Source organism: Oncorhynchus nerka, linkage group LG25 (genome assembly GCF_034236695.1).
Source record: "Oncorhynchus nerka isolate Pitt River linkage group LG25, Oner_Uvic_2.0, whole genome shotgun sequence".
Lineage (NCBI taxonomy): Eukaryota > Metazoa > Chordata > Actinopteri > Salmoniformes > Salmonidae > Oncorhynchus > Oncorhynchus nerka.
In genome coordinates, this window is record NC_088420.1 from 48,038,858 (window position 1) to 48,252,540 (window position 213,683).

The window sequence follows — 213,683 nt, forward strand, 5'->3', positions numbered from 1 at the left end:
ATTCAAGTAACAGACACATCTCAACAACTGTTCAGAGGAGTCTGCATGAATTCCCAGTTATGTGAAATCCATAGATTATGGCCTAATGAATTTATTTAGTTTTTTAGTTTATTTTATTTTTACAGGGACAGTGCACATTAATCAACGTTTCAGTAAAAGTGCCGGTTTTAGCCAGCCGGGTAATTTTCAACCGCAGTGCCTGGGCAGATTATTAAAAACAATTACAATATAGACAATAGCACCATAGAACAAGCAAGACATAGCAACATAGGACAAGCAAGACATAGCATACAGACAGAGCAACATAGAACAAAAAGCAGCAAGACAATATTCATAAAAGCAACAAAGTGTTTCCACACCTCACAAGCTACAGACAACAGACAACATGGAAAGCGGCAACACACAGCTAGGGACCATGTTCACAAATCTGATTGACCTTTAGCCAGGTCTTCAAGCATTTTGTGAAAGTGTGATATGTGGTGCAGTTATGTGTGTCTGATGGCAGTGTATTCCAGACATGGGAAGCTCTCACAGAGAATGCAGATTTACTAAAGGTGCTTTTCCTTAGGGGAACTATACAGTCACCTCTCATGGCAGACCTTGTGGATCTGCTGCCATATGTCTGGGTTTTCTGTTTAACAAAAATATTGAGTGGAGGGGGAGCCAGGCCATTAAGGATCTTGAATACAAGACATGCGTCGGTGTATTGCACAAGATTTTCCCAACTCAAGAGCTCATGCTTTCTAAGGATGTGACAATGATGATGGCTATTGGGCTTCCTATCAAGCACTTTGAGAGCCTGTTTGTAGACAGACTGAATAGGTTTTAATGTTGTACAGCAAGCTTGGGCCCAACTAGTCAAGCAGTATGTTAAGTGGGGAGTATCATAGATTTGAAGTACAGTTTTGCTACCTCTGTAGTCAAACAATTTCGTATAAATCGGAAATTAGCTAGATTGAATTTAGTTATTTGAATTACCTTTTTCACATGCTTTTTAAAAGAGAGGTTGGAATCAAGTATGATGCCAAGGTACTTAAAATCGGATACCACCTGGAGCTTCTCCCCTGACACATAGACATCTGGCTCAGTAGCATCTGTTGCCCTCTTTGTGAAGAACATGCAAAACAGTTTTTTTCACATTGAGATGCAAACACGAGTCACTGAGCCACTTTGTAACCTGGACCATTACAGTAGTGAGTTCTTGTGCAGCTTGTTGTTTGCTCTTTGCATGCACATATATCACTGTATCATCTGCATACATTTGAACTTCAGACCCAGTACAGACAGAAGGCAGATCATTAATGTACAGGCTGAACAGGAGGGGCCCCAGTATTGACCCTTGGGGCACGCCCACATCATAGCTACGAGTGGGCGACAGCTCATTGCTCACTCTGACACACTGAGTTCTGCCTTCAAGGTATGATTTCATCCATCTCAAGGCATCAGGGGAAAAGTAGAACTTGGACAATTTTGTGATGAGAATCTCATGGTTAACAGTATCAAAAGCCTTCCTTAGGTCCAGAAACACAGCCCCAACAGCACCCCCTTTGTCCATCTTGGACATTTTCCAGAAGAAAGCAGTTGGCCGTTTCTGTGGAGTGTTTCGCTCTGAAGCCAAACTGCATGGAGTGTAATGTGAAGGGGCTGTTGTTGAGGTGGGCAATCAGTTGTTCTGCTACACACTTTTCAACAACCTTTGACACCACAGGTAGTATACTAATGGGCCTGTAGTTACTCACGTCAGCAGGGTCGCCTGATTTAAAGATGGCCGTTATTATGGCCGACTTCCATACCCTTGGAAACACACCGAGACCAATAGATGTGTTGGTGACCTTAGTAATGGGGCCAATGAGTGACTCTTTGTAGTTTTTAAGAAAGGTAGAGTCCATCCCAAACACATCTTTGGCTTTAGAGTTCTTTAGTGAGCTAATCACCTTGTTCACCTTTGACTCAGAAACCTCCCTTATGATGAAGACAGGTTGAGTGTCATTCACTAGCACTGAGCCCAAGAAATCAGTGGAGGGGTTCTGTGTCAGTAACCTGACAGAGTCAATAAAGTAGGAATTGAAGGCTGTTGCTATTTCAACTGCATCCTGTGTTAGATTGTTATTCACCATGATTTCTAGTCTTTTGCAGTGTTACTATGGTCTTTCCCTGTTAACTTTTTTAGATTCTCCCATATCAATTTAGAATTTCCCTTCGCTCACCAATTATGTTAATAAAAAGTTTGCCTTGGCCTGTCTGATTTCTTTTATCACCTTATTTCTCAACATGGTAAACCTACGTCTGTCATGCTCTAATTTAGATTTTAGGGCTATTTTTAGAGCATAATCTCGTTCTTTCATCAATTTCCAGATTTCTCCATTTAGCCAAGGAAGAGTGCTCTTTTGGCCAGGTTTGGATTTGATTTTCTTTAGGAAGCCATTTATTGTAGTCTGGATTGTGGATAGAAAAACCTGACTATCAGCTTCCACGTCTGTATAGGACAAGAGATCATTCCAGTTTATTCCCTTAATTGCTTTTTCAAAATAGTTTAATTCACTCTTAGGTATTCTGAGTTGATCTGGCTTTCTAACAGTAGAGAGGTTAAACCTGCTCTTAGACAGCTTTCTGGCTATAAGTGTCAGATTATGATCAGACAGCCCAGTAACCATATTGAATGATTTAGTCACTCTCTCTGGTTTATTACTGAACACCAAATCAATCTGTGTTTTAGAGCAACAAGTCACCCTGGTTGGCCCTTTAACTAGCTGTGTAAGGTCAAAGGTATTAGTGATCCGTTTGAGCGTTTTCCTACAACACTTGTCTTCATAATTAATGTTAAAATCTCCCATTAAGATGACCTCTTTCCCAAAATCACATTCCCTAAGCATGGTATTAAACTGATAAAAAAACACACTTTTGGTGGAAGGTGGCCTATACATTCCAATGAGGGTAAAAGACATTTGGGGAGACAGTGTAACGTTCAGGCCGATACATTCTAGTTCATTATCACATGACCACTCAATTTGTTTACATCGGATATGTTCTTTAATGTAAATCATCACACCCCCTCCTCTTCCTTCAATCCTGTCTCTCCTGAAAACATTGTAGCCAGGCACAATCAAAGCAGCATATGGAGAGTGTTTATGGAGCCATGTCTCTGAGAGGCAGAGAAAGTCAAGGTTGGAGTCTGTGAGTAGATGTTGAATTTGATCACTTTTTGGAATGACACTACGAATGTTCAAGTGCCCCCCTAGTAGTCCCTTGGGCTTAGCTCGTGGGTCCCAGATGACTCGAGAGTGATTGACACATTGAAAAAAGTTAAATTTTCGGTGTTTTCTGACGGCTGGGTTTAGGCCGTTTTGTTTCGTTTTGATTAGGGGCAGTTCGGTAGCGCAATTAACAATCCCTCCCGCCTGCACTGGATGCGGGGAACTAATTAAAATAGCTTGCGTACCAGAAGCAGAGTCAGGGATCGCATATAGCGACTCTGGTATGTTTGAAGAGTCAAAATCTATCCTGGAGCCGGGTGAGTCGAGAGAAACCATAGGACCATAGCACTCACCCACCTCCACAGCGAGAAAATTGAGTGATTTTCTTTTATGAACTGTAACTCAGTAAAATCATAGAATTTTGTTGCATGTTGCGTTTATATCTTTGTTTCCAATGTAGAATCCCTATTAATTCAATAGCTACTGTGAGCATAGTCCTAAAGATTCACCATTTACATTTTTAAATAAATGAGCTTTTATTGTGGCATTAACACAACCAATCATTAACACAAAAAATCCCTTCAAAGGGCTCCTTTACTAGGCTTTCTGCTCAAGTTCATCCACTAGCAACATATTTCTAGCCTCCAAGCAGTGATCTGTTACACAAAACACCTGTAAAGAGTAACGCCATTTGATTGTCAGTTGGTCAAAATGTATGCCAGTTGGTCAAAATGTATGGTCCGCTGCTGTCCACGTGTGTCTCTGTGTCGGCCACTCATCTCTGCCTTGGCAAAAATGTTATGTTATCCTCGAACCACATGGCATTTTGGAGTATAGGCTATACCATGCGAACTCAAGTCCATTCCCTAATTTTTCATGCCTTGCACATACATAATGATAAATAATAGTGTAAAAGCCTACATTTTTCTTGAAATGTATTTATATTATTGTGATAGGCTCATGTATTTTTATTTATTTTTAAAATCCTTTTTATTTGTTGTTCTATTTGTTGTTGTTGTGTACTTTTAACACTTTTTCTCCCAAATTTTCATGATATCGAATTGGTAGTTACAGTCTTGTCACATCTAATTATTTTGTCCGGCTCTGTACCTAAGAGTACCGCTTTACGTTCACCGCTGGATATAAGTGGACACACGTGGCATTTCGTATCTTCCTTTTCATTGGCTAGAAGGGTCCCACCTGATCTCGCCTCCTCCCGCCTGCCTTCCATCTTTGAGTATATGTACTTCAATTGTTAGAGGGACACTCGACTATCTTGTCAATATAATAAAACATCTTTGTTAACATTCCATTTTAACTCCTCCTCCACATTTACTGGATTGGTTTAACAGTGCAGAAGAGAACCTCCTGAAAAGAGTGTGCAAAGTTTTTTCTCGTCAGGATCAGAAAGAAAGGAACACAGCTCAGGCGTTTCTTTCACGCCTGCTACTTTAGGGTATTGTCTACGGGGAATGCACTCTGCAGTCGAGGAAATATATAAAAAGTGTGAGATAGCGTTGTATAAATTGTATTTAATTTCAAATGAAGTCAAACTAATTTGTCTGTACATTATGTATATTATTTAGAACAAATCCATGAGTAATGTAGCCTACATCCTTTATTATTTCCTTTCTAACAGTTTGTAATATAAAGGTCCTCAGAGACTTTATGAGTGAGAGAAGATTTTATAAGTGAAAGAGTAAAGCAATTTGTCATAACCATAAAAAGAGCAGAGACAATATATTTAATTCATGGTGAGTTTATTGATTGTACAGCATGCCTTGACCTTTAACACTTTAAGGGATCCTTTCAGACAGACCAATAAAGAGCTGATTAATCATAAACAGAAGTTATCAATACTGAATTCAACGCTAACATCGAAACCAACTTATTCACTTACTAGGCCTACATGATCCAGCCCCCCTAAAAAACAGCCCAACAAGAAGCTGCATAAGAGTGCCTTAGGGCCCCAGAGTCAGAGGACAAACTCAGACAGACACCAATATCCCACTTGCTTGAAACCTGACTGATTAGTGTGTTAACACTTCAGACGACGTCATACAGGGGAAGCAACAGAAATAAACACATTCTTAATAGCAAGTTTTGGTTGGTATTCAAGCAGGGGGTCCGTCTTCTTAACTTTTGTTTTAATTCGTTGTTTTTTTGTTGTTGCCCTTAACCAGACTGCAGTATCCTCAGTTGCCCCACAATCTCAGCTCCACTCCACTTAACAGCTCTCCAGTCCTCTTGGTTTCATGACTACAGCAACCTCTAGTGTTCACCTCACTTTATGTACACAATCACATCCTACAATCTGCTCCACTAACCATAATAACATACAAAAAGAAAACAGAAATTAGAATAACATTGGACTGGTATGGTGTCAGACTCTTTAAAGCAGAAGTTTATTGAACAGAGGTTGTGCAACAGACATTTCTGAGGTACATTATGTAACTTCTAGTGGAAGGGGGACAACTAAAGCAAAATCCCCGCTGTTGAAACACACTTCCTCATGTCAGATGCAGTATGTGGTGAGCTTTTTGATGGATTGGTTTAGCCATTTTTGTATTGGTTTTCCAGACAATAGGACCACCTGGAACACACAGGTCAACTAAGCTCATCAAATCAAGCTTAAGAACCAAAATCCATCGACATTAATTGGAACAAACCATGTAATTAATCATCAATGATATTTGAGACATTTTCACATTTGTCTTTGCAATGACTGTCCCATGAGTCTCACAATTAGCACCACCATCAACTTAAACTGACCAAGGAAGTGGTGACTTGTTGTTGTTCACCCTCCACTAGGGTTTAAGTCCAGGCGGGAGCCTTGCATGCTTGCCACTCAACAAGGTCAGTACATTTCACAACACACAAAACCCCTGTGCTTTCTACTGTACTGTTACCCTTCCCAGGCTCCCTAAAAACTGTAGAGTTGTGAGGTATTCAGATATTCTTTTTTTATGTCCAGTAAACCTGAGGTATAGAGATACCGCAATGTGACTGAGAAAGTAGAGCAAAATAGATCAAAAGGAAAAGAAACATGCTATCTAAGCAAACTGTACAAAGAACATTTCCAGTCGAATACTCATGTCATGTTCTTCTATTACCATCTACTTCAGTATTCTGAATGTATCTCTTAAGCAGTAAAATAATTATATTATAATACAAATGTTTATAAAATAGCAGCACACTCAAGTGACACATCACAACTAAGTAATGTCATTTTTTTTTTGTATATAAGAATGAAACAAAATCATAGCTTTTAGCAGCGCGAAAAGACAATAATAATAACTCAATACAAATATTGACACTTTGATGTCTTGACACCTCCTCCATCTCTCTTCACTTTGGAATACAGTATCTAACCCCTTACAAACGCTCTACAAACTGTCTGAGGGTCTGGACACCCCATCAAATAAAACAAAACACAAATTGAAGGTGGTCTAAATACAAATTCAAACCTAACACAGTCAACTACTTTGTAAAAACAAACTAATCATCATCTATGCTCAGAATAGAGCTTGCAGAGGAAAAGAAAGGGCAGACATCCTTGACAATGATGAACAGGGGCTAGTTTTGGTGAGGTTGAAGATGGCCTTGTTTATAAGATTGGTTTCTAGAAAACGTTTTCCTGAAAAACATTTATTTTGAGTAGCCTGCTAAAACACTGAATCCTCATTTTCCCCTCATACCTACCACACATGCAAACACAAACAAACGTACACACACACACGCGAAGAACAAAAAACACACCAAAACCTCGATCCACCTTTAAATGTAGCAATGAGAATATTGCGTGATCAAGGCTGTCTTGTGCTGGCGATGTACCCTGTGTCAGTCTTGGAAGTGAATTAGTCTAATTCTGACGTCTGGGTGACTGATCAAACCCCATGCCAATGAAGTGACTGAAGCAGCATATGTCACTGGACGAGAGGGGTACACGCAGAGATAGAATTATCACTACGGGTTCACAGACATCAGTCAGGCCTGCACAGCCTCGGGGACAGCACAGCCACACAGGGGCATCACCCGAAGACAACAGGCCAGGCTCTACTAGCAAAACCATCAATAAGGTAGCGTTGAACATAGAACAGCTTCATCTTTTTGAAAGAAAACCTCATTTGCCCTCAGAACACCTGATGTTCTATGATAACGTTTTCTGTATTGTTCCCACCCATGTGACTTTATGTTGTTGCTGTGAAGCAGGTCAAATAGAAAATTCAAGTAGAACAAATATTTTATAATGTGATAACTTCTCAAATAAAAACTAAATCATTAACCTTGTCTGTAGCCTTTTTTTTTGTTTTTAATTGGCATTGGTTATTTGTTAAAACACATGAAAAATGGTCAGACGCTCCTTTCACCTTGCACTTTTCTTTATTTCGGAATGTTTTCAGATCGGAATGTCCTCATGTCATAAGGTGTTAGGCATTATTTTGACACCTGCTTGCCAAGTGGGTACATCTGAATGTGGGAAACCAGCCCTACAAAGTAAAAGCTAACGAGAAAACAGAAAGCATCCATAGATCCCCACACCGTAACCATTTCATTTGTCCATTGGGGAGTGTGTTTTCAAAGTGCTTTGCTGTTGAAATCACAGGCGCGTTGGAAACAACTCTATGAGGGACTACAGATGCATTGATCACAAATCTTCCCCTGCTCCAATACATTTTCCTCTCTTCTAATGAACCCAGAAAGTTCATTCTCAAATAATGAGTCTAGTTTTGATCCTAATTTGCCACCCGTGGCCTCAGTCTGCCCAAAACGCAGAAATCAGATAGATGTCATATGAGGCCATTAGGCTCCTCTCCTGTATCTTTCAGCAACTCCACTACATCTCCTTCCTCTACACAGCAACATGCTTCTGCACTGCAACAAACCCTTTCTTTCCATCTATACCTGTCCACCCCCCAGACCCCATACAACCACCACAGACCACAGGCCTCCCCTCTCCTCTGAGATACTAATGTACCATCAAGAGGGGCACACACTCCTCCCTGCTGACGCTAAGCAGCCTGAAGCTCCTTCCGTAACAAAATAACTCAAAACCTCAACAACAACAGAAAAATACAAACACTATTTGATTGGTATGTTGGCAGTGAAAAACACAAACACCTCGAATGAAACTTCTGAAAGAAAGATGGTCCATTGCCAAACTCCTCTAGACAAAAATGAGGGAACACAGCCGCCCCTCTCTCTCTCTCACCCACTAAGTGGACTCAGACCCCCAGCTTTTTGTCGGCCAACAACGCATATTAACTTAAGGCAGTGATATAACATAGATGCCCTGCAGAGAATGAGTCTTCTGCCTGTTCCATAGTCTACCACTAGTCTAGTCTTTCCACTCAAGCGCCAAGCCAACACACACACACACACACACACACACACACACACACAACAATCAGCCTGACAAAAAGAGCTTATTGACGTCTATTACTCTGTATTCACAAATACGTTTCTGAATAATAATAATCATAATAATGTAATTCACTATTATATACTTGGCTGTTCCATGGACCCTACTTGTCTCTTTCTTAGCACAACACTCTGCAATTCCTGCAAAGTGCTCCCCTCGTCCCCAACACACAGCCAAACTATGCCACGTTGAGACCTGCCATTCACGGCCAGCGGAGCCTTTACTGGGCTCCTATCTCTGGCAGACCAACATTAACCAAAATAATTAACGAAACAACACAGAAAAAACTTGCCCCGATTCTGATCCCATATATGCAAGCCTGGAATGGTCTCCCCAAACATTTTTGAACTCCTCATTAAGCTATTGTTGTCTTATTCGATATAACTTTATCATGACTATACCATCAAAAACAGAACGCAAGATATAATTGGCTTGCCTTCTGTATATCTGAGGCACCATAGAGCGTCCATATATCAATTCATAGCTTTTAAAGTATATCTATTTTATATCTAAAAATAGCTTTCCTTTCATACAATACATGGGCGCATGTTTTTATATAACAAAATAAAAAAATCTCTAAAAAAAATTAGCAAGCATTTTTTTTCAAGGGGTAGTTTGTTTTTGTTGTTTTTGTTTTTTGTTGTTTTTTTTATGTTGATTTGATGCGTATTCCGGATGCGCTGCTTCTCTTTTTGCAGGCTCACAAGTTGATGTCGCGAACATCCGTTGGGGTGCTGGACTGATCCAGCTCGTCCATGGTCTTACTGCTGGGGCCACGCTGGACCTGCTGCTGCTGCTGTTGCTGCTGCCGACCCTCTCGCAGGCTGCTCACCAAGACCCTCTCAATCTGCTCCTGACACTCCTTCAGACAGTCCTGCAACACACAACCAAACAGACATGTCCGTCAATATAGGAACCGTGCACAGTACACATGGATATGCAAATACAGTCAGATGAACATATATATATATATATATATATATATATATATATATATATATATATACACACACACACACACACACACACACACATACACACACACACACACAAAAGAAACCTTCCAAATTATAGCCAAAGCAAACATTGGAATATTTTGTAGATTACTTGATTAATATATAGGGTCACAGCCACTTATCTGCCTGTTATTTTATAAGGTAACTTATCCTTTCCATAATACATAGCCCCAGCCCTGACAGAACAGAAGTGACACAGACCTTCAGTCTGGGAACCCCTGGGAACCGGGTCCATGCAGGGTTTGGATGACCGCTACCCTGCCTGCCGCCCCCACAGACAGCTAAGGCTGAGCGGAGAAGAGGACCAGGCCAAGCATTACCTCAGCCCACTATGGCCCAGCACTGAACGCCTCCCCCATCTCCCTATTCATCCCACGCACAACACACCAGTAGCCTTGACAACGGTGAAAACACAGGTATAGGCCCCAGTGCTGAAGCTCTGCTATGTTAATTACATCCACTATCCTGTGGGAACACAAAGGTGGTGCTTTTTTAACGAGAGCCAGTCTCTGCCTGCAGGGGGCCACCTGAGAGCCAGGCAGATTGGGTTTCAGCATCAAAGAGAGCCGACGGAACCTGAGAATCCTCCAGAGAAAGCACCCTCTCAACACTCCTGAGCCCCCCGTCAGCCTGCTGTGGCCTCAAGGTTCAGCTCTCAGGTTGGAAGTATTAAATAGGAAGACTTCTGATCTGACTATTAACATAAGATTGCCCTGTAATAACTATGCTTATGGCTTGCAGTGTATGAGACTGCTGCCCTCTGGTGGTTTAAAACAGCAATGCACACAAAGCCTTCCCTCCCCCTGTCCTCTGTTGGTCTTAAAGGCCCAATATCAAATCATCGCTGGGTAATTAAGTACCTTACTATATTAGTTTTCCATTAAAATTATCAAAAGGAAAAAGTAGCTTTTTAGCAAAAAACTATTTCTCAAACTAACATTTTGCTAGGACTGTCTGGCAGAGAGATTTAGAACTCTCTTGGTTATTGGTTTATTAACTAATATAGCGCTTGGAGATGTCCCCAGGCAAACCAAAACCCCACCCACGCGAAACCTGCTGATTAAAAAGGTAATGTGTCGATTGTATTTTCAAACAGGAACTATATCAGAAAAAACACTGACCAAATGTTCTCACACTTTTACAGCGTTTAGTTTTATCAGCTGTTGTTCCGATATGATAGAAAACACAGGCAAAACTACATTTTGACTGCACTGGGCCTTTAAGCACATAGGGGTGGTTGTGGGAAATATGACAGAGAGCCCTATGGCCAGAAGCTTATGGAGAGGGGAACATTCCTTTGACATTTACAGGTAATTTAAACCTGATGGGCCACTGTTTGAACCTGGTTTATATGGCTTCTGGGCCTGGGCAAGTGTTGCCTGCTGCCTTGGTGAAATGAGAACAGAGGCCTATCACATGGGAATTGCTCCTCAGGAGTTGAACGCGGCTGAGTGACGAAAGGTCACCGTGTCAAAGGTCACAATGCCAAAATCTCCAGGAAGAGCCTTGAGCTAACGAACGCCACATCTATAAGGCACTACTTAGGCTAGATTAACTGAGCATATTATTATGATTCTGTATTTGCGCCCAATTGAGGACAAGGCAAATGAATCAGATCAATGGGCTCAATTCATACCTAAATAACAGTTAAGACATTTCTTTGATTTTCTACCTGTAGTGACCCTGGATGGGGACAGATGTGAGAAGGCTGTGTGAGGGCTAGGGTTAGTGGGCTTAGGAGTGGGGCTGTAACATGTTGAGGGGGCCTCAGGCGTCTGGCCTGGAGGAAACCCGACCGTCACCCAGCATCCCCATAATCTGCTCCAGGGGTCCCCAACTTCCCACCAACATGTGCTCCATAGTTGTAAAAAAAGAAAAAAAAGCACAAAACATGTTTTGTGTTTTACCGCAAGAATGCAGGCCTTTACTTCATAAAAGACATTCCCCTCTCTGCTGCTCTTTATAGCTGCAGATTGGACCTAATGCCAAGGCCCACAGGCTTCATTTGAGAACCTTTAATGGCTTCAATATGTGACTACTGGAAACACCAATATTGTTTTCAGATAGGTTTTTAGGTATCTAGATACTAAGGAAGGCAGCGTTGGAAGTCCGACACCAACAGGCTCCTGAACAGCTTCTTCCCCAAGCCATAAGACTGCTAAATCACTAACAAAATGGCTAGTTGACCCTTGTATTTGATTTTTGCACTGTCTCTATGCCCACTCACAGGGCCCTACACGCACACACACACTGACGCACACACACACACACACACACACACACACACTGACGCACACACACACACACACACACACACACACACACACACACACACACACACACACACACACACACACACACACACACACACACACACACACATACCATACTAACGCTACACACACGCTCATCCACTCGCAATCATCATATACGCTGCTGCTACTCTGTTTATCTTATACCTGATGCCTAGTCACCTTACCCTTATACAGTACAGTATCTACCCCTACCACTCCAGTATCCCTGCACATGGGGTATCAGGTAGCCTAGTGGTTAGAGCGTTGGACTAGCAACCGAAAGGTTGCAAGATCAAATCCCTGAGCTGACAAGGTAAAAATCTGTCGTTCTGCCCCTGAACAAGGCAGTTAACCCACTGTTCCTAGGCAGTCATTGAAAATAAGAATGTGTTCTTAACTGACTTGCCTAGTTAATTAAAGGTAAAATATATATTTTTTAATATAGGTAAATATGGTCCTGGAACTGACTGACCCTGTATATAGCATTCTTACTTCTCATGTTCTTATTATTTTTTATTCCTCGTGTGTTTTTGTTCTACCTTATGTTATTTTTAGTCCTACACTGATATTGTTGACGTTATTGTTGGGTTCAGAGCTAAAAAGTCGTTTCACTGTACTTGTGCACATTAAAACTTGAAACTGAAACGGAACTCCACCCAAAGACAGCCACATCTATAAAGATGATTTTGACAGTCTAATCAAACAGCCATGTGAGGAGGAACCACGCTGCTCGGATTATCCACGGGCATCCACCGTGACGTCACAGCGCCCAAAGGAGGAAGTCGAGCAGACCGCCAAAACCAGAGGGAAAAATGTGTGAAACCGTGGAATTTTTGAACTACTGTACCACACTAGGCAGTGCTACTCTGTGCCGAGACGGAGGCTGAGACAGCATGCTGTGTGTTTAGGAGGCGTGTCATTCCCTATCCTGGAGGGTATGCCCAACCCATGACCCATGACCCCATGTTGAGCAATGTCATGTTTGAGCATCACAAGGTGCTATCCCATTCCCTTTGGCTATAGTTCTAAGAGTGACACCCACATTAATAGATACATCATTGTTCAATATACACAAATTCCAGATGAAATTAGAAATAACTGGCTAAGAGAAGATCGCAATGTGAGTCAGGAGGGCTGGATGATGAGCGGAGGGGTGCAGGAAGGGAAGAAAAGGGAGAGAGGGGGTCAGGGATAGAATGAAGGGGCTGTGGAGGACAGGGGTGTGTGTGTGTGTGTGTGTTTCCTGTGTCCTGGTGAGCTACTCTGAGAGAAAAGATGAATGGGAGAGAGGGAGAGGGGCAGCTTGCCAAGAAAAGCAGACAAAAACGAGGAAACAGTATTCTAGCCCCTCCGTCTCCCCCTTTCTCTCTTCCTGTCTCAGCCTGCTGTGTGCTAGAACAGAGAAGGACCTTCTGCGTGTTGAGCTTCAATGGATGTTTCAGATTAATGGAGCTACAGTATGTCTTCTGTCAAACCACTTTCTATCGTCCTACCTTTCACTGGCAATGCTTCCGGCTTCTTGGATGTTGAGAATCAAAACAGACGCACCAAATGGCAGACGGTAGCACCGTAGATGTCAGCAAAGCAAAAACCCCAGCGACAAGAGAATCCCTCAGGTCTTACAGGAAATCCCAACAAATCTAAAACCTCCTAAAAACACAGTTTTCATTCTTCCCCCGTGCCAGCCTCTTGCCCATCATGGCTTGGCGTGAAGTCTCACTAACTGGCTGCTGTGCCCGACTGGCTGCTCTCTGTGCCACACCAGGTGTATCTAAGGCTATACACAAATTCCTCTGGGCGGCGGCAGGCGGCGGGAGACGGTGACTTGGCCCCCTCGCATGTCCCCTCTGAAAACCTCAGGCTCTGGACACCACAGATGACAGTGGGGTGCCAAGGGGCGGTGTAGGCATCAGCAGCCAGGCTTTACTTCATATTTTGCCTGGCCATCTCCGTCCCAGCTCCGTGCCATCTCCCCAGCCGGCGCGCCAAACCAAATGTGTGTGCACTTTCCTACTCCGTTTCGTACCACACTGATGACTGCGTTCAAATCGATCATTGAGGTGGCGGTAGCCATTAGGATCGGAGCATTAAGTGGCGGAGCTTGAAAAAGGTGTGAAATGACACAGCCAGTAATCACCAACTCCTGTTTTTCTGTTATAGCGAGACCATAGACAGAGCAGTGCTAAGTCATTGTCAAGCATCTTCTTTCCAAAAATGCTGTTCTGGCACACCAGTCTACTGTAGCAGCGTTGTACTAAAGCTCCTCGGACTCGTGGCATACGTTGCATCACAAGGGGCGTCCCTGCTCTGGTGTTTTCTGAATCCATGGCCTGTCTGCATCCAGGAATGTGAGGAACTGATCATGGAGTCAGCAGTCAACTCCCTTGCCTCAGACCTAACACCCCTGGGTCCCAACACACACACAGAGGGCCTGTGCTGCTTAGGCCAGCTATTTGTTTTTCCTCGGCTACGGAGCAAGACTTCAGCAGAGATGCATTATTGGGCATGAGAGAGAGGGGGTAATCATCGCAAGTGAGGCGGGACACTGGCCATGCTTCCCTGGTGTCCCTTTTCACACTTCAACAGCTTTCTCCCCTCCTATCCTCCTCTCCCCACAGCGGGAAAGGCCTTGTGAGGCTCAGAGTCCGTCTCTTGCTCTGTCTGGCGTTAAGTTTAGCCAGAGAGGGCCAACCAGAACAGAGGCCCATGCAGCCTTGGCCTCCCACCCTCATGCCCCTAGGTCTCCTCTTCCCCAAGCCACAGCAGGGTGGACTGGCATTACAGGCCCCCATTCAGGACAGAGCAGGCAGCCCTCAGGTCACTCAGTCCAGCCTCCCAGGAGAAATGCCCACAACACACGATCCAGGAATGTTAGGATGCTACCGACAGATGAGGTTAGCGCCTGACATCAGGGAGTCTGTTTTAAATGACAGCACTGTTAACCACCCCCACCCCGCATATCCGCCCTCCCTCACCAACCCCCATCCTGCAGACCCTTCCCCCACCCCCGCAGATAACCCAGCTAGCTCCGCCCGCTCCCCTTCTGACGAAAGCCAGGCACAGGAGCCAGCTGAGGCCCAGCCTGGATGTCTGTGTTTGGACTGAGCTGAGCGCCCCTCCACCACCACCCCGCCACAGTGCTGCTCTCCCCCCAGAACCACACATAGGGCGGCCTGGCTCTGCTTCCCCAGTTTGCGTGGATTAACAGCTCTTTTATATCAGGCGTGGGCTGCTGCCTGGGCTGTCAGAAACTAACCTGGATGGAAGGGGGAAACCACAGGATGTCATTTCACTACCTTTGCATAGCAACTCCATGCAGATGTGGCATGTGACCTTTTAGGATGAATTAGGTGAAACATGAGCTACGTTTCGATTGACAGACCCTGTCAAAGGCTGTCTATCAATCGTAAATCAGTGGTTGAGGTATTTCTGTATGGGCTGGCGCAGCGGTCTAAGGCACTGCATCTCAGTGCAAGAGGCATCATAACAGTTCCTGGTTCGAATCCAGGCTGTATCACATCCGGCCATGATTGGGAGCCCCATAGAGTGGTGCACAATTGGCCCAATAAAAAATAAATCATAATTTGCAGGAGATGCTGATTGGCTGAATGGATCAAAGACTTAGTTGTGGTTCAACTTTGACTCACATATTTCAAATGAACTTTACTGTAAGTGCAGGTACTCAGATATACCCAACTGAATAATGCTTCTGAGAAAGAGTCCGTGAATAGACGTCAACCTCTGCTCTTACTCTACTGATCAGGCTGAGAAAAATCATTTGAAAGAGCATTCTCCTAAATCAGATTTGGATAGAAAGACAGGTCACTCACCACTTCAGTGTTGGTGATTTTGGCCAGCAGGTCTGTGAGACTGTCCCCCCACTGTGACTGGTCACCCGAGTCCAACTGGAGGCCACAGATAGCTGCTCCCACACTGCCTGTGGCGATCATGGACGGGGGGTACATTGCAAAGTTGAAGTCTGTTGGAGGACAAAAAAAACACGCTGATGAGTCATATGCAAATACACACGCATGAAAAAGTTGTACTTTAAGGCTAAATGGCTGTAAATGGAGGAAGCATTTGTCCATCTGCTCAAAAAAGCTTTAAAACATGTCCATTTTAGAGGAACATATCCCCAGTTCAAACACCTTTACACTGGTTCACACTGCCAGAGATACACACCACACACACACACTACAGGTGAGCCATCAAATGCCACTACATTTAATGAGTGAGACGTGAATAGTTTTCTTCAAGGGACACAATAGGGGTACAGACAGTACGCTCCCCCTAGAGACGATCTGATTGGCTAATCTGGCGGTCATAAATAATCCACTTTAGCTCTGGCTCCCACTAATGACCAGGGCCCTGTGTAATGAGGGTTGTAAAAAAGAGCTGAAAGGCAAAACCCCAAACCCCCCTGCTCCTCCACCCTTCTGCCCCAATCACCTTCCCTGGTCTGGCACCTTTTCTTCCAGCTCCTGAGTAAACCGTGCGCTGGCTGAAAAAAAAGCCCCATAGCGCTTAGAAAGGGTGGGATAAAGATCCACAGTCCCTCTGCCAATGCTCACTGCTGTAGGTCCTTTTTCCACGTGTGGTCACAGGCGTGCGTCTCAAAGACCAATAACCTTGTTAGCTCCCCTCACTGTCATTCATAATGCAAATAAGACAGCTTCGTGAACGGGCCAGGAGACCAGGAAGGGAGAGAAAAAAAATCCTTCTACTCCTTTAAGCCTGTCACCCCCCCCAAGTTTCAATTTCTTCCCTCCATCACTCCACTGTCTATCTCTCTTCTCCTGTATTTTTGTCCCTTCTTTCCAGAAACAAGCTGGTTGAGGTGACATACATGCCCAGCTCCTTGTTACTACAACAGCTGTGTTATCGGAGCTCCTATTTATTTGCATATTGATTGAGTGCAGCCAGCGGCAGGCCTGAGAGAGGAAAGGCAGGAGAGTGTGTGGCTCCATTGTCTGAAATCATCACCTCATCTCACCCAATTGAGAGACCAGGCAACAGACCCTCTCCACTGATACCAATTCTATCCGACGGCTGTACAAAGAGTAGTGGGGAGGGGGTGGGGGGTAGGAACAAGTGGGAGAGTAGGGGACAAGGAGGGAGGAGCGGGTGTGGGGGGGGGACAACGCTCTGCTGCACATTGCTCTCTAGTCCGTGTCCGGACCCTTTTGAGTTTTTGGTAGAAGAAAAATGTAGCCCTCCCACCTCCCCCCACAGCTATTGCACTGTAGCCGGACCACCTATGGGCTTGAGGAGTGGACAGGGCCATAGAGAAACAGCCGGCACATTTACATATTGCCATACTCCACAGCAGAAGCAAACTGTGTGTGTGGCTCTGAAGGGGAGTGCTTCCCTTTTCTCTTTATTCTCTCTCCAAATCAAAGAGGTAGGTCCTTTGATAGCAGCCTTTTAAACGTGCGGAGCCAGGCGCTTTCTCATGTTGTGGCTCAGTGTTGACAAATAAATGAACTTATTATACACCCCTGGGTTAGCTGCTGGGCCACTGCCAGGGGCCGATTTATTAAAGACAACCTCCAGCCAACAGGAACGAGGGCAGAGAACCCAGAGCTTTACATCACGACTTTAACAGCAGAGCTTTCTATAGTGAAAAAAAGGACAAAGGCATACATGGACCTATTGTAAGCCTATATGTGCGCACGCTCACGAACACACAAAATAAGCAAGGGGCCTAAGTGGAGCAGTGGGCAGCAAGCAGATTTTTGGCCCCCAGAGGACAAGACAGGTCTGTTGCAGAACAAGGGGCATACGCGTGCAGTCGACGGAGCCTGTCACTCTGGGGCTGGTGGGTCAGTGGTGACTGCTGCATGTAGTGGGGGAAGAATGGCCGTATTTTAGGCTAGCCTCATTGATATTCATGCAGAAGATAAACAGTGTATGTAGCCTGAGTGGGGACGCCTGCGACGGAAAGCTCCCTGCGAGCAGCGGCTGGCTGGCCCGGCCTTCCGATCTCTCACCCCCGTTCAATGGCTCATTCTCCTCCCCCCTCCACAGCATCCATCCCTAGGCCTCCTCTCCGTTCCACTCTGTTCACCCAGCCTGCCAGCCTGCCTCTCCTGCCATGCTCACCAGGGCCAACTCCTGGGTGGGTGAGATGCACTGTTTACACATTTAAACTTGAGTAACAGCGAAAATGTTTAAAAAAAATAATGTCTAGCGCAACAAATCAAAAGCCTGTGTTCTATACAGATGTGTATTATTAAAGTGTATTATTATTTTCCTTAATAGGTACATTTTGAGGACCTGGGCTCTATTGATTCATTAAGGTCATAGACAAACATCATTTTGGGGCCTGGCATTATGCTGTTTCTCACCACTAATGGAGAGGGCCAGGTAGCCAACACAACTTTCACAGACGTTTAGTTAGACTGTAAACTAGCATGGGTTAGAGAGATGAGGCACTACAGGCTTCACAACTGTGAACTTTGACTTGTATTGCAGTATGCTTACTGTAGCATAGAAAGAGAACGTTCCTTTCCTATGAAATATTCATCTGCCACTCTTATCTTCGCAGGTTTCATAACGTTGCCTATTCCATAATAGCAGATCGACTCCAACTGAAAAAAAGAAACCCTGAAAGACGAAAGGAGTTTTGGGTCACCACAGCACAGCCCCAAAGGCACAGTGATTTGCCAGAAACAAAAACAGGAATCCTCCTTAACGTTTGGATCCTGTAACAACTTGCTTCAGTGTTGCACCACCGCGACCCAGAGACTTGAGCAACAGCACTCTGGCTTAGCGTGGGAGGACGCAGACCCCTCCGAACTGGAAGAATATGAATTGGCAGCTTTTGTTTGGAGCCCAGTTAGAATCCCTCATCCCTGGCTTTCTGTTGTTGTGTTTTGTTTCTAGACAGGATTCAACCGATAAGATTGGATAAACAGCTGACCCGAGGCATCTTTACCCAGAAACCTCAGCTGTGCTCAGGGAGACTTCTCATGTCATGAGAACAACATTCAGGTCAAACTCAAAACCCACCAGCCACTAACATTTACTTTACTTCCAAACCTCAGATGTTATTCCTCGTGGATAATGTCCGCCCCCTTAGAAAAAAACTACTAACATACACCTTAGCCAAGTACATCTAAACTCAGTTTTCACAATTCCTGACATTTAATCCTAGTACAAATCCCCCTCTTAGGTCAGTTAGGATCACCACTTTATTTTAAGAATGTGAAATGTCAGAAAAATAGTAGAGAGAATGATTTAATTCAGCTTTTATTTCTTTCCTCACATTCCCAGTGGGTCAGACGTTTACATACACTCAATTAGTATTTGGTAGCATTGCCTTTAAATTATTTAACTTGGGTCAAACGTTTTGGGTATCCTTCCACAAGCTTCGCACAATAAGTTGGGTGAATTTTGGCCCATTCCTCCTGACAGAGCTGGTGTAACTGAGTCAGGTTTGTAGGCCTCCTCGCTCGCACACGCTTTTTCAGTTCTGCCCACAAATTTTCCATAGGGTTGAGGTCAGGGCTTTGTAATGGCCACTCCAATACCTTGACTTTGTTGTCCTTAAGCCATTTTGCCACAACTTTGGAAGTATGCTTGAGGTCATTGTACATTTGACCCATTTGGAAACAAGCTTTAACTTCCTGAATGATGTCTTGAGATGTTGCTTCAATATATCCACATACTTTTACGTCCTCATGATGCCATCTATTTTGTGAAGTGCACCAGTCCCTCCTGCAGCAAAGCACCCCCACAACATGATGCTGCCACCCCCGTGCTTCACGGTTGGGATGGTGTTCTTCGGCTTGCAAGCCTCCCCCTTTTTCCTCCAAACATAATGATGGTCATTATAGCCAAACAGTTCAATTTTTGTTTCATCAGACCAGAGGACATTTCTCCAAAAATTACGATCTTTGTCCCCATGTGCAGTTTCAAATTGTAGTCTGGCTTTTTTTATGGCTGTTTTGGAGTAGTGGCTTCTTCCTTGCTGAGCGGCCTTTCAGGTTATATCGATATAGAACTGTTTTTACTGTGGATATAGATATGTTTGTCCCTGTTTCCTCCAGCATCTTCACAAAGTCCTTTTCTGTTCTGGGATTGATTTGCACTTTTCACACCAAAGTACGTTCATCTCTAGGAGACATAACGTGTCTCCTTCCTGAGCAGTATGACGGCTGCGTGGTCCCATGGTATTTATACTTGCGTACTATTGTTTGTACAGATGAACCGTGGTACCTTCAGGTGTTTGGAAATTGCTCCCAAGGATGAAACAGACTTCTGAAGGTCTACAGTTTTTTTCCTGATATCTTGGCTGATTTCTTTTGATTTTCCCATGATGTCATGCAAAGAGGCACTGAGTTTGAAGGTAGGCCAATTGACTCAAATGATGTCAATTTGCCTATCAGAAGCTTCTAAAGCCATGGCATCATTTTCTGAAATTTTCCAAGCTGTTTAAAGGCACAGTAAAATTAGTGTATGTAAACTTCTGACCCACTGGAATTGTGATACAGTGAATTATAAGTGAAATAATATGTCTGTAAACAATTATTGGAAAAATTACTTGTGTCATGCACAAAGTAGATGTCCTAACCGACTTGCCAAAACTATAGTTTGTTAACAAGAAATTTGTGGAGTGGTTGAAAAAAAAGTTTTAATGACTCCAACCTAAGTGTATGTAAACTTCTGACTTCAACTGTACAAGTACAACTTCCGACTACACCCGACACAGCCAGAAGAGGACTGGCCACCCCTCATAGCCTGGTTCCTCTCTAGGTTTCTTCCTAGGTTTTGGCCTTTCTGGGGAGTTTTTCCTAGCCAACGTGCTTCTACACCTGCATTGCTTGCTGTTTGGGGTTTTAGGCCGGGTTTCTGTACAGCACTTTGAGATATCAGCTGATGTACGAAGGGCCATATAAATTAATTTGATTTGAAGTAGGTAGAGGCTCAAATCAGAGACTTGCTAGGACAAGTGCAACGCCTACAAATGAATTCCTTGGCCTTATGGTGGATGTATGGGCGAACTGCTCCCAGTCTTTCAGATAAGGTGTTGATTACCACAGTAAAGTAAGGCTAGCTCAGGACATACCATTCTATGACACACGGTGTATCACATTCCTGTGTGCATACTGTGAGAAAGCTTCCTCCATTCCTCCATTGATGCTGACGACATCAATGGAGTTGGAGCGGACGGAGACGGAGAGAGGATCGTTGGATGGAGGAGAAGGAGGAGGGCAATTTATTGGATGCTCTGACTAATCAAATCGGAAGCTTTTTCAGTTTACAAACACTGGTAATAAAGATGAAGGACCTCTGCCATGCAGTCCAGTAGAGTCTGAATCGTATCTCACTAGAGAAGCTATGGGACCAACTCTCCATCCAACAGGCATTCAGGAAGAAAATGAGAGGGCATATTTGAGATACCTAACGACTGACTCTCCCTACCTACAGCAGGAAACCTATTTACACGGTATTCTACACTCTAATCAAGTGCTTGTGGAGCCCAAGAGTGTCCAAACAGGCTAACTGACAACCTGATGGGGTCTAACAGATCCATTGTGTTACTCCATCTTGCCTATTAACCCGGGTGGACTTCAGGGGTTCGTGACACACTAGTTTAGGTCACTGTCACACTAACTGCTGTCGAAGGCACATCTCCTTGCATGTTGCAGCAGGTCTCTTCGATCATGTTTGACCACACGGCGCGGTATCTCTCAGGATGACTCCAGTAGAGTAGGATAGATCTGATTATCATCAGACATGTTCAGGCCTATCTGTTTCGTTCCCCAACCCCGTCTTTAAGTCTATTGAAAGAGAATGGGACAAGCAGTGCTTGGTGTCTCTGTGGAAGAAGGAGGCCATAATCTCCCTTAATGAGCTTGTTTCTCCACCATTATCCTGTAGGCTGCCCTGGGGAGAAGCTGGTGTTTCCTATGGAGTGCCCCCGCTGTGCTGACCCTTACATGCTTCTGCATATGAAATGTAGGGCCGGATCTTTGTCTCCTTTCTCCTGGGCTCTAGCAGAGCCCTAGACTATTTGCATAGTGCTGAATGGAACCTCCCGCGTTATTAATTAATACTGAAACGGCCTGCGCCGCCTGGCCCGCCGTCGCCATCTGACCAGATCCCCACCGAGTGCCTCGAACGGAACTTTTCCATCAAAAGAGAGGAACCATTAAAACGAGGCGTTTTTGTCTCCCCACCTCTCCTCTCTCTTTCTCTCACTCCCTTGAAAACAGAAGGCTTGGTTTATGCAAGTTTCCCAAGAAGAGGGGGTGGAGGTGGGGGTGAGTTCAATCTCTTCTATGCATGAAATACTGAGGCCCCAGGTGATCCTTTGTCAACTCTCTTGCAAATAGCAAAGCCTTAGAAACCTCCTCTTCCAGCGTCACCTTCTCAGCATGTTTGTAGGGGGATTCTCTGGGAGGATTCTCACCAGATAGTTGAGTTGATTTATGGCTGGGAACGTTGCACAAAATGGGTTTTGAATTCCCAGAGATCTTCGGATGCAACAAATTGTTCAACTCACTCTTTGCCTGGATACAGATCTGAGTTCTGAGGAGAGTATTCAGACAAAATGGCTTGCTGCTAATCCCAGTTATCTGCGGCAAGGCTCCCTTCTACAAGAAGTCGGGAAGACATCTTCCTCCACGAGACTCGTATGTGTATATCCACTGCCTCATTGAAGCAATTAAGGACAAAGTGCACTGGGAGCCTTGCACAATGTTGCTTTGGGAATAGGTCCGATCACTGACACAGTCGTTCCTCACAGTAATCTCTCCATTGGCACAGAAGAGAAAGAAGGAGAAAATGAGAAAGAGAGAGGTAGGAAGAGAGAGAGAGAGAGGGAGAGAAAGAGAGCGAGAGAAAGTGAGAGAGAAAAATGGAGAACGAGAGAGAGAGGCAGGAAAAGAGAGTGAAAGAGAGAGTGAGAGAGTAGAGTGAGTAGAGTGAGAGATGGAAAATTCCATGTCTTCAATGGGACTCTGGCCAGTTCCCATGGAGACCATCAATGTGCTCTCCGTCTTTCACAACATACACTATCAATTGCACAATCAGAAAAGGGATTCCACATCAAAAGTGGCAATGTTTAGAGACCTGTCACCCTAGCTCCCTTCCATCCATCCATACGCACACTCCTCTACAACCACATGGATCTCACCCATAAAGGAGTGTAGGGAGCATTCCTGTGGGGCCAGAGGTGGAACACTGGGGTGGAGTCCGGGGGGGGGGGTCTGGGAGGGAGAGGGAAGCCTTGCTGCAGCTCTGGATCCCATTACCCCCCATACTGCTGGGGTGTGTGCTGGGAGAACCTGCCCCACAAACACTCCCTGAACATGGGAAAGTCATCATGCCCCCAAGCAGTAGGGAGGCGTGAGAAGATGGGGAGACGAAGAGAGCGATGACGACATGACGTGCACTGCAGGAACAATACACTCCTCCTCTTACTCTTTTTTTTGCTCTCGCCCCCCTCCTCCTCTCCAGTTCTTCAGATCATATCTCCTGTCACTCCCACGGCTCGATGTTTGATCTTAAAGAAACAATCCAACCTGGAGAGCAGAGGAGACAATGTCCAGGCCCCACCCCCGTCAGATCGTCCCTTGGTCGCGGAGTACACGGGAACACGCAAATGTCCCTTAAACCAGGCCCCTGCCCTTTGAAGTGTCACTCCATGCTCTATTAGCCACTGATATGCCTCGAGAACATGACCGTACCAGACGCCACAGCCGGGAGAGAGAAACATGACGAACGCGGACATGAGACTCTCACAGGTACACGTCCTCCATGACACATGCTTTTCTAGGCCGCACACATTTACACAAGGAGGTAATGCATCTCACTTAAGTTATAAGGCGTGACGACACTGCATGACGGGGCCCACATAGCAACCTGAATGGGGCTCCTCCAGTCATTGTTGATTAGAATGGGATTTTGAATTTTGCGTCGAGAGAAGAGAGACGAGGATATTTTGCAACAGCTGCAACTATGTTGACGCAAGACATCAGCACCTAATTGACTTGGCAGCACATCCATTATCACTCTGACTTGCAAAACGTGGCTCGGGAGCCCAAAAAATAAACGCAAGACAAAAGTGATATCAGATGGCAACCCACATCCCCATTGGCTCATCTGTTGAGAACGTAAATGTTTTCGATTCAAATGCTATCATTGTCCCCCAGAGAGACTTTAGTAACACTACAGAATGCAACATTGTTTCCTGTCGTACCTGTAGCACAGAGGGCAATGAAGGTCTGCACGTGTTTGCGTATCAGCACTAACTTCTCCTCGGGCAATGGCAGCTTCCTCACAATGTGCTCTATGAAGTCATTTGGAGTGACAGCCGCCAGGTTCCACTTCAACTTCCCCAGCACCACCAGCTCCCACTCCTAAAACAGAAAGTGAGAGAGAGGAGAGACTGTGTTAGGATGAGAGAGGCTATTAGGCTAAACATTCTGTATATACACGGCACCACCCTGGCTGACACCGAGCCAGGCCCGAGGAGGCTGTACTGTATGTGGCAGGCTGTCTCTTTGCCTGTGTGAGCCCCTAGCCTTGCCCTAGCCTTGCCCTACGCTGTCCTACCCAGCATAGAAGGTGGTGTGGTTGAGAAGAGAAATATCATTATTATATTACTCTCCCTGGCTAGGAAAAAGAGCAAAGCAGGCTGGCTGAGGCAACAGCAGCTCTGACACCCGAACGCAGGTGACCTCACAACATTCGTCTAGTAGTTTGGCATCTGGGACTTTCCTCAGGAGAGACCTGTGAGGTCTGGGGATTGGATGGGGGTGGAGGGGGACTCTGAGACTAGCTCTTACTAACATGCTCAAGCCAACAGAGGCAATGAATGGGTTCCTAGCTATATGGCTGACCTTTTGGTCAACTGTCTATGCAGAATGAATGACACAGTATCAATTTTACATGTACAAATGCATGAGAAAAAATGCACAGCAAATAGGTTAGCACAGGATAGCATGGTTTTACCTTCATCATTAGCTGCTGGGAGCCATTCCATTTTCCACAGTTATGGCCTGCTTTGGGCACCTAACAATTCATTCCACCCCATCTATATGAACATTGATACTGGCTCTGTATTCGATAATGTTAAACAAACGCCAAACAGAGCTAATTTACAACGATTTATAGCTCACCAGGAACACAGACAAAACAACTCTATACCTAATGTTGGACATTAACAGCATAAAAGTACATGCTTCAAATAAAACAAATGCTACACTATAAGTGAAAGATTCACCTAATTAACTTTAACTTTCAACTGTGAGCTGTAGCCTCAACTGCCCTTTCCCAATGTCTATCAGTAATAGCCAATGACATTTAGGCCGAGCTTAATTTACATGGGGGGGGGGGGGGGGTTATGTTTAAGTTGTACGGTTGCCCTCGCTTTCTTAGAGAAGAAAGGGTGAGTAACGGAAGGAGCTGGTGACTAATTTGGGGGGAATTGTGTGGTTCGGACTGTCCTTGTGACTAGTAGCTAGTGATTTTCCCCTTCAGAGAGCCACATGGTTCTTAGTCATGAGATGACGCCGGTCCAATGTGGCAGCCATTAACTGCTCTCAGAGCTCCATGACACGGTAACTCTGGACCGATGACTAAATTCGATTCCCAATCTCAGGTGAACTGTATCTCTCCTCTCTTCTGAAAGGGGACCACACACTGGATGGCGCAAGCGGCACTTAACATCCAGATGATACTTCCCTATGATATCCCCACTTCAGTTTCACAGGGTGTTGCATTTCCCTATCAACTTACATAGAACGGTTGCAAACTGCTAAGGTTCAGTGTGTCACTTCTTAACAATACCACAGATACCGCTGTGAAAGAGGCCATTGACAAATTTGATTCTGCGGTTAGAATTCAAGGACTCAATTAGGAATTGTATAGATAGATGGCCCTGACTATGACCTAACTCTTGTCCGCACTCCGCAGTGCGGAGTGTCTCCCTCTCTCTCTCCCAGACAGAGAGACAGAGACAGACAGAGAGACAGAGAGAGAGAGAAAGAGAGAAAGAGAGAGAGAGAGAAAGAGAGAAAGAGAGAGAGAGAGAGAGAGAGAGAGAGAGGGAGACAGAGAGACAGAGAGAGACACAGACAGAGAGAGAGAGAGAGAGAGAGAGAGAGAGAGAGAGAGAGAGAGAGAGAGAGAGAGGGAGAGAGAAAGAATGAGAGAAGGAGAGCTTTGCAACACACCCTCCATGCAGTGCTTCCGGGTCACACCTTCTGGGTGACATTGTGGTTTCTTTTACAAGAAATTGTTACCAAAGATGGGGCCAAAAAACTATCACATGGGCTGAGCAGCTGATCTCCTGTTTCCTGTGCCTATTTGTGAGCCAAAAGACTGCCTTATAGAGAAGCTGGCTGTGAACACACCCAGGCAGCCCACATGAAACCATCTCAAGGACAGGGTTCACCACTTCTCCTCTCACCCAGGCCTAAACAACATGAGTACGGGTGGATACAGCCCAGCCCAGCCCGGTTCCCAGCTAAAGGGAGTTCTTCACCTGATGTTAATCCTGCTTCTGTCAGCATGTAATATAATGACAAACAATGATAGATAGTTGCTGAGGTTGTCTCGCCTAGCCAATAAACTGGTCCAGGGCCTGTCATCACAGGGAATGGCTGGCATCTCCAGCCCATACCTACTTAGTAACAAAGAGTTGGGATCAGCAGCACCCCATCTTAATTAACACTGCCGCTGGCTGCAGGAATCAACTGAGGAGCCAGGCCAGGCCCAGGCAGGCCCTGAGCTCTCAGCCTCCACGACTGAATAATATGTGACTAATTTCACATCAACGAGTGGGATTCACTGTTGTTTATTAAATGATGTTTATAAAATGTTGCAGAGGGAATATTTTTCTGATGTGAAAAACAGACTATTTAAATGTTCACCTCCACCGCTTGGGAGTGAACTATCTAACAACTGGTACGTCTGGTCCATCATGACCCTATGACCTTGCCAAGGGCTCTAACTTTGGGGTACCAAGGACTGCAGAAATAACCATAACCAAGACAAGCAGGATGTGATCACACCAGGTCAAGTGAAACCTTGCTGTGAGCACCCACAGCCAAGTTATCCAACTAACAAATCGCATGCCGAATTGTAACGTCAAAAGTATTGTATGCATGTAATAAACATCTTTATTCTGCCACATTGGAAAAGGTGCTTTTTGAAGCAGGATCTACAAAAAACAGTAACAGTGTCCATTCTGTGAGGACAAAACTTGAGTGAAGCAAACTTTTGAGGTTAACGACAAAACTGTGTTTGCCAGGACCATCAAAATGTGAGACTTCCTCTCTGTAGACTACAGCCTCTGAAGATCACTCGCTCGATCCAAAACTTGGCTTCAATTCAACACTGACCTCGACCTACTGCAAATACTTGCCACTAGATGGCGATGGAGACCACTGTACAAAAACCTACTGTACAGTCCAATATTACAGAGCTCTTGGGGGACAAACACTCTGGGTCCTACAGTGATGGGGCCAAAAATGGTCATATAAACAATTGATTTACATGGAATCTAGGTTTGCTGATAAATCTAGGATTGCTGATGATCTCCATGAATCTCCATGCATGTAAATAGGGCCAACATAGTTTTTTACAAGAAAATAATATGAATAAATATTAAAAATATAGGTGGCTTTTGAGATATGGCTCATAGCATAAGCATTGATTACATTAACAATTAGCTATGAGTTTCATAGAAATGTTAACAAATGTCATAATAACAATCTGAAATTGAATCATTTTGTTGGCAGAAACCAACTGCTTACCAGCAACTCCTGTGGTCTGATGGAGTTATCTGTGTAGATGCAGAGTTTCTCTGCAGTTAATGGACGAGTTTCTTTCAGTTTGGATGCAAGGAACATGCAAACTGCTCCAAGAAGTTGCAGATTACACTTTCTGGTTGGAACCACGGCTAAAAATCTGTCCAAGTAGTTCATTGCCAAGGGAAAAACCTCTTCCTCACACTTCTGTTCTTCACAAACCTAGAGAGAGAGGCGACAATGTGACAATGTACAGCATTTGGCATCATCAAATTCCAGTTATTTCAATTAAAATTTCAATTGTTCAATTCATGTGAAACATAAAAATCATAACGAAATGATGGAAATAATCTAATAGCCAGATATGCATATCCATTCTTTGAAACGCTTTGGGACTTGGCCAAGAACTGAGCCCAGCCCAGAGTTGTTTGTTGCGACATCATCAATACATTCTAAATGGATTATTTTCTATGTTTGAAAAAGGTCTCCGGCACAGGCTGTCAATGCACTCGACTTCCTTCAGTTCATTCAGTAAGAAATGAATACAAGTCACAATCACCCCAGCCAAAAAACACCCAGGCACCACAGTAGCCTATACGGAAACTCTTCTTTTTTTTCCTTCGTCATATTTTCATAAAATATTTAAAAATATTAATAAATTGTCTACATCTATCGTTTTCACATCATAATGAACACCAATGTCTTTCACATCAGACCCGACAATTGATAAACATGACATTTGAAGTTCAATGCGAAATAATTGTCAAATTGAAAACGAAGTAGCATGCGGTTGCTCTCGAGTGCGTCACCGCCAGTTCGAAATATTTTTTCCTAAATTAATATAAAATCTTTAATGAATCCTAGTTAAATAACTCTTACATGAAAATAAAGCTCAGACGGTCGGGTTTCTTTTCAGACCATTTCCAACTGATTATGTCAAACAAAGTGTAAAAAATCTAACTTAATTCCTGGGTGACGGACTTCAATGCCGAGACCAGAGGAACAAATAGGCCCGCGCCCCTTCCGCGATCCGATATTTAAAAAATAAATAGAAAATGTTTGCTACATATTTCGGCATATTTTCAATTATGACTATGTAGTTTAGACACTGCTCTTTCACTCCGGACACGTTTCAACTGCTGTTATGGCGTTTATGACACTGTAAAATCGTCAGAAAAACTGCAACAGTTCCAATAGAAACCAATATGGCGTTAGAATATAGGCTAGAATAGGGCAAGGATTAACTGCATACGTGTGCATGGAAATATTTTGGCAATCTAAAACATAACAAAATAATCCAGGGCACATTTCATAGATCAGACATATGCAAAGAATAACTTTATCTGGTTATATACACCACTGTAACCACATGCCTATATATCTCTATCAAAATCGTCAGTGACTTGGTTCAAATACGCTACAGATAAAATAACCATATAAATACGAGTAGTTGATTATATGCTACCACGATTGTCTATTTTGGCAATGTGATATGCAACCCTCTTTCTCACACCATGCAAACCTGACAAAATGACAGTGAAAAGTCCGATGTTAGTGTTTTGAGATGAGTCGTAGGCACGGAAATAGCCTAGAGTTGAAGTGTTTCGGTACAAACCTCCAGCATCCAAGTCGCAACCATCCTCCTCATAAATGGCTGAATATCTTTCTGAACGCACTTGAAATATGAACATTGTGGAAGAAAACGTTCTTCAATGGTCAACAGGCTTTGTAATACCCTGTCATCACACAGAAGATTCGGATCAAGACTAGCTCTGACGATGGTGTCCACTTCGAGGCAAAGCAGCTCCATGGTCGTTTCAGTTTTGAAAAAGTTGGGTTATTCTTGTGAAAGTACTATAGCAATATTACAAGATGCAAATAAACTGGAAAGAAAGTATTTTGGAGGCATAAAGTGAGACTGCAGGGCTCCCAAGAGTTGTCCTGCCTCTCCTTGCGAACTTTTTCCTCTCCCCCACAGTTCACTTCTACTTTCTTCTGGCTGGATACGTTTGAAGCCTGCCTTTACTGACCATGACGCAAGCCGCAAATCTCATTATGTAGAACAGTTGCCCAGACGCAACATGCTCTCATCAAACATTTGTTACTCTTTTCTCTAGGCTACACTTTTACTTTACAACTATATACTTTATATTTATTTATTTTATCATGATAAAAATCTATATCACCACAAACAAAACCCCACCCCCACCCATGTGTCAAATGTACAAATAGAGACAATTCACTTGGATAAAAGTCTATATTTATATCAATTGATTCATTATACGATTTTCATGTATGCATAAATAAATCCAGCAAGTGCTTGAGTTAAAACTCGTCAGGGGAACAGTTTCTCTGCATTCATAGGGGATGTTGCATGTAGGAATAGTAATAGTTCCAATTGTACAACTTTATAAACATGCATTAGGATAATCTTATTTCTCTATTTCAGTTTATTAAAAGCAAAACTACTCCTTGTTCATTTGCTTTCTCTTTTATCTGATGAACTTAATGAACTTATAGTCGCCCCCTCCCTCCCTCCCTCGCAGACGTACACACGCCCGCGCAGACTCGCCGACAAAACACACACGCGCGCGCTCACACACACACACACACAGGTATACCATATACAGTATCTTTTATATAGCAGCAGAAGCCGTACGCATGTGGTTGAATGAGATAGCGTTCTAGGAAATGTATTGCAGCATAGACAAGATGTTGCGACAAACTTATTTTATAGATAACACCACGATGACAGCCTATGCTCTGTATTGGACAACAGTATGTATTAATATATACATATAATACCTATTTTTGAGGTTGTGATCATAACACTCATATGCAGAAAGTGATACATATAGGACCCATGTCAGAATTAATTATAGGCAACCATAATCTTGCCGTGATAGAGATCAGTTAAATAGGTCTATGTAATCTTGGAGGAGCACTAAGCAGATCTGATATAGTTTGTCAAAAAAAGCTTAAGCTTGTCTCTAATAATAAACTACCCCCAAAGATGCGTCAACTAGACTATCCTGCATTGATTGTGTTTCAAATGCAGAGGGGGCAGTCTCCCGGTGCGATCAAAGTTGTTAAATTCCATTCGAGTGGGTCTCTCTATCGGTCTGAATGGCAACACTTTTGTTCTTCTACTTGTAAGAGAACTAGGAAATGATTCTTTAGAGCATTTTTTGTCTCGAGATTGTTTCCTCCCCTTGTCACAATTTGCATATAGCCAATAGGTATTCTGCGTGCGACCGAGGCTTGCTGATTGTTACTGGGCAGACTTTTATTGCATAGGCTACCTTCGGAGCACCAGGGCTGTCCAACTCCTGCAATGACCATTTATCAATTCACACGATTAGCGGATGTTATTGTACCCCTAGGATAGAGTGACATCGTAAAATGATATCCAACTATCAAGCAACAAAAACATTGGAAAGCAACACATTCCATATGGATGAAACCTCCACCTCACACACGTTTTAAAGTTGAAACTAAAAAACTATTTGACTTGGAAAAGTATAAAGCAGTTCTATAAGCTACTACAATATTGATCAACATTGCTATAACTTGTTTACGACGCAAAAATGAGAGACATATAGCATCGGCTGCAAGTAGGCAACTGTTTCTTAATTAGTTCCATGATAAAATGTTACGTCACAGCAAAGGAGACCAGCTATACCAAACCACACACACAGAGAGAGGACAGGAGGGATATCTCGAGAGCCAGCTCCTGCAGAATATACACACCAGTAAAAGGACATTATTCATGTAACGATGGCCTGCCGCAAATTCTTTAAACGTGCTCTTATCTCATTAAGTCCCCAAAACAAGGGCAAGAGCAAAATAAGAAAGGTTCATTGTCATCTCCCGACGTCTTGTGGGCGAGGGGTGATGAGTCTGAAGAGGCAAGGTGAATACCATATACCCTCCATGTTAGGGAGATGAATCGATGCTGCAGACAGATGCACCTGCTTCAAACTTGTTCATGCTACGTGGGGATGGTTACAAGTTACAACCGGTTACAAAGTTGCATTAGTCTGGACCTTGTGTCATTTGAATGATCTTACAATATTTGCAGTTGCCACAAAAAGCTTGGGAACAGACATGATCAAGATAAGGACTAAACGCAACGAACAACACGTAACTGTATTATTGGTTGTCATGCAACAAATCTTCAAAACACCCAACTGTTCCTTAATTGGTTCCATGATAACCTTTTATGTTGTTGTGACCATCAACAACAAGAAAAACTAGCCTACATGAATGAGGCACTGAGTGATTAAAATCTTCCCTTTCTTTTGGAATGTTTTGAACTACAAAAATGACAACGTTTGAGTAGGCATCAAAGACAATACCGGACGTTTTTCAATTAAGATTTTTTTATGCGTTTAGCCTACCAGCCAACACATCCAGCAAGTTGCTCGTTGTGTGGAAGCAGTGTGTAGGGGTTCCCCTGCTCCTCCAGTCCCTGACGCATCTCAACGAGTCACTCTGGTAAATTAATCTCCCCTCAGAGAAACAGAATAAGCAATCAAAATTCTACATCGTGCAAACCCATCCGCGCCATAATGACTGATCGTGAAGATTCACATGGGATGCATAAAACTATGCAGAAGTAGAGTCAAATTGAGGCAACATTTCCACAATCATGTCCGATGGAAGTTTCCACCTCACCAGACCGGACAGATACTCTTTGATGGCCACGCGTCTCAACCAAATCCTCCGATGGCAAAGTGCATTTGATTTGTTATAATGCCCAATAAAATGCAAATTTCAACTTATTTCTCATATTTCCGCCTTTCATAACGGTGATTTATTCGAGGCGGCTCATGTTCTGAATGCCTGCATCTCATGACTTGCTCATGCACCTGTCACTGGCATCAGAAATGACTTTTTAATATCAATTACTTGGACAGCAGATGTCTAACAAAAGGTACAAATACAGACAGCAAAATGAGCCCATTTCCTATATTCCAACAAAGACAAAAGTTTTGCCGCAGCTTTATCGAGTTTGGAAGAAGTATGAAAGAACCATGCTGTATTTTCGCGGAGTAATGACGTCATCACAGGCGCTGAGCGTCAAACGCAGAATTGGGCCGAGGCGCATGTTATTTCCCGGATGCATGCAATTAACATTATAGCCAAATGGGGGACACACGCACACACAAGGCAATGCAACGTTTGTTTTGAACTTTATTCGGAATTAAAAAGGTTTAAAAAATATCTCACCTCATAGTGTGACTGCAATGGTTTGTCTCACTCAACGTTCACTCACTCAAAGGGGCATGATACAGCCCTACATAAAGGTTTTGAAATAATGGCTAGGCTGCATACCGAAAGCACAAGTAGGTTGCTGACCAAAACAAGAATTAAGATGCTTTAAAACTCTGTCAAACAAACAGACGGGCATTTTTATCAGGAAGAAACTTCATGAGTTTAAGGTTTCAATGCTCCACAAATGACAGCAGTAGCCTAAACTATAGGTTGTGAGTCTCTGCCTCCTTTCAAACAAATTAGACTGAAAAAAGAGGATATTGAAATCAAAAGAAAAATAAACATTTTTAATTTCACAATTCAGAAAATGAACATATTTGAAGTGAAAACCATGTAGAAGTTCTATACCATATGTTATCTTTTCAAATTCATAAAAAAACTTATAATTTTACAGTTTATAACATATTTCTGACATTGTTTATCTTCCCTGTGAGCATGTTTACAGATCAATTATGCAGCAATGAAGCAATCATAATGTGTTGATTTGGCTTTTACATGGAACTACATTTGAAACTACTACAAAATAATTATCAAAACAGGTTCAAAAATAGGTTCTAAAAAGAAGGCATTTCCCCAATCTTACTAAACTAGGCTGTGTGAAAGTTGGCTGATTTATAGAGAATGTCAATTATGGCATGTGATAGAAGCACGTTTTGAAAAACATGTGAAATGTGGGATACCTAGAGCTCATTCTAACACACCTGCAGCTATGTGCAACAGAGGCAAGCTGGATTTGGTGCAGTTCTGCCATGACAAATAACATCGTTCTAACCAGATAATTAACACGAATGAAAAAAAAAACACATTTAGTTTTTCACTTTTATTTAAACAATCAAATAGATGGAACACGTAACTAGATTTGTCTCCCATACCATATTAGAGGGCAAAAAGGCAGAAAGAGGCAAATCCACTCTGTAGGTTCTTGGTTTGAATGCCTTTATATCATTTCAGACTGTAGGTACAAATCATATATATTATGTTTGTCCTTTTATTATGCTTTATCTTTGAAACTATTTTTTAAAAGACTGTGGAAATGTTATTGATAACCTTGTTAATAGTATTTAAAGAATCGGTTGGTTGAATATAAAAAATTAAACCATTTAATTATTTATAACATAATATATGAATAAAGTTCACTAATTCATTTCCTAAATTAAGATATATACTAATGTTATTTATAGAAGTAGATTTTGTTCTCTTATTCCACACTTTTGGCCTGGTGTGAACATATTTACTGTTTATGTTATAAAAACAGCACAAATGATTTGTGTTACATGTCACAACTGAAAAGCGGAGAAAATATTCCCCAAAAATGTCCTAATAAATCTAACATATTGTTGATGTAAAAAAGATGACCCTAAATCAACCATGACAGGGTCAGAAATGCTGAATGACACAAACCACGTGCATACACTGTTAATTCCAATTAATAAGAGGTTCAACCACTCTGCCCCATGTTTACATTTGTTCACTATTCAGTAACTGCCACACTGGCTGACTTGAAAAACAGTTAACAGCAAAATAATACACCAGTGAAACAAACACACCATTCTAATAGTTGATTACAACGTTTTAACACTAGGAACTCCCCTGACATTGTCATCTCAAAAACATCATCTGTGCACTATAAAGCAGAACCTTATCAGGCAAGTTATTTCGTTTATACTTCCAAAGTAATGCAAACCATTTCCTGCATTAACCTGAGCTTGAACATCTGTTATAACTCCCAAGTCTCCTTAGCTTGTCGCATACAAGTAACAAAATATACTAAATGACTACTACCATGTAGTAACAACCATGTAGGAACACTGCGTGTTAGGTGGTCATGAGACATCACTTGCTACAAAATATGCTATCATTTATATTCGCTACATGTTTTATTTCAAAACACCTTATGCATGCTTATCATTTTCTTATAATGCATTGGGCAAAGCTCACAACTGAGCTCGTCCTCGGGTTATTTTGTTGTGGTTGAACAACTGCAGAGGTCTGTGTAAAGCAATACCAAAAGATCGATCCATACCATAATACCGGCTGTATGCAATGCTCCAATGATCATTCATGTTATTGCTGATATCCACAAAGAAGTACCAATACAACTGGGTGATAACAATGTCCTGTATCTCGTCTAATCGTAGAATACAGACAGAGTACAGTTGTTAGGCTACCTGGATAATAACAGACAGAATCAGAAAGCCAGGTAGCCATAACTCAGCTCGCATGACCACCCAACACTGCACATTTCGCTAAAACAAAATACACATATTCTACTTTCAACCTCACACACTAGATTAGGAACACATGCATCCATGTTTGATTCAATCAAACCGATTCATTTGACTTGATTCTATTTTCGACTGCATTTCCCTAAGATGGAATGGCATAACGTCACAGCAAAGGAGACCTGCGTTTATATGGGAGAGCAATGGGGAGAGGATGGCAAGTTATTTCAAGCCATACAGATGGAGAGAGGACAGGAGGGATATCTAGAGAGCCAGCTCCTGCAGAATAAACACACCAGCCATAGGACTATTTAGTGGGAATAAGTACGTGCAATAATGGATTGATAAGCAAACGCTACAGACTACATTCTCAACCCCTTTCCATACTCTGGACGTCTTTCAGAAACCAAGCTACTCAGTTCGTGAGGGTTGTCCCTGGAAGCTCAAGCACCTGTGGCATGGTCTCAGAATCGTGTTTTATTCTCACCATTCTATTACTGACGTTACACTGCAACGTTGGCACCAATGACCAGGGCTGTAGACTCCCTCAGACGTTCTTTATGCAAAGATGTCCTCCCGAAAATGATTTCTTATCTCATTATGTCCAAAAACAAGGGCAAGAGCAAAAGAACAACGTTTATTTGTCATCTCTCCACGCCTTGGGGCAAGGTGAATACCCTCCCTGTTAAAGAGATAAATTGATGCTGAAGACAGAGGTAGACGCTGCAGACCTTCTCATATGCTATGTGGGGGTGGTTACAACCGGTTATAAAGTTGCATTAGTCTGGACCTTGTGTCAGAGTCGTGTGTATAGGTGGCAGGAAAGTCAGGCGCAGGAGAGTCAAACGGAGTGTAAAATGGAGTCTTTTAATGAATGTCCACGTAACATGCTCCATAACACTAATAAGAACAGAATATAAACAAACATGGGTACGAGGACCCGTCACCTATACAACAAACACAACAATGACAATAAACAATCTCTGACAAAGACATGAGGGGAAACAGAGGTTTAAATACACAACAGGTAATGAATGGGATTGAAAACAGGTGTGTGGGAAGACAAGACAAAACCAATGGAAAATGAATCAATGATGGCTAGAAGACCGGTGTCATCGACCGCCGAGCACCGCCCGAACAAGGAGAGGCAACAACTTCGGCAGAAGTCGTGACACCTTGTAACATATGACTGATATTACAATATTAGCAGGTGCCCCAAAAAGCTTTGGAAAAGACACAATCAAGATACGAACAAAGAGAAGAAAACAAAACAATGTGTAACTGTAGGCCTATTCTCGGTTGTCATACAACAAATCTTCAACGTTTTCTTGCTTTGAAAACGGAAGGGAAGAAACGAGGCTGTCGTTTCTTCCCTTCCGTTTTCAAAGCAAGAAAATCAGTCAAAGAAACAGCTCTTGAAAAGTTTAGAAAACACAAGTTAAAACTCAAAGCAACCTTTTTACATTCAGCCAGAATCTATCAAAGGGGTTGCTGACAGCGCGTTGAGGGACATATGGGTGTCTACACAGAGAGAACATAGTTGGTGTTGATCTACCTGCACGGGACAGACAATAAGGATGTCTGTACAGCACCAGCCAGCCAAACCCTCCCTCCGACAACAGAGAAGAGCCAGTCTGCTATTCATTTACCTTTCTTTACCCCCCCTTCTACCCTCCTCTCTCACATGCTTGACCCTACCTTTTGAACTCCACCAACAACCTTTCAATGACTCATCAAAACTGGGGAGAGGAGAAGAGAGGAAGATCTGGGGTACAGTTTGACAAGGACAGTAAATATTCCCTTGGCCGTCCAGAGGATACTTAGTATAGGTTTTCCTTTCTTTCTCACACTTGTAGAAGAACACAACAGCACATTTTTGAGTGGAGAGGCTCATCTGCTGCTTTGTCTTCACCCCCTGCTTCCCTAGGATTTTCCCATGTTCATATCGGTAGCCCTTGAGTTTGTCACTCATGCAACAGCTGCTTACTGATACTATACCAGAGCCCAAGCTTTTCCCTCCCTTCCTTTGCAACCCACACATAAGAACGAAGGCATTGTTGCTCCGAGGGGCCTTGAAACAGAATGCAAGGACTCTCTGAGGGCAGGTTGTGTCCCTCACGGTGTAATTCTGCACAAGGCGGCCCTCCTGATTCCTGGCTATTTGGAATGTTGGTCCAGAGGGAGTAAAAACATCCTGAAGACGTTCAGCTCCATGTACAAACCAAATGTGCATCATCCCAAACATTTATTGTAATGCAGTACTGTCCAATGGGTAGTGTTCATTAGACACCAAATGGAAGAAAACAGACTCAAAAAGGGAGCGACTACCTGGACCTGTCCAATAAGAAAAACACATTTTCCTTGTCTGTTGCAAAACTTTTAAAACATTTTCTGTTCTGTGCCCTAATGAACTGATTGTCCTGTTGGCTACTTCACAAGGAATACTTACCCTTTATTGTCTGAGTGAAAACTTTGTATGGCCTTCAAACTTCATACTTCGATGTGTCCTCAATATGTTCCCTCAGACAGATGTCAGTTTGAGACAGACAGAACGAGAGATTGAGAGACAGATGGAATGACTGGCAGCCAATCCCCTGGGAGGTAATGCCATTTTGTGTCTCTAAAGACCAATACATATATTGAACTATGTGAATTGAAGTCAATGATTCATAAACACGTCAACTGTAATTATGATCATACAGCATACAGTAGAGAGAGATATTTGCATTCAAGTTGAGAGACACCCAGTTTTGACACTTGCTGCAAATTGCCCAGAAAGAAAGAGAACTGTTGTCTCTGAGTGAGGCATTCATGCGAATCATGTTTAATGTATGATTCATGCACCCCTCCCTGTTGGGAACAAAGAAAAACGCTGCCTATTGACATTATATTTGTCAAACGGACAAAAAGCATTGCAAACATGAAAAGTTTAACTATGTGTTCTCCACAAGTTGAAAAGGTGGGAATAAGGTAGCAGTCCTGTCTCACAGAAACCTTTCTGACTGCAGCTGTGTTTAAGAGGCTCTCCTATTGACTTTGAAACAGATAGTCTTGGGGTTTCAAGGGTTGATGGGCTCATTGTCATCAACTCATTGTTGATTCCCAATGCCAACACCTGCACACACACACACACACACATACACACACACACACACACACACACACACACACACACACACACACACACACACACACAGTGGGTAAGGGCACCATCTTCATGCAGTGTGTGTGGTTAGGTTAGGGCCCCGGAGGTCTCCAGCAGAAACAGATGGTACATGAGAGCAGGACCTGGGTATAGTAGAGAATAACTAGATTACTTAAACAATTATACCCCTCTCATTTTCCACCCATACCCATCAGGTGTTGACTCATCTGGTATATCTAATAATAACACGGAACAGTCTGGGAAGATTACAAAAGAACCATAACACACGTGCTGCTGGTTGAATACAGACACTGGCACAGATGTAGACATAAATGATGAGGCACACCCACGTTCACGCAAACGTTCACACGCGCATACACTTTAATATACATAACAAAAACTATTCATAAGAACAATAAGAACACACCTTCTTATCTTCATTGTATCTGATAAAGACAAACGACAGCCCCGCCTGCCCGGCCTCCCTCCCAAAACTCTGGACCTCTGCAATGACAAATCCAACCCCTTTCATCATTATTACAGTACCACCCATGAATGCACTACACACGTACCACACTTGGACAGGCTGCAATAATCTGATCCTTTTGGGAAACTGGAGTGTCAGAAGATCATTTTATAGTCCATGTCTTTCAAGTCGTTCCTTTGCCCCGGTGGTGGCGTCAGCCCTGGGTGCTGCAGGGATGCTGTGTGTGTTTAATGGCAACATGTGTCACTCCTTATCTCGTTCTTCGAGTGGCACAAAGGTAAAGGGAAGCTTAACAGCCTGGGAAAATGTTGAACAGTGTGAAATTACCTTGATCCAAAGATTCCTGCAACATACCAGCCCAATGAACCCATAACAGCACAGGCACTAACTCAGTCAGCGTGGCCCTGCAAGAAACAGCTGAGAGGAGGGGGAGATAATTCAATCATTAAAGTAAAGAGGTCCCTCCAGTAATAGCCAGCAACAGATCAGAATTTCATTATCTAGTGTACAACCAATAATATAAACCTACATCCCAAAATATAGACTTACATCCCAAGCTATACAGTGCATTCAGAGAGCATTCAAACCACTTGACTTTTTTCCAAATTTTGTTACATTACAGCCTTATTCTAAAATTGATTAAATACATTTTTCTTCCTCATCAGTCAACACACAATACCACATAATGACAAAGCAAAAACAGGTTTTTAGAAATTTTAGCAGAAGTACCTTATTTACATAAGTATTTAGACCCTTTGCTATGAGACTCGAAATTGAGCTCAGGTGCATCCTGTTTCCATTGATCATCCTTGAGATGTTTCTACAACATGATTTGAGTCCACCTGTAGTACATTTAATTGATTGGACATGATTTGGAAAGGCACACACCTATCTATATAAATTGACAGTGCATGTCAGAGCAAAACCAAGCCATGAGGTCGAAGGAATTGTCCTTAGAGCTCCAGGACATGATTGTGTTGAGGCACAGATCTGGAGAAGGGTACCAAAAAAATTCTGCAGTATTGAAGATCCCCAAGAACACAGTGGCCTCCATCATTCTTAAATGGAAGAAGTTTGGAACCACTAAAACTTCTTAGAGCTGGCTGCCCGGCCAAACTGAGAAATCGTGGGAGAAGAGCCTTGGTCAGGGAGGTGACCAAGAACCCGATGGTCTCTCTGACAGAGCTCCAGAGTTCCTCTGTGGAGATGGGAGAACCTTCCAGAAGGACAAACATCTCTGCAGCACTCCACCAATCAGGCCTTTACGGTAGAGTGGCCAGACGGAAGCCACTCCTCAGTAAAAGGCACATGACAGCCGGCTTAGAGTTTGCCAAAAGACACCTAAAGGACTCTCAGACCATGAGAAACAAGGTTCTCTGGTCTGATGAAACCAAGATTGAACTCTTTGGCCTGAATGCCAAATGTCACATCTGGAGGAAACCTGACACCATCCCTACGGTAAGCATGGTGGTGGCAGCATCATGCTGTGGGGATGTTTTTTAGTGGCAGGGACTGGGAGACAGGATTGAGAGAAAGATGAACGGAGCAAATTACAGAGAGATCCTTGATGAAAACCAGCTCCAGAGCGCTCAGGAACTCAGACTGGGGCAAAGGTTCACTTTCCAACAGGACAACAACCTTAAGCACACAGCTAAGACAATGCAGGAGTGACTTTGGAACAAGTCTCTGAATGTTCTTGAGTGGCCCAGCCAGAGCCCGGACTTGAACTCGATCGAACATCTCTGGAGAGACCTGAAAATAGCTGTGTAGCAACACTCCCCATCCAACCTGACAGAGCTTGAGAGGATCTGCAAAGAAGAATGGGAGAAACTCCCCAACTACAGGTGTGCCAAGCTTGTAGCGTCATACCCAAGAAGACTCAATCGCTGCCAAAGGTGCTTCAACAAAGTACTGAGTAAATGGTGTTTTCTAAAAACCTGTTTATGCTTTGTCATTATGCGGTATTGTGATATCATTATGGGGTATTGTGTATAGATTGATGAGGGGAAAAAAACAACGGAATCCATTTTAGAATAAAATGTGGAAAAAGTGAAGGGGTCTGAATACTTTCTGAACGTAGCGTAGATCTACATCCCACAATGAAGTTGTATCTTATAGGTCGCCATCCAATGATAAAGGGCTATTTATCTACTATCTATCTACAAATAAAGTGGCAAGCGCCTCCGCAAAGTGACTGAATTGATTGGTTCATGGCGTCCATCCCGAAAATGTCCTGCCCCCCGCCAGGCCCATGACTGTGTTTGGGTTTATTTCCAAGAGAGGACAGGTCGTTATGGCTGGAATTCTGTTGTGTGAACGATGAAGAAAGCATTCGGGGTGTGTACGACTGCTGCCGGTACCTCAGTCACAACAGCAAGGGGCTAACAACAACAATAGAGGAGCAGCGTGGAGAGTCAAACACCCCTCCCTGCTGAATGCATTTCCTCTCCGCCACGTACTGTCTTCTTAGCTTCCTAAGACGCCATTTTGATAAGAACATCTTTAACCCTCACTTAAAACTGCTGTGTCTGTGTCTGCCTCAGTTTAGTTTTCCCACTTTATAAACACAAAGTCTTCAATGATTCAATGTATGTTACGCTTTTATCTTATGTATGAGAATGTGGTTCTATTCAATAGATGTTTTTATTAATAAGACAATTCTCTCCACCAAATGAAAAGTGGAAATGAACAAATGTCTTGGAATTCAATGTACCTCTACATTTCTTGCCGCACCCTATAAAAAACATCAAACATTGATCACATTAAGTTTGTGTCTATGATTGCAGTTGCACCTGTTCCACCTCTTAACCTCAGCCAACATGTTCTGCATCTCAATGTCTTCATGAGGCACATGTGTTTTTACCGGTTTGAGACAACTTCTAAAGATGCTTCATGAATTAGTGAGTCCTATTCCTCATACTCAACAAATTATGAATGAAAAGCTTACACACACACACACACAGGCTACTTCAATGTCCCATTATCACCCTGCGAGTTGGGCCTGAATGATTTTCGTGGCCCAGAGGGATTTGTTGTCTTTGGTCCCATGCCAAGTCTCAGTAGATATTTATCAAAGGATACCTACAAGTAACTGCCAAAATAAAGGAAACACCAACATATAGTGTCTTAATAGGGTGTTTGAGCCACCACGAGTCAGAACAGCTTCAATACACCTTGGCATAGATTGTACAAGTGTCTGGAACTCTATTGGAGGGATGCAAGACCATTCATCCACAAGAAGATTCCGTCATTTGGTGTTTTGATGGTGGTGGTGGAAAACGCCGCTCCAGAATCTCCCATAAGTGATCAATTGGGTTGAGATCTGATGACAGACGTCCATGGCATATGGTTTACATCGTTGTCATGCTCATCAAACCATTCAGTGACCTCTCGTGCCCTTTGTATGGGGGCATTGTCATCTTATGGGGGCATAGCCATGCTAGCCAAAATAATGGCCTGCCCAGCATTTCTATACATGACCCTAAGCATGATGTGATGTTAATTGCTTAATTCAATCAGGAACCACACCTGTGTGGATCCACCTGCTATCAATATACTTTGTATCCCTCATTTACTCGAGTGTTTCCATTATTTTGGTAGTTACCTGTACATTCACAGGGAAACGTTATTTTTTCTCCCCCTATTTTTTCCTGGGAAAATTCCCTTTGCATTGCTTCATCAAGATACAATAGAACCAGGCCTCTAGGGTGGCGCAGCAGTCTGCGTTACTACAGATCCTGGTTCGATACCGGGCTATGTCGCAGCCGGCCGTGACCGGGAGACCAATGAGGCGACGCACAATTATCCCAGCATCGTCCCGGTTAGTGGATGGGTTTGACAGGCCGGGATGTCCTTGTCCCATTGCGCTCTCGCGACAATAGTGGTGGGCCGGACGCATGCACGCTGACACGTTCGCCAGGTGTACGGTGTTTTCCCCGACACATTGGTGCGGCTGGCTTCTGGGTTAAGCGTACAATGTGTCAAGAAGCAGTGCGGCTTGGCGGGTTTGTGTTTATGGAGGATGCACGGCTCTCGAACTTCGCCTCTTCCGAGTCCGTACGGGAGTTGCAGCGATGGGACAAGATTGTAACTACCAATTGGATATGACAAAATTGGGGAGAAAAATAAAGATAAAATAGAATTTTCAAACTCAACTCTGGACCTCAAAGCCAGTTCCACTGCATTTGTTCATCGTTACCATTTAATCAGGAACTGATTTAGACATGGGACACCAGGTGTGTGCAATTAATTATCAGCTAGAACAGAAAACCAGCAGGCCCCGGACCTCATATGGTGTTGAATACCCCTGCTATAGAACATGGAGGCAGTGTAGGTAGGGGTGGATGGGCTCTCCTCACATCTGCCACAGCTTCACCGGACAACTGTCTCAGCATGACAAAAAGGCATTGAGCCCAGCTCGCAGGCTGGTTTTCACAAAGAGCCCAACAGAGCGTGTGCTATGGCATGTTGATAATGCCGAGCTCAAGCAGCCATGTAACAATTCCAGGGACAGAGTTCATCACGGTGCAGTATCAGTATCTCACACAAGAACAGGCATCAGAACCGCTGCCAATGTTGAAAAGGTTTTAAACGCAATACAATCTCTCAAGTAAAAAGCTACAGTAATGAACATCAACAAAAACATAGATTTTACCTGGAGAACAGATAAGGCACTAAAGGAGAATTGTAGAGATGACAGTTTACTGAATCAGATTTGTGAATGGGGACTGATATGATCTCCTGCATGGCTCTGCTGGAAAACGACTCCGGTGTCATTGGGTCTGTGTTAATTGAGTTGGTAACCTGTCAAGCACCATCTGGATGCTTAACCATTTCTTCCCTCACCTTGTAAAAAAAACAGTAATGACATTTACCCTTTACCAGAAATGGGCCAAATTGGTTTGATTGGCCCACTGTGATGACTCTATTCATGGACAGGACGGAGATCAAAAGCCTGGGTCTTGAGGGCTGAGGTACAGGGACAAGCGGAATGATAACTGGTTCTGGGCAGCGTCCCATAATAACACTGAGAATGAGGTGAGGAGGGTGAAACTGTAGGTGACTCTGACTCCACCTAGCTCCTCCTGCCTTGCTCCTCCGCCTGTCTACATGTACTGAGGAGGCCTCCTTTCATGATCCATTACCTCTGGAATTCCAGCAGTGGAACAAGGGAGCAGGGTCACCTTTCAATCACTGGGCCACTGTAATCCCGTTAGCGCATACATCATTTCAATTACTGACAGGAGTGTGACCCTTGCCTTCCACAGGACTAATATAATACATGTGTTTCCGCAAAGACAGAGGGACACGTTGTTTTGGGGGACGGGGGGGGGGGGGGGGGGGGGAACACACAGAGGAGAGATCTACCAAGCTGTGTCATGCCGTGGCTATGAAAAGGGAGGCTGGCGCTCTGGCTGATTCAGCCTGTGAACCAAACAGCTGTTTTTAGCCTATATGAAGAGCCAGCAGTACTAAGTGTAAACAGTTCCCAGGGCTTGTGCGAGAGAGGGAGAGAGAGAGGGAGAGGGTTTGGATGACTTACAGGCCCTCCTGGCTGCTTGTCTGTCTGTCGGGGCGGAGCTGCTGCTGAGGGGCCTCTGGAATCTTGCCCTCACACCGGCTCCAGGGTCAGCAGAGTGGGGAGAAAACACCAGCATCGCGCTCTCTCTGTTGTAAATCAATCTCTCTCCCCCTCCCTCCCTCTCTCCCTCCCTCCGGTAGGGTAATCCTCAGCTGTATGTCTACCTCTTACTATTTAAATCTCTCTCTCTATAATTCTATCCATTTCTATTTGTTCTTAGCAGGCTAGGTTATATGCATGGTTATAGGCCTGTCTGTCATTATTACGGGGCAATTTGTGTTCATGCTAGCGTCCCATTCATCATAGAGAAAGGCTTGGGCTGGGTCCCAGGGTCTTAAATGCCTGAGCCCTCACAGGTTCACCATGGTGGCATCCTGTTCTCTCACAGTAGGTCAGAGGTCAGAGCCCTAGACCTCCTGATTGATCACTAGCCCTCTTTTCCCTCTCCCCTCTCTGGCATCCTCTTTCCCGTCTCAAGCCTCCCCTTTTTAAGAATCTTTCTCTCCTCCTTCATCTCTTCTCCCCCATCTCCTCTCCTCTTCCCTCCCCTTTCCAAGATCCCCTCAACCATGGCCGGCCATGAGCAGCTAGGGGGGCCCAAACCTTTTTTTTGGAACTCAGTAGGGGTCTCTACTTATTGTTAAAGGGATACTTCAGGATTTTGGCCCTTTATCTACTTCCCCAGCGTCAGATGAACTTGTGGATACCATTTGTATGTCTCTGTGTCCAGTATGTAAAACTTCCTTTGGCTGCCTTTCCTAGCAGTTCTCTGCTGCCAATGACTGGAACGAATTGCAAAAATCACTGAAGTTGGAGTCTTATATCTCCCTCTCTAACTTTAAGCATCAGCTGTCAGAGCAGCTTACCGATCACTCTACCTGTACACAGCCAATCTGTAAATAGCACACCCAACTACCTCATCCCCATATTGTTATTTATCCTCTTGCTCTTTTGCGCCCTAGTGGTTAGAGTGTTGGACTAGTAACCGAAAGGTTGCAAATCCCCGAGCTGACAAGGTACAAATCTGTCGTTCTGCCCCTGAACAGGCAGTTAACCCACTGTTCCTAGGCCGTCATTGAAAATAAGAATGTGTTCTTAACTGACTTGCCTAGTTAAATAAAGGTAAAAAAAAAATAATTAAACTCTACTTGCACATCATCATCTGCACATCTATCACTCCAGTGTTAATGGTAAATTGTAATTATTTCGCTTCTATGGCCTATTTATTGCCTCACCTCCCTAATCTTCTACATTTGCACACACTGTACATAGATTTTTCTATTGTGTTATTGACTGTACGTTTGTTTATGTGTAACTCTGTGTATTTGTTTTGCTTTATCTTGACCAGGTCACAGTTGTAAATGAGGACTTGTTCTCAACTGGCCTACCTGGTTAAATAAAGGTGAAATTTTTATTTTTATTTTTTTATGACGGAAGTGAGGTGGTGTGAACCAATAGTAGCTAACGTGCTAGCGCTAGTTAGCAACTTTCTTCAAACTGCACGCAGAGACATACAAATGGTATCCACTAGTTCATCTGACTCTGGGGAAGTAAATAAAGGGCCTCATTGCCAAAGTCCTGAAGTATCCCTTTAAGAGGTAGTAATATCAGTTACTGACAGTCATCCAATTAGCCCATGTCAGTTATTTTTTTTAAAATTGGTAAGTTAGTTTAGCCAGCTATCTACAGCTTGTAGTAATCATAGCCGAATTACTGACCAGGCACGCAGGGCATTTGTCCAGGGGCCCTGACCTTGAGGGGGCCCCCATTGATTTTTTCCCTCACACTCAGATATCATTTCAACATGGCAAAATATGTAGAATTGCAGGAAATATGCTTTAAAATGACAACATTTTACCTATGCCCCATGGCAAAATGCATAGAATTGCAGGGAATTAACTTTATAGCTTCGTTTTCTTCTCTCTGCCGTCAAGAGGGGGACCACTAGAATGTTTTACTTGCGAGGTGTGGGTCCCCAAAATAAATATTGCTTAGGGCCAAGAAAAGCTAGAACCGGCACTGCACTCATCTCCCCTCCTCAGTCCCTGCTCCCATCTCCTCATTTCCACACAGGAAGCCTGGCTTCCATTGTCCTGATAGGTGAGAAGGGAACAGATTAGGAGTCAGACAAGTAGAACGGGGCAGGTCCATAGACTAACTCATACCTCTCTACTCTCTACCAATAATGCTTTAAGTAGGAGACCGCTGAGAAACATTTTTGTCACGCCCTGTGTACCCCCCCCCCCCAACCCCCGTCTCCATCCCACATCACATCAATGGCCGAGAGACAAACACGATTTACGGATTTAATTTTAGCCAATATTTTCGTAAGCCCTACCAACCTAAAGCTTAAGAATTCAGTATCTGAATGAATTCTTGTTGTCCTAAAGATTCCTCTGCTGCAGGCGAGGCGAGGGGAGTGTGGAAGCAGGCAGGCAGGAGGAACGAAGGCATGTGGAGCATGCAGGTCCTCCTATCTGCCAGCTCCTAATTACGCCCAATTACACCTTGAACACAAGTGGGCTGCTGTGGACGTTTCTCAGGGTGTGAGGTCAAGCATTTCCTGTGTCTGTGAATGGCCCACGTCGGGGGAATTGTCTTGCCGGCGAGGCTCCCTCCCTCTCCCCATCCCTCCCCCTTTTCCACCACCAAACTTCCACCATTCATTCCAGAGGCAGATAGGGTTTTTAACCCTTTGGATACTCTCCCTTTAATTCTGTCCCTGGCTGCGACACCAACAAAAACAAACATGCAACACATACGAAAGCATGTTGACATGTATTAAATTGTTCACATATGACTTAATAGATTAAAGTATTGGGGTTGGAATCAAATATATATTTTTTTACTGTATTCTATTGTATCCCATCCAAGAATCTTATTTGAACAACAGCCCACCTATTCAAACAAGGTGGTTCTGCCTGTGTCCTGTTTGTTAGGGATGCTCCTTTCTGTCTGCCAAGGAGACATGTTTTTTCCTTTATAAGCATGACTTCCTCTTTACATCCAACACTCATCACAGCACACCTTGAGCTGGATCTAGAGCTGGATCTAAATCCTCTATTTGTTAATTGAAGATGTCATCTCCAGGTCTTGTGAGAGCAATGTGATTCACTACTTATCCCAGCATAGAATCACCCCTAGTCGGATGAACCAGACAGCAGCCTCAGTCACGATGGTAGTGTACCAACAGGTTTGGTTCCCACACCCAGTAGGAAAAATAAAATACTTCATAATCATTGCCTATCAAAACACGTAACACTGGCTGAACTGAAAGTGTGCATTCCATGAGAAATCCATAGCGAGCAAGTACATGCTCGCTCCTCCACACTGACATTTCAGAGACACAAGGGAGAGATTAGCTGCACATATGGGAGGGTCAGAAAGCAGGATGAAAGACGGTCTGGGGAGATGGGGGTTAGGCCCCTTTTAAGAGCTGAATAGATGGCCATCTTAAATGAGCTAATTTAAGTGAAGCGAGTATTTTAGTCAAAATATCATCTACTGTGGAGGCACTTGCATGACGCAGTTTTGCTGGACTCCCGCATGGTCGAAGTTCGGGCCCCCCCCTTCCCCCTCTCCCCCGCCCTGAAATATTTGAATGCATCAACTAAATAGCCACTCACAAAGAATAAGCTACCGATCACTGTCCATGGTGCTGAAATTGCGACATTGAATCGATGAAAGGCTTTCTGTGGTGCCAGGGCATGTAGCCTATAGCTTTGCTTTAGCTAATGGATAAATGTTTATTGGTATTTGGTTGTCATGTCTCATGTTAAGCCTAACATTTCACAAAGCTATACATGGTGTCGCTGGCGTCAATAATGTAATTACTTGTTCAGTAATTAAAAGTTGGAAATTCATACATTGCAGATTGTAAAATACATTTTCAATGCAACAGCAAACTAATCATCTACCAATAGATTTTTTTGAATATACAACTGTCATGTATAGCCTACCTGAACCTGTATGGTATGGGCTGTCCTGCGCTCTTTCTCAGCTTGGATAGAAAGCTGTGCGTAAAACCATTCTATGAATGCCAAATATTACAGTCAATCCACCCTCAAAACACTAGCTTGCTAGGGATTGTTTCATTATGCATTGTAGGGATGGTGCCATAGGGATGGTGCCAGGTTTCCGACAGATGTGACATTTGGCATTCAGGCCAATGAGTTAAATCTTGGTTTCATCAGACCAGACAATCTCGTTTCTCATGGTCTGCGAGTCCTTTAGGTGCCTTTTGGCAAACTCCAAGTGGGCTGTCATGTGCATTTTGCTGAGGAGTGGCTTCCGTATGGGCACTCTACCATAAAGGCCTGATTGGTGGAGTTCTGAAGAGATGGTCGTCCTTCTGGAAAGTTCTCCCATTTCCACAGAGGAACTCTGGAGTTCTGTCAGAGTGACCATCGGGTTCTTGGTCACCTCCCTGACCAAGTTACTTCTTCCCAGATTACTCAGTTTGGCCGTGTAGCCAGTTCTAGGAAGAGTGTTGGTGGTTCCAAACTTCTTCAATTTAAGAATGATGGAGACCACTGTGTTCTTGGGGACCATCAATGCTGCAGACATTTTTTGGTACCCTTCCCGAGATCTGTGCCTCAACACAATCCTGTCTCAGAGCTCTAAGTACAATTCTTTTGACCTCATGGCTTGGTTTTTGCTCTGACATGCACTGTCAACTGTGGGACCTTATATAGACAGGTGTGTGCCTTTCCAAATCATGTCCAATTATTTTAATTTACCACAGGTGGACTCCAATCAAGTTGTAGAAAGATTTCAAGGATGATCAATGGAAACAGGATGCACCTGAGCTCAATTTTGAGACTCAAAGCAAGGGTCTGAATACTTATGTAAATAAGGTATTTCTGTTTTTTATTTTCAATACATTTGCAAAAATGTATAAAACCTGTTTTCAGTTTGTCATTGTGTGGTATCTTGAGGAGATTGATGAGGATAAAACAATTTTAGAATAAGGTTGCAACGTAACAAAATGTGGATAAAGTCAAGGGGTCTGAATACTCTCAGAATGCACTGTATACAGCCAGCCATATTTAGCTGCTATTTATAAACATTTTAAACAAATTACACATCAAATAGCTTAACTTTGAGGAAAAAAGTAGTCGGTTTAGATTCACCTATTATGAATGTTATTGTTTTTGTGCATCTCTGAGTGATGTTCTGTCTGACTTGGGTCATTTAATTTTTTCATGTGTATCTGAGCTACTGCCATTCAAGCAGGCAGAAATTTGGCCGGTATGACGTAGCATTGTGATAAAGCAGCTCTCACTAGACTGGAAGTTAACAGGAATATGATTTTTAGATTCGGAAAACATCAATCATAGATGTCAGATTTCAATACTGGCCGATGTCATAACGCGGTAGGCTGTCTTCTCTCAAATAAGCCATTGATTATATTTTTGCGATATTCTTACCTCGAGAAATGTGTAATTTATAACAGGGGATCTAACATTTTTCTCCTATTTGTCTGCCTCTTCAGTCTAGGGTGCATTGCATGGTGCCGTTGCGATTGTCAGACTCCACCTTGAGATACATCGATATGCAGGTTGAAAATGGTGAGATTGTAGACTACTAAATTGATAGTGCAGTTTGTTTAGGCAAAGTCACTGACCTCCTCCTTATAGAATGTCTCATCGCCGTTGGTGACCAGGTCAAACACCATCATGTCGTCTGCAAACTTAATGATGGTGTTGGAGTCGTGCACAGCTAAGCAGTCGTGGGTGAGCAGGGAGTACAGGAGGGGACTAAGCACGCACCCCTGAGGGGCCCCCGTATTGAGGGTCAGCATGGCGGCTGTGTTGTTGCCTACCCCCACCACCTGGGGGAAACCCATTAAGAAGTCCAGGATCCAGGATCCAGTTGGAGCTGGAGTTCAGTAGAGATTGTGTCATCTGTGGATCTGTTGGAGCGGTGACATTTGGAGTGGGTCCAGGGTGTCTGGGATGATGGCGTTGATGTGAGCCATGACCAGGCCTTTTAAAGCATTTCATGGCTGTAAATGTGAGTGCTACAGGGCAATAGTCATTTGACAGGTTACCTTGGCGTACACAGGGACTATGGTGGTGTGCTTGAAACATGTAGGTATTAAAGACTGGGTCAGGGAGAGGTTGCAAATGTCAGTGAAGACACTTGCCAGCTGGTCAGTGAATGCTCTGAGTACCCATCCTGGTAATCCATCTGGCCTTGTGAATGTTAACCTGTTTAAAGATCTTACTCACATTGGCTACAGAGAGCGAGATCACACAGTCACGCGGAACAGCTGGTGCTGTCATGGATGTTTCAGTGATGCTTCCCTCGAAATGAGCATAGAAGGAATTTAGCTCATATGGTAGGCTCTTGTCACTGGGCAGCTCCCGGCTGGATTTCCCTTTGTAATCTGTGATAGTTTGCAAGCCCTGCGACATCCGACGAGGCTAGAATCCTACTAGCCGGTGTAGTAGGATGCTATCTTAGTCCTGTATTGACGTTTAGACTGTTTGACGGCTCGTCGGAGGATTAGTGTCCCGCTCCTTGAAAGCGGAAGCTTTAGCCTTTAGCTCAGTGCGGATGTTGCCTGTAATCCATGGCTTCTGGTTCTGGTTGGGATATGTGGGGACGATGTCGTTGATGCACTTAATATCAGTACAGTAAAGAACATATTGATGCACATACTCAAGGGGGAAATGCAGGACTAATGGACTGGTTTCCATCAGGTCCGTTTTTTTTTATTTTAATACATTTGGTGACTGATGTGGTAAACTCCTCTTGGTTATTGGATCATTATTGGATAGACCACTTCTGTATTGAGCGCATCATTGGTATTTCCTGTTTGAGATTTTGCTTGTATGCAGGAATTAGGAGGATAGGATTATGGTCAGATTTGCCAAATGGAGGACAAGGGAGAGCACTGTATGTGTTGCTGTGTGTGGAGTAAAGGTGAGTTTTTCGCCTCTAGTTGCACAAGTGACATGCTGGTAAAAATGAGGTAAGACAGATTTCAGTTTCCCTGCATTAAAATCACCGGCCACTAGGAGCACCTGCGCTGGATGTGTATTTGTTTGTGTGCTTATGGCCCTATACAGCTCATTGAGTGCGGTCTTAGTGCCAGCATAGGTCTGTGGTGGTAAATAAACAGCTAAGAAAAATACAGATAAAAGTGCTCTTGGGTGAATAGTATAGTCTGCAGTTTATCATGAGGTATTCTAACTCAGGCAAGCAAAACCTTGAGACTTCCTTAACAGAGATTGCGTACCAGCTGTTGTTAACAAAGCGATACACACCTCTCCCCCTTAACCTTACCCGAAGCTCACGTTCGATCTTGGCGATGCATAGAAAAGCCAGCTAGATGCATATTATCCATGCCTTTGTTCAGCAACGACTCCGAGAAACATAGAATATTAAATCACATCAAATTTTATTTGTCACATGCGCCGAATACAACAGCTTAGGGGGGGTCAATGTAAAATGGCCGGGTGGCCATTTGATTAATTATTCAGCAGTTTTATGGCTTGGGGGTAGAAGCTGTTAAGGAGCCTTTTGGTCCTAGACTTGGCGCTCCGGTAAAGCTTGCCGTGCGGTAGCAGAGTGAACAGTCTATGACTTGGTTGACTGGAGTCTCTGACACCGCCTAGTATATAGGTCTTTGATGGCAGGAAGCTTGGCCCCAGTGATGTACTTGGCTGTATGCACTGCCCTCTGTAGCGCCTTACGGTCAGATGCCGAGCAGTTGCCATACCAGGCGGTGATGCAACTGGTCAGAATGCTCTCAATGATGCAGCTGTAGAACTTTATGAGGATCTGGGGACCCATGCCACATCTTTTCAGTTTCCTGAGGGGGAAAAGGTGTTGTTGTGCCCTTTTCACAACAGTCTTGGTGTGTTTGGACCATGATAGTTTGTCGGTGGAAAGCAAGGAACTTGAAACTCTCGACCCGCTCCACTTCAGTCCCATTGATGTTAATGGGGGCCTGTTCGGCCCTCCTTTTCCTATAGTCCACGATCAGCTCCTTTATCTTGCTCACATTGAGGGAGAGGTTGTTGTCCTGGCACCACACTGCCAGGTCTCTGACCTCCTCCCTATAGGCGGTCTCATCATTGTCGGTGATCAGGCCTACCACTGGATGGTGTTGGAGTCGTGCTTGGCCACCCAGTCGTGGGTGAACAGACAGGGAAAGGGCAGTGTGGAGTGCCAGTTCTTCAGGTGCCGTCTATAGGATAGTCTCGAACGGAACTCGTCCAGTTTGTTCCCTAGTGATTGTACGTTCGTCAATGGAACAGAGGGTAGAGGTGGTTTATTTACTCATCGACTAGTCTTGTCAGGGAGCCCGCTGGTTTGCCTCTCTTGTGCCTCTTCCTCTTTCGAGTCCCGGGGATTAGTACCTGGTCCAGGATGTACATCCACAGCTGCCGACTCGTTGGGGTAGAAATCTTCATCCAAATTGAGGTTAATGTCCAGAATATTTTTTCGGTCATACGTAATAAAAGATTAAATATTTTGTAAAATAAAAGTTGTGATCAGCGTAAAACCCCCCCCCACAAAATAGCAGAATTGGTCAGGAGCCGTAAGCCGGCAGCTATCTATCTCTTCAGCGCCATTTCTGCAGCTAGTCCAGTATCGAGAGCTTCATATACAGTTTATCTCTTTCCGTAACATGGTGAGGTCGGCAATTAAGGAGAACGAGAGGCTCAATTAAAGATGTTGCAGAACTGCTGCATTTGAATCACCACTCCCTTCTGCCAGGTTTCCCTGATGTTGCTATGGCAACCAAGATTTTTTTTACCATCCCTGTAACTGTCACTTTCACTTTAGGCTCTCGGTCTGATATGCACCTTTGAACACCTGAGAAAGCGCCACTTATTACACTGGCGCTGTCATAGCCTTGGCCAAGTCATTTGTTCACTGATATCTCCTTACTTTCAATCAGTTAATTTTTTAAACATTTTATTCAAGGCCTGAGGCACTTTTTCAGTCACATTCCTGAAGCCCAAGGAAAAAAACACTTAGCTTCCTAGTACATATGGAAATGAAAAAGGTTTATAAATGACCTTTTGGAGGGTTACTGTCAAAATGATTTATTAAACAAACAAAACAATAGACATCGATGATAGGTGCATGGGCCCCCAGAGCTTGTCGGCCCCCGTGCCTTGCAGGCGGTGCAGGCGTGTCCAGTACGCCAGGGCAGTCAAAACGTGTAAAGTTGTTTTATGGTATGTATAATTGTTTTTTGTAGGTGTTATCATAGAGTTCATTCAATCATCTAGCTATTTTCAAAATGTCCCGAGTAAGTTAACATGGATGATGCAGCAGCCGTGTACCTATTGGTCTCTTCTCTAATACTCACCTTTACTTCAAAAGAGAAATGTTTCCTCATGTAGATAAACAAAGGAAATCCTCAGAAAGGGAGTGCCATTGTCTTTTGGTGAACAGAGAAGCTCATTGGCTGAAAGGTGTGCTTTGAACACCCCTTCTTCTGCCTTCCAGACGCTGACCGCCCACCCACTCACCCACGCATGGTCTGCACTGGCCCCAGTGGCTGCCCGCCCACCCTCCCAGCCAGGAGATTGAGTTACAGTTATGAGCTTGCAGTCTGCCCTGCCAGAAAGTCAGGAGTGGAAATAAATACAAGAAAAAAAGGAAAACCGAAAAACCAAAAGGGAAAAATGGGTGTTTTAAATGCTGAGTAGAGGAGTTGGGTTATTACTGGGAAAAAATGAAAGAGGTAATTCATGACAAAGAGCCAAGACATGAGGAAACTGCTCTTGCACGTCTGAAACAGTCCTGGACTTCGGGCCAAGTCCTGCCTCAGCTCAGCTGTTGTTCCAGGCCCTGCATTTATCATACATGCATTTCCCCAGCAACAGCAGACTTTGCACTACTTTTGACAAGAGCCCTATGAGAAGCCTTTGGGCCCTGGTCAAAAGTAGTGCACTATAAAGGGAACCGGAATAAGATGCAGCCATTCATAGTCACTCAGACGCAGCAGGTCCGTCAAGCGGGGCGTCCAGACGACCCAACTGCCGGGGGAGTGCAGGTCCAGGTCCCAGCCTGGAATGAAAGGGGACCTTGTCCAGGGGCTGTCTAAGTGTGGCTCTAAGTGGCATCCCAGTTCAGGTAGAGCGAGTCCTAAAGAGAGACAAACTACCTGGCAAATATTTGTGTATTGAATTCACATCCTGGGCCAAATCAAGGAGGAGAAGCTGAACTTGGATAAATTTAGGCCATATTCCACCAACACAATTTTCCTCCCTGGATTCTTCACCTTGAAAGAAAATAACAAAATAGAGAGGGGGAGTGAGAGGGAGAGACCAAAATAAAGTATTGTGTTCAAAATGTCAGTTGCTAACGATTATAAGAAAGCTTTTCCAGGTTTTCGCCATCTGTCACTTCTATGAACAGCAAGGTAGGAAATTGGGTGTTTTTGGTTGTTTGGCCCGAGAATAAGGAGCCTACTGAAAATTACTGTTATAGATGACCACTCGGCACCGTCCTCATATGGACCCAATTGAGCCGCACTCTAGGATAAATCAATCTGATGATTTGGGAAAGGGGAGGGAGCACAGGAGTCTGGGAACAAGGTAACAACATCCGCTGTGCCCCGGCATGAAGGTGCTGGAACTCCACTCAACCAATCAGAGTGCAGCTCGGGGCTGAGGGGGTGGGGGGCTGAGGGAGAGGGAGTCTCAGTCTGCAGCCTGTTATATGCCCGTAACGCTCAGCCCCCTATTTCAGCAACATGGGATTCAAGGCATATGTAGGCTGTTTTGGAAGTGGGGGACTGGATGCCCCTCAGACAAAACACTAGATAAGAATGATTGTGAGACACATTCCTTCAATGGATGATGCATATCCAATGAAATGCCACTGAGCGCACTCTAACAGGCTGACTTTGAGGGTATTTTCATCGATATCGGGTGAACCGTTAACAAATTACAGTACTTTGTGTACATAGTCCCCCCATTTTAGGGGACAAAAAGTATTGGTACAAATTCACTTACATGTGTATTAAAGTAGTAAAAAGTTAAGTATTTGGCCCCATATTCAGCACGCAATGGCTGCATCAAGCTTGTGACTACAAATTTGTTGGATGCATTTGCTGTTTGTTTTGGTTGTGTTTCAGAATTTTTTGTTCCCAACAGAAATGAATGTTAAATAATGTATTGTGTCATTTTAGAGTCACTTTTATTGTAAGTAAGAATAGAATATGTTATTAAATACTTCTACATGAATGTGGATGTTACCATGATTACCATGTCATGGAAAGATAATGTTTTGCAAACTCAGTGTATATATCCTGAATGAATCGTGAATAATGATGAGTGATTTTTTTTTTACACACAAACATCATACCCCCAAGACATGCTAACCTATCACCATTACGATAACAGGAGAGTTTAGCATTTTTTGGGGAAAGGAAAGGGGGATACCTAGTCAGTTGTACAATTGAATCCAATCAACTGTAATGTGTCTTAACCCAACCCCTCTGAATCAGAGAGGTGCAGGGGGCTTCCATAATCAACATCCACATCTTCGGCGCCAGGGGAACAGTGGGTTAACTGCCTTGCTCAGGGGCAGAACGACAGATTTTTACCTTGTCAGGGTAAGACATTTGTGCATCTGTAACTTTCTCACTAATCATTATTCTAGATTCATTCAGGATATATACACTGAGTTTGCAAAAAATGATATTTCCATGACATAGACTGACCAGGTGAATCCAGGTGAAAGCTACAGTATGATCAAACCACTTCAATCAGTGTAGATGAAGGGCAGGAGACAGGTTAAAGAAGGATTTTTAAGCCTGGAGACAAATTAGACATGGATTGTGTACAGTATGTGTGCAATTCAGAGGGAATGAGTGTGTCAAGAACTGCAACGCTGCAGGTTTTTCACACTCAACAATTTCCTTTGTGTATCAAGAATGGTCCACCATCCAAATCACATCCAGAACAACTGTGGGAAGCATTGGAGTAAACATGGGCCAGCATCCCTGTGGAATGCTTTTGACACCTTGTAGAGTCCATGCCCTGACAAATTGAGGCTGTTCTGAGGGCAAAAGGGGATGCAACTCCATATTAGAAAGGTGTTCCTAATGTTTTACACACTCAAGTGTATTTAAATGCTTTTTTTGTATATAAACACATCAATAAAAGAAACGTCCCTTTTCAGGACCCTGTCTTTCAATGATAATTAGTAAAAATCCAAATAACTTCACAGATCTTCATTGTAAAGGGTTTAAACACTGTTTCCCATGCTTGTTACAGGGAAGACATCCTCCTCCCTCATGTGGTACCCTTCCTGCAGGCTCATCCTGATATGACCCTCCAGCATGACAATGCCACCAGCCATAGTGCTCGTTCTGTGCGTGATTTCCTGCAAGACAGGAATGTCAGTGTTCTGCCATGGCCAGCGAAGAGCCCGGATCTCAATCCCATTGAGCACGTCTGGGACCTGTTGGATCTGAGGGTGAGGGCTAGAGCCACTCCCCCCAGAAATGTCCGGGAACTTGCAGTTGCCTTGGTGGAAGAGTGGGGTAACATCTCACAGCAAGAACTGGCAAATCTGGTGCAGTCCATGAGGAGGAGATGCACTGCGGTACTTAATGCAGCTGGTGGCCACACCAGATACTCACTGTTACTTTTGATTTTGATCCCCCCCCCCCCTTTGTTCAGGGAAACATTATTCAATTTCTGTTAGTCACATGTCTGTGGAACTTGTTCAGTTTATGTCTCAGTTGTTGAATCTTGTTCATACAAATATTTACACATGTTAAGTTTGCGAGATATAGTCCCAACACGAATCTAAGGTTGCTACCCAAGCCGACTGGATGTTCGTTCTATTGGTTTGGTTGCCAGAGACGTGATCTAGTCATTTCAATTTTGGAGAATCTCTTAAAGTTATGTATAGTAACCCTATGTGTAAAATAGTAAATAATGACTACTTCTCAGAAAGTATTTAACTGTCAAGAGGAGTAAAACAAGGTTGTCCACTATCGGCACATCTATTTATTATGGCCATCGAAATGTTAGCTGTTAAAATCACATCCAACAATAATATCAAGAAGCTAGAAATCCGTGGCATAAAAACAAAGGTGTCATTTTCCCCTGATGATTCATGTTTTCTTTTAAATCCACAACTTGGATCTCTTCACAGCCTCATAGAGGATCTAGATACTTTTCCTATCGTCTCTGGATTACAACCAGATGATGATAAGTATGATACAGTACGTATTGGTTCAGTAAAACAGGCAACTTTTATATTACCAGGTAGTTTACCAATAAAATGGTCTGACGGTGATGTGGACATACTCTGTATTCATATCCTGAAATAAATAAATGATCTCACTACAATACATTTTAATAGAAAGTTAGCAAAAATAGATAAGCTCTTGCAACCATGGAAAGGAAAATACCTGTCCATTTGTGCAAAAAAATCACCCTGATTAACTCTTTAGTCATATCCCAGTTAACTTATTTGCTTATGGTCTTGCCTAGCAACCTAGCAACCTGTTTTTTAAAAATTATATGAGCAAAATATATTTAATTTTATTTGGAACGGCAAGCCAGACAAAATTAAACTTGCCTATTTATATAATTAATATGAATTCGGGGGGGCAGAAATTATTAAATATTAAAGCATTAGACCTCTCACTTAAGGCTTCAGTCATACAAAAGTTATACTTAAATTCGAATGGGTTCTCGAGCAGATTAGTAAAAATGTCTCACCCTATGTTCAAGAATGGCAACCTCTCATATTCGCTGATTTGAAAATGAAATTGCTATATTGCCATTTTATAAAACAAGCCATAGAAAGTTGGTGACAATTTCAGTTTAATCCACCAGAAAAGACAAAAAACAATACAACAAATATGGTTAAACTAAAAATATACTAATTGATAAAAATCCATTATCTTTCCAAATTGTTTAAAAATAAATGTATAATCTTTGCAAATGATGGGTTAGGGTTAAATAGTACTTGTGGAGTTATGTCACACATGCAGCTAACAAAAATATATGGACATTTCTGCTCTACCCAAAATTACAACCAACTTATTGCAGCATTATCACAAAAATGGAAGAGGCAAGTAGAAGGGGGAAAGTAAGGAACTTGTCTGTCATCCCTGCATTAAAGACCAAACTTGGTTAAAGAAAATTGTGATAAATGAATAATTATACCAGTTTCATTTTCTTACCAAAGCATTGTCAGCTGTGCCATATTGATTGCGAAATAGTTGGAAAGAGATTTTCGATGTACCGATTCCATGGCACATGGTTTATGAACTGATACGCAAAACAACGCCGGATTCAAAACGTAACATTTTCTATTTAAATTATTATACAACATTCTTGCAACCAATAGAATATTATATATATGGGGATACAACCATCCCAGCTCTGCAGATTTTGCTGTGAAGAGACAGAATCACTAGATAATTTGTTTTGGCACTGTCTATATGTAGCTTGTTTTTGGTCACAGGTCCAGGAATGGCTGAAGAATTGCAACATTTAACTGGAGCTAACTCTGCAAATAGCACAGCTGAATGATTTGAAAAGTCAATGGTCAATCGATCAATAAGATAATAAATGTCTATCTTTAATTTACAATCTGTGGAATCTATGAGAATAAAAAGGTTGAGAACCTTTGTGAAACATCACAGCACAGTCGGAAAATATATGGCAAATAGAAATCAAACTGGATGGTCTTCAGAGATAGATTGAAGGGGTTGAGGGTAGTTGAAGGATTGGATTTAAAACAAACAAAAGATAGCTATTGTAAAATAGATTGTGACTGTAAAAAATGTATATAGGTTGTATAAAAGCTGGAAGTAGAAGCCTAAGTGTTGTTGTCTATTAGTTTACTCCAATTAGGGGAGGAGTGGTAGGGTTAGGGGAACATATATATCTACATATTTCTTTAAAAATAATAATTGTATATATATATATATATATATATATATATACACACAGTACAGTACCAGTCAAAAGTTTGGACACACCTATTCATTCAAGGGTTTTTCTTTATTTTTACTATTTTCTACATTATAGAACAATAGTGAAGACATCAAAACTATGAAATAACACATATGAAATCATGTAGTACCCCAAAAAAGTGTTAAACAAATCAAAATATATTTTATATTTGAGATTCTTCAAAGTAGCCATCCTTTGTGTCGATGACAGCTTTGCTGGCTCAAAAGAGGTCTGATAAGGACTCAGCAAAAGCATACATTTCATCATTAACTACCTATTGATAACATACAATACAAGTTATGTGTTGGTTTAGAGTCATCAACCTACCTAGTGTAGAATTCTATGTCCTCATCTGATCCCGCAAATTGCTGCAGACCAAAACAACTTCTCTTCCAGCTTTCCCCTAAGCCTAGCTATCTCACTCAGAATCTCCTCCTTTCAGACCGGGCCAAGTCAACTGCTGCTGACTCAGGTACAGCACAGTAGTCGTGGTCCTGGGCAGTCAATATCATCATCATTAACTTCATCTCCACCATCTTCTGCATGTTCAGTGCTCGGTCTCTCGCACATCTCGCCAAACATTCGGCCTTGAGAGAAGTGGCACTGCCCCCTCTTCAGATGCAGCCCTCCCGGTATTGGCTCAACTGCACCCCCAGAAAGGAATACCTGCCACAAACAGAGCTTTTCCCGAAGGTGAAATTGTCTCGCCGAATGCTAATCACTCACTTCTTTCGTAGCTCATCATCAGCAGGGAAAGAGTGGAATGACCGACTGGAGAATCTTGCAGAGGAGTTGCACAGCGGCACACAGCAATGTTCAGAGGAGCTGGCCTCTCTTCTCTGAAATGTTATCCTTTCTTTCTTCATGGTACATGTCTTGATGCCCTTCATGGTACATGTCTTGATGCCCTTCATGGTGATGTCCTTATGGTCCAACAGCTAGCTAGCACCTATCAGCTAACGTTAGCTAGATAGTAGTAGATGCTGCTACTTGAATTTGAAAATACAACATTTGAAGAAACTAACAAACTACAAACACAATACTTATACTAACTTTGCTAATTATACTACTATTATCTACTAAGTGGTGTTACTCTCGCAAGGGGAGGGTGCACAAAGTTTTGAAAACAGGGGGGCCAATAATTTTGACACCTATCTTTTGTGATTTTTTTTATTACTACTCAAACTAACAAAAAATGTCTGAGTAATTGTATTAGTATAAAGGAATATAATTGTTCATATTTTTGTGCATACAATACAGCTCAGTATTTGTATTATTTATTTTATACAGTATATTTTGCTCATCTTTATCAATGGTGCCAATAATTCTGGAATTGACTGTAAAGTCACTTTTACAATGGGTATTTACCCTCGTTGCAGCCTGTAAGTAATGTTTCCACATACAATATAAACAAAGATGAAGCAATAAGATTGTCATGTCTCAGGGTGCACCATGCATGTTTTAGAGAATAACCCAAAACAGAGAGCCAATAGGTAGAAGCACGGGTAAGATAAAAACCGCCAGACTTCCTTGATATTTTGCCATAGGGCTGATCAGCTGGAAAGCACTGCAGATTGAGACACTTAGCCCCCCTGTTCTTCCAGGTAAAAAAGGAATGTATTTACATCTAAATAATACTGTATACAGTAAGGTCAGGTATGCTCCAGCACAGTAGTTCCCAACCAGTACCACCAACTGAATTTTGCTCTGCCCAAAGTACCCCTGAAGTACCCCCTCAAGTGCATTTTATCAGCGGGCCTAAGTTCTCATGCGTTTTTTTCAAGTACCCCCTGTGGATTGATCAAATACCCCCAGGGGTCCTAGTACCCCTGGTTGGGAACCACTGCTCTAGCAGAATCAGTGAGAGTGGGGCCAGGGGATATCCTCCTGTTAGAACATTTGACAGTTTACTCCTGTTGACCTGATGCCAATTTAATGCCCTCAGAAGGCTTATCAACCTACAGGTTTATATTTGCAAAGTAATGACATCGGTATGTGTGTCGTATTTCACAGGCCCTGAGACTACAGAAATTCCCATGTCACTCACTTTTACTATCCCCATGTAGGTGTGGACTCTAGACACATGACTTGGGACTCGGGTCTGACTTGTGTCTCACATTTGATGACTTGAGACACGACTTCAAAGAGCATACAGCGCCTTCAGAAAGTATTCACATTGCTTTACTTTCCCCACATTTTGTTGTGTTACAGCCTGAATTTAAAATGGATTGAATTGAGATTTTGTGTCACTGGTCTACACACAATACCCCGTAATGTCAATTAATGGAATTATGTTTTTAGACATTTTTACAAATTAATAGCAAAATGAAAAGCTGAAATATCTTGAGACCCCTTTGTTATGGAAAGCGTAAATAAGTTCAGGAGTACAAATGTGCTTAACAAGTCACATAAGTTGCATGGACTCACTGTGTGCAATAATACCCCACACATACAATTATCTGTAAGGTCCCTCAGTCGAGCAGTGAATTTCAAACACAGATTCAACCACAAAGACAAGGGAGGTTCTTCAATGCCTCGCAAAGAAAGGAGCCTATTGGTAGATGGGTAAAAATTAAATAAAAATAGACATTGAATATCCCTTTGAGGATATTTTGTCATTATATTATTTTTATAATTATTTTATAAATCCTTAGCCCTTCTCTGAAAGCGTAGAAGGTCCATTGTTCCTCACTGTGTTTCGGTAAGTAATAATTTGTAGTGGCTCTATTTTACCTCAGCATGCATTTTTCACTTTTCTGAATGTCTAAAGAATCCACATGTTGTTCTGAAATATGAACACAGAAATACTGGACATTTTGAACTCTAATTATGGTGGTGATTTGACAAAATTACAATCATGGTCTTGAATTAGACTCGCATTTTTCTGGTTTCGGTCTTGACTTGGTCTCAGATCCCTTGTCCCCCTCCTGTTCTAGGTCTTGACTTGGTCTTGCCCTCACTCTGGTCTTGGTCTTGAATCGATCTTGTTTTAGGTGGTCTCAACCACAACACTGGTTACTCCACAATACTAACCTAATTGACAGTCTGAAAAGAAGGAAGCCTGTACATAATACAAATATTCCAAAACATGCATCCTGTTTGCAACAAGGCACTAAAGTAATACTGCAAAAAATGTGGCAAAGTAATTAACTTTTTGTCCTGAATACAAAATGTTATGTCTGGGGCAAATCCAATACAACACATTTCTGAGTACCACTCTCCATATTTTCAAGCATAGGTGTAGCTGCAACATGTTAAGGGTATGCTTGCAATCGTTAAGGACTGGAGAGTTTTTCAGGATAAAAATAAACAGAATGGAGCTAAGCACAGGCAAAATCCTAGAGGAAAACCTGCTTCAGTCTGCTTTCCACCAGACACTGGGACATTAATTTACTTTTCAGCAGGACAATAACCTAAAACACAAGGCCAAATATACACTGGTGTTGCTTACCAAGAAGACAGTAAATGTTTCTGAGTGTTTTAAGCATTTGCCTTCGATTCCAAAGTTTGCAAGTTCGAATCCAGGCCGAGTTACAGTTTTGACTTAAATCTGCTTGAAAATCTATGGCAATACCTGAAAATGGTAGTCTAGCAATGATCAACAACCAATTTGACAGAGCTTGATGAATTTAGAAAATAATAATTGTCAAATGTTGCACAATCCAGGTGTGGAAAGCTCTTAGAGACTTACCCAGAAAGACTCACAGCTGTAATCACTGCCAAAGGTGCTTCTACAAAGTATTGACTCAGGGTTGTTAATACTTAAGAAAATTAGATATTTTTGCAAACATTTCTAAAAACATGTTTTCACTTTGTCATTATGGGGTATTGTGTGTAGATGGGTGAATTTTTTTTATTTTGAATACAGGCTGTAACACAAATGTGGAATAAATCAAGGGGTATGAATACTTTCTGTAGGCACTATAAAATAACTTGAGACTCGACATTGATTTGACTGATGACTTGAAATTATCTGGCCAGGTTTTGTAACCTTTCATCACAAATCTCTGTGGATTACTCTCCAAGCAGCCAGTCTCCTAGCCAGCAACCTAACGTAGAGTAACCTAACGTAACAGCCAGAGACAGTATCGCACTTCCCCCAAAAAACTGATTGGCTAGTGAAATGCACACTCTGCCCTCTGATTGGACCAGTAAACTGTCAATCAACACAGGTCGGGTGAGCTAACACAGTGAGAACGTTTTGGAGGTTCGCGAGTGTGAAACTAAATGGGATATATTTTTTTATACTTATTTGAATAGGCTACATATAGCCTACCATATGTATTCTATATTTATACCTTTGCTTATTCGATCAGGTCCCTAACATAAGCCTACTACCAAATTCGTTTAAAAAACATCTCATATGTGCTTAAGAACCAAAAAGTTGCGTCTCTTGACTTGACCAATGACCAGTCATCAGCATTGGTGCGCAAAGGCTGGCAATATGTCCAAATTATTGACCAGAAAGCACTTGTTTATAAAAAAAATTTAGCAGCCTACCTACATTAATATTATCCATATAAAATGCAGTTTAGCAATCTGCTATGGACACATCTTTGCCACAACAATAGGCTACCTATGTGATTTCAGTGATCATTTTTACATTTCAGATAGGCCAATTTTGGTGGGTTATAAGATAATTATATACCTCAGTGATGGTACTAGCTATATGTCTAAAGATAGCTGTAACATTAGTTATATACCTCAGTGATGGTACTGGCTATATGTCTAAAGATAGCTGTAACATTAATTATATACCTCAGTGATGGTACTGACTATATGTCTAAATATAGCTGTAACATTAATTATATACCTCAGTGATGGTACTGACTATATGTCTAAATATAGCTGTAACATTAGTTATATACCTCAGTGATGGTACTGACTATATGTCTAAATATAGCTGTAACATTAATTATATACCTCAGTGATGGTACATTATGTCTAAATATAGCTGTAACATTAATTATATACCTCAGTGATGGTACTGACTATATGTCTAAAGATAGCTGTAACATTAGTTATATACCTCAGTGATGGTACTAGCTATATGTCTAAATATAGCTGTAACATTAGTTATATACCTCAGTGATGGTACTGGCTATATGTCTAAAGATAGCTGTAACATTAATTATATACCTCAGTGATGGTACTGACTATATGTCTAAATATAGCTGTAACATTAATTATATACCTCAGTGATGGTACTGACTATATGTCTAAATATAGCTGTAACATTAATTATATACCTCAGTGATGGTACTGGCTATATGTCTAAAGATAGCTGTAACATTAATTATATACCTCAGTGATGGTACTAGCTATATGTCTAAATATAGCTGTAACATTAGTTATATACCTCAGTGATGGTACTGACTATATGTCTAAATATAGCTGTAACATTAGTTATATACCTCAGTGATGGTACTGACTATATGTCTAAATATAGCTGTAACATTAGTTATATACCTCAGTGATGGTACTGACTATATGTCTAAATATAGCTGTAACATTAATTATATACCTCAGTGATGGTACTGGCTATATGTCTAAAGATAGCTGTAACATTAGTTATATACCTCAGTGATGGTACTGGCTATATGTCTAAAGATAGCTGTAACATTAATTATATACCTCAGTGATGGTACTGGCTATAAGTCTAACGATAGCTGTAACATTAATTATATACCTCAAATCAAATCAAATTGTATTTGTCACATACACATGGTTAGCAGATGTTAATGCGAGTGTAGCGAAATGCTTGTGCTTCTAGTTCCGACAATGCAGTGATAACCAACAAGTAATCTAACTAACAATTCCAAAACTACTGTCTTATACACAGTGTAAGGGGATAAAGAATATGTACATAAGGATATATGAATGAGTGATGGTACAGAGCAGCATACAGTAGATGGTATCGAGTACAGTATATACATATGAGATGAGAATGTAGACAAAGTAAACAAAGTGGCATAGTTAAAGTGGCTAGTGATACATGTATTACATAAGGATGCAGTCGATGATGTAGAGTACAGTATATACGTATGCATATTTTTTATTTATTTGATTTATTTCACCTTTATTTAACCAGGTAAGCAAGTTGAGAACAAGTTCTCATTTACAATTGCGACCTGGCCAAGATAAAGCAAAGCAGTTCGACACATACAACGACACAGAGTTACACATGGAGTAAAACAAACATACAGTCAATAATACAGTAAAAAAAACAAGTCTATATACAATGTGAGCAAATTAGGTGAGAAGGGAGGTAAAGGCAAAAAAGGCCATGGTGGCAAAGTAAATACAATATAGCAAGTAAAACACTGGAATGGTAGTTTTGCAATGGAAGAATGTGCAAAGTAGAAATAAAAATAATGGGGTGCAAAGGAGCAAAATAAATAAATAAATTAAATACAGTTGGGAAAGAGGTAGTTGTTTGGGCTAAATTATAGGTGGGCTATGTACAGGTGCAGTAATCTGTAAGATGCTCTGACAGTTGGTGCTTAAAGCTAGTGAGGGAGATAAGTGTTTCCAATTTAAGAGATTTTTGTAGTTCGTTCCAGTCATTGGCAGCAGAGAACTGGAAGGAGAGGCGGCCAAAGAAAGAATTGGTTTTGGGGGTGACTAGAGAGATATACCTGCTGGAGCGTGTGCTACAGGTGGGAGATGCTATGGTGACCAGCGAGCTGAGATAAGGGGGACTTTACCTAGCAGGGTCTTGTAGATGACATGGAGCCAGTGGGTTTGGCGACGAGTATGAAGCGAGGGCCAGCCAACGAGAGCGTACAGGTCGCAATGGTGGGTAGTATATGGGGCTTTGGTGACAAAACGGATAGCACTGTGATAGACTGCATCCAATTTGTTGAGTAGGGTATTGGAGGCTATTTTGTAAATGACATCGCCAAAGTCGAGGATTGGTAGGATGGTCAATTTTACAAGGGTATGTTTGGCAGCATGTGTGAAGGATGCTTTGTTGCGAAATAGGAAGCCAATTCTAGATTTAACTTTGGATTGGAGATGTTTGATATGGGTCTGGAAGGAGAGTTTACAGTCTAACCAGACACCTAAGTATTTGTAGTTGTCCACGTATTCTAAGTCAGAGCCGTCCAGAGTAGTGATGTTGGACAGGCGGGTAGGTGCAGGTAGCGATCGGTTGAAGAGCATGCATTTAGTTTTACTTGTATTTAAGAGCAATTGGAGGCCACGGAAGGAGAGTTGTATGGCATTGAAGCTTGCCTGGAGGGTTGTTAACACAGTGTCCAAAGAAGGGCCGGAAGTATACAGAATGGTGTCGTCTGCGTAGAGGTGGATCAGAGACTCACCAGCAGCAAGAGCGACCTCATTGATGTATACAGAGAAGAGAGTCGGTCCAAGAATTGAACCCTGTGGCACCCCCATAGAGACTGCCAGAGGTCCGGACAGCAGACCCTCCGATTTGACACACTGAACTCTATCAGAGAAGTAGTTGGTGAACCAGGCGAGGCAATCATTTGAGAAACCAAGGCTGTCGAGTCTGCCGATGAGGATGTGGTGGTTGACAGAGTCGAAAGCCTTGGCCAGATCAATGAATACGGCTGCACAGTAATGTTTCTTATCGATGGCGGTTAAGATATCGTTTAGGACCTTGAGCGTGGCTGAGGTGCACCCATGACCAGCTCTGAAACCAGATTGCATAGCAGAGAAGGTATGGTGAGATTCGAAATGGTCGGTAATCTGTTTGTTGACTTGGCTTTCGAAGACCTTAGAAAAGCATGGTAGGATAGATATAGGTCTGTAGCAGTTTGGGTCAAGAGTGTCCCCCCCTTTGAAGAGGGGGATGACCGCAGCTGCTTTCCAATCTTTGGGAATCTCAGATGACACGAAAGAGAGGTTGAACAGGCTAGTAATAGGGGTGGCAACAATTTCGGCAGATCATTTTAGAAAGAAAGGGTCCAGATTGTCTAGCCCGGCTGATTTGTAGGGGTCCAGATTTTTCAGCTCTTTCAGAACTTCAGCTGAATGGATTTGGGAGAAGGAGAAATGGGGAAGGCTTGGGCGAGTTGCTGTTGGGGGTGCAGTGCTGTTGACCGGGGTAGGAGTTGCCAGGTGGAAAGCATGGCCAGCGGTAGAAAAATGCTTATTGAAATTCTCAATTATGGTGGATTTATCAGTGGTGACAGTGTTTCCTATCTTCAGTGCAGTGGGCAGCTGGGAGGAGGTGTTCTTATTCTCCATGGACTTTACAGTGTCCCAGAACTTTTTAGAGTTAGTGTTGCAGGAAGCAAATTTTTAGCCTTGGCTTTTCTAACTGCCTGTGTATAACGGTTTCTAGCTTCCCTGAACAGCTGCATATCACGGGGGCTGTTCGATGCTAATGCAGAACGCCATAGGATGTTTTTGTGTTGGTTAAGGGCAGTCAGGTCTGGGGAGAACCAAGGGCTATATCTGTTCCTGGTTCTAATTTTCTTGAATGGGGCATGTTTATTTAAGATTGTTAGGAAGGCATTTAAAAAAAATATCCAGGCATCCTCTACTGACGGGATGAGATCAATATCCTTCCAGGACACCCCGGCCAGGTCGATTAGAAAGGCCTGCTCGCTGAAGTGTTTCAGGGAGCGTTTTACAGTGATGAGTGGAGGTCGTTTGACCGCTGACCCATTACGGATGCAGGCAATGAGGCAGTGATCGCTGAGATCTTGGTTGAAGACAGCAGAGGTGTATTTAGAGGGGAAGTTGGTTAGGATGATATCTATGAGGGTGCCCGTGTTTAAGGCTTTGGGGGTACCTGGTAGGTTCATTGATAATTTGTGTGAGATTGAGGGCATCAAGTTTAGATTGTAGGATGGCTGGGGTGTTAAGCATGTTCCAGTTTAGGTCGCCTAGCAGCACGAGCTCTGAAGATAGATGGGGGCAATCAGTTCACATATGGTGTCCAGAGCACAGCTGGGGGCAGAGGGTGGTCTATAGCAGGCGGCAACGGTGAGAGACTTGTTTTTAGAGAGGTGGATTTTTAAAAGTAGAAGTTCAAATTGTTTGGGTACAGACCTGGATAGTAGGACAGAACTCTGCAGGCTATCTTTGCTGTAGATTGCAACACCGCCCCCTTTGGCAGTTCTATCTTGTCTGAAAATGTTGTAGTTTGGAATTAAAATTTCTGAATTTTTGGTGGTCTTCCTAAACCAGGATTCAGACACAGCTAGAACATCCGGGTTGGCAGAGTGTGCTAAAGCAGTGAAAAGAACAAACTTAGGGAGGAGGCTTCTAATGTTAACATGCATGAAACCAAGGCTATTACGGTTACAGAAGTCATCAAAAGAGAGCTCCTGGGGAATAGGAGTGGAGCTAGGCACTGCAGGGCCTGGATTCACCTCTACATCGCCAGAGGAACATAGGAGGAGAAGAATAAGGGTACGGCTAAAAGCAATAAGAATTGGTCGTCTAGAACGTCTGGAACAGAGAGTAAAAGGAGGTTTCTGGGGGCGATAAAATAGCATCAAGGTATAATGTACAGACAAAGGTATGGTAGGATGTGAATACAGTGGAGGTAAACCTAGGTATTGAGTGATGAAGAGAGAGATATTGTCTCTAGAAACATCATTGAAACCAGGAGATGTCATTGCATGTGTGGGTGGTGGAACTAATAAGTTGGATAAGGTATAGTGAGCAGGACTAGAGGCTCTACAGTGAAATAAGCCAATAAACACTAACCAGAACAGCAATGGACAAGACATATTGACATTAAGGAGAGGCATCCTTAGTCGAGTGATCAAAAGGGTCCAGGGAGTGGAGAGGTTGGTTTGGGGGTCACGGCGATTTAGACAGCTAGCCAGGACATCGGTAGCAAGCTAGCATAGGATGGAGGTCTGTTGTTTGCCACCTCTTGCGTTCCGTCAGTAGATTAGTGGAGTTCCGTGTTGTAGAGGGGATTAGTCCAAATCACACAACAACAAAAAATAAAAACAATAGATATAGTTATAGAGGCCCAAGAAGAAACATAATAATAATAAAAATAAATAAATTGTCCGATTGTCTATTCTGAGAGCAGCCGGTAAGACAGCTAACGGTTAGCAGGCCGCAGATGGGCATTCAGGTAACGTCGCGACGGAGGAGCCAGCCGGATCTCCTTCGGGTAGATAACGTCGGCAGTCCAGTTGTGAAGGCCCGGTGGGGCTCCGCGTAGGCAGTAAAACGGGTCCGGATAGGTGACTGCAGCCCAGGAGTGATTGACGGAGCTCAGGAGTGATTGACGGAGCTGGCTAGCTCCGGAGTAATTGATGTTTGCTCCGGAATCGACGAAAGCAGATAGACACACGGATAGCAGCCAGCTAGCTGTGAGATCCGGGAGTGAATGTCCAGAGAGCAGTTGAAATCCAGGGACATGGAGAGAAAAATCGGTCCGGTATGTTCCGTTCCGAGCCGCGCTGCGCCGTACAAAACTGGCGATAGATTTTCGAGTTAAAGGATAGCTGATGACCACAAACCGTGGTTAGCTGAATACTAACGAGTTGCCAGTAAAGAAGCTAACTAGCTTCTGATTAGCTTCTGGCTAGCTCCTGGCTAGCTTCTGGCTAGCTTCTTGGAGTTTCTGGCTAGCTTCTGGCTAGCTTCTTGGAGGATTGCAGATTTGATTGCAGATTTGAGGTAAATAATACGTATTTATACATATCAATTGGTGAGGCAGGTTGCAGGAGAGTGTATTGAAGATGAGTTGATGGAAAATAAAAATAAAATGTATGTGAAAAAAGTTGTAAATATATATATATACACGACACGACAAGACGAGGACAAAAGACGTCTGAACTGCTATGCCATCTCGGGCATGCATATGAGATGAATAATGTAGGGTAAGTAACATTATATAAGGTAGCATTGTTTAAAGTGGCTAGTGATATATTTACAACATTTCCCAGTGATGGTACTAGCTATATCTCTAAAGATAGCTGTAACATTAATTATATACCTCAGTGATGGTACTGGCTATATGTCTAAAGATAGCTGTAACATTAATTATATACCTCAGTGATGGTACTGGCTATATGTCTAAAGATAGCTGTAACATTAATTATATACCTCAGTGATGGTACTGGCTATATGTCTAAATATAGCTGTAACATTAATTATATACCTCAGTGATGGTACTGACTATATGTCTAAATATAGCTGTAACATTAATTATATACCTCAGTGATGGTACTGGCTATATGTCTAAAGATAGCTGTAACATTAGTTATATACCTCAGTGATGGTACTGGCTATATGTCTAAAGATAGCTGTAACATTAATTATATACCTCAGTGATGGTACTGGCTATAAGTCTAAAGATAGCTGTAACATTAATTATATACCTCAAATCAAATCAAATCAAATCAAATTGTATTTGTCACATACACATGGTTAGCAGATGTTAATGCGAGTGTAGCGAAATGCTTGTGCTTCTAGTTCCGACAATGCAGTGATAACCAACAAGTAATCTAACTAACAATTCCAAAACTACTGTCTTATACACAGTGTAAGGGGATAAAGAATATGTACATAAGGATATATGAATGAGTGATGGTACAGAGCAGCATACAGTAGATGGTATCGAGTACAGTATATACATATGAGATGAGAATGTAGACAAAGTAAACAAAGTGGCATAGTTAAAGTGGCTAGTGATACATGTATTACATAAGGATGCAGTCGATGATGTAGAGTACAGTATATACGTATGCATATGAGATGAATAATGTAGGGTAAGTAACATTATATAAGGTAGCATTGTTTAAAGTGGCTAGTGATATATTTACAACATTTCCCAGTGATGGTACTAGCTATATCTCTAAAGATAGCTGTAACATTAATTATATACCTTAGTGATGGTACTGGCTATATGTCTAAAGATAGCTGTAACATTAATTATATACCTCAGTGATGGTACTGGCTATATGTCTAAAGATAGCTGTAACATTAATTATATACCTCAGTGATGGTACTGGCTATATGTCTAAATATAGCTGTAACATTAATTATATACCTCAGTGATGGTACTGGCTATATGTCTAAAGATAGCTGTAACATTAATTATATACCTCAGTGATGGTACTGGCTATATGTCTAAATATAGCTGTAACATTAATTATATACCTCAGTGATGGTACTGGCTATATGTCTAAAGATAGCCGTAACATTAATTATATACCTCAGTGATGGTACTGGCTATATCTCTAAATATAGCTGTAACATTGCACAGCCTTCCATACTTATGGGATGAAGATGTAACATATTCTATCAAGCTTTGAACCACTCGTTTTTGGGTGACGGGGGTCAGTTGATTTGCTGATAGGATCAGGTTCAGTGCAAACATCAAATTTTAGGGAGAGAGGATTACCATAAATAAATATGCAGCTCCCCAAAAATGTGCAAGCTCACTAGCAATGGAGCTTCAAGCAGCAATTACTAGCATTGGCTTACTGGTCTTTTGGTATGTCAAAATTGGTAGAAATTGATCATTTAATTATGAAACTTGCATTTGGAACTTGGTAGTTAAAATGTTTTATTACATAACCAAAATGTGTTGTAGACAAAATAATGAAAAGAGCTGTCCAGTAGCCTCAATAAATAGACAAAGTTTGTAGTTGAACAAGTCGTTGCATGTATAGATTTCTTTTTAACTTGACTTGACTCGCTCTTAGAAAGCACGACTTGGACCTGATTTGAGACTTGAGACATGCTTGTGACACGAAAAACAGTCACTTGGTCCCACCTCTCATCTTTTGGTTTCTTTATCTTTACAACCTCCTCCTGATCCGTCTGCCCTCTTTAATCGCAACCTGCACCCTTCATCACTGTCTAGTAAAACTCTCACCCACGGGGGAGACCCTCTGGGCAGCAGACTACTGGTCTAGGGGGCACAGGTGTGTGTGTGTGTGTGGGTGGCTGGGTGTGTGTGTGGGGGGGGGGGGTGCACGGCTGGTCTAGGGGGGACTGGAGATTAGAGTCGGTCCCCGTCACTGGTGGTGTTGTGCCTCAGCAGTGCAGTGTTTCTGTCTGGTGCATCTGCTGCCCCATATATCTGTGACCCAGGCTGACTGACAGAGTCCCTTTGCTCCTTAGCCAGGAAACACAAGCTGGCGTACCCCATCCCAGCAGCGCTATCCCTCTCTTTTGTGGGCTTGAGTTATGACGTGCCACAATCATTTGCTGCTCGCAGACAGCTGCCCTGACAATTGGTGACAAGTAAGGCAGTGTATGAAGGGATGGCATAGCATGGCTGGTAGCTGGACAAGAGTGTGGGGGGCACATAGGAGAGAGCCAACAGATAGAGAGACAGCCTGTTGATTAAGTCTGTAAAAAAATAACAGTTTTTAATAACAAAAAACGACTGAGTGTTGAACACTGGTCCTGTCAGCAGTCTTTAGTATTAAAGCTCAGGGCTGTCCCATATGTTCACATGTTGTTAGCTCGCACACACTGGTAGCTAATGCACCCTAGCGTAGCATTACTAGGCTAATAATGAATGAAAAGCATTAACAAACGTTCCTGTTTTTCAATGCCAAAAAGGACTTATTGCTCAGCCCACAACGAATGTCCTTTGCACGTGTGGACTATGTGGATAAGAAAGAACCAGTTAAAAACAATAACAGATGCTCTAATAATCCATTCAAGAGATTAGTTGGTTTTGGTAAGTTTGCGTCCCTAAAAAACTACTCGGTTTACCAAGTGTAATGAACAATGAACGGCATGCTGTCCAGTGTCATTTGGGGTCGTTAGTCAACCAGAGACACAGGGCCGTTACAACTTAGCCACTTACACTGTTGCAAAACACAGTTGGGATTGTGAAGGTCACAGAATAAGATTGAGATACAGAGCTGCTCAGTACAGTAGAGTACAGGACACTACAGTAGAGTACAGGACACTACAGTAGAGTACAAAACAGTACAGTAGAGTACAGTAGAGTGCAGGACAGTAGAGTGAACAACACTATATAGCGGGGTCATTAAAATCATCAACAAAAGTTTCCTCTGCACACCTACGGTAGCCTACATCCTCTGCCCACCAAAGCGTATCCTTAGACACACCAAGAACCACCAGCAAGGGACCCGTGCAACATTACTCTGCTCTATTTGTTACAGTACAGACAGGAACTAGGAAAAGAGGCAGCACGAGAGGGAAGGAGAGAGATAAAGAGAGAGAAGGGTTCTCTGCACAAAAGAGAAGACTGGATTAAGTCATGAGCAGCAAGCGACATAGGTTGGATTTTTAACGGATGAGATCACATCCTCTTCCCTAAACAGTGAAGGAACTCATCCTCAGTCGGACAGCGGAGCGCCAAGCAACAAACGCTGTGGACATCCATTACAAGGAGAGTGGCATGCAGCCGTCCAGCACGCAGGCTGGTCAGAGCTGCCACACATTTCAGCAGTCTGCACAGTGGGACAGGCATCCAGTGTGCAAGAGATAGAGAGAGAGATGGGGGGGGGGGGGTTGTGCATGCATGTGTGTAAGAGTTGACTCCATGGAGAGGGCAAAGTAGAATGAAAATGCAGCATGTTTCTTGTGCTAAGACTTCCTTACAATCTATAGATCATAACTAATCGCTATTTCATATAAAGACCACAGCAATACCTTGAATTGTGTGGAGCAGAACTGTGTGGACCCCTTTCTACCCCCCTCCCATCTCGTCCCCAGACACAGACATGACCCTACGTCTAGAGCCTAAAGGGTGGGGTAATGACATTCTGGACTGGTGAGCTGAGCGGAGATGGTGCACAGATGGTGATACCCTAGACTCAACACCATGAAGAAGACGAAAAGCCAAATAAAAAAACAAAGGAGGGGGGATACCAAAATAAAACGACAACCGTGTGTTGTGGGAATTTTCCTCCATTCCTCAAATATTTTCTGTATGGACCAGTTGCCTGTTATTTGTTCTCTCTCTCCCTCTCTCAGCCCCCCAGCCTCTCCTCTCCAGACTGGTTTTCACTTTGGGGGGCCCTCAGCCACCCTGGACTGACCAGAGAGCTTTTAAGGTACCCTGATGGATGCTAATGCCGGACTCTTTCAGATCATTTTAAAGGTAGGCCCTTTGATCTGTCAGCATGCCTCTCTCTCTTTCGTCTCACTTCTCTCTCTCTTTCTCACTCTCTCTCCTCTCTGTCACTCCTCTCTCACTCTCTCTCTCCTCTCTGTCACTCCTCTCTCACTCTCTCTCCTCTCTGTCACTTCTCTCTCTCTTTCTCACTCTCTCTCCTCTCTGTCACTCCTCTCTCACTCTCTCCCTCTCTCCCCTCTCTCGCTCTCCCCTCTCTCGCTCTCCCCTCTCTCGCTCTCCTCTCTCTCGCTCTCCCCTCTCTCGCTCTCCTCTCTCTCCTCTCTTGCTGTCCTAAAAACATGTAAATCCCCTCCTCACAGACACCTGGGACTAAACACCCAGAAAGAGTCAGCAAAGAACTTGCTCTCTGAGAAAAAATATGCAAGCTGATTCCAAACGTGGTATAACTTTAAATCGAGAGAAAGATTGAGACAGAGTGAACAACAAAGAGAGAAAGGCAGAGGTAGGCTGACAGAACAGAGACAGCGAGGACATGCAGGAGAGAGGAGAAGGAGGTGGAGGAAAGGTTAAAAGGATAAAGAGAGAGAGAGAGAGACAAAGAGGAAATGCAGACGGAAGGGAAAAAACAAGAGAAGACAGGGTAGAGCATTTTGGGGAGGAACAATGTCGGCGAGGCGGTTCGGTCACAGCCAGGGGCGGATGTGTCTGTGCAGTGGATCATTTAGGAAGGAAACACTGAAAAAGGAACAGTCAGCAGCAGCGGCCACAGCAGCACTCTGAATGGTGAGGGTGCCGGGTGGACAGCTGGAGGCAGCTGATTGGCTAAGAGGCTGTGGAACTCAGGACTGCTGCTGCTTCCTGCGGCCAGCTGCTGTGCCCAGGGCCCCCAATGACAAGGCTTATAATTGATTACTAGCTGGCAGTTCAATGGGGTGGCCAGAGAGCACAGCACAGAGACAGTAAAGTACTGTAGCTACATCAGGACTCACTGTATCCTCCTTCCAAGAAAAGGCCTCAGAGATAGAGAGAGAGAGAGATTCCTCTGCGGCCCTCGATGCAATCACTCTCTCTGGCTGCTCCGGCAGCGCGGCCTTGCACGTGCTCAAACCACTCTCAGCCAGGCAGGCATTTTTTTCTTCCTACTTCCCTTCCTTCACCACACCAGCGTTTCTCTCCCTCATTCTACAACCTCCAGAGAACGACGGAGGAAATGGATGCCTTTCAGTTGGAGATGAAAGTGCGTTGAAAAGTGCTCAACATCAAAGCGGCCCAGGGAAAGTATATGGATGGCTTGCTGGTATTGCTGCACAGAGTTAAACAGAGCTGGTTTGCATTGCTGGAGACTGTCGAGCTTCCTGTGTGCAGCCAGCAGCGCATGCTGCCAACCCTGGGCCCCATACTTACAGCAGATAGATATAAAGAGCTCTTGTGAGGCACATTCAGCCGAGGACTTAATTCACTTTATTACTTTCATTGCTAGATTGTGAAGGGGGAAAGAATCATCTATGTTTCTAAAATCAGATATTTCCCTGCCCTACTGGAGGCAGAGCAGAGGGCTGATCAAAGCCTTCTGGAGGCCTGAGGCTGGCCTCACCAAGTGAACACACCTCCGCTTTGGTAATGGTCCTGTCCGTCTCCCTCTCTTACCCTCTCTCCCTTCCAAACACACAGGCATGATGTCATCTCTGTGGTTCCAGGAGGAGAGCAGGAAGCAGAGCAGTCCTCCTCATTGTTGCTTTGGTACAGTAGCAGCATCCCCCTCTACAGGACACGACCGGCCCCCAGGGGCCTCTCTCTGTATCAGGGGGAAGGAAGCAGCATCTCCAGCCCATCCAGCTACCAGAGAGGAAGGGAAGTGTCAAAGAGTTATCTTAGCTGGAGCTGATCCCCTCCACTGGACCCTCTCACTATAGAGAGACTGACTGTGTGAGAGGGGACACCGCCAAGCAGGAAGTAGCTGGAGCTGATCCCCTCCACTGGACCCTCTCACTATAGAGAGACTGACTGTGTGAGAGGGGACACCGCCAAGCAGGAAGTAGCTGGAGCTGATCCACTCCACTGGACCCTCTCACTATAGAGAGACTGACTGTGTGAGAGGGGACACCGCCAAGCAGGAAGTAGCTGGAGCTGATCCCCTCCACTGGACCCTCTCACTATAGAGAGACTGACTGTGTGAGAGGGGACACCGCCAAGCAGGAAGTGTGTGTAGCTCAAGACCAAACAACTGGAGGACAAATAGACAGGTTAGTGTAAAAAACAGTACTACTGCTCATTTCAAAACTGTCCAGTCCATCAAATGAAAAGTGTAATTCGGTACGTGTCGGGTTCCAATTTGCAACGGACTGACTCACTGTTTCTGTGGCTGAGAAATTGTCTCAGGGCTCACGCACCATAAGTCAAGTGTCAACCAGACAGTGGGAATTTCCCTGAGTCACCACTTTGAATGGCAGCGTTGAACTAGGACGCTTCACCACCACGATTTTCTCCATCTCAAACAAAGGGCCCGTCTCCACCTCCACCGAGACAATGTAGCCATCTAAACCCAGGCCGTGGAACCCGCACCTCCTGAAACGGTGAGGTAAGCGTAGTTTGCTTCTAAGAACCAGTCGTTCACCTAGATGACAACACAGGAAACAGTTCTAACACACTGGGCGGCGTTGTCGATTTGAAGTCACACTTGTAAAAGTCAAACGGACAAATGTAAAAGCTTGCTTCTTGTCTCTGAGTCACAATCCTCTACTTCTGCAAAATGAGGAAGTCGGAGAGAGAGAAATAACGGTGGCCAAGAATTGATCTCTTTTCTTTCCCTTGGCTTTGTCGTTGAGGTGCATAGATGAGAAAGTGGATCGGAGAATGAGCTGGAAAAAGGCCTTTCTTTGGTGAGAGCCAGCGGCTGTGTCCCAAATGGAACCACCATTCCCGTATAGTGCACTATGGGTCCTGATCAAAAGCAGTGTGCTATAAAGGGAATAGGATTCCATTTGGGACCCAACCTCAGTGAGAGCAAAGAGAAGGGGGGAGGGGGGGGGGGCTAAGTATTCACTGCCAGGTAGAGAGATGCCTAGCCTCAGTCCATGGTGTCTGCAGGGTGCAGGGCTGCAGCTGAAGGCAATCCTGCCGGAAGGAGACCAGGTAGGGAGACACCTCTAGCCTGCAGGACCTGGCCCTCCCCCTTCCATGGTCTTGGCCCCAGCCCAACTGCAAGGCAGCACAGATACTGTATCCAGTACGACATGGACCCATCTATGACAGAGAAGTCATATTGATCACACCCAACTACTCGTCCTATATAACACCGCTTTCACACACTTCTAAAAACCTCTTACTAGATGGGAATATCCCATAGTAAAGTTGACACGTAACATTGGTGCCATACCAAGAATACATGAGCATCTGTGACGTAAGAGAGAGAGAGAGCATTTTTCCCCCTCTGCTATAATTGGCCAGCTACAGTTACCATGAGGCTACATCAGTGCATCACTTCCTATGTGAGGGTATTCATGTTTTGTTTGATTTATATTTGTATTTTTTGTTGTTGTGTGCGTTTTCTTTTTTGCTGATAAGACGTGGGCTTGCAGAGGCACATCCTTGACTGCTCTTGTTCTGTGACTAAAAATAAGCGGTGAAGTAATGTGAAAAACTCTGCTCTATTTACATTCTGGTGAGTTAGGGCTGCTGAGAAGTGGAATCTCTGCTAGATGACTTAGGGGGAATTTCACTCTGGCTGCACTGTGCAAGCAAGCAGACAAGAGACACAGAGAGAGAAAATAGAGAGAATACAGGGGAACACAGAGAAACAGAGAAGGAAAGAGAGAGAAACACTGAGAAAGAAAGATGGAGAGAAACAGAGAAACGAGAGAGAGCAAGGTAGAGAGAGAATATAGAGAAAGAGAGCTGTCACCAGTACAAGGTGCTGTCCCAGAGGGGTGTGACAACAATTCATGTGTAATAGCCAGAGACAGAGAGTGTGTGGAGGGGGGAAGAGAGGGAGAGGCAGAGAAAGAGAGGCTGAGAGCGAGGCAGAGAGAAAGAGGCAGAGAGAGAAAGAGAGAGGGAGAGAGGCAGAGAGAGAAGCATAGAGAGAGAGAGAAACACTGAGAAAGAGAGAAACACAGATAAAAAATAGAGAGAGAGAGAGCAAGGGAGGGAGAGAGAGAATATAGAGAAAGATAGAGCTGTCACCAGTACAAGGTGCTGTCCCTGAGGGGTGTGACAACAATTCCTGTGTAATAGCCAGAGACAGAGAGTGTGTGGAGGGGGGGGGGGCAGAGAGGGAGAGGTAGAGAAAGAGAGGCTGCGAGAGAGAGACAGAGAAAGAGAGGCAGAGAGTGAGAGTCAGGGAGAGATAGAGATTGGCAGAGAGAGAGGCAGAGAGATAGAGATAGGCAGAGAGAGATAGAGATAGGCAGAGAGGTAGAGGCAAAGAGAGATAGAGATAGGCAGAGAGAAAGAGAGAGGCATGTTACTACAATAAAAGTGCAACCAGTGAATTTTATTTTTATTTTACCTTTATTTAACCAGGCAAGTCAGTTAAGAACAAATTCTTATTTTCAATGACAGCCTAGTGGGTTAACTGCCTGTTCAGGGGCAGAACGACAGACTAGTCAGCTCGGGGGTTTGAACTTGCAACCTTCCGGTTACTAGTCCAACGCTCTAACCACTAGGCTACCCTGCCGCCCCAAAGAACAAACATCATTGTAAATACAACCTAGATTTATGTTTATTTTCCATTTTGTACTCTAAACTATTTGACATTACTACAACACTGTATATAGACACACTATGTCATTTGAAATGTCTTTATTATTTTGGAACGTTTGTAAGTGTAATGTTTACTGTTAATTTTTTATTGTTTATTTCACGTTGGAAATGTAAACATATTTTTCCCATGCCAATAAAGCCCCTTAAATTGAAATTGAAAGAGAAAGGCAGAGAGAGAGAAGCAAAGAGAGAGAGAAAGAGGCAGAGAGAGAGAGAGGCAAAGGGAGGGCGAGAGAGAGAGGCAGAGAGAGAGAGGCAAATGGAGAGCGAGAGAGAGAGGCAGAGAGAGAGGCAAAGAGAGAGCGAGAGAGGCAGAGAGAGAGAGGCAAAAAGAGAGAGAGGCAAAGAGAGAGCGAGAGAGAGAGGCAAAGAGAGAGAGAGGCAAAGAGAGAGGCAGAGAGAGAGAGGCAAAAAGAGAGAGAGAGACAGAGAGAGAGAGAGCGAGACAGAGAGCGAGACAGAGAGAGACAGAGCGAGACAGAGACAGAGAAAGAGACAGATAATAGACGGATGGCGGGTCTGATGAGGATATGAATCTGGCCGGCTGGTGGATTTATGAATGATTGGGATCGCAGGGGCACGTGGACGGATGTGCCTGACCCGCTTCCCCTGCCCTCAGATATTCCCAGTTAGCAGACAGACTGTTAGAGAGAGAGAGAGACAGAGAGAGACAGAGCGAGACAGAGAGACACAGAGCGAGACAGAGAGAGACAGAGCGAGACAGAGAGAGACAGAGAGAGAGAGAAAGAGAGAGAGAGACAGAGAGAGAGACAGAGAGAGACAGAGAGAGAGAGACAGAGAGAGAGACAGAGAGAGGGACAGAGAGAGGGACATAGACAGGGAGAGACAGAGAGAGAGACAGAGAGAGAGACAGAGAGAGAGAGAGAGAGAGAGAGAGAGAGAGAGACAGAGAGAGAGAGACAGAGAGAGATAGAGAGAGAGACAGAGAGAGAGACAGAGTCAGAGAGAGACAGAGTCAGAGAGAGAGAGAGACAGAGAGAAAGAGACAGAGAGAGACAGAAAGAGAGACAGAAAGAGAGACAGAGAGAGAGAGACAGAGAGAGACAGAGAGAGAGACAGAGAGAAAGAGAGACAGAAAGAGAGACAGAGAGAGAGAGACAGAGAGAGAGACAGAGAGAGAGACAGGGAGACAGAGAGAGAGACAGAGAGAGACAGAGAGAGAGAGAGAGAGGACATTAGCACAACATTGTGGCGCAGCATTTTCACAAAGCTTGAACTCACTGCACTCAGTTAGCACGTCTGATGATGACACACACATTCTTGAACAAGGAAGTCATTTGCAGTTTTTCTATTTGTATTTATTTTTGGTGTTTGGTGCTTTCAATGAGGAGCGGACAAGAACATAATAAGGATGACCTGTATATAGGGTCATCATGTGGATCATAAAAAGCTTACGAAATATGTGTGCTGTGCTCTTCCCAGCTTCAACTTGAAAGGGAGGCCAAGCTACAGCGCTGTAGCAAACCAGAAGGCCCGTTCCCATCAAGCCTGCCGAATATCTCGACTGATCTCCCTCGAAGCTGGAAACAATTTTGGAGGTCTTGGGTGAGTAAAATAATCGTGTAATACAGGCTTGATTAAGCCACTTAACGGACAGAGCGATGGAGGTCCAACTGGGCAACAGGTTTGGGCTACTAACAGTGAAGCTCTTTGAGACAGACAGACAGACAGGCATGTAGAGTACAGTGCAAGCTAGCCGTGGACACTTACAAAAACATCTCAGAAAGACTACGAATGCAATAATGTCAAATCGGGTAATGAAGGAATTTCACAGGGAATCATGTATTCACTCCTGCTCCCCAACCACTCAAACACATATTTTCACCCCACCCCACCCCTCCCCTCCCCACCCAAAACCACAACAACAACAAAAAAAGAAACAGGAGAATGTTTGCACTTATCTACAGGAAATAGCATTAGCTGAAAGTGGACTCTGGGGTCGGGGCATGAAAGGGATGGCATGGCCGAGGCAATCATTAGCGCTGTCCCCCGACACATGGCCTGCCCTTGATCCTGAGCCGGGCCCTGATGGAACATGGAAGGTGGGCAGGGGAGGGCCCGCTGCCCTGGGTGGGCTCCCCGCTTGGCCCTCGCACTGGGACCGGCCCCCATCAGCCTGGTATGTCGGTATGCATGATGAGGGCGCCCGCTCCTATGCCCATGTCAGGGGACTCTGCCCATTGAGCCGGCTGAACGCAACCTTGCCCACCGCAGCACATCTCATCTCTGAAGGAAATCAAGCAAACATAACAAGATGGAAACTGAACTTAGATGGAATTGCAGCTGGTCATAGTTGGCCTGTGTTTCGCATCCATTCCTCCATGTTTTCTCTTCACCGGGTAGTCACTCACGCATGAGGACCAAAAACTCACTCAGTCCGGTCCCACAATGCCCTGCCCCACTACCAACGGCAGTCCGTCTCTCAGTATTTTCCCAGCATTTCTCAACTCCAGCAATTTCTTTTCCCATGGTCCCTGTTCAGGGAACCTATTTGAGGCAGTCTATCAAACAACACTGAAAAAAGTACCTCAGAAAAATCTGCAATAAGAAGTCACTTTCCCTGGCATAAATCAGTTCCCCAGTAAGCCGACGCTGAGTGGGTCTGTTGTTGAGTTGACTCTAAATCTGCACAATCGTTCTCCACTCCCTCTGACAGCTTTCAGCAAGCATTATTATCCAACTAGTGTATTGTTGTGAATAGGATATTGAACCGAGTCAACTCACATGATGAGTGGTCGGTTCAGCCAGAAGAGGACTGGTCCCCCCCCAGAGCCTGGTTCCTCTCTAGATTTCTTCCTAGGTTCCTGCCTTTCTAGGGAGTTTTTCCTAGCCACCGTGCTTCTACACCTGCATTGCTTGCTGTTCGGAGTTTTAGGCCGTGTTTCTGTACAGCACTTTGTGACATCAGCTGATGTAAGAAGGGCTTTAGAAATACATTTGATTGATTGATTGCTACAGTATTGCCTGTGCATTCAGGGCCAATATGTCATTTGCACAGCAGAAAGCCTGTAACTATCCTTTTGTGACCTGTGTATGTGACAAAGGTAGATGCAAAGCAATGTCGGAGACAGGTTCCTCACCCTACCCTGGCTTCCGAGCATGTCACCAAGTGGCTAAAACTGTCCCAGAGCTCCGGGGCTCAATCTGTCACAGCCTAACAGAATACCCAGTGTCAGGTTGTCCCTGATATACCACTCATGTGTCTGTCACGCATTGTCAACGCAGACGCAGACATAGTATCGTGCGAGTGATATGGTGAACAGCTCACCTGGCTGAACAAATGAAGGAAGGAGGCAGGGAAATGTATTCCCTAAGATCTCTTTGATTCTATATCAAGAGGTTCTCACAACAACTCAAGATGCTGTGACACCACTGGCTTATCAGAGGCACTATTAATACTATGGGACCTCAGGGAACAACGACTCTGTCCCCCGTCCCTGGAGAAAGAAGGAGGAAGTCATTGATTCTTCCCACCACAATCTCTGGGAAGAACAGATCTTGCTTTTCCCTTTCAGTTGATGGGGTTATTATTTTAAAGGCTGTGAGAGACAGAGAGAGTACTAGCCCACACTAGTTTATTTCTGTGTCCACCCGGGCGAGTGGACAGGATAGGACCCAATAGCTCCAAGACAGGACTGTTTTACGGCCACTCCTTCCCAGGATCGTGACCTCCTCCCTGGGTATTATTCTCACAGTCGCAGCCTCTGTGCTCCATATCTCCATACCCCCAGGATGTAATGTATAGAACAGCCCAGTGGCCTAGATGTAGTGCATCACCCAGAAGACATGTTAGTCACATTCACGAGCTACACGTGCTTATTAGCAATGATTTGTTACAGATATCTAGGACAAGGATCTGTGAGAAAAATAGCCCTCGCTATGGTTAGGGATCTACCTGAAGTCACATCTTGACAGGTTTGAGTTACGGCTCTACGTTTAACATTAATTAGCCTCCTGAAAGCTTGTTGAACCGTCTTTGAGTCTATTGACTCAGGAATGAAGAGACGTTTCTACTACGACACAAAACTGATCTCAATTCAGCTGTAGGTCCAAGGGACATTCTGCTGCTGCAGACGACCAGACATGTTCTATTATCCGGTTCAAATCTGTGAGCTCTCCCCCTCTGCCAGCCTCCCTGTGTCGTAGCTCCCTGTCCAAGGTGGACCGACTACAATGGGTTGGGTATCACCCCATTCTGCTCTCATTCTCTCCTCACACTCATTGAATGGGGGATTTCCATTGTGAGAACCGATGTTCCAACGGGAGCCCACCTAACCATGTCAAGACACACAGCGAAAACCCGCACTCACTTGTAAGCGCGCACAGCTGAGTGAGCGCCACGTCTTGGGCTAGGGTTAAACTGCTGTATGCATGTGCAGAGGCATGTCTTTGCTGAGAGAGAGAGAGAGAGAGAGAGAGAGAGAGAGAGAGATGGTTGTCGCTACACTGATCCAGGGGCGACAGCTGTTATGGTGGTGGCGGAGGGACTGAGGGGTTGGTGGTGGCTGAGGCGGGATGAGGGGAAGACGGCAACAGTTGCTCCAGACCCGACTGACGTGCACAACGAGCTACTCTTCCTCCTCCCTGTCTGTCTGGATCTAGTGCAGCCAGCAGGGCTGCAGAGGAGCAGATGTTTCCTTTATTTAGCCACCGAGCTACAGACAAACCGGGGGCTAACCTGGCAGACTGTCTGTCATTGATGACGTGGTACCAGAGTGTAGCTCGCGACGAGCAGCTAACAGAGGGGCCTTTTCTTGGTGCCGCTCATCCTGATCTTTTCTGGAACTCTGACTTTAGCACTGGATCCCAGAGTCAGGACTGAGATAACCAGAGAAAGATAGATAGGAAGGGAGACAGTCTGGCACAGTGGACCAGAGAAAATTATTTTCAAAAAAATATATCATTATACTGTATATATATTTTTAAAAAGGCAAATAAAAATGGGTATATTTTCAATATTCATGTTTATACGTTTCAATATTCATCAATGAATGTAAGACAATTGTTATTGAAATCAAAATACTACTCATATCACTACTCTTCACAGCTTCCTTTGACAGACACTTTTTGCTCCGTAGCATCTACAGATGAAGGCATTATGGTGTCTTAGAGGAGGCTTGTGTATGTTCAAAATGGCACAAATCTTCCAACTTCAATTCATTAGTCCTCAATTCCTTTAAAATGCAAATGTAAAATATATGTCAACAATTATTTCTCCAAAGGACCCTTCTATGGATTACATCTTGTGAAAATCCCCCCAAATCCTGAGCTTTTTTTGTTTTTTGTTCTAGTTTTGTGAGGAATCACCCAGTAGTGACTGCCCAGGGTGGCTGGTGTGGAATAGATAAGGGGGGTCCAGCACCCTGAGCTCAACCTCTGTTCTAGAGCCCTGGTCAGTCAGCTGTGGGGAGGCAGCTGCTGCAGAGACTAATCCAAAAACGAAACGTATCTGAGCACAAGTGTGCTAGCACATGTCCAAAGTGTCGAGTCACTCTGAGCAGAACCACTTCACTGAGGGATGACCTGACACACTGGGTGTCTGTCCTATGCCTCCATCCATAGACCCCTCATCTTAGGGTCCAAGAGAAATCCGGTTCGTCGCCAAGAGACTCAGGCAATGGGGTGATACTAGGAATGTGTCTGTTTGTCATGTTATGACCCAAAGACAAGCGGCAAATGTTTACTTAGGCGTATCAGCTTGATACCCGGGCGAATGATTTAGCGACAAATGATTTCAGGACACTTCTATTTAAAGTGAATGGTCCTTGATGTATTGAAAAAGACTGTATAACTGCTGTATAACATCAAATGTAAAAAAAAAAAAAAGAGACATGAGAGTAGCGGATGGGACAGAAATCACCTGACCGCCATTTACAGGAAATAAAGCCTGTGGAGTTTCGGTGGTTTAGAAAGAAAGACACAGTGCTGGTATCAGATCATTTATGATAGTGAAAATGACAACAACATATGTGACCACTAATAGATTATCATATGACCTTTACCTTCAAAGTGGGCACTGGCTCCCATGCAATCCAGCCTCCATCAAGACATGAAAAAATACACCGGTTGGCGAATCGGACTACTGTCATTGATCACTTGACCACCGACTGTGGAATATCTGAAATGTTCTGTGATGGTTTGGCAGAGTCAAGAATTAGATCTCAGCGGGTATATAGATTGTGTTGAAATTCCTTTCTCGATTCATTAACTGTGTACACTAAAAGAATCTGCCGAAAGCCACTATCGACTCGTGAACAAGTAGGCTTCGTGGAAATATGAAATAGTTATCTACTAACACGCGCGCATGATGTAAAGTGACAATCGAAAATACAGACAGTTTCATTTCTTATAGACACACTCATTGTTATTTCCAACAACGTTGCACATGAACAGAACTTTCCATCCCTGTAGATAGAAGACGAGAATCATGCTAGATTTGAGTTTGAAACCACCATTAGTGATGACAGATATAAAGATCTATACGAATGCTCTTGAACCTCATTCCTAAGCGCAAGACAGACAAGCAGGTTTCAATCAAAACAACAGTGCAGAAACAGCCTTCCCCAATCTATAGTCAACGATACGAGGTGGTATCTAAGAATACTGAATACTCAGTGTATACTCTGGGAAGTAGAATGACACACGTGCACTAGAGTACTAGAGTACGTGCACACAAAAACACACACACACACACACACACACACACACACACACACACACACACACACACACAACACACACAAAACACTACGCAATACTTTATTCTATCCTGTATCATCTACACCTCCCGTATACTACTACAGTCTGGTGTTTAAGAATATTATATTTCTCAGATGCTCATCAAATTGCCAGAGAGAATCCGCCGATACAGGAAATCTTTCTTATACTTCTTCCTTACAGCACAACACATGCATTACCCAAAAAGCCCAAGATCTTGCTGTGCTACAATGTCTTCCTTGAAAACAGCCACCTTCCCATGTGAAAGCAGCACCTCAAATGTACAACGTAAACCACAAGAGCTAAGAGTTAAGTCTTACCTGAGATGAGCCACACCCGACCAACCACCATTCCTGACTCGCTCCAACGCTCCTAGAACAACACCAAAGCACAAAGACACCATTAAATAAACTGAGTGACTGACAGCCATCTTATAAACTCCAAGACAGTACTGCTCAAACTTAGTTTACTATTCTCAAGACTTTGTACTTGAGGAATCAAATCAATCAGACTGATGACGTTGACTACATGGAAAGTCCTATTCCTCTGGAACAAAAAAAACCTCAACATGCAACAGATTCAACGATTTTACTGAGTTACAGTTCATGTAAGGAAATCAGTCAATTGGAATAAATTCATTAGGCCCCAATCTATGGATTTCACATGACTAGAGTGGACCTGGGAGGGCATAGGCCCACCCACTGGGGAGCCAAGCCTAGCTAACCAGAAGGAGTTTTTCGCCACAAAAGTTTTTTTGATTTCAGACAGAAATACTCCTCAGTTATATCAGCTGTCCGGGTGGCTGGTCTCAGGTGATCCCGCAGGTGAAGTGGAGGTCCTGGGCTTTATACACCGGGTACCAGTACCGAGTCGATGTGCAGGGGTACGAGGTAATGGAGGTAGATATGTACATATAGATAGGGATAAAGTAACTAGGCAACAGGATACATGTGTGAAATAAGCTTTTTGTGCGTATGGAACATTTCTGGGGTCTTTTATTTTTAGCTCATGAAACATGGGACCAACCCTTGACATTTATACGTTTATATTTTTGTTCAGTATAATTGGAATTCCCCAGTAGTCTACTGACTTTTCAGAGTCATCATACCTGTAAATCCCCTGTGTGGGTGACTGGGAGCTCATGTGTTCACACAATTACACAATCTGGATCTGAAGAACAGTGTTTTGGCCTGTGTAACTGTGATATGGCTGAATGCTCAAACCCAACCCATCTAGTTTACCGTTTTTGAACGAGGCATCGACTTACGCAAGAACAGAGTTGCATTCATTATGCACCAAACGGAGGAAAACGGACACAAACAGGGTGGCACTACCTGAACTTAACATTCGTTTTCATTTTACATTAGTCCCTATATGAATATGACCCTGATAAAGAAGGACAAGCCATCATTCTATACGTTTCAAACTGTCCAGATTCTACAATGTTTATTTTAAGACTCAAAAGACATTCAACTGATGTTACAAGAATGTTCCCAGAACACTTTTCCACTGCGGGGCCGTGCCGTGAATATCACAGTTCCTATTTCATTTCCACTTGGCCAGGGCCCGCTTGATTCCTGGAACCAAGTGAGATATTCAGCCCTGTTTGATACCTGGTACTGACCTCTCGAACCAAGTAGTCCAGGTGGGTGGGGTTACAAATGGCCGTACTCAACGATTAGTCTCACGCAAATGATGTCACAGTGTCGCGTATGTTAATCCTCATGCACTCGTCACTGGTGTATTTTATTTTTTTACAAGAGAAGGCAAATCTGACATGATGACGCCCCATCAGCACGGTAATACATTGTTTTTTTTGACAAACTACTTTCTAGCTAGTTACCAACGTCTTTAGCGTAGCTAGCTGTAGCGTGTGAGAGTGAACACTGTACAAGACATGAACCAGAGTCGACAATTTGTCATATAAACATCCATGGAAGGCCAATGCCGTGAACATAGTTACATGTTTGATGTTGGCCCGGAGTATCTGACTTATACAAACAACTCAGAAAGGCTCTTCTGTCAACATTCTTGCATCAAAGGAATGCTTTTTGCACCCTGATACAATCAAATCTGAAAGTCAGTTTGAGTGTTTTAGGAACCAATCTCTTGTCATAATCCCACTATGTTCGCACAACCTAAAGAAATATTCTGGGAACCTTTAAAGAACAGATTAAATGTGTTCTGGGAACGTTCTTGCAATATCAGTTGGGTGTGTTTTGCATCCTGAATGAAACATTATGGAATCATCCACACATCTGGAGAGTTTTTGTGTTTTGGGAACAAATCTTTTTGTCCACACAATGTTCACACCATAGTGTTCTTCCCCACAGTGATCAGTTTATCTGGGCCGGCGATTTGATTTATATATTTTTTATTTAACTAGGCAAGTCAGATAAGAACAAATTCTTATTTACAATGACGGCCTACCGGGGAACAGTGAGTTAACTGCCTTGTTCAGGGGCAGAACAGCAGATTTTTACCATGTCAGCTCGGGGTTTCAGTTACATTCGGGTTACTGGCCCAACGCTCTAACCACCAGGCTACCTACCGCGATGCCTCAGGTCCTCCAACCAAAACAGGTCAGCGAGCTAAGCTTACATCCGAAAGTTAATGCCCCCAATCCATCGCAGGAGGAGGAGAGAAGGAGGAAGAGGAGCTTAATTGAACAGTAAGACCAGGTTCACTTCACCTGGAAGGAATGCAAGGAGTGGGAGAGGGAATGAGGGAGGGAGGGAAGGAGGGAGGGAGGGAGGGGTGATGTATCGTGAAGTTGTCAAAACACATTTATTTTCAAACAAAGTGAATATAAAGTGCGAACACAAAGATCTTCAATAGGCAACGGGCACTAATAGATCCCACAACTTCAAGAGTCAGGAAATGGGATAAGATAAATGGTGAGGGGGACATCTAGGATTTAAGTCCCTCCATTGTCCCAGCTCCCTTTTTAAAACGTCTTCTATCATTTAGAAATGTCTTTGAAATCTGAGCACTTGGCAAAGCATTATTGGTTATAAAGCAACTCTCTGTACTTTACAACTCTTTTCAGGGCCGCAGGTTGGGGAACCCTGGCCTACAGGGAGGAGGTCAGAGACCTAGCAGTGTAGTGCCAGGACAACAACCTCTCCCTCAACGTCGGTAAGACAAAAGAGCTGATCGTGGACTACAAGGAACACAGGTCGAGAGCATCAAGTTCCTTGGTGTTCACATCACTAAGGTACTATCATTGTCCACACACACACCAATGGGCCCTCTGATCCTCAAAAAGTTCTACAGCTGCATCATAGAGTACCACAGTATCAGTCAAATTACCCATAAAACCTAGCGGTCAAACAGGGAAATGGTTCTAATCGCTTTTCCGCCATTCATTTTCCCCATGGGGTTTTTCAGAAGATCCGTGTAGTCTTACCCTGGCGTGATGTTTTGATAATCATGTAAATCTCTCTAGGACAAGGTGACTCCCTGCCACCCAGGACCTCTATACCATGCGGTGTCAGAGGAAAGCCCTAAAAGGATTGTCCAAAGCTCCAGCCACCAAGTCATACAATGTTCTCTCTGCTACCACATGGTAAGCGGTACCAACATACCAAGTCTGGAACCAATGGGCCCTTAACAGCTTCTACCCCCTAAGACATCAGACTGCTAAATAGTTAGTTAAGTAGTCCGGGTAGCTATTGGTTAACTATCTGCAATGACCCTTTTTGCACTAACTCTTTAGACTCATCACATACATTGCTGTTTACTATCTATTATGTATCCTGTTGCCTAGTCACTTTATCTCTATCTATATGTACATATCTACCTCAATTACCTCGTACCCCTGCACATCGACTCGGTACTAGTACCCGGTGTATAAAGCCAAGTTATCGTCACGCATTGTGCATTTATTACTTGAGTTATTATTTTACTTTTTTTCTCTCTGCATTGTTGGAAAGGGCCCGTAGGTAAGCATTTCATCGTTAGTCTACACCTGTTGTTTACGAAGCCTGTGACAAATACAATTTCATTTTATTTGAACTTCGTTGTTGAGGAAAATTTTTTACTTACTACGACTGTGATATTTTAAGATGAATGCACAAACTGTAAGTCACTCTGGACAAGAGTGCCTCCTAAATGACTAAAATGCTGCGAACAATGCTGCGAACAATGCTGTGAACAATGCTGTGAACGATGCTGTGAACGATGCTGTGAACGATGCTGTGAACGATGCTGTGAACAATGCTGTGAACAATGCTGTGAACAATGCTGTGAACGATGCTGTGAACAATGCTGTGAACGATGCTGTGAACGATGCTGTGAACTAATTTTCCCCAATCCTCATTCTCTGGGCCCCTCATCTCTAAACGAAGAGATCAAGACAGCTCTACTTTATCAGGGTGACTGGAATGTCGCTCTCTTCTGTTTTTGGTGTGTGTCTAACGCAATGCCATGTGTCTAACACAATGTTATCCAGGTGGATATCAATAAAGACGGTGTGCTTCAGGTAGAATCCCCCCACTGTTTCTGAAACCTAATCTCTCTATTGAAGCAGCTGCATTGATTTGTGATTGGTACAAAGGCTGAGTAAACAGCTCGGCCAATGCCACCCAAGGAAGGACTGGAAGTGACTCCGCAGTCAAGTGCTTTAGTCTCCTTTAGGATTTGTTTGGAGAAGGGTTTGCTTATCCATTCTATCCATTCAGACCCTGCTAACTGGCTGCATCAGTGGATTAACAGAGTTCTGGATCTCCTCTGGATCTTTGTCTGGGCTTTTTGTTTGTGGCCCTGTTAGAACTCCCCCTGTTTTTGTCTCTCTTCGCTGTTGTCAAGCAGATGTTCTCTCTCTGTGGTCAAGAGACACACACTGAGACACGCACGCTGAGACACACACACTAAGGCAGGCACCCAGCCACGCACGCACCCACCCACACCCACCCACCCACACACCGAGACTGCTTTGATGGCAAAGTTTCAGCTCATCAAGGAGGGTAGTGTAGGGGTAGTAAAAACAAATGGCAGGAGAAAGAGAAGGGTAGAGGAAAGCAGAGGTAGCCACTAAGGACATGCCACATTCCTCTCCTGTTTTTGCAGTCTCTTGTATCCTTTTGTTCTATGAGAGTGAGCGCTGAGCGTTGACATGGGGTGAGATGAGCCACATGCTCTGGTCAGTCAGAGAGAGAGAACGAGAGAGACAGAGAGAGAAAGACAGAGAGAGAGAGGGAGGGACAGACAGAGAGGGACAAAGACAGAGAGGGAGAGAGAGGGGGGAGGGGGATAGAGAGAGAAAGAGGGTGAGAAAGAAAGTGAGAGAATGGAAAAGAGAGAGAGAGAGAGAGAGAGAGAGAGAGAGAGAGAGAGAGAGAGAGCACTGAGCGGGACGAAAGAGTGGAGGTGTGGAGTTCTGATCCGTGGCCCCACAGAGTGCCTGGCCTCCACTAAACCATACAGCCATCAACATCTTTCACAGGCCACTTAGGCTGACACATGCGCTGACAGCTCCGTCAACTAACTACAGCCCGGAGGGTGGGAACACATGCCGAGACAGGAAGTGGACGGTCAGACAGGTCAGAGCAGGTCACCAGAGGTCAACAAGAGGTCAGCAGATACAGTGTCTAAGAGCATGACACATAGGTGGGCAGGTATTGGAGATGTTTTTACAGGCATCGGGTAGTAACAGGTGGGTTGGGTTCATTTCTCACTCATTCTGTCCATGATTTCACGTACTGTCACACACACATCTATACAAGAGCAGGCAGGTGCAAGGTACCCAGGATGAAAACGCCTCACAGTTAATGAAACGTTCAATGTTTCAATAATGTTTTATGGCATAATGGGAAATAGACGCAAGAAGAAATTATACAACGAGCAAAGTGATGATGCTGTATGTGGCTGCTTTGAAAGTAAACTGTGTGCACGGGTGATCAGGGGTGTATTCATTCTGTCGATTCTGTTGCAAAACCTTTCTTAAACAGAAGCAAACGGAACATAAGAGGGAATTTGTCTGATAGAAACTCTTGTTTTTGTTGCAAAATGGAAAGTTTTGCAACTGTTTGGACAAATGATTACATCCCAGATCAGCTCGATGCAGGCAAGTGTGTGCAAGGCTGTATTGAACGTGTCACTGTCTGTCACCTTGATTACTCCAACTTGTCTCTCGACCTGTGCACCTACACTGGGCGAAAAGGGTAAATATCAGGGGATATCTTTTTCTATATATTTCCCAGATATTTGACATTTGGAGTAGATATGCTCCAGATACGCATGTCCTTAATGTCATATACGGAGCTAGGGTGTTATGCTGCATAATGGGAGTTTCTACATGTACCTCTGAAATCTTCCCGCTATTGTATGAGTCCAGGGAGATATCTGGGACGAGATATGGTCAGGACACGCACCCGATGTGCGTGCACCCACTTACATATTTGTTGAATATTCTAACTCCAGAAAGGGTATGTGTCAACATGCTGACATATCTAAGCCTTTACACTTATGCTTGAACGAATCCACATATTTTCAGAAATGTATCATATCTGTATTACCTGATAATTTACAAATCTTAATTTCAATAGATATCCTCACATGATATGTGAATTATAGATATTTTTCTATTCATCCCCGTATGTCTGATCAAAAATGGGCAAAGTCCGGCTCATGAAATGTCCAGCGGCCAAATTATTTGACCCGTTCAGCCGCCAAAACTCATTGTGCTTCTTCATTTGACGGTGACATATCTGAGCAGACATTGAACCATATTCAGTAGTAGGCTATACAATGGACGGAAAGGTAAACATTGTCATATATAATCCAAGTTGCAGCATAGCAAATCCAGAGCTCCAATCAGAACACATTTTCAGGAAATATGCAAAAAAAAGTCTAATCTTTGCAAAAATGGTTCATTTATTTGACAGAAAATAAAAGAAGCACATCCCTAGGGCTAACCCATCCCTAGGGCTGTGGCGGTAACCCATCCCTAGGGCTGTGGCGGTAACCCATCCCTAGGGCTGTGGCGGTAACCCATCCCTAGGGCTGTGGCGGTAATGACAGTTTGTCCGCCGGTTATTGTCATGCAAATGACTGCCTGTCTTGCGGTAATTGACCGTTAATTAACATAAACACGTTTAACATCTACAGGCCTCCACGCGTACAAGCCGCTGATGTGTGCCTTTGGAACATCGACATTATAAAAAGTCTAATAAATCCATTTAATACAGACCATCACAATAAATCCATTATTTTATTTAGGCAGGCCTAAATAAACATTATGATATGAATAAAATGTATTTCAGTAGAACCGAATATGAGTTGGCCTACTGTATGTTATCTGGCTATGCGCCATGCTATAGGCTGTAGGCTAGGTCATTTAGCAGACAAGGTATGCTTATACAGTGCATTCGGAAAGAATTCAGACCCTTTGTCTTTTTCTCCATTTTGTTACATTACAGCCTTATTCTAAAATTGATTAAATAAATTAAAATCCTAATCAATCTACACACAATACCCCACAAGGACAAAGCAAAAACAGGTTTTTAGAATGTTTGCAAATTTATAAAATATAAAAACGATATACCTTATTTACATAAGTATTCAGACCCTTTGCTATGACACTAGAAATTGAGCTCAGGTACATCCTGTTTCCACATCCTTGAGATGTTTCTACAACTTCATTGGAGTCCACCTGTGGTAAATTCAATTGATTCAACATGATTTGGAAAGGCACATACCTGTCTATATAAGATCCAACAGTTGACAGTGCATGTCAGAGCAAAAACCAAGCCACGAGGTTGAAGGATTTGTCCGTAGAGCTCAGAGACAGGATTGTGTCAAAGTACAGACCTTTGGCAGGGCACCCAACACTTTCTACAGCATTGAAGGTCCCCAAGAACAAAGTGGACTCCATCATTCTTAAATGGAAGAAGTTTGGAACCACCAAGACTCTTCCTAGAGCTGGCCGCCCAGCCAAACTGAGCAATCAGTGGAGAAGTGCCTTGGTCAGGGAGGTGACCAAGAACCCGATGGTCACTCTGACAGAGCTCCAGAGTTCCTCTGTGGAGATGAGAGAACCTTCCAGAAGGACGACCATCTCTGCAGCACTCCACCAATCAGGCCTTAATGGTAGAATGGCCAGACGGAAGCAACTCCTCAGTAAAAGGCACATGACAGCCCACTTGGAGTTTGCCAAAAGGCACCTAAAGGGTTTTCAGACCATGAGAAACAAGATTCTCTGGTCTGATGAAACCAAGATTGAACTCTTTGGCCTGAATGCCAAGCATCGCTTCTGGAGGAAACCTGGCACCATCCCTACGGTAAAGCGTGGTGGTGGCTGCATCATGCTGTGGGGATGTTTTTCAGAGGCAGGGACTGGGAAAAGTACAGAGAGATCCTTGATGAAAACCTGCTCCAGAACGCTCAGGACCTCAGACTGGAGAAAGATTCACCTTCCAATAGGACAATGACCTTAAGCACACTGCCAAGACAACGCAGGAGTGGCTTTGGAACAAGTCTCTGAATGTCCTTGAGTGGCCCAGCCAGAGCCTGAATTGAACCCGATCTAACATCTCTGTAGTGACCTGAAAATAGCTGTGCAGCAATGCTCCCCATCCAACCTGACAAAGCTTGAGACGATCTGCAGAGAAGAATGGGAGAAACTCTCAAAATACAGGTGTGCCAAGCTTGTACAATCATACCCAAGAAGACCCGAGGCTGTAATCACTGCCAAAGGTGCTTCAACAAAGTACCGAGCAAAAGGTCTGAATACTTATGTAAATGGAATATTTCAGTTTTTTTTATATATACATTTGCTACATTTTCTAAAAACCTGTTTTTGCTTTGTCATTATGGGGTATTGTGTGTAGATTGATGAAGGAACAAAAATGATTTAATACATTTTAGAATAAGGCTGTAATGTAACAAAATGTGGAAAAATAATTCACTGTAAGTCCTGTGCCATTATTTTATATTATATGATTTTATAGTAAGAAGAATATAATTGAACTTAGCTGAATAAAATACAAAGGATGCTTTTACCAAGTGCGCATATGAAGTGGCTATGTCAAGTGTAAAAGTGTTTATTTAAACCTATACACTAGATTTAGAGTTGTTTGCCTTCTTTAGTTGTGAATGATACAAACCTTAGAATGTATTCGAAATCAAAACATATATTGTGACTGCATGATGCGATTATAGGCTACGATTATTTGAAGAAAAAAAAAAAAACAGACTATTCTCAATTTAATCTTGTCTTTGCTATTATGTAAAATTAGTTTTGATTTAGAATGGCCCATTATCAAATGGGCAGGAACATGAAGAGGGGAAAAAAAGCATATCATTCATATGTACTAGAAAAGCAAATTAAGGCCACTTTCCCTCAGTTTGGGTAGGCTAGTCCAGTTTTAGGCTATAAAACTGGAGTAGAATAGAGTAGCAGCTGGGATCCTCCTCTTTTTAATGGCAACCATCAAAACTCTGCTTTCTCACTGGATTGTATATAGAAATCTCTGGGCTTGCAAGAATAATTATTGACATTTTTTTTAATGTGTTCAGAGTTTAAAAAAAAATTATTATTATTGCTAGGTATTACTGCACTGTTGGGAGCTAGAAACACAAGCATTTCCCTGCACCTGCGATAACATCTGCAAATCTGGGTACGTGACCAATAAACTTTGATTTGATTATTTCACCCCACGCATCAACCACTGTTTGAGGTGCATGCAGTCTCTCGCTGGGCGACAGGTGATAATCCGTCCAAACTCTGCATGCCAGGGGCTCTCCAACCCTGTTCCTGAAGCTACCCAGTGCTTCATTTGGGAAACCAAGTCAAATATTTTCGGGAACATCGATAGTAACATGTTTTCACAACAAAACATATTTCATTAAATTGTTGACAGTCCCGCCCTCTGCGCGATCCAGAAAGTAATGAAGGAGAGAGAGCAGTTGGAAACGCACATTGGTGACATGTTCTGTAGCTAAAGGTAATGTGTCAGCCTATTAATTATGAAAATATTATTTTTTAAATGCCCTATTACTAGGCTATTCAACATCAAAATACAAATTCACTATAATTGTAGGCTAACTCTGTAAGAAACCCTGCACAATCAATGAACCAAAAGCATTGCCTAGGCCTATACGTTCTCTCCCAGACTCATGGATAAAAGTTTGGAGCATAGCATACAGTAACAAGTCAATCCAGTATGCACAATAATACAGTCCACACTCAAAGGCGATTACTAGAACTAGGCTAGAACAATTATGTACCAAAGACATCTTAAATCCTTTTTAAAAAGGGTTTTCTGCCATGTGTAATTAATATATGGTAGGCTATTAGGCTATGTATTGTATAACAGCACAATCATTATTTTAAATATTTATTTTGGCATGGGCTCATATGTAGGCTTATGCGTAATCAAAAGCTCTAATATGCATATGGGGGTTTTGAATTATACATCACCATGGAAAGTGCTCTCCATTTCATTGTGTTTGGCTTTGAAACAACATCCACAATGACCATGTTTCCACTCAGTATCAACCTGCTCTTGAACTTCTTTCTTCAAATTGATCATCACAGTTAAGTGAGTTATAAAAGCACATACTGTTTTGATGATAAGTGTTTGATGTGATTTTCTATTGCATTTGCATTGATGTCGGAGTGGTTAGAGGGACAATAGAGCCCTGACTACGAGAACATTAGGACCTGACGGAGGGACAACAGAGCCCTAAGTACCAGACCATTAGGACCTGATGGAGGGACAATAGAGCCCTAAGTACCAGGCCATTAGTGACCCAACAGTCATTAGCGAGTTGGATACCAACAACGCATGTCCAGAGTGCATAAAAGGAGATTACAGTGAATCAACGATCACGTGGAATTGAACTACCACTCATGACTGCTGATGTGGTGGTAATGCCGTCACCGCAACAGCCCTATCCCTGCCTGCCCTGTTTGTTAACATGGACCATACGATGGGTGGAGATTGAATCATCAGTGGCGATCCCTCGCAGTCCAGACCGAACACGGTGGTAGCGTTGGTCTGTGATCCACTCCAAACTGTCTAAATTATTATTTTAGATATTGCAAGAAAATATAGTTATTTCACATAACCATAGCACAAGGTACCTGCTTCACTCATGACGAGAAAACAAATTGGAACTAGCTAGTACGACAAGTTGCTATTTTGTTAGCTAGCTAGTTAGCTAACGAATCCTCCTCTGTTCCTCTGGGATGTAGAGGTTAACCCAGGTCCTGCAGTCCCCAGCACCACTCCCAATCCCCAGGCACTCTCATTTGTTGACTTCTGTAACCATAAAAGCCTTGGTTTCATTCATGTTAACATTAAAAGCACACTCCGCCAACCCTGATGTCCTAACCTTGTCTGAATCATGGCTTAGGAAGGCCATCAAAAATCCTGACATTTCCATCCCTAACTATAACATCTTCCGACAAGATAGAACTGCCAAAGGGGGTGGAGTTGCAATCTACTGCAGAGAAAGCCTGCAGAGTTCTGTCATACTATCCAGGTCGGTGCCCAAACAATTCGAGCTTCTACTCTTAAAAATCCACCTTTCCAGAAACAAGTCTTGCACCGTTGCCGCTTGTTATAGACCCCCTTCAGCCCCCAGTTGTGCCCTGGACACCATATGTGAAATGATTGCCCCCCATCTATCTTCAGAGTTCGTACTGTTAGGTGACCTAAACTGGGACATGCTTAACACCCCGGCCGTCCTACAATCTAAGCTAGATGCTCTCAATCTCACACAAATGATTAAGGAACCTACCAGGTACAACTTGCCCTCTAAATACACTTCTGCTGTCTTCAACCTGGATCTCAGCAATCACTGCCTCATTAACTGCGTGCGTAATGGGTCCGCGGTCAACTAACACCCCTCATCACTGTCAAAAGCTCCCTAAAACACTTCAGAGAGCAGGCCTTTCTAATCGACCTGGCCCGGGTATCCTGGAAGGATATTGATCTCATCCCGTCAGTAGAGGATGCCTGGTTGCTGTTTAAAAGTGCTTTCCTCACCATCTAAAATAAGCATGCCCCATTCAAAAAATGTAGAACTAAGAACAGATATAGCCCTTGGTTCACCCCAGACTTGACTGCCCTTGACCAGCACAAAAACATCCTGTGGCGTTCTGCATTACCATCAAATAGCCCCTGCGATATGCAACTTTTCAGGGAAGTCAGAAACCAATATACTCAGTCAGTTAGGAAAGCTAAAGATATCTTTTTCAAACAGAAATTTCCATCTTGTAACACTATTTCCAAAAAGTTTTTGGAAACTGTAAAGTCCATGGAGAATAAGAGCACCTCCTCCCAGCTGCCCACTGCACTGAGGTTGACACTGTCACCACCGATAAATCTACGATAATCGATCATTTCAATAAGCATTTTCTACGGCTGGCCATGCTTTCCACCTGGCTGCCCCTACCCTGGCAAACAGCTCATCAGCCCCCGCTTCTCCTTCACCCAAATCCAGAGAGCTGATGTTCTGAAAGAGCTGCAAAAATCTGGATCCCTACAAATCAGCTGGGCTAGACAATCTAGACCCGCTTTCTCTAAAATTATCCACCGAAATTGTTGCAACCCCTATTACTAGCCTGTTCAACCTCTCTTTTGTATCGTCTGAGATCCCAAAATATTGGAAAGCTGCCGCGGTCATCCCCCTCTTCAAAGGGGGAGACACTCTAGACCCACACTGTTATAGACCTATATCCTTCCTGCCCTGCCTTTCTAAAATCTTCGAAAGCCAAGTTAAAATACAGATCATCGACCATTTCGAATCCCACCGTACCTTCTCCACTATACAATCTGGTTTCCGAGCTGGTCATGGGTGCACCTCAGCCACGCTCAAGGTCCTAAACGATATCATATAACCGCCATCGATAAAAGACAGTACTGTGCAACCGTCTTCATCGACCTGGCCAAGGCTTTCGACTCGGTCAATCACCGCAATCTTATCGGCAGACTCAATAGCCTTGGTTTCTCAAATGACTGCCTCGCCTGGTTCACCAACTACTTCTCAGATAGAGTTCAGTGTGTCAATTCGGAGGGCCTGTTGTCCGGACCTCTGGCAGTCTCTATGGGGGTGCCACAGGGTTCAATTCTCGGGACAACTATTTTATCTGTATATATCAATGATGTCGTTCTTGCTGCTAGTGATTCTCTGATCCACCTCTACGCAGACGACACCATTCTGTATATATCTGGCCCTTCTTTGGACACTATGTTAACAAACCTCCAAACGAGATTCAATGCCATACAACACTCCTTCCATGGCCTCCAACTGTTTTTAAATGCTAGTAAAACTAAATAACGATTATCCTTCACTCATGCTGCCATACATAAGCTTGTAAAACTGACTATCCTACCGATCCTTGACTTCCGGCGATGTCATTTACAAAATAGCCTCCAACACTCTACTCAGCAAACTGGATGTAGTCTATCACAGTGCCATCCGTTTTGTCACCAAAGCCCCATATACTACCCACCACTGCGACCTGTATGCGCTCATGGGCTGGCCCTCAATACATATTCGTCGCCAAACGCACTGGCTCCAGGTCATCTATAGGTTTTTGCTATGTAAAGCCCCGCCTTATCGCAGCTCACTGGTCACCATAGAAACACCCACCCGTAGCACACGCTCCAGCAGGTATATTTTACTGGTCATCCCCAAAGCCAACACTTACTTTGGCCACCTTTCCTTCCAGTTCTCTGCTGCAAATGACTGGAATGAATTGCAAAAAATCACTGAAGCTGGAGTCGTATATCTCGCTCTCTAACTTTAAGCATCAGCTGTCAGAGCAGCTTACCGATCACTGTAACTGTCCACAGCCAATCTGTAAATAGCACACCCAACTACCTCATCCCCATATTGCTATTTATCCTCTTGCTCTTTTGCACCCCAGTATCTCTACTTGCACATCATCTGCACATCTATCACGTCAGTTTTAATGCTAAATTTTAATTATATTTGGGGCGGCAGGGTAGCCTAGTGGTTCGAGTGTTGGACTAGTAACCGGAAGGTTGCGAGTTCAAACCCCCGAGCCGACAAGGTACAAATCTGTCGTTCTGCCCCTGAACAGGCAGTTAACCCACTGTTCCTAGGCCGTCATTGAAAATAAGAATTTGTTCTTAACTGACTTGCCTGGTTAAATAAAGGTTAAATAAAAAATATGGCCTATTTATTGCCTTACCTGCCTACTCTTCTCCATTTGCACACACTGTACATAGATTTCTCTATTGTGTTCTTTTTAAAAATGTAATAATTTTAAACATTTTACCCCCTTTTCTCCCCAATTTTGTGGTATCCAATTGTTAGTAGTTACTATCTTGTCTCATCGCTACAACTCCTTTTATTGTGGCCTTTTATTGCCCCCGGCACAAGGTGCACCTGTGTAATGACCATGCTGTTTAATCAGGTTCTTGATATGCCACACCTGTCAGGTGGATGGATTATCATGGCAAAGGAGAAACAGGGATGTAAACTAATTTGTGCACAAACTTTAAGAGAAATAAGCTTTTTGTGCTTATGGAACATTTATGGGATCTTTTATTTCAGCTCATGAAACATGGGACTTTACATTTGTATTGATATTGTTGTTCAGTGTACATGTCTAAAAGACACATCTGGATTCAGAATTGGTCAGGATATGGTGCATATCCACAAAACTCCAAATATGCATTGGAAATGGTCTGTATTCTCCAGAATATCAAAAACGTGTCATGTAAAGATATCCCCTGATATATGGACCCTTTTCACCCAGTGCTACATTCTAAACTTTCATTGGTCGGCTAGGTTGTAGCAACCTCATGATAGGTATAAGGCAAACTCAAGTATCATGTAGTAGCCTAAACTTATCCATATTACATTGAACTGGGTGAATGGAATATGAATGACAGTCATTCAGTATGCTGTAATAGAAATAAGGCCATGTTCATTAAAAAAAAGTGTCCTACATAATCTTAAACGTCACCGACCGCCACTGCACACATAGGCATGCACCCACACATGTCCAATTTGTGTAGGCACTCTCACTGCCACAAAAACCCATACCTGCACACCCAAACACAGACACACACACATACACACAGAAGATACGCAAGCATGCACACATAAGTTAAAACGATACGCACAAACACGCAGACAGACACATTACCAATTATAAGAACAAACGTGAGCCCCCACACACACACAATATTTATAGAGCATTCAAGCTCTCGCGCCGACAAGAGAAGTAAGCTACCTAGCCAAGTCTAGGGGCACATTCTTGCTGTCTCCTCACTCAGTGCTAGCACAGCAAGTGGCTTTGTGCCTCCCTCGCCGACTGCTCCTTTTAAGAGTGCTTAATGGGTCAAACACAATGCACTTTGTGTTACAGAGCAGTGAACCTCCTGTGAGGGGAGCTGCCATGTCACCAGGGTTCAGGTGGAGGGGTTTGAAGGGAGACCCATGATGGGTTGGAGTAATTGGCGACAGGCAGGGTTGGGTAGGTTCCTTTCTAAATGTACTCCGATACAGTTACTAGTTACCTGCCCAAAATTGTAATCAGTAAGGTAACTTTTGGATTACCCAAACTCAGTAAAGTAATCCGATTAGTTACCATTGGATTACTTACCCCTTGAAGGACAATTCCACCCATATTTGGTATTTGTTTCATTCATCCATTGTTGACATAGTCCCAAAATGTTTTGCTTGTCAGCAATCAAGTTAAGATATGTGACTTTCAAAATACAGAAATCATCCATTTTGCATCATATGATGCAAAACGGCACATCATATAATACATCATACAGGGATGATTTCTGTATATTGAAAGTTACATATCTTGAAAACTTGACTACTGACAAGCAAAGCTGTTGGTACTATGTCAACAAGGGACCAATGAAACAAATACCAAAATATTGTTTTTGGGTGGAGTTTTCCTTTAAGAGGCATTAGAAGAAGACAAAAAGTATCTTTCAAATGCATTTGGTGTGTCATCAGTGGTCTCTGACTTGTGATCCGACTCAATCAGGTGTATATCACTGAGAAAGCAGAAAGTTGTCATAAAGTAATCCAATAAGTAATCATCTTGTTTTTCCAAAAGTATCTGTAATCTGATCAAAAATATTTTTGCTGGTAACGTAACTGATTTCAAAAAAAATAAAACTACGGATGACACGTAACTGATTACACCCCAACCCTGCCGAAAGGGCAGGTCTCCTCTGACTGGGGCCACACAGTCAGGGGCCACACAGAACCTCTAAGCCCCGGCTGCTATTCACTCAGAGCAAATGGAAGATGTGGCGGGAGAGTACAGGGCTCAATCACAAAGTCAAACACTCCACACACACATGAAAGAGGCATTGTAAGTTCAGGCCCCACCACCACCCCTGAGCCAACGCTCAGTCCAGCACCACATAGCATGTCTTGGCCTCCCCTCCCCTCCCCTCCTCTCCTCTGTCCCCCTCCTCTCCACCCCCAACTGCAGGCAGTCCAGGAGACTCTCTCCTCCGCTTTCTCACCAGCCCTGAACCCTCTGAACAGCCCTGGACTCTGGGCCCCAGCACACAGGGCCCCAGGCAGCACACTGAGGGTCACCAAGTACGGAAATGTCCAACAGTGGGGAACAGCTGCATGGGCTGGCCTGGACTGGGCCCAGCCACCTCTCAGCCACAAAGGGCTGTTTGTGCCCCGACTGGGTGGAACATAAAACACAAGAGATAAGCTGAGTGACAGTGTTTGCCAGGGCCAGTGGGCCTCCACAAACAGGAACTGAGTGCAAGTGGCTGACACACACACATGGCAGGGTCACTGAGGGGTGCAAACAGGCTCCCAAAAAGGAGTTGCACTCCTGTCTTTGTCTGGGGATTCCAGTGGGAGTCCCCTGAAAGGGGTCAGAGGTGGTGGTGTGGAGTATGAGTTAGGGTATGATTTGGGGTGCATGGGGTGTGAGGAGGAGTATGAGTTAGGGTATGATTTGGGGGGCATGGGGTGTGAGGAGGATTATGAGTTAGGGTATGATTTGGGGGCATGGGGTGTGAGGAGGAGTATGAGTTAGGGTATGATTTGGGGGCATGGGGTGTGAGGAGGAGTATGAGTTAGGGTATGATCTGGGAGGCAGGGGGGTGAGGAGGAGTATGAGTTAGGGTATGATTTGGGGGTAGGGGGTGAGGAGGAGTATGAGTTAGGGTATGATTTGGGGGTAGGGGGTGTGAGGAGAAGTATAAGTTAGGGTATGATTTGGGGGCATGGGGTGTGAGGAGGAGTATGAGTTAGGGTATGATCTGGGAGGCAGGGGGTGTGAGGAGGAGTATGAGTTAGGGTATGATTTGGGGGGTGGGGGGTGTGTGAAGAGGAGTATGAGTTAGGGTATGATTTGGGGGTAGGGGGTGTGAGGAGGTGTAAAAGGAGGTGAGAAAAGCTGTCCTTTAAGTTCCTAAAAAGTCACTAATTCTACCACAAGACTAAATTAGTTAGTGTCACTCTCTGGCAGCCATGTTTGTCACTCTTCATAGTGCTGAGTCATGCTCAGTCGCTCATCACACACAACCATGACACAGCACTGGCTGTGTATCCAGGCAGCCCTGGCTCAAGGTCCAACCAGGGGGGATGGGGGGGGGGGGGGATCTCCCCAGAACGTGACTGCTCACTTTGTCCTTATCTCTGCCCTTCTTTCCCACCCTATCTATCTCACTATCCCCCTCTCGCTCCACCTTTGGTTAAATCTTTTTCTTGCTCTCTGTAAATACCACATTGTGTGCATGACACATTCATAAAAGTCGGATCCTTCATATTCTTCCGGGGCTGATTGAGTGAATCAACTCCGCAACCTTTTCTGTTTTCAATATTTATGTCCATTACGTCAACAGGGTGTGCGTCTCTGAGGCCCGACTAGAGTCCTGCAGATTAAATGGAGCATCACATGCAGTTTATTTGAATAATTTCAGCTGTCTGTGCAGCTGTGGGCCATTGATAACCCTAACCCCCCCTCTGCTCACCCCCACCGATCCGGAACTGGCCCCCTCTGCAGGGCGCCACACACAACCCTACTGCTAGATAGATACAGAGCTCCAACATGACTGAAGGCGCTCACCAAACAAACAAAGGGACACACACACACACACACACACATTCCAATATGAGGGCCAAAGTGTCAAGCAGATGTGACAACCGGACCTTTAAACATCGGTCTATGCAAATGAGAGTAGAACACTATGTTATGAAACACCTGGCACCTGTTCCCTAGTGGGGACACTTCCACAGCATGGTCCTGCAGCATTACAAATGTACATTGTCTTGAATGTCTACTTCCACAATCAGACATATCAGTCAGCAGACCATACACAGTTGAAGCTTCTCAAAACACAGTGTTCTTATTTGTCTGTATCTATTCTAATGCTCCAATAAAGGGTCAACATGACTAGGGCAACCATGCGTAAACTATTATGGAAGAAATCCTACCATCATAAGTTTGTTATATTAATCAGCATCGGCTGTCAGTAACCGAAATTGTCAACGGAAGATATGGATCCACGAATTGCAATATGTATAATTCCATAAGTGACCTATTATAAGGGGTTATATACGGAAGCAAAGGCAGTCTCCAGTCCGGATGTTGAAATCATGTGATACACCGTAGGCCTGTACAAACAATGAGATTGAGTGAAATTGCTTTGTATAGGACTCTAAGCAGAGAAATGGGTCTGTGACACTAATGAATGGAATTGAGGTTGGGTCATACTTGTACTTTCAGATTCCACTCATTCATGTTCGGTAGAAAGTAGAACTTTTAAATAGGGGAAGTTGAACAAAAAAAATGGAATGCACCACTGATCTGTTCCCTAAAGTCCACTTTTAGAACACAGACCTTAATGTTTGAGCCTAAATGTCATCACTAATGGAGAGATTCTGGGCTGGAGGGGTAGTTGAATAAAAAACGAGTTTCCCTTATAATACCAAGGCGGATTAACACACTGGGACAAAGCAACATTCTCCAAATGACTTTCTGATTAAAGCCAATTCAGACGTCACCTATCTGTGTCTTAAAATTCCACTGGTTCCCTGGTTCTATTTTTCTCGCAGTTTAGCCCAAAAAAGCCTGTGATTAGTCTGAGTGGAATGTCCTTGCAAAAGAACTCAGCTCCACTCCAGCCATGCTGCCTTCACTCAGGGAGATCTGACTAAACTTTAACTGTTGTCAGGCAAAAAAACTAGCGCAAATGACAGTAGGAGTCATTCCCATGTGATTGGTTGAACATTGCCATGTTAGGGAAATTTGTTGGGATCAGTGCCACTCACAGCTGATGGACAATTCATAGTAATTGAGAAAGGAAAGGTAAATTATATAATTGATTGATTGAACTGTCCAGTTTTGGGCTTGTTTGTGGATTATGATACAGTAATGAGGGACATCCCCCAGTAATGAAGGCGATGCTGGAATAGTGTACTGGTTCAGTGGCTATCACTGAGGAAGTTGGGAAGTAATGAATACTGTAGGTACTGTAGCTACTGTACTCTGTCTGATTCCATTGCAACACAGTCAACAACAAAACTGATGTAGAGTTATGACCATGGTGCACTATTCTGATTCAAAAACATTGTCTGGGCTATGGGTGAACCAGACCTGGGCTTGAGACGAGATCTCCTCTGGCACCCAGGATCCTTGAATTCAAAGTCCCATTAACCAGCTTTGCAAACTTTATCATGTCAAAATCCGTTCGGTACTCACCAAAATATGGAGTTTTGCAGAGCAACTATCATAATTACTGCCATTCCGCGCGGTATGAACTTCTAAAAAAGGTCTAAATATAAATTAAATCAATGATCTTTCGGGATACTGTACTGCTGCTGGATCAGCCGACCTGAATGTGGCAGTAATGAGGGAATTGTTGAAAATGCCCGAAGGTGGATTTGGCACACACGCACTTGGTCAAAAACAATACTTCTAAATTCAACCTTTTCTGGAAGTACATATCGTGCATAACGGCAGTAATGATGACAGTTGCTGTGCGCAACTCCATATTTTGACTATATAACGTTTGCAGAGCTGGTTAATGGGATTTTGAATTGAAGGATCAATAGCTGAAAAACAATGATGTTGTTATAGTTACGATACATCATGCCACTCCCATGTTCTAGCAAACAGGATGTCTTCAGTGACACTGACTCAGATTAGAAGGAAATTAAAAAGGTGAGGACTCTGTCATGAGGAGAAGTGTGAGCTACACCGTTGCCCCACGCCCTGCCCCTCCCCTGTCCCTGCCCCTGCACAGGTCTGTGTATCTGAGCTGTAGTGCAGTATCTACTTCCTAACTAAGCAAACAAGAGCAGCTCTGCTCCTCTGTCTATCTGTGTCTGTCCAGGCAACCCTGGCAGCGTTCAATAGAGTCTGCAGTCAGGCTACAGCTCATTGGACAGGGCTCTCCCCTGCATCTGCCTTGCTTGCGCCCTCTATGGGAAACTGGGGTTAGAGGAGGCTGCTGTTGGACACTGCCTTACCACCAGTGGCAGCAGCTGCAGCAGAAGTGCTGGTTCTTCAAACAGCTGCTCTGCTATAGTACTCCTATACCTCTCGACATAATCACACAGGAGTTCAGTTACATTCCTATTCATGAATTCAGTCATATAAAGTGTAGATGTAGGGGTGTTTATGATATAGCCTAGATATCATTCATGATATACAGCAGATACATGCACGTCTATCACGTGTAAAATGATTGTAAATGGTTTGTGATCAATGCCACTTTATTTACTCATATGTCAAATAAGCAGACCATGGGGTTTACTGACACGATTCAAACCATAACTTCTCTTTTTTTTTTTTTTTTTTACAAATGTCATCTTCCTCGTCATAACCATTGAACACAAGAGTATGCGGTATAGAGCCTGCTGAGTGCATGTCTGTGCATGTGCCACTTCTGAGCTATGCTTCACCACAGAGCCACCGATAAACAAGGCTTAGAATAAAAACAAAAAGCAGTGTGTCCCGGATGTTCTCATGTTAAGAGTGCGAGTAGTAATGTGCTCAGTAAATGAGACATATAATGATTCTATATGGCAGAAGGAAAAGGGAACGGGGTTGTTAGGCATTAAATATTAAATACGTAGGCCACCAAATGAAACACTAGGGTTCGCAACAGCGATTTAAAAAAATGACTTAATAGGCAAACATGTTTAGGCGGGGGACAGCAGTCCTTGGTGGGGCGCTTTCTAGGTTTGACTAGAGGAAACACTTTCTCTACATTACACTATATAACGTACATGTCTTGGTTGCTGTCATGTCATTCAAGTGTTTCCACTATTCATCCATTTCAGTGAAAAATATGTTTGCCTCACCATTTTTATACTGTAGGCTCCACATATCTATCTCATCTCTCCAGAAGTACAGCGACACGCAAATACTGCATCTACTTCATTCGAATAGCAAACTGTGAATTGAAAATGATTTTAAAAACATGAAAATTACATTCCATGTCATAACACCTTTCTGACCTAAATGAATTGACAACTAACCTTATGAGGGGATAAATACAGCCCCATAGGTGGGGAAAGTCACAAAATGACTCTCTTCACATGAAATAGCTCATAGTGAAACCTGATCTTTCTGGTAATGTCATTTTATAAGCATAATGTACATTCAATGGAAAATAAGAAGAACAATCTTTCAGCCTGCAGACAGTGTAGGTTCAAAATCAGAGTGTTGGATCAATCATGGTATTTAGGCAAGTATTTATAGCTTGGTGAGAGATAGATCTGGAGAGAGTCTAAAATGGTTTTAACATTCCCTTGTTATTACCAGTAATAACCTTGAAGATGAACTATGAGTCCTGACAAACAGAGAAATAAAACAAAATAAAGGTTTTACAATATGATAAATAACAGAATATGATCAAATACAGAGCACACAATCTGGCTATCAATACAGTAGCTGTCAATACTTTGATTACGATGGCAGACTGATCTTTGAGATGACAGAAATCACACAATTGAGTCTTCAATATAGGACATGGAAATCACAAGACTCGTATCAACATGACTGTCTGAGAGCCTGTCACGTAATCACCGCTCATATCTCGATCTCTTTTATCGCTCTCCGTCGCATGAAAACCAGGTCACTTGGTCTGTCATCCCAACCTCTCTGACTGTCTGATATAGCCCTCACTGCCAGTATCCCGTTTAAATCGCCCTCATGCTCTCCACCGCTAATAATAATTCTCACATGACAGGCAGAGCAGTGTGCTAGTATGGTGGAGAGATGGATGGTGGTGGTGGGGCTGGAGGAGGTTGAGGCTGTGTCCTCTCTCTCCTCTGCCCCCAGGACAGGGCTCAGCGTTTGGCCGGGGCCAGCTAGGCCAGATAAAGATGACGGCCAGTCTAATCTTATCAGCGGCAGCGTTGGTGTTATTTCCGCTGGCACCCTGTAACACTGCTGTTTGCTCAGGAATGGCCACTCCACTACCGACACGGCTGGGGGGCCACTTATCAGTGTGAATAAAGTGCTTCAAACGAGAACGTGACCACCCGGCTGGCCGGTTTCCTCCATGAAAAACATGACAAGTCCTTGCCAGGGTGGCAGCCTGGAATGCATCACTAGAGTTTGACGTTTCTGTAAAACAGTACAGTACATAGATTACACACAGGTAAAGAACAGAAGTGTAGATAGAGGGACTGCTTATAGTTTATAGTCATTTCCTTTCTGTCTCAGAACTACTGGGTCCAAGACCCAGCAACTATGATCCAAATGTGTCTGTGCCAATGTTTGTGTTGCTTCACAGTCCCCGCTGTTCCATAAGTTTTTTTTTAAATCTCTGTTTTTTAAAAATATCATTTTACTGCTTGCATCAGATACTTGATGTGGAATAAAGTTCCATGTAGTCATGCCTCTATATAGTATTGTGCGCCTCCCATAGCCTTTTTTGGACTTGGGGACTGTGAAGAGACCTCTTGTGGCATGTCTTGTGGGGTATGCATGGGTGTAGGAGCTGTACAGACAGCTGTACAGACAAAACAGACAGCTCGGTGTATTCAACCTCTCACAAATACAAGTAGTGATGAAGTCAATCTCTCCTCCACTTTGAGCCAGGAGAGATTCTCTCCTCCACTTTGAGTCAGGAGAGACTGACATGCATATTATTAATGTTAGCTCTCTGTGTACATCCAAGGGCCAGCCATGCTGCCCTATTCTAAGCCAATTACAATTTTCTAAAGTCACTTTTTGTGGCACCTGACCACCCGACTGAACAGTAGTCCAGGTGCAACAAAACTAGGGCCTGTAGGACCTGCCTTGTTGATAGTGCTGTTAAGAAGGTAGAGCAGCGCTTTATTATGGACAGACTTCTCCCCATCTTAGCTACTGTTGTATCAATATGTTTTGACCATAACACCTCAACTTGCTCAATTTCAACATTATTTATTACAAGATTTAGTTTAGTGAATGATTTGTCCCAAATACAATGCTTTTAGTTTTAGAAATATTTAGGAATAACTTGTTACTTGCCACCCACTGTGAAACTAACTGCAACTCTTTGTTAAGTGTTCCAGTAATTTCAGTCGCTGTAGTAGCTGACGTATATAGTGTTATGTCATCTGCATACGTAGACATAAAGCCAGTGGCATGTCGTTAGTAAAGATTTTTAAAAGTAAGGGGCCTATACAGCTGCCTTGGGGAATTCATAATTGTACCTGGATTATGTTGGAGAGGCTTCTATTAAAGAACACCCTCTGTGTTCTGTTAGACAAGTAACTCTTTATCCACAATATAGCAGGGGGTGTAAAGACATAACACATACGTTTTGCCAGCTGCAGACTATGATCGATAATGTCAAAAGTCACACTGAAGTCTAACAAAACAGCCCCCACAATCTTTGTATCATCAATTTCTCTCAGCCAATCATCAGTCATTTGTTCTGTGCTTGTTGAATGTCCTTCCCTATAAGTGTGCTGAAAGTATTTTGTCAATTTGTTTACTGTAAAATAGCATTTTGTTTTTAGCAGTGGCACGGTTTATGCGCTGTAGTCCTTGCCAATGGCGCCAATGGTGTTCAATGCATAGGGAACACCAGGACTAAATGTAACAGTGTCAGGTGTAACAGCCTACATTATATTATACATCAGGTAGGCCTACATCATCCTATACATCAACCTTAGTTGGCTGAATGTCAGTGCAATGTTTTTTGGGGACATTCAAGTCATCAATATGTTGCTAACTAGCATCACGGTAGCCCAATGTTTAGACTTTAGAGTTTGTGATCAAGCTAATGATTAGCCCAATGGGGTAAATGCAGATGGAAAACCCTCATACTATTTATTCATATGCTGCATCAAGTGGGCTACATTAGGTGATGATGCATATTGCTAAATAGCACAACATGCCTGATAATATGGATCAATATGTTATTGGGCTCACTTCTGGAGGGGAATTATATTTGAGATGTCAGCATCATTTTATTTGCAGGTTGATGTTTATTGCCATGAATCTTGCCCTGGAGGCAGAACTGTGTGATTTCAGCTACTGTAGATGGGCCAGCTGCAAAGTCAAAATTGTCTATATCTTAAAAACAAATGAAAACATATATTTTCTTTTTGGTCTTAATTTAAGGTTAGGGTTAACAGTGTGGTTAAGGTTAGGTTTGAAATCAGATTTTATGACTTTGTGGCTGTGCCAGCTAATGACCTATTGGCGAATGTACAATCACTGAATAAAAAACTGGATGAGCTCCATCCTATCAATGAGACTTGAAGAACTGTAACATGCTATGATTCTCAGAGTCGTGGCTGAACAACGACATGGATAATATGTATTTAGCTGATTTTTCTATGCATCGTCAAGACAGTATGGCAGCATCGGGTAAGGTTAAGGGGGAGGGGTGTGTCTCTTTGTTAACAACAGCTGGTGCGCAATCTCTAATATTAAGGAAGTCTCAAGGTTCTGCACGCCTGAGTTAGAATACCTCATGGTAAGCAGTAGCCCATACTATTTACCAAGAGAGTTTTCATCTATATTTTTTGTAGCTGTCTATTTATCAACGCAAACCGATCCTGGCACTAAGATCGCACTCAATGAGCTGAATAGGGCCATAAGCAAACAAGAAAATGCTCATCGAGAGGCGGCGCTCCTAGTGGCCGGTGATTTTAATGCAGGGAACTGAAATCCGTTTTACCTCATTTCTACCAGCATGTCACTTGTGCAACTAGAGGAGACAAAACTCTAGATTACCTTAGTCCACACACAGAAACGCATACAAAGCTCTCCCTCGCCCTCCATTTAGCAAATCTAACCATAAATCTATCCTCCTGATTCCTGCTTACAAGAAAAAACTCAAACAGGAAGTACCAGTGATGTGCTCAATACGGATGTGGTCCGATGAAGCAGATGCTACAGGACTGTTTCGCTAGCACAGACTGGAATATGTTCTGCGATTCATCCATTGGCATTAAGGAGTTTACCACATCAGTTACCGGCTTCATTAATAAGTACATTGACAACGTCATCCCCACAGTGATCGTACGTAGATATCCCAACCAGAAGCCATGGATTACAAGCAACATCCATACTGTGCTGAAGGCTAGAGCTGCCACTTTCAAGGAATGGGACACTGATCCGGATGCTTATAAGAAATCCTGCTACGACCTCAGATGAGCCATAAAACAGACAAAGCATCAATACAGGACCAAGATCGAATCCTACTACGCTGGCTCTGACACTCATCGGCTGTGGCAGGGCTCGCAAACTATCACTGACTACAAAGGGAGACCCGGCCGCGAGCTGCACAGTGACGCGTAACTACCAGATGCTCAATTCGAGGCAAGCAACACTGAACCATACACCAGCCATTCGGGTGACTGTGTGATCACGCTCTCCGTAGCTGATGTGAGTAAGACCTTTAAACAGGTTAACATTCATAAGGCTGCAGGGCGGATTACCAGGACGCATACTCAGAGTATGTGCCGACCAGCTGTCAAGTGTCTTCAGACATTTTCAACCTCTTCCTGACCCAGTCTGTAATATCTACATGTTTCAAGTAGACTACCATTTCCCCTGTGCCCAAGAACGCCAAGGTAACCTGTTTAAATGACTATCGCCACATAGCACTTACATCTGTAGCCAAGAAACCACATCATTCCAGACACCCTGGACCCACTTCAATTCGCATACTGCCCCAACAGATGCACAGATGACGCAATCTCCATTGCACTCCCACTGCCGTCTCCCACCTGGACAAGAGAAACACCTATGTGAGAATGCTGTTAATGAATCCTGGACATCCTGACGGGCTGCCCCCAGGTGGTGAGAGTAGGCAACACATCCGCCATGCTGACCCTCAGGAGTGCGTGCTTAGTCCCCTCCTATACTCCCTGTTCACCCATGACTGCGTGGCCGCACACTACTCCGGACGAAACGACGGTGGAAGGCCAGCCTATAGGGAGGTCAGAGGCCTGGCAGTGTGGTGCCAGGACAACAATCTCTCCCTCAATGTCAGCAAGACAAAGGAGCTGATCGCGGACTACAGGAAACAAAGGAACCGGAGGGCCGAGCACACCCACATTCACATCGACGGGGCGGTAGTGGAGCGGGTAGAGAGCTTCAAGTTCCTTGGTGTCCACATCACTAAGGAATTATCCTGATCCATACACACCAACAGTGTTGTGCAGAGGGCACGGCAATGCCTCTCCCCCTTCAAGGAGGCTGTGGAGTGGTTGAAAAACAGGTTTTAATAACTCCAACCTACAGTAAGTGTATGTAAACGTCCGACTTCAACTGTATAATCATACATTACATAGTTTTCCTTCAAAAGTCTGAGATCTTGTGAAAACTGTCCGAGCCACTGTTTTAATATAGAGAGGGTATCGAGAGAGGCAGAACAGTGGGGTTTCGTATCGTATGTCTTACGTTTCCATGTCTCTGACATTCCTACTTCCCTGAGCCGAACATTCCCATCCATCGTCACGCACAGGCCATACATTACAACAGTTCCACCAAGAGTCCCTGCCAACGCCACCCACCCAATGAATGACCATACAATACCAGGATTCTTACTCCCTCTCATGAAGAGTGAAGTATTCAATCCATCCCTGAAAAATAACACTAAAACCCAACTCCCAGGTAACTCAACAGTATCGTTGGCCAAGCAGGATATTGGAGAAGCTGATCCTAACAGCTGATACGCTGACTGCGGTGTTCTTCTGATGTGAGCCACCCTTCATGAATGTCTCAATAGCCTCTACAGAACCCCAGTGCAGGCCCAGATCCAAACCTCTCCTCTGGGCTTCCTATCCTCTCGCAACCTACCTACCGGCAGGCAGGGTTCAACTGAAACAAAGGAAAACAAGCCGGCCTGTGTCTGTAACCGGTACCATCTGCTTCTGGTTATTCAGCAGTGGGGTCTGTGGGGTCTGTGCAGTGGAACAGGGGTGCAGACTGACCTCCAAACCTGGGGGCCGGAAGAGCCGCCCTGAGCTGAGAGCCCAACACATATGTATGCATGCACACGCATGCACACACACAAGCGCAGTCTGGAAGTGTTAGAGTGATTCCTCATGGAACTAGAACCAAAAAAAGCTGTTTTGTATTTATGAAATGTAATCCACAAAAGGGTCCTTTGGAGGAAGGCTTTTGTATCATTTGTATCTTCAAGCATAATTAAGAAATAATTCAAATGTGACATTTTGTCCTTATCGGTAGGTGCAACAAAGCCAATATGTGTGTCATATGAAGTGTTACAGTACCTCTTGCTGTGTAATGAGTAGTAATCTGAATTAAATTTCAATTTTACTTTGTAAAATATAAACGTTTTGATGTGGCAAAATGTTGAACATAATACTCTAGGGGCATGTCAAAGTTCCAGAGTGGGATCTCCACTAGTTTTAAAGTTATGACTCATTTAAGACGTATAAATTGAGATAGTGTGCAATGTAACTAAGCCCTCAATTTACTTATATCACTGCACATCCTATATTTTGAATCCATTTTCACATTCACTCTGTTGGTAATGTTGACAAATTGGATCATAACTTTAAAAGTAGCAGAGATCCCACTCTGGAACTTTGATATGCATGTAGAATACATTATGATCAACAAAAAACAGTTGAAGTCGGAAGTTTACATACACCTTAGCCAAATACATTTAAACTCAGTTTGTCACAATTCATGACATTTAATCCTAGTAAAAATTCCCTGTCTTAGGTCAGTAAGGATCACCACTTTATTTTAAGAATGTGAAATGTCAGAATAATAGTAGAGAGAATAATTTATTTCAGCTTTGATTTCTTTCATCACATTCCTAGTGGGTCAGACGTTTACATACACTCAATTAGTATTTGGTAGCATTGCCTTTAAATTGTTTAACTTGGGTCAAACGTTTCGGGTAGCCTTCCACAAGCTTCCCACAATAAGTTGGGTGAATTTTGGCCCATTCCTCCTGACAGAGCTGGTGTAACTGAGTCAGGTTTGTAGGCCCCCTTACTCGCACGAGCTTTTTCAGTTCTGCCCACAAATGTTCTATAGAATTGAGGTCAGGGCTTTGTGACGGCCACTCCAATACCTTGACTTTGTTGTCCTTAAGCCATTATGCCACAACTTTGGAAGTATGCTTGGGGTCATTGTCCATTTGGAAGACCCATTTGCGACCAAGCATTAACTTCCTGACTGATGTCTTCAATATATTCACATAATTTTAATTCCTCATGATGCCATATATTTTGTGAAGTGCACCAGTCCCTCCTGCAGCAAAGCACCTCCACAACATGATGCTGCCACCCCTGTGCTTCATGGTTGGGATGGTGTTCTTCGGCTTGCAATCCTCCCCCTTTCTCCTCCAAACATAACAATGGTCATTATGGCCAAACAGTTCAATATTTGTTTCATCAGACTAAGGGACATTTCTCCAAAAATGATGATCTTTGTCCGCATGTGCAGTTGCAAACCGTAGTCTGGCTTTTTTATGGCGGTTTTGGAGCAGTGGCTTCTTCCTTGCTGAGTGGCCTTTCATGTTATGTCGATATAGGACTCATTTTACTGTGGATATAGATACTTTTGTACCTGTTTCCTCCAGCATCTTCACAAGGTCCTTTGCTGTTGTTCTGGGATTGATTTGCACTTTTCGCACCAAAGTACGTTCATCTCTAGGAGACTGAACGCGTTTCCTTCCTGAGCGGTATGACGGCTGCGTGGTCCCATGGTGTTTATAATTGCGTACTATTGTTTGTACAGATGAACGTGGTACCTTCAGGCGTATGGAAATTGCTCCCAAGGATGAACCAGACTTGTGGAGGTCTACAATTGTATTTCTGAGGTCTTGTGATTTTGACCGTATGTCCAGCAAAGAGGCACTGCATTTGAAGGTAGGCCTTGAAATACATCCACAGGTACACCTCCAATTGACTCAAAAAATGTCAATTAGCCTATCAGAAGCTGTGAAGACTTACAGAACACGTTTGACCTCTGTCATTGCCAACAAAGGGTATATAACAAAGTATTGAGATAAACTTTTGTTATTGACCAAATACTTATTTTCCACTATAATATGCAAATAAATTCATTAAAAATCCTACAATGTGATTTTCTGGATTTTTTTCCCTCATTTTGTCTGTCATAGTTGAAGTGTACCTATGATGAAAATTACAGGCCTCTCTCATCTTTTTAAGTGGGAGAACTTGCACAATTGGTGGCTGACTAAATACTTTTTTGCCTCACTGTATATATATTCGCCAAATCAAAAAATATTTTCTTTTCAATATTGATGTTTATATTTTTTTTATATGAATAAAATGTATGTAAGAAAATTGTTATTGAAATCAAAATACTACTCATATTACAGAGCATGCGGTAAAGCTTCATGTGACACCGATTTATGCTTTGTAGCACCTACAGATGAAACATTATGGAGTCTTAAAAAGAGTCATGGTAAGGCCAAAATGTCACAAATAATCCAACTTCAATGAATTCTTTCTCAATTATGGTTTAAAAGCATACTTCAGCAATGAAGCCCTTGATCTACTTCCCCAGAGTTAGATGAAATCATGGATGCCATTTGTGACTCTTTTCAGGAAACGAGGAATATGTCGCATGTCACTACTTCCGAGTGGCGCAGCAGTCTAAGGCACTGCATCTCAGTGCTAGAGGCGTCACTAAAGACCCTGGTTCAATCCTGGGCTGTATCACAACCAGCTGTGATTGGGAGTCCAATAAAGAGGAGCGCAATTGCCCCAGCGCCAGGGTGGGCCTTCATTGTAAATAAGAATTTGTTCTAATCTGACTTGCCCAGTTAGATAAATGTTAAATGAAACAAAAATACAATTTACAATGCGGCATTTGAACATAAACATCCAAATGCTTTTTTTTTGCAGAAATGCCTTCTGGAACATATTAACTTTCATGTGCCTTAATAACAAACTTGTATCCTATCCATAAATCAAATAAAATTGTTAAATTACGAGCCTAGTTGGTTTAGCCACGGAAAAAGGCAGGAACCTTGCCGCTAGCCATGATTGGCTGAGCTAATGGGTGGGCTGGACATGCCAGGAGATGAGTTTGGATTGGTCTGCCATGTAGCATGCTTCTGTCTATAACGTGAGCTGTTCAGTATGTGTGGACAGTCCTGTCTATAGCGCCGTTTTTTGAAAGGCATAACATTAGCCATCGAGAACTACAAAAAATGTCCTACTTTTCTCAACAATATTGATGCCCTGGTTTTAGGAGGCACTATCAACAGGTCAGTTGGAAAAAGTTATGGGCTACATTCTGCACACGCCACGGTTAGTGTGAACCGGAGTGACTTGGCACAACGCTGGCCAAACAAGATGTAGCTACAAACAGAACAGAGTTAAATGGTTCAGTCTGCCGTGAAGCATTCATCTGTGTATACGGGTAAGAGTGTAGCTACATTTTCAGATATACGTTTCTAATTTTGAAAAAAAGTGATAACATATTCCCTCATAATGAGGTCATTTCCTGCCCCCATCATGCAGCTGGGTCTGCCTATGGCCCAGTTCAGGGTTTGAAACATACCGTTACGGTAACATAATTACAGTCAAGACCAAATATCGTACCGAATGATACTCTCTAGAAAGGAACTGGGCCATGGATCTTCTCACATGACCTTAAGACACACTTACAATAGCTGAGACATACTTCCCAATTGACTGATGTGGGGATTTTACACAGTCTGATATACAAAATGATACAGAAAATAAATCAAAAGAAGAGGTGGTAGTGTAGGAGTAGAGGTTCAGAGGGGAAAGGAAGTTAGTTATTTCCATTATCTTATAACAATGAGGTGGGAGATTCTCCATCCAAGGCTGCAGATTGAAAACCCAATGCAAATGACAACCACAAAATAAATACTGTAAGAAGCCCATCAAATGAAATTGTGAGAAAATCTCCCTATAAGCACAATAAGTAACATATTTGATTTTGGCTCTCTCTTACTTACGTAACGGCAAGGGAACACAGTATTGTTGATATTTAGTTTAGGCAAGGGACGTTATCAATCATGGCGAATTGACTTGTTGTATAGCAACAGCAAGTGTTTTGAATTTGACAGAAATTGGGCAACTGGATTTATATTCATTATTCAGGAATGTGACGGGGAGAAAAGGGAGAATAATAACCCAACATTGCTTGGGAATCGTCAAACAGTGTGAACTCTCTCAGTGTTCCTCCAGCAGAGATTCTGAGGGGGTAGCTGAAATGTCAGATAGGAATCAAAATAGAAACTATGAATGATGGATTGTGCTATCATTTACATGCATGATTCTGAAAGTCTACAGAAAGTCTAGGACAAAAATACACTGGCTCCACATAGCTAGTGCCGGATCAATAGTTACAATTTTGATATAACTTCAGACACTTATAAACAAGCACCTTCACACTCATAGCATCATTGTTTCCATCTTTTTAAAGGGAGCGTAGCCTAGCTGTCCCTTGCCCAAGGCTGCTGACTTGCAGTTTGCCTCTGGCAAGGACTACAAACAGATTCCTGCTTCCAGAACTCTCCTTTGACCCTCATTCAACCGTGGGGGCAGGTTCAACATGTGGGTCAGTGTTTTCAGGGAGAGGAGAGAGGGCCTGCTACTGGCTGAGCTCGGGCAGACAGGCACAAACCAACTGGACCGCACTTCCTGACACGGCCCTGCCTCTTCTCTCTGACCATGATACGGTGTTGCGTCACACGCCGCGCCACGCAACACACACGTCAACAGCCTCCACTGTCACCACAGATCACAGGGCTCAAAGGGCTTGTACAAGCCCCAAGAAAAACAATAATAACACGCCAATAATAACACTGGTTACCCATGTGCAGAAAGCATAAGGCAGTCAGAAGGGTGGCAATTAGTTGATGTTAAAAATATGGAGCCTTGTGAGGAATTTGAGTCATTACTCATGCTGAGCTAAGCAGACTGGAGGCCTGGACTGGAGGCCTGGCACTTTTTCAGACGGGACCTTTGATTTAAGAGATTGGACTCACATGATGACTGGACTCACATTCTTTTCCATCACAGCAATACCATCTTTGATTGATTTTGATTAGGCCTATTGCATTTTTTCTCTCTTGATCCCCTAAATATGTACCATTTAAGTTCTATTGCTGAGCTCCCACCGAGAATGAAATGTTCATTTATCCACTAAAAGTTGTTTTAGAGAATTTAGTAGTATGTCCAACCGGCCTCACAACCGCAGTCCATGTGTAACCATGGCACCTGCGGAATTGTCTGAGACCAGCCACCCGGACAGCTGATGAAACTATGGGTTTGCACAACTGAAGAATCTCTGCACAAACTGTCAGAAACCGTCTCAGGGAAGCTCATCTGTGTACCCGTCATCCTCACCAGGGTCTTGACCTGACTGCAGTTCAGCGTCGTAACAGACTTCAGTGGGCAAATACTCACCTTTGATGGCCACTGGCACACTGGAGAAGTGTGCTCTTCACAGATGAATCCCAGTTTCAACTGACCCGGGCAGATGGCAGACAACGTGTATAGAGTTGTGTGGGCGAGGGGTTTGCTGATGTCAACGTTATGAACAGAGTGCAACATTGCTGGTGGAGGTGGGGTTATGGTATGGGCAGGCATAAGCTACTGACAATGAAAACACAATTGCATTTTATCAATGGCAATTTGAATGCACAGAGATACTTTGACGAGATCCTGAGGCCCATTGTTGTGCCATTCATGCCCAGCCCTATGTCACAAGGAGCTGTACACAATTCCTGGAAGCTAAAAATGTCCCAGTTTTTCCATGGCCTGCATACTCACCAGACATGTCACCCATTGAGCATGTTTGGGATGCTCTGGATTGACGTGTACAACAGCGTGTTCCAGTTCCCACCAATATCCAGCAACTTCGCACAGCCATTGAAGAGTGGGACAACATTCCACAGGCCACAATCAATATCCTTATCAACTCTATGCATAGGAGACATGTTGCACTGCATGAGGCAAATTGTGGTAACACTAGATACTGACACATTTTTTTGTCCACCCCCTACTTTTTAAAGGTATCTGTGACCAACAGATACATATATGTAATTTATTTATTTCAATTCACTGATTTCCTTATACGAACTGCAAAATCCTTGAAATTGCTTTATGTGGGTTTTATATTTGTGTTCAGTGTAGTTAGATGTTGTACCTATGAAAAAGGGACACTGTTACGTTAAGCAACAACAGGGTGAGACATCCAATGTTCAGACATGGATGACCATGATTGGCCTCAAAGAGACAAAGTTACTCATGAGGATGATTCCTCTTTTGTTCCGTCTCTGTCACCTAATCAATTTTCTTTGGCATGTGCTAAATAAAGTCATAAAGTGGTACTAATGTTTTAATACAGTGCCATGTGTCTGTGGCACGATTATGTCCTCCTGTCCCTGGTGTCCCCCACTGGTGCCCCTCATCAGCCAGGCAGAGGACCAACAGTTGCCCCATGGCTGGACAAGAAAGAGCAGAGAAGAGAGGAGCAAAAGAAGAGACCAAAAAGCGGAGGTGGGAAGGAAGAGGATAGGGCAGGTGGCGGCGGCAGAGAAGAAGAAGGAGTGACAAGAAAGGAGGACAGCGAGGCAGAAAGACCCTTCAGTCAAACAGTCCTCCCACGGCGCCTCTCTGACAGCCACACTTTCCCTTTTCAAATCCCCAAAAACCACAAGAAAAGCGTCCTGGAGGAAAGAAGAAGAAACAGAAGGAGAAGGGGTGTAAAAAAAAGTCTGCCCACTGAAGGACTGCTGGGCTCAGCAAGTTAGCGATTACTGATTAGCCAGTTTGGTCCTGCAGTGTGGGGAGGCCTGCCTGTCTGTCCTTGGCTTGGGAAAACAACATCAAAGGGAGCCGGCTGTTTTGTGAAGGGGACTTGAAAGCGCGCTAGCTATCGGAGACATAAGCCTTATCAATGGCTGGTGCACTAGAGTCGAGCTATATGAAGCAACAAGGGCACAGCGTTTCCAGCAGAGAGATAACCGGGTGCATACCTTGGTCCCCATTTGCATGTACCACGGCAACGGGGGGAAACAATATAAGGCCAGGAGGAGGGGAAAATTGAATCCTAATTTTTTCTCTCCCAAAGATGGCAGGGTGGGTAGTGGTGCCAGGCGAACTCCAAATGCCAGTCAGTCACTATGGCCTGCCTGCCTGCCAGGTGGGACTGGCACAGGACTACTGTGACCGGCGTTACAGATCTGTCACATCTGCTGAGCCGTGCTGTCCTGTCCTTGGGCGACACATATCAGATCCTCTCCAGGAAAAACAACTCACTAACTCTGACTGGGGTCAGTCAGTATAGAGCCTGGAGAGAAGAGCTTTCTCTCGCTCTTAAGCTTTCTATCAGAAACGTGTCGCATCTGGCTTTTATAGTTTGTAGCCTACACTCACTGCTGATCTGGATAGGGGCTCAGGTCAATAAGTGCAAATAGATCTTTCAATCATTTAAGAGGCCACCGTGGCACTGTGGGAGAAATCCTATGTTGGGGAGTTAAGGGAGATTTTTCCATTGGGCTCAAACTACCCGGCTAATCTGTTTAACTTGAGTCAGTGGAAAAAGTCAGGTCTAAAGGGGAGAGCGAATGATAGTGCATTTTGATAGCGACAGAGTGAGACATGCGATAACATTCGGAAAAGCCCTGTTGTTACTTCAAAGCCACTGGAACAGACCCCCCCCCCACCCTCCCACCTCTCTGTATTTGTGCCCATTGATTTTTGGTGGTAAGGTCATAATGAACAGCTGCAGATAGACCTGATCATTCAGTGCAGAGGGTCATTCCCATGTGTATTGTACAGCCGGGAGAGGGAACATCAGCTACATGATAGCCTGTAAACTAGGTCCATGTGCTAATACCCTATGACACTGTATCACGGTCACCTGGCCGTGACGTAACTTACCGCACAGTCATTTCTCTGTTGCGATCCCTCAACATCTAAGCAGTCAATGCTGTGGCTTGCTGCTTGTACATGTACACAAATGTGGCTAGGATAACCTGAGAGAAAAGGAGCTCATGACAAGCAAGGTGAAAGGCCGCTTAAAAACGGTCTAAAACTGACAGTGATTGGAACAACAGACTCCATTCACGTGGGGGTTTTGAACACTGTTACACATCCAGTGCCACTATTTTTTCCTACGCTAGCCTGTCTTCAGAAGCCTGTCTTCAGAAATCAAAATCAGAAATGAATGTAAAGGTCAAACTTGTTTTCCCATATACTTCAATTTATCTTTCCCAAAACATGAATTCAAAATGTCACGTTGACATCCAGAGGTTGCCGGTGATGTTTGCTGTATTTGCGGTGCACAAACATCCAGATCAAAGTGCAACAAATGAGCACGATCCCAAACAAACACAACCCACTCTCCTCTACGGACCAAAAGGAGCAACATCACCACCTTCAGTGCTTTTCCCCTCACTCAGCTGACTGGCTGGCACACATTAGAGGGGCCAAAGTCACGACGGGGGGGAGGAAGGAAAAAACACATCGAAGGCCCTCACTGCAATACCTTCCCACTGTATACCTGATAAAGCCCTCTGAGCATGAGAAAGCAGGAGAGGGCATTCAGTAGCCTTTGATCGCTATGGTTGCATAGTAGACCATATCCACATTCTTCAGGTGGCTCAGTAGAAATACAGTATTGGCAGTAGGAGTCAGATCTATTGTTGTTCTATTTGTATCAAAGGGCTAGAGGCTATATAAAAAAGAATAACTAACTGCCTGGCCACCCCAGAGCTCAAACCTCTCCTAGTGTACTCTGAGGCCCTCTTTCACCCATTTGCACATGGTTTGGATTGGTCTTTTAATTTCTTAGGGCTGCAATCCCGTTAACGTGATCGATATGACAACAGCCACTAAAAGTGCAGGGCGCCAAATTCAAAACAACAGAAATCTCATAATTAAAATTCCTCAAACATACATGTATCTTATACCGTTTTAAAGGTAATCTTGTTGTTAATCCCACCACAGTGTCCGATTTCAAATAGGCTTTACAGCGAAAGCACCACAAACGATTATGTTAGGTCACCACCAACTCACAGAATAATTCAGCCATTTTTCCAGCCAACGAGAGGAGTCACAAAAAGCACAAATAGAGATAAAATGAATCACTACATTTTGATGATCTTCATCAGATGACACTCATAGGACTTCATGTTACACAATACATGTATGTTTTGTTTGATAAAGTTCATATTTATATCAAAAGCTCTCAGTATACATTGGCGCGTTACGTTCACTAGTTCACTAGATATTGCAGAGAGCCACATCATTTTACAGAAATACTAATTATAAATGTCGATAAATACAATTGTTAGACATTGAAATATAGATATACCTCTCCTTAATGCAACCACTGTGTCAGATTTCAAAAAAACTCTACAGAAAAAGCAAACCATGCAATAATCTGAGACGGCGCTCAGAAAATAAATTAAATTATCTGCCATGTTGGAGTCAACAGAAATCAGAAATCACATTATAAATATTCCCTTACCTTTGAAAGTTCCAACCGGAGACTTCCTATGTCTGTGGAGAAGCCATCACTGACTCAAAGAGCTCCCATCCGGCTCCACAACACAGTAGAAGCCTCATTCAAGTTTCTAAAGACAGTTGACATCTAGTGGAAGCCCTCGGAAGTGTAAATATATCCATATCCCACTGTGTATTCAATAGGGGCCGGGTTGAAAATCGCCCAACCTCAGATTTCCCACTTCCTGTTTGGATTTCTTCTCAGGTTTTTGCCTGCCATATGAGTTCTGTTATACTCACAGACATTATTCAAACAGTTTTAGAAGCTTCAGATAGTTTTCTATCCAACACTAATAATGATATGCTTCTTTTAGCAACTGGGACTGAGGAGCAGGCCGTTGACTCTGGGCACCTTTCATCCAAGCTACTCAATACTGCCCGTGCAGCCATAAGACGTTTAAAAAAAACATTCACACTCCATTACATCATGCAATGCAAAACAGAGAGAAATAGCTCCACATCATGTGGTCCTGTTTCTCTTGTACACCAGTCAGTTGAGTTAGACAGTATGATGGTAAGTCCAGCTATACCACGAGTGCTGAGTGTGGTGTTGGGAGCGACCGGGGCAGAGGCATATTGGACCGTGTAGGGAAAGAGGGGGATCAGAGAGGAGTTCAGACTTCTCCGTCCCTCCATCCCTGAAGGGGGGAACCAGAGCGCTTTGTTTTGTCGTCGATGTCACCGCACTTAACTTCTAGTCAGTGGAGAAGCACTCCACTGTGCCTTATTCGATCAAGCCGTATAGCCTGAGTGTGCCTCTCCTCCGACCATCGCACTGCGCTAATGGCTCCCACATCAAGCACCCAGTCGCCTCGGTCGCATAGGACTGCCATGCTTCCCCATCCAAGTGGCCTGGCCGCCACAGGACCAGTCAATTAGTAACAAGTAGGGGAAAGGAGTACTGGCTACTGAGGGCCTCCCAGCAGGGTGCCTCTAACAGATTGGCCAGGGAAACAGATCTGTATTTACTAAAAGGCACATTCGGCAAGCACTGATAGTAATCTTACTTTAATTGAAGTGGTAAAGTGGGGATGTAAGGGCTGGTTGGTGTGTGTGGGGAGAGCAGGGTTGGGGGGGGGAGGGGGGGCAGATCTAGACTCAATCACATCATTAGCCCCATAGAGTAGATCAGGGTCCAGATCATTGTTTCACTACACGTGTTCGGTACAGCGTTATGTTCTAGTTCCTCTGTTCCAGAGGAGGAGGCATACACACGGATGTGAGAGGAAAGAAAGTTTATTCGAGGGAAAAATAAACTGTTGGACCAGGCATTGTGTATGGCTGTGAATCGTCAGTACACTGGTGAGATGCCATCCTCCTCATTCCTCCACCATTCTCTAGTTGCAGATTGAAATGTTTGATAAGCAATTATCTAGCCATATATGTATATACCAGATTCATTGATAGATGGATGTGTTACTACCCCACACCAAAAGGATTAAGTTGTATGTCATGATGTCTCCCTGTGATTTGGGCTGTATCTGATCCTCCCACAGATCTAATCTGAGTAACACACTGCAGTCCTGCAAAAGCACAGTACCTCTATGGTTTCTAGAGACAATGTGCAATGAGCAGCATATGGATTTGAGATACGGGCCTTTGGAAAGGCACAGCAGGAAATGTGATGCGGAGGTATTCTATTGAGCCCAATTCTCCGCCGTGGGGGGGACACATGCAGGCGGATATCAATGGTGGCCCGCTCAGTTCAGCTCCAGTCTGGAGCACAGTTGTTTGGCTGCCTTCATCCCTCAGGGAAACAAACGGCAAATTGTACTTGGCCCAGTCCAACCGCTAATAACACAGAATGTATTTTTATGATTATTTTCTCTTAATGTAAAACAGCCCGTTGACTTCATTGTCTTCCTGCGCATTGAGGTCTGTTTACGTTTCCTATAGCATACTTGCGAAGTGACATGATTACTTTATTTGTCTTTTTGACATGGTTTAAATAACAAAGACCCCCCCCCCCCAAACTTCTCGGGTCCATACATATTCTCCAATCGCGATGAAAAGAACATGTTCAAATGGACTTTAGGTGACATGCTTTATGACTTGTTATAAGCCTGTATGAGGCTTTATAATGTCTTATATGTCTTGCCGGGAATGTGCAAATACTGTAGAACACTTAAAGTGTGTAGCCTATGAACGTACGCCCTCTGGTAACAGCTACACCTGTGTCTATCCACAGGAGAAGCCCTACCACAGGTGGAAAAAATAAAACACATATTGTATTTCAAAAGCCAAATACTTGAGTTTTTTTAATACTCTACTTGGTCTAAGATGTCCCCACATGTTTCTAAGTCTGTGATAGTAATGTGCATGTTCTTGCTCATCTTGATTCCAAGAGACCCGTAATTTGGAACGCTTTTACAATCCATCCGCTACCAGAAACATCCGGGGGGGGGGGGGGGGGATAGCCAAGTACTACATGCTCTAAATGTTTGGATTGACGTTCATCCTCATAGCAAGTACCTTTACCAGTACAGTCCCTACTGACTTGTGTTGAGTCAATCCATACAACGACAGAGTCATCATTTCATTCCCATCCAGAGTCCCCACGAGGGCACACATTGACAGTGGAGTTCACACATGCCACAGTATAGTGTGCTAAGTATAGGAGGCGTGGTGGGGGATACGATTAGAGCCAGGGAGCTTCAAAGGACCTTTCCAAAGGCAGGAAACGAACATGTCCTCCATTCGCCAATCATTAAAGTGCAGATGCTGAAGCTACTGTTCAAGTCTCCCCGACCACGATCAACACTCGAGCAGTAAAGTATGCCATGTTCTCTTGCTGCCATACTTGTGTGTGTCTAGTTAGTCTGTAGAATACTGCTTCCTGAAAATGGCTAAGAATCCCCCAAAAAAGTGGGGGAGAAACTAAAGGGCAAATCAACTCAAACTCATCCCGGAAACCTACTTGCCGGTTTAAATTGAACAGGGCCCCCCGGCCCTAAACATTTTATAGGATATCCAAAAAAGCCTAGGCCTACAGAAAGACATGAATTTACGACCAATAGTTTTCATAATGTCAATGAACACACGGAAATACTATATTGGCCATGACGTCAAATTATAAGTTAAAATACCATAACCTCCTAGATATGCTATGCTCTTTTCACTCTTTCAAGACTTGTTACGCTGAGGTGCAGATCAAACGCGGTGGCTGGGGTGGATTATATCAGATTCCACGTTGTTACGAAGGCCTGCATTCATTTTCTGACATTTACAGTCCAGGCCCGGCCCTTGTGGGGGCCCCTCAGTGTCAGGCCGACAAAAAAATTAAAGAAAACCAAGAGCATCTGACTTCTATTGCTGAGGTTGCCGCACGTTCCGCTTAACCTCTGGTATTTTGACGAGGCGCACGGCGCCGTTACCAGAGCCTGTGCTGAAATGCACATGATGTCATTGAGGTTCCATCATTACAGAATACAGACGATTCAGCTCTGAATGGGCCGGGTCAGTTCCCACGCTAGTTTGGCAAAGTGCACTTTGGAGCAATAATGCAAAGAAACTCCTGGACAAGATTAAAGATTGGAGAGGCAGAAGAGAGGAAGAAACCAAAGAGAGGGAGAGAGACCAGAGAGAGGGAGAGAGAGACCAGAGAGAGGGAGAGAGAGACCAGAGAGAGGGAGAGAGAGACCAGAGAGAGGGAGAGAGAGACCAGAGAGAGGGAGAGAGAGACCAGAGAGAGGGAGAGAGAAACCAAAGAGAGGGAGAGAGAGACCAGAGAGAGGGAGAGAGAAACCAAAGAGAGGGAGAGAGAGACCAGAGAGAGGGAGAGAGAGACCAGAGAGAGGGAGAGAGAAACCAAAGAGAGGGAGAGAGAGACCAGAGAGAGGGAGAGAGAGACCAGAGAGAGGGAGAGAGAGACCAGAGAGAGGGAGAGAGAAACCAAAGAGAGGGAGAGAGAGACCAGAGAGAGGGAGAGAGAGACCAGAGAGAGGGAGAGAGAGACCAGAGAGAGGGAGAGAGAGACCAAAGAGAGGGAGAGAGAGACCAGAGAGAGGGGAGAGAGAGACCAGAGAGAGGAGAGAGAGAGAGACCAGAGAGAGGGAGAGAGAGACCAGAGAGAGGGAGAGAGAGACCAAAGAGAGGGAGAGAGAGACCAGAGAGAGGGAGAGAGAGACCAGAGAGAGGGAGAGAGAGACCAGAGAGAGGGAGAGAGAGACTTAAAAAAAACAAAAAAATCTCAATGGCTCTCATGTTACATTCTATATTGAAGCATCTGTCCATGAGGCCCTCTGCTCTCTCAGTCCTCGGAGGAGTCCCAAAGGCAGAAGGCAAACAAAGAGCAAATTAACTACTTCCTGTGGAGACTCTGCCAAAAGAGTGAGTTCTTTGGTGACAGCCTACATTTCCTTATACTTCAACATTTGCTGCCGTAATGAAAGGTGATGGACACGTTGACACACGTTGTGTTTTAAGTTGACTAAAATAGCTAGTGAAGTACTGAGATATCGAAAGCAAATGTTTAACTCTGTTCGCGTTGGTAATCTGACAAATTGTGCATTGTCATCAACGCTGCTGGTTTTTACAGCATGGCACTCCCTCTATGACAGGTTTACAGTGTGTGGGTATTACTGTATATCCAGATACTGTACTGCCATCCAACGTGGACGCGCCATATCACAGAGCTTGTCTAAAAGGAATTCTTCACTTTAGACAAGGTGCACAGGTGACCTCACCAATCCGCTACCATATGCCCGTTCCCACCGCCACTCACATGGTGAGTTATAAATATAAAGCTTCCAATCAGATTGTACAAAGTCAGGGGAGATATAAGGGCAGCAATACAATTCAACTATCGAGAGCTTTGACACTGCAAGTGCTGCCCGGGCAGAGGCAGGAATGTGCTCTTTGAACTATCTTTGTTTAACAGTGGAGCAGCATGCATGTGCTCAGCACGCCCTGCCTCTGCCTAATAACAGACCCGCAGACCCATTCGCCCCCGGCACGTCACACTCGGGCCACCGGGTCAGGGAGCTGGCATCTCACCCCTGGCACAAGTTGTTACCCTTGGTGGCGAGACGCTGACACTGGGCTCATGGGGAGCACCAGACAGACAGGGGCCTACCAAACAGCTTGTGACCATAACCAACAGTGGCAGGAACAATGAATGCAATTATTTACCAGAACACAGTCCAAGTCTCAGAGTCCTCCCCAGTCCCATCAAAGTCTGTTTACTTTGAGTCTTTTATGGGGGTGCATGGCGGGGCACTGACCTCTCCAGAGTCGGCAGGCTTTTTCAACTCCTCACTCGTCACGTTTTATCACCGTCACCCATGACAAGTGTCCAGCTGGACTCTTCATTAATCAAAAGTGCACTTTTTTCAAGAACTCAAAATAAATCAAACCGAATATAAGGCCAATTGCGTGAAAATAAACCCCAGTCAGTGTGAAATGAATAGGGGTTTCTTAAGCACAATGCTGAGGTAATGCAGAAAGATTCGCCACAGTTCAAACAATAATATGTGGTGAATCACTGCTTTCATGGGCTATTAGGAAGGAATTTATTTTTACTGCTGAGGACCCAGGATGAGCCAATGAGAAGCTGATAACGGTGGGGTTTTAGAGTTTGGGTCGAGTTGAGTGTTTGAGTAGGCACTCACCACTACCTGTATAGCCAGGGACAGGCCCACCAGACTCGCCTACAGGTGCGTTTCCACTGTGACACTCTTCCCCTGGGGAAAAACACTGCTCAGACCCCTCCTTCCCGTGCACTCCAGCTGAGCAAATAACATGCACAACGTGGAAGTTACTTTGGACCAGTGGATAGAATATAAAATAAACACCACCAAAGGCCTAACATGCTCCTCCACCTCCACTCAATGGATAGGCGAGACAGCACTCATTGCTCCTAATATCCGGAGCCTCAAAGCCCTTGACTGTTCCCCTTTCAGGCAGATGAAGAGAGCATAAAGTGTGGTCGGGAGGCTTGTCATAAACAATAAACAACAGATATCTTGTGCACAACCGTCTGTGTCAAGTGGCACACAAAGCCAAGCCGAGCATCTGAGAGGCGTCTGCTACTTTCTTCCGCCTTTGGTCTCCTCTTTGAATTGCATTTGAAAAAATGTGTGTGTGTGTGTGTGTGTGTGTGTGTGTGTGTGTGTGTGTTTGTGTGTGTGTGTGTGTGCAGCAGCACAGGGCTCCTCTGTATTGTGTTCTGGAGCTGGCTGGAAGTAAAAGGCAGAATTATGAGTGGTGGGGGGCTGCCAGCACACTGTAGAACTGCAGGGAGCTCTCCCAGATCCCAGCTGCTCAAGCCTGGCTGAGAGCTCCAGGCGAGTGCCAGGCTTCCACGGCCCTCATGGTGTATGGCCAACAAGAGTGGGAGGAGTGGGAGTTAAACTGCAGAAAGAAATCCCCAAATAATGTCTGGGCCTATATAAAGCAAACCTCATGAGTCGCACAAGGCTGAGTCATACAAAAATAAAAAATAAAATATATGCAGGGAAACTTTTATAGGGCAAAATGTTGAAATGTTCATAAAGCAAGTGTTCAAATACCAAGTATTTAACTTTGAGTGTTTCTTTTCTGATTAACTAGCAAGACTCCCTGCATCTAGTGAAGTGGTCCCTACAGTAGCAGATGTAGGCCAATGGCCTCTCTAGTCTATAGGGGCCAGCAGCACTGAGTAGAATCCAGTTTATCTGAAACTGTTTAATGCATTATTTGTCTAACAATCAAGAGGGAGAGTTTATTTTGCAGATAATTATAGCTTTTGTTGAGTTCGATGGCCTAGATAAGCAAGAGTTCCGAACCATTAACTAGTGTGCTTATTCTGGCAGGGTGTAGCTCAGAGCGTACCCAAAATGCTGGCAGACAGCTAGAGATCCCTGACACGAGGAGGTAAGATTTCATACAGTGCCTTTCAATACCTGGTTAAAGTACATTTTGGGGATGCAAACGGATCTACACTCATATTCGTGCCTAGTCGCATTCCATTCATACAGTACTCCTCCTTTCACGCTATGCAACAATGCAACAATTTGATTACATATACAGTATTGCGAATGGTGACATTGCCATCCTACTGTATACCTGTGTACAGTATGTGTGCAGCCTACAGTGAATGAGGATGATACAGTTTTAATGATGTTTGTAATAATAGCCCTACCTGGCTGATGCCTGTGGAATTCCCCCTACTGTCCTGCATGTTGACCCAGGAATGGTCTGGTGATTATCATGGACACTTGGCAGAGCGCAGTGCGTTTCCAGTGGTCCAGGGAGAATGGCTTGCCTTTGGAGCCAGGTAATCACAACAAGAACAGATCCCGCAGCAGCCAGTGCTTCTTTGTCCACTTCAGAGAGAGAAACTATTTCGGGCCTTGTGCACCGGCAGTAACCAGTGACCCACGGGTCACCCTGCGCTGCACTAATGTGTGCCGTGTTAGTCATTGTTCCCACCCAGGTCCCAGGGACAGGAAAGTAGTCTCATTATGACGAGGGACCAACAAATTTAAATGCACAGGCTGTTTCGCCCCCTGGGCCAAAGGAAACACTGGACATACCATTAATGCATCATGACTATAATATCATCAGAGTACAATGCAGCCCAAAAATGCATCAAGAGCCAGGTGGGTTTTAAATATTTTCACATAATTATATAGTGCGTCCAATGAAAAAGTGTTCCTAGATGACACTTTCTCAAACTACACTGAAGGTCAGCATTTCTGCTACAGGCCGTTTTCTTCTTTAATGGGGCCCAAAGGAGCTGGCCTTGGTACAAATACGTCTGCTTGACTGACTGCCCGCCTGCAGGGCTCTACCTCTCCCAGAGGGCCCCAGGTGATGTCGTACCTGCTCCTCTCCACCCTTCATATATCCTTAAATTCTTGGCCCTCATATTCACAACTGTACCTTTGGCAAGCAGATCGCCACGCTCACTTCCTGTGTCAGAGTTATGACGTATTCCACCCCTGTGTTTTCCGTGATTGGATCTTTCCTTTGGACACCTGGACTCTATTTGTAAAGCCAGCATGTGTCCGTGGAGAGCCATTTGGATTGCATTCATTACAACTGATGACACTGTTCCTATCACCCTATTATTAAAACTACTAGCTACACTAGAGACTGGTGCAGTTGGATGTCTAGTGAAGACATCAAAACTATGAAATAACACATAGGGAATCATGTAGTAACCAAAAACAAATCAAATCAAAAATATATTTTATATCTGAAATTCTTCAAATAGCAACCCTTTGCCTTGATGACAGCTTTGCACACTCTTGGCATTCTCTCAACCAGCTTCACCTGGTATGCTTTTCCAACAGTCTTGAAGGAGTTCCCACATATGCTGAGCACTTGTGGGCTGCTTTTCCTTCACTCTGCGGTGCAATCCATCCCAAACCATCTCAATTTGGTTGAGGTCGGGTGATTGTGGAGGCCAGGTCATCTGATGCAGCACTCCATCACCCTACTTGGTCAAATGGCCCCTATACAGCCTGGAGGTGTGTTTTGGGTCATTGTCCTGTTGAAAAACAAATGATAGTCCCACTAAGCCAAAATCAGATGGGATGGCTTAATGCTGCAGAATGCTGTGGTAGCCATGCTGGTGAAGTGTGCCTTGAATTCAAAATAAATCACAGACAGTGTCACCAGCAAAGCACCCCCACATCATAACATCTCCTCCTCCATAATTTACGGTGGGAACCACACATGCGGAGATCATCCCTTCACCCACACAGTCTCACAAAGACATGGTGGTTGGAACCAAAAATCTCTAATTTGGACTCCGGACCAAAGGACATATTTCCACTGGTCTAATGTCCATTGCTCGTGTTTCTTGGCCTAAGCAACTCTCTTCTTATTATTGGTGTCCTTTAGTAGTGGTTTCTTTGCAGCAATTCAACCATGAAGGCCTGATTCACACAGTATCCTCTGAACAGTTGATGTTGAAATGTGTCTGCTACATAAACTCTGTGAATAATTTATTTGCGCTGCAATTTCTGAGGCTGGTAACTAATGAACTTATCCTCTGCAGCAGAGGTAACTCTGGGTCTTCTATTCCTGTGGCAGTCCTCATGAGAGCCAGTTTCACCAGGTTTTTGCGACAGCACAAACTTTGACAGCACAATCTGTCAAAGTTCTTGACATTTTCCGTATTGACTGACCTTCATGTCTTAAAGTAATGATGAACTGTAGTTTGGTCTTTTACTAAACAGTGCTATCTTCTGTATACCCCCTACCTTGTCACAACACAACTGATAAGCACAAATGCATTAAGAAGGAAAGAAATTCCACAAATGAACTTTTAAAAAGGTACACCTGTTAATTGAAATGCATTCCAGGTAACTACCTCATGAAGCTGGTTGAGAGAATGCCAAGAGTGTGCAAAGCTGTCATCATCAAGGCAAAGTGTGGCTATTTGAAGAATCTCAAATATAAAATACATTTTGATTTGTTTAACACTTTTTTGGTTACTACATGATTCCATGTGTGTTATTCCCTAGTTTTGATGTCTTCACTATTATTCTACAATGTAGAAAATAGTAAAAAAAATAAAAATAAAGAAAAACCTTTGAATGAGTAGGTGTTCTGAAATGTTTGACCGGTAGTGTAGCTATACTGAAGAACAGAAGCAGCTCAATATTTCCCTACCAAAACACTGGAGTGTATAATCATAATCATGACTGCATTTCTGGCCCAGAAGGAATGGAGCGATTTCCCTGTACCTCTCCACATCAGATAAGGTGAAACTGCCTGTGACTATGAACCATTAACTTAATTGATTTGCAAATTGAACCAGGGAGCCACTTCAGTGCATCTCTAGCTGTTGTAGTGGGATGCGGGTATCCTTGCCTCCAAGGTAGGGTACTGGTGATTTTTGTTGTTGTAATTTTCATCTCAGACCAATCATTGATCTAGCAGACCTATTATCACTTTCACCTTAATAATCATCTTATCGTTCCAATTCGTCAACAAAGGGGAGGATGCTAAGATGACAATTACAGGTGAATGAACTCCAGATGATTTCTCGACATGCTGCATGTCGGTTCCCGCAGTCAAAACAGAACGTCCCCCATTTCAGTGGCAGAGCTGAATAGTTCAGTGACATATGTGTTGAGGTTCTGGTGACAGATCCCACGCCAAGCCACTTTTTCCTCCCTCTCTGCAGTTCCTAGTGATCTGGGTGATAAATGTCCCGACGCACAGGAGCATGGGAAAAACTCATTTCCTTCTTCCTTTGAAAAAACGCCCCTAGAGCCTCATTCAGTAGGCGTTGGGCAGTGGGTACAGACACAGAGACCAGAGGGGAAACAGGAAAGATAACCTTACCATAACGCCCACCCGACATGGCGCCAACCCAGATACTCACCTATTTGACAATGATTCTCTATAATGTTAAAGATATAGACCAGACAGATGCGTTTGAATGTTAAGTTGGAGTGGTCTGACATTTGAGAGATGCTCGTGTCCACATCAAACCACACTGAACACTCTTGTGTATCACATCAAACCACACTGAACACTCTTGTGTATCACATCAAACCACACGGAACACTCTTGTGTATCACATCGACCCACACGGAACACTCTTGTGTATCACATCGACCCACACGGAACACTCTTGTGTATCACATCAAACCACACGGAACACTCTTGTGTATCACATCAAACCACACGGAACACTCTTGTGTATCACATCGAACCACACGGAACACTCTTGTGTATCACATCAAACCACACGGAACACTCTTGTGTATCACATCGACCCACACGGAACACTCTTGTGTATCACATCGACCCACACGGAACACTCTTGTGTATCACATCGAACCACACGGAACACTCTTGTGTATCACATCAAACCACACGGAACACTCTTGTGTATCACATCAAACCACACAGAACACTCTTGTGTATCACATCAAACCACACGGAACACTCTTGTGTATCACATCAAACCACACGGAACACATTATAATGAACAACATGATAACGGAGTTTAGAAACACTCATCCGCATACACAACGGACGTTCGTTGACTGCCATAGCGGTGGGTATACTTTAAGTAGCAGTTGTTGTACCTACTCAAAGCTGCTGTTCACAGGTGGGATCCTGTCTTCACTGGGCGATGCAGCACTGTTGATGACATCATTCAGGTTGGCCAGACCTTTCGTCTGCACCGTCGGTCAAGGGACTAGCGTCACGGTAGGTGTGACCTCACCTGCTGGAAGACAATGGCCTGACCGAGGCCAGAGGGCTGACCATCTCTTCTGATGCTCTCCTCCTCCCTTTGGAGAGATAGGTAGACCTTGGCACCATGGCCTGGTCTGTGTTGCGTATTTGAGCATCTCTCTCATTGAATGATCTCTGCAAGATAAGAACATGAAAAACACATTTAGGGAAATTGAAGAGAACATTGTTTGGATAGAAAAGTGAACCGTTTTTGCCTAGCGTAACAATTTCCCGTTAGAAGAGATAAGAAAAAAGAAGAAAGGCTCTGACGAAAGCCTTGAGGCCGATACGTAAAGCTTAATAAAGAGCAGTGATACTAGCAAGAGCAGTGTACTGGGTTTTTCTTATTCAACTGTTACCAGGCACCTGCGACTGAAATGACTGCAACACTCAACAAAGGGCTGCAGTTAGTTTCAGAGTGGGTGGCAAGGAAGAAGCTAGCCCAACATTTTTCTAAAACTAAAAGCACTGTATTTGGAAATAAACACTCACTAAACCCTAAGCTTCAACTATATCTTGTAATAAATAATGTGGACATTGAGCAAGTTTAGATGACAAAACTGCTTGGAGTAACACTAGATTGTAAACTGTCATGTTCAAAACATATTGATGCAACAGTAGCCAAGATGGGTAGAAGTCTGTCTATAATAAAGCGATGCTCTGCCTTCTTAACAGCACTATCAACAGGGCAGGTCCTACAGGTCCTAGTTTTGTCGCATCTTGACTGCTGTTCAGTCGTGTGGTCAGGTGCCACAAAAAAAGACTTGCAATTGGCCCAGAACAGGACAGCACGGCTGGCCCTTGGATGAACACAGAGAGCTAATATTAATAATATGCATGTCAATCTCTCCTGGCTGAAAATGGAGGAGAGATTGACTTCATCACTACTTTTATTTATGAGAGGAATTGACATGTTGAACGCACCGAGCTGTTTGTCTAAACTACTGGCACACAGCTAGGACACCCATGCATACCCCACAAGACATGCCACGAGAGGTCTCTTCACAGTCCCCAAGTCCAGAACAGACTATGGGAGGCACACAGTACTACATGGAACTCAATTCCACATCAAGTAACTGACGCAAGCAGTAAAATTAGATTTAAAAAACAGATTAAAAAAACACCCTATGGAACAGAGGGGACTGTGAAGCAACACAAACATTGGCACAGACACATGCATACACACACACACACACACACACACACGCTAACATACGCACTATACATACACATGGATTTATTAATGTAGATATGTGGTAGTGGTGGAGTAGGGGCCTGAGTGCATACAGTGTGTTGTGAAATCTGTGAGTGTATTGTAATGTTTTACAATTGTATAAACTGCCTTCATTTTGATGGACCACAGGAAGAGTAGGGGGATCCATAATAAATACAAAATACAAATACCTGCAACAAAGATGTGCGAGTGCCATTTGAATTTTGAATCCCAGCTAGAAGAGATCAAATCCAACATACCGTGCATTCAGAAAGTACTCAGACCCCTTGACGTTTTTCACATTGTTCTGTTACAGCCTTATTGTAAAATGGACTACATTCGGGGGTTTTCTCGTCAATCTACACACAACACCCCATAATGACAAAGCAAAAACTGGTTTTCGAAATGTATAAAAATGTACTAAAATACAAAAAGCTGAACTATCACATTTACATTAGAATTCAGACCCTTTACTCAGTACGTTGTTGAAGCACCTTTGGAAGCAATTACAGCCTTGAGTCTTCTTGGGTATGACGCTACAAGCTTGGCACACCTGTATTGGGAGTTTCTCTCATTCTTCTCTGCAGATCCTCTCAAGCTCTGTCAGGTTGGATGGGGAGTGTTGCTACACAGCTATTTTCAGGTCTCTCCAGAGATGTTCGATCCGGGCTCTGGCTGGGCCACTCAAGGACATTCAGAGACGTGTCCAGAAGCCACTCCTGCTTTGTCTTTTCTGTGTGCTTAGGGATGTTGTCCTGTTGGAAAGTGAACCTTCACCCCAGTCTGAGGTCCTGAGCACTCCGGAGCAGGTTTTCATCAAGAATCTGTGTACTTTGCTCCATTCATCTTTCCCTCGATCCTGACTAGTCTCCCAGTCCCTGCCATTGACAAACATCCTCACATCATGATACTGCCACCACCATGCTTCACCGTAGGGATGGTGCCAGGTTTCCTCCAGACAAGACGCTTGGCATGCAGGCCATAAAGTTCAATCTTGGTTTTATCAGACCAGAGAATCTTGTTTCTCATGGTCTGAGAGTCCTTTAGGGGCCTTTTGGCTACCTCCAAGCGGGCTGTCATGTGCCTTTTACTGAGGAGTGGCTTCCTTCTGGCCACTTGACCATAAAGACCAGATTGGTGGAGTGCTGCAGAGATGGTTGTACTTCTGGAAGGTTCTCCCATCTCCACAGATGAATTCTGGAGCTCTGTTAGACTGACCATCGGGCTCTTGGTCACCTCCGTGACCAAGGCCCTTCTCCCCCGATTGATTAAGTTTGGACGAGCAGCCAGCTCTAGGAAGAGTCTTGATGGTTCCAAACTTCCTCAATTTAAAAATGATGGAAGCCACTGTGTTCTTGGGGACCTTCAATGCTGCAGAAATATTTTGGTACCCTTCCCCAGATCTGTGCCTCGACACAATCCTGTCTCGAAGCTCTACGGACAATTCCTTCGACCTCGTGGCTTAGTAGCTCTGACATGCACTGCCAACTCTGAGACCTTATATAGGACAGGTGTGTGCCTTTCCAAATCATGTCCAATCAATTGAATTTACCACAGGTGGACTCCAATAAAGTTGTAGAAACATCTCAAGGATGATCAATGGAAACAGGTCTGTTTTTTTACATTTTAAACCATTTGCAAAAATGTTTAAAAAAAAATGTTTTTGCATTGTCATTATGGGGAATTCTGTGTAGATTGATGAGGATTTTAAAAAATATCAATTTTAGAATAAGGCTGTAATGTAACTTAACAAAATGTGGAAAAAGGGAAGGGGTCTGAATACTTTCTGAATGCACTGTATTTCCAATTTTCTTTCTGTGAATGTAGCTTTAACATCATCTGCACTGACCTATATTAACACTGAGTGATCCATTATGCCAGGTACTAGGGCTGGGCGATATGACGATATATATCGTGTGACGATTTAAAACGCGTCTATCGTTTCATATTATGCTCAATCGTTTATTTAGTTTATGGTCGCAAATCACACTCTTTACGGCAAAGAAATTCGGCAATTGGGCAACGCTTTGCGTGCCGCGTGGAAGGAAATTTGCAACACAAACAAACATGAAAGAGAGTGAACGTGACACAGAGCACGGAGACACGGAGCTCGTACCTAAAAGAGGGGCAACTTCGGTCGCATGGACGTTGTTTGGGTATGAAAAGTCTGACACGTACCAGAAAACCGTTCTCTGAAAAATATGCCGCAGGCCGGTCCCGACAACAGGCTCAAACACCACAAAACTCTTTTACCACCTACGCAAGAATCATGTGAAACAGTACGGAGAGAGTCTACGGATGAGACCCAAAAAAGTACAGTCGAGTGATCAAAACAACCCCCCCCCCCCCGCCCCAACTCAAACGTTGCAAGAGGCTTTTGCCCGAGGCACACCATATGGCGAAGAATCACGAAGATGGAAGGAGATAACAGCCGCCATTACAACTTACATCTGCAAAGACATGGCCCCAATTTGCACGGTGGAGAAACGGGGGTTTCGTGAGTTGGGGCCAACACTCGACCCAAGGTACCAAATGCAAATTGATATGTGACAGGTATTAATGCCAAAATAACATGCAAAACAGGCAAGCCCCCAAAATATACATATACAGTTGATGTCGGAAGTTTACATACACCTTAGCCAACTACATTTAAACTCAGTTTTTCACAATACCTCACATTTAATCCTAGTAAAAATTCCCTGTCTTAGGTCAGTTAGGATCACCACTTTATTTTAAGAATGAGAAATGTCAGAATAATAGTAGAGAATGATTTATTCCAGCTTTGATTTATTTCATCACATTCCCAGTGGGTCAGAAGTTTACATACACTCAATTCAAATTTGGTAGCATTGCCTTTACATGGTTTAATTTGGGTCAAACGTTTCAGGTAGCCTTCTACAAGCTTCTCACAATAAGTTGGGTGAATTTTCACCCCTTCCTCCTGACAGAGCTGGTTTAACTGAGTCAGGTTTGTAGGTCTCCTTGCTCGCACACACTTTTTCAGTTCTGCCCACACATTTTCTATGGGATTGAGGTCAGGGCTTTGTGATGGCCACTCCAATGCCTTTACTTTGTTGTCCTTAAGCCATTATGCCACAACTTTGGAAGTATGCTTGGGGTCATTGTCCATTTGGAAGACCGATTTGCGACAAAGCTTTAACTTCCTGACTTATGTATTGAGATGATGCTTCAATATATCCACATAATTGTACTTCCTCAAAGATGCCATCTATTTTGTGAAGTGCACCAGTCCCTCCTGCAGCAAAGCACAACCACAACATGATGCTACCATCCCCGTGCTTCACGGTTGGAATGGTGTTCTTCGGCTTGCAAGTCTCCCCCTTTTCCCTCCAAACATAACGATGGTCATTATGGCCAATTTTGGCCAATTTTGTTTCATCAGACCAGAGGACATTTCTCTAAAAAGTACGACCTTTGTCCCCATGTGCAGTTGCAAACCGTAGTTTAGCTTTTTTATGGCGGTTTTGGAGCAGTGGCTTCTTCCTTGCTGAGCGGCCTTTCAGGTTATGTCGATATAGGACTCGTTTTACTGTGGATATAGATACTTTTGTACCTGTTTCCTCCAGCATCTTCACAAGGTCTTTTGCTGTTGTTCTGGGATTGATTTGTACTTTTTTAGGAGACAGAATGAGTCTCCTTCCTGAACGGTATGATGGCTGCGTGGTCCCATGGTGTTTATACTTGTGTACTATTGTTTGTACAGATGAACGTGGTACCTTCAGGTGTTTGGAAATTGCTCCCAAGGATGAACCAGACTTGTGGAGGTCTACAAAAAAATTCTGAGGTCTTGGCTGATTTCTTTTGATTTTCCCATGATGTCAAGCAAAGAGGCACTAAGTTTGAAGGTAGGCCTTGAAATACATTCACAGGTACACCTCCAACTGACTCAAATTATGTCAATTAGCCTATCAGAAGCTTCTAAAGCCATGGCATCATTTTCTGGAATTTTCCAAGCTGTTTAAATGCACAGTCAACTTATTGTATGTTAACTTCTGACCCTAAGGAATTGTGATACAGTGAATTATAAGTGAAATAATCGGTCTGTAAACAATTGTTGGTAACATTAATTGTGTCATGCACAAACTAGATGTCCCAACCAACTTGCCAAAACTATAGTTTGTTAACAAGAAATTTGTGGAATGGTTGAAGAATGAGTTTTAAATGACTCCATCCTAAGTGTATGCAAACTTTCGACTTCAACTGTATATATTTTAGGCCTATATTTATTTTGTTTGCAACTATAGTTGAAGTGTTTTCTATTGACCTTTTTAGATTTTCTACATTCATATTTTATGTTTTGTTACATGCTTAATTGAAAATGTGCACAGGTTCTAAATAAAATAAATAAGCAAATATGAGTAAGTACATTTTTATTTGTTGAGTATAATTCAAAATGTAATAAGAAATAGGCCTTTACATGTGGTCATTTTATATAAACTATTTATTCATTGAATTTACAGAAAATGTGCTGTATCGTGATATGTATTGTTATCGGGATATGAAATTACCTATATCGGGATATGAGATTTTGGCCATATCGCCCAGACCTACCAGGTACCGTAGAGACAATTGATATTACTCTAAGGCAGACTTGGGCTGTAGAGGAAATTCTCATGATCATGTTATTTCAAGGCTATTAAGAATTAGAATGAGAGCTGGAGTACATTGCCCCTTCCTGTACCAAAGGATACTCCGGGGAGCCTGCATGGCCACAGCAGAATGTGGCCTAAATCATTAGGCCTCTGGCAAGGCATTCAATGGAATAGGCTATACGTAGTCTCTCAAACAGATATTTACAGTATTTTTCATTGTACATTTCACTTTCCTTTAGGAATAGATTGAGGTTGACATTACTTATTTGAATAATTAGAAGACTATACATGCCTAACAAAATACTTTTGATTCTTTCAAAGTCTCTGTAATCAGAATTTACGCCATATCATTGCAACAACAGTAATGGGAACCTCCTCGCACCATCACTGTCTCAAGTTACAAATTGTGAAATACAATGTTAATAACATGTCAATGTTGCTGTGTGTGTGTGTGTGTGTGTGTGTACTTGGAGGCCCTCTCTTTCTGTGTTTCGGACTCCCACCATGTTGAATGGTCTCTAAGCCAGACCCACCAAGTCCTGCCCACCCTGCTGCAGGCACTAGCACAGCAAAGCTGACAATTATTATTTACCTCAGTGCCCTTGCTAGCAAGCTGACAGGATGGGCAGCATTTGTCTGGCTAATTTTCTTACTGAAGAGAAAGATGCATACCTGTATACCTCCAGATGACAGTCTTTCTGCAAAAGTTTATAAAAAAAACATATAAAAACTCATACTAACAATACATTGCGTCTTTGACATCAAGAGGTGGTTTTGGTGTTGGCAGTGCACTCTTTCCTGACATTCATGTTTGGTCGAAATGTGAGAAGATGGGAAGAAAGTTGTACCACTTCAGGCAGACTGGGTTATGGGAACCCCTGACACTAAGTCATATGTGGGCCTCACTTAATCCCAAACAATTACGATGGCTACCAACAGTAGAAGAGTGGATTCGCCATGAAGCCGAGGCTAAAAAAGGTTTGTGTGGCCACAGTTAATGTAGTCTCCAAGTCCATTGACCCCACTGGTATTACAGAGTCACGGCAGGCGGCTTCGGTTATGGATGTGAATTGGGTAAGTAGGTACTAAAGTTCCCAAAGTGTTTTGTCATGTTATGTTGCTAGTAGATGATTAAAAAAACGAAGCTAGCCAGCTATATAAGTGCACCGGGCCTTGCAAAACGAACTGGCCCACATGGTGTTTGGGGATGGAATAAGCTAGCTCGCTAGCTAGCTCGCAGGCTAGCTACAACAACTCCAACAGAATACTGCACATTTTGCAGGAATCAATGGTCAAATACCAATCGGATTAACGTCATTGTTTATTTCAAGGTATATCGTTATTTTTGCTGAACTGCCTGATCTTTATTGGCTGGCAGAACTTGCAGGATTTCATGATAGCCAATGTTTGTGTTAGCCATTATCTAGATTTACTGCTCCTTGTAGTAGCACTCGGGTTTATGTGTGGCTAGCTATTGCTACCATAGTGCAACAACAGAGTTTTAGCGAGTTTGGTCATAGACATTCCATGTCTACTATGACGGTAAAGGTTTATCTTGATTTTGTGTCACAGTACGAGAAATGTGCTGAACTGCTAATAATTGATGTGTTTCAAGGCTGCTAGTTGTTAGCTAGTAGGGGTATGCCGGCAGGGTTGTAAAAGGGGCTATATGCTAGAAGCCTGGACGCTGTATACGTTTGAAAAAGAAAAAATAGCTGATACAGAATAAAGAAATCAGAGGATATGGTCAGATGATAAGTGGGCTTTATTCAGAGTGCAATGTTTTTACAATATGAGGAATCTGTATGATGATGAGTCTTTCCCATTTGATTCACTCCTGCTCGCGTAGTGCTTCTCTTCACGTCATGACTTCGGTCAAACGCGGATAAAATATGCATTTCTCTCAAAATACAAATGTACAGTGTCGTATTTGGGCCTTTTAGTTGGAAGGACAAAACAAATCAGACTATTTAACAGCAACCCAATTCTGCAATCGTCCTTTTAAAATAGGAACTAATGCTTGTTTTATTCAAATGTTTTTATAAAGTAAATTGCATCATCAGGACTGTCGCAAAATGGGGATCAAATGAGTTAACAACAACAACAAAAACATTTCCAATCAGTACATCTCCAGAGCAGAGAAGTGATGACACTGCCCCCGGTTTGGGGCAAGCCCCTCACTGACTGTGTCTCTGACTCATCCCAGGATCCTCTCATGATGTGGTCTCCTCATATACCTCCATCCTCAACACGGACTGTTATTCACCCACTGGGTGAAAGGCTGTGTCTGCACCATCCTTTTGAGACTCATCTCAGATTGATGTTGTGGATAGGCAAAGGACAGACCCATGGGGGGGGGGGGGTGCCTGTAAATGGCTTCTGAACGCTACAACATGCAGATAATGAGGGATATCACCCTGTAACACAGATGGCTCTGTCACGTTAACCTCTTGGGGTTGTTTTGGATAACATCCTCATTTGAATGCTCCCTCTTCTGACAATTGAGTGTTTTGCCCTCAACAACTTCATCCGCTGTTGTACAGCAGCAGTTGAGCAGAGACCAACTGAACCGAAATAGCTTGTACTGTACTCAAATACCACTAGTTGTACACAAATGTTTAAAACCCGGCAAAATGTTCCTTGAAAGACCTGTCAATTAGTCTAGTTAACAGTTTTCCTTCTCTTGTGAGAACTGAGTGGCTCTGTCTTGACCTTCATTCATTTCAAGTCCAATAACTCAAGGGAGGATGTTGAAAGTGACAACATCCCACACAGACGAAGGTCAGGCCAGCCGACACAGGCCAATGGAACTGTAGCAAAACCAGCTCAGCGGCCATCCATCCACAGGCAAGACGGCATTCTGGGTGAGGACAGAGGGACATGCATGGTGTGGAATGGAGCAACAGCGCTGGGGAAGAGAGGAGCAGCTGGAGAATTGTAGAAGGACTCAAAGAAAAGGAGCTCCAGTACCCAATGTAGGACAGAGAGGCACCAACAGACCCTTTAGTATCCATCCAAAAATAATGCGGCCATTCTGACTTTGTGCACAGTTAGGTCAGGTCTGGGCTGGGAAAACTCTGGAAGACCTTCTGTCTCGATGGCATCATGGAACACATTCCAGTGAGTAGTATCCATTGATCCAACAAATGACCCTCAGGGATGGACCAATGTAGCCCACTGCACAAGCTTTGCCAATGCTATGGAATGGTCAATAAAAAAAATACCCACAATTCATAAAGAGGCCAGAGGATTTGATAGCCCATGTAATCTCCAGTAAGAATCTCATATCTTAGACATTGAAGCTTATGAAACTGGAGCATTCAAAGTCCAAGCGACCACTTGCCTCGGCTTGGACCAGATCCTAGAACCTTTTGACATTGATGTCAACAAGACAGGCTGCTCATTGAAACAAACTCTTTCCCCTCTATGGCTTGAGTCATGTTCTCACAATAACCAATACATGTGTAGCAAAACAGTGGTCAGCATTTAAGAGGCTCAGACAAATGAAAGGGGATCATTCATGAATATTATCAAAGGGGTTCCATGATGTAAAACATCCAAATGCAATAACAAGTTCGATACTGAAATATTAGGGAGTATTGTTCTCTTCCATTTATGCCCTTGTGAACCTAAATCACAATGTAAACAAGAGAAGCAACAAAATACGCAACTCAGAACACCTGATGACACGAAGAGCATGTATTAAAAAAAATAATCTGTGGCTGAGTTGGAGTGTTTATTGATAGGTTGTAGCCAAGGTTTCCTGCTGTGGGGTGTCTGTCAGTACACGGGCCTTTCTACCCTGACTCGCAGCAGCACCAGCCATGGCTTAGGCCTGTTGGGCACCTCAGCCCCACTGACCATGTCTAACCCCATCCCATTGCCAGAACACCTGAGGTTATCTGCCTGGCTAGCTACCTCCCATACAGCATATTAAAATAAGCCCTATTCCTCTCCCCAATGGCAGGGCGCTCGGCTGTTGTCACAACAATCCTCAACCACTGCTTCTTCCCCTCGGAGGCCAAGCAGAGTAATCCCATTTACTCTCTCTCATCGCTCTTTCTATCATTTTCATATTGCTCATTTTATCTTTATCTCTATCTCTATCTCTCTCTCTCTTTAATAAGTCCTTTCTGATGAGCATGATAAATGGGTGTCATGATGATTTGGCTGGATTGTCTTTGATAAACTAGGAGTACAAGGGACAAGGAGGGAAAGCGGCCATGTAGTGTCCACAACTAAATAATCATTGTGGAATCTGAAAAGACCCATACTCCGAAAGTATTATGGTGGACTTACTACGTGCACATGCTAAAAGAAAGGAATGACGAGGGTAGATAACTAAGTGTGTCATTGTAGAAAAGTATTTCTAAACTAAAAAAATGTGTTCTATTATCTATAGAGTAGGCCATAATTGATTTTGGCCCAATAGGCCTGGCATATTCCCACGTTCAAGGAGCTTTCCTAAAATTCTTTAAATGAATTCAAAAGGAACTAATAAGTCATTTTCATATAATTTGTATTTAATTCCAAGTAAGTCACAGTCTATATGTGCAATTGATAGACTAATGATTAAATACAACAAAATGTTGTTTAAAAGATGAGTGCTTTATGTCCCTACCAGCCTATTGTGTCACACTCGCAAATGCTTCACAATGTATTTCTTTGTAAGCTATAGCCTTGAAATAATTGAAATAATATAGCCTAAATAATTAATTTTAGGCTTCCTGTCTGGCTCCTGACCTATTTAGAGTGTTTATATGCTGTTTAATATGACATGTGGCCTATTTGAAATGATGTGCGCTTCTTACATTCACCTTTTCCATGTTTATTCAAATACTTTTCATTCAAATCCAAATGGTTCGGTTTCAATACTTCAAAACCCAATGGTAGGTCCAGGTACTCACAGAAACAGAGAGTGCTGGTGTCACGCCCTGGTCTAAGTATTTTGTGTTTTTCTTCATGTATTGGGTCAGGCCAGGGTGTGGCATGGAGTTTTTGTATTGTGGTGTGTTTTGTCTTGGGGTTTTGGTGTGTATGTTAGTGGGATTGTAGCTTAGTGGGGTGTTCTAGGAAAGTCTATGGCTGTCTGAAGTGGTTCTCAATCAGAGGCAGGTGTTTATCGTTGTCTCTGATTGGGAACCATATTTAGGCAGCCATATTCTTTGGTTGTATTGTGGGTGATTGTCCTTAGTGTCTTGATGTCCTTGTTCCTGTCTAGGTTAGGTTACACCAGTATAGGCTGTTTCGGTTTTCATTACGTTTTTTTGTAGTAATTGTATTTAGATTCGTGTTACGTTTGTTTATTAAAACATGGATCGTAATATACACGCTGCATTTTGGTCCGACTCTCCTTCACCATTAGAAAACCGTTACAGCTGGTTAAATAGTGGTTTTAATGAATGGAGTGCATTTGGAGCGGCAGTGTTTTTCCCTGGGAGCTTGGAGACGTTTTTGGTCCCCAATTACCAAACTGACATAACCCGAGAACGATTGGGAAATAATGTCATTTGTAACTCAAAATGGGGGCAATGGGGCTGAAGCATCCCATTCAGTCCTGACAGATTCTTCCGTTTACATGCAGAATCTGTCCATGAGAAATTAGATTCAGGCTAAAAGCTTCCCCTGAAATAGATGTATAAGTCAACCTGTAACTTTTATATTTTATATCGCAAAATTGTGTGATTTGCATAAAAGTATGCCATTTTCAATCTGTATTCACTTTACAAATAGATGATGTTTCTGTTTGGACGTTCTTTAGAGCACATTTCCCTAGCAGTTAAAACTGTGGTGGGAAAGGACGCACAGTAAATTGATTTAGTGTCTGTCTCCTCTCCATGGATTCCTTCTTAAACAGTCAAAATGCAATTCCAATCCCAGTCAATAAGACTAAATCATTTGTCAGGAAGCGGCGTTGTTTTCTATAATCACATAATGGGTTACCCAGTACGAAATGTGAAGATAATTTTCCTTTGTTTGTTTTTCTTCTCATATTATTTTGGCTCTGTCTACACATGCTGCCTCACTGCATCGCACATGAAACACAGGATAATAGGAAACAGTGACTTCTTTATTTGATAGTCCTCCTTTTCGATTTCTGCAACTTTCCTACAAGCAAGTGAGACAAAGCCTAGTGCATAAGCCAAAGTCATTGTGTATTTGCTTGTAATAATATGCAATGGACAAGATGTCCAGGCCTAAATGTGAACCACTTTTAGCTCTCTTTTAAAAATGTCAAAGAAGACATTACACCTGCGAGTTCACAAGCTATCCTGAGCACATCAGTACTAAGTCCGGTTTAACCGAGCTTCTATGTTGGTGTGTTGCAGTAAAAAGCTCCTTGTCAAAGTGTCAATAGAAATGCCATGCGACAATGAATTGATCATAGCAGGTTTAGCCCCCCCCAAAAAATCACATATTCACTGTCTCCGGAGGGGTTTGTGAGCTTGGCTCATTCTAGGCCAAGTGTCCACAGCACATCTGAGCTCTGACAGGCACAGCCTCTGTCCCTGCAGTCCAGACACTGTGAGGCCTGCAGGGTTGGCATAGCAGGCATTGTTCCCCGTGTCAGCCCCAGAGCACCAACTCATCTGGCTCTGCTGTCAGCCTTGCCCACAGATAAAGACCACCACCCACACTCTGCTGCTGTCCCAGCTCCCAGCCCCTGCTTACGCCCCACACACGGGAGTCAAAGGAGGGAAACGACGGTCCACCCAGCTCACACAGCCTAGAGACGGGTGAGACTTGTGGAAATCAGGGACCAGCTCTATAATCTGCACTAAATCTGCCCGGCCAGCTTTATCTGTCTTTTGTTATTAGCGTTGGGACTGTTGAATGGCGAGAGGTCACGAGGGTAAGACTTATTTTCCTGCATTTGCTCAAAGGGGGGAGCAGAGTACGGCCCGGGGCACACCCCCACTCTGATATTTTTGGAAGATCTTTTTTTCCCAACTTTTCCTTTCTCCTGAACCCAAATAAAGTATGTGATGGATGAGCGAGCAGCGGCAACACCTCCCCCATCAATCGAACAGAGCAAGAGTTCTGTGCGGAGGGAGGCCGATCCCCTTCACAGGCCTCCAGAGTACCCTGTACACCCCCCCCCTACATCTCAGCAACACATACACACAGCTCCCCCATAGTCCCGCCAACCTCCACCCCCCAGCCCACAGAGAGCTGATTTCAAACATCATGTAAAATGGCCATAACCCAGACAGGAAGGGGAGTGAAATTTTTAAAAAGAGTGAAAGCTGGGAAAGAAAAAGGGGTAAAGAAGGAGAATGCAGAAACAAGACACCAAATGGTCCTGGTTAGCAGAGGCAGAACAGAGAGATCCACAGAGTCCCTGGCTGTGGTAGGTTCTCTCTCTCTCTCCTTTGTGCACACCAGTACAAGCAACGAATTCCAAGAGGATGCCATCATCAGGAGCAACGAAAAGACAGGGAAGTAGTTTAGTAACAACCCACTTTTCACAGGGGACAGACACACGTGCACAAACACGCACACACGCACGTGCACACATACAGGAGGAACAGAAAGAGAGCAATCCTGACATGATACCATAGTGGGGGGGTTCTCTCCTGGTTCAGACCAATCTGGAGTGATGACGAGTTAATTCAGCCCTTGCATTGTTCCATTGAATTAGTGACCATGACTAGACACACACTATAGACCAGGGATGGGCAACTGGCAGGCCGGATCACCCCCCCCTCCAAAAAAAAGAAAGTATATATCTTCACTGATAGTCACTCAGGTCTCAACTTACTGTTGGTGCAAATTCTAAATTTGTTTGTGCATTAGTTTTTCTCTTGTTATGTCAGTCACTGAAAGTCACTCAGTTAGCCCATGTCAGCTACATTTTTTCCGATTGGTAAGTTTGTTTAGCGACCAGCGATTTTGTCCGTCAGTCTCACTCAAATATATTAAAAACTGCAAACATTTCTCTCTACCCTATGGCAAAATGTGTAGAATTGCAGCAAACTAACTTTAAAACAGGAACATTTTCTTCTCCACCCCATGGCAAAATTAGTAGAATTACACTAAATTTACTCTGAAACTTGATGAGTTTAGATATTTGTGGACCCCACCCCCATTAAAGTTGCCCATCCCTGCTGGAGACAATAAACAATGAAAAGCACATGTAAAAATAAACAGCATTGGGATGTCCTTTCATGGCCACCATCAAAACAGCAAGACAAAACACAGCAGATAACCACAACAAAACAGCTGTGAAATGAGACAGTTCTACAGCAGTGGTGCCCGACCAAGGGTACTAGGACCCCTGGGGGTACTTGGCCTAACCACAGGGGGAAATTGAGGACACTCATGAGACCATAGGCCTACTGGGCGGAGGCACAGAATGATCTACACGGAACAAAAATATAAATGCAACATGTAAAGTGTTTCATGAGCTGAAATAAAAGATGGCAGACATTTTCCATTTGCAGATTTTGTACACAAATTTGTTTGCATCCCTGTTATTGAGCATTTCTCTTTTGCCAAGATAGTCCATCCACCTGACAGGTGTGGCATATCAAGAAGCTGATTAAACAACATGACCAATACACAGGTGCACCTTGGGCTGGTGACAATAAAAGTCCACTCTAAAATGTGCAGTTTTGTCACACAACACATTGCCACAGATGTCTCAAGTTTTGAGGGAGTGTGTAATTGGCATGCTGACTGCGGGAATGTCCACCAGAGCTTTTGCCAGAGAATTGAATGTTAATTTCTCTACCATAAGCCGCCTCCAACATAATTTTAGAGAATTTGGCAATATGACCAACCGGCCTCACAACAGCAGATCACGTGTATAGCGTCATGGGGGCGAGCAGTTTGTTGATGTCAACATTGTGAACAGAGTGCCCCATGGTGGCGGAGGTTGGGTTATGGTATGGGAAGACATAACCTACGGACAATGGACACAATTGTATTTTATCAATGGCAATTTGAATGCACAGAAATACTGTAACTGTCACGTTCTGACCTTAGTTTCTTTTTATGTCTTTGTGTTAGGTTGGTCAGGGCGTGAGTTGGGGTGGGTTGTCTATGTTATTTTTTCTAGGTTATATTTTCTACGTGTATTTTCTACGTCCACACCGCGTGGCCACGGCCACCCTAATCTGGTGGTCCCAGCGCGCACGACCCACGTGGAGTTCCAGGTCTCCGGTAGCCTCTGGAACTGCCGATCTGCGGCCAACAAGGCAGAGTTCATCTCAGCCTATGCCTCCCTCCAGTCCCTCGACTTCTTGGCACTGACGGAAACATGGATCACCACAGACAACACCGCTACTCCTACTGCTCTCTCTTCGTCCGCCCACGTGTTCTCGCACACCCCGAGAGCTTCTGGTCAGCGGGGTGGTGGCACCGGGATCCTCATCTCTCCCAAGTGGTCATTCTCTCTTTCTCCCCTTACCAATCTGTCTATCGCCTCCTTTGAATTCCATGCTGTCACAGTTACCAGCCCTTTCAAGCTTAACATCCTTATCATTTATCGCCCTCCAGGTTCCCTCGGAGAGTTCATCAATGAGCTTGATGCCTTGATAAGCTCCTTTCCTGAGGACGGCTCACCTCTCACAGTTCTGGGCGACTTTAACCTCCCCACGTCTACCTTTGACTCATTCCTCTCTGCCTCCTTCTTTCCACTCCTCTCCTCTTTTGACCTCACCCTCTCACCTTCCCCCCCTACTCACAAGGCAGGCAATAAGCTCGACCTCATCTTCACTAGATGCTGTTCTTCCACTAACCTCATTGCAACTCCTCCAAGTCTCCGACCACTACCTTGTATCCTTTTCCCTCTCGCTCTCGTCCAACACTTCCCACACTGCCCCTACTCGGATGGTATCGCGCCGTCCCAACCTTCGCTCTCTCTCCCCCGCTACTCTCTCCTCTTCCATCCTATCATCTCTTCCCTCTGCTCAAACCTTCTCCAACCTATCTCCTGATTCTGCCTCCTCAACCCTCCTCTCCTCCCTTTCTGCATCCTTTGACTCTCTATGTCCCCTATCCTCCAGGCCGGCTCGGTCCTCCCCTCCCGCTCCGTGGCTCGACGACTCATTGCGAGCTCACAGAACAGGGCTCCGGGCAGCCGAGCGGAAATGGAGGAAAACTCCGCCTCCCTGCGGACCTGGCATCCTTTCACTCCCTCCTCTCTACATTTTCCGCCTCTGTCTCTGCTGCTAAAGCCACTTTCTACCACTCTAAATTCCAAGCATCTGCCTCTAACCCTAGGAAGCTCTTTTGCCACCTTCTCCTCCCTCCTGAATCCTCCTCCCCTCCCCCCTCCTCCCTCTCTGCAGATGACTTCGTCAACCATTTTGAAAAGAAGGTCGACGACATCCGATCCTCGTTTGCTAAGTCAAACGACACCGCTGGTTCTGCTCTCACTGCCCTACCCTGTGCTCTGACCTCTTTCTCCCCTCTCTCTCCAGATGACATCTCGCGTCTTGTGACGGCCGGCCGCCCAACAACCTGCCCGCTTGACCCTATCCCCTCCTCTCTTCTCCAGACCATTTCCGGTGACCTTCTCCCTTACCTCACCTCGCTCATCAACTCATCCCTGACCGCTGGCTACGTCCCTCCCGTCTTCAAGAGAGCGAGAGTTGCACCCCTTCTGAAAAAACCTACACTCGATCCCTCCGATGTCAACAACTACAGACCAGTATCCCTTCTTTCTTTTCTCTCCAAAACTCTTGAACGTGCCGTCCTTGGCCAGCTCTCCCGCTATCTCTCTCAGAATGACCTTCTTGATCCAAATCAGTCAGGTTTCAAGACTAGTCATTCAACTGAGACTGCTCTTCTCTGTATCACGGAGGCACTCCGCACTGCTAAAGCTAACTCTCTCTCCTCTGCTCTCATCCTTCTAGACCTATCGGCTGCCTTCGATACTGTGAACCATCAGATCCTCCTCTCCACCCTCTCCGAGTTGGGCATCTCCGGCGCGGCCCATGCTTGGATTGCGTCCTACCTGACAGGTCGCTCCTACCAGGTGGAGTGGCGAGAATCTGTCTCCTCACCACGCGCTCTCACCACTGGTGTCCCCAGGGCTCTGTTCTAGGCCCTCTCCTATTCTCGCTATACACCAAGTCACTTGGCTCTGTCATAACCTCACATGGTCTCTCCTATCATTGCTATGCAGACGACACACAATTAATCTTCTCCTTTCCCCCCTCTGATGACCAGGTGGCGAATCGCATCTCTGCATGTCTGGCAGACATATCAGTGTGGATGACGGATCACCACCTCAAGCTGAACCTCGGCAAGACGGAGCTGCTCTTCCTCCCGGGAAGGACTGCCCGTTCCATGATCTCGCCATCACGGTTGACAACTCCATCGTGTCCTCCTCCCAGAGCGCTAAGAACCTTGGCGTGATCCTGGACAACACCCTGTCGTTCTCAACTAACATCAAGGCGGTGGCCCGTTCCTGTAGGTTCATGCTCTACAACATCCGCAGAGTACGACCCTGCCTCACACAGGAAGCGGCGCAGGTCCTAATCCAGGCACTTGTCATCTCCCGTCTGGATTACTGCAACTCGCTGTTGGCTGGGCTCCCTGCCTGTGCCATTAAACCCCTACAACTCATCCAGAACGCCGCAGCCCGTCTGGTGTTCAACCTTCCCAAGTTCTCTCACGTCACCCCGCTCCTCCGCTCTCTCCACTGGCTTCCAGTTGAAGCTCGCATCCGCTACAAGACCATGGTGCTTGCCTACGGAGCTGTGAGGGGAACGGCACCTCAGTACCTCCAGGCTCTGATCAGGCCCTACACCCAAACAAGGGCACTGCGTTCATCCACCTCTGGCCTGCTCGCCTCCCTACCACTGAGGAAGTCCAGTTCCCGCTCAGCCCAGTCAAAACTGTTCGCTGCTCTGGCCCCCCAATGGTGGAACAAACTCCCTCACGACGCCAGGACAGCGGAGTCAATCACCACCTTCCGGAGACACCGGAAACCCCACCTCTTTAAGGAATACCTAGGATAGGATAAAGTAATCCTTCTCACCCCCCCCCTTAAAAGACTTAGATGCACTATTGTAAAGTGGCTGTTCCACTGGATGTCATAAGGTGAAAGCACCAATTTGTAAGTCGCTCTGGATAAGAGCGTCTGCTAAATGACTTAAATGTCAAATGTAATGTAAATGTGTATGGCCTAGTATGGTTCTCAATCAGAGGCAGGTGTCGTTTGTTGTCTCTGATTGAAAATCATACTTAGGTAGCCTTTTCCCACCTGTGTTTTGTGGGTTATTGCTTTCTGTTTAGGTTGTTTCCCTGACAGAACTGTGCGCTTTTGTTTTTCTCCGTTTGTCATTTTGTTTGAGTGTTTTTTTTGTGAACATTAAATATGAACAATTTCACGCTGCGCTTTGGTCTCATTCCAACGACGATCGTTACAGTAACGAGTACCTGAGGCCCATTTCTTTGAAGGTATCTGTGACCAACAGATGCATATCTGTATTCCTAGTCATGTGAAATCCATAGATCAATGACTAATTCATTTATTTCAATTGACTGATTTCCCCATATGAACTGTAACTCACTAAAATCTTAGAAATTGTAGCATGTTGCGTTTATATTTCGGTTCAGCATATTTTGGTCCATTTAGCCAGCGCAGTGAATTTTTCAGAGCTCTGACTACAATCTGGTGATGCTGAATAAGTTCTTTGAGAAGTCCTCGGGAGAACTCAGCCAGTCCAAGACTGGAGAGAGATGTGGGCTGGATAACATGCACAGTTGGGCCTGCCCATTAATTGGGAGTTCAAAACGGAGCTAAGGCTCAGGCTGGTCAGAGGCCCAGAGGGAAACCTGCCACTGGCACTGGGTGACTGGCTGTGTGATCTGCAGATGGCTGAGGTTTCGATGCAATCTGGACACAGACGTAGAGTCACTAGAGTGGGACTCTCTTACTGACTCAGAACCCTTCCAACCCACAGGCTCATTAGAGAGCTCATTTGCAACCTGTGTCGGTAGCCGTATGCTCTGGAGGTTTATTTGAACTTTGGCCAAATCAGGGCAATCAGACTTCAGACGAGATGGGTGGATGATCTGAAGGTCTGGAGTTTTTTGGGATTGTTGACGTTGGGACATTGTTGTTGTTCTTGTGGGGGCAGACGGAAGCTTCCTGTATGACACTACGGATTAGTTTAGGGCTGACTAAAGCTGACGACAGTCCTCGTCGGAAGCAGGACCAAGGGGGATTCATTCACAGGGTATCAGTCCACATTAGAGTGAATGAAAGAGAAGCACTTGGGTTAAGAGAAAAGAAGAGAAATTAGCAAGCTCCCAACAGAAAGAGGCTAACAGCTGCGAACATTTTCCATTTGAAGTGAAACATTCCAGCGCTCGGCCCTCTCCACTCCAGCGGCCTTCCTCTCATTTCCCTGTGGTATTTGTACCCAGCTGAGAACCAGATACTGTGAGCAGAGCTGAACTTTCCCAAAGATACCATCCAACCACATGCCGCTGCTCTCCCTCGGCTGGCGACTCTGCCCTGTCCCGCACCTCGTCGGCTGGAATACTCCCTCACCGACAACACATTTGTCTCCGAAATGTCAAACGACTGTTTGCATTTCCCTCAGGAAGACTTAGCCATTCCTGCCCCTTGTCCTTGTCCAAACGTGTAAACAAGCCACCTCCGCCCTGCAGCACCTCTTTATCACTCAGTAGGATCACTGCATTGTTTCTACTGTATGTTGGTCTATTTTCAGTCATTGGTTGACATAGGTACAGCTCTTACATGTTACATAGTGGCTGCATCCTGAGTTAATCCATAAATCATATGATGGTAACACAACAGATTACAATTCAGCAACAACTGACTACAGCACATTTCAGTGATACAAGTCTGCCTCTGATACTCTCTAGCCATGTATGTTAGCTGGATATTGGCTTTCCATTGTGAGTGTAACGTAATGCCCTTGCCTCAGCCAGTTGCTACAGACTGAACAGCACAATCACAGACATGAGAGGGGAGAGGAGGAAGTGCTTGCGCTATGGCTGGGCTAGAACGATCGGTGAGACAGGAACGCGTGGGTGTGCATGTGAGCCGGGGTGGCTGTGCTGTGCTCTGTGCTGAGGCCCATGCTGTGTGTGAGGCCTTTATTATACACCCAGACAGCACATGAACTACCTCCAAAGCTTGTTTTTTTTGTGGTGCTTTGGCGGACACGCCGCCAGAGGACAGCTCTATACTTGTTGTTGTGTTGTCTGTGCAAAGAAGTAAATACTTTGCTAAGCCATGTCTCAAAACTACCTCCGCTTATTATTCTTGTCGTCTCTAGAGGATTTAGAGAACCTAGTGGGGGGCCTTTTCAGTTGAGAGGATACGAACATGAGAGAGACAGTACCAGTAAAACTAAAATGAGAGCACACATTTCCCGTAACATACCTGTACATGAATTCCCCCTCACAGTTGTTGTGTGAGGCCTTGTGGTGTTAGTGAGGTCACAAGTCTGCCTTAAGCATGTAAAATACAAACATTAAATGGTGAAAGAGATAGTAGAATATTGGATACAGGATTGCTCGGTTTAAGGGTAGCACTTCTAAGAACAGCATGAACCATGTGTTAGAGAACACAATTTTCTGAGCTCTCCCTTTCAGATTCTTTTCTATGACATGAATCTGTATATTTTCTTCTGGGTCGATAAAAAGTAGAAGGCCTAACCTTCTCTCTAGCAACCCACCCTCCCTTCCTTCTCTTGGCAGTAGGTATTGTTGTGTGGAAATAATGATTGTGACAAGGCAAACAAACAAAGGGCCAAGCTTTGAATACCTGACATCAGCGCTTCCTCTCTTGTATTGATTGGCCTTTTGATCTTCAAGTTTGGTTGTGCCAAGCCACACTGCATCTTTAAGAGGGGGAAGCTCTCTCCAGCAGTCACTGAAGGCGAGTTATATAACACCCCCTCCTCTTTTGGGCACATGTCTCAGAGTATGACTGCCATGAGGTAGTCACAAAAGAGGGGACAGAGGGACCATCTGAATGTGGAACACTGGAGGGGGTGGTAGGGCAGAGGAGACATGCTGCCTCCCCAGAACATCACTCCCTCCCACCCCCAGCCTCCCGTCCCTACGCCATGGACAATGGGACTGTTCACCCAAAATAGTACCTTCCTTCACTGAGGCTTCCTGCCTGTATCCTGGGGTTGCAATATTTCTTGCCTGGTATCAATAGCCGATTCCAGCGAATTTATATCTCCATATGGGGAACCTCCGCATCTGCCTTTGACCGAGTGGACAAGGAATGCTCAGTTGAGGATCTTCTCCAGGCACCTGCAGGCGAGGCGGGCTGCTCAGTGGGGATGTTGAGCTCTGGGCCTAATTGTGACAAAGACAACTATCTGATCACAGCTACCAGAGCAGCATCTGCATCACCCAGCAGACCTCAGAGAGAGAGAGAGAGAGAGAGAGAGAGAGAGAGAACGAGAGAGATGAACTGAGAGAACTGAGAGTCACAGACGGGCACAGCAGTTCTCTGTTCGCCTGCCCAGTCTGTGTGTCCGGGTGCACGTGAAAGCTGTATCTGAGGGACAGGCAGATGGACAAACTGACTTTGTTTTGCTCTGTCAATTCACACAGCTGGCCAACAGACGATATAAGATTAGTAGGGTCTGACAGAATTAGACGACATGGGCAGGCGTCTATGTGGCATGATCGCAAAACAACAATGAATACACATGCCGATGAAAACACCCCAACACCCGCACAAACACAAATCTTTAAATAGGCTTAGTTTTCAGAATTCCCCTAAACTTTTGGCCTGAGGTGCATAAACAAAGTGAAAAGGAAGTAGAAGCTATATTCAAAAAGACAGAAAAAAATGTACATTTGCATATGCCCTACAAGTCCGTTGAGGAGACATTGAAAGCTGACTTAGAGAAACTAAACTGACATTAAGTGAATGTATTCAAATCATCACAAAACACCAGAAAATATAGCCTAGATATTGTTTGCGCTTTATGAAATGTGACATGACTGCAACAAATGTCGGCTACTACAAATGGTAAGGGCCAAAATGACTTTGAAAATACATTTTTTACTGGCGCTTTGACATTTAGATAAACAATTTTGCTATTGATATTTTTATATTGCCAAATGTTTATCAACCAGAGGAACTCCGCCACACATAAATCATTAACATGATAACCTTTATATCTCCTTGCTCTTTAATCCATTGAATAATTGAGTTATGGGAGCTGTTCATTTCAGGAAAACGTTCTAAGAAATACTAATTCTACGCACATGAATTCAATTTCAAATAATTACCTCCATGTTGACTGGGGAAAAGAAAACAGGAAAAACAACTATCTAGTTCACATATCTGACCTATTTCTGTATTTAGTTGGGCTATAGTAGCTTAATTGCAATGTCTGGAAATGTTATCGTATAAAGAAACAGTGTTTTGTTTTTTTTACTCAATAGTCGTATTTGCGTCCATTGGCTCACAGCCAAAGGTTTATTGCAATCATAGAACAGCCCACATTTCCCCCAATTACTGTTCTGTATGGAGCTCTTATTATAAGCACTCCGTTGTATTAGACATTTTCTGACATGGTCTGTATGATCGCCGTCCCAGCGCCAGTCAGCTGAAGTGTTCTGAGTGGACAATTGACCTTTTCAATCCTATTTAGAAGTAACTAATTGGAAGCCTTTCATTGGTCAACATCACTCTCGTCCACTCCCATCATGCAGTTATGGTCCTAACAAAGCAAATCCTGAATGTATATCTAAGGTTGGACATAAGCAGTCTGTTTTCAAACCTTCACAATCGTTTGCTGATTCCCATTCAAAATATGATGAAACAGTGGCATATAAAAACGCAGCCAAGCCTTTTCTGTTGCAAAAATTGTGCAAACAATATATAAAAAGCTCAGAAAACCACATAAAGGGGAGCAGTATGGAATCTCTCGGAAGGATTCTCAGAAAAACAGCCCCTCTCCTGCCGCAACCTAAAGCCAGGACCTGTCCTCCACAAGATCGTTTCGTAGAAATACAAAAAGAAACCTATTTTGTCTACTATTGTATAGACAATGTTTGTAAGAGCTGTTTGGCTCTGTGTTCCACTCAGTTCCTGCTTGAGGGCCTCATTCATGGAGCTGGAAATATGATGTGGTGAGGAGAGGCGAGCCAATACATATGGAGCTGTACGTACAGCCCTGTCCCCGTTGTCTGAAGTGCATTCAAACCACGTCCTACAGAGAGCCTCATTATGCTACACACACACACACACACACACACACACACACACACACACACACACACAGGCAGTGACTGTGGCTCCGACTACTACTTCAGTGACTGGGAATCCCTGTCCCTGGAGGACCACCGGGATACAGCAGCACACGCCTGGTCTGGCCTGCCTAGTGCTTAGTCTCCATGTCTGCTGGGAATGAACTCTCAGGAAATTGCATAGTTTTACATCTGTTTAGAACCCGTTTAGTATCACAGCAGTAGCTGTGTGTGGGTAAAATCAGCCTACGTGTTGTGACAATTGCGTTGTTTGCTCTATAACCTGTTAGTTCATATGCCGTGACAGCGTGATATATAGGCCTAAAGGACGAGACAATAAGAAGACACAGTGGCAGAATACATTCAACCACACCTTTGTTTTATCGCAAACCCAGAGAGCAACCTCTGTCTACTGAAGTCCACGAAGCATATTGCATGTAACAGACAGTTACATGACCTACAGCATGGTCAAGCAAGTTAATGTTACCGACATTTTCGGTCGACTAAACAACTATTGATTTAGAACCACGGGGAGTTACCACAAGTCACAAAGAAAACATGAGCTGCCTCCACTATTCTAGCACCATTTCAACTTCATCAAATCACCTCTGTCTAATTCGTTGACATCTAAAAGATACCAAAAACCATTTAGTCCAATCATCGTAAGTTAAATATGATGTGGCTGTGCATGGTTCTGATTTCTCTGTGTGTGTGTGTGTGTGTGTGTGTGTGTGTGTGTGTGTGTGTGTGTGTGTGTGTGTGTGTGTGTGTGTGTGTGTGTGTGTGCGTTCAAGTAGAACAACATGTTGACTCACCCTACTTGTCAAGAAACGCCAATGCATTCTCCTCTCTTTCATGTTGACGAAACGGTCTATCACTCTCACTGTCATACAGTACACTATTTAATCTTTTGTTGTCCTAGGTTACCTGGCTAAAATGCTTGCTCGCTAGCCTAACTTCCATTCATGGGCCACGTTAGCTAGTTAACATTAGCCTTCTGCATCTAGCTACATATTGAACTTCTCAGGCCAGGGGCACTACAAGCTGGCTTCACTTGACACTATTTTTGGAATGCGCCAGGATCCTTCACAATGCTACGGCCGTCATACTTGTTTGGACCAGGCAGCATCAGATAGATGGTTTACATGAAGAGAGACAGAGGTGCGCTGCTTCGCTCGCTCAGATGCTTTCTCCTGTGAGATGCATTCAGCCTCTTGCGAACTGAAGGACAATTATGTTTGTTTATTTTTTTCTTGGTACATTTTTTGGGGGGAAGACTGGCTTCCTTTTGGCATCCATGAATACACACCACTGTATTACAGTAGGCCTATGCTAAATTAATGTACAGTAGGTCATTAACATTATGTTGATATATATGTAGCTTAAGAAACAAGGTTCATGAAATGAATAACTTGCTAGTAACAGATGACAATCATATTCTGACTATCTCTGAAACGCATTTAGACAATACCTTTGATGATACAGTGGTAGCAATACAAGGTTATAACATTTACAGAAAAGACAGAAATGCCAATGGTGGAGGTGTTGCTGTTTGTAGTCAGAACCAGATTCCTGTAAAGCTTAGAGAAGAGATCACGTTAAATACTGTTGAAGTAATATGGCTACAGGTGTATCTGCCTCACCCTAAAGCCTATTATTGTGGGAAGCTGCTATAGACCGCCAATTGCTAACAGTCAATATCTGGATAAAATGTGTGAAATGCTTGATAATGTATGTGATATCAACAGAGAGGTATATTTTCTGGGTGATTTAAATATTGACTGGCTTTCATCAAGCCAAGAAAAAGCTTCAAACTGTAACCAGTGCCTGCAACCTGGCTCAGGTTATCAGTCAACCTACCAGGGTATTTACAAACAGCACAGGAATGAAATCATACACATGTATTGATCACATCTTTACTAATGCTGTAGAAATGTGCTTGAAAGCAGTATCCAGATCCATCGGATGTAGTGATCACAATATAGTAGCCATATCTAGGAAAAACAAAGTTCGAAAGCCTGGGCCTAATATAGTGTATAAGAGGTCATACAAAAAGTTTTGTAGTGATTCCTATGTTGTTGATGTAAAGAACATCTGTTGGTTCGTGGTGTGTAATGAGGAGCAAACAGACGACACTGCACTTCAAACTGTTATGAAATTGTTTATTCCAGTTACTAATAAACATGCACCCATTAAGAAAATGACTGTAAAAACTGTTAAATCCCAGTGGATTGATGAGGAATTGAAAAATTATATGGTTGTGAAGGATGAGGCAAAAGGAATAGCAAATAAGTCTGGTTGCACAACTGATTGGCAAACTTATTGCAAATTGAGAAATCATGTGACTAAACTGAATTAAAAAGAAGAAGAAACTACACTATGAAACCAAGATAAATCAAATAAGGAATGATAGTAAAAAGCTATGCAGCACCTTCGATGAAATCCTGGGAAAAAAGGCCAACTCAGCTCCATCATTCATTGAAACAGATGGCTCATTCATCACAAAACCAACTGATATTTCCAACAACATTCATTATTTTTGGCAAGATTAGCAAACTTAGGCATAACATGCCAGCAACAAATGCGGACACTACACATCCAAGTATATCTAACATTAATAATATGCATGTCAATATCTCCTGGATGAAAAAGGAGGAGAGATTGACTTCATCACTACTTTTATTTATGAGAGGAATGAACATGTTGAACGCACCGAGCTGTTTGTCTAAACTACTGGCACACAGCTAGGACACCCATGCATACCCCACAAGACATGCCACGAGAGGTCTCTTCACAGTCCCCAAGTCCAGAACAGACTATGGGAGGCACACAGTACTAAATAGAGCCATAACTACATAGAACTCTATTCCAAATCAAGTAACTGACGCAAGCAGTAAAATTAGATTTAAAAAACAGATTAAAAAAACACCTTATGGAACAGCGGGGACTGTGAAGAAGCACAAACATTGGCACAGACACACACACATGCGATAGCATACGCACTATACACACACGTACACATGGATTTTGTACTGTATATATGTGGTAGTGGTGGAGTAGGGGCCTGAAGGCACAGTCTGAATGTATTGTAATGTTTTTACAATTGTATAAACTGCCTTCATTTTGCCGGACCCCAGGAAGAGTAGCTGCTGCTTTGGCATCAGCTAATGGGGATCCATAATAAATACAAATACAGTAGGTCATTATGTACAGTAGGTCTACTTTCATCCCTCAGAAGGGATAATGTCTTGAGAAAGGTGAAAGGTGACTGTGGCAAGCAGAGGCGTCATTATGCCCATTTACTTGCCCCTCAAATTTGATCAACTTTTAGGGTAAAATATATACAAGTTACTTGCAAAGATTCTGAATTTGGCCATCAATGCCCTTCAATAAAAGGCTGCATGATCCCACCGGTGGCAAGGCAATGATGTAGCATTGTTGAATACAGAAACAGTCAGGTTACACAGACTACTTGGCCTATAGCCAGTAACCGAAAGGTTGCTGGATCGAATCCCCGAGCTGACAAGGTAAAAATCTGTCGTTCTGCCCCTGAGCAAGGCAGTTAACCCACTGTTCCCCGGGCGCCGAAGACGTGGATGTGGAATAAGGCAGCCCTCCGCACCTCTCTGATTCAGAGGGGTTGGGTTACATGCAGAAGTCACATTTCAGTTGAATGCATTCAGTTGTGCAACTGACTATATATCCCCATTTCCCTATACTGAAGAACAGTACCTGCAGACCATATACAAATAGCACTGATTTTAACATTGAGGCTGAAAACACATATTAACATCTGCTGACAGAGCTTCTTACAAGTTCCCAAAGATTAAAACGGCCTGGAAAAGCCATTCATAAAGCTCAAGATGAAAAACAACAAAAAAAGAGCATCTGTGTAAGTGTAGGCTTCTCTCCAATCAATAACAAGTACCTGCTGCACTTGGATATAATGCAGGGCCATACAACCGCAAAACATTTGGGTGCATTCCCCAAAGGATTCGCAGACAAAAATGCCTCCCGTATCAATATTGTCCTGTGAATACCTCCTGAATACCTCCCCCGCCTGCAGTGGTGCAGTATTATACTTGTCTCTTTGTGCGGTGGGGGATTTCCAGGCGGTGAAACGGTGAGCTGGTTAGGAAGCCTGGGAATGGGCACCTTTCCTCTGGGCAGTGTTAACATGGCAGTGTGGGAACCAGGGGAGAGTAGGCCCAGTGTAGGAGGGTACAGTGGGTGACACGTCGGACGAGTCGGACACAGCTGGGTGATCGTGTGAAGGGGAAAGTAGATTCTTCCTCAGTGACATCGGGGCACGATGGCTCCTGTTGCTCCAGTGCCCTTGTCCCTGTTCTAGCTGTCAGTCATGGGACACTGTCTCTCTTTTGGGGGTGACAGGCCGAACAGAAATGCGAGACGTAGTCCTATTCTGTGTAAAATATGGGTACAGTGAGATAAAAGACAAGGGCTGGCTTCTTGTCAAACAGTACCTTACAGATAGAAAAGCCACTGTCACAGTCAGAATCCACTGAGGAGGATTCTGGATAAAGCAGCGAGCACCCTTTATGAGGTGTATAAATTCCCTCTTAACAGTGGGAGAATGTGGTAGTTACAAAACATTAGGAATACCTTCCTAATATTGAGTGGCAACCGCTTTTGCCATCACAACAGTCACAATTCGTCGGGGTTTGGACTCTACAAGGTGTCGAAAGCATTCCACAGGGATGCTGGCCCAGGGATTGTGTCAAGTTGGCTGGGTGTCCTTTGGTTGGTAGACCATTCTTGATACACACAGGAAACTGTTCAGAGTGAAAAACCCAGCAGCGTTGCAATTCTTGACACTCAAACTGGTGCTCCTGGCACCTACTACTATACCCCGTTCAAAGGCACTTAAATATTTTGTCTTGCCCATTTACCCTCTGAATGGCACACATACACAATCCATGATTCAATTGTCTCAAGGCTTAAAAATCATTTTTTAACCTCTCCTTCATCTACACTGAATGAAGTGGATTTAACAAGTGGCATCAATAAGGGATCATAGCTTTCACCTGGATTCACCTGATTTGTCTATGTCATGGAAAGGCAGATTTTTGTACACTCAGTGTATGTGTGAGATTGTGGACGTGTTTAACTATACAAAAATAGTAAACAAACTAAAATTTGACCAACTGGGGACATTTTGTTGGTCCCCACAAGGCAAGGTCAAATGCTATTCCTGGGGGGTTAAGGGTTAAGATTAGAACTAGTGTTAAAATTCGGGTTAGTTTCAGGGTTAAGGTTAAAGTTAGGTTATTGGGTTAAGGTTAGGGTAAGGGTATGGGTTAGGTTTATGTTTAGGGGTTAGGGAAAATAGGATTTTGAATGGGACTGAATTGTGTGTCCCCACAAGGTTAGTTTGTGTGTGTGTGTGTGCGTGCGTGCGTGCGTGCGTGTGTGTGTGTGTGCGTGTGTGTTGTGTGTGTGTGTGCATGCAAGCTTGTGTTGGTGTTTTTTTCAATGTACTGCCATTACAACACAGAGCATCTTTCACATATGTGTATCCTTTCAACACTGGCCTTAATACATGGCTGATTTATGTGCTGCGTCTATAAACAGGGCTCTTCACAAACACCACACAAAGAAACAGGGAGGCTTTGTAGTGTCTGGAGCTCAGGGAGAATGACAGAGGGTCATGCTCTGCCTGGTGAATCTTGTCTGTATGTGTGGCTCTTCATGAACACGCACAACACCACTGACAGTGGCGGCACCACCCAGCCAGAACTGCATCCACATCACAGAATAGTTCCAGACATACAAATTGGCCCAAGGGTGTCGAGGAGCCAAAGGCAGAACACTGACAAATAATATAATATATCAGGAAGTTCTACATTACTAACGTGTTTGACTGATTCCAGAAGCTTGACTGAGACTGACATGCCCTTATCACCATCTCAAAAAAACAGACCTCTAGGCCAGAGCCCTAGGCCGTGTCCAAAATCTGTCTTGCCTACTACTTACTTAAACTGCACACTGTGTACTAATCAAAAAACATACTATATTGAACTGTTTAGTGAAAATGAATGCGGAAAGCAACAAATATCAGCATACTATGCTCCCCCTACTGAGAATGTGTCATCTAATATCAGCATACTAGGCTCCTCCTACTGAGAATGTGTCATCTAATATCAGCATACTAGGCTCCTCCTACTGAGAATGTGTCATCTAATATCAGCATACTAGGCTCCTCCTACTGAGATGAGCTTTGTGATTTACATAGATTCCCTGAAAACCCCACTCTAACTCAGTTATATTAACAGTATTACACTTTTTGAAGACTTTTGACCAGCTAATAGCCTAACCACTGCTCAAGCAACATCATGGACTAAAACGTTCAACTACTGTTGCTGCAGGGTTATTTTGCTGTGACAATATAGGTCAGAAACACAACCCTCATGGACACACACATAGGAGGTGAATAGCAAACTCAAGTTAACTGGCCTTCCTGTGTCCGTCTGATGCAGATCACAGAGTATCCGATGTTCACAGGAATATCCATGTTACACCGTCGCAGTTCCTCACAGTTGAAAAGAAAACACGAGCTTTGTTTCAGATAGGAGATCTTGAAAGCCTAAAAAGATATCGATGATGAATTACTACAATGTAACATATTCTTCACATTCTTTAAGAAAGGTGGGAATCAGGATAGATTTGCTTGCGATAATTCAACGTTTTATACAGAGAGTGATACATCATAAGGTAATGGGTCTTAAAATCATGGTTTGAGATTCAGATTTGGGAATATATACCCTCCCGTTTGATATGGAAATAATTATATATATATATATATATGACCGTGTGAAAGCACTCCGTCATATTGACTGGGCCAAATAAGACATTTTTCACATCATTCAAGCAGAGAGAGATGGGGACCATTCTGACCAAAAAAAAAATCCATGGTTGTGCCATACTTTAGGCTGTAACACAAACTTTACTTGTAATCTCAATTTAAAAAAAGTAACTTCTGGCCAGCAGTAAGCAGACATGATGTTAATTAGATCTCCCCCGTAAACGTAAGGATTCGGAACCCAGTGAAATAGACCCATTATTTTTTAACGGACTTTTCATTGAACTCAGAAAGAATGCATGATGGTGTGTACAGCACTGTGGATGAATGTCTTTTGTTCAGGTTGCGTGGAGTCTAGTTCAGAGTCAATGCTACTCAAACAGGACAAAGAGAGGCCAGTGTATATCTCCCAGTCCCCTACATGCTTTTCAAACCAACTCCACCGGGCTGTGAGGACTTAGTAGGAGAGGTCAGTAATGCCCCTGTATCGCTATGGAGCCTGTGGTCTTTAGCAGCACCATACAGCATTCTCTAGCCAGATAAAAGGCCAGACTGTGCCCTCTGAAGTCTCTACTGTTGTTGATCCCAGACAACATCCCTTGGGGCTGTACTGCAGCTCATTGGATTGGCTTTGACAGGTAAGCCTGCTGCAATCTGCCCTGGACTGTCACCCTGCAGCCAGACTTGTCATGAGATCAAGACCGGCCTCCCTCCTCCTGGTCCCACTGTGTGTCAGCCGCCGGGGCTCGTGGATGTCCAATCACCTCAGCCCTTTTTAGAGCAGCCGCCGAATCAAAAGCTCTCTAAATATGTCACATTCCACATGACACCCATCTCGGTGGCGGCTGACTTTCTCACAGAACTTAAACCCTATTTTCTTTGAATGAGAGTCCTCCTTTGTTGTGCGAATTGTCCATCCAGACCCTAGCAACTTCCCTAAATCGGAATGCCGCTGGAATTCCAGGCTCCGCTGCCAACTCTGGCTACCTGGTAAAAGGGATTAGAGCAGCTTTATCCCTTAGTCAGGAATGTGGAATGGCTGAACTTCTGACCAAGTCAGACAAGTTTGACATTTAATGCGTCTGTTCCAGGGTGATGCTCCGGCTTGTCGTTCTTAACCGCCGGCAATTTCATAATATTCAAATGACCAAGGCAATAATGTAGTGGTAAATTCCAATGCAAATGCCGTCTTAACGCGGCAATGTTTTGGATATGGGCCCTGACCTTTGTGGAAACAAAAGCATTTCCAGTGAATAAATAATTAAAAAGGGAAATGGGGAAAAATGACATGAATATAAAATATTCTGTTTGTAGGCCTATGTTACTGCTTTATGACAATTGTCACATTGACACATTAAATACGCTTTACATGAATTCCTGTATGAATGCAGCTTTTCACTGCAACTGACATTTGTAGGGGGGAAAAGTAAGGGGGGGGAATAAGCAAAAGTGGCAGCGTGAGCGAGTCATGGGAACTGGCACGCTCGGTGCATGCCAGAGCAGGAGTGGACACGGGCTGTGCTGCAGCTTGTACCAAGGCCCTTTTCTCACCCCATAACCCGAGTACTTATGGAAATGAGACTGAGGCCCTGCAGCTTGTACCAAGGCCCTTTTCTCACCCCGTAACCCGAGTACTTATGGAAATGAGACTGAGGCCCTGCAGCTTGTACCAGGGCCCTTTTGGAAATGAGACTGAGGCCCCAGCTTGTAACCCGAACCCGAGTACTTATGGAAATGAGACTGAGGCCCTGCAGCTTGTACCAAGGCCCTTTTCTCACCCCGTAACCCGAGTACTTATGGAAATGAGACTGAGGCCAAGCAGCTTGTACCAAGGCCCTTTTCTCACCCCGTAACCCGAGTACTTATGGAAATGAGACTGAGGCCCTGCAGCTTGTACCAAGGCCCTTTTCTCACCCCGTAACCCGAGTACTTATGGAAATGAGACTGAGGCCCTACAGCTTGTACCAGGGCCCTTTTCTCACCCCGTAACCCGAGTACTTATGGAAATGAGACTGAGGCCCTGCAGCTTCAACTGACTCTCAAAGCGGACACTGTTAAGGCCTATGATGCAAAGCTCTGGGATGGTACAGGACAGGTTAGTCTGGACTTCCTGCTCTTATGTAATGTGCTGTAAGTGTTCAAACTCAAAAGCAAAAACTATCTTTGTCAAACTCCTGATACAAGTGGTATGGCTGAGCTCTCAGAAGTTATTAAATGTCTATGAGACATTTGGGACAAGGTAAAGCAAAAGTGTTACCACATAAGCTAAGAAAAGGGTAAGTCAGAGTTGAGTCAAAGTTATTGATATATCTTTCAAACAGAGGAAGTCAAAGTCAAAGGAAAGTCAAGTGAAATTCTAAGAAATTCTTGTAAGGCCACAGCCCAAAATAAGAATAGCAAAACCATCATGGGTGTATACACAGTTTGTGTTTATATCTGAACTAAAAGCCGTACCGTTTGTCTCAAGCCACATGAGAAAGTGAAGAAATCTCAGAAAAAAAGGCGTGACTGCAACAAAGTGTTTAAGCACCCGAAAATGCACCTGTTACATTTCTCTTGTACACAAATGTTAACAATGAAATACAACACTTCCTTCTTCCAACAGTGCTCATACTTTGAACTACAGTCTAAATATATATAAAAAAAATCTTATTGTCTTCCAGTAGAACAAACATACCAACATAATTCACATACTGTGAGAGAGGAGATAGCTGGTCCTGTCCCACTGCTGTAAGGCCAGCCAGAGCAGAGCAGGGCTGGGGAGCTGGTACTGTTATGTCCTTCACTGGGGGAAGAGAGGCACCTGTGAGGGGGATGCTGCTGTCGGCCTTGCTCTCAGCTCTGGAACGCAGCTGACACTTCTCACAGGGCCAAGCTAGCAAGGTTAATAACGGCCAGGCATGCCAAAGTGGAGCATGGATTTCAACCTCCTCTGTCCAAGTACTTTGCAACACATACTGTATCCTGTAGTCTCCTGGGCTCTATGGCTGCTTCCTAACATGGCACTGCCTTCTCTGCCAAAGGAATATTTTCGAGTGGCACACGAGTCAGTTTTGTCCTGCTGCCATCCACTCTTGATTCAGTGCAGGAAGTCTCACTTGCGTGCTCATTCCTAGAAGAACCAGCGGCAGCCAACTGGGGAGAGGGATCAAGCTCGGAGTCGCCATCTGATGCCCTCCTCCTGACTCCAAGAGCCACGAAGGATTCCTCAGGACTCTCTGAAAGCAGCCAGCTGTGCGGAGAGTTCAAATATTTCGGAATTCCAGACCAGCTCTCAAAGGAGGTTCATTTCATGGAATACCATACAGGGCCAACAAAAACGAAAGGTCTAAAGTTTAATATTGATGAAGATATTTTTGATTCTAATTAAGCTAAAACAGTATGAATGTAAAACCAACTGATGCATCTTTAATCTGGCAAAGTTTTTAATTACACCAAAGTCAAATGTGGGAGCAAAGAAAGTGAAAGGTAGCCTAAAGACAAGGGAGTGAGAGAAAACTAAGACCCAGACAAAGTTTGTGAGGCAGCTTAGTTTGGGTAGCAGGGCAGGGGGGTTACTGCAGCCTGGTGTGGGGCCTATCCAGATGGACCCAGGTTTGGGGAGGACAGAGCAGGGTCATAACAGAAACCAGAGTATCAAAGGAGCGAGGGCTGCTTTCCGAATCTTGGCACTTTCAAGTAGCACTTATCCGGGGGTATCATATAAACTTAACCCTGCTGTCAAAATGGCTGAATGGAAATTAGGTTAAGGTCACGACCTGGAAAGCACAGGTCAAACGTCGCCAGGCCGCTACTCACACAGAGTCACAAGGCAAAGCCGTGCTGCCTCTGCAATGGGCGACCAGATGGCCATAAAATCTGAGTCGACGGCTGATGGAAAAATAGGCAAATCTCTGAAGACCCATATCTCGGCCGTCTGCAGCAGACGGATACATAAGTAACTGGGCAACTGTCACAGTGGGACCACACAACGCTAAGGCCCAATTTTACCCCGTTTATCTTCTACTAAATCCCAAAACTCATAAATGTCCAAATTAAAAGTGAAAAGAGAACAAAAGTTTGTTAACAGAGACATTAAGCCATATGTTTTCTTACAGCTGAGAAGGGCTTTTTAACAGTAGTGTTGCTTTGCTTTTTTATCCTCTATTGGTTTTGGGGGTCTTGTAAAAAATAATTATTGGTGACACACACTGTTCATAAAAATGGAATCAGAAGCTTTGTAGATAGTTGCATTGTGTTGATTCTATTTGGTCGAAAATCCCTGTACAGCACTTGGATACATGGTGTTTCATTATAATATAAATACCATAAATTAAATTTCAGAATACACTGAAAAGATCAGTAGATTTCATTCCCATGTCAGAGATGAAACTGCATATGTTTTAGGGCTGTGACAATACCAGTATCGCAATATTTTTTCCATAGCAAAAATGAAAACACGAAGCAGACCATGTTCTTTCGTCCTTTAAAAACCTTCTGAATGAAAAATAGTGTGCTATAGCTTGGAAAATAAATAATTGTGACTGGATGACAACATAATGGTCTGTTTTCCTAAAGAAGTTAAATCTCCCACTCGTCTTCCTATTCGGGTCAGGGCCAGTTTGCGCTATTTTGTGAAGGGAGTAGTACACAGCGTTGTACGAGATCTTAAGTTTCTTGGCAATTTCTCACATGGAATAGCCTTCATTTCTCAGAACAAGAATAGGTGGGTGTCATGTTTTGCCTAATAAATGTACAAAAAAGGGAATAACATTTAAATTTCAACTTTCAAATGGTACCACAAAGATGGTGGAATTCCACACATCAGAGACTTGAATGGGAATATTTGTTGTTTAAAATGATACTGTCATTCTTCAATAGGAAACCTATTGAACCATAGAAATATAGATTAGACGTTGCCATTTAAGATGATATTCGACGGTGGGAGGACCAGTGGCCATCTTTGTGGTAGTAATTAGAAGTTAAACTTTCGATTCAATTACAATGTCAATGGTGTACCAGCTAAATTGCAGCAGCCTGAATAGATAGAAATAGAATTCATAGAATGGACCTATGATTTAAATTACACCCACCCTGTATTCAAGAGCATGTTGTTTCTCAACTGATGGCACAACACAAAAACCTCAGATGATCTAAAATAGGATCGAAGCTACAACATATGTGAATATGGAAAAAAAATCAGCGATTACCCATTTTTAGATAATTGATGTTAAAATGTCACAATTTTAATTAAACATTCAGTTCAAGAAAATATTAAATAGTTTGTAAGATTTTAAATGATATAAAACTCAACCGATTCTGGTTTCCAGTAATGAAGACATGGATGTCCCATGGTGTGTGGGTGATGCAAAATGGGTCAAGTTTGAGCACCTTTGTATCCTGAATGTTTTGGCATTCAGGTCCGAAAACTCACTTTCTGACCACTTCTTCCATGGGAAAAAATTTACAGTATTGAAGAAAAAACATTACTGAAAAGTGATGCTGTCAAAAAGTGATTTAACCAATAGCTAAATAGAGCAGGCCTGAAACAAACAGTTGAAGTCGATAGTTTACATACACCTTAGCCAAATACATTTAAACTCAGTTTTTCCACAATTCCTGACATTTAATCCTAGTATGAATTCCCTGTTTTAGGTCAGTTAGGATCACCACTTTATTTTAAGAATGTGAAATGTCAGAATAATAGTAGAGAGAATGATTTATTTCAGCTGTTATTTCTTTCATCACATTCCCAGTGGGTCAGAAGTTTACATACACTCAATTCGAATTTGGTAGCATTGCCTTTAAATTGTTTAACTTGGGTCAAACGTTTTGGATAGCCTTCCACAAGCTTCCCACAATAAGTTGGGTGAAATTTGGCCCATTCCTCCTGACAGAGCTGGTATAACTGGGTCAGGTTTGTAGGCCTCCTTGCTCGCACACACTATTTCAGTTCTGCCCACAGATTTTCTATGGGATTGAGGTCAGGGTCTTGTGATGGCCACTCCAATACCTTGACTTTGTTGTCCTTAAGCCATTATGCTACAACTTTGGAAGTATGCTTGGGGTCATTGTCTATTTGGAAGACCCATTTGCGACCAAGCTTTAACTTCCTGAATGATGTCTTGAGATGTTGCTTCAATATATCCACATAATTTTAATTCCTCATGATGCCATCTATTTTGTGAAGTGCACCAGTCCCTCCTGCAGCAAAGCACCCCCAAAACATGATGCTGCCACACCCGTGCGTCACGGTTGGGATGGTGTTCTTCGGCTTGCAAGCCTCCCCCTTTTTCCTCCAAACATAACAATGGTCATTATGGCCAAACAATTCTATTTTTGTTTCATCAGACCAGAGGACATTTCTCTAAAAAGTACGATATTTGTCCCCATGTGCAGTTGCAAACTGTAGTCTGGCTTTTTATGGTGGTTTTGGAGCAGTGGCTTCTTCCTTGCTGAGCGGCCTTTCAGGTTATGTCGATATAGGACTCGTTTTACTGTGGTTATAGATACTTTTGTACCCGTTTCCTCCAGCATCTTCACAAGGTCCTTTGCTGTTGTTCTGGGATTGATTTGCACTTTTCGCACCAAAGTACGTTCATCTCTAGGAGACTGAACGCGTTTCCTTCCTGAGCAGTATGACGGCTGCGTGGTCCCATGGTGTTTATACTTGCGTACTATTGTTTGTACAGATGAACGTGGTACCTTCAGGCGTTTGGAAATTGCTCCCAAGGATGAACCAGACTTGTGGAGGTCTACAATTTTTTTCTGAGGTCTTGGCTGATTTCTTTTGATTTTCTCACGATGTCAAGCAAAGAGGCACTGAGTTTGAAGGTAGGCCTTGTAATACATCCACAGGTACACCTCCAATTGACTCAAATTATGTCAATTAGCCTGTCAGAAGCTTCTAAAGCCATGACATCATTTTCTGGAATGTTCCAAGCTGTTTAAAAGGCACAGTCAACTTAGTGTATGTAAACTTCTGACCCACTGGAATTGTGATACAGTAAATTATAAGTGAAATAATCTGTCTGTAAACAATTGTTGGAAAAACTACTACTTTGTGTCATGCACAAAGTAGATGTCGTAATCGACTTGCCAAAACTATAGTTTGTTAACAAGAAAATTTGTGGAGTGGTTGAAAAACGAGTTTTAATGTCTCCAACCTAAGTGTATGTAAACTTCCGACTTCAACTGTAGCTAGCCTCCAATAAAAATAGCAGTTGAGTCTTTTTCTTGATTAAATCACACAATATGTTTAAGTCTTTCTTTATTACAAATTACTACATCACCTATCTTCTGTAGATCAGGTGTGGTTGCTGCACGCAATTTACATTTTTACTGTGAGCTTTCACAACTGAGAGTAAAATACTTCTAATGACTGTTTTTGGTCGGGTTCCCTGAGTGACATGTTAGGATTACAGTGTCAGTTTGGGGTGCTCTGACATCATCTGCTCTAACTCTCGGCTGGGATGGGAATGCGTGAGACTGTCTTAAGGATGGAGCAATAATGTTGTCAGAGAGGAATCCCCCTTTCCCCTCTAATCCCTGACTGATCCACCTGGTCTGTGTGGCTCTGTAGACATCAACCCTCCGATTGCTCAACCTGATTCCCCCTCCTGGCTCCCATTAGCTCAACACAGTCTTGTTCTGTTCACCATGATAGCGTATACCTGAGTCGTTTCACCGCATTTCTGGACGAATGCTCCCGTCAATGTAAAGTGAAAGGAATGGAAAGACAATAGGTGGCCCAACAGTCAAAGTGCAGAGGCAGACCTGAACACACACAGGCGCATGCACACACATATATGCATGCACGCAGGTGCACTCGCACACACACACATATATGCATGCACGCAGGTGCACTCGCACACACACACAATCTGTAAATATATAACTACAAAATAGACTTGGTCTGATGGCCAAAATAGCTCAGTCTTTGTGCTTGTATCACAGCTTTCTATCTGATTCAAGGACGATTTGTGTAAAATGGACAGAGAAGGTTGAAGGATAAGGACACTAGGACAGGTTTTCCCTAGTTGGATTACTTTGGGATTGAGGTTGAATAACAATAATTGATCAACTCCTGTGTTTATGCCCTCCAGGTTTTAGTGTAAGAAAAAATATATAATGTAGGAAAATCACAAATAGGCTACTTTACAGGTAATTTTAACTTTATTTTTTATTTTCAACCCTTCCTTAGATGTTTTATTTAAGATGCAAAAGGACTAACAAAGTTACCAGAACACAAGGTTATCACATTTGTCAACAACTATCATGAACAGGAACTATAATTGAAAACATTCTGTTTTTAAACTATTTCCTGTGCAATGTATTTTTGTGTCCTCTGTTTTGATTATAACAGACTATAATAAAAGCAAATGCTATCCTGTCAAACTATTAACTCCAACAGTCAACAGACACTCATTTGCTGTTTTCTATTCCGAAACATCCCGTTACTAGATTTCTTTCAAAACCTGAAACCAGTGAGGGTGCTCCACTCCCAAAGAGCCGGTCTGCTTCCTGTACCTTTATGCAGAACCAAGGCGGGGGGGGGCGGAGCATTCTCTATTAAAGCCCCTCAGTTGTGGAACATCTTGTCTTAACACTTTTAAAAACCCACCTTTTCAGCCAGGCCTTTAATAACTGGTTGTTTTACATATCTTCTGTGTTCTTATGTTCTTTTATTTATTCTCTTTACTGCTTCTTGTTTGCTTCCACTTTTTTAATGTATTGTTTTAATGTAAAGTGTTTTTCTATTTTATATAGCGACTAACTTTAAAAATAAACAAATCCCTTTGAAAACAGCCTGTGGCATTGATATGAGTCAGAAACAGTTATTTTAGTGTAAATTGACTATAAAGTGTAATAGGATCATTTTGGTCATAAACTCTCATCCAAAACGGAGTTTGGAACATCCGTGTGTCACAACAGGTAAGTTAAGGTTGGTTTTTGATTTGACGATGTTCATTTGCCGACTAACAGGCTCCCGAGTGGCGCAGTGGTCTAAGACACTGCATCTCAGTGCAAGAGGCGTCACAGCAGTACCTGGTTTGAATCCGGGCTGCATAACATCCGGCCGTGATTGGGAGTCCCATAGGGCGACGCACAATTGGCCCAGCATCGTCCGGGTTTGGCCGCGGTAGGTCGTCATTGTAAATAAGAATTTGTTCATAACTGACTTGCCTAGTTAAATAAATAAAAACATGGGGTGAACAGCTGCGGTGATCGCTCACTATCCAATAGCATAGACAGTGAGACAGAGGCAGCAGCCCGACTTGTTTACATATGACAATGCGTCACACAATTTTTTTACTTGAGAAATACTGCACCGAACGCCTTAGTTAGATGTAAAATTGCGCAACCAAAACATCCTCAGCAAAAACGGCAAAATTAATTACCAATATCTTAAGTTTCCTAAATTCATTCAGGGGATTTTTAGGAAGTGAAATAGGCTACATTGTCTCATGGGTACAAACATTAACCGCAATCGGTCAGGAAACACACCTCCAAGCCTGAAATATAATTTTTCTAATGAGCAACAGACAAACAAGTGCTAATTGGTGTGTTCAGTGGCTCTTTAAATGCACTCTTTAAATAGTTTGATTTGAGACTGTTAATATTGACATGTTTTGGTGACTGACCATAGCCAACACAAACATTCTGAAATCTGAGTAATAAAATGCACATCATTTCATCCTTCCAGAGTAGGGATAAAGATTTCATCCTTCAATAGAGATATAAACAGAATTCCGCACCTGCTCTGCTACTCTGGTTTAACATCCGATCTCTGCCTGAAAAAGTGGGCTAGCTAACTCCTGGCCTGTATCATTTGCCATTAACAAAGACCAGTTAGGGACACACTGTCACATAACAGGTTTACTGTGACACGCTCTGTGCAGGACAAAGTGTAACATTGACAGAGTACGTAGTATGGTGGTAAAGACATAAAAAGGGTTTAGCAGCAATTTTTTGTATTTTTATGATAACAATCTGAACATCAATTGCTTCACATTCCTAGAAATCTTCTTAAGAAAGAAACATTAGAATACCGAGAACCGGACGTGCATGCTACATTTGGTAAACACCGTGCGTCACTTTAAAAGAGGTCGACACCCAAAGCTTTGTTGTCTCACCGTCAGGCCACAAACTGCAGCTACAAGATGTTATTTTAAGACTACAGTTGAGGAATGTAAATGACACACAGGTATGAAACTAGAGGATGAGGTGCAAAGGATTGTGGGTAGCAACCTGTGGTCAAATAATAATTCATAATAATGATGATAGATTATGCCCTGAGAAGGCTGTGTATGGTCTGTAGACATTACCTGCAACATTAAAAAGATGGAGCAGAATCTCATTGGCTGGTTGGTGAAGACATACGATCATCCTTAGTGTTTCTCTAGAGGTGGCAAAAGATCTGTAGCTTTAAAGGCTAGGCCAATTTACCTTGACAAATGGTACAAATGAGGTTAACACTTGATAGGGCTGACCGATTAACCGAAAGGTATTCAGACCCCTTGACTTTATCCACATATTGTTACATTACAGCCTTATTCTAAAATATATGTTTAATTCCCTCATCAATCTACACACAATATCCCATAATGACAAAGGAAAAACATTTAGCAAAATGTAAATATATATATTTTTTTTTTAAACGGAAATAATACATTTAGATAAGTTTTCAGACCCTTTACTAATTTGTTGAAGCACCTTTGGCACCGATTACAGCCTTGAGTCTTCTTGGGTATGACGCTACAAGCTTGGCACACCTGTATTTTGGGAGTTTCTCTTATTCTTCTCTGCAGATCCTCTCAAGCTCTGTCAGGTTGGATGGGGAGCGTCGCTGCATAGCTATTTTCAGGTCTCTCCAGAGGTGTTCCATTTGGTTCAAGTCTGGGCTCTGGCTGGACCACTCAAGGACATTCAGAGACTTGTCCCGAAGCCACTCCAGCATTGTCTTGGCTGTGTGCTTAGGATCGTTGTCCTGTTGGAATGTGAACCTTCACCTTAGTCTGAGGTCTTGAGCAGATTTTCATCAAGGATCTCTCTGTACTTTGCTCCATTCATCTTTCCCTCGGTCCTGACTAGTCTCCCAGTCCCTGCCACTAAAAAGACATCCCCACAGCATGATGCTGCCAGCACCCTGCTTCACCATAGGGATGGTGCCAGGTTTCCTCCATCGTGACTCTTGTCATTCAGGCCAGAGTTCAATCTTGGTTTCATCAGACCAGAGAATCTCGTTTCTCATGGTTTGGAGAGTCCTTTAGGTGCCTGCCTTTTGGCAAACTCCAAGGGGGCTGTCATGTGCCTTTTACTGAGGATTGGCTTCAGTATGGTCACTCTACCATAAACGCCTGATTGGTGGAGTGCTGCAGAGATGGTTGTCCTTCTGGAAGGTTCTCCCATCTCCACAGAGGAACTCTGGAGCTCTGTCAGAGTGACCATCGGGTTCTTGGTTACCTCCCTGACCAAGGCCCTTCTCCCCCGATTGCTCAGTTTAGCCGGGCAGCCAGCTCTAGGAAGAGTCTTGGTGGTTCCAAATTTCTTCCATTTAAGAATTATGGAGGCCACTGTGTTTTTGGGGACCTTCAATGCTGCAGACATTTTTTGGTACCCTTCCCCAGATCTGTGCCTCGACACAATCCTGTCTCTCAGCTCTAAGGACAAGTCCATCGACCTCATGGCTTGGTTTTTGCTCTGACATGCACTGTCAACTGTGGGACCTTATATAGACAGGTGTGTATTTCCAAATCATGTCCAATCAAAATTGAATTTACCACAGGTGGACTCCAATCAAGTTGTAGAAACCTCTCAAGGATGATCAATGGAAACAGGATGCACCTGAGCTCATTTTCGAGTCTCATAGCAAAGGGTCTGAACACTAATGTAAATAAGGTGTTTCTGTTTTTGTTTTTTTACAAAAATGTCGAAAAACCTGTTTTCGCTTTGTCATTATGTGGTATTGTGTGTAGATGGATGAGGAAACATTTTTATTTAATCAATTTTAGAATAAGGCTGTAACTTAACAAAAGGAAAAGCCAAGGGGTGTGAATACTTTTCGAATGCACTGTATTAAACAACTAATTGACCGATGTCAGTTCAATTACTTGAATCCATTAAGTTGTTTTTTTTTGTGTGAGCCCAACACACCATTTCTCTAGAAAGACATCAAATCATTCACAAGAGAAATCAAGTCAAGAAGTATGTGGGAAGCTGGGCTGAAGGGAGTAGTTTTCATTGAGCAAATATTCAACCTAGTTCAGTGCAGAATGTGGTAATTAACTACAATCAAATCAAACTTTATCTGTCACATGTGCCGAATAGACCTTACCGTGAAATGCTTACTTACAAGACCTTAACCAACAGTGCAGTTCAATAAGAAGACAATATTTTCTAAGTAGACTAAAATAAAAAGACCACATCCATTTGCGCCTGTTTTCTTGTTGTTGTCTCGGACAAAGATGGATACACTTTTACGCCTAGTACGTTAGGTTAGATACAATGAGAGAGGGGTAGAGACAGCTCGTGAAAGTATGCCTTATCTACTTTGAAGAACTAGTAAAATGATTTTGCCAGACAGCTCTGCAGCATGCTTAGGCAGGCAAGCCCAACTCGATAGGATGACTAAAAGACAGTGCAGTATAGGGAGAGCAGAGATAACATTGTCTGGCTGGCTGCTACTGACTGAGCAGAGATGAGATGATGACTTTAAGGAATGAAAAATAACAAATTCATCAAATAAAAACATGTTATGACACCGGACGGTATTGAAACCTGACATGTATGAGATGTTTTTGTGATCTAAAAGTAATATTCCTATTAACTTCCAGTGTAGTGAGAGCAACTTTATCACTATGTTACATCATACCGGCTCCGATACACATGAAAACATGAAATGACCCTGGGAACAGACAGAACATCGCTCAGAGATGCACAAAAACAATAACATTCAAAATGGGTGATATTTCCATTAATAGCAGGATTTGTAGGAAATGATGACATACAGCAGCTACCTACAATGATTCCAATCCCAGTGGCTTGCCATTCTCCATGTTTACTGTCAGTAGCCTTCAAATTACACAAGTAAAACACACAAACACAGGCACACACACACACACCCACACACACACACACATTATTCTTTACCCCCATCTCCATACCTGTGGAACAGCAATGCTAACAAAGTCTCACAGACATTGTCAACTGTCACCACTTCCAAAGAAAGGCAGAGCGAAAGAGAGAAGAAGAGCTAGAGGTGCGACCAGATCAAAGTGTGTGATTGGGTTTGTTGACAGGGTGGGAGCTGGGTGGAGCCTGTCATCCAGGAAGTTGGTTCAACGGTTGGGACCCCAGATGGCTCCACACCTGCAGGGCTCAGCTCAGACTGACAACCCTCCAGGCCTCCACAAGCGTCCAAATCTCCCTGCCTCTCTCCCTGACTGGCGTCCCCTCAAACAATGCCTCCAACTGCTCAGACAGCTTCCTCTCAAATCCCACAGACAGACAGATGTGCCATTACCAACTTCATTCAATCTGTTCTTTATTATTAGTTTGGCCATAGGGGGAATTCAAAATGTCTGACATGTTTTGCTTTGGACAGGTCAAAGAAAACATTCCAATTAATTCATATAAAATTCTGCTTTCAAATTAAATTGTCACACCTTTTCATGACCTCACTCAGCAAGGAAAACATGATTGTGTGTTTACACCTGCCATTGTGATAGACTAATAGGTCTCACTGGAACAGGCCAAATGAATACTAAGAACTTCCCAGTATTTCCCCCCACTTATTGAATTGAAGGAAACAGAGAAAGTAACTAATTTAAAGCGATTATCTCTCAGCAGCAGCAGTCACTCGGTGCTTTACTGCTGAGGCATGAGTGTACAGTAAAGTGTCATAGTGTTCTAGTGATAGTCATCATGTCTATCCGCCAAGTCCAGAGGCCTCCACTCAGATTCTGGCCCCTCAGTCAATGTGGGACTTCCTTTGCCATGTGATAGTCTACCAGTCTTGGAGGAACTAATTCTGTCATTGTAGCGTGATCCAAATGATGACCATTAGACCATGCTACTAAGTTAACACCAGATCATGCATATCTCACTAGTGTTGGTGCCTTGAAGTGACTAGCATTTCTTATTCTATCTGGTATTATTTGTATGGCTTCTCTGCTCTAATACCAGTAGACAGTGTGTGTGTCCATCACCATCTGGATATACCGCCACAGAGAGCTGCAGCAGCCAGAGGGAGATTCCTCCCACAGCTCAGTTTCCATTCTACAGAAAGAGACACATAACGAATGCGTCAGCGCCATCTGAAGGTCACGTAGGGTACTGCACATCCAACTCATTTCGCACAGACTTCTCTCTTCGTCATTGTGTGGACATACTCCTTTGTTGCTTAACATTTTCCAACAAGAGGATATTCATTAAGTGTTGCACTGTATCCCCAGTGGAATGATAGAGAAGTATGTGTTTATACGTAGGAAATCCCCATCAATGACTGAGGCCATTCAGAGACTTGTTCTCAGAGGAATTTAAAAGGGCTGCATGTCATTGACCAGAGGTCCTCCGTGCTACCCATCCAGTTTGTTTGTTGTGAATGGATTTTTTGGGTTTGAGAACCAGCTTTGTCTGTCATTGGCAGGCACGTCTTTCATGCACACACACACATGCTACACCAGTTGGGGTGGATGATCCAAGTGCCTGATCAGACTGATTTTCTCATGAAGGAAAAGTGACTAACTGATTGTGGGGTGATAAGTGTCATAAGCAAATAGATGTTTCACTTTAACAAGGGAATGAGAACCATTAGAACAGACTGGAGGTCTGCAATACCATAACCCCTGATAAACCATGTTGATAAGAGCTGAAAACAGGCCTTTGCTGAATGACATGCCATTCTAGAGAAATGGGGCTGGGTAAAGTGCAAAGCTGGCAAATGTCCTGAAGTCAAACTCCAGCTCCATGGGAAACTATGACAATGACCCACATGTCTCCTTCAGAGAGATCACTGGGAAACAGCATGGGAAATGGTGGGCGTATCAAAGAGTAGGCTACAAGATGGCTACAAACTGTTGGGAGGTCTATACATGGTCCTACAGATTGCAGGAATGACAGTCATTCACATAGGGGCCTACACTGAGTGTACCAAACATTCACCGCTCTTTCCATTTATTTTACCTTTATTTTACCAGGTAAGTTGACTGAGAACACATTGTCATTTACAGCAACAACCTGGGGAATAGTTACAGGGGAGAGGAGGGGGGGATGACATAGACTGACCAGGTGAATCCAGGTGAAAGCTATTATCCTTTATTGATGTAATCAGTGTAGATAAAGGGGAGGAGACGGGTTGAAGAAGGATTTTTATGCCTTGAGGCAATTGAGACATGGATTGTGTATGGATTGTGTATGTGTGCCATTCAGAGGGTGAATGGGCAAGACAAAAGATTTAAGTGCCTTTGAACAGGGTATGGTAGTAGGTGCCAGGCGCACCGGTTTGAATGTGTCAAGAACTGCAACGCGGCTGGGTTTTTCACACTCAACAGTTTCCCTGTGTATCAAGAATGGTCCACCACCCAAAGGACATCCAGCCAACTTGACTGTGGGAAGCATTGGAGCCAACATGGGCCCGCATCCCTGTAGAACGCTTTCGACACCTCGTAGAGTCCATTCCCCAATGATTTGAGGCTGTTCTAAGGGCAAAAGGGGGTGCAACTCAATATTAGGAAGTTCCTATTGTTTCGTACACTCAGTGTATATGCCCCTTAGTGTGGCTACCGATTGGTCCAATAGGACACACACCCCAAAGAGGAGAGTGGTTATGGTCCAGTCACAAGCCTAGCCACAGAGGGAGGAGACAGTCCCCCCGGTGTACTGCTGCTCTGACAGAATACAATAGGGTCAACTGAACATTCACTAACCTATACAGTAGCAACACATCCTGGTACACGTCATGGACAATGGGCTTAGTTCAATCCTCAATTTGGTTCCTGAGCCAGACCGTCTGGTTCTTCCCCTGAATATTTAAAAAACATTTTTTTAACTCACTTCTTCCAGGGAACTCACATTCCGCCAACTGAGAGCACAATAGGTGCGAACAATATCAATGACAGTCACATTGACTACAATAACTGTACAATTCCCCGTAGTGTTATCAGTACTGTCATGTTTCCATTTTGGAAGCTGGTCTCCTTTATAAACTAACCCTTGGTGTTAGCTGCTTTAATACTGAGTGATGTCGCTATAACAGACCCAACCACCTACTATCACTCTGCAAGCCATTACAAGAACACTGAGCATGCAATGATTGATATACGGAACAACAAACAGTGAAACTCACTGTCTAAAGTGTTCTCTAATGTATGTTTACAGAGTTAGGCAGGAGAACTACTTCATCTTCCGCTAGTTCACTTCACACTCTTGAGGTAAAGTGCTTTATGGTGTCGTTAACAGCTTTATTTGTCATCCTGATCCTTCCCTGCGGACATATAGGCCAGATGTCCTACTGACCTTTTGTTCAATAGGAAAGTGCTCAGATGGAAAAACAGAGGGACCCTCATGTCTTGGTTCAACTATGAATCATTGTCAATTGAGGTTGCATTTTTAATATGTACTCTCATTGCAATTGCATAGGCCTTGGCTTAGTGGCTTTAGGCCCTTTGCATCTTGTTTATCCCCCTTTTAAGCCCCTCTATACATTTATTTGACCATGTTCTGAAATACTTTATCCCCGATCAATCAAAGAATATTGAGCAAAGATTGTCATATCCCTACCCCTCTATACCCTAGGTGCAATCAATGACTACACTGAACGGTGGCTGCAATAAGCGAAACGACAGATCAACCTCAGTGCCTATTTTCTGTGAAAACCGTGAGGCATTCTGAGAGAGAGAGTTTGCTGTGCAATCCACAGGCATTTCTTCCAGTTGAAATTGGCAGCAGGAGAGTGTAGTTGGGGAGGGAGAGGTGAAGTACAGTACATCCCAATGTTCCAACAGCTGACAGCTTTACAGTTCACAATGCACAGTATGTAAAACAGCCTTCCGCACCAGTTAATGGAGGATGCCTGGGACGCCACTGCCAGCAAACATCCACCTCTCCACACAGGCTGCCGTGAGACACTGGACCATCGTGTGTACAGTAACAGGGTTCAAGAGAGGGGAGAGATTGAGCACAGCCCAACAAGCTTGTCCTTTTTTTTCACCATTACAGGAGCATTAGAGGTTTCAGCTCAACTGTTCCAAGATATCAGAACTACAAAGCTCCCTTGAATGAGGGAATGTGAGGCCCTAAGGGCTGCGAGTGACTCTGGAACAGCTGGCCTGGTGATGGGGCCTCCTGTTCCCTCGCTCTGAGGAGCTAGTAGGGACAAGACAGCTATCTGGCTGCAGGGAAATGGCTGGGGGGGAGAAGTGTGTGTGTGATGGCTGGCTGGCTGGCTGGAGGTTCTCGGCTCTGGGAAGCCCAGCTCTGGGAATCCCAGCTCTGGGAAGCAGCAGGTTCACTCTTCATTGACAACAGTCCCGAAGCTTCTGGTTTTCTTGGATGATGGCTGAGCGTTGCACAACATCTCCAACAGGGAAGTGAGCAGGGCCCGAGCCCATACAGGAAATAGAAAGTGAAGTCAAAATTCATAATGCTATGGATTATCTAACCTAACAGTCATATCTCCATCTGCTTGAGTTGTGCCCTTGGAGACGTGGAAAATCAGAGCAAAAACATTTGAGGCTTCTATCCAGACTTTGGTTTCAAAGAACCGGGACTTTAAAGGAAGAGGAAGAAAGGAACTATTTTTGCAAACTGTCAACAGCCCTGAAAAAGGAAGAGATAATATGTAACGTAACCATGAATGATGCCTGTGTGAATCCCACATGTTTTATTGGATCTACCTTTTGGCCATATAGACCTAACCTGCCACTGTTTCCTCATCATGTACACAAAAGATGACACACCACGCCTCACAGTTTCCACACGAACATTCAATGGCAGGCGTCTCGGAAGAAATATGAGTAATATATAAGAAAACATTTAAAATATGTGAGTAATGTATAAGAAAACATTTCAAATACATGAGCAATATTTCCTTGTCTGTAAATCTATTCATTAGAAGAGCCACACACGCGGTGATAGGAATGAGTGCTTGGTTCTCCTTGCCAATGCCATGCAGTACCCTTGCACAATACAGCCGATTGTAAGGGACATTAAACGGCTACATATGTACTCATGGATATAGAAGAACCCAAATGACTAGCTGCAATGGAAATGTAACAGAATTCAAAGAGCAAAATGAAGGCTCACATTCAACATAAACCACCATACAGTAACATTTAGTAAACGTCACCAAATAACGCAGAGGGTCCCTTGAAGGGTTCTGTTGTTCATTTAGATATGGCACTGCTCGAGAATCTCACTGTAATTGTATTGTTACCCTTTTATTGGTGTTTGTTCTTTCCTCGCTTTGGGGGGGGTTGTCATCGGCATTAAATCGGACACATGTGAACTGCAAAACCCTTTACAGACACACAGGCAGCATTCCTCCTGGGTGTGTGAGCCTTTTGGGGATTGGAGTGTGCAGACACCAAGTCAACTCCCAAACACTAAGTCAACTCCCAAACAGCATAGTCAAGGTAAAGCATCCCCTTTAAGGAGAGACTGTTTTACAGGAGTTTTCCAACGACTGCCGTCTGGAGCACCCACCCAGTCTGTGTGCTTTGAGATCAACATACGGCTCATTCTTTGGCTGGTCTAAAAAGGCTTCCAACTAAGATTAGAGGGGGGATTGTGTCGAGTTGTAATTCTACAAAGGCTGCATGGCATCTTCTCTTATACTAGGCATCTGCTTGTCAAAGCCGTGGTTAAACATGACATACTGCAAGGGAACAGCATAGGTCTGTTGAAGAGGAAAGTGGAGCAGTCCGTAATGTTAACATATCCTTCACATTTTCCGCCTGGGGTAAAGGGTGACTATGGTCACACTATTCAATGGCTGTACTCGATGACCTGCAGAGCCCGTGCCAGACCGTCAGAAGGCCCTGCAATGGGGATGCAGGGGCAAGAATTTGGGTTTTGGGCGTCCACATACGTAGATGGAAGCATGTGAAGTATGTGGTGGATAATAGGCAGAGGACGATTCCTTGAGTTCCTCCTCTGCTTGAGCAGCTATCTGCTCCTGACGTGCCTCAGCAGCTGCCTGGCGGCCACTCAATACACACATCTATCTGTTTACCGCCAACCAGTCCAAATGTTTAGAATAGCTTTTCACCCTGCCTTCTCTTCTGCACCCTGATGTTGTGGATCTGGGAGAGGAGGAGAGGACAGGGGCCGTTGTGGAGGAGATCCCCTGGTAAGGAGCCACCTACAGGTAGGAACACATTCACATGAAGCCCCCCCTGGACACAAACACCTCCAGAGCACTTCAACACCCTCCGAATGCATGCTGTACAACAGTGCCGTGTGAACATTCGTCAACATGCGACACCGTCTGTCCTGGAATTCCAAACTGTGCAATGTGACGAGGTTTGAAGGATGCGTCAGAGTCAGATCTGTACTCTCACATGAAAGCGACATTCTAAAGAGCTTGGAAAGAACGGAAGTTCCTTATGGGATAACCCTTGGTGGTTACATTTCATGTGCACTGTAAATGTGCTCATTCTAATCCAATTGGATTATAGGCTACAGTTCTAATACAACTCCATTACATCATAAATACACGTACCTATGTCATACATCATGTTATGTTATGTTACATCATATCATGTTATCATGTGATAAAAAAAGACACTAAAAAAGGTCAAATTCCACATTTAGATCACACATGGGCCTACTGTAGATCACCTCATTTATGTCATTCTTTGTTTCTTGGCCATATGTGGCCACCCCACATATGCTCTCTCTAATTCTCTCTTTCTTTCTCTCTCTCGGAGGACCTGAGCCCTAGGACCATGCCCCAGGACTACCTGACATGATGACTCCTTGCTGTCCCCAGTCCACCTGACCATGCTGCTGCTCCAGTTTAAACTGTTCTGCCTTATTATTATTCGACCATGCTGGTCATTTATGAACATTTGAACATCTTGGCCATGTTCTGTTATAATCTCCACCCGGCACTGCCAGAAGAGGACTGGCCACCCCACATAGCCTGGTTCCTCTCTAGGTTTCTTCCTAGGTTTTGGGCTTTCTTTTTTTCTTTCTTTTTTTTTGAATTTTACCCCTTTTTATCCCCAATTTCGTGGTATCCAATTGTTGTAGTAGCTACTATCTTGTCTCATCGCTACAACTCCCGTACGGGCTCGGGAGAGACGAAGGTTGAAAGTCATGCGTCCTCCGATACACAACCCAACCAAGCCGCACTGCTTCTTAACACAGTGCGCATCCAACCCGGAAGCCAGCCGCACCAATGCGCGGGAGGAAACACCGTGCACCTGGCCACCTTGGCTAGCGCACACTGCACCCAGCCCGCCACACGAGTCGCTGGTGCGCGATGAGACAAGGACACCCCTACCGACCAAGCCCTCCCTAACCCGGGCGACGCTAGGCCAATTGTGCGTCGCCTCACGGACCTCCCGGTCGCGGCCGGTTACGACAGAGCCTGGGCGCGAACCCAGGGACTCTGATGGCACAGCTGGCGCTGCAGTACAGCGCCCTTAACCACTGCGCCACCCGGGAGGCCCCGGGTTTTGGCCTTTCTAGGGAGTTTTTCCTAGCCACCGTGCTTCTACACCTGCATTGTTTGCTGTTTGGGGTTTTAGGCTGGGTTTCTGTACAGCACTTTGAGATATCAGCTGATGTACGAAGGGCTATATAAATAAATTTGATTTGATTTTGTTAACACCATGTGTATTTGTAATTAGGCTGCTAGTATTTTTCTACAAAGGTAAATATGTCCTTGTATCTATTCAAAGTCAACCAGCAAGTCACAAAGGCAATTTCTATTAGGGGAATGAAAAGACACTCATTTTGTGGGTGGGTCGACTGTTGTCGTGATTGACATAATGGTATGGAAACACCTCAATCATCTCTCCTGCGGATACGCATCGATACTGTCCATTCAATAAGTAATGTACCCCCTGATAAGCATAACGTTAACATTAGGTGAGGCAAAAAAGGACTTATTTTCAATGTTTATTATTACACACAAAGTTACACAAAGGGAGCAACCTTCCACCATTTAGTTCTGTGGGAAAAAGAGAGAAACGGACCCTCAGAACGGAAAAGGATATTGGAAAAATCACAGGAGTAGTGTGGTGGTTGCTAATGGAAGCCCTCTCTGTAATAGCCAATGTCACTTTTCATTAGGTTTCTAGTTGGAAAGTCAGGTTGAAAAGTAAAGACTCCACAGTTGAGGTTTCCGGCTTGAAGAGATCTATGGGCATGAAAGGGGAATGAGAAAGGGAAGGAAGACTCATTCTTCCGTGATCTTACTGGGGCTTATGGGAACGAAAAGTGCCATTCAGGACTTCAGTCTCAACATCTCCATGGATGGAGGACTGAACCATGTCTTCATGTGGATTGAGGTAAGAGGCTTTCATCTGGTAGACAACCACAATGACCTCCTCCCTGCTCTCATCTGCTGATGCTAACAGATCAACTATTCTGAACAGAAGAATAAGGTCTCAGAGGATTCCGCCTAACGATGGCAAACTGCTTTCAACATACAGTTTAATCCAAGAGTCATATCTAGACCTACCTGTGCCTAGTGACTGGCATTACATAGAAATGTGGCAACCCCAAAATCCACTCCAGAGAAAACAGGAACAACATGACAATCCAAGACTAAACACAAGGTCTGTTAAACATTACCCTTTAAAAGAGGCTCCTTGATATTCTCTAATTATCCAAAATGACAATCTTTTGGACTCGTCTTCTCAGCAGACAATTACTCATCACAGAACAAGCTTTATGCATTGACATTCTATGTATAGATACAAATGAACTACAAGTAACTACCAAAATAAAATGAACACCAACATAAAGTGTCTTAGTAGGGCACTGGGCCACCACGAGCCATCAGAACAGCTTCAATGCACCTTGGCATAGATTCTACAAATGTCTGGAACTCTATTGGAGGGATTCGACAACATTCATGAGAAATGAAATCATGTTTTTATTTTTTTTAATGTCACCTTTATTTAACTAGGCAAGTCAGTTAAGAACCAATTCTTATTTTCAATGACGGCCTAGGAACAGTGGGTTAACTGCCTGTTCAGGGGCAGAACGACAGATTTCTACCTTGGGGATTTGAACTTGCAACCTTTCAGTTACTAGTCCAACGCTCTAACCACTATGCTACCCTGCCGCCCGGTATGACAGCTGTGTGTTCCCATTGTGTTTATACTTGCTCACTATTACTTGTACAGATGAACGTGGTACCTTCAGGTGTTTGGAAATTGCTCGCAAGGATGAACCATAGTTGTGGAGGTCCACAATTCTTTTCCTGATGTCTTGGCTGATTTCTTTTGATTTCCCATGATGTCATGCAAAGAGGCACTGAGTTTGAAGGTAGGCATACATACATACATCCACAGGTACACCTCCAATTGACTCAAATTATGTGAATTAGCCTATCAGAAGCTTCTAAAGCCATGACATAATTTTCTGAAATTTTCCAAGCTGTTTAAAGGCACAGTCAACTTAGTGTATGTCAACTTCTGACCCACTGGAATTGTGATACAGTGAATTATAAGTGAAATAATCTGTCTGTAAATAATTGTTGGAAAAATTACTTGAGTCATGCACAAAGTAGATGTCCTAACCAACTTGCCAAAACTATAGTTTGTTAACAAGAAATTTGTGGAGTGGTTGAAAAACAAGTTTTAATGACTCCAACCTAAGTGTATTTAAACTTCCGACTACAACTGTATACAAACGTATGTGGACACCCCTTCAAATGAGTGGATTTGGCTATTTCAGCCACACCCGTTGCTGACCAGTGTATAAAACCGAGCACACAGCCATGCAATCTCCAGAGACAAACATTGGCAGTAGAATGGCCTTACTGAAGAACTCAGGGACTTTCAACGTGGCCCCGTCATAGAATTGCCACCTTTCCAACAAGTCCGTTCATAAACATTTCTGCCCTGCTACAGCCAATTGTAAGTGTTGTTATTGTGAAGTGGAAGCGTCGAGGAGCAACAACGGCCCGGCCGCAAAGTGGTAGGCCATATAAGCTCACAGAATGGGAACCCCAAGTGCTAAAGCGCGTAGCGTGTAAAAGAACGAGAACTAATCGTTGGGAGCTTCATGAAATTGGGTTTCAAAGGCCGAGCAACCGCACACAAGCCTAAAATCACCATGTGCAATGCCAAGCGTCGACTGGAGTGGTGTAATGCTCGCTGCCATTGGACTCTGAAGCAGTGGAAACATGTTCTCTGGAGTGATGAATCACGCTTCACCTTCTGGCAGTCCCACAGACGAATCTGGGTTTGGCGGATGCCAGGAGAACGCTACCTGCCTGAATGCGTAGTGCCAACTGTAAGGTTTGGTGGAGTAATAATGGTCTGGGGCTGTTTTTCTAGACAACACTGTGTGGCAACACACTATCTTTGTGGCAACAGTTTCCTTTCCTTTCCTTTTTCAGCATGACAATGCCCCCGTGCACAAAGCGAGGTACATACAGGAGTGGTTTGTCGAGATTGATGTGGAAGAACTTGACGAAGATGAATGCACTTGTAAGTATGTCATCTGGGCCCAGTTTCCTGATAGTGATGGAAGTCAGGCTTAGGAGTGTTTTAACGATACATCTTTCCTACAATGGCCGAAGATGTAAACATGTGTTTCCTAAAACACCACATAGCGAGAATGGTTGCTAAGTGCGTCGTTGGTGTGCTTCGTTGGTGTGCGTCGCTGTAATTATTTCAACATACTGAAGATGGATCACCTCCTAGAGAGATATTACCAGCGACAGATGCAAATATTGAGGCGGCTAATCCTTTGACACATATTAGGCTACACTTCATGAAATTAATTGATACCAGTTCTACACTGTGCTTCTACACCTGCATTGCTTGCTGTTTGGGGTTTTAGGCTGGTTTTCTGTACAGCACTTTGAGATATCAGCTGATGTAAGAAGGGCTATATAAATACATTTGATTTGATTTGACCAGTTACAGACAGTAGCCTTCATGAAGCAAAATGGAACTCAATAGATTGAACATGAAATGTATTTCTTTATGATTGAAATAGGAATACAAATTCCTCGTTTGGTAAGTTCCTTATATTGTACATTGCTTTCCGTTACCCTTGTTTTGTATCGGCGTTAGCGCACTATATATGATCCCAATTCTAGCTCCAAGACGGCGGCAATTTGAAAAAAACGAATTTGCTGATTTATTGGCACATTGAACCATGTTGCGCGCCGTAGTTTAAAAACTGTCCGTGGTGCTAAAAACAATGACTTCATATCTGAATTCTTCCATCTTTCTGCACCTTCTCCATTGAACACTTATGGGAGATTCTGGAGCGGCACCTGAGAGAGCTTTTTCCATATCAACAAAACACCAAACGCAACAAAGCATCCTTCACTCATGCTGCCAAACATAGCCTCGTAAAACTGACCATCTTACCGATACTCGACTTTGGAAATGTCATTTACAAAATAGCCTCCAACACCCTACTCAACAAATTGGATGCTGTCTATCACAGTGCCATCCGTTTTGTCACCAAAGCCCCATATACTACCCACCACTGCGACCTGTATGCTCTCGTTGGCTGGCCCTCGCTCCATACTGGTCGGTAAACCCACTGGCTCCAGGTCATCTACAAGACCCTGCTAGGTAAAGTCCCGCCTTATCTCTGCTCGCTGGTCACCATAGCTGCACCCACCCGTAGCACGCGCTCCAGCAGGTATATCTCACTTGTCACCCCCAAAGCCAATTCCTCCTTTGGCCGCCTCTCCTTCCAGTTCTCTGCTGCCAATGACTGGAACAAACTACAAAAATCCCTGAAACTGGAAACACTTATCTCCCTCACTAGCTTTAAGCACCAGCTGTCAGAGCAGCTCACAGATCACTGCACCTGTACATAGCCCATCTATAAATAGCCCAAACAACAACCTCTTCCCCTACTGTATGTATTTATTTATTTAGCTCCTTTGCACCCCATTATTTCTACTTTGCACACTCATCTACTGTCAAATCTACCATTCCAGTGTTTTAATTGCTATATTGTATTTACTTCACCACCATGGCCTATTTATTGCCTTTACCTCCCTTATCTCACCTCATTTGCTCACATTGTATATAGATGTATTTTTCTACTGTATTATTGACTGTATGTTTGTTTTACTCCATGTGTAACTCTGTGTTGTTATATGTGTCGAACTGTTTTGCTTTATCTTGGCCAGGTCGCAGTTGTAAATGAGAACTTGTTCTCAACTTGCCTACCTGGTTAAATAAAGGTTAAAAAATAGGAAGGAGATGCGTTCTGTCTCCTAGAAATGAATGTACTTTGGTGCAAATCAATCCCAGAACAACAGCAAAAGGACCTTGTGAAGATGCTGGAGGAAACAGGTACAAAAGTACCTATATCCACAGTAAAAAAAAGTCCTATATTGACATAACCTGAAAGGCCGCTCAGCAAGCAAGAAGCCACTGCTCCACTGACTACGATTTGCAACTTTTTGGAGAAATGTTCTCTAGTCTGATGAAACAAAAACAGAACTGTTTGATCATAATGACCATTGTTATGTTTGGAGGAAAAAGGGTGAGGCTTGCAAGCCGAAGAACACCATCCCAACCGTGAAGCACGGGGGTGGCAGCATCATGTTGTGGGGGTGCTTTGCTGCAGGAGGGCCTGGTGCACTTCACAAAATAGATCTCACCATGAGGGAGGAAAATTATGTAGATAAATTGAAGCAACATCTCAAGACATAAGTCAGGAAGTTAAAGCTTGGTTGCAAATGGGTCTTCCAAATGGACAATGACCCCAAGCATACTTCCAAAGTTGTGGCAAAATGGCTTAAGGACAACAAAGTCAAGGTATTGGAATGGCCAACACAAAGCCCTGACCTCAATCCTATAGAAAATTTGTGGCCAGAACTGAAAAAGCGTGTGTGAGCAAGGAGGACTACAAACCTGACTCCGTTACACCAGCTCTGTCAGGAGGAATGGGCCAAATTTCACCCAACTTATTGTGGTGAAGCTTGTGGAAGGCTACCCGAAACGTTTGACCCAAGTTAAACAATTTAAAGGCAATGCTACCAAATACTAATTGAGTGTATGTAAACGTCTGACCCACTAGGAATGTGATGAAAGAAATCAAAGCTGAAATAAATTATTCTCTCTACTATTATTCTGACATTTCACATTCTTAAAATAAAGTGGTGATCCTAACTGACCTAAGACAGGGAATTTTTACTAGGATTAAATGTCAGGAATTGTGAAAAACTGAGTTTAAATGTATTTGGCTAAGGTGTATGTAAACTTCCGACTAGAACTGTATATAGTGTACTTTGTATCCCTAATTTACTAAAGTGTTTTCTTTATTTTGTATATAATCCTTCTAGTAGAGGTGCGTGTGAGTGTGTACGTGTACTTGCAAGTGTACATCCAGCCCATGTGTGTGTTTCCTTCGGCCAGTGGGTGTCTGCCAGACTGACTGTAACCTGTGGCACACGCTAGCCATTCTTGGTCAGATGACTCACATGACATGACATCTGCTTAGTGTTTGCCACATTGTTACTGAGCAGCGGTGACCTAACAGCTACCATAATGGAAGGAAAAGCGACAAGAGAGAAAAGCATGGAAAACAATACCATAACATTCGGTGTGTGTGCATACTCTGCGTTTTCCCTCTCTACATAATGGAACACCAGCTAAAGACAACTGTGACAAGTTCCTGGGCTGCTTCACCTGAGGAGTTTGCTTGTAGGAACGTCATATAACAAATATAGAAACAAAATGTGTTCTCCATATGCGTGATGGAGGCCATTACTACAGCCTGTCTTGTCTGCAGTGGTGCATTCATCACAGACAGAGACAGAGACAGAGAGAGAGAGAGAGAGAGAGAGAGAGGGAGAGAGGGAGAGGGAGGCTCTTGAAGGGTTCCACCTCCCAGCCCAGAACAGCCCAAGGAATGCTTTTCTTCGGCCCATAGCGTACTATAGACACCCTCTCTGCGGGGTGTGTTTAGCATGCAAAGCAGGGCGCAGATGCTGTCCGCGGCTGGAGGTAGTGATGAGGACACAAGGAGGCCCACTGCCCGGCTGCCCCGTCTCGATGACCCTTGGACGCCCCTCCATCGCCACCACTCCATCCTCGCCTGCCCCTCCACCCTCACGCAGGGAAACCAGCACTAGCCAAAGAGCAAGGCAGAGGACCTGCTGCTGCCCTCACAAGACCCCCCCCCTCCCCTCGCACCCTTGCAGCGCCTCCAGCACTGTCTGTCAGCCGTCTTTTACACAAAACCCCACCGAGGAAAGAGGCCAGGGATGGAGAGCTTTTGTACTGTCTATACGGTAGTGTGCATTTGTTTCAGTAGGAGAGCCAAAGCTCCCATTGGACAAAAATTTATACATTTGACAAGAAGAATAATGATGAACAAGTCTAAAAGATGTGATTATGTAGGAGGCTGGGACAGCCGAGAGAGAACGAGAAAGGAGTGATGAACAATAAACAAACAACATGATACGTGAACGCATCAGGCAGCCTGAGCCATTCTCCTACAGTAACGTCTTCTTATTCTCCGCAGACAATGCACCCCATGTGGCTGATCGGAGAGAGTGCAACTGACATAATGCCCTTTTCCATTCTAGCCGCTGGGCCAGGCTGAGTGTGGTTGGGTGGGGCCCTGCAAGGTGGTGTTGTTGCTTTTATAAAGGTCTGGCAAAGAGAAATGGGCCCTCTTTGGATTCAGATCTGTTCCATTTTGTGCTGCTGTCCCACAGAGAGGTCGCCAGGCAGGTTTTGTGTGAAGGTCATTGATAAACGCTTATAATGGCCTTTAAGTATACGCAGAAACCTCGGTCTGCCTGCCAGAAGTTATTCATATCTCAGGGATTACAAAAATTAAAAGTACAGCTGCAAGCCCTGGAGTATTCCAAACATAGCCAGCAGCACTATCCTCATGTAATAGCTGTTGAAGTATTTAAAAAGGTGCCATGTTCAAAAGGGACCAAAACAGAAGGCCTATTCAGTTTGAAGTGGTCTATCTGTATATGATACGCTGTGGGAGCTGTATCACACACACAAAGCACCTGCAGACTAAATAAGGTCGGGCTCTCCTTGCTCCAGCCAGTTCATAATTCCTTCAGGTTTAAAACTGCTGCTTACTTCTGATGTTTCTCAGCCAGAGGACTTTAGTGGACCTCACATGGCCTGCATTATTTCATGAGGTATGGGGGACTGGGGAGGTAGGGGTAGTGGATTTAACATGGTGACAGTGTGTGGTAGTGATGGGGAAAACATTGATACAGTTACATATTGGGATATTATTTTTGACAATATATCGTATCGTTTTGATAATATCGCAATATTATGTTTGCGCTAGTTGGCTGTACCTGCACCAAAACTCAAAGTATTTTTCCTTCGTAGCGTGTTCGCCATCTTCTTTTTAAATAGGGAGCCAATTTGTTTTCAGCACTTTTATTTACATGGGGCGGCAGGTAGCCTAGTGGTTAGAGTGTTCTGCCAGTAACCCGAAGGGTTGCTGGATCGAATCCCCGAACTGACAAGGTAAAAGAAAAACTGTCGTTCTGCCCCTGAAAAAGGCAGTTAACCCGCTGTTCCCCGGTAGGCCGTCATCGTAAATAACTATTTGTTCTTAACTGACTTCCCGAGTTAAATAAAGGATACATTTACAAAATACTAGACTGATCAAAACTCTCTCTGCTGCAGACATATGGTGAACAACTGATGCTTGAAAATCACAGCATCAAATCGCAATACATATAGAATCGCAATACATTTCGTCCTCATAAGTATTGTGATACGGTTATCTCATGTTTTGCTCACAAATTTGAAAGAGGGAAAATATAATAAGATTCATAAACCTGCATTTCCCTGTGGAAGGAAACAGAAGCCCTAAACAAATTTTAGCCTGATGCTTTCAGTGTGAACCCACGGCTCCGAGACCAACAGACAGAGATTGATGTGTGGTCAATGCAAGAGTCTGTGTGGGCCTCCCTGTCTCCCATCTCTTGATGTAAACAGAGCCGCTGTGCTGAGCTGTGTTGTGCCTGCTTTGCTCTGTGTGGCTAGCAGGGCCTGCTGCAAACACACGGGTCTGGAGGCATTAAGCGCTGGGAGACTCCACGCTCCGCTCCGACATTTGGAACCACTCTGAACCTATCACAAATTCCTCACTCTTGGCAGCCATTCAGTTTTCCCCCTCTCTCTCCCTCTTTCTCAGTCTCGCTCCCTCTCCCTTTTCATCAGAGCTGGCAGTAGAACTGTAGTCTGCATTCTGCACTAATTAACGACCTTCAGAAGAAGACCACCAAACTGGTGAACTGGCACACTCTAAGCACACTTAGATTTTTTTCTACCTCCCTCCGCCCTCTCCCAAGCCCCTTATAAAGTGTGTATCAGACAGACAGGACAGCCTCTGAGAGGAGACAGAGTTTCACACACACACTAAAGCGCCATACACACACAGCTCTCTATGCTTTCCAGAGTCACCCACCGCTGTTAACGCTTAAAAAGAGTGACTGAAGGCACCATTTCTGCATGTATTTCTCTGCTGCTCATTAAGAAAAACAAGATTTCAGTCTTTGGGGTGTGGTTCGATGTGGCAGTTACTGACGTTACTGACGTCTCCCATGAGACACCACGGGAACAAAGCCAGCATCACTTCCTCAAAATAGGCAGAATTCATCTAAGATAACTCTGTCATTCATTTTGACGTAGGTTTTAGTTGTGCAACTTGACATCTAGCTAAGGTGTATGTGGCAGTATTTCTCAAGTAAAAGAAAATGTGAGACGTGTAAACAAAGTCCGATACGCTGCGCTGCTAGGCTATAAGGCTCAGTGTGTGCTCTGCAGTAGGATTGGATAAAGCGCAATCACCGCAGCTGTGTATCCTGTGTTAGTGGGCAAGTAAGTCACAACGAAATCATTTACAAACTCTGTTTTGGACGAGACTGACTTTATGACCGAAATTATCCTTTTTACACTTTGTAGTCAATTTTGACACTAGAATAAATGTTTCTGACTAACATCGATGCCCCATAGGCTGTTTTCTATCAGAGAAGTTGTTTATTGCCTTGTCTGGAAAAGCCAGACATCGGAGAGGAAGCCAGCACATCAGAAGTACCAAGTGTGTGTCAGCCAATCAGGAGCGCTCATCTTGTAAGGGCGCTAGCTAGCATCTCTCCTGACGAGCCATTAGGTCTGTGACCCAAAATGGAGTCCCAGTCCCAGTCCGAGGCCACCTGAGAGAAGAGCAGAATGTGACTGTGGGAATAAACGTGGACCAGGGAGAACCTGTTGCTCATAAAAATAATGAATCTCTCATTCTCGGGCGGTTGACAATCAGCTTCTTTTCACATCAATGACATGCGAGGCCCTATAGGGTCCTCCCTCTGAAAGGATCCATCACCCTTTCCATGTTTGCCCCAGTCAGACACATGTGTGTTCCCCTGCAGGACACGTCCGTCTCTCTGCACCATCCATCACCCCAGACAGACGACCAGACACCGGGGCTCGCCCAACAGACCCCTGGTCTCCACGGTGACACCTTCCGGGAACACGCACATATTCATTAGCATAATGATTTTGTCTAATCGTGCGGGTTGCCATGCATCCACCATCAAAGCAGACATCTGAGAGGTAGAAAGACTCTGGGGTGGATGATGAGTGATGGAGTTTGTCTTTTCCATTACGCATTGTACCATGTCGACCACAGTGTCTCGTACATGCACACACCACGTGACACGCACTGACCCTTACACGGAAGCTCTGAGGTCTATGGGATCAATCAAGGCTCTGTTCGCTCACCCCATCCACGCTGCCTCCCATCCTAAACTACCAGCATCCACACCACATCATGTGTAATACAAGAACCGAATTCAGACCAGAGCTCTTCAAAGAACCAGGCATTAAAATTAGGAGCATATCACACTCATAGTGGGAACGCATTTCTATCACCAACCAACCCAGCATACTTCTCTCCCTCTCAGGGAGCCAGTGGGCACAGAGAGGGCATTTCATATGCTCTCTGTGACTCCTTTAATAAAACTAATGTATCAGACTCCCAGGCTGGAGTGGACACGTACAGTATCACTAATTCATGCTCTGTGCTTGTGTTTGTTCAGGATCTCAGTCAAAGTGAAGGGCATGGATGGGCTGCAGTGCGACTGGTCACTCCCCACTGACTTAGTCTGATTTATTTGTCAGGCATGACCAATCATTTAATCATCCCGAGAAAACAGGCATGGAATGTACAGAAGGAATTATCACAAGTGTATCAGTCAGAAAAGACATACACATTTGGTAGGTAACATCTCTAGCTGAAACTATTCCCTTTAAAGAAGCTGAAAGGTATTCTAAAAGGGAGTATGAAGGAATGCCAAGCAGACAATCGGTAAGTGCTGTTCGCCTTGTATCCCTTTCAGATGATACAGGGAGCATTGGCAACTAGCCACGATAAATTCACTCTGAATAGCCCCGAAGGGGGAGAATGGGGAAGGACGGGACAACAAAAAAGTGTTTTGGAGCGGAGCTGGGTGAGTGGGCCGGGACGGTGCATTGTTGTGGGGCTATCTGGAGCTGGGTGAGTGGGCCGGGACGGTGCATTGTTGTGGGGGCTATCTGGAGCTGGGTGAGTGGGCTATCTGGAGCTGGGTGACGGTGCATTGTTGTGGAGGCTATCTGGAGCTGGGTGAGTGGGCCGGGACGGTGCATTGTTGTGGAGGCTATCTGGAGCTGGGTGAGTGGGCCGGGACGGTGCATTGTTGTGGGGGCTATCTGGAGCTGGGTGAGTGGGCCGGGACGGTGCATTGTTGTGGAGGCTATCTGGAGCTGGGTGAGTGGGCCGGGACGGTGCATTGTTGTGGAGGCTATCTGGAGCTGGGTGAGTGGGCCGGGACGGTGGATTGTTGTGGAGGCTATCTGGAGCTGGGTGAGTGGGCCGGGACGGTGCATTGTTGGAGCTGGAGGCTATCTGGGAGCTGGGTGAGTGGTGGGCCGGGACGGTGCATTGTTGTGGGGGCTATCTGGAGCTGGGTGAGTGGGCCGGGACGGTGCATTGTTGTGGGGGCTATCTGGAGCTGGGTGAGTGGGCCGGGACGGTGCATTGTTGTGGGGGCTATCTGGAGCTGGGTGAGTGGGCCGGGACGGTGCATTGTTGTGGAGGCTATCTGGACCTGGGTGAGTGGGCCGGGACGGTGCATTGTTGTGGAGGCTATCTGGAGCTGGGTGAGTGGGCCGGGACGGTGCATTGTTGTGGGGGCTATCTGGAGCTGGGTGAGTGGGCCGGGTGGGCGGTGCATTGTTGTGGGGGCTATCTGGAGCTGGGTGAGTGGGCCGGGACGGTGCATTGTTGTGGGGGCTATCTGGAGCTGGGTGAGTGGGCCGGGACGGTGCATTGTTGTGGAGGCTATCTGGAGCTGCTGGGCGCGAGGCGAACCGCTGGCCACGTGCTTCTTGCTGAGGACGCCATTAATTATTACGTTTCATTCTATTATCATGGGCATGCTTCATTAGGCCCAGACAAACGGCCCCACAGAGCCACTGTGCTCCAGGGGCCGCCTCTCCTCACACAGAGAGAGGAGAGAGAGAGAGAGAGGGGGACACCCGGCTCCCGCGCTCTCCACTGAAAAGGAGGACGATGGACAAAAACGCATTGTGCGTGGATTTAAAAAGGAGCTTACGGCTGCCATGGAAGAAGAAAAAAAAACGTGCTTGTGGAGAAGAGAATAATGAATCCGCCTGCTGATACACCCTCAATGAGATGAAGAAGAGCACTGTACGCCGGCGTACCAATAGAAAGAGGAGGAAAAGAAAGGGATGAAATTGGAGGCAAATGACACTTGAATGTTTGAAATAACTGACAGCTGCACAATAGGACAGCAAGACAGACTGCAATCTGCACACGGACAGATGAATGGATAGAGGCTTGAAAAGGACAGACTAAATACATACACACAGATAGTCAGTTCAAAAGGAGAAATGGATAAATAGACAGCCATGAAAATGGACATGAAAGGTAAAGCTGTGCACAGATAAACAACCTAAACAAAGAGAGTGATAAGAAGACCGAATCACGGAAGCCATTTACAATATTTGCCTAAAAGAACCATGACTGAAAAGAAACATAACTTGACAACTTGTTGACAACTGTCAACAAAGCCCCCCCAAAAAATCTAAACTTGAGGCATTCTTTGAAACTTCACCATCATTTAAAGTGAAGCTGTTCAGTTATATTCTTCAGTGTTCCGGTTGTGGGCCCAGGTTTGGAGCCAATCTTCAGCTCTGATCGAGGGCTTACTGTGCCCCTGAGAGCATTCCACAGTACAGTACGGGATAACCACCTAGCCTCAGGTGTGTGTGTGTGTGTGTGTGTGTGTGTGTGTGTGTGTGTGTGTGTGTGTGTGTGTGTGTTGTACACGCCTACATGTGTGCGCGAGTGTGCCTGTGCATATCGCTGCAGCTCCATCCAGTACAGGCCGTGAGCTGTAGGTGGCTGGGGAGCAGAGGCTCTTTGGGATGAATGCGTTTCTTGTGCTCGGCGGTGTGGAGGTGACTGGGTATCAGGTCACACTCCTCCTGCTTCTTACTGCATAGCACAGACATTTTCCATTCTGTCAGCGCGAGCACACTGGCTCCTTCCAAACTCAGCGCCACTTCATTAAATGACTTTAGACTCTTGGCAGAGGCAGTGGGAAAAGTCTATATTAACTGTGTGTGAGATGCACTGGGCGGCCAACAAAGGCCATAGTTGTTCGTCTGCAGTGGGTGCTGCTGAGGGGGATTTCTAAGACTAGAGGGGTACCCCTGGCCCTTACACCACGGACGACTCTGCATCCCCACACCCCCCTCAGGGGGTCTGACCCCTATCCCACCTCAGCGGAAGTGTGGTCAGAGAAGTGACTGAAACACCTGGCCCAGCAACGTATTGTGGGGGGGGGGGGCGACGTCACCCCGAAGGGTCCAGCAGGTTTCCTCATGTGTTTACAGGAGGTTGGTATGTTGTGCAGTAGGCAATGGCCATGTGGGGAACCTGGCAGATAAACTGGACCGTTTACTCAGCTCATTTGGAGGATTAGGTCATTTAAGAGTACAGTTCTGCAGAAAACATGCTGTAGTTACACCGGAAAGTCCGCATCATCATTTACATTTACATTTAAGTCATTTAGCAGACGCTCTTATCCAGAGCGACTTACAAATTGGTGCATTCACCTTATGACATCCAGTGGAACAGTAGTGCATCTAAATCTTTTAAGGGGGGTGAGAGGGATTACTTTATCCTATCCTAGGTATTCCTTAAAGAGGTGGGGTTTCAGGTGTCTCATCTGTTCTAGTGTTCTTTCTATGTCCAGTTAACATACATCTGCAAAATAGGGGAAACTATGTGAACATATTAGTGCATAAGCCAGATAATCGTAAACACACACTTCCAGCTCAGTGTATTACCATGCGGATGTACTGTAAGGAAGCATTTCACGGTAAGGTCTACACTTGTTGCATTCGGCGCATGTGACAAATAAAGTTGGATTTGATGTAAGCAGTGTACACTTGGTGGTGAAAGATCTAAGAGCCTTACTGACCTAAAACGAAATCCCACTGCAACATTCAAAGTTAGTATTAAAATTACTATTCTTTGAAGGCGTACTTCTGACCCTCTCTGCCATACACCCGTAGTGCTGGGCCATATGGCCAAAAATTCACAATATATATATATATATATATATATATATACACTGCTCAAAAAAATAAAGGGAACACTTAAACAACACAATGTAACTCCAAGTCAATCACACTTCTGTGAAATCAAACTGTCCACTTAGGAAGCAACACTGATTGACAATATATTTCACATGCTGTTGTACAAATGGAATAGACAACAGGTGGAAATTATAGGCAATTAGCAAGACACCCCCAATAAAGGAGTGGTTCTGCCGGTGGTGACCACAGACCACTTCTCTGTTCCTATGCTTCCTGGCTGATGTTTTGGTCACTTTTGAATGCGGGCAGTGCTTTCACTCTAGTGGTAGCATGAGACGGAGTCTACAACCCACACAAGTGGCTCAGGTAGTGCAGCTCATCCAGGATGGAACATCAATGCGAGCTGTGGCAAGATGTTTTGCTGTGTCTGTCAGCGTAGTGTCCAGAGCATGGAGGCGCTACCAGGAGACAGGCCAGGACATCAGGAGAGACGTGGAGGAGGCCGTAGGAGGGCAACAACCCAGCAGCAGGACCACTACCTCCGCCTAAGAATATTTCATTCATTCAGATCTAGGATGTGTTATTTTAGTGTTCCCTTTATTTTTTTGAGCAGTGTATATATATATATATATTGTGAATTGCCCATAACTTTGAAAGAAATCCATATATATAAATATATATATATTTAAGTTCTATAAATAAGCTTTGCTGTTAAAAGTCAATACATTGCATGTCAAACAGTCAGGCAATAATCTAATGAATTCAGGGCTTGTAAAATTATACCTAGGGTAAATATAAGCCTTCCACAACCATAAGACCCACTAATAATGTAAGTATTTTGTTCTCTCTGCTACAAGCGGTACCAGGCTGCCAAGTCTGGGACCAAAAGGCTCCTGAACAGCTTCTACCTCCAAGCCATAAGACTGCTGAACACTTAATCAAATGGCCACCCAGACTATTTGCATTGACCTCGTTTATTTATCATTTCTTTGCACTGACATCCTTACGTTGGATCTATTCACACTCACTGGACTCTACCCACACACTAATCACACTAACACACACTACACACGCTCACATACACACGCATATTGACACCACACACATACTTTCACACTCTTCACATACGCTGCTGCTACTGTGTTTATTATCTATCCTGATTGCCTAGTCACTTTTACCCATACCTACATGTACATGCTGAATTACCTCAACTACCTCGTACCCCTGCACATCGACTCGTTACTGGTAGTCCTTGCATAAAGCCTCGTTATTGTTACATTATTATGTTACCATTTCCTTTTTTTTCTATCATCTTTTCTTACTTTTTAACTCTGCATTGTCGGGAGAGGGCTCGTGAATAAGGATTTCACGGTAAAGTCTACACCTGTAATAAAATTTGATTCGATTCATCATTTGCTCCACAGCCAGAGATAAAGACAGGGAAGAAACCACAATTTAGCTACCTATTGGTCGCTATAGCCTTCATATTTATTTTGTCATTATATTGTTTTCATAGAACTTTAGCAATTAAATTATTCATTTTGAAATTATATGAATAAATGTTCCATAAATATTTTTACCAAATAGTGCTATCTTCTGTATACCACCCCTATCTTGTCACAACACAACTGATTGGTCCAAACACATTTAGGAAAGAAATTCCACAAAATAACCTTTAACAAGGCACACCAGTTAATTGAAATGCATTCCAGGTGACTACCTCATGGAGCAGGTTGAGAGAATGCCAAGAGTGTGCAAAGCTGTCATCAAGGCAAAGGGTGGCTAATTTTAAGAATCTCAAATATACAACACCTTTTTGGTTACTACATGATTTCAAATGTGTTATTTCATAGTTTTGATGTCTTCCTTATTATTCTACAATGTAGATAATAGTAAAACAAAAACTAGAATGAGTAGGTGTATCCACACTTTTGACTGGTACTGTATTTTTATATAACATCATCTTTGAGAACTAACCATCACCAAAATAATAACCAGACAGTCAGGGAGAATCTACTATTTAAAAATATGTCATGGCATGGGGCCCCCATTGATTTTGTTATAATGTTTGGCTTTCTCAGATGGCATAATAACACGGCATAAGCCATGGCCAAATGTGTAGAATTGCAGGAAACTAGCTTTAAAACTGTAAAATTCTATGATTGGTTACGGTTTGGTCCGTTCATGGCGTAACGACCAATATTTCTGGTGTCGGTCGGTGCTCAGTGGGTGAGGATGCTGGTTACAGTAAACGTAAAGAGGGTAGGTGTCACGGTAGGTGTCAGTCAGAGCTGGGAGAGGTGACATTAACTAGAGAGAGAGAGAGAAGAGAGAGCAGCAGAGAAAGAGAGAGAGAGAGGGGGGAGTGAGAGTGAAGGGTTGTCCAGACTGTTTTCACAGTCTTGCTTTGACCACCAGACGACAGAAAGAGAAAAAACAGTTATGAGCTGAACATAACAGTATGTCAGTGGAAGGGTGGACAGTAGCAGGTGACCAAACTGTGGTTTGTGACTACTATGACTTCTTATTGTAGCCAATTCAATTGCAGTAATTACGTTACTGATTATTCAGCAAGATCGTTACCGATTTGGTAACAGAATTACGAGTTTTAATCACTTAATCATTCATTTAAAAAACTTTATATCAGTAAAAACACTATAACTAAATTGGTAGGTCTCCCTTTACTTGTTACTTCTGTGAACTTTCATTATCCTCCCTCCTTATAAGGGAGAGAAATTAGAAAATATCTTAAAGATATGTGGGGTTTTGATAACAGAATTACAAGGCAATGTTTCTTAAACTTACAGAAGGCAAATCATTTCTCCAAAACTAAATATAAAAGTGTCAGGGGTATTTATTTCAACGTTGTGTTTTCATGTTTTAAGACTGTTTCTGGAAGACGTTGTCTAAGACCCCTTTACATCTGCTTGGTCAGAAATCAAAGCCTTTGCTTATTCCTAATTTTTGGGATGGAAAATGGTTGAAAAATGTATATTTGTACCTTCCTTTCCCCAAAATATAGACTTTTAGCTTTAATTTGGCACCCAATTTGACATGCCCCTGTGAGCTTCACATGTTGGTGCTCATGGGTCCTTTTAGGACCCAAGCTAGACTAAGCTACCTCACCAAACCCCAGCTACTCAATGGTCACCTTTTATTGCAAACCCAACATCAAGGGCATTTCATATTCTTTTTCACCACAGAAAAGCAGAGGTGATGTCAAGATTTACTGCTTGTTCAAGAGAGGTACAGTAAAACTGAAGTGTTGCCTGTGTCCAAGCACGGTGCAAGGCTGCCAGGGAGCAGACAGGCCGGGGGCAGCAGGGAGAGGGCGAGAGAGTTCTCCTGGGTCAGGAATCCATCACTGTCCACAGGTTCCCAGTCTGCCTAAATGCCTTCCCTAATTAAGATTTTAATCTTGCCGTGTCAAGACAAAAAGGAAAGGCCAATTACCCACAGGAAGGTTACTGATCCCCTCAATGCAGGAAGATGATTGGTCTGTCAGAAAGGGTTAACACAGAGGCACGCACGCACACACATACATACACACTCACAGAGGGCCAGTGTGTGGGATTATGGGGGAGAAACAATCAGAGTTCTCTGCTCTGCTTATCCAGACTGGCGGAGGAGCCCTTTCAATGAGCTGGTTCAGCTCAGACGAGCTCCCGCCGGCTCCAGCGCCTGTTTATGTAGACATTGTGGACTAATTTCAAGCCTTGAGCAGTATTTTGTTGGGCCTTTTTTTTTACCGGGAATGTGTACATCGTCGTGCTGCAGACCTGAGTTTCACACTATAGGGTTGTTCCAGCCAGGAAGCAAAGCGGGCCAGTGAGTTGCACAGGGGGATTAGGAGCAAATAATGAAGAATAACAACACAACAATATAGCACAGTTCTTCTCACAGTATGGTTTTCGCACTGAAAGTCAAAAGCAGTAGCCTACTGTATATCCTATCCTTCGCATGAAATGTCAAGATGTGAATGGAGCTCTGTGCTGAGTGCTGACCATCTCTCTGCTTTATCAGCACTACCCACACAACCACCTACAGGATCAGTCCTCCCACATTCCCAGGTAATCCACAGGCACACTATATTGGTTTTCCTTCCAGTGTAAGCTTCCAGACGGGGGTCATCCGGCAGGTCAAGGAGACTTTAGTAGGCCACGTAGGTTCAACTTCAAAGGAGGTCAACAGGCCTGGAACAACTGAGCCCTCAATTGTGGCTTATTACCTTCTCGCTCGTCGACTACAGAGACACATCCCAACACAACACACGCCGCATGTTCCTGGAGGCACACTGTCAATAGACTTCAACATGTCGCATGGTTGAAAATAGTAAAGAGGCGACAAACGACTGACCGGCAATTATAACGCATTATGGGTCAAATGGTACTCAAATGGTCCTCGCAACACTTCTTCGCAATTTGAAAACAATGTAGCAAGAGGGTAGCATTAACATTGAAGTCACATTACTTTTGCTGTATCCACGCCGATCAAACTGCCCGATAATATACATTTATAAAGTTGCAAAGGTGACAAACATGCTTGATGTTGTTTATATGTTTTCACAGCCAGCAATTTACTTAGACTGCATTATGTTGGGTAATGGTAGAACTTCACTGCCCCCCAGTGGTTATGAGTAGGCCAATGCATGGCTGGAAGAAAAAAGGCCTTAACTGAATACAGTTGATTTAATGTCCTTTAAAGAAGGCAAAAAAAAAAAAAAGCTGAGGCAAGATAAGTGAAACATCCCATTGATACTGTCTGCTGTGTCACCTGCATTACCAATAAATGTTAAAAAAATCACCTACCCTCCAATTGTCCATGGACATTAAACATCATTAAAGCATTTCTGTACGATTTACCTTACAGAAAGATATATATTGAATGATTTTTCTATTCAATCATAAATCATAATTGAGTTATGTCAAGATATTGAACATGTCCCAAAAGCATCGTAGCACTAAAATAATCTTTCATCCATTTAGTTTCAATAGAATTAAGAAGATCTCAGTGTCACAATGATTTTGGGAACCGAGCCCATGTAATCTAAATTGTCTGTCCTGTATTCATGTATTTTACAGTTGTTTTGGGAGTTCTGCACCCTATAGATGTCAGTGTATCCTTTTCTATGAAATTACATATAATCACTCATCATATGGGCATTTCCATGTAAAAGAACCTATGAGAGACAACGTGAAGTTTATAGGAGCAGTGTTTTCCATAAGCAGCGACTGTTGACGAAATAGCAGATAACAGACTCGTTGTAAGCTGGCTACTTTTCCACGTCAGAAAATACCTAGGCTTGTTTTAAGTTAAAAGTTTCAATGCGATGGTCAGAAAAGTATGTACAGCTTTCTCCCGTTAGATTGAGCATAGGCATCTTCTAGTAATCTATTGATAGGACAGGCGCCTGTCAGTCACAAAGCGAGCGATGACAGGGAAACTGCTGGTCTGTCCCACCTCTCTGTACCTGTGTTATTTTTGTACCCTCTGGTGAATTGTAGTCAAATTTATTTTCACAGAGGAGGGAGAGTATGATGCTTCTTCGTCGTCTCCTGATTGTGATTTACACAACCCATGTAATGTAAGTGGTAATGATGAGTTGAAAACCACTTAAGTGTTGTTTTGTAGCACAGTCATTTATTTTATTTTGCGTGTTTCCTAGGCCTATACAGCCACAGTCGGGCGCATAGGCTATTTACTGTGCTTTGACTGAAGACGGAACAGCAAGTGTTGACTACTTTATAAAAGTCAATCTCTCTTTGACATTCATAAATTATGCAGTGTATTTTATATGTCCATGGTATCGCATCGCGACAAGTAAACCAAAATCTTGTTTGTACTTTCCTGGCCAGTGCAATAAATTGCAATATCTGTACTGTGAGATGCATAAGACAGCGCTACAGGGAGACAGGATGGACAGCTGATCGTCCTCGCAGTGGCAGACCACGTGTAACAACACCTGCACAGGACCGGTACATCCGAACATCACACCTGCGGGACAGGTACAAGATGGCAACAACTGCCTGAGTTACACCAGGAACGCACAATCCCTCCATCAGTGCTCAGACTGTCCGCAATAGGCTGAGAGAGGCTGGACTGAGGGCTTGTAGGCCTGTTGTAAGGCAGGTCCTCACCAGACATCACCGGCAACAACGTCGCCTATGGGCACAAACCCACCGTCACTGGACCAGACAGGACTGGCAAAAAGTGCTCTTCACTGACGAGTCGCGGTTTTGTCTCACCAGGGGTGATGGTCAGATTCGCGTTTATCGTTGAAGGAATGAGCATTACACCGAGGCCTGTACTCTGGAGCGGGATCGATTTGGAGGTGGAGGGTCCGTCATGGTCTGGGGCGGTGTGTCACAGCATCCTTGGACTGAGCTTCTTGTCATTGCAGGCAATCTCAACTCTATGTGTAACAGGGAAGACAACCTCCTCCCTCATGTGGTACCCTTCCTGCAGGCTCATCCTGACATGACCTTCCAGCATGACAACGCTACCAGCCATACTGCTCGTTCTGTGCGTGATTTCCTGCAAAACAGGAATGTCAGGGATCTGCCATGGCCAGCGAAGGGCCCGGATCGCAATCCCATTGAGCACGTCTGGGACCTGTTGGATCGGAGGGTGAGGGCTAGGGCCATTCCCCCCAGAAATGTCCGGGAACTTTCAGGTGCCTTGGTGGAAGAGTGGGGTAACATCTCACAGCAAAAACGGGCAAATCTGGTACAGTCCATGAGGAGGAGATGCACTGCAATACTTAATGCAGCTGGTGACCACACCAGATACTGACTGTTAGTATTGATTTTGACCCCCTCCCTTTGTTCAGGGAGTTTAGTTGTATCAGAATTGTTGACTCTAAGAAGGCTATAGGATCCGTCCCACTGTTTTTCATTTTGATTTATATAAATGTTAATAGAAAAGTAAAAAATTGTCATTATTTGTAATTAAGTAGAATGCTTCATTTGAGTTTCACCTGTAGTTGTTGGCTTTTTTCGGAAGTAAAAGATCATATTCCTGCTTAAGTTCAGAAATGTTATTTTCTTTACCTTTTTCTAAGATATTGAATAATTTTTCTTACTTTTGATTTCTAAATCAGATTTAACTTTTGCAGAATATGATTATCATTCCCCTAATGTACACTTTAAAGAGATCATACATTGTATAGGGGGCCAGCTTTCCTCTGTCTACATTTGTAATGGTAAAAGTTGTTTTTTCTTTCATTTACATATTTAATCAAATTCAGGTCCAGAAGATGCGCTCTGTTCATTCTCCAAATTCTATTGTTCTATTATTATTTATTGTTATATATTGTAATTAAGCATGATCCGGTATCACTACAGTATATCATGAATTTGAGCCAATTCTTGAATAGCTTTTCTTACTTTTAGAAAAAAGGGAATAGTCTTTTGTTGGTGGGAATAGTAATTTCCAGGTATCCTATAAATTATTTGTAATGTTGAAATTATTCAGCCTCTTTGGAGGCTCCCTAAATTTGCCATTTCTATTACTATGTCTGTCTTATTACTGTCTTATCAAACGTGTGATTTAGGTCACCTGCTAAAATAATATATTGAATGCTATCTAAATCAAATCAAATTTATTTATATAGGACTTCGTACATCAGCTGATATCTCAAAGTGCTGTACAGAAACCCAGCCTAAAACCCCAAACAGCAAGCAATGCAGGTGTAGAAGCATGGTGGCTAGGAAAAACTCCCTAGAAAGGCCAAAACCTAGGAAGAAACCTAGAGAGGAACCAGGCTATGAGGGGTGGCCAGTCGTCTTCTGGCTGTGCCGGGTGGAGATTATAACAGAACATGGCCAAGATGTTCATAAATAAAAACTCAATATTAGAAAATGTCATTCTTGGTCCATATGCTTGGATATAAGGAGAAATTGTGTATTCTTATTTATCAAGATGGCTACACCTCTGCTGTTACTACAGTATGTGGCAGCATAGGTCTCTATAACTCAGCTCCTCTTCAAATGTAAAATGTCTCTTTTTTATCTTTAGGTGTTCGAGTACCACCTGCTTTCTTTATAATTCATAATGGAGCCCGTGGACATTCCTTGTGATACGTTTTAAGTTGGTCTTTACTTGTACAAAATCAAACTTAACCTTATCTGTTCCGTCTATCATTGAAGAAGCAAGAAAAACATTTGAACAGACATGACATATGAGGGCTGTGGGCATTCCATAAAATGGGAGGATCATCGTAGAAATACATAGTTATTGTATTTAACAAACAAAAAAACAAAGCAAAGTACATCTGTACTTGAGGCGCTATGCCTTTTTAGTACTTTTTAGCTCTGACTCCTCTCCTAATGTACCCCCTAAAAATAGTCTGGATGCATACATTGTACATTTTTTTTTTTTTTTACCTTTATTTAACCAGGCAAGTCAGTTAAGAACAAATTCTTATTTTCAATGACGGCCTGGGAACAGTGGGTTAACTGCCTGTTCAGGGGCATACTTTTTTTTTCACCCCAATTTCACGGTATCCAATTGGTAGTAGTTACAGTCTTGTCTCATCGCTGCAACTCCCGTACGGATTTGGGAGAGGCGAAGGTCAAGAGCCATGCATCCTCAGAAACACAACTCAACCAAGCCACACTGCTTCTTGACACAATGCCCATCCAACCCGGAAGCCAGCTGCACCGGAGGAAGGAGGAAACACCGTACACCTGGCGACCGTGTCAGCGTGCACAAAAAAAACTTGTGAAACAGACGTCAATGATTGTTTCAGATTTATTCTGGTCCGGACCAACCATATGCGGTCTTGTTTGGGGCGGAGCTCATTACAATAATAGCCTGTGTGTAAAATAATATCCAAATATGCAAAAGAAGGATATTTCATATTAAAGTGAAAAATCTGAGTCAAAGCGTAATTCCATTACTGTGAAATTGCCCATATGGGAGATTTTCCCGGTCAAGTCTAGCCTCGCAAGCCGCCTGATCATGCAAGTTTACATGGACATTCGCAACACAGATAACCTGCTAATTACCAGACGGATTCCCGCTGCGCTATGTCAAATCATGTGGTCAGGAAAAAAAAAAAGTTTACACGCTGACAACTGAAGGACAATTTGACCATAACCATTTGAGCATATAAAGGCTGTTATACAATTTCTACTGAATTAAATCCCACCTGGACTGTGTTTTAGCACTGCTTCACAATGTAGATGAAGACATTGGTTGCGATATCTCCTAACTAAACAAAATAATCAAGGCTACTATTACATTTTTAAAAACTCAGCAGAGGACAGAGGATGTATGAGTTTTACAGAATCACCAAGACTATCTCTAGAGATTGTTAGGGGAATTGGCTGGGTTTACACCACATAGATATACAGTGGCTTTTGAAAGTATTCACACCCCTTGACTTTTTCCACATTTTGTTGTGTTGCAAGGTGGGATTAAAAATGTATTTAATTGTAATTTGTTTGTCAATGATTTACACAAAATACTCTAATGTCAAAGTGGAAGAAGAATTGTATCATTTGTAGAAGATTAATAAAAACTAGAATACTAATATATACTGTTTTGCAAAAGTATGTGGAGACCCCTTCAAATTTGTGGATTCATCTATTTCAGCCACACCTGTGGCTGACAAGTGTATATAATCGAGCACACAGCCATGCAATCTCCATAGACAAACATTGGCAGTAGAATGGCCTTATTGAAGAGCTCAGTGACTTTCAACATGGCACCGTCATAGGATGCCACCTTTCCAACAAGTCAGTTAGTTGAATTTCTGCCCTGCTAGAGCTGCCCCGGTCAACTGTAAGTGCTGTAATTGTGAAGGAGCAACAATGGCTCACAGAACGGGACCGCCAAGTGCTGAAGCGCATACAAATCATCTGTCCTCGTTTGCAACACTCACTACAGATTTCCAAACTGCCTCTGGAGGCAACGTCAGCACAATAACTGTTCGTCGGGAGCTTCATGAAATGGGTTGTCATGGCCGAGCCGTCGCACACAAGCCTAATATAACCATGCGCAATGCCAAGCGTTGGCTGGAGTGGTATAAAGTTTGCCGCAATTGGACTGGAGCAGTGGAAACACGTTCTCTGCAGTGATGAATCACACTTCACCATCTGGCAGTCCAACAGATGAATCTGGGTTTGTGTTGTGTTGGATTTACTTCAAACATAATGTATTCAGGCCATGAAGTTAATTTCTTTGCCACATTTCTTTTCACATGTTCCACCACAAATTGTCATAAACAAATCACACAAATATGAAACCACAAGCTCCCGGCTACTATCTAATCAATGCAACATTGGCATTATCCCCCTCTTCATTTTTAATTAATTTGTAAACATTTCAAAAAACATTATTCCACTTTGACATTATGGGGTAGTGTAGGCCAGTGACACAAAATCTCAATTTAATCAATTTTAAATTCAAGCTGTAACACAAAATGTGGAAAAAGTCAAGGGGTGTGAATACTTTCTGAAGGCACTGTATAGGGGAATTCTCAACACTACCATATACGCATCAATAGCATTTACCAGAAGACTGAGAATTAAACATGAGTCACTCCTTAGAACAGCTGTGACGACTGCCACACAAACAAACATTTTCACTTCACTGATCACTTCACAATCTACTCTGTCAAAAAGATGTCTCTTATTGCTGTCAATAAATGAAACAATTTGTATTTTACCATAGGGTTTAGGCTATAATGTATCATTTAAAGTTGTCACAAGACCATGTAATGTTTGTTTACTTATTTCCATGTCACTGCGGTGATATTTCTTTGTATTTCAGATACGACAGGAAATGGTGACGTCAATCTGTTTCTACTAAAGCTGTTTGATATCTGAAGGACAGTGACTTATGAAAGTGAGAAAATGTGTCATTTCCTTCTTGAAAATTCACAAAATATTCCAGATAATACCTTTTCTGTTTTCAAGTCACTGCAAAGTGTGATTTATTCATAAACAAATACAAACAATTCTTGTCAATAAGACCATTTGCACATTGCAGTGTGCAAATGAGAAAATGCATAGGGGAATAAAGGGAATTCGTTAGTGTGTGCTCTTGAAAAGAATACTACCAATGCATTCTAATGGAAATTATTTTGGTGATTGATTTTAATATAGAAACATGTATTCTCCATGACACCAGCTACAGTTGAAGTCGGAAGTTTATATACACCTTAGCCAAAAACATTTAAACTCAGTTTTTCCACAATTCCTTACATTTAATCCTAGTAAAAAATCCCTGTTTTAGGTCAGTTAGGATCACCACTTTATTTTGAGAATGTGAAATGTCAGAATAATAGCAGATAGAATTATTTCTTTCAGCTTTTATTTCTTTCATCACATTCCAAATGGGTCAGACATTTACATACACTCAATTAGTATTTGGTAGGAATTCCTTCAAATGGTTTAACTTGGGTCAAATGTTTTGGGAAGCCTTCCACAAGCTTCCCACAATAAGCTGGGTGAATTTTGGTCCATTCCTCCTGACAGAGCTGGTGTAACTGAGTCAGGTTTGTAGGCCTTGCTCGCACACACTTTTTCAGTTCTGCCCACAAACGTTCTATAGGATTGAGGTCAGGGCCTTGTGATGGCCACTCCAATACATTGACTTTGTTGTTCTTAAGCCATTTTGCCACAACTTTAGAAGTATACTTTTGGTCATTCTCCATTTGGAAGACTCATTTGCAACCAAGCTTTAACTTCCTGACTGATGTCTTGAGATGTTTCTTCAATATATCCACATCATTTTCCATCCTCGTGATGCCATCTATTTTGTGAAGTGCACCAGTCCCTCCTGCAGCAAAGCACCCCCACAACATGATGCTGCCACCCCAGTGCTTCACAGTTGGGATGGTGTTCTTCGGCTTGCAAGCCTCCCCCTTTTTCCTCCAAACCTAACAATATGTCCAAACAGTTCTATGTTTGTTTCATCAGACCAGAGAACATTTCTCCAAAAAGTATGATCTTTGTTCCCATATGCAGTTGCAAACTGTAGTCTGGCTTTTTTATGGCGGTTCTCGGGCAGTGGCTTCTTCCTTGCTGAGCGGCCTTTCAGGTTATGTCGATATAGGACTCGTTTTACTGTGGATATAGATACTTTTGTACCTTTTTCCTCCATCATCTTCACAAGGTCCTTTGCTGTTGTTCTGGGATTGATTTGCACTTTTTGCACCAAAATACGTTAATCTCTAGGAGACAGAACGCGTCCCGTTCCTGAGCTGTTGGTGTTTATACTTGCATACTATTGTTTGTGCAGATGAACGTGGTACCTTCAGGCATTTGGAAATTGCTCCCAAGGATGAACCAGACTTGTGGAGGTCTACAATTTTTTTTCTGAGGTCTTGGTTGATTTCTTTTGTATTTTCCCACGATGTCAATCAAAGAGACACTGAGTTTGAAGGTAGGCCTTGAAATACATCCACAGGTACACCTCCATTTGACTCAAATGATGTCAATTAGCCTATCAGAAGCTTCTAAAGCCATTACATCATTTTCTGGATTTTTCCAAGCTGATTAAAGGCACAGTCAACTTAGTGTATGTAAACTTCTGACCCTCTGGAATTGTGATACAGTGAATTATTGTCACGAGGGACTAGGTGGGTGCAGGAATCAGACGCAGAGAGAGTTCCACTGAGGTTAAGTGCTTTACTCAGGCACAACAAAATAATAAGCCCAACAAATACAGGACGCGGGACACACAACGAGACAACCCAAAAACCACAGGGTGCCAAGTTAAAGAAAATAAAATCCACCACAACCTAAAATGCACACACGTAACGTAACATAAAGACAATCCACCACTACCTAAAATGCACACACGTAACATAAAGACAATCCCGCACAAAACAAGGGCGGGTCTACCTACTAAATATAGGGAAGCTAATTAAACCAAACAACAGAAACACAGGTGAAACTAATAAGACAAAACAAACAGACAAACGAAAAAGGGATCGTGGCGGCTAGTAGGACGGTGACGACGACCGCCGAGCACCGCCTGAACAGGCAGGGGAGCCAACTTCGGCGGAAGTCGTGACAATTATAAGTGAAATAATCGGTCTGTAAACAATTGTTGGAAAAATTGCTTGTGTCATGCACAATGTAGATGTCCTAACAGACTTGCCAAAATGATAGTTTGTTAACAAGAAATGTGTGAAGTGGTTGAAAATGAGTTTTAATGACTCCAACCTAAGTGTATGTCAATTTCCGACTTCAACTGAATATACCCAACCTCCATTTGGCAATTTCTGGGTGAAACAATTGGTTCTGAAAGGGACAGTCGTTCTTGCAAGCTCAAGGTCAACCATAAATCTACAGTCGTGGCCAAAGGTTTTGAGAATGACACAAATATTCATTTTCACACAAAGTCTGCTGCCTCAGTTTGTATGATGGCAATTTGAATATACTCCAGAATGTTATGAAGAGTGATCAGATGAATTGCAATTAATTGCAAAGTCCCTCTTTGCCATGCAAATGAACATTTCCACTGCATTTCTGCCCTGCCACAAAAGGACCAGCTGACATCATGTCAGTGATTCTCTCGTTAACACAGGTGTGAGTGTTGACGAGGACAAGGCTGGAGATCACTCTGTCATGCGGATTGAGTTCGAATAACAGAGTGGAAGCTTCAAAAGGAGGGTGGTGCTTGGAATCATTGTTCTTCCTCTGTCAACCATGGTTACCTGCAAGGAAACACGTGCCGTCATCATTGCTTTGCACAAAAAGGGATTCAAAGGCAAGGATATTGCTGCCAGTAAGATTGCACCTAAATCAACCATCATCAAGAACTTCAAGGAGAGCGGTTCAATTGTTGTGAAGAAGGCTTCAGGGCGCCCTAGAAAGTCCAGCAAGCGCCAGGACCGTCTCCTAAAGTTGATTCAGCTGCGGGATCTGGGCACCACCAGCACAGAACTTACTCAGGAATGGCAGCAGGCAGGTGTGAGTGCATCTGCACGCACAATGAGGCAAAGACTTTTGGAGGATGGCCTGGTGTCAAGAAGGGCAGCAAAGAAGCCACTTCTCTCCAGGAAAAACATCAGGGACAGACTGATATTCTGCAAAGGGTACAGGGATTGGACTGCTGAGGACTGGGGTAAAGTCATTTTCTCTGATGAATCCCCTTTCCAATTGTTTGGGGCATCCGGAAAAAAAGCTTGTCAGGAGAAGACAAGGTGAGCGCTACCATCAGTCCTGTGTCATGCCAACAGTCAAGTATCCTGAGACCATTCATGTGTGGGGTTGCTACTTCCCTACTCACTAATGCTCTTGTGGCTGAATGGAAGCAAGTCCCCACAGCAATGTTCCAACATCTAGTGGAAAGCCTTCCCAGAAGAGTTGAGTCTGTTATAGCAGCAAAGGGGGGGACCAACTCCGAATTAATGCCCATGATTTTGGGAATTAGATGTTCGACCAGCAGGTGTCCACATACACTACATGACCAAAAGTATCTTGATTACATAAGAATTTTACCCCATGAGTCAATAAATGTTAGAATCATCTTTGGTAGCAGTTACAGCTGTGAGTCTTTCTAAGTAAGTCTCTAAGAGCTTTGCACACCTGGATTGTACAATATTTGCACATTATTCTTTTTTAAAATTATCCAAGCTCTGTCAAGTTGGTTGTTGATCTTTGCTAGACAGCCATTTTAAAGTCTTGCATAGATTTTCAAGCCAATTTAAGTCAAAACTGTAACTATGCCACTTGGTAAGCGACTCTAGTGTATATTTGGCCTTGTGTTTTAGGTTATTGTCCTGCTGAAAGGTGAATTTGACTCCCAGTGTCTGTTGGAATGTAGACTGAACAAGGTTTTCCTCTAGGATTTTGCCTATGCTTAGCTCTATTGTAGTTTATTTTGTTTTTTTATAGTCATTGCTGATGACAAGCATATGTACCCATAACATGATGCAGCCACCACCATTCTTGGAAATATGAAGAGTGGTACTCTTCATATTTATTGTGTTGTGTTGGATTGCCCCAAACATAACATATTCAGGACATAAGGTTAATTTCTTTGCCACTT

General features: G+C 43.6%; 1 protein-coding gene across 2 annotated transcripts; it reads right to left on the minus strand.

The window, feature by feature from the left end:
• Positions 1 to 4,937: 4,937 nt before the first annotated feature.
• LOC115109603 (G1/S-specific cyclin-D2) lies at positions 4,938 to 133,956 on the minus strand. Of its 2 annotated transcripts, XM_029634695.2 has the most exons (6): positions 133,863 to 133,956; positions 86,195 to 86,246; positions 27,697 to 27,912; positions 24,135 to 24,294; positions 15,757 to 15,905; positions 4,938 to 9,490 (listed from the first exon to the last, which is right to left on the minus strand). In XM_029634695.2, exons 3-6 carry the CDS (start codon positions 27,865 to 27,867, stop codon positions 9,317 to 9,319), a joined length of 654 nt encoding a protein of 217 aa, XP_029490555.1. In that variant the 5' UTR covers positions 27,868 to 27,912; positions 86,195 to 86,246; positions 133,863 to 133,956; the 3' UTR covers positions 4,938 to 9,316. The 2 variants fall into 2 exon arrangements, with proteins under 2 accessions (XP_029490555.1, XP_029490554.1); XM_029634694.2 differs by lacking the exons at positions 86,195 to 86,246; positions 133,863 to 133,956 and adding an exon at positions 29,306 to 29,765.
• Between the last annotated feature and the right edge of the window lie 79,727 nt (positions 133,957 to 213,683).

What these genes read in the sequence shown, in the direction of transcription:
- LOC115109603 (XM_029634694.2), bottom strand. Translation starts at nt 29,500, where the DNA reads ATGGAGCTGCTTTGCCTCGAAGTGGACACCATCGTCAGAGCTAGTCTT. An exon ending in TTGCGACTTGGATGCTGGAG is followed by an intron (nt 27,913 to 29,305) that starts GTTTGTACCGAA and finishes CTCTCTCTCTAG; the next exon opens with GTTTGTGAAGAACAGAAGTG. An exon ending in CATTGCCCTCTGTGCTACAG is followed by an intron (nt 15,906 to 24,134) that starts GTACGACAGGAA and finishes GTCCTCCAACAG; the next exon opens with ACTTCAACTTTGCAATGTAC.